Genomic DNA, 288,358 nt, shown 5'->3' with positions numbered 1-288,358 from the left:
GCCTGCATCCTGTGGATGGGGCTTCACTTGATTGCATGGACCAGTTTCTGGAATGCTGCGGACTGGTGCCAGTCCAAAAACTGGGGGTTGGGGACCCCTGTTCTAGTCCAACCCCCTGCTCAGGTAGGAAACCCTATACCATTTCAGACAAGTGGCTGTCCAATCTCTTCTTAAAAACTTCCAGTGTTGGAGCACCCAAAACCTCTGGAGGCAAATCGTTCCACTGATTAATTTTTCTAACTATCAGAAAATTTCTCCTTAGTTCTAGGCTGCTTCTCTCCTTGATTAGTTTCTATCCATTGCTTCTTGTCCTGCCTTCAAGGTGCATTGATCCACATTGATCCACATGGTCAGTCTTTTCAGCATTCTTCCCTGAAGAAGGGGACAAATCTCATGACCAACAGCCATTCAAAGATGATGCCACCAGTTCCTTATGCTTAAATTGAAGTCCTCATTTTTTTTCATGAAGCATCTTTAGAGACAGACCAAATATGTTGACTTTCAACATAATGCTAAGAAAAGGGCTTGAAAAAGAGATAAATGATGGAATAAACAATAGTAGATAGATAATAGAAAGTTCACAGTCTTGGACATCTGGAAGAGAAGAGCAACTATCTGAGAAAAATAGGCAAAGTAATATTTTGTAATAGGATATAGTTGTGACAGCATCAAGACCACTGGATAAGAACATCCTAACTTCTGCTTGTTCTAGTTACTTTGGCAGACAAGATAATGGAATCTTCCACAACAGTTAATTTTTGCAGCGTTTTAGTTATCAAGTCTGGACAGATACCATAAGATGGCTTCACAATATGCAAACATATATAATAAACAAAAATTCAATTTACTTCCCATTTTCACTGTAAATTATGCATGTTGTATTGCAAAAACTACAATAGCAAATTGTAGCATGCATTGTGATGAATAGTGACATTTCAACTTCTTAAATATCAAACTCCATAAATAACCATGTTTTTATCTTTTGTCGTGTTTAAGATAATCTGTATAAAAAGTAGAAAACCTTCTAAATGGCAACGTATTAATCAAAATTAGGGGGAAATAATTTGCCAAGATGAATTAAGGAATTAGAAAAATAATTTCACAAACTATGTTGCAAAAATATAGCACAATACTAAAACCTTTGCAAATTAGTTCTAATAAACCCTAAAGCTCCATAAAATCTCCTAGGAGCTTTTTTTCAACAGGTCAGTAATGATAAATAAGTACCTTGAATTAACTATTGTCCAACACTGCAATTGCTTGCAGTTACAGGAATTGCTTCCAGTTACATTATTCAGTTTATCAGGGGGAGAACCTTAGGCTCAAGGACGCCAAAAGATTAACAAATCTCCAAAATGATGTGACATCCATATGAAATTGTAAGAAATGTGGCCACGGTTTTATAAGATTTCAGCCATTTTTGTTTTACTGCACCCAGTCATCATGTGAGGTTATACAATGAGTCCTTCAACTGGAAAAGATTTTTCACACCTGTCCAAGAAAATTAGACAAATAATATGATTAATTGGCCTTAGTTTCTTTTTGTCAAAAGTCATTAGTTATTGAAACACTTAAATCATGGGCTTTGGGGGATTCCTACAATCAGGAGAGTTGCAGCCCTAGATATTTGGAAACACCAACTTGAAAGGCACTTGTCAGAACAATAACCTTTAACTCTTCACTGTGTTTAATAAATTGGAAATTTGACCTCAGAGTTTGATCGATTTGGTTTTGATAGCATAAAACTATCATTATAGTGCAAGCAAGGAAAACACAATCTGTAATAATTTTCTGTTGCAGTAAAAATAACTTGAGATAAATCAAGGCGAGCTGAAGATAGATTAGCCCAGGGATAGGCAACCTTGGCTCTTTTATGACTCATGGACTTCAACTCCCAGAATTCCTGAGCCAGCCTGGCTCAGGAATTCTGAGAGTTGAAGTCCACGAGTCATAAAAGAGCCAAGGTTGCCTATCCCTGGATTAGCCCAACCATGGACAGATGCATCAAATCTCCCTGATGATGTGCAAATCTCATTTTGCATTAGTCAAATCTATCTTCAGTGTAAGACTCCTTTTCCATCCAACCCTATAAATCATCACTCCCCAACCTTTGTGGCTTGGAGGACTAGCTGGGGGGGGAGAGGAACTGGGCCTCATAAGTAGTGGGCTGGCACAAGTGGCAGACTAGCATGCATGCACGTGATTGCCCATCAGCCTGCCACTCACGCAAGTTGAATTGTGAGCATGCATTCCAGCCAGCCACTCACATGGCTCAATTCTAAATAGGCCACAGCCCAGTAGTGGGCCACAATCCAGAGGTTCCATTGCAGCCTGTCCCAGGACAAATACCTTAATGTTGCAAAATATTCAATTTTTTCACAGCATAATCTTCCCTCTCCACTGAAAGTTGATGCATTAACAAGAAGTTTTGTTTGTAGTGGCTATATGATTCTTTTTCAAGTCACTTTGCATTAGATTACATCTTCCTCAGCTATCAAAATTTAAATACCACTACACTACATTAAGAAGACTGGCAATATAATCCATTGCAGTGGTAACTTTTACAATTCATGCTTTATTTAATATCCACTTTCATGAATCCATACATTCATATTAGTTTCCCTCCACTGCCAGAATCACTATATGACTCTGCTTTATAACAATTTTGCTTTCATTTCCATCATTAACCCAGAATTAATACCTTGACATGAATTCTAAAGGTGTGATTATAGGGGAATAATGAATTCTTCAAACTTGTCATGCTGACTTGGAGAAATACAAGTTTGAAATTATGATACAGACTGTCACAGGACTGACATGATAATGTCATCTCATTGTAATTCTAATTGCCATATGGCTTATAACTAAGTTATAAGTAGTAGCAGTAGCAGTAGCAGTAATATAATCAATGAATTTCATAAATGTCATAATTTGATACATTCAAGAATTGTTGAATATATGTGATTTTCATGTCCTTATTTCTTTCTTATTATTCTATTGTGCAGAAGAATGGGCAGCAATTACCAGTAGTCCTTGCTTAATGACTGATCACCTAACAACTGTTTGAAGTTATGATGGACCCCCAAAAGTTACTTAAGACCCATCCTTGAAGTTATGCCTGTCACATAATCCCCATGGTCATGTCATTTCAGGTGTTGGGCAATTGCTTGCATTTCTATATTCATTGATCCTTCAGCTGAATCTTTTATGTGAAGAAACAAAGTTATCCTGTCCTAAGACATGTCTTCTAGTTGAGACCAAATGGCCAAACGGCACCCTTCCTTCATTAGGGATGTTTTGAAGAAAAGTGGCTCTGATTCCATGCCAATTGAATCTTCTAATGCATGGCAATTGTAGCCCTGTGACAGAGTCTAAAGCAGAGGTTCTCAACCTTGGCAACTTTAAGACTTGTAGACTTCAACTCCCAGAATTCCTCAGCCAGCTTTGCTGGCTGAGAAATTCTGGGAATTGAAGTCCACAAGTCTTAAAGTTGCCAAGGTTGAGAACCCCTGGTCTAAAGGATGACCTAGAGCACAGGTCGGCAACCTACGGCTCCGGAGCCGCATGCGGTTCTTTGAGCCTTCCCCTGCGGCTCCCAGCCTCCTCTGCCTTTGCAGAGAGAGACAGAGAGAGGAATTGTGCTTCCCTGCTTCTCTGTGTGTGTGTGTGTGTGTGTGTGGTTGTGTGTGTGTGTGTGTGTGTGTGTGTGTGTGTGTGTGTGTGTGTAAAAGAGAGTGCACTCACAGTGTTCTCCGAGGAGCTGAAAAGCTTACTGGGCTGAGCTCTTCCCTTTGCTGCATCTCTGCAGGAAGCAGGAAGCAGGAAGGGCAGGAGAGAGCTAGCTAGCCCAGCTAGGCTGACTCAGGACTTCTGGGAGTTGAAGTCCATGAGTCATAAAAGAGACGAGGTTGCTTACCCCTGATCTTGTTGGACAACAGCCTGAAGCTTGTCAGGTGAGCAGCAGATAAGAGAGGGGGGGAGAAAGAGAGAGAGAGAAAGAGGGAGAGAGAGAGAGAGAGAGGAAAGAGAGAGAGAGAAAGAAAGAGAGCGGGGGAAGAGGAGTGGCAGACCAAGGGCAGATAGAGAGGGAGAGAGAGAGAGAGAGAGACCCTTTTGACATCTAAAATGAAGATAACACTGCATATATCCTTTTTTTACCTGTGTGTGTGTGTGTGTGTGTGTGTGTGTGTGTGTGTGTATACACATACATACATACATATACATATATACACACACACACACATACACACACACACAAACACACACACACCTATAATAAAGGTAAAAAATGATATATGCAGTGTTATCTTCATTTTAGATATCAAAAGGGTTTTGCGGCTCCCAGTGTTTTGTTTTTGGTGGGAAACGGGTCCAAGTGGCTCTTTAAGTGTTTTGGGTTGCCTACCCCTGCAATAGGCCATGGACTGGTAACAGTCTGAGGATTGGGGGTTGGGGACCCCTGCCGTACAGCATCCTGCAAGCAGGCATCTCCATTAAGCAAGGTAAATTCACATGCTGCACACAAACATTTTAATCCTCTCTGTTACATGCAAATTCACAAAACCCCTTGTATGATGAGTTAATGGATCTCCCCAGCTTTTTCTGACTATCTAGAACACAAAGGAAAGCCAGACAAATGTGAAGGCAGCAAGATTTCCTGTTCCTGCTTCTAACAGATTCTGTAAGAAATGTTACTCACTGAATCCTGCTATGCAACTCATTTTTTGATTCTTAGCATAATTTAATGAAAGCTATAATTATTGCTTTGCTGTGTTGAGAACTGACAGTTTAGCAGGCTAGATATATTGTATAGATGTACAACGTTAACAATGTTAACAAACCTTATGGTTTATGATCAGCTGAGGCATTTTATGTAACTTACTGAGCTATGTTCCAAGATGAGCTTTTGCCATTTATTTGGGAAGAGTTGCAGAATAAATTACAGGAAACATACACAGGGATTGTGTCAGCAAATAAAACATCTGCAGTAAATTTCAAAAGGAAAACTGGCTAGTTACTCTGCATGCTTTTATATTTCCAATTTTTAAAAAGTTTCAAAAGTTTGGGAGAAGCATAGCAGATTGTAGAATATGGTAAAAATGGGGAAATATGGCTGTTTGATTCAAGGGCATTCCAAGGATTATCTTTGCTTTCTGTTAATTTCTGCTGGCATCATGAAGGAAATTGACATCTATATTGACAATATTTCCATTCTTCCAGAAACGGAGAACCTCTCTTTTCCCCAAATGAAAAATGAATTCTGTAAACTCTCTCCTTCCTTCACACTACCTAGTACAAGGAAATATAAAGTGGACACAAATTGGGGGATTCAGTTTTTTCATCTAAAATAATGCAGGAGATTCTTAAGTAAGTAGCTGGTCTTCATACCAATCTGCTTTGCCTACAACAGTAGGGATATAACAACTAGGAAATCAAACAGTGTTATATTATACAGTTTTTTTTTCTTTTTACTACCTTATATTCCCTTAATTCAGGGTAGAGTTGGGGTGACCAAATGGAGCTGAGCCTTTATTGGCCAGATGCTCTTCCTGACTCCTATGTGGAATTTGCAACAGATATGTTGTCTTTGTTCCCTGAGAGACATCTATAGACATCTTTAGAAACATCTATCACTACCTAGAATTGAACTCTAACCTTCCAAATGGGAGGTGAGCATCTTTGCCACTAGGCCACCATATTGCCCACATAACCCATACAGTATCCAGAAGGAAGACTCTCCTGAATTTTAAATGATCCTATCCCAAGGAAAAAGTGAACAGGAAAAAAAAAAAACTCACAGGCAAAAAACTGGATGAAAAGCCCAGTTTCCCTGCCTTCTCAAGCTAGAATTGTCAACTTCAGCTGAAGTCAATGTGCCAGCTGAGATCAGTGTTATGTGCCTGTGTGTTGACATATTTGACAGAAGCAGCAATGCAAAAAAAATGGCAGGACAAGGACAAACTGTTAATAATTGAATTAATGTATGCATAATACACATATGTATGTATACTGACTAATTTAATAACTATTGATTAAAATAAATTTTAAAAACTTTGGAAAAGGTAAAATAAACAGCATTTCCAAAACAATGGCTGATCTGTGGAGTCCTTGTGCTTTTTGAGATTGGTTGTTTGCTTGTTGACATTTTGTTACCAGACTAGATAACATCTTCAGTGTTAGAAGAGAGTGGGATCAGCTCCCTGTTTATATACAGTAGTTTGCGCTGTCAGCATTGGGGGGGAGTTTCCCTTGGTAGTTCCTTGATTAGGCTGTTATTTACTGCTTGTTTAAATTAGTAGTTCCTTGATTACGGTATTGTTTATTGCTTGATTGTATGGTGTTAATGCCAGTGTTAATCCCTGCTTCAAGGTTATCCATGTTGTTCTCTGCAGCCATTTATCTTTCTTGCTCATTTTTATTTTTCTCCTAAATGTCCCACCAACCCATTACCATAAAGTCAACTGAGGGCACCTCTTCAAGTGCTAGACACTGAGTTAGGGATGAAACATTACCATGACCTTGAGTGAAGAAAATCTAAGCATGTTTAGGAACCTGAATTGGAACACAGTTTCTCAGAGTTTTTTCCTGTTTCCTGCTGCTTGCTAAAGTCTCACTTAGGCCCGCTACCTGCATTCTTAATTATCTTCTTCAAATGAGAGAGAAGACCCATTACACCTAGCATTGAATGGCAGCCAAATATCCATATGGCATTTAGAAAAAGCAAGCAAGCAAAATAAAGCTTTTCAGTCTAAACTAGAAGGAACTCTCCTAAGATAAGATAAAATATGTCGGTAGTGAGGAGATGCTTGATCTTCCAGTCAAACAGAATGTAGATAATTTGGCAGCTACTGTTACCACAGCATCTGTATATCTGCCTCAAATGGATGTAACCATGTGGTAGAAAAAATGGAAATCAAGAAGAGAATGGTGAAAATAAAAGAAACAGCTGCTGCTGAGTTTAATTCTTTATATCTAGGAGATCAAAGATTCCATGCTTACTTGAGCACTAGCCTGAAAAAATTAGCTTTATTGAATGGGCCAAACAGAAAGTGAAAATCTGCATGTTTTCCAAGGACAATGGCAATAGAATTTTCTTCCCAATATGTTATGGTGTGATATTGCCAATGATAATAGTGTAAAGATCACAGCTATGGACTCAAAAATCCAGAATGCAGAACACTGTTTTAGTAGCTGCAGACCTTTTCAGTCCAATGTGATATAGGAAGTAATGAATGAAAAAAACTGGCATGCCATGATAAAGAGCAAATTATTACAGACAATCCACAGAGCTTGAAAGAAACCTACCTATCTAAGATGACCAGTATTGTATCCAGAGAGGTCTGTACCAGTGTCTTTTTATTGGCAAGATAGTCTGAATGGTTCACTGCTATTGAGAGTGGTTGCAACCCAAAACTTCACACTGTGGGGCACATTAGATTACAGGTAGTCCTCAATTTACAGCAATTTGTTTAGTGACCATTTGAAGTTATAACAGCATTGAAAAAAGTGACTTATGACTGTTTGTCACGCTTCCAACCATTGCAGCATCCCCATGGTCATGTAATCAAAATTCAGACACTTGGCAACTGATTCATATTTATGTTGGTTGCAGAGTTCCAAGGTCATGTGATTCCTTTTTGTGACCTTCTGACAATGGGGGAGCCAGATTCATTTAGCAACCTTGTTAGTAACGGAACAACTGCAGTGATTCACTTAACCAATGTGGCAAGAAGGGTCATAAAATGGGGCAAAATTCACTTACCAATGTCTCACTTAGCAACAGAAATTTTGGGCTCAACTGTCATCATAAGTTGAGGACTACCTGTACCTGTTTGTGTCAGGCAGTGGAAATTTCCTTTTTAAATTTAAACTGCTGCCTAAGTTTGATGCTGTTTTCCAGTAACATTTAAGAAAAGTTATCATCCAAGAAATCTCTATATACTTGGAAAAAGAATTCAAAATGAGATCATACAGTTACTGAATACAAAAGTAAAGCAGAGCATTGTGACAGAGTTAATGTCAGCAAGACATTGCTCTGCTACTCTGGTCTGCATACCTGATATCAGTCATATGGGAGAAATTAATTTAATGGAAAATTTTGAAACATAAAACCCAGGGAAAATGTCCCTTTAATTACGACTGTCGAAGAGCATTTTCTAGAATTTATTGACATTGATATTGCAGAGCTGATATAGCAAATGTGTTTCTTACAAAGCTCAAAAGTATGGAAACTATGACAGGTGACATGAGAGGTCAGAACCATGATAATGGTACTACCATAAAAGGTATTCTTTTTTAAAAAAAGAATAGTATAATAAAAATAAAACAGCAAGCAGAAAACAAAGTAAGTTTATTTCAACTGAACTGAACATAGCATTTTAAACTTTCAAGTGTCTTTCGAAATGGTTAAGTAGTTCCTAAGCCAGTAACCTTGTTTTATAGGAAGCTGCAGGAAAGTGATGAAATTGATGTAAGCTATTTTGATGACCTTTGGAAAAAGCTTGAATCTCCAGTTGGGCTAAAACAATGGGGATTTGGATTAGGTAATATAAAATTAGTTACCAATGCTCTTAATACTGTGAGAGTTCATACTACAAGGGAAAAGACATTTGAACAATGTAGATTAATGTAAGTTTTGGAGTTCTGTTTATGATGTAACTTCTGGAGATTTTTCTTTCTTTTTAAAACAGTTCCTATGGTGGGCAATTCTGAGGTTGTGTAAATCCATTAAAGATCTTGTAGGAGTTTTTTGCAGATTAACTCAGCAGAGTAAAATAAATCCTAAATATACAGTAAATATTTAATGTGCAGCAGAAAAAAAAGAGTAGCATCAATGTCAGTTATATAGTATCTTACACAGAGGCTGTCAAGCAGGAACTGGTAAATAAGCAAGATCTTTAAACTGAGGAGTACTTAAAAACTATGCCTCTCAGGGTGAATATGGATCTCTTCCATCCCGTTAGGGTCTGTGTTGTGAGGGAGGACGAATTTGAGGTGGAATGTATTATGGCTCCATGACACAAAAAGATAAAATTGAAATACCTGATTCATTGAAAGAGATGCATACTCAAACCTTGGGGACTAGCAGAAAATGCCAGTGCTTCCTCCTACTTTGCAATTCTATTTGAATATCACATGAACCCAAACTGCCTAACTGGTTTTCCAATTTTCCTAAGTCACACACAGACTCTTAAGTTTCTGAGGGGGAGAGTGCATGTTTTGGACCACAGGGAAGAGGTGTTAATAGACAACATGGGACCCAATCCATTTAAGACTGCTTCCAAAGGGCATGCTTCTGAGCAAAAGGCAACTTGTTTATGAAGTAAACTTTCTTTCTCCATCTTTGGGTGATCTTTAAACTGCAATCGATTCTGTCCCAGTTCTTACCCACACTCCTCTGGACCCTGGGAGGGTAAGGGTGGTGATCAGTTCTCAACTAGAAAGCATGCCTGGCCAAGGTGGTGAATTGTCACACGCACACACATCTCTCTTCTGGAAAAGATGAAGGTTTCCTAATGGGGGTCTCTTTGGAGCAAGAGAATGCAAAGATATTTCTTTTTACTCGAATTCCCCTGGAATGGAGAGAGGGAGAAAGAGAAACAAAGCTTTGCAACCTTGACAGACAGACAGAGAGAATCATTGGAAGAATCAGAGATCTTTTCTAGGCTGGTTATCTGGAAAGAAGAATGGAGGGCAGGCTTCTCTTGATATGAAGGAATTGGAAGGAGAAATCTTGAAGGAGAACAACTCATACTTGAGGAGGATGAGAGCTCAGAACTATAATTCATCTCTACAGTTTCCTTTCAGTGATTTTTGCTACTGATGGGGAGAAGAACTGAAGATGTATGCATCCATTCCTAACCATAATGATGCCAAATTGATGAAAGCTGTTTTATGATATCATTATGCAAGCATTACCCGTTCTTATTTGAATAGCAACATTACATGGGATGCAGTTTGCATCATAACATCACCCTCCCCCAAATAAACACCACCTCTAGCTCAAAATTAATTTTATTCCTTATTTGCTTGCCAAAAGGCAAGAATTTTCTAGTGTGTCTATCAAATGTGGGTTTTCCAGAAGAGGTCCTAATTCTTCTCCTTATTCAGGGACAAGCTCCCAAAAGGCTTCTCCATTCTGATTGTCTTTAGAAACTGCCATAGTGAGTTTTGATGAGAATTGCATAATCCAATCAATCTTTTGACAGGATGTTTAGGTGCTCCTTTTCTTTCTCTCTCTCCACAATAGAGGTTCCTTCACTGTAAGCATAACCAGCATTAAGCTAAATGAGAACAAAAGGTCACATTTGCAAGTGGGGGTGGGGAAGGAGTATTTCTCATAAGAATTACCCTATAACAATCCTGTGTCTCCTCTAATTCCTGTTACATTATGACAGGTTTTCTCCCGCATAAGTTAAAATGATACAATATTCGGATTTTAGAGGTGAGAGTCACTCAAGAGAAGCCGAAAGGAAATTAGGTTCTGATGAAATTGGGAGCTTTATTATCATTCTAGAAAAAAGATTCCAAGATAAAGGTGCACTTGACACAATAAATATATACAATTTTAGGAATTAAATTATTTTCTCTTAAAATAAAAATGATCTCTTCTTCCTATATCTCATCTCTTATCTGTAAACAAAACTTTAAACCTCATCATATAGTCATGGAGAGCGATAATTCTACCAGAGATAGAAAAATATTTTTATGTTGATCAAATAAATTAACTTTACATTTCTTCCCCTTAATTTCTAATCTTGGTCTTTAATACTTTCAAATAAAGTCCTAGAACTTATTTTTTTCCCCTTTTTTATCTTTTATTAGAAATTCCTTCAAAATTTTAATAGGTTTCTTCTGTAAATCCAATATAAGGAAGTAATCCAAATAAATCTTCTGCTTTGTTATTTATATGTCCCTTTTAATTATTAAGACATCAACCATTTGTATATCTGCTATATTATCTTTTTCCAGATTTTTCCTGTAGTTCATCATTTTGAAATCCATGTTCAAATCAATTTCAACCTTGTCTGGCAGAACGTCTTCCTTTTCCATTACATCAAATTAAATCTTTATAACAGTCAACGACCAGTATAATGACAGTGGGGTACATAAATGAATTTAAAGAGAGGTATAGGAGCATTAGATGTGTATAGGGGAGCATATAGGTCTAGTGTGTAGCAAATTAAATTTATTACAGTACAGAGCACTCTAGAATGATGAACTACATGCTCATTAAGACTAGTTTGTGGCACAGATCATCATCTGATGAATTTTAAATACTGCTGCCCAAAACCTGGCAACATTATATCTGGTAGCAGGCTTAGTTTCTGAAAGCAGCAGGGAGATATAGAGTTGTCCTGTGTGCCCTAGTTATTTATGCAATAAGAAGAAGAAGAAGCTAATATGAATGTCTCTGTAATACAGGTACTGGATATCAGGCCCCCTTTTTGGGTACCCTGCCATTCTGGTGGAGGGGGAGGAGAACACTCCGAGGGAGCACTCTTCACATGCTTTCACTTCGCTGTAACCTGTAACTGCATGGGAATTAAGGAGGGAGATCATCTGTGGAGACAGGATGTACTCCTTCCCAGCCAGTTCCAGCCAGCATTCAAGGTCGCTGCACCCTGGGCATGAACGTTATCTATCTCGTACCTCAGTATTCTCAAAACAAACTTGCGGCATTGTATTGGCTACCAGTGGACTTGTGGGGAGGCCTTTGGAGGAGGAAGAATAGTTTGGTGCTTTGGACAGAAATGTTAAATTACGCTTGACTTTACTGCAACTTTTTCTCAGTAAAAGTTCTTTTGATCAACCACATGGCATCAAGAATTGTACTTTCCTGAGAGGACAGCTGGAGCAGGTCCTTACACTGGAGAAGTACATGCTTGGTTATTTCTGTGTCATTGGGGCATTGTCATTGTCTCTCTGGGTAGGGATTCTTCCTTTATGGGCCTTCAAGGACAGCTGAGGGGAGGGCATGACATTATGCCATCAGCCCTCCAGTGTTTAGGTACTTCAAGACTAGTTAGGTATGCCATAGGGGAGTCACTGGTAATAAAAAGTTAGGTACATGCTATTTAATAAGTGTTTTGGCCTGATCATATCCCATGCTAAGTAGAACACTTGGAGAGAATCTCAAGGATCAGATTTTTAGTTGCCACTGCCTTTTTCTATCTGGGCTGAAAATTTTCCCTCATCATTTCAGCAACTGGCCACCAACTGTTTAGACTGTCAATGGAATCCATTGGAATGGCTCAAAGGGCATAAAAGCTATAACATTGTTTTGCTGCAGAAATGGAGTAACATCAAGAACCTTTTGACAAGCTGTTGCCAGGAAAAAAACATAACATTATTTTACATGTCTTCAAACACCCTATATCTACAGTATTTAATTTACTGAGGCATAAAATCCAAAAGTCAAAAAGGAGTACTTTAGGTCACAGAGCCTGACCTTCTGCTCAAAGCACAACGTTCTCATGCAGAATTGATTGTTTAATGGATACATTAAATGTAGTTATGCAGAATACCCATAGCATGAAAAAAAAATTAAATATTCCTAAGAAAAATATACAAACTGATAAAAACATAAACGAACCAGCAATTTCTATTCTATAGAGCAATGACCATTTGCTAAAACCTAGATCCCATGCTCTGACATTAGGAAAACTATTAGTCTAGTAACAACATGCATAATATAAAATAAAAAATAACCTCACTGAACAAGTCCTATTTATAGTAATAAAGTGATGTGCAAGAAAAAGGGACTGACTGAGCATTTCCCTACTGTAGAACATCCTCCCACTAGATGTTATAACTGCACCCTCACTTTTAATATTAAGGAAGCTTTTAAAAACATTATTGTTTTAATGTTCATTTTGGGGACTGAGACAAGATAAGATATACCTGAATTTAGAATGAATCTGGTTACTTTGATGGCACTGTATAATACATCCTAGTTTTTATGACAGTCTTAAGATTTATGTTGAATGCGCTTATTATTTGATATATTTGCTGATTACTCTAATGTCAAGTACCTTAAGTTGTGCTTTAAGAGGATTCAGGTAGGTAAGTGGATAGATGATAGAGATTGATAATAGATAGATAGATAGATAGATAGATAGATAGATAGATAGATAGATAGATAGATAGATAGATAGATAGATTTTCCTAATTTACAGAGTTCAAAACAGAGATTAATTTTGTTGGAGAAGAATTGACATGAGAATAAATTTGCTTTGAATTGATTTCATTTGTTCAATTGATTTTGAATGAGATTTCAAAATCACAGGTTTTTTTTCCCTTTAAACTTTTTCAGATAAAACATTATGGATACTTTATGTGTAAAAAACATTTTTTAAAACCTTCAAAAAACTTTGACTGATGAACTTCTTAGTTTATAATTCAATTTTTGCTAGTCTTAATGAAGATAACAGAACACCTGAGACAGCTGTTCTCCCTGGATGAGGCATGTTTTGCATCAGAAAACAACAAATGGTTCAGAAACGCACAAAACTGCAAAAACAAAGAAATTGTGCATAACGAATAATGGGTAAAATTAGTGGATGAGTGATTTGCAAGTGCTAATCCGAGAGATCTTCCCTTAATTATTCTCTTAGATGTGACATGGAGAACATAATGACACCATGAGGTTTTCTTATGTTTTATGCTTGTACTACAGATAACCATTGCTGACAAGTTAGATCTTTCTAAGTGCCTATTTCCTTCAGACGTAGGTATGGTACGCATATGAAGAACAATGCAGGTAGTCCTCACTTAACAACTGCCCTGTTTTCTGATCAGAATTACAACAGCAGTGAAAAAGTACCTTTACAAATGCTCCGCACATTTCTGATTTTCGCAGTGTGTCCCTACAGTCAGATGATCCAGATTTGGGTACTTCACAACCAAGGGTCATTTATGGCCATCACAGTGTCCTGCAGTTACATGATTACCATCTGACTGCTTCAGGGCCAACTTCCAACTAGCAGAGTCAATGGAGAAGCCAGAAGTACAATTGCAAGCCATGGTCACATGATGTCTCGCTTAACTAGTGTGGATGATATACTTAACAACTGTAGTAAAAATGAGGTTGTAAGTCTGTCATGGTTACATGATGTCTTGCTTAATGACAATCTCATTTAATGACAGGGTTGCCTGTCCCAGTTGTAGTTGGTAAACGAGGATAATCTGTAAGGGGGAAAGAAAGCTAAACAATTGTAAAATAGTAGAATGCATTATAATGTAAGTATTAACAATTATTGTTATGGCCTCCAGTTCCAAATTTAAAAGCTCATCAAACCCATAAAATCTTACACGCAAACATTGATGAAAAATTCTATTTTTTTTTTTTTGTGTGGTTCTTTCCCTTTTTTTATTTGAAAAAAAAATCCATTTGGCTGCTTCTCTTTATGCTTTCCTCAAAAATTCTTGCACATTGTACCGATCATATTGTATTTTTTATAACCTGAAATAAATTAGAAAAGAATGAAAGGCAGTTCCAAACACAGCAATATGAGAAGCTTTCAATATGGTCCTGCCCACACATAGATGCAAGAAAAAAAAGTCTCATTTTAAGATTGATAGCTGTTCTGAAAAGGCATAACTTTATCAAAAGAAGTAGCAAATACTTACATTATCCATTGCACAAATATTAAAACTGGTATTAATATGCTTTGTTTTAAACTATTTATTTTTATGCAGATTTTTTTATGTCTGGCACCACCACCACATGCTTATTGGTAACTGCAGTATGGAGCAAGTGTGAAGAAGACAAACTTGTCTCCATGGCAGCAAACCCTTTCTTTCTCTTTAAGCCTTCCATGGTTTATCTGCCATTTGTTTTTTATATCATCTCCTTTCTCAAAATGATTGTTTCTTATGCCTGCTGGCCATGAGCTTTATAAGAAAAATGAACTTTATATTCATTTTGTTTCCCTTAGTTCTTGCCTTTGCTGTGGACATAAAATTCAACCTTGAGGGCAGGAACAATTTCAAATTTTGTTGATAAGTTATCATCTAACTTAACTCCTGCACAACTTCAGAGAAAAGACTTTCAGAATGCTGAGATCTTGGTGAAAAAGAAACTGCAGAGTTTTGAAGAGGTAGGGTTAAGGTTGACTTTATGAAATATTATTCTTCACCATTCTGCTCTTCTTCAGACAGCTCCTCTAAACTTTCATGCCATTGGTAGTATATGAAAAAAATATAAGCTTCTTTTATGGATTTCCAGAAATCAACACCTGGCATTCTTTGGTATATTAGAAAAAAACAAATACATTTAGACTCTCTCAAATAACTGAGGATTATTTTTCTATGCAACAAAATACAAGATGGCTATTACCAAACAATAATTCTGGCAGATTTTAATACCTGAGAAAGTTATGTCTAATAAAAGCATTTTAAGTTTCAAGAGTTAATGCCAATTAGTACCAAATAACTAGTATAATTTTAGCTATCTAGGTAATGTTTCAAACTTCCATGGTTTGTGTCTTTTGATTTATTCAGACAATAGAAAGATTTCTGAGAACCTGCAGTAAGAATACTGATCTCCCATTGGTGTTTTTGGCATTTACAAAGTTGAAGAATGTAAGGTAAAATGAAAATAGATATTCCTGCTGATATCTTTTACAGAGTTGATCCTGGCTTTCCGCTTCTTGTCAATGTCTGGCTTTCTTCACCGAACATGTCATCCCTATACGAAAACTCTTGAACTGCTACTAGCAGTCTCTGTTGTAATTTACCTCTACCTGTTCCTTCTGATTTTGTAGGAGAAATTTCTCCCAACAGCTATTAAGTATCAGGGTTCAGACACATCTTTCATTGAGATATTAACTATTTGTGGTACCAGACGAGCCAAACCAAAGACTTAAAATGAACAAGGAAGAATTCAGCCTGTAGAGTTTATCCAAATTAAAATACACACGTAATTGGATGAAGCAAAGTAGAGAGGGTGACACTACTGTGAGATAATGATGGCTCTACAGAAAGAATCATTTGTAGAGTTGTTAAGCAGTATTTACTGAACTCCTTGGACGAGTTTCTGCTCATGTTTACTTTGCTAGATGTTTCTCTAAGAGGCTTTGCATTGTTTCCTAGAGTTTTAATCATCATTCTTTATCTCTAAATGTTTCTGTGGTTGGGGAAAAGCATCTGAGCTGCTTGCTTTGTTTAATACCAGTAAGAAGTAACCTTGAGGAACAAGAGGAAGAGCCACCACAAGACCAGTCCAATAAGGAAAATGAGTCTGCTGTAGAGCTGTAATCCAAGCAAGATAGTCCTGATTCTCACAAAGGTAAAGGAAGAGAGGGGAGAAGCACATTCCGACTTGCAAGATTCTGTTACTATAACCTTATAAAAGTTGGCTCTAGCCAACATCATCCTATTTTCTACTAGATTCCCTAGCCTAGCCAATGGTAGGATGGCCAAATAGGAATAGTTTAGCCTGGCTCTCCAACCAACGTCCAACTTGATTTGGTACGGGAGGTACAGAATCCTCCCAATACATAAAAAATAGAAGTACAAATAAATATGTCTACATCTAGTAGAACAATTCTGAAGTTTAGTGAATAGACATATAGTTGAGTCATTGCACAGCACAATGAAACTAGACCCTGCATTTACTGCATTCATTCCAATTAGAAAGAGCCTGGGGGCGATATGGGTATCTGCAATGGGTGAGTGAGGCAAATGATGATGATATACTGTGTTCTAGTCAGGCAAATGCCATGTCACTTCAGCATCATTGTGACTGCTGTGGACACACTGTGTGTAGTAATTCATTTCTACTTTGTTATCTCTTTCTCTCCCCTGCATCTGTATCTTTACAAATGAAAAAACAAAACACCTAAACTTACAGAAAACATGAAACAGCAGTGGATGTGTTACTGTAGCAACAGAAAGTTCTTCAAATATCTCATTCCTTAGGGCAGTAATTGAGTTTATGAGCCTTCACATCTGCTTGTAAAGTGAATGAGACACCTGGGAATACACTGGTAGCCTGAGAAGCAAGAAATTAGAAGAGTGCAGACATTAAACTGTTAATTCTCTGCATCTGTCATGCAATCGAACATTCAGATGTTGGTCGAGATTAGCCACATGCGCAGAAAATGAAGTTGGAATGGGAGACAAAACAGAATTCTAGGTATCTGGGCTGCACTAAAACAGTTGGCCATGTTATTTTGTTGTGTGCCATTACATTACTCACCAAAAAGATAAGTAGGAACAATCAGTGTTGATATTATCAAGAAAAGTCCCTGTTTTCTGGAATATGTATATGTTCTCTAACTAATCGGTATCTTCAGTTTATCTTTGGAAAGATCTGAGATTTTCTGTAAAAGAAACAATGAAGCCTTATCTGCACTATAGTTGTTGTAGTTAAATATTATATCTCTCATCAATTTCCCCAGTAGAAGATACTGCTTTAACAGTGGTTTTAAGAAGTGTGTGTGTGTGTGTGTGTGTGTGTGTGTGTGTGTGTGTGTGTGTCAGTGGTGGGATTCAAATAAGTGAACAACTGGTTGTCTGTGTGCATGCTGCTTCCAGAAGTCCATTCTGGGCCTGGGTAACAAAAAATTAGCTACCAGTTCTGCCGAAGTGGTGCAAACTGGCTGAATCCCACCACTGATGTATGTATGTATATATGTATGTATGTATGTATGTATGTCCCATTCACATATATAGGGATGAAATGAAAATTATCTCTAGGGCTTAATCTCTATCTGATCAAGAAAAAAAGGCAACTTTGGAAAAGGACTGAAGCTAAAATAACCAAGTCAGACAAAATTAACCTCAGACTAGCATAATTAGCCCTTTAAACATTTTGTGTAGTTTAAATCAAATAACTGTTGTTATTTTTTTATTTAGCCAGGCAAGTATTCTCTAGTCTTGTGGTATTTAATAGGAAAATCTGTAGCAAAAATATTTATATTTATGAATGAACAAATATCTCAGTGAAAAACAATAAACTGAACAGCAGATGAGAAGTGTAGGTTAGGGAAACGAAAGGCAATCAAGCAATCATAAAAGAGTACACAAATAATATTTCTATGACTCAATGAAGCAAATCCCACAAAGGCAATATCAAACTCATCATTCCCTCACACACATGATTATTGTAGTAACACAGTAAAAAAATGTGAAAGGAAGGACAATTCAGAGAATATCAGTGGCATAAATTGCAAATGGATGCTTCATGGGGATGATTTTGATCAGGACTTCAGGAACATGAGAAAGTTTAAACTCTCCTTTGTTTCCTGCAATATTTATGTTATTCAAGCCCCTTTATGTATGTATTTTCATTTTTAAAACACCTGTGCAAATTGCATGTATCATATTTAACAAACACTATTGGGCCTTCAGAAGTCAATCTTATTAATAAATATGTGGAAATTAAAGAAGAGTATTCCAATAGAATTGATAATGAGTAATAATGAAGATTGCGACAGTTGAGTTTTACTGTAACTTCTTTATTGGAGATTGCTGCAAAATGTTTGCAGAAGTTGAAATCAAGTAATGACTCCTGCAAGTCCCCTAGATTGCAAGGCGATCAAACCGGTCAGTCCTAGAGGAGATCAACCCTGACTGCTCTTTAGGACAGATCCTGAAGTTGAAACTCAAGTACTTTGGCCACCTAATGAGAAGGAAGGGCTCACTGGAGAAGAGCCTAATGCTGGGAAAGATTGAGGACAATAGAAGAAGGGGACGACAGAGAATGAGGTGGCTGGATGGAGTCACAAAAGCAGTAGGTATGAGCTTAAATGGACTCCAGAAGATGGCAGAGGACAGGAAGACCTAGAGGAATGTTGTCCATGGGGTCACGATGGGTTGGACATGACTTTGCAACTAACAACAACAATGAACATATACGAGGGCAATTCAGAAATAAACCTCAGTTTGTGCAAGAAATAGCTGGGGATAGTGATGCCTGTCCTATGGCACTGTGCGCAGTAGTTCAGTAGGCAGGAAGGAGAAGGTTGTGTTGCAGTTGACCTGTCCGCTAGATCAATTGAAAATGAACAAGTTTTTAAATGAAACAGTGCCTTGCGTCGCACCACTTCAATGATGATAATGTACTTCATGATGCTGTTACAGGGTGGCTTCATTCCAGGCGGGAGATTTTTTTACAGAAGGTATTTCAAACCTTGTAAGACATTTTGACAAGTACCTCAATTTGAATGGTGATTATGTCAAAAAGTAATGTAATGTTGTAGTTTTCTAATGTGTATAATACAAGTTCTGTATCTGTGAGTATCTGTCATTGATAACCAAATGGAGGTTTATTTTCGAATTGCCCTTGTATATAAGAAGCCCCACAAGTTGCTTCCTTTTTATATTAGACTAGCTTTAAAAGAGTAATGTAAATCCATCCGGGGGGGGGGGGGCAAAAAATCAAGATGACAGCAGCAACTGCATTATCAAAGCTCTGTTCTTTTATTTATGTTAGAGGTGGGGCTTCTGTGTTAATTGTGTGTTAATCATTTTAATCACATAGACCACTCTGTTAATCATTTTGACTTTCTTTACCTACCTGCCAATGGTCACCCTTGAGTTAGTGGGTCTTTTTAATACCGAACTAGAAGTGCTTAACAGAAATTGGCCACAAATTTCTAAAAGGACAGACATTGGAGGACTTATCTGTGTTTTAATAGTAAATTAAATATAAACTTTTAAGGAATATTTAAGATCTGTACCTAACAATGAAACCTTACCTGTATGAGGAACTGATCTTGTTCTATCCTTGCTGAACAGATTAATACTATTGCTATTATTAATACTAGCAACAATCTGGCAATCACACCACCAGAAAATTACAAGGAAAAATAACTTTTCAGTGATGAACAAAGCAAGGTCAATATTACAATGTAAAAGCAGATGTTAAGAATATAACATTATTTCTTTTTTAAAAAATGACAATTACATTTTATGTGGATAAATATTCTAGACTGTATCACAATTAATAAAATTAAATTGTTTATGACAATATAGCTACCACCTTTTCAAGAACTCCATGTTTGTAAAATGTGGGGGAAGTGTGCATATCAACCTTTGATCCAAATTCCAAAAGAGGGAAAACATAGATTAATGTTTTGTGTTGCAGCATATAAGAGTTATTTTTTTCTTTTATCCTTTTGTTGCTTCTCGGTATGACCTCCTTAACTACATGAGCCAATTGACTTGAGAGAATCCCATAACTTCTAGCTCGCTATCTATGTGCTCAGAATCCCAGACAGTTTTCCTCTGACAAATGATGGAGGGTTGTATGTGGATGGGAGTTTCTGCATGCAAACTGAGTGCTAAATCAGTGAACTGTGGCCATTCTCACAGTCTTGTTGTGGCTCTTTAAAAACATGTGCACCTTAGTTTACACTGGGAATTGATGGTGATTGATATCACAATCACTGGAATATTTTCCTGGCTTTAAAGACACTGTGATTCTCCAAGAACGTAGGGGAAGTACATTTCTGCCTGAGATAGAAAATATTATTTTATATTACACTCTGCTGTGTTATGCAGTATGCATAATAATATTAAGGCAGGACATCAAATTACAGCTTGCAATATTATTAAATATTTTTTAATATTATTTAACATTACATAGTATCAAAGCTTTTTTTACAACCTCCATTTAGAGAGAGAGAGAGAGAGAGAGAGAGAGAATACTGTAAAGTTCTGAAATCCCTTGAGGAATATATTTAGTTTTTATATAAGCATATAAGATCAAACAGATTCCAGATTCATTTAATTTTATCCAACCTTGACTGAGCTTCCAAAATATGTATTTGAAATTATTACATATATTTGAGATTTGGTTGTTTCCATTTAGTAGCATTCCGGGGCACTGATGTATTTGTACTTTTGTTCCAAGTACATTTGAATGTACACTGCAGAAGTACACTAACTTTATTAGGGAGTTGGCTTTATTTCTATGATAGCAACCATACAACAGGACAGGTTTCTCAAGGTCTAGTTAGGAGGCTACAATGGGCAAGTGAAGTCCTGCCTGTTTTTTATGGATGTTGTAGCCTTTTGACTTTTGAGGCATACTTTGTAGACACCCTGCTTAGCATAATTCTTACACTTAATGTGTCACTCCCAACCTAGTTAAATAGCTTTGGCTTTAGCCATTGGAGTTTTTATGCAGCCTTATGTTTTTTCATAAGCTATTTTCCCTGTCTTTGCACAATACATATTTACTCAAAAACTGCTTTAGAAGACAAAACAGTAGGTACAATGACTTCTATATCTTTATATTTCATCAAAACCCAGAAATGGTTAGCAATTGCAAATTGACTGTGCTGCAAATCTTTTGATTTGATTCTTTTTCCTGAAGAGAGCGAGGGAGCTTTATTTAGCGCATGGTGTGCATTTGACAAAGTATGTGAATACCCAGGGAATTAAAGTGAAAAAGAATGCCCATAATAACATAGTCATATTCTGCCTTGAAATCATATTGAAGGATCTATGGTGCTGTTCTTTTCTTTGCGGCTTCAATTTTTTCCCCCTTAAGATTTGCTGTACTGCCTACACCCACAATTGTCAATTATTACACAAAATCACTAATGATCTTGGGCCAAAGCTGCTTACATGTCCGCTGCTTTTGTTGTTGTAATCGGCACAAAAATGCTCATCTGGAAACCAACAGCGCAGTCTGAAAAGCTATTCAGGTCCTATGTAGTTCCAATGGCTTCTGTAACTTCTCTCTCCATGGAGAAAGCTGAGAACAAAATGCCAGGATGTCAACCCAACCAGAACATTAGTTAGCCATTTGGGTCCAGGCAGAGAGACTGTCACATCAAATGCAAATAGGATCTCTTGGGAAAACACAATTGGTGTGAATCCTAACCCAGAGCCAGGTCATCAGATATTGTTTCAAAGTGACCTAAAGTTCATTGATTAATCTTAGTCAGCAACTTTTTTTTATCATGGGAGCCGTATTTTGAATTGGGCAAGCGCTGAGGCCCCATTAATGTTGATCAATTGGCTGCTCTCTGACACAGAGATCATGGACAAAACATCTTTTGTTGAAACCCTGAAGAAAAAAGTAGTGCCATTCTTTGTATGTGTCCCCTTCTCCTCAGCATAAAAGGAGTTCTCTCAGAGCTGTTATGGAAGGGCAGAAATTAAGAAGTACTTCTCCAAAGGAACATAATAGAGAAAAAAACAGCTATAAGGCAAAGGGGACACCCCTGAGATAGAAAGCTATGTAGTTGCTGAAAACCTATTTCAAAACTTGGCTGCAACATTGTACTTATGTGACTGGGAATCCTCTCTTAGTAAAAGTCTCATCACTTTTAGATTAATACCATGTTTCTCCAAAAATAAGATCTGGTCTTGTTTGTTTGTTTGTTTGTTTGTTTGTTTGGTTAGTTAGTTAGTTAGTTAGTTAGTTAGTTAGTTAGTTGTCTCCAAAAGAGGCAACAGGTCTTATTTTCAGGGGGTGTCTTTTCCACTCACTTCTGCCCAGCCAGCCCACTTCTTCTGTGGCCGAAGTAGCAGCTTCATTCTGCAGCTGAGAATGGAGCTCAGGCCTGCATTTCGCAATCAGAGGCCTTTCCGGAAGGCTTTTACAGCTGAGAACCGAGCTACAGGTTGAATCCATAGCTCAGCTCTCGGCTGCAAAGGCCTTCCAGAAAGGCATCTGAGTGGGAAATGCAGGCCGGAGCTCCATTCTCAGCTGCAGAATGAAGCTGCTACTTCGGCCATAGAAGAAGTGGACTGATGAGGCAAGTGTCAATCCATGGAAGGCCTGGCTGCAATGATAAACTCCAACCCCCCCACCCCCACCCTAACTTGATTTTTAGGCATGCGCCTCACCTCAAAACTAGGGCTTATTTTGCGGTAGGGCTTATATTACGCCCATCCCCCAAAATCAAGCTAGGGCTTATTTTTGGAGTAGGCCTTACTTTTGAGGAAACATGGTATGTGTGAAAACCTGGAACAACCTCAGTCTTCTACTCACATGAAAGATGTCTTCTTGGCTGCTCTGGATATAACTGCATCTTTTGTTCTGAGCCAACAAAGGACATTAGAGGTAGGATTAGTGGGGTGTTTGTTTTTTGGATTTTAATTATTTATCTCCTAGAATTAAAACATACACAGGCAGCCCTAAGTAATCAAGCCTCAAGAGAGGATTACAAACATGCTTAATTATTCAGTTGATTATAACAATCCTGGTACTTAATACTTAATAACAAGCCTATGATAAGTTTTCAGAAGGGGATGGGAATGTCTTGCTAATGTCAAGTGCATCATTCGCAAACCCAGGCTAAAAGAGAGGGGTGCAAAATTAGCCACCCCACCCAGGAAAGAAACTTTACATGAAGAGGCCAAGGAAGATCTCGGCTTCAAGGTAAGAGGCCTCCATCAAATCTCTGCTCTGGTCTCACCTGATATCACTTGATAACACAGGAATCATCCAAAAGTTGTGATATCTCTGGTTGCAATGCATTTGCTGAGGCTAAGCTTAGAGCCCCAATTTCTAGTGCAATTGTTTTTATAAAAACTCACTTTCAATGACCCTGAGCAATGATTAATCATGGTGATCTTAGTTTGCATTTGAAATTGCTTTTTTTTTCTTTTTTGAGAAAAGTGATTTTTTTGTAAATGGCTCCAGTTCTATCACCTGCTGATATAATAGCAAAAATTGACAGTTATAACAATTGTTTGCTTCCTTATTGCCCATATTAGCAATTCAGCCAAATAGCAGTTGTCGCAGCTGTTAATCACAGCAGTAAATGTTGCATGTCACAGTTATTTTAACAATCAGTGAAGGTAAGAGTTTGGCTTTATTTTTTTTTCTCTGCATTCTGTAGGATGTAGAAGTTTGTCATTCATTTAGTGGCAGGAAAGGAAGCCCATGTGAAATCTGGAAAATCTCTTATAAAGGTATAAGCTGCATACGTATGTCCTGCTGCATATGAAAAAAGCCCCTTCTTTTCTTCTTTTTTTATGATCCTGTAATCCCTTTTATCAGGGTGGAGTTAGGGCAACTGAATGGAGCTGAGCAGTTAGCGGCCGAGTGCTCTTCCTGATGCCAAGCAGAAGGGCACATGACATGGATTTTGTAACTTGTTAACTAACATGGTTACTTTGTATTTTAATTTAACTTATTTCTCTCCCTTTTAAAGCAATAAGGCTTTATCAAACCATTACAGACTGGAATGTAAGAAAACTTTTTATCCTATTGCTGTATGGATTGATTAATAGCTTCTAACATTCCTAAACTGAAAAGATAAATTATAGAAGGGATGGCTGGCAAAAATATCCTGATAAGAAAAAGTTTGTTAGTGCTAATTGGCATCTGATTTTGTCTCTTTGTGAACTCCAAACAACCTTTTCCTCATTAACATCTTAAACGTTACACCCCTTCTGACGTCAGACCTCATTTAAAATGGACATGGATGCAACATATTTGACCACATGTAGCTGATTTACTGTGCAAAGGAGATGTTGCTTTTATCCTGTCCAATCAACTTTTCCCTTGCATTTTCATTGATGTTGAGGGAAGTTAGCCCAGAGAAAGAAATATTATAAAGGGCAGAAAAATATATTTTTCCTCAAAAAGACTTTTTAAAACCAAACCTGGCCCCAAATCTATCTCTCTGCCCCAAGCAAGACTTTAGCCCCATACAAATGCAGATGTAAAACCATCAGAAAGTTGGAGCCAGAGCAATCAAGAAGACAAAAGAGAAGATCTGCATACCCCACCCAAACTCTAGGAGTCATTAGCCCCATCACCTGGGAAGCAGGATATGATAATAGAATTAAACCACAGATATCAAGGCCTAGACAAACACTCAGAAACAGCCTGAAGGTTCATGCCACAGGAACAGGAAACTATTCCAAACAAAAGGCTAGAGGGGGTATAAAAGCCTACTACACCATGTGCTCAGCCCTTTCTCCTCTGCACTTTCCTGAAGAACCATCTTTCTGCAATAAACTGTAACCTTCTTCCCAAAGCAGTCGCCATGTTTGCTTATTTATTCCCGGCTTGGAAGAACCAGGATTTCAAAACCCTATTGTGTGGCTCTCTTATCTTCAAATGCCAGCATAGTTTATGCCATTTACAAGTGTTTCATTAGTCAGAACCATGACAGTCACAATGATATTAAAAGCCATAAAAGAACAAAGGAACTTAATGACAATTGTGAGGGCTGCCCCCAGACAATATGGCTTGCCAGAGTTAGCTATTCAGTTTCTCACTTTTTCTGTAGTTGAAAAAGGACATTATTATGTATCAGAGTTACTGAGATTCGACTGTAGATCAAACTTAAAATGCAGGGTGGCTTAAAGGCCCAGATTACATTATTTTAACATATTGAGCAATTCAGTGGTTGCATTTGTCTAAATCAGACATGTCAAACCCGTGACGTCATGTGACATCATGTGATGTATCAGAACTTTTTCCCCATTGCTAGCAATGGGGTAGGTGCACTTTCATCATGACACATCTGGCCCACGGGCCGGCAGTTTGACCCCCCTGATCTAGACTCTTCAGTACATCTCATCATTCTCCTTGAAGAAGAGAGGAGAGTGAGCTTGTTCTCCCACTAAAATGCAGAAGGGAAGCACCACACTTAGCATATGGGCAGGAAACTTTCTGTAATTTCTAGCTGCTCATAGATTTTTTCCACTAAGGAAAGTATGTCATCAAAAGCAAGCAAAGCAAATAAGAACATGTAGAGTTTAGCAAGCAAAACTATTCTGATTAACATTACTGTACAAGCTTATAAGTCTCATAGACCAGAAGTCCCCAACCTTTTGGGCACCAGGGACCGGTGCCATGGAGAAAGGTTTTTCCGCTGACCAGAGGGGGTGTGGTTTTGAATAATGCCTGCTTCCCGTGGATGGAGCTTTGCTTGTTTGTGTGGCCTGCTTGCTGGCATGCTGCAGACTGGTGCCAGTCCACAGACCAGGGGTTGGGGACTCTTGGCAGAGACTATTCATATAGAGTTTCAGACTAATCTTATCTTTTCTTCTCTTGCTATAAACAATAGATGAAAAACAAATCACTACTTAAAATCCCAATCACTACTTAAGTCATGCACTAATTTATCGTTTAAATAAACTACCAGATACATGGACAGTAGTTAAAAAATAACTCACAGCTGAACAAGCATTTCAAGATGTAAATTCCTCATCTATTTTGGCTAGATGATTGGCGATTTTGCCAATCATTTTTAACAATTCATATACCAATATTTCTTTTTAACATGAGCAAAAAGTCAGACTATTAGCACACTCTGGAATCCTTGTTGATCTCTGAGCTTGGTTGTTTGTTTGCAGACATTTTGTTACCTGACAAGGAACATTTTAAGTGCACTAGTCAAGTAATAAAACACCTGCAAACAACCAACCAAGAAAGCATTAAAGATTCCTCAGTTCAATCCTCATCTACATATATTATCTTGCCCCGGTATTAGCACACACCCTCTTGTTATTATCTATCTGCCTGGTAGACACTTTCAGGTTCTCCAGCCTATGCTTTTCCTAACTCACTGTCTAAAGTCCTTCTAAAGTCAGAGATTGATTATCCAGACTTCCCGGATATAGAGAACGTGTTGATACAATCTCAAATTCCAAATCCTCAAAGTGTATGAATGAAAAAGAAATATTAGGTAAATCTTAAGTATTTCTATTTGTCATGTCAATATTTGTTGCTCTATTTGTGTTCCTCAAGGCAACTTGGATTCAAGTACAACACTAACAAAATACATTGGTAAGATATTTATTCCAGAGAAAATCTATTCATCCTGTCTGATCCACCTATGTGGACCTGCTCAGAGCTCTCTTTCTTAACAGTTTAAGGAAGGATCCACCAAAAACAAGGCTTTTCTGTAGTTCCCCCACCCTCTGATATTACCTGCCCCCAAGAAATCCTGAGGACTCAAAAGAGAGTTATCCTTTTGCAGCTTGGCTACAATTTAGTTTGTGAAAGAAAAAAACATTTAGAAATTAAGAACAATGCAAGCAATTGTTTTCTTAATCCATATTAGTGTGATGTGGCTCTTCTAAATATGATGGGAATAGTGTTAATTGTGTTAATACATAATAATTTGCTAAATTTATTTGCTGCCTGACTCCCAGCAACTTTGCATGTTTAAATAAATAGATTCTGTCAATTGTGACTATATTGTCACAATTTTATTTTGCTCAGATGCCTTTTTTCTTAAAAGTAGATGTGTCCCCCAAACATCTTTACTAAAACATATGGTGTTCACTTCACTAAAAATGTATTTCTATGTCATTTTCAGTATGTACCATGTTTTTTTTTTTAAAAAAAAAAGTTTACACCAACTCATGTAAATCCCCAAGGTATTTTGTGGAAGAAATGATTACCATTACTAGAAGAAATTGGCATAATGTAAAATAATATTATTGACAGAGAACATCTGGTTACATAAGCTTATTCTCTGTGGAGACCCCCTGCTGTAAAATTAACATAATTAAAATATATTAAGCTGCAAGCTGTGATCCCCATAACAGCTATATCTGCATTTTGTATATGCCAAAATATGTTGCAAGACCTCCACAAAAGAAACATCAAAACTGAATATAGATATATTTAGTAAATATAGCTACTTGCCAAAGTCCATCCTGAATCCATCTAACCTCATTCAGCTAAAGCTTTAAAAGGCAAAGCTGAAAAACTCTTTGTATACTAAGAAATGTGACATCCGATTCAGATATATTACTAGTATACAAGTGTTTTTAAAGGAATGAGAAAAAATGTTTATTTAAAAATAGCAAGCTCAGGTAGGTGTCAACATGCCAAGTTTGGAAGGAGATAAAGGCCAATGTAATCAAAACTGTATAAAGCCTGCAGCAAGAAATAAAGAATATATCTAGATAGTTTACGGATTTATTGTTCAACTGATGTCACAGTTGAGCCAGAGCAGATTCTTAAGAGCAAATGTACCCAGCCCCCTTGCTTCAGTGAGAATGGGTTTCCATTGATATATTAACACTGGACTTAGAGTTAAAACCTAAACTCTTCTCTTTTTTTTTATTAAAAAGTTTTATAAGTTTTACAAAAAAAAACAAAACAATACAAAAACAAAAAACAACATATACAAAGAAAAAACTAAACATTACACAACAAAAACCCCCCTTCCCCAACCCCCACCCAAACAGCCCCCCCTTCCCCCCCCTGAGCTTCCCAGAGCAGAATATAGGCTTAATTAAAAAACAATTAAGAAATTATGTTTATATATATATAAAAAAAAGAAATATAGCATTAAGATATATATGTATATATATAAAAATAAAGATTATGAAAAGACTAGATAATATTTTTTTATATCCAGTTTAAATTGTATAAATTTTATCCACTTATCCCAAACAGCAAGAAATTTCTCTTGCGTTTGTTCCTTTAAAAAAGCCGAAATCTTTGCCATTTCCGCCAAATAAGACACTTTAAATCTTTGCCATTTCCGCCAAATAAGACACTTCCTGCAATGTAGGCAAAGATTCCTTCTTCCAATATTGTCCTACTAACAGCCTCGCGGCTGTAATCAAATTTAACATCAATATAACCTCCTTTGTATCACAATCAGTAACTATACCCAACAAAAATAATTGCGGAGTAAATTTTACCCTCCTTCTAAAAATTCTCTGGATATTCCACCATATCTTAATCCAAAATGCTTTTATCTCTCTGCACGACCACCAAATATGATAATAAGTAGCGTCCATACAACCACATCTCCACCATTTAGGTTATAAGTCAGGGTACATAAGAGACATTTTTTGTGGATCAAGGTGCCATCTATAAAACATTTTATAAAAATTCTCCCAAGTTCTGTGCTTGTGTAAATTTGACATTTCTCACCCAGATGGTTTCCCAGGTGTCCAATGGAACTGGCTCACCAAAGTTCTGCGCCCATCTAATCATACAATCTTTAATTAGTTCCGAAAACCTAAACTCTTCTTGTTGGGAATAACGACAGAAAAATATGACAAGGGAACAATCTACCTGCTGCTACACATCCTGACTGCAGCTAGGCTTGCTTTAGCGCAAAAATGGAAGAGCAAGGAAATTCCCACAGAGAAAGAGTTAATACATAAAATATTAGCATGTGCGGAAATGGACAGGCTCACAATGATATTAAAAGATAAGTGTGGATCAGTTTATTATGAAACCTGGGATAAATTTTACCGCTGGAGGAATTTGAAGAGGACATTCGGGATTAAAGATGAATGTTAAGATAGAAATATATGCTATTTTAGAACAAGTATTGTATATAAAACTTAGATGTATATGTAGAGATGAAGAATTGATTCTAAAAAGTGGAATAATCTGATAAGAATGTATATACTGGAATGTCACGTCAAATCCAATGTTTGTTTGTTTGTTTTTAATTGTATTATCAATAAAATTTGTAAAAAAAGAGAGAGAGAGAGAGAGAGAGAGAGAGAGAGAGAGAGAGAATGGGTTCCCATTAGCCATTTCTTCAACACATATATTGATCCTTCCAGATCTCACAGCAGTTTTCAAAACCACTAAGTGTAGTATCACACAGCTCCAAGGTTTGGGGGAGGCAGAGTTTTACAGTGGTTCTCCTTCCTCTTGTGGCAGTTTCCAGTCAGTGTTGCTGGAGGGCAAGAAGTCAAACACTAGGCCCCTGCAATATGGGGTTCCTGAGGGCTCAGGCCTTTTGCCCATCGTCTTTAACATCTACATGAGACCGGTGGGAGAGATCATCTGCTGGCCTAGGGTGTGGTATCACTGGTATGCTGGTGTAGCTCTGACTCCTACCCAATCAAGCGACGCTGTCTGGGACTGGCCAGTGAATGGAGGCTATAAGAATTTGGATGGGGAAACTTTAACTTCAATATAGTCCATAGAATGGCTTTGGGGTTTTGATCCCCCTGGTTTCAGTGGAATATTACCTTTACTTTTGCCATGGTTGCACTATCCCAGATGGAGCTGGTAGGCCATTTGGGGATTCTCTTAGACTCATAGCTGCTGCAGATGGCAACCATGACCAGGAGGATGTTTGCATAGATTTCCCTAGTATACTAATTGATCCATGTCTGGATCGGGAAGCCTTGCTCACCATCACTCACATCCTGGCCACTTCACAGTTGGATTACTATAATGCAATCTATATGGGGCTGCCCTTGAAAATCATCCAGGATTATAGCTGATCCAGAAGACAGCTGCATGTGCAGTTTTGGGCTCTTCATTATTCGCCATGCTAGATGACTGTGTGGGAATTGTACTGGCTTCTAGTTTCTTTTTGGATGCAATTTAAGATGCTTTTAAAGACCTGTCATAGGGCCAGGATACTTGTGGGAGTACCTCTCCTAAAGTACAGTATATCCGCCTACTCCACTACCTCTGACAGAGTGATTATGTTCCATATCCCATCCCCCAGATGTTGCCACCTATTGGGATCTAGGCAGTACACTTTCTCAGTAGTGACTCCTGCCTTTGGGACACTGATTCCCAGCTTATCTTTCTTGTATGCAGAGGTCAATATGGCAGTCAATTAACTCCCCCATAGGAAAATAGCTATGGGACTGTACGAAGGGATACTTTTCATCAGAAACAGGACAGGAAATAGGAAGGGATCTGTTTTCTACATCTTTTTCTTCTTAATTTTCCCTCCAGTGTTTCTATTTCAGAACAGTGGAAGAAAATTCTAGCCTACCTCTTCTCTGATGCAAAGCATAATTTCCACAGGAGAAGGAACTCTTTGAACTTTGTTAAATGTATGCCATTGTGCAACATAGCATTTACTCCTAAACTGTTATGCTAGTAGTAATAATGTCACATATTAATTATGGTCTTGAAGACCTACCTAAACTTACAAAATGTCTGTCTATTGAACTGCTTCCTAGTCATTTGCTCTGGCAAACTCTACTAGACTTGCACAAATTTTCATTTACTATTGATATTTGCAGATATATGAAATACAGATTTTATGACTAGGTTTTAGAAAGCTGTGACAGCAATCAAAATATTGGTTTGCCAGCCATCTGGCAGAAGCTCAGCAATTCATATAACCACATGGTTTTTAGAGAAAGGGTTGGAATTATGGAGAGCATTAAAGGAAAGAAGGTTTTTTTTCTCCAACATTTAAACCCTGGCCTTATAAAGCTGTTTCATATTAAGAAAAAGACCATCTCTACTAAAGGAATAGCCTTTGGCAAATGCTCTGCATTTTTAAAGAGTGCAATTTTTAGAAGCAATCTTGACAAGACTTTCAAACTGCTTGTGGGGAGAGGTTAATTTGAAGTACCGTGTTTGCTTTAGATGGAATCTGACTTTCCCTTTTTCAAAATAAAGCGGACACCTGTTCATATTTTTGTATCAAAAATGATGATTACTAGCTTAGGGGGAAATGCTCTGTGTAAAAAATTATTTAACAATTAGAGGCATTGCTTTAATTAAAGCATCCAAACTATAGTTAGAACTGCTCATTTAAGGGTATAAAGAAAATTATTTGCTAGAGGGTGACATGTTACAACATTGCCCCTGATGGATTTCCAGTAGCCTCACCTATAAATGTTAGCTGTTATAAATGAGCTGACAATAAAAGAATTGGGTCTGACAAATGTTTCTCAACCTCAGCATGTTGATATGCAACTTATTCAATGCAGGCCTGGGCCACCGAGGCTTATAACAGACTTCCGGAAGTGGCATCCACATACTTCCGGTGGGCCATTCTAGGCCTGGGAGGCCTCCTCCAGGCCTCCAAGGCCTAGATTGGACTTCTGGAAGCCAGCCAGTTCTCCAAATGCAGCAAAATTTAGCTAACGGTTCTGCCAAACCAGTGTGAACCAGCTGAATCCCACCACTGTTCTAATCCCATTATCCCTAATAACTATGGAGGGCATTGCATTTGTGTAATACTATAGGGCTATTTATGCCTAAACTAATTCCTCCTAGTTACATGTACTGTAACCAATAAGAGGATTGGTAGGTTTTTACTTTTGTACACTGCCCAGAGTCACTTCTGTGAGACAAGTAGACTTGTCTTTATCTCAATAAATAAAATTAAATTTGGACATGACAGCACTGAAGATTCCTTTCCTATGGTTAACAGGGGATGAATAGTTAAGTAAGGGAACAGTTAACTTGTAGGACATGGCCTTAATATTGCCAATTTTAAAGGAACAAAAAATGGAAAATCCAAAAGAAATACATTTTGCCACTACTAGTTTGGGCTGGAAATTCTTTTCCATTGTTTTAGCCAGAAAATCGTAGTACCCTGCTTTATATATATATATATATAAAGCCCTCTCTCTATAATATATTGTTCCCTTTCTCTTAAGTGAACAAGAATGGTATCACTGGATTTATCTTTCTCTTCAGATCTGTTAATAGGTTCCAAGGGTACGAAAGAGAAAAGGCCAAACTAAATGGTGTGCCAGTACTACATTAAGCATTTGTCTGATACAAAAAATCCTTTGGAAAGGACACATTCACTTTACAGAAATAGGTACAGACAGATCTTTTTTTTAAAAAAATAAATTTCACAGCTTTTAGAAACTAAGGAGACAGACATAAAGTATAATTAAAACATAACAAAACAAAAATAACCTATGATAAACAGCAATAAAAATAGCATAAACTGGGGGGAAAATGAACACATACGCATGTGCACGTCACAGCATGCATAAAGATGTAGTTCAGGTTTTAAACAGAAAACTAACATTGACCAAACTGAAAAATAGTAGACAATTTTTCTTTAAGTCTGTGTTAACAAATTTATAGGTTAAAAAAGTTGACATTCTGTCAACTCAAATCTTAAACTAGATGGATATAAACAATGCTGGACCTATTTTCCAACATATTTCTCCTCCTGCTTAGACATGGGGTTGATTCTCTTTCCATGGTCTAAGAATTAAAAATGCCACTTCCAATTTGAGTTAATACTATCAGTGATCTGACCAGCACAAAGCATGTTGGTATGCCATAATCTGTTTTAGAAAATAATATCTAGGCTGCCATGTTTTCATTTTGAATTTCAGAAATGGGTCCTTCTTGATCTGTGGATATTTACAAATCAAGATATTTCTCCTTGTATCATAGATTTTACACTGCAGCAATATCACGCGCAGTAACATTGCTGCAGGTAGATATTATTTTTCACTGCATATTTTTAAACAAGTTTCTCATGTACAGGGAGAATAGGAAATATAAAGAGAAGCAGTTTGTGTCATCTGAAACTCCTGGAAAGTTCAATGTTGCACAGCAGGCCAGCTGTTCTTTTCTAGGATAGCATACAATTTTTCTGGAGCAGGGCTGTCAGACTGTTTGCATTAATCTTGAAGCACTGTATGCTGAGATTTTAAATTTCCAGTATCCCGTTGTGCAAAATTGTTTGGAATAGACACATCAAAGGAATAGAATATGTTTCACATTTTGCTTCCCAGGCAGAATAGGAAATGATGTGGGGAGGGGAAGACCAGAAATGGAAGCCCTTTCAGCTACTCTTGTTGCCCTTTTAAAACCAAGGAATGGAAAATATGCTGGGGAAGTGTCTCATTTCACTACTACTTACAATATATATAGTTTGCTGTTGTCCTCCTAATAAAACACATCCAGCTTTGTAAATTGCAAATTGTATTCTGTTGACATATTATTTGAAGTATTAGTATATTGGTTTTTTAAATGTTGGTGTTCTGTCGAAAATCAACATTTAAAAAATTGTAAGAAATATCTCAAAATTATTAAATTGGGTTTTAAAAAATGATCAACAATACACATTTAAAAAAACCTTATATCCAAAAATGTTTTTTCTAAAAAAAACCTGCATTGAATAAAATGGAAGGAAAAAATAGAAACTTGCCCACAAAAAGGCTTCACAAGATATTAACACTGAGTTGCATATATTAGCAGATATTCCACAGTATATAGTAAGGTAAGGGATGAACAAAAAGAGTTTTAGATATTTTTATGGATGAAACATACAACATATTTTATTTCTTGTTTAAGAAAACCAACAAACTAATCCTGTCCAATTAACACTGAGTATCAATGCGTAGATTTATGCTGCTTTTGCACATGTCTAGCATGCCCTTCCATCTATGAAGGAAGATACCTATAAAGTGATTTTTTTTCATATCTGCTGCCCAGTTTATCACAATTGAAACAGAGATACAAGATTCGGCCGTACTCAGCGAGTGGTCCTCAATGGAACTGCATCTATATGGAGGGAAGTGTGTAGTGGGGTGCCCCAGGGCTCTGTTCTGGGCCCAGTACTCTTCAACATCTTCATCAACGATTTGGATGAAGGGATAGATGGGGAACTCATCAAATTTGCAGACGACACCAAGCTGGCAGGAATAGCCAACACTCCAGAAGACAGGCTTAAGATCCAGAAGGATCTGGACAGACTTGAACACTGGGCACTAACTAACAAAATGAAATTCAATGGTGAAAAAAGCAAGGTTCTACATTTAGGCAAGAAAAACCAAATGCACAAGTACAGCATAGGTGGCACCATGCTCAATAGTAGTAACTGTGAGAGGGACCTCGGAGTCCTAGTAGACAATCACTTAAATATGAGCCAGCAGTGTGCTGCAGCTGCCAAAAAGGCCAACACAGTGCTAGGCTGCATTAACAGAGGGATAGAATCAAGATCACGTGAAGTATTAATACCACTCTTCAATGCCTTGGTAAGGCCACACTTGGAATACTGCATCCAGTTTTGGTCACCACGATGCAAAAAAGATGTTGAGACTCTAGAAAGAGTACAGAGAAGAGCAACAAAGATGATTAGGGGACTGGAGGCTAAAACATATAAGGAACGGTTGCTAGAATTGGGTATGTCTAGTTTAACGAAGAGAAGGACAAGGGGGGACATGATAGCAGTATTCCAATATCTCAGGGGCTGCCATAAAGAAGAGGGAATTAAGCTATTTTCCAAAGCACCTGAAGGCAGGACAAGAAGCAACTGGTGGAAACTAATCAAGGAGAGAAGCAACCTAGAACTAAGGAGAAACTTCCTGACAGTGAGAACAATTAATCAGTGGAACAGCCTGCTTCCAGAAGCAGTAAATGCTCCAACACTGGAAGTTTTTAAGAAGAGACTGGACAGCCACTTGTCCGAAATGGTGTAGGGTTTCCTGCCCGAGCAGGGGGTTGGACTAGATGACCTCCAAGGTCCCTTCCAACTTTACTACTATTACTTCTATTACTATTCCCTTTTTTTCCAATTTGATACACACAAGAATGAAATTGTACACACACACACACATGCACGCACCTATAAATCTTTGTAGAAATTTAATAAAGTTTAATTTTAAATATAAGACTTCAAGATAGTCTTTCTGACAGTGTTCAGTGCAGAAGAGAATGATCACTGCTCACAATGTAAATATATTTTCTTTGATTTCCTTATCATCTCTAAAGGGAGAGACTTTTTCTCTGGTATTCCTTTCATTAGACAGTTATCTTCTATGGCTAGATATTTGCTTCCCTCATTTAATGTGTGGTTTTTCAATGATGAGGCCCATGTTTAGAAAAAATAAATGTTTAAATTGCTGTATTGCAGATACCTGTCCAAATAATGCTGCTTGAACTTCACATTAATTTGTATTATATACTTGTTCTTAATTTGTCAGAGCATGCAGAGTCTTATTGCGCTGAGGTAACCCAGGAGTAAATACAGTAAACAGTGGTTTGTATTAAATGGTGGTTTATATTACACTGTCTACAAATATACACTAGAAATAAAATACAAACTCCAATACACAGTAATTACAGCAGGAAACGGACAAGAGAGAAAAACCCCAGCAAGGCCTTCCCTTTTATACTCAAGCTCTTAAAGGGATACAAAGTCCTGCTGAGTCATTCCTAACATTGCATCATTCATCTCACATTATACAAGCTGGTTAGCTTCTAAATTATTACCTTGACACAATTGGTTTTGCAATTATCTGTTGAACCACTTTGAGAGGGCTGTGTACCTCAAAAGAACAAAACAAAGTTTAAAAAGATTTGAGGGTGGACTGGGAAGTTCAGATTGGAGCCCAGACATGCTCAACATTTTATAACAGACTGGCTTTGTCAATATTTCAATACATATTCTGCAGCCAAAACCCTTATAATGCTGAGCATGCTTTAACATTTTTCAAAAATACATTCCAAATAAACAGAATCCAAACCTTTTGAAATGAAAATGGATTTTTTTTAAAAAAAAAAATCCTTCCTAGTCCCACAACCACTCTAGAGCTGATTACTAATCACAGTTAACAATCGTATCTATATCCTCTTCATTAGGAATCTCATTTCCACTATATAAACACTGTAGTGTGTAATAAGGAAAGCTGATTTTTAATATGGGCTGTGAGGTAGGAAGATGTCAACTCAGATGTTTTCCCATCCATGCATCTGCAACAGAATTTTATGAAAGCCATTATTTTCACGTCAAACATATATTTACAATCTGAGGAAAATACCACAAGCCTTTGGCAAGACTGTTACAAGGAGCACATATAAAATTATATATGTTTGTGTGTGACAGTATCTATACATTCACTCCATACTGAACACTCAAAGTTTGAGCTTCAACTTTATCTAGATGTTAGCAAAGGAGTATTCCTTGATTCTCATCTGTCATTATATTTGCAACTAACTATAATAAGGAGCAGATAAGAACTTTAAGTGGGGCCATTCTTGGCAAAATGCCCAGAATCTCCAAATTGAACAAATTACTATAGATGGGCTGCTATCTGGTGCATAAAAAGAGATAGCAAGATGCCTGTATTGAAAGATATGTACCAGTTATTTCCTAGCCACATTTAAAGCTAACACATTTCAAGCACTAAATGGCTTCAAAATCTCTAAATGGCTTAGGACCAGGCAATCTGAGTGACCAGTTTTCCAGTCACACAGCTTCCAGATTTCAGATCTGCAAAAGAATTGACTTTCAAAAATCCATTTTGGAGGTTCTATGTTTGTTCATTTATTATATTTTTATCCCACCTTTATTACTTTTTAAGTAACTCAGCAAACATACATAATACTCCTCCGCTTTCCTGTTTTTCCCACAACAACTCTGTGAGGTAAATTAGGCTGAGAGAGAGTGACTGGCCCAAAGTCATGGAACTGGTTTTTCACACTTAAAGTGGGACTAGAACTCACAGTCTCCTGCTTTCTAGCTCAAGACCTTAACCACTACATTAAACTGACTCTCTAGAAAAGCAGAATGCAACTGATTTATTTCTCTACAACCATGAATATGAAGAGCACACTGGGAGATTTTAGAAGAATGGTCAATTTGATGGTTTGCAGGAGTAGCCATTTATGAATACAGTTTGTTTGACAAAAACACAGTAGCTTTTCATTGCCTTTGTATGAAAATCTAGCCTATAGCACTGGGATGCTTCCATACAAATATGAACCAAGGTCAGCCATATGTTGTTCATCCTGGAGTCATCTCAATGGAGTGATACCAAGACACTGTGATGTTTTTCAAGTAGCAAACCCCTTGTGGAGGCCTGCTCTGGCAATGTATCTTGGTAGTTTGAAACAGGATAAACCTCCCTTAGTAAGACTCTTCGCTTTGACATCATGGGCTTTTGCACTTAAGCCCCAGTTACTTCACAAAGTGACATGCTGCTTCTGTCTGATGTTTAGAAGCAGGTTCAACTTTGCTTTTATGATTTTACTTCAAAGGGCTCTTTGCTCAAGATTTCAAAAATTAGAAGGAATTTCCTGACAGTGAGAATGATTAATCAATGGAAGACCATGCCTCCCTAAATTGAAAGTGCTCCATCACTGCAGGATTTCAAGAAAACATTGGACAACCATTTGTCTAACATGCTACAAGGAATTCTGGGGTTGAACTAGAAGACCTCTGAAGTGCCTTCCAGCCCTATGATTCTATGAAAGTAGCCCTTCAAATATCTGGCCAATCATATTATGTAAATGTCTGTGAGAAAGACTTTCTTTTGTATCGCTTCCAAGCTATGGAAATTACTTTGATACCAATTTTTCAGTGCCTTTAGTAGATAAATTTAGTTACAATTCTCTCCCCTATGTGTTAAATCTCAATGATTTGCATTTTAATTGTTTTATTTTGTATTTTGATTGTTTTGTTTTTAAGATGCCTAGTTCCTTTTCAGCATTCACTAATTAAGCATTCACAATAAACATGATTAAATTTAAATTTTCAATACATTTGTAACAACCAATTTCCAACGCAGTAATATTATTTTGAGAGCTAGTTTGGTATAGAATTTAAGGCATCATGCTAAAAATTAGGAGACTGGGAGCTAATCCCACCTTGAGCACAAATCAGTCAATGACTTTGGGCCAGTCATTCTCTCACAGCCCTAGGAAGGAGGCAATTGCAAATCACTTCCTCTGAAAAACCTTGCCAAGAAAACAGCAGGCACTTCTCCATGCAGTCTCCAAGAATCAGACCCGATTAAACAGAAAGAAAAAAATATATTTTACTAAGGCTGCTAAAAGAAAAATTTACTCTCAAGAGTCTTCCCCAGATCTTTTTATGTGGCAAGGAACTATGAGGCATCTTGGTGCATCAGATGCCCCAAAACATAATCTAGACCCCATCACACAAATCAGCCAAATTTGCAGGTGATTTCCAGATGCTTAGGAAGCTTGAAGAAAAGTACACAATATCCTTGTGATATAAAGAACAGATTAAGAATTGATTATGTGCCATCAGGAATCATTCTGGACTTATAGTGCCCATGTAAGATCGGTTTTCTCCATGATGATCTATCCCTAATCTGTACTTTTCAATTTCCTAATGGTGCACTCATTACCATATAACTGAGCCCATCTACCTTGCTACTAGTAATCCTCTTCTCTTTCCTTCCACCTTTCCCAGACTTAGAGCCTTTTCCAGATAAGAAACGATATAAATTATTAAAGTTACTCTTTCACACAAAAGAGATTTCCTTCTGTCCTTCCCTTTAGGGATGGATAATACTAGAGAAATTGTATCTTCCTGTAGTTGGATCCCATCAAGAAGATAACCAAACCTTTATATACTGCTGATCATACAAACAAATTCTAAGGTACTGTATAAAAAGTCAGCACTTGCTCTTTTTCAATTGCTCTTTTTCAGCATCAACATTTGTAATTCTTTATATCCAGCAAGCCACATAGCAGAATGTTACACCTGCCTGTTAATGGAACTTTTGCTTCTGCTTGATCATAATGGGTTAGTGCTGATGTGCCAGTTTCCATGGAAACAAAAGAAAACCAAGGATGTTAAGTAGATATTCCAAAGTAATCCCTGTTGGCTGTCCACTAAGAGTGGTCCATGTATGGCTTGCTTAAAACCATAGGGCTTGTGAGTACTAATGTATCTGGGGGTATACAGCGTACAGAGTCTATGTATGAAGGATATGGGCAGTTTCTAAATCTGATAAATAATATATATATTATATAATACATATCTCTTGGCATCTGGCTAGCTTATTTTCCCATTTGATTATATTTTAAAACAATTGCTTTCTTTCAAAAGTGACTGCATTTATTATTCTTAAAATGAATTTAGTTGCAACAATATTTTTTCACATTTTTTGGACAACTTAGATAATGTTTAAAAAAGGCTAATAGTAACTTCATTATTTTGGAAGTATTAAAGGGTGGAAGGTTTAGTCCTGTTTGGGTTTCACACCCTTTAGAATGTCGATCAGATTCTTGGAAAAATATTATGATTAATGTTGTCTTTAAAACAGGGTGGCAAGAAAGAGGGGTTATAATTTTATCCTTTATCCTTTTCCTTTTTTTATCTTCAGTTCTGGGTCTTGGTGTTGTTTTTATCATATTCTCACTTTCTGTATATTAAAGCAATTTTTAAAAAAGAAATTGAGATGTTTGCAGCTTGCCATGAGCACCACCATCAAGCAGCAGCAGCAGCAGTAGCATTTCAAACAAATGTCTCTGGGTCACAGATATGTTATATATTGTTGGGTTCTTGGTCTGCAGAGTTTGGTTCTCGTCCTGCAACTGTTTTGTTATCATGTTAAATAGCATGATCAGCAAACAGAGATTGAAGTTTGCTGTTTATGCAGTGTATAGTAACTTGTTCCTGCCACTCTTGTTTGGAGTATGATTTCTTCCTTAATGGTTCATTGATTAGGGCAGTGGTCCCCACCTTTTTTGGCACCAGGGACCAGTTTCATGAAAGATATTTTTTCCATGGACTGGGGGGGGATGGAGGAGGAGTGCACAACCTAGATCCCACACGTGCTTAGTTTCACTCTCCCACCTCTCACTTCCAGCTATTTGGCTCAGTTCCTAAGAGGCCATAGAGTGGTACTGGTCTGCAACCCAGAGGTTGGGAGCTCCTGGATTAGGATATTGTTTCTCCCATAGTTGTTCATCTGGAGTATTTCCTGCTTACCCGGCTATTAGTTGCTGGAGGGGATGTGTTTGCTTCCTTCCCAGACTTTTGACTGTATCATTCAAAAGGCATGTAAATGAGGTTTATGTCTATGTATTAGTTAATGGCTAGATTTTTTGTTTTTTAAAAGTTTTTCAAACTTGCTTAGAATGTTTGGATTCATCAGAAATGACAATAATTTCCCAACTGAAACTGTGGATAAATCTGGCCAGCCATACTATGTAAACATGGCATTCTGGCACACATCTACAGTATGCATGGATGATGTTACCTAGCTTTGTAACCACATATCTGCAAGAAAACTACACAATTCAGAGAATACCAAGAACCTAACAGTTCAGCCCTGAGCCATTCACTCCATATTTTTCACTATTGAACTGTATAGTATTTAATATGCAAACCTTAGGGGACTGCAACTCCGTAAAAAAATCAGGGGAAAAAAGACAATAAGCAAAACCGTACCATCCTGAGAGGCAAAAAGGTTGAAGAGTTTTGCCATTGGTAAATGGATATTATGTGACAAGCTCTGCCTCTCCTCCTGCCAATCAAATATCGTCATCTTATAGGACTGAAAAAATGTGCCTTCTTTGTTATGCCTCCCACCCTCTGAAACAGCATCCTCTCAGAGATAAGGACAGTGTCTTCTCTTCTGCACTTAGACCTCACTGTGGTCTCAGGCTTGTGTTTATGAGGCCCCCTGTTTGGTTTGGTTTGTTAGTAGCTGATTGTTTTAATCTGGGCTGTCTGTGCAGATTTTAAAAAAAAACTTTTAATATTTTATTGTTTATATTTGTAAGCCACCCAGAGTCTATGGAAGTGAATGGCTATAATAAATTTAAATTCATCATCATCATCAGTCATCCCTGGTTTAAAGGCACTGCAGCCTCCAATATCTGCATAAAACAAGCCTCAAGCTACTGTTAATAGTTTGCAAGAAGAATGCAGAATCTTCTCCTTTCTCTATTTTCTATGAGTTAGCACAAGCGTTGCTTCCTCATGCACATGATATTATTTACAAGTATAATAGGAACTAATTTCGGTGGAGCACCTAACTCACTAAAATTACTATCTGTGTGGAAGGGTACCTATGTGGCTGATTCATTCTAATTATGCTGCTAATCCTGGAGCAAATAAACTGAGCTCTAGTTCCCTTACTATTTGCTTTTTAGGCTGAAGATTGATGTAGCTCAGGGTTGAAATGGGGAGTCCTTGGTGCTCTTTGAGCTTGGTTGTTTTCTTGCAGATGTTTCATTCTATGAAAAGTCTGCAAGAAGACAACCAAGCTCCATGAGAACTGATGCTTTGATGTCTTCCTAAGATTTCATTATTCAAAAATGGTTTAAATAGCTCACATTGTGAAATGCTAACATAAAGGACATTTTGTATATTTTCTTGGCGTTACCATCATTATGCTAAAATCAGACCTTAATGGAAATCTTATTTCTCCAAATGCTAAATATCTGAGATGACAGAATTAACAGAGATGGCAATATTGGTTTGATTAGAGAAAGGACAATAACTACCTTTATTAGTGACTGGAAACTTCTTTTTGCTGAAAAAAAATCCCTTGTGATTTATAAGTTTGATGATTAGAACAGGCTATGGAAAACAAGGAAATTATATTATAACCTTGCAGAGAGAACGTGACATATAAATGTACATGTAACTGCTGTTAAGAAGACCAGAAATTACTTCTTTATAACTTTTTGCTTTTCTCTTTTTCTTCTCTTTCCTGTTTCTTCCTTTGCACTTTTTCCCCCACTTATTACCATTCTTTCCTTATTTTTCTCTTTCAAATTTTGTATTGGTTTATTTAAAGAAAATTATTTAATAAAAATGAGAGAGAGGGAATCATATATGTGCAAGAGATGTCAAGAAAAACTTTCTAAAACAGGCAAGCTGACTGATTCAATGGGCAGAGAATTCCTACTTGATTGCTCTTTAATCTTTTCTGAAAAGATATATTTTGATCACCTCAGCTGTACAACTTCAGATTCTAAATTGTGTTTGCATGGCCAGAAAGGGCATGAGCAAGAGAAGATGTCCTTCTTTTTCTATAAAAAGCTGGTCTTCTCCAAATATTACAACCTTCATTATTGACTTTTACTGTTTAAAATCCCATTAAATGTCCCTTTTATTTTGAAACACGAATAAATCAACTTGAATTATATGAACTGTGGTTATATAAATTAGTCACATAATCCAATAAAGAGTTTTGTGGCACTTTAAAGTCTAATTTATCACAGCAGACATTTATGGAAATAAAGTGAACTGTAGTCCATAAACGCTTGTGCAATAATAAATCTGACTTCAAAATATCAATAAAACTTTTAATTCAGTTATGTGCATTTAACTGGTATATTTTCTACTCTGCTACATGCGTGTTGAACATATCTCTACATACAGGTAGTCCTCAACTTATGAACATCATTGAGCCCAAAATTGATGTTGTTAAGTGAGTTTTGCCCCATTTTATGACTTTTCTTGCCACATTTGTTAAGTGAATCACTGCAGTTGTTAAATTAGTAACATGGTTGTTCAAGTGAATCCAGCTTCCCCATTGACTTTGTTTGTCAGAAGGTTGCAAAAGGTGATCACATGACCGCGGGACACTGCAACTGTCATAAATGTGAGTCAGTTGTCAAACATCCAAATGCAAATCATGTGAACCTGGAGATGCTGCAATGGTCATCAGTGTCAAAAATGGTCATAAGTCACGTTTTCAGTGCCGCTATAACTTTGAATGGTCACTAAACAAACTGTCATAAGTGGAGGGTTACCTGTAGTTTAAATAAAATATTTCAAAAATTGTCCATGGAAGCCATAAACTTAAAGATAACTTAATTAAGGCAAAGATGACTCTAAATCAAGGTTGACATTTGGTGACTAGATAGATATAAACATGCCGTTTCTTCGGCAGCAGTGCATCGTTACCATTTGAGGAGAGGATGATTTTCCAAGTTCCCAGTCTAGCCTGGAAGCCTGGAATTGTCTGGAATATTTTCATCCAAATACTAACTAGGCTTAACCTTATTTCATTTCCAAACTCAGACATGACCAGCCAGAAGCTGTCATATGCTAAGGTGATATTATGTTATATATAGAGAAAGACATTTACACGTATAGGTCATCCCTAATCTACAACCATTGATTTAGAAGTTGTTAGAAGTTACAATGGCACTGAATGAATGCGTGGTGGTTGCAACTAGGCTTCAGAGTCCTCTCATGCACCCTCCCCACCCTCCACCATGCTTCTCATGTACTCTTGTCATCCTACCTAACCCATGCCATGCCTCTTGTGTACTCCCTCACATCCCTCCCTGACCCACACTATGCCTTCCATGCACCCTCACACACCATCTCTGATCTGCACCATGCTGTGCCTCTCAGGCACCAGCTCACACCCTCATACAACCATCATAATCCATGCCATGCCTCTCACATACTCCTGTTCACCTACACACACCCTTCCCAACCCATAACATGCCTCTTATTCACCCCTTTACACTCCCATGCACACTCCCTAGCCCACACTCTCATGTACCCTCTTTGACTTAACTCATTCAGCTCTTCTTGTGTACTCCCTTGCAATTTTGCACACACTCCCAGACTAGCATCATGCCTGTTACACATCCTGGCACACTTGCTCCAACCTACATCTCTCACATACCACTTTGCACGCTCTCTCCTACCAATGCCATACCTCTTACACATCACCGTGCACCCGCATACTTCCTCCCAGACCTGCTCTGTCCCTCTCACACAGTTTTGCATCCTCACCCTCCCTGACATGCGCACACTTCTTTCACACCCTTTTGCATCTTCACTCATCATTTCTGACACTCCCCTACATCCCTACATTCCCCTTTACTTCCTCCCCCACGAGGCAGCAGCCACTTACCTGCCTGCTAGCCTGGGACTTGCAACTTCCTACCAGTTTTAGTTGTGGAAGCCAGCAGGAAATTGCCTTGCCTAATGATTGTGGGAATTGATTAACTTTGGCAACCAGGTCCCAATTCAGTCCCAATCACTGTCAAAAATTATGGACTACCTGTTGACCTTGCTTAGTGACAGCCTTTTTCAGTGACCATTCACAATTATTACGGTGATGAAAAAGTGCCCTTATGGCCAATTCTCATAGTCACCTTCATAGGTCTGTATAGCAAATTATAGTAATAATATTGTAAGCATAGTAATGGTTTCATGTAGTAACTGCTTCGCTTAATGACCAAGTTGCTAGTCCCTACTGTGGTTGCTAAATGACTTCTACTGGATTATTAAATAAAATATGGACTTCTGATCTCTAGGAAAATAAAATACTTCTTGCTTCAACTGCCCTGATCTGATTTTTAAGCTATAGTAGTATTCCATAAAGGTTCAGATTATTTCACTCCATTAAATCTCTACCAAATCTTCCACATAGTTTGGATGAGTGAGGTCAGGTCCTCTTTTGTTTACTAAATTTGGTTATTCTCCTATGTTATTTGAATTGGATACACAAGCAAACAAGATGGTCTTTGTAGATATCTCTCTGGGAAATCTTTGTGCATGAAGATAAAGCATGGCATTCAGGAAAACATGCTCCAACAAAATATTGCTGTAATAATGCCACAGTAGTCAATGTCAGATTTTTCTCTTTTCAAGAAATGACTTTTTGAGGAGACTAATGCAGATGTCTATAAAATTGTTTATGTCTAAAATAAATTAAAAACTAAACTTACCTCTCAGGCGTACAAATAAAAACAGGATAATTGGTAAGATATATAGAAATAATAATAATAAAATAAGCAGTACGCAGATTTGCCCAAGCGTAATATCATTTCATAGATGGGAAGGAGATACTGCTAGAAAGAGTTGCCTCAAATAGCTGCTCTCCAACTCAAAATATCTGAGGAGACTTTTGAGACTTTGAGCCCGTTTTTCCTGCTGTTTTTAGACTTTGGTTACATAGAACAGGGGTGTCAAACTGCCGGCCCATGGGCCGGTTGCCTCATATGGAGGCCACGTCCACCCCAGTTCAGGCAATACAAAAAAAAAATCATGATACGTCGCAACATGTCACGTGACGTGACAAGTTTGACACCCATGACATAGAAAGAGTACACAGACAGTCTTCCTATGGGCTTAGTATTTATGGATGCTAGAGGAAAACACCAGCACTTTGATCTAGTCCAAAGAGAATTGGAGCCAATAAAGATGGTCAGCTACTAGACTAATCTGCCCAGAGCATTCAGATCTACCATATATTATGCTAATTGAAGTTTCTGGATAGTCATCAAAGGTGGTAATGAAGAGAACATGATGGAATAATCTGAGTCTTCTCTACAGTTGCAAGCAGTGAAGCAGTGTGTTTCTTTCCAAAATCAAATTTCATAAGAGCAACAAAAACTAAATTCTTCTCATACTAACCAGCTAAATTTATGTTGGGTTTTGCTGTTAGAATGGAAACAAGATATAAAATAGTCACATTTGATGTAGATGATGATCACCAGGTATACTTAGTCAATCTTGAAGTGGTTCTTTGCAGTTTCCTTATATCAGTCATCCATTGTAATGGTTTTCTTAAGCATCCTTATAGTACTTAATTTATGATCCACTCTTATATATTCCATGGCAACCCTCTGTCAGCTCAGTAAAGTAAGTCTGTTATTATCTCTGAAATTACTGGTGGATGTGTGACCAGCTGAGCTTGAAAAAAATAGTTTGCAAGATATCCCGAAGAACATAGGAAGACATCTTCTTACCTCAAATATCTAGATAGGGATTTTTGTCAGGAAAGAGTCCATAAAAATGATAGCTTAGCAATGAAATTACTAATCAGTAATTTGCTAATTATTTATATTTCTGCAAGCTATGCAGCCTTTGTAACAAAATAACCCAAGATCCAAGCTCAAAAAATTCCAACAACATAAAATGCCCATCTTGAGCTACTCATATTTGCTCTCATAACAAATATATATTTATCTAGCATAAATAAGATCAGAACAATCATACTCCATCTCTCACCATTTTGGGGGAAGTGGTGATGATGGTGATCTGATTGTTATCTAAGCATTCTTAATGGGATTGGACATGAAGCAGAACGTTACATTTTCTCTCATGTGAACCACCATTCTTGCAGTCATAATTTTTAGCAGTGCTATTCACCAGCTGTGAATTATCATATAATTCATTGCCTTATAATTTCAGAAACTGTCATGCTGAGGCTGCTCATATGGATTTTAATTCCATATCAAAGGTTGTGTGTGGGTTATGAAAGTATGTACCTACTATAATTTAGATTTTGCAAGCAGTACAATCAACTCTGACAAAAAGGCAATTCAGCTCATACACAACAAAGAGCAAAGAGATAGTTCTCCTTGGTTCAGAATGCAAATCATTGTTCTAGTTATTGTTATTAGCCATTCTTCACCTGGTACCCTGAAGATGTGTTGGGAATGCAATGACCAGAACTCAAAGGGATCTAGGAGTTGCAATCTGGATGACACCAAATCAGGAGGATTCACAGGGTCATCCCCACAAATGAATCTTCTTTCAGAACAGTATAAATTACTACTAAATTCATAAGGCCAAATTTTTAAACTGCCTGTTTCACTGTATAATTTTATTGTCACTAAAAATAATCCCATATATTTTCCAAGGCAAGATAACTTTATGGCATCTTTCACAATGTTTCTTGATTCCTTCTCTGTATTTCGTTCAGACTTTAGGTGAACTTCATTCTACATTTTAACTGAAACTAAGCAAGTCCGATTTTAGAGTATACAGAATCTTTCCAACTACATCTCCCTCTCCTCCTCCTTTCAGAGAAATCCTCCATTCATTTCATGAGTATCTCACTTATTGTTTCAAATCCCTTTCACTTCATGGCAAAACTACTCATTATATATAGGTGCTTGTAAAATCCCAATACAGTAGCTGCTTTCTCTAGCATAAATCAGTTCTGAAGGTATTGGAATGAATAATTTGGAGCAAGAAAGCAGCAAGAATATGAGTATAAATAATTTTTGCAATATTGATGGTAGGAGTAATAACATCAAGCAATTAAAACTGATTTTTTTCCCGTGAGAATACCCGAAGTTTTTTCATGTTACCTTGCAAGTTAATAAAGCTTTAGTTAATAAAGCTTACCTTGCTCTTTAAATCTGGGTTTCTTGGGTGCATTTACCTCCTCTTGTTAAACCTTCCTTCATCTGTTCTTTGGCTCAGTTATTTTATTCTAAAGGTATAATATCTGATGAATTCTTAATTCAATGCATTCCGTTTACTAGGTCAGAAATACTTCATAACAATGTTCTGCAGCAATTCTCTAGGCTGGATCATGACAGGAAAGCAGATTTTTGCAAGAACAATTTGGTTCTTGGATACTTTCTTCCAATTCTTTCAAGTCATTATTCCTTTTTAGCTAACCATATAGTATCACTTGTCTTTCACAATAGCTTTGTATATGTTGATAAAATGTTACATTTTCATTCATGGGACCTATATGATTGAGATTCCATACATGGAGGGCAATCACTGCCTGTTACATGATATGGGCCCCCTGTTTCCATAACTACATTGATCCTTTCACATCAAAACCAGACATTCTAATTGTGCCACAATAGGGGCAAGGTAAGTGGGGGGGGACCCCTGAAATATGTATATAGTTACTGACCAACTAGATGAAAAGAGCTAGGGACTCTTGATGTTATTTCCATTGGGTATTTTGTTTCATTCAATTTTCACTATTTATCCCCTGTTGATGGTAAAGAAGGTACATTTGTCCAATCTAAACTCCATTGAATAGCTTGGCTATATATACATACAGTGTTGTATATTCTGCTTCAGATTGTGTTTTGCCATACAGCTTCAGATCATTCATGAAAAGGAGATGGCATGGCCTGGCAAATGTTTTTAACATTTGATAGCCATGGCTGACTAGATCAATATTATTGACAAAAGGAACCAATACAATGATAAACAGTAGTGGTGACAATGAGTCTTCTTGAAAATTCCTCTTTTGATATTAACCCCTCCCACTCTATCACCAACAACTGTGTCTTCCATTGTGCCAGAGATCTTTGCACAACATTTCTGATGTTTCTACTGACTCCTGTTATTTCTAGGCACTTGATTATTCAATCATGGCAGGGCCGTCAGGTGCCTTCTTATAATCAATCCACATTCAAGTTGATCTTCCTTCTCTTGATGTTTTCCAAAATCATTTTGTCAATTGGGAGTTGATCTTTTGTTTCTCTGCTGTTGAGCAGTTTCCTTTCTGCTCAGGTGGAAAGAATTTGTTTTCCCTTAGATACTGTTGGACTGCATCAATTACCACCCCAGTGGTAATTTGAAAGTTGTTGGTAAGCAGGTAATTGGCCTGTAGTTACCCCTTTTGCTGGATCTTTGCTGACTTCAATTGCCAGTTTCCCTTGATTTGCCTCTAAAGTCTAAGCTACGTCTGGCAAGACTTTGATTTCTTTATCCTAGACAGAGCTTTGTAGTTCTTCTAATTCTACTTCTGTGAATACTTTATTTCATATAATAAATTGATATTGATCTGCTCTTTTCGGTTCTGTTATTTCTGGATGTTCTTTCCAGAACTGGCTCATTCTCTTCAGATAGCCTCTTCTAGTTGGAGTTGATTTGTAGCAACAGTACAGTCAATTATTTCTTTGTTTTCAATCTTTGTTGTATATTTGTGATGGGTAAACAATATTTCTTCCAGAAGTCTTGCAGTGCTGGCTTTGGTGGCTCAGCCAGCAACCTTAAGTCCTATAACCCATTTTTCACCAGATGTTCAGGAACTCCAACACCAGCATGGTCTTTGTTGACCTAGGCAATGACCAATTTGTAAATAAAGCTGTATTTCTGTAAATTATATTTCACCATATTCTTTACAGGAGAGACACTTTTCAATTGGCTTCTCTGATGAGACTGTATGGTTGAACCCATAGCCTAGCTGTCATCTTCCTCAGAGTATGCTATCCCCACAACCACATCAAGATAGTGCCTCACTGGGCATTTTTATTATTATTTCCTGCCTTATTTTATATAACTCCAGGCAACATCTATAAATGTAATGTGTGCACCTCCATTCTTTTCTGCGGATACAGGCCTGTGAAGTGGATTGGGCTATGAGAGAGTGGCTGGCTCAAAATCACCCAGCTGGCTTTCATACTTAAGAAAAGAAAAACTGATAGTTTCCTGGTTTTAATCTAGTGTTTTAAACACATTTACCACTAGACCAGCCTGGCCTTTCAGAGATGTTTGAATGCAAAAGTGCCTTGCATTCAAGAAATGTTTTCAGAAGAAATTTTGGAAAAGAGGGGGAAAGAGTCAGATCTATATTTCTAGCCAATTGGCAATCTAAAAATCAGGATGTCACAATTAATGAAAGGATGCTCCAAAGATTTCTTTTGTCCTCCATCAAGGACACTTTTAACCCATATTTTAAATTATGAAATGGTTTCTCACTTTGCATGGAGCCAAAATGGTTTGTGAAGCAAACCTACAAAGAAATTAATCAAGAGCTACAAAATTATTCTAGATAAAATATAGGCATTTACCAATTGCATGAAAGTCATGAATATTTATGCCATTAGTAAAAAAAAAAATAAGATTGCACTTGTGTCACAGTGGACCATCAGATGCCAGTTGGTAACCATGGAAACCAATGGGCAACATCAGTTAGTCACCTCTGTTTGAAACCTGAGACATTCTCAGGTGGAATCTAATGTGAAAATCTGTTATCTGCTGTTCCAACAGGCTGTAAGCAAAGACGGTTTCTTAATTAGGATGTATGTTGAAAGCAAAAAAAAAAAAAACCATATCCTACCAGGTTCTATTCCTGGGCATTGGGTCAAAAAAGGCAGATTGCAAGGAAAATGGCCACCATAAAGGTACAAAGCATAGCTTGACATGATTCATCAACAAGTAATATATAAACTAATTAGTTGGGTTCCAATGGCCAGTCTACAAAAGATTTGTATCAGTAATGTATCTTTTATTTCATATATAACTTTATTAAAGAGGTTTTTCCAGAGAGTAAAAACAATTAAAATTAAAGATAAGAGAAATAAAATAATAGGAAAGGTGAAAAAGAAAGAAAGGAAAAGAGATAGAAAGGGGGATAAAGAAAGAATAATAAGAAAAAATAGTAAAAAAATGACTTCCAATCTTAACAGCAGTTTATATTTTATCCTCTTTGTCTAAAGTTACACTGAAGTTTCCTCCTTTGCATATTCTACCCTATCTAATCACCAATGGACAATAAACTATCTTTACACACCATTCAAAAGAAACAATGAAAGGTTAAGAAGGAAACAAACAGCAGAACGCAACCAATACTCTAATCAAGAAACTACCAAGTGGAAAACCACACCCCTACTAATACAGGCTGGGCAAGCTTTATATAATTTGGAATAATATTGATGAAAAAATGCATCTTTAAATAGTCATTATGATGTTTCCATCTTGTATTTCAAATGTTTTTTTTTCTTTCTTTAATTTATATGCCAACCTGGCTTATTTGTAAATTCAAAATTCTTTTGTCTTGCATAATTTGTTTTTAACTTGCATTTCTCATACTGTTGCATGGACAATTGCTACTGTAAGAGTTTTATTTGTGAAATAGTGTTCTTTTCTATGAATGTCTTTAATTATTCTTTCATTCTTATCTCATCTAAAATTGCTTGTGCTTTCTCGTCTTTTTTTTTCAGCCTGTTAGTACGTTGTATAAAATTTCCTCTTACAAAAGCTTGCACCCTAAATGTCTGTACCTTTATTAAATTCGTTGTAAAAAATCATTTTTTTCTTTTTTGTAACCTATTACTGTTTCTTTCTGCAACATTGTTTCATTTAACCTCCATCTGAAAGAACAGATTTTCCTTTGGATGCTAAAATCATTGGTCTGTAATCCAAAAAGGTATTTTTATAGCTCTATTATATTTTTTAAAAAAACCAATAAAATACAAATTAACCTGGAGGGGATAAAATGGAAAAATTAAAAAGTTACCAAAATACATTAAAAAAAATATATACAAAATGTAATCTCTGACTTTTTTCAGAGATGATTATAAAAATACAACAAACTCTTAAATTTAAGTAAATAATATCAATATCTAAAAACCTTTAAAATATTAATAACCAATATTTGAAAACACAATATTTATATATTTTAATTTAACTTTGACATATGCAAATCTGTTAACTATAAATAAATTGTAGCTGTATGTTTGACAACCCACAATATTTCTCAAGTCATATCAAATCTAATCCTCAAAGCCAAAACTACATTTTTCTCCTTACCCTGTAGGAAATCTAATAGTAGTCTCCAAGCCACAATAAATTTAATTAAATTATTGCCTCTAATCAAAGCAGTCAATTTTACCTTCTCAGCTAGCTCCATCAATTTCAAAATCCATCCTTCCATTGTTGGTATATGTGCTTTTTTCCCCTCTTTATACATATAATATCCTTGAATCCCTGTATAAAAACAAAGTCAATAATAATAATAAAGTTGGAAGGGACCTTGGAGGTCATCTAGGCAGGAAACCCTATACCATTTCATATAAATGGCTGTTCAGTCTCTTCTTAAAAACTTTCAGTGTTGGAGCATTCACCACTTCTGGAGGCAGCTTGTTCCACTGGTTAATTGTTCTAACTGTCAGGAAGTTTCTCCTTAGTTCTAAGTTGCTTCTCTCCTTGATCAGTTTCCATCCGTTGCTTCTCGTCCTGCCTTCAGGCGCCTTGGAGAATAGCTTGACTCCCTCTTCTTTGTGGCCCCTGAGATATTTAAATACTGTGATCATGTCCCCCCTCATCCTTCTCTTCATTGTTTATCTGCCATTCCTAAAGACAAGCTTCAGGTTTCAGTTTTGCATCCACTTTCAAAATTTTCTAAATCAAAATACATATCTGGTTCTAAAAATTCTTAGCCCTATTACATTCTACCAAATATGACAAAAAATATATTCAGATTGATTCCATTTCCAACATTTGTTTAAAATTCTCTTGGGCATCTTTGACAATTTATCAGGAGACACATCATTTGTACATCCTTTTATTTAAAAAAAATCTTTCAAATTATAACTAAATGTACAGTAAATCTCAAATCTTTTGTCCACAGTTTCCCATTGATCAAGCACAATATTACGGTATATCCATTTTTTTCACCTATCTAACCATACAGTCTCATATTCAAGTTCATGATTAAATTTCAATAATAGTTTATACATTTTTGCAATAAAGTGATCATCACTGGTGTATAGGTTTTTCTAAGGTCAGTCTGTTGATCTGTAAAATCAAAATTCTTTTTATCTCATTTAAATCTTTCAAACAATTGTACATAAGGAAAACAGTGGCAAATATAACTCTTTTTCCAATTCCTCTCTTGTTTTAAGTCTAAAATCCTGTTTCACCAAAAATCAATATTACAGCATGTCAGCCAAGCTTCTTTGGTTGTCATTTCCCTTCTTTTAAAAAAAAGGCTTCTGGAAATGACATCCACAAAATCAATTTAGGAAATATTCTTGTTTTGTATTTGTTTTATATTTTCAGAATGTCAAACAAAATGATTCTTAAACATTACATTAATTTTCATAGTCTCATACCATAAATAACAATTCCAATAATCTTTTACTTTTTAGAGTGAGAATTCCTTGATGCTCTTTGAGCTTGGCTGTTTTCTTGCAGATGTTTCATTATCTAAACTAGACAGCATCATCATTGCCAGACTAGCTTTAATGATGTTACCTAGCTGAGTAATGAAATGTCTGCAAGAAAACAAACAAGCTCAGAGAGCACCAAGGACCCCTTATTTCAACCGTCAGCTACAAATTGTCTCCTTTATTGTTTAGAGTTATCCTCTCTTTCATTCACACCAAACAACATGATTTAAAGTATAATTTCAAAACAAGTAAGGCTAACTCAATCCTTTCTTTAGTATCCTGAAGCAATTCATATTTCTTAGTTTTTTGCTTTGGCACACAAATTTAGAAATATATTTTTCCATTGTTTAAAAAGTAGGTTAGTTGCCATTATTTGTACTGTTTAAAATAAATACAATATCCTTGATAAAAGTGTCAATTCTATAACTGCAATTCTACTTAATAGGAATATTTTGATTTATTACAACTTGCTAGGTCTTGTTTGATATCATTCCATCTATTTTTTTCTGAAAGAACATATAATTTTGATTGTTCATGCTACTCCTAAATAGTTAACCTTCTTTTCAATTTTGAAATCAGTCTTTGCCATTAATTTCGCTTGGTCTTGTGTATTCATATTTTTAACCAAATTCTTTGGCTTCTACTTATTAATCTGGAAACCAGCTAATTTATCAAAAATATTTAAGTATTCTATATCATTTAGGGATTCTTGCAAAATCATAACTAAGTCATCAGCAAAAGCTGTCAGTTTATAAGTCTCAAGGTGAGTAACCAAATTCTTAGATATCCAAAATATATCAATTCTTGAAAAAAAAATCTATATCTTTTAGAAAACCAAGTATATACTTTTGCAACTCCATTTTTATATCTCCATGCACGTATAGGCACTAAATTGTCTATCATATTAAAATAAGTCTTTTTGTAATTCACCTTGATCATTTTATTGTCTTTCTCAGAAGTTCTATTCTTTTGACAACAAATTATTCCATTCTGGTCTTCTGTTAAACACCAACTTTCATATGCTAAGTTAGTAATATATCTTTCATTTCTGAATAGTGTGTCATGTTAACATTGGATACCAAAGAGAAACCCAATTAAACACAAAATGAAATATTTTGTCTCTCCCACTTTTTTTTATGGTGACACTTTAAATCCCCTTTGTCTAAGATTAGTATCTCTAATGCCTTCTTAAACAACTTATAATGAGCAGATCTGCTGAATGACAACTGGAGCATAAAATGTTTCAAGCTGAAAAAACTTTGCAGCCATTGCTGCAATATAAAAATAGAGATGAAGCTTCAGAGAAAATAAGACTATTAGTGGTGACCAGTCATGAAGATTATCTCTGGGAACTATTATGATCATAACCTGCTGGTGGACATCTCAGAGGTTAAAAAGAGTTGATTGGATAAGATTAGATCTTTTATAAGTACTTAGCTTTTCCTAGAGTATAGCACCTGCATATTTGAAAGCACCTCTATAATGTTGTTACTGCATATCAAAAAGTTGTGTGTCAAAGGACCTTTAGATTATACTTTTTCTGAAATGTTTTCAGAAAATGATGATAATGATGATGATGGTGATGATGATGATGATGACAATACACTTTTGCAGTAGAAATGTGTAGCATATAGGTCAATAATTTTCAGCTTTAAATATCGAGGTTTTTTGTTGTTGTTGAACCCAGAAATGTACCTATTAGGATCCAGGGAGGACACAGTACCTTCGGTTTTTTTAAGGTGCCAGTCATACTCTCAAGAGAACAGATAGTTGGTAGCCTTGTCTATTGTCAATAAAAATGCTGGGTTTTCTCGTCCTTACAAAGTAAGGAATGTGATAATTTGAACATCAATGTAGTTCTATACTGATAAAAAAATTAGCCATAACTAGATCAATTTCAAAATTATGAACTAATATGAGCTGTTGAAGAAGCAATTGTTAGTTTAGTTTTATATCTACCACATTTTTGCCTTTACAATGGCAGACCTAAGAAGCACTAACAAAGCTCTTGTACTGTACCACAAGTAGGAACTCAGTTATGTCATCCCTATGTAACTCCAATGGAGAAACATCTTCATCCTGGCTTTCTGCCTCAGTGTGACACACACACACACACACACACACACACACACACACAAACAAACAACATTGACAGTCAGAGTGGGATATAGTTGTCAATGGTTTTACAGTTACAGTTATCTGAAAAATGTAAAATAGATAAAAAGACTTACAGTATGGAATAAAGACAGAAATTGAAATACAACTGTGTACTGATGATGAACATGTATTTGCTAAAATGTACAAACTTCTGTTGAAATTTGAAACAGAGGAAGTGCAAGTTAAAGAATGTTTGATAAAATGGGCTAAGAATTTTGGTTATAATATACAGATGGATCAAAATGTAGTTAAAAGTGTTGAAGGTTATGTTATTATCTCAACAAGTATTTTTTATTAAATGCGTCTCCATCACTGGAGGTTTTTGGTTAGCCATTTGTCCAGAATGGTATAGAGTCTGCTGCTTAAGAAAGAGAAAAGAAAGAAAGAGAAAGAGAAAACTTTTATCCCAAGATCCTTCTCAGTTGTGGTCCCCTTCTTTAGAACAATATCTGTTCAGTGAAATTTCCTGATAATATTTTGAAAATACATCAACACTGACATTACTTTCCCAAAACACTTGGAGGAAGGGGGAAGAAGGAGCTGTATGATATATGATGTTTAAAAGCCTTTGGGTTTTGGTTTTTGTTTTATTTCATTCATCCAGGACCATAGGAATCAGGTATTTGCATTTTTCCAACTTAATTTTGGGCTATACTGCTAAATAGTTGAAAATTCATAAAAGAGCTTCATTAAATTATTTGGGCAGATGCAACTTCAGCTGTGACTAATGCAGAACTAACTGAACATTACATTGCTACAGTCTTTGCCAAATATAATATCAACATAACTTTTACAGTCTCCAGTATTTAAATTCTGTTATAAGTGGACTTCTGTAAACATTTAATTCTAGATATTTCATTTTGTAAACTTTATATGTAAAATCTATCTCATCTTACTATTTTTGGCTACAAATTGGATTCTTCTTGTGAGTAGTTCATTTATACACAAGATATTCATTTTTCCTTTAAATTCCTTTATATTCAATTCTCTAAGACAGGGGTCTTCAAACTTGGCCCTTTTATGACTTGTGGACTTCAACTCCCAGAAATCCTCAGCCAGCATGCCTGGCTGAGGATTTCTGGGAGTTGAAGTCCATAAATCATAAAAGGGCCAAGTTTGAAAACCCCTGCTCTAAGACATTACCACTCAAAAACACACAAGCAGGATATGGGAAGGGAGAGAAGATATTCCTAACCTAATAAATGCTTGACTTGCTAATTTGCAACCTGAAAATCTTTACAGTAGCTTTAAATTACCCATGTAGTAATAAACAAGAAAGCCCTTTTACCTTCCACATATTATTTGACCAGTCCAGTCAGTAGCTGACATATCTTTGCTTTTGCATTCTGGATACAGTAGCAGAGAAGGATATGAAGACAAAATGAGCAGATGAGCCCCAATTGTCTTGACTTATAGTGTATTTAAAAATGTTGAAGTAGAGAAGAATTCCCAAGTGGCAACCTGGCAACTTGCTAACTTGTTACAGAATTATTCAAAACATAATTGGAACAACATCATCATGACTAATTTGCTTAAAAGCCCTTGCAGTGCCAATATGAGCAGATGGAAGCTGATAAATATAAAGGTAAAACTGTCAAAAAGCCTTAACTGATAATTCCTTATTAATGGGGAATAACTATTTCAGTTCTTTTTTCCCTCCTTATTTAAATGGCTCTACAGGCGTTAAATAACTCAAGGCCTAGAAACGACAGAATTAGATGGTGCTATAAGACTAAAATAATTAACAGACATATACAGTGGAACTGTTCATGCTTTGAAAATGATTCAGAAGTGCTTTGAAATTTGCACAAACATATCACTTCTCTGCTGGTTATTAAAGAATATGATTTTTGCTCATATTTAGCACAAGCCTAAAAAATAAAAAAATGCAGTTCCTTTAAGAGTTGCTTTAATGAGTCAGCATCCATTCTTAATATTTTGAGGAGCTTAGCAGTTCCCTGTATGATGATGGACCTTCTTTCTCTTTTTTTGCCCAGCTTATTAAAATGATAGTTAGGATTCTTTGGAAGTCCGATAGAGTTGGCTACTTAAAAGGTCAGAGAGCTTTCTCTCAATTATGCCAATACATTCTCTGCACATTAATCATGATGACACTATAAACAAATAAAGCCATGAAGCCACCTAGTCATTTGTCTGGATTTCCTGGACCTAAGAACTAAAGAGAAATTTCCTAACAGTGAGAACAATTAATTGGTGAAATGGCTTGCCTTCAGAAGTTGTGGGTGCTCCATCACTGGATACTTTTAAGAAAAGACTGGACAGACACTTGTCTGGAATGGTGTAGGGTCTCCTGCTTGAGCAGGAGGCTGGACTAGAAGACTTCCAAGATCCCTTCCAACTCTGTTGTTGTTATTCTGTAATGAGTTCAAAATTGGATAAATCGAACAAAAAATATTAACCATAATCTGACATAACAATATCTTCATGATGAGAACTTTATAAAATTTAGTAATAAAACTTGGTCTAATACAGGGGTAGACCTTAGCTCTTTTATGACTCTGGACTTCAACTCCCAGAATTCCTGAGCCAGCCATGCTGACTCAGGAATTCTGGGAGTTGAAGTCCACGAGTCATAAAAGAGCCAAGGTTGCCTACCCCTGGTCTAATAAAATGATAGTTATTCGAAGCAGCCCTTACTTCCATTAAGTATTGTTAATGCCCAAATTCATGAAGAGAATAGCAAGAGTGCACATACTGGTCCTTTCTTTAGACATCAATAGTTTCTTAACACAGTTGTAAACCGCTAGAACTATGGATTAAATAAATTCCCTACAGTCCTTTGGGTCAGAAAAAATAATAAAGAAAATATCATGAAAAGGTTATCAGACACTTGTTTAGCTTCCTGGTAGAAAATCAATGCCTCTTGTTCATCCCCTGAATCTGAGACAGAAAAAGTATATGCCATGTAGCTACAAAAAAGCATTTACTAGGTATTGTAAATTTTCATATGTCCTTAACAGTTACCATGTAGCAATTCATATCACTGGAACACAGTGGAGAAATGCCTTGACTAAACTTGGTTTTCATATGCATTATTAATATTTTTGCCAACAAAGCTCATTTGCTTCATAAAATAAAGCAACATCTAGCTTGGTGGTAGATCCTCTTTGTGAAATTAAGCAAATCTGTCTAAAGACTCATTCACATTTTAGTGTTTTGTTTTTCCAAAATGTGTCCTTTCTACTGGAACATATGGTTAGCTTTTCCCTAACTTTAATGGGCTGTTTATTGTGCTCTGTCTGAAAAGCTTCTTTTACTTTCTCTTCAAACAATGCCATGCTCTGAGAGTTTTAGTTTGCTGCATCTGCTTTTTATCCTTCTGCATTAGGACTTTAAAAACAAATGTTATTGGCCAACAAACTATGTTTAAACCATCTTGGTTAATTTTAATGTTTGATACTCTACAAACAAAAGATGCATTGGTACATAATGAGAAACTATTAAAAAGCTAATGCAACACATATGTCAGAATGTTTATTTGGCTGCTAATTGAAATCCATAGTATTTATGTTTTCATTCATTCTTTTTGTTTCAGTCTGAAAAAAAGTACCACTGCTGGTGGGAGGACTATATAACAGTGGTTTCTTTGAACTCATTCCCTGCTTTATTCTGTCTTATGCATGCATAAAATATGTAAGAACTATATTAGAGATTTCATGTTCATAGTTTGTCCATAAGTTTAACTAAGTAGGTATAAAAGAAGAATTTTCAAATAAGTTCAATAAGCCATTTTGATTTTGCATATGTTTTCATCATTTATAAAAAATGAACAAGACTGGATTCTCCTCCTGCTGCCTAAAAACATTAATATTGCTGAGAAAAAAGCTGTGAAAAGCTTATTATTGGGGAATAATAGGTCAAAGCAGGGTTTTTGATAAAGTGGTATAAATTCTGAGTTCAGCTTTGTCCTTGGCCTGAGCAATAAGAGACTCTGAGCCTTCTTAGACCTCTGCCTTATTATGCTTCAGCCTTTTTGCAAACAATCTTGTGATAAAGTAAAATTTAGGAGATGAATGCACATTAAGAAATGGTACATAGCTATATAATACATTATGACTAATTGAATATATCTTTTGGGAAGGGCTTGGAATCTTTTGGGATGTAGCCTCACTCACCATGAAGAAATTCATTTTAGATTATTGAAAAGGAAAACAGGTGCTGACATTTGAAAAATGAAGCTAAAAGGTGTGAGAAAGTGTGTTGAAAGCCAAGGCCTCTTAAAGAGATTTACTTTGAACATAAGGCTATATTTGCTGAAACAGTCATAGTTAATATTATTGTCATAATAACCTGGGTGTCCAGGGACTCTGGTGATTCTACTCAGCAGTGGTGATGCTAACTGAGAATGAGAACTCATATATTTATCTAGAAAAATGTTTAGCTGAAAGTAAAACAAGTCCTACAACAAGCATACAACAACCAATCATCAGTCCCCCTTTCCTGCCTGTGAAGTGATTTACTAAGAGACAGGATTTGTTATTTTCATGTTCCTGATTTTGTTACTATTTCTTAAGAGATTATGAAAAAAATATAAGAATAGTTTCTTGGTTGGAATAACAGTTTTGACCTATAACTAATGAGAAGCGAGTTTTTTTAACTTAGGACTGGAAGAAAATGTGATGAAATTTAGAATCTCTTTAAATATTATTGACCGTGAATACAACTTTAAAAAAACAGTTGAATAATAGCGATAAAACTTTGTTAATGACACAGGAAGGGTGCAAGTAGAAGGCTCTTCTGCTCTACATTGTTGTGACAAATTCATTTAATTAAACAATAGATGAAAGTCTCCTGTCCATTTTGTTTCCTCTACTCAGCATTTTGTATTCCTTGTACTATAAGCACCAGACTTAGATCTTAACTAAAGAGCAGTTGTTCCAATAAAAATGCTGGCAGGCATGTATAGAAATGAATATACAGAGTACAACGTTCCCCCATGCTGCCATAATATTTGAAGAACCCATCAGAAAAGTTCACTGTTACATCTAGGAACCTATTTAGAGGGAATAATTCAGCTATCAGAGATTTGGATTGCCTGGTCTGCTACATTCCTTTTTCATACAGCTAAGCCTACTTATTGTTGTACACTTAACACTGAGAAAGGGGTCCTTGGTGCTCTCCAAGGTTGCTTGTTTTCTTTCAGATGTTTCATTATCCAAACTAGGTAACATCATCAGTGCTAGTAAGGAGTGCGGTTTGCTGTTAGTTTATATTCTAGTGAAGGGGTCTCCAAACTTGGCCGCTTGAAGACTTGTGGACTTCAACTCCTAGAATTCTGGGAACTGAAGTCCACAAGTCTTAAAGCGGCCAAGTTTGAAGACCCCTGTTCTAGTGGCTTGCCTGTCACTATTGTTGGGGGTGGCCTTAGAGATTCTTTGGTTGAGCTACTTACTGTTGGCTTCTTTGGCAGTTTCCAAACAGAGATGACTTAAAAGAATGTTTTTACAACTCACCTAAAAGAGCTTATAAAGTAATTGCTCACATCTTAACAGCTGTTGTAGTTAAGTCTAACACATACAGTATGAAATACAATGCTACTCAATGTTTTCAGATTTTGTCCTAAAATAATAATTACCATGTTCTTCATGTGTAAACGTAAGTATCAATAGTTGCTCATAATGGTGCTAATTTTGTTTGACATAAGGGTCAGAAAGCAAGAGCCTTTGTATAATAGTGTTTCTTTCATCTATCTTTCTGTGTTTCTTCGGTACACAGGCTGAATTCTCACCTAATATTCCCAAGAGCTGTAGTAAGTTTCTTGACCTAAGGTCTCTCCCTCAGAGAAATTGTTAGAGCATAACTTGGTTTCACGTTTTCTTTTTGGAGCTGCGCTTCTCTTAAAATTGCAGATAAGAGGACCACAATGTTACAATGACCCAGTGGCCTTTTCTTTATCTTCATTGACTTGTCAGGGTCAACACTTGCCTTTTCAGCTTAGGGTAATTTACTACCGTTGAAAAACAGCCTGTGCTACTTTCCACATTAAAGGCCAGCAAGTTCACCTCACATGGGAAACACCACGGTTTTTCTCTGTTATTAAAGGCCCATTGAGGTTTGTAACCTTGATCAAGAAATTCTGCTTTATTCTAAGGGTGGAAACATCCGTAATACTAGATTTACATCATTTGCTCATTTCATCTTCTGTTTGCAATTTCTTTCTAAAGTCAACTTGAATAGGCATACTCATTTCTTTTTATTTAAGTCTAGTTTTCTAATCATGCATTTTTGCAGCTGCTTCTAATATGATACATTGGGAGTACTTTTTCATATTTATAAACATGCCCAACAAAAAGTAAGAATTCATGTTTTTGTATATATATTGATTCAGTTCTGCTGTCAGGTATATGACATTCTATCATATAGAAATGAAAACGTCCATATTTTATGTTATACATATGTCTTCTTCCAATCCAGCGCTATCCACAGGTATTACTAAACACTAGACAACCCATGATCCATTGGGGTATTATTTCAGAGATATTTCCTTAGCAGAGAAAAGCAGATGGGCAGAAAAGCAGTTGGAACAGGAGCAACTTGAATTGAGTTTCCTTGTGGGAAACAGGGAACATTAGAAACCTTCCTCCTTCCCTTCCCTCCCATCCATCCATCCCTCCTTCCTTTCTTCCCTCTCTCCCTTTCTTCATTAATTCCTATTTTGCTATTCCCTCCTTTCCTCCCTCATTAGAATTCTCCATTTACTGGCTTCTCCATTTATTTTGCTTGTGAGAAGCTTGTAGGGAGAAAGGTCACTGGGGAAGCCACCAGGAAGTTGCAAGTCCAAAGCCAGCGGGCAGGTCAGTAGCTGCTGCTGGGTCAGGGAGGGAGTGAAGAGGTGTGAAACTTTGTGCAAGGATGTGAACTGAGTGAGGGTGCGTGAGAGGTGCTATAGAGATTGGGGAGAGTGTCTGGGAGTGCAACACAGGTTGGGAAGGGTACATAGGTGTGTGTAGAAGTGCTGCAGGGTTGCAAAGTATGTGCAGGTGGGCTTCACGTTTTGGGAAGGTGCATGGAGGTGTACAAAAGGTTCCTTATGAGTTGAGTAGGACATGCAGGGGTGTGCAAGTCATGCTGCATGGGTCAAGGACAGTGTATGCATGCTGCTTGGGTCACAAAGGATGCATAAGAGGTGCTGCATGGACCTGTGAGGGTCAGGAAGGGTGTACAGGGTGTGCAAAAGCTGCCCTGTGGATCAGGAAATACAATACATAGTCAGGGGAGCTAGCTGGGGTGAGCATGCAGGGGATGGATTGGAAAAGGTGCATGGAGATGTGCAAGAAGTCCTGCAAAGGTCTGAAGGGGCATGCAGGGAGGCACACGGACAGGAAGGGTGCATGGGTGAGATGTGCTGGGCAGTTCAGAGAAATGTGTGGGAGGGCAGTGAGGCCAGGGGACACCAACAGAGGCAGAATGCCGTATCAGTTGGGAGGGGTGCACTGGGGTGTGTGAGAGGTGCCACCTGAATCAGGTAGGGTGAGTTCCATGAGGATGTGTGAGAAGTACTGCATAGATTGGGGAAGGTTTAGGGGAGGCAGTGTGGTCCAGGAAGGGTACGTGGGAGTTTCTTCCTCCCTCCCTCCCTCCCTCCTTCCCTTCCCTTCAATTCCTTTCCCTTCCCAGCAGGTAGGTAAGTGGCTCCTGCTGGGTGGTGGGGGAGAGGAAGGGATTGCATGAGGGCCGAGGAAGCTGTCAGGGAATGTTTAAAATGAAGACCATGTGACCACAGCATCAAAGCAACAGCAACCCAGCAACATTGAAGGAGCCAGAACTTTCCCTAATTTCATTCCCTTGGGAGTAAGTTAGCCCAACTGGGTTATCTTGGTTTAATAATTATTGCCCTATACTTCCAATGTTGCCCAGTTCAAGATTACAAAGTTAATTCTACTGGTATATAGATTTTTCCATAGTGCCCAATGAAGGTTCTTTTATAGCTTACTAAAAAGCTAAAGAAATTATCATATCTATATTGTAAAGTCCAAGCTTGATTTTTAAAGTGATAATGCCTTCTGTTGTGAGTAGAAAATTCAGTTTTGAAAGCAATAAAAAGGAGAAGGTAACTTTTCTATAACAGAATTGTTTCCCCATTGCTGTCTTAGTTAAATTTATGGTCTTTTTACTGCTATTTAAATGTAGAAATTGGAATGAAATACTAAAAGCTTGCAGGTTTTCTTTATATTATAGTATATGATTAAGTTATACTGAAGAAGGCACAAAGCAGGTGCAAGGGCAAAAAGCCCATTAGAAAGCCAAATCTTCCACCTAAGCAGATACTAATAGTGCTGAAAAGTTTCTAGAATGTTTGACATGGACTTTATTCTTAGTCATGCACCAATGGCAGGTTTGATATTGCTGCCACCAAGTGGTGAATCCACAGATTTGTATATATACAATGTGAAATCACAGCTGCCAGTTCTTTAGCTAGTGTTAGCTTTCATACTCATCAAGTTCTTTCCAAGAACCTAGGATATTGTAATGTATTGATGTAGTAAATGTGCAGATCCAAGCAGTCTTGCAATTGTCAGATGGAAACTTTGTTAATGCACAGGTTTTCTAAGTGCTATCCAACATTTTTTGGTATGGCATCCATTGTGCCAATAAGCACTGACTATGGTTTGAGCCATAGTCTTTCAAGTTCAGTTTTCGGATCTTGATACTTTGTGCTATTCTTCTATTCTTTTGTCTTCTATTCTGGTATTCTATTATCCTGGTATTACAATTATCAACATTTTCTTCTTTTCAACTGCTATGTGTTATGAGCCAAGATTTTATCTGTATTCAGAAACCCCACAATACTTTAACCTTTTCTGTTACTTTTTAAATTTTATATCCCACCAATTTTTAAAAACCAGTATATGAAAATATTTAGAAATGTTCCAGTGAATCATTTTGGCAGCTCTGTTATGTCATTTATAATCAGCTTGTACAATGTTCTTGCAGTTTTTTCTGCCTTTTTGCCTAAGCTACATACTGAATCATTTGATGATTTTTCAGTTCTGGCTTTGACTACATTAGTTTGAATAATTCAAATAGCTTGCTCTTGACCAGCCGAAATCAAGCCTTCAGTTTCTTTTTTTAAGGTTCCAGTTGTAATTCATTGTCAGATATTATATTTATCCACTTTCCCCTTGATATTTTAACTTCCTATTTTTAATTTGCATCAATGCTTGTTCTTGGCTGTCTTTTACATATAATCAGCCAATGCACACTTTTCTACTTTGACAGTTCATTTGACCTGGAGTAAACCTCTGCCCTCTTTTCTGAGGGGCAGGTATAATCTATCAATATCACTGCAGGGATGCAATGCACACTGAATAGTCATCAGTTTTCTTGTTTTTCAGTTCATAATGCTAAGTTCAGCTTACATCCAGGTAAATCCAGCAGCATATCAAATAAGGATATGACCCAGTTCAAATGAGCATGTGAAACCACGAGCAAACTATTCCTTTTGTTGAACTTTTTTTTTCTTATCACCATACGCCTCTATTCTGAATTTATACCTTCCCATTAATTTATAGATGCAATTAATGGGAAGATATATTTCCAGGAAAATAGCAAAAGTGATGATGATAGGCAACATACTGGATTTTAAAAGAACAATTTTAAAACCAAGAAGATTTATAAATAGTGGTTGTATAGTATTATATGCATTTGAATCATTTGGTTTCGGTATGGTTAATGGAAATGTAGCTCTAATATGAAGCTGCGGTCTTAGATGTATCATGATTTGGTAAAAATGCTTTGGACTCCAGCAAGTATTTACCCCTCTACTATTGGTGGGTCAAAAGGCTTGGAGATGATGTGGAATGTATAAAAACATACTATAAATGGAGGCTTGCACCCAAACCCTTCAAGTCTGATCAAGCCACCTGATCAAATGAGATTGTTGTTTAAATTATTCTTAAAGGCGAATAAATGTGGGGTTATAATCTGTACACAACATTTCATTTTAATGCATTACAAAACATGGAAGAATTAATGGTAGCCCAAACCATATTTTAAAAACAATTCTCTTGATTTGGAATGTTGTTTTTTTTTTCTGCTAATGCTTATGTTGGCAAAATAGCATCATCTACACGAGGGAGGTGTCAGAAAATTCCATGGACTCTTGAAATTTGCAGAATGCAAATTAAATGGACATCTGTATATCCACAGCGGTCATAGGTGAGAAAGCTAACTTTGGGATGAAGATTGAAAACTGAGTGGATAGGAATGGAGAATTCTAGAGATATCATGATTGTCAGGAGTACTGAACGGAAGAATTCCAATTCTGCAGCATCTTGCTACAGGTCCTGCTTATATAATATGCTATTATTTTAAATCATCATCACCACTATTCTCTGAGTATCTACTGATTGCTGAAGCTTCTTTAATATCGCAGGAAAATATCTTCTTTGTAAACTAAATATCATCTGCTCAGTCTTTGAAAATGTAAGGCAGAGGAAGACACTTTAAAAGAGACCTACAACTAGATCTAAATTTATATTACATCAATTGGCGAAGCACCCAACTAATGATCAGCAGGACATAAAAGTTGTAAGTGAACTTCTCTTTATTTAATCAGGAACAGAACTCAACACAATGTTATTTCCAAATAATACCCATCTTAGTTTGGAGGAAGGGGAAAGGGTGATAGATAGAGATGGCAGGAAAAACTACTCCCCATAGAAACCAGGAAAAATTCTAATTTGGACTTAGCTCATGAAGTGAGGTCTTCCAGTTTATTTAGTTGGTTGGTTGGTTGGTTGGTTGGTTGGTTAGTTAGTTACAAGTAACTCAAGGGGGTGAACATATCTAACACACCTTCCTCCTCCTAATTTCCGCACAACAACAACCCTATGAGGTGGATTGGACTAAAAGAGGGTGACTGGCCCAAAGTCACCGAGCTGGCTTTCGTGGCTATGATGGGACTTGAATTCATGATCTCCTGCTTTCTAGCCTGATATCTTAACCACTAGACCAAACTGAATCAGAATATCCAATGGATATCAGTTCAGTGAAAATAGACTCCAATCTAAATTACCTGAGTCCAAAAGTTTGTGTTTGCTGCTGTGTCTTTATATGGAAATGGAGAGGGTGGAGAAGGAAACTACAGAATGAACAATAATTGCAAATGAAAAGCAATTTGGGGAGCATGGCTACTATGTAGTTTTATTTAGCATGGAAACATGAAATTTACATCATATGGAGCAACACACACACATAAGGAAGAGAAACCTTTATAGGATGTCTCTCTAGGCAAGCAGTTTGCAGCAGACATTACTGACAAAAGCTTTTTCGTTCCAGTTAGACAGAAACAATGGACATTCCCCTAACTTTTTTTAAAAAAGTTGTGAAATAATTGAAAGGAGCAAATAGCTAAATCCCAAAGTTATAAAATACAGTACACTCCTCAACCCAGAGTACACATTTAAATTTCCTCTCTGAAGTGATATTTCCTCTCAGATCCACAGATTGCTCTCAGTGTAGCACAGAAAGTACAGTACATGCACAAATAAAGTTATTCAATGCATTTATTTTAATTATATAAGAAATTCTGTCAATCAAGCTTTAGACTCTTGTCTTTTTTTTTCCTACCCCAAAGAGAACATACTTCATTCTTCTTCACTCTCTTCCCTGAAGTTCTGACATTATATTTTTTCACTTTTTATTGACATTTTTTTGCCAGATGAAGATATGAGAGTTTTCAGCAGAAAGAACACCATGGTTGACAAATCAAGAAATGAGTGTCTCTTTCAGTTACTTCCATTAAATGGACATCAGGTTTATTCAGATGACCATACTGTTTACTACTCAGGACACAAAAAATACTATTGCTTTCATAGTTATCAAGGATATAGCAAGAATAGTATAAAGGTACATTGCAGCCAGTGATTGAATAGATCAATTAAATTTCATAGATACGATGATCCAAGTTTATGATCCAACCACTGCCAGAAGAGCAGGCTGACAAGTTTCATAGTCAATCTGAAACCAACAGAACATTGAAACAAGATATACTCTTTCCAAAGGTAGTCCTCAACTTACAACAATTCGTTTAGTGATCATTTGAAGTTACAATGGCATTGAAAAAAGGGCCTTATGATCGTATTTCACACTTATGACCGTTGCAGAATCCCCATGGTCATGTGATCAAAATTCAGATGCTTGGCAACTGACTCATATTTATGACGGTTGCAGTGTCCCAGGGTCACGTGATCGGCGTTTGCAACCTTCTGACAAGCAAAATCAATGAGGAAACCAGATTCGCTTAACCGTGTTATTAACTTAACAACTGCAGTGATTCATTCAACAACTGTGGCAAGAAAGGTCATAAAATGGGGCAAAACTTACTTAACAAATGTCTCACTTAGCAACAGAAATTTTGGGCTCAATTGTAGTCATAAGTTGAGGACTACCTGTAGTTGGGGATTTGAATGCCAAAGTTGGAAATATTAAGGAGAAAAAAGTTGGAATGTTTGTCCTAGGAAACAGAAATGAAGCAGAATGTTTTACAAGTTTGTGCCAATCCAATGATTTCCTCATTCCTAATAAAGTTTTCAAACAATTGTAAATGGACATAACCAGAGAGACTATGCAGAAAGAAACTGACTATATTGTTGGTACAGGGAAGGGAAAAATTTCAATTATAATAGCGAAGAATTGCCCGGGGCTGACAATAGAACAGACTATGAACTGTTCATATGCAAGTTCCAAGTCAAGCTAAAATGGAAGGACAAAGCTAACCAGTTTCCATGATGTGATCTTGACCATATAGCCTCCATTTTTAAGGAAAACTACAGGAATTGCTTTGAAAACCTGAACTAAGCTCTGGGAGGGAAATCAGAAGATTGAGACAAGGTTTCATAAGCTCTTCTTATTTATTCAGTCTGTATGTTAAATAAATATTGAGGGAGTCTGGTTTATAAAACGAAGAAGAAAATTCAATAGCTTATGCTATATTGACACAATTCTGATGGCTGAAAATGCAAATGATCTACAAGCTGCAGTCATAAAACTCAAAAAGCACAGTGAAAAAAATATGATTAAAGAAGACCAAGCTAATGACAACAAGTGCATCAATCAACCTTAGAACTGACAATCACGATACTGAAATGGTAGATAATTTCTGCCTTTTAGGGTTGACTATGAAGACAAAGGAACCAACAATCAACGCTGCAGACTAGCACTTGGTAGGAGAGCAATGAAGGCTTGGAAAAGACAATCAAATATTGTGATGTGTCTGAATTGTGCAAATAATGATTTTGCCTGTGATATTCTATGGCAATGAAAGTTCAACTTTGAAGAAGTAGGATATTGATGTTTTTGAATGCTGAATTGGAGAGGACGCCTAAAAATACCAAGGTAGCTAAAGAAACAAACAGCACATCAAACAAATCAGTCCACAGTTCTCAACCAAGTTACAAAAGACTAGGCTCAAATTATCACATTTTGTACACCTTACACAAATATAATCTGTAATGCTGTGAAATGTGGAAGGAAGAAGATGACAGAAGCAAGGTGAATGGTTACAGCAGCAAGGGAGGTAGCATTGGAAGACCTGCAAGGGCAGATTGGAGATAACTGTGAGAGGGATCTTGGAGTCCTAGTGGACAATCACTTAAATATGAGCCAGCAGTGTGCTGCAGCTGCCAAAAAAGCAGCTAGGCTGCATTAATAGAGGGATAGAATCAAGATCACGTGAAGTGTTAATACCACTTTACAATGCCTTGGTAAGGCCACACTTGGAATACTGCATTCAGTTTTGGTCACCATGATGTAAAAAAGATGTTGAGACTCTAGAAAGAGCAACAAAGATGATTAGGGGACTGGAGGCTAAAGCATATAAGGAAAGGCTGCTGGAATTGGGTATGTCTAGTTTAATGAAGAGAAGGACGAGGGGAAACATGATAGCAGTGTTCCAATATCTCAGGGGCTGCCACAAAGAAGAGGGAGTCAAACTAACCAAAGAGAGAAGCAACCTAGAACTAAGGAGAAATTTCCTGACAGTTAGAACAATTAATCAGTGGAGCATCCTGCCTCCAGAAGCTCTGAATGCTCCCACACTGGAAGTTTGTAAGAAAAGACTGGCCAGCCACTTGTCTGAAATGGTATAGGGTTTCCTGCCTAAGCAGGGGGTTGGACTAGATGACCTCCAAGGTCCCTTTCATCATCACCACTACTACTACTACTACTACTACTACTACTACTACTACTACTACTATTTATCATCTTGCGAAGGCCTATGTGGTTACTAAGTATCAAAACTGATGTAATGAAATATAATTAATCTTATCTGAAACAAATATAAGTTCATACAATTTTTTTCATATTCTGCAATGCTGTTCCACTTTTAAAATATAGCAAAGCTGTTATTAAAATGCATGTTATACAAATGTGTATTAGATGAATTTTGTTTCTTTTTTTTAAAACAGCACACACTCAGATTACTATAATAATAGGAAGGAAGACATTTGGGAGGAAACAATGCAAAATGTATAAGAATCGGAATTATCTAATAAGGCTACCCTTAAAATGCTCCAATCAAATACATCACTGTTTATGTGATTATGGAATCTATTTCAGAAATTCAAGGCCACAAAACTAGATATAATGCCATTAGAAAAATAGAGTATGTCTCAGGATCAATCTTAAGTCACAACATATTCTTGAATATTAGATGCTGACAAAAGCATGAAAGGAAAGTGGTTATTTTCAAAACTGTATTTGTGAGGTTTCATATATGATGAATACTGTTAGCAATACAATTATATAGATGGAAATAATCTGACACCCCCCCCCCAGCAGATGCTAAAGTCTTAATTTTTTCCTCATTTGCCTCCCGGCAATTCATTATATATATATAGGCACTGTGTAGAATTACTTTTTACCAAAGGTAAACAAAGACCTACATACAAATACCCGCGAAAACCTCAGAAAACACACACACACACACACACACACACACACATATATATATACACACACACACACACACACACACACACACACACACACACACACACACATATATATATATATATATATATATATATATATATACATACACATATATATACATATATATATACATATATATATACTGTATATATTAACAATACACACATTAAATAGAACTCAGAGGAACCCTTCATTTTTACACCAGACAGATTCATGAGTGTTCATGAGTCTTTCAAGAAACGCTAAAGTACAATTCATCCATTAATGATGTTATACGAAGTTTGTTATAAAATTAAAGCTGCCTCTCAGGAGCTATGTTTTCCAGAGGCAAAGAAGGAGAGGCACCATTTTACCTCTCTCCAGACCACTGCAGGGCCCCATTTGAATATTAAGGGAGCAGTTCTTGAGGACTTTCTTGGGTAAGAAGATACAATAGGGTTGGGCCTAGTTAGTACTTGTACTGGAGATGGTTATTATGACTACAGATTAGTCTATGACTTGGAAAACATTGTCTAGAAGGCAGTGACAAATAACTTTCAAGGCTCCTTATCATTCTTGAGATTGACATGCAAACATATCTCTGAAATGGCCTCTTCTCTTCTAGACTTCTGGGTTCCTTAGATACTTCTCCCAACACAGTCTTCATAGACTCAGCTACCTCTGACAGTGGGAAACCTTGTAGATGGAGATTACACAGACACATTTATCTATCTTGGAACTACTCAGTTATTTAAAGGAATCTATATCTTTTCTTTTGCCTTTCCTTTTCTTCTGCAGGATTATCATTAGAAGAAATGAAGGAAAAACAAGAATAAGGAAATCTGCAAAAAATTTACTGATCTGGACCAGGCCTTCTTTACTACGACTGCACGATGAGTGATTAAAACATTTTATTAACTGCCATATATAGCAGAAATACCCATCCCAGTTGGAAGAAGGCAAGGACAGGGCAGCAAGTCATACAGAGTTGTTCAGGTTGCTTTTTTCAAATAACAGGAGCATTTATTTCTTTATTTCTTCTGGCCTTTAGAATCTCCTTTCATGTATATAGTAGAGCACCGCTGTAAAATTACCATGACGAACACAGATATTGTTCATAAAGTGGAAAGGAATTTATAGCCCGTTTCATCAGTTCCTACACATTTAAGTTAACATGTGCAGTTAACATGTGCAGTTAACAGGCCTTGAAACAAGTGATTTACTTTTTCCAGGTATTTACAGTCAAAATTAGCTGGCTATTGTATGTAGTATTTGCAATCATTTGTCTCACAAGACAAATTTATGTAAAAATCATTGAAAAAATTGAACCTGTGCAGGAAAGGGAACCTGAAGTTTATATTTACTACTCAATTAAGTGTTTGATGAAGAGAAAAATTAAGTAGGCAGAAAATTAAGCTTTTCTTAGCCGGTCTGATCTGGATTGGGGGGGGGGATGTTTTATCCTCAAATGGTCGTTCAAGCAGTGATTTCTTCCATTACCATTTCCTGATTGCCTGAGTATTTGCACATTCTTCCCTCTTGAGATGTATTTTCCAGTATTATGCTAACCAGTCAAGATTTGCAGTCTGACCTAAGGAAAAAGAGAACTTTCACTGAATCTATTTAAGATGGGAAATGAAGCCAAACGAAGTAAAAGACAACAGAAAAAAGAGACCCTACCACTGCAATAATTATGTCTGTAGATCTAAGGCTGTACTACTGACCACAAACTGTATCGCTTTCTCATCACTAACTTTATAAATGGTGCTCCAAGGAGATTTATATTAAACTTATTCCTGGGTTCACTAACTCTCTAGAGTTACCCTTACGTATATCCCCGCATCCCCCCTCCCAAAAAAAGCATATAAGGTAGGATTGTGGCATCAGAAAAAGCAATGGAGATATACCCAGCTTTCAACAGATCCCCTTATCTTCAACAAGACAAAATGAAGTCTTAGCATTGTGCCTATCTATATTGGACTGAGATATTACTTATTATTATTTTTTCAACACTGCCAGTTTTTTTTTTTCCAGATCAGATCTGAAAGAAAGAATTCATATTGAAATGCAACAATGTGGTGCTAACATCATCATAAATGTGAGAAAAGCAATTCCAGACAGGAAAGAAAAAGCTGTTGTGGAAGGAATTAGTGACTTCATCCTCAAGAGTTTTGTTTGCAGACAGCATAGGCACACAGATGGATATCAGCATTTTTTTCTTTATCAGCAGAAGAAAAACACCGTCTGGGTTCTGTTTTCTCACATCACTGGCTGCTTACCATGATTCTGTGACTAGTCATGAAACTCATGAATAAAGAGCTAAAAACTGGAAGAAATATCAAGCAGCCTCTCATCCCTTTCCCACCTCTGCCCCTTCTTTGCCGGCTTTGGAAGAAGTGATGGATACTCATTAAACTCATCTCCCTGTTTATGGACATATGAATAAATTATTTGTTAGTGGAAGTGTTACATTATTAACTGGTCTCTTTTACAGACACTTTGCTGATAAAAACATTGTCCTCATTTTTGCATTTTCTGATTTTTGCATAATATTATTTGTTTTAAGGTGACCATTTTGGAGAAACTAGTAAAAAACAAAGAGTTTTTTAAGCTTTTCTGTGGGATTGTTTTGTTTTGTTTTCTTTTGTTTTGTATGGTCAAATAATAACTCAGTGATTAGATTCAGAATATCAGTTTCATTCAATTATTTACAGTAAGTAATCTGATTTACTTTGGATGCCTAAATCAAATTGATGAATCAATTTGAAGGCTTTTCATTTCCAATTGTATTCAGAAAGTCAATCAGACTGTCTGTGAACTGACTGACTGGAACCTTTATACAGATGTAGCTGAAATACACTCTGTAATTACTGTTTTATATGTGAATAACAGCCAACGGTAGTAGTTTCGCAATTTCTACTGTGTAAATGCTGTTTATTTTATTACAAATGTTGAGGTGACGGACAATGTATCTCACAAACATACTTTCAGTATCTTAAGATTCATACATTTTAGGACTATAATTGCCAAAAGGCACTTAAAATATTATTCACTTACCTGATACTTAAACTGAGCCATTTGATAATCCAAATATTCTACTGCAAGAAATGTGTTGATTGTATTGTTACATTTTATCCTGTTTCCCATTGTGTGATGTAAAAGTTCTATTAAAATGACAGAATCTAAACCCCAATAAAAATGAAGGTGAAAAAGTATGGAAGAGCATGCACAAAGAAAAAGAGTTTCTTCTCAAAATGAAACTTATATTTTAACACAAAGGCCATGTTATGTTAATCAGAGTTAAGATAAAGTGGAGATTTTGAGTTGTGGGAAAATGTCTTTTCCAGAAGGAATGAACATTCAACCTCCATAGGAAAGAACTCTTATTTAAACAAACTGAATATTAATGCATTAGACTGCAGTCATTGTCAAATATTTTATGAACATTACTAAATTATTTAGTATCAACTACTGAATTATTACCTAACTGCAAAACATTTGATCCGAATGTCTGATGAAGAAGTACTTTTAATAAATGTGGAAGTTCAAGCTGCTATGGTATATCACTTCATGTGCTTTTTAATGGCTGCTCTTTAACTCACCAAGATTTTACTTATTGAAAGAGATGTAAAAAAAATGTTGAGACTTTAGAAAGAATACAGAGAAGAGCAACAAAGATGATTAGGGGACTGGAGGCTAAAACATATGAGGAACGGTTGCTGGAATTGGGTATGTCTAGTTTAATGAAGAGAAGAACGAGGGGGGACATGATAGCAGTATTCCAGTATCTCAGCAGCTGCCACAAAGAAGAGGGAGTCAAGCTATTTTCTAAAGTGCCTGAAGGCAGGACAATAAGCAATGGATGGAAACTAATCAAGGAGAGAAGCAACCTAGAACTAAGGAGAAACTTCCTGACAGTGAGAACAATTAACCAGTGGAACTACCTGCCTCCAGAAGTGGTGAATGCTCCAACACTGGAATTTTTTAAAAAGAAACTGGACAGCCACTTGTCCAAAATGGTATAGGGTTACCTGCTTGAGCAGGGGGTTGGACTTGATGACCTCCAAGGTCCCTTCCAACTTGATGATGATGATGATGATAATGTGCAAAATATTCCAAGCTTGAAACAGTTCAGGCTAAAACTGGCTGTTTGAGTTTGGAAGTCAGAAACAGAACTTGGTCATTCTGAATGGCATCACTTTGAATGTTCTAACTGGCCCAGATGCTGCAGTTATTAGTTTCATAGCTTGTGACTAGATTGAATAAACTTGGGTGCATTGCTTCATTGGCAATTCTTGTGGAAATGTACTCAAAGCTTTACGAGGCTTTGGAAATAGAACTGTCCCCAGATTCTGAGCACAGGTAAGGAGGCCCATTTTGATATCCATCAAAAAGAATGGAAAATCTCTTATCAGGAAAGTCTCCCTACCTGGATTCTCAAGAGAGAAAAGAAGTTACTTTTCTTTGTCCTGTAATGTGTTGGACAATCTCTTTCAAAATCCTATTAACAAATGAGGAATATATTTGGTTTTGGTTCAGAAGTGAGAAAGAACCCTTCTAATAGATTCTAAACCAGGGGTCCCTAATCTCCGGTCCGTGGACCGGCACCAGTCTGTGGCATGCCAGCAACTGGGCCGCACAAACAAGCGAAGCCCCATCTGTGGGATGCGGGCAATATGTAAAACTGTGCACCCTCTGATCCACAGAAAATCCTTTCTCCACAGCATCAGTCCCTGGTGCCCAAAAGGTTGGGGACCTCTGTTCTCAACTATTGGCTAACTGGTTTCTTTCTTAATACAGATGGTTGGTCAGCAAGGATTGCCTTTCTTGCAATTTGAAATTCCAATATTCTAAGTTTGTTCCAACAGGACATGGAACACTTAAGCCATTTTGAATTTTCTCTCATGAGATCTCAGGCAACATAAAATATTTTGCTAGAATACTTGAAGGAGGACTCTTTGTTCCAGGCTCAAATTAAATACATGTTCCATTTTACCCCCTATGGAATTAAATTACTGTTGATATTATCGGGTCATTCTTAAATTCTTGAAATTTCTTTGGAGGGAGGGATTTCCACGGAATAAAACTAACCACCAATCATGGAAAACATGGAAAACTAAATTAAACAAAAATATGGTTTATTTTACACAAATGAAGAGTCAGGGTGATAAAACTAAGGAGGAAAAGATACAGAAAGAAAAGAAAGACACCAATAAAGCAAATAAAGGAAAAGTAGATTCATTTTCACAATTATAATAGCTCACTGCATTCATAAAACACAAGTTACTCTCCAGTCAAAAATGCATTTTGCAGATTATCTTCCTGTTTGAATGCAAGATTTGTACTTACATAATGCATAAGAAAAAAAATAGTTTATATAAATAGCTTTAAAAGACTATTTTCCTCTTGATGGTTCAAAACTATAAAGGAAGCAAAGTAAAAATATAGAAATTATGAATTCAATCTGTACAGTTCTGTTTTCATTTTTGTATTCTGATCTTTATATTTAAAGCTGGATGATTTTAATAAGGTTACAATTGATACTCAGAGTATTGAAAAAATTGAGGCCAACAAAGGCCTCAATTCATGCACAACATTAGACCTAATACAGAATATCTAGTTTGTCTTGCTGATTGCCAGATAACTGTTCTTGTCTCTTACACAAGAACTTTTATCAAAAACCAAATACTCTAGCATGCATGGCTAACTGGAAATTTAGCTTAATAGATCACCATCTCTTCAAGCCTTATACTGATCAATATATTTTTGCCTGCACTAACATGATACAGTGACTATAAAACAAGAATTCTTTCATGTTTTTCATCCGCAAAATCAGATTTGCCAATACAATCTGCAGCATTACAAATTATTGGAACCATTATTCCATCTATTTTTAAAATTTTAAATGTGCTTTATTTTTAAGCAAAGAAGTTTGCAAGAATGTATTTTTAATGCATCCTACAAATACTTTGTTTATCAAATTATAGTAAGCCCTGGTTTGCATCCTGTGAATTGAAAATGTTCCAGGGAGGCAAGCAAACCCTGTGTTCATTCATGGAATATTCCAAGCAGCCCTGGCAATCCTTTAAATTTCTATATGTAAGAATACACATTTTGTGGAAAGTGCCACTCAATTATTTGGAGGGAAGGGAAACCTTTAGAAATCATTAAATAATTGGTATACTTGGAAGTCATATAGATAAGCTACCAATTATAATTCAATTATATGATTGTTAAAATCATATTAAAGTTGCGTAAAAACCACAATTCAGTGTTTTTTTAAAAAAAGAAAACTATTGATCAAGAATATGCAGTACTTAGTATTTTTTAGTAACTGACCATTCAACTTCTTCATCTCATTTGAAAGAAGGTCAAGGTAGTGCAAAAGAATATTTTACTATATATACTTAAAAACAGACTAACCTGTGACCCAGCTAGGTTCTTATGCCCATGTAAAGGATATAATAAAAGGGCTATTCTAAAAATAAAAAAACTAGTAGGAAATTAGACCAGCATGCAGGTATTCTCTAAGCATTACTTGACATCACATAATAAGGCGACGCCACGTAATATCCAATGTTCAGGTGGCTGGGTGGTCCGTAGGTCCACTGCAGTAATGTAATTCAGATCTGTCCGAAGTGGTTTTTTGTAGATTGGACATGAGTATAGGCGTGGATCTTTTGAGGCTAAGAAAAGACAAACAAGGAAAGTTCATTTTTATAAGGTTGTAAAGAAACTCAAATAAAATTTCAATTAACATAGCTTAAATCAAAATGTTAAACAAGAGTTTAAATATATAAATTATCAGATCTTAGCTTAGCCAAGGATAAATTATGAAAACCACTTATGAAAAGACATTTAGGAAGATAAAAGGAACTAAGGGAAGTTTTTGATAAACTGACACACAGAATAAGAGAAAAAAAGAGCTTCCTGAAACACCTGAAACAGAACATTGTATATTAGGAACTTTAATACAGAGGTCTCCAACCTTGGCAACTTTAAGACTTGTAGACTTCAACTCCCAGAATTCCTCAGCCAGCTTCTGGCTGAGGAATTCTGGGAGTTGAAGTCCACAAGTCTTAAAGTTGCCAAGGTTGGAAACCTCTGCCTTAATATACAACACCAAATTATCCCATACAGCATCTTTGCCTGTTACACGCAAGTGAAAGGGCTTAGCAATGGCAGAAATGCTTTCCTGTGTGTTGATTTCCTTAGCGAATAAGCAATAAAATATGCATAAAAGTGTTTTTAAAAGTATTGCCTAGCTATATTTTAATCGAAAGGTTTGAGTGACTAAAAAGAGTTTAAACCTCCATATCGCTCCCTCCTCCACTTCAACAGTTTCACTTCACAGGGAAGAAAGCATCAGACAATAACCTTAACACTCCGGGGAGACAGACAGAAAAGCAGATGCTCCTCCAGGAAATTATACATCAAAGCAGATGGGAGTTTAAAAATTAAAAGCAGCATGTTGAATTGGGTCCAGCATATAACGCGCAGGCATAATATGTTTTTCAAGTAGCTCAACTCTAGTCAGCCTTTCAAGATAATTAGAATTTCTAGGCCATTTTAAAAAAAGAAACATTTATACAGCAATACAGTAATTCAATTGAGAGAGTACCAGAATGTGGATAATTATTGCCAGGTATCTTTGTCCAGGAAGGTTAATTATCAGTGTATCAGACTAAGGACCCATCCATACTGCAGTGGTAATATCCTTCCAGTGATGGGAGAAAAGGGTTCCAACAGAAAAAGAAAATGCCATTTTCCAACCTATCTTTTATCACACCTCTGAGAGGCCAATAATTTTGCTGCCCTCAAAGAAAGTAATAGGGGTTACTTTCAGGACAGGAATTGGTTTTACTCTTCCAACCCAGATAAATAACTCCAGAGATTCCACCTCGACACACTGGATTGTCAAGGCATGTGGTCTTCTGTCACAATAGCTGGGAAAACACTACTTTCTGCCAGAACTCAATGAACTGACCTAAGAGATAAAAGCCACCTAGTCCATCATTAAGTAATTGACATGTCTATGGAGATTCTCAATCATCCAGGTCATGGTTGTCTATGGAGATTCTCAATCATCCAGGTCATGGTTGTCCCAAAGCTGCTTTTCCAAAAGGCAACTGGACTTTCTTGTTATTTTCCTTGAAAACATTTCATTTCTCATCCAAGAAACATCTTCAGTTCAGAAGCTGCCTTTTGGAAAAGCACCTCTGGGACAATTGACATCCTGTGTCTCTTCAGCTGTGTGAATGAGCTCTAAGTTGATAAAAGATATGGAATCACAAAGCTCACTTGGGCCTGTAGTGACAATGATGGAATACAAACCATCCAACATTATTTGGAACAAACCTGATTCCCTAAAACAGTAATGGACCCCCCACTTCCCCTATCAATGTTGCCAATTATCAAGTCTCATCAGCATAGTCAGACTACCTTACCAAAAATACTCTTTTTATTTTAAACGATTCCTGTAAGTGTGGGAAAAGTCTTTTTTTATGAACTGAATACAACAATATTGAAATTTATCTGGCAAGGAAAAAAAGCTAGAATTAGACTGAAAATGCTACAAGAAGCGAAAGAAAGTGGAGGATTTGAACTGCGGGACTGGATGTTATACTACCAAAAAACTATTTTAACATGGCTTAAAGAATGGATAATGCTTAGAGACAAAAGACTATTGCACCTAGAGGGGCATGACCCACAAATTGGTTGGCATGCCTTTCTGTGGTATGGGAAGAATAAAATACATAGATACTTTCAAAACCATTTTATAAGGAGTGCACTTATTTCAGAATAGGAAAAAAGAAAAGAAAAAAATTATATTAAGATACCTGGAAGCTTTTGCTTATCCAAATTTAATTACCTATGATAAAGTTGTAACTTATAAAGATATTTTGGACAATGAAGGAAAATTGAAAGACAGACAAGATTTACAAGAACAAGGTATTGATCTAGCATGGTGGCCATATCTGCAAATTCAAACAAGATATGAAAAAGAGGTTAAAACAATGGGATTTTATAAAGAACAGACAGAATTTGATCAGATACTATTAAAAACAGATGAAAAGTTGATTAAGAAACTCTATAGCTTTCTGTTAAACTTAAAGATGGAGGAAGAACAAGTAAAAGAAACAATGATAACATGGGCAAAGAACTTTGGATATAATATAGAATTAGAAGACTGGCAAAAGTTATGGGAAAGGAATGTTAAATTAACTAAAGCAGTGGCATATAACGAAAACTTATATAAAATGTTTTACAGATGGCATATGACACCAGTGAGATTAGCAAAAATGTTTAAAAATACTCCAAACAACTGTTGGAAATGCAAACAAAGACCAGGTACTTATTATCATATCTGGTGGGGATGCCCTAAAGCAAAAAGATTTATGATTGGTGAAAATGACTAAAAACCAAATAGACTTTAAACCAGACTTATTTTTGTTAGGAATAATAGGAGCAAATTATGAGAAAGACTGCATATATTTAATACTACACGTACTAACGGCAGCAAGAATTGTATTTGCCCAACATTCGAAAAATGAAAATTTACCAGCCGAAGAAGTACTAATTAAGAAAATTTTAGAGTGTGCAGAAATGGATAGATTGACTTTAAAGATAAAAGAGAAAGAAGACTCAGTGTATTTTAGAACATGGGATAATTTCTACCAATGGCTAGAAAAACGAGTTAGAGAGAAAGGAATGTGATATGTAACTTTGAATATATATTAGCAAGAAGAAGACTATTGAGCGATCAATTAACATATTGTTTATGATAATTAACTATTATCTATTATTGTTTGTTAAACAAATGAACCCAGTCATTATGCTGTTTGCTAAATATTGAGAATGTTATTTGGAAAAACCCCAACCCTAATCCTAACCCTAACCCAAATCCCAACCCCGACCCCATCTTATTCCTAACCCTATAAAAACTAATAAAATCTATACCCCCAAAAAAGAAAGGCTAAGATTACTTTTATTAAGAGTGGCGATAACAGAATTTTACAAGTCTAATTGTGCGGTACCCCCCCTCCCCAAACCCAGATGAATTAGGGAGGCATTTGTTTGGGCCACTTCTGCATACTTTCTGTTTGTTGTGGACTTTTCTCTTTATCACTTTGGTAACAGATCTGGCCTATCTTATAATAGTCATTTTTCTTACTCTCAACATTTACTCTCCAAATGCCAGTCCAATTACCTCATTTCTAGACGAGGTCCTTATTTGGATATTAGTGATACTTCAACCAATATTCTTGGACAACTATTCCTGCAGTTTTATGTAGATTTTACAACAGACCCTATTAGGAGACTGTACATTCATGCCATGGAGATCATCAGTATTACCCCAGAAGCATTTCTCATAATTGTCTAAGTAGGAACAAGACCACTGCAGGTTTTCCTAACTGTCTCTGACATGAAAAGTCTCGTGAGAAGGAACACTTGTACTCATCTCATTTATTTCCTGGAATTAATCATCCATAGGATGGCAATTTAAAATGCTGTTCTTAGAAATCCAAGTAGAATGGGAGCACTTCATATTTTGTGCCATGCATAATATTCTCAAATGAGAAGGCATTTATACAGGGATACAATTTATAAATCCCTTCATATATCTGCAAATCAGCTTGATAGGCACTGTGTAGAGTTACTTTTTACCAAAGGTAAACAAACAGATTTAACCAAATAACGGATTGTGTCAAAAATAACCGAAAGAAGAAGAGAGGACTACAAAGCTTGGAGTTTTATTGTAGTTGCATTTTATTTCTTATGGTATTTTATTTCTTAAAAGAAAAAGCTGTCTATTTTCAGGCCAACATTCTGAACCAAATTTCAGAAAGCAGTGCGACAATCTGTCTCTCCAGCCCACTGTTGATTCTGACAGCTGTTTCCCCCCTTCATGGATCCCAGAGCTTCTTTCCTTCACTTCTGGAGTTGCACTTTCAGTCTTTTGACTTGTTTGCTCAAGCAAATCCAAATTCTATACATTCGGCTGTCAACAAGAGCACCTACATACCAAGTAACAACTTGTTGACTTGTTTTAAGAAATCCTCACAAGTGTAAAAAGCTGGCTTTAAGCTGATTGACATTTTAAAAATCAATAATTTAAGTGGAAGGAAATCCCTTGCCACTGTTTTGATTTTTCCCAGATGAACAAATATGTTTTTTTTTTAATTCTCTCCACCCATCGGTTTCATTAGGTTTTACACAGCAAGTCTGATCTAGCATAAGTTGAAGTAGAAATGTATATTTTATTACAGTCTCCTCTTTATTGGCTAACACACTTTAAGCCACATCTGAGCATATAACAGGCAAACAGCAGCATCCTTCATTTTTACATATTATTTGGCTCTTTCATTCTACCTAGAATGTATATCCATTGCGAAGTCAATCCTAAAGCTGGCAAAAGGAAATAATAAAGTAGTTCTATGGATCTGTTTAAATATAGGCATTGCATAGGTATTATAGAAACTTTCTATATCGGTATTAAAAAAAATTTCTACTGAGAAAGGAAGTTAAAAAAAACTTGTGGAATGTGAGATTCAATAAACTGAGTTCTGGGTCCCTGTACACCTCTTTTTCTCTCTCTCTTTTTCTTTATTGTACAAGTATATTCTAAACCTAATCAATGACAATTCAAGGCTAAAAGGACACATGGATGTAGCAGAACCAGCTTAACTTTGAAGCTGGACCTGTGAAGGTTTTTTTAACATGCTTTTCTTCATAGAATAACTTAGGATCAGTTGCAGAATCCTAGAAATGTGCCAATAATCCTTGTTTCCTCTACTTCCAAATGGTGATCATGGCTTAGTAGAAATTGTTTCAAATCAAACTCACGCCCTCTCTTACACAATTTGCCATTTTCTAACACAACTTTATACTTTCTTAATGCCCATAAAGCACATACTGTAGGTTAGCATTGCTGTTGCTAGGAATACAAACGTGAATACACTTTGCATACTACTGAATAATACATATTCAGTAAGCAGTATTTTAATATCTCTGCTCCCAAAAGAGAACTAGAAATAAAGCTTTTCAGGACCCTATATTTTAAAAAATGGCAGCATTGTTCCTCAGGGACTGAAAAGAGCAAATATTTTCATTTAAAATCAAACATTTTCATTTTTTTCATGCCACAAAATAGGCTATTTTAAACTGTGAAATAATTTCAACTGTATCATCAAAATCACATTGTTTAATACTCACTGTTGTTTTCTGCATATATTCTTATCACAGGCATTGGTTCAAAGAGCACTTTAGGTTTAGATTCAATGAGTTTCATGTTCCTTTTGTCCCATCCAGCTCCTTCTAGGTAGAGGCCATATACATAGACTCCTTCAGAAGGAGGAGTTGATATGTCATCGTTCATCCACTTTGTGACCTCACTGCACAGAACTACACTGTCAAGTGCCCATCCCTTGTTTGCTCTTGTTATTTCCTGTTTCAAAGCAATGGAACAGTTAGAAGTGAGACCAGAATTTCTATTATCAAAGAACCAATGTGGTTTCAGAATAAATAAGCCAAAACTTGGAAAATGCAATGGAGTCACATATTTTCTTTTTTCTCCTGAGATTTTCTAATTATATACCAATTTCTACAGTATGTATACAAGTGAGAACTAAGCAGGGTTTTGTTTTTTGTTTTTGTTTTTTAGTTTTGGTCCTTTCAAGTCAGTGATGACTCCTGGCAGCTGCCGGGTCAAGACCCTGCAGTTTTCTTGGCAAGATTTTGGAAGTCGTTTGTCTTTCTTGCTCCGCTTCTTAGAGCAATTGACTGGTCCGAAGTCAGCTAGGTGGTTTCATGCCCAAAACAGGACTGGAACTCACAGTCTCCCAGTTTCTAGCCTAGTCCCTTAACCACCACACTAAACTGGCTCTCTAACATAACTTCCATAGGTAGGTATATAAGTGAGTACTTACGTCATATTTCTTATTTCTCTTTTTTTATAGGTCCTGACTCAACTCATCGCATTTTGTCACTCAACTCATTACATTTTGTACTTCTTTCATATTTCTTATTTCTTTTTCTATATAGACCCTCACTCCACTCATTACATTTTGTCAAACCATCTAATCAGAGCTTTTATTGCTCAGGAAACCATCTGTAAAGTATATTAAAGCCTAGTTCAGAAAGCCAATATATGCCAGTCATCAAAAGTATCAGAAAGGTGGGGCTAATTTAATTCAAACTCAGAAGTCACAACTTTCTCTGAAAAACTACCAGTTAGAACAGGTTTTAATGTTTCGATTTCTAGAACATTTCCTTGTAATACCTCTAACTTCCACTCTCCTTGTATGAGGAGGCCACCTGTCAGCCAGTTAATGTCTATATCCTCTTTGTCAGCAAATTCCCTTTTCCCTTTCTAGAAATCAAAAAGCAGCAGGTTCTCTGGTTATTATTTTAATCTATCACAGAAGCAGCAAAGATACCATGCAAAGGAGACATAAAAAAGATTTAAAATTTGGACAATATTGTTGTGCCGAACAATTGACTGGCTGCTGGGAAGCACAGAATACCAAATTAGGAAAGCTCTCCTTCCCTAGCATGATAGGAGTCATTGGCAGCTGCCAGGAGTCAGCTGGTTGCTGTGTTCCATTGTGAGCTACAAAGACAACTGGTGACAGCCATGACAGCAGGTTGCTCAAGTACAACAGGCAGTTTTATATATTTCATTTTAAAAAGGTCTACTTGTTGAAATCATGGGTAAGAGTAAAGTTTGAAATTTAAGACTTAGAATATTTGCCTGACAACAGATCTTTGTTCTTGGACCTCCGAAGACTATCTTTTCCTGCCATAATTTACTATTGACTTAAGCTCTTTCAAGCCTAGTACAATATTGCAGGGTAGAAGAAGAAGACTGGAACTCTCTATGCAATGTTACAATCATGAAAATGAAAAAAAAAATAGTTAAAGGAAAGTGAGGTCTCATTATACCAGCCCTAGTTTCTTCAAGAAGGCAAAGACAACTCCATTCGCTTTCCTGAAAACAGATGGTATCTCCACATGTATTCATTTCAGATAAAAATCAAAACAAGTGGATCGAATTGTACAGCAATCAGATATTTAACCTGTCTCATTGCAGTTAAGAAGCCCTGGGGATTGAAGAATCCTGTCATCCAAAAGCAATTTGGTCGTTTCTCAAAAATCCAAGAATGAAATTGCCGGTTTCTTTCAAGAAATTCAGTAAACCAAAAACCAAGGGTACTGGAAGCCCAAGATGCCTAGAAACAGAGATAAATTTGGTATAAGAAACTAGGCTGTACAATGCTTCGACACCTGGGTGTTGGAGAAGTAAAAGTATCTGAGTTGTGTTCTGCATTTTTCAGAAGATTCATATGATAGAATACTCCTCCATGTTAAGGAGAAGATGTCAGAGAAAAGAATAATCAAAATCCTCCTCCTTATATGAGGGAACATTCAGTCATGTTAGCTTTTAGTCCAGGGGTCTTCAAACTTGACCCTTTTATGACTTGTGGACTTCAACTCCCAGAATTCCTCAGCCAAGCACGTTGGCTGAGGAATTCTGGGCATTGAAGTCCACAAGTCATAAAAGGGCCAAGTCTGAAGACCCCTGTTCTAGTCCTTTCTCACCCAAATCTGCAATAGCACACGGCAAATAGAACAAGTGACTCCTATAAAACATTACTGTTGGATGCAGATGATTATGCTGCTCATGAAGTAAATGCATGTTTTTTTTAAAAAAAAAAAAAAAGTCCCAGTATACTCTGCAGGACTAAATTGCTAAGACAGAAATGGCATGGAGAAATTACTACATGAGACATCATTTCTATATGGCCTAGAAACCTACCACTGGAATGGCATGTAATGCAAACAGAACTTTCAAGTAAATGTATGAGAGCAAGCCTTCAATTACAAGGAGTAGATTAATTAGCAGTAACTGTGTAGTTGTGTTTAGGTGCTTTGAACATGACATAATTGGATTAGGGCAGTTAATTCAGAAGAATGATGCTCTAACATTTTCCTTCTAATGAAACAACAATACCAACCTTTCTCCAGCGCTCTGGGATCCGTGCATCATACATACAATCCAGAGCATCCCTGAGATTCTCATTCATGATTATGGTTCCATCAATGGCGAGTTTAAGATCTGTCAAAGTGTTTCGCACCAGAGCAATAATCCTTTGCATTCTGTCAATTTCCTGCCGCAGAAAGATGTTCATTGGCTGAAATGGTCCCATTTGCTGAAGCCTTTCCTTTACCTGAGATAGGAACATTTAAAAATAATGAAATATAGAATATTTAAATACAATGCCAGTTAGCATGCTGACCACCATGTCCACTAGGCATTAGCTGCTGACCTCTATAAAATTCTCTGCGGAGGAAATGAAATGGCAGGAAAGAATTTTTCAAAGAGGCATGGAGCATGAAATCTTTGAACACTAAGATCATGTACAAGAAGGTTGTCAAAAAAAAATTCTCTAAATCATTTATTTCATAGGTGATAAAAGTATTTGAAAATAAATGCAAGTATAAAAATGGTATTACAGTATATTTAGAGGGTTAATGTATCCATAATTCTTCATGGGAAAACTAAAAAATATAGAAAGGTTTGAAGTGTGAAGGTTGCATAAATCTCATTATAAATATAACTATCAAGTCAATCCAAAGAAATGATCATGTCCAGGCAGTCTCCAAGAATTAAACACAACTGAATGGAAAAAAAAATACTGCATATGCAGTAGATCATGTTAATCAGAAAGGCTGACCAAAGTGCTCATTTTGTTATTAATTTGAAACAATTTTTGTTTTATTTTATTTTGTTTGATTCACTGTGTAAAAATGTAGACAAGATCAGTTTAATCTTTGAGCAATACCTACTTTCTTTAAGCAAATATCTTTCAGTTGGCCTTTTTGGGTTGATTTCATTATTTGGATATCAGTGTGTTTTATCATTTATGTCTGCCAATTAAAACAAAGAAATATAATGGGGTGTTTCTCTCCATTTTGAAACTGGGCTGCTTTGCCATAAAGCACCATATGCCTCTTTGTTATTTTGTTTTACCAGTTCATTCCTTAATACCTAGGTTACAAGTATATTGAAAATATTTTTTTAAAGTGGATTAATAAAAAGGTTTTTTCCAGTTAGACAAAATGAAAAACAATTCCAATGCAGCAGATGCTTCCTATCTCAAGATTTTATGAACTTACTTCAAAAGGCACATAATCTGCAGGTAATTTCTCCAGCATATCATCAGCTAGCCTGGCCACCACAGCTTCTCGGGTTTCACCACTTCCACTAGAGCTATCTTTGGGCTGAATGCTGAGGATGGTGTCTAGCACGTCTTTTGCCAGCTTGCTCTGGTAAGTAATATCAGCATTGGGATGCAGCCCAAAGACTTCTGGAGTATCATAAGCAGGCAAGCCCTGTACAAGCCAATGTAAAGCAGAGATGACAAGAGTTACCTTGTGGTAAGCTAGGGGGTCAGTACATTTTATAAATAAATATAGCAGAATAAAATAGAGACTCTTCTAAAGTACTGGTGGAAATGAGTATAAAAAAGGTAGAGTGGCAATAGCAAACATGTTTTTTTAAAAAAAACATATTAGCGTCAGAGAGCACAGCGATCAAACTGATAGGAATAAAAATCCCTATTTTAATGCCTTATTGATTGAATTCAAACACTCTGAAAAGATAACAGCACACTGGAATCTAAAAGAATATTATATATAATATTCTTTCGACGAAGTCCCATTTGTCATGGGAGCTACGATCACACATTGCTCCTAGAAGCACGAAGCCGAAAACACCAGCCTGAAGATGACGAATGAGACTTCGTCGAAACGTCGCCAAGACATTTCCAATTTGACGCGGGAGAAAACCCGAATAACCAAAGACATATGTGTGTGTGTGTGTGTGTGTGTGTGTGTGTTTTCTGAGGTTTTCGCGGGTGTTTGTATGTAGGTCTTTGGTTATTCGGGTTTTCTCCCACGTAAAATTGGAAGTGTCTTGGCAACATTTCGACGAAGTCCCATTCATCATCTTCAGGCTGGTGTTTTCGGCTTCGTGCTTCTAGGAGCAATGTGTGATCATAGCTGTTTCTTCCTTTTAACTGCCAGTGGGGGTATGAACTGATGGGAGCTTGGCTGTGTTCTGATTGGATGGAGGTGTGTTCTGATTGGTAAGGGGCTTGGCTGTGCTCTGATTGGATGGGGGGTTGGCTGTGCTCTGATTGGATGGGGGAGTGTTCTGTTTGGGTGGGGGCTTTGTTGTGCTCGGATTAGTCTGAGTTGCAGGGGGATGTGAGATGGAGAGCTGCATTGCTGTTGTTTGACTTCGCATACATGGTCGTGCCTCATCTTCATGGTGGGTGTCAGTTTGCTTCATGTATGGATTGGAGGAATTTAAAGTGGCTAATGATGCAGCTGTGGTCTGGCTTCTGGTTTGTGGTCGTGCCTCATAATTGGTGTGGGTTTGGGTTTGCTTTTTACGTGAATGTGTGGTGGTGACATCCTGTGTGGTTTTCGTGAGTGTGGGTCTGGTGTCATTCTTTGTGTTAGGGACTCGTTTGTCAATAAAGGCGGGTTTCCAAATGGCTGGTAGGTGGGAGGTATCATCTCATTTATTCATGCTGTGTGGGCATTTTTCTATCTCAATGGCTTCTCTGATTATTCTGTTATTAAAGTGTTCAGTTTTGGCGATAGTTCTGGTCTTTTTAAAGTCAATTTCATGTCCTGTGGCTTTAAGGTGTTGGACCAGGGAAGAAGTTGGTCCCTCTTTTTTGACTGAGTTCTTGTGTTCTTCAATGCGTGCACTTATTCTTCTGTTGGTTTGTCCGATGTATGTGGCGGGGCAAGCGGTGCATGGGATTTTGTATACTCCTTGATTTTCTAACTCAATTTTGTCTTTGGGGTTTCTTAGGATGGTGGATATTTTTCTGTTTGGGCAGAATGCTGTCTTGATGTTGTGTTTGTGGAGGATCTTGCTAATTCTGTCTGTGGTGCCTTTTATGTATGGGAGGAGGGCTTTGCCATTTTCTTTGTCTTGGATTTTAGTGGGGGTTTCTTTTTGGATTAGGTTGGTAATCTTATTTCTTTGGAATCCGTTGGATGTTAGTACATTAGCGAGAGTGTGTAGTTCAGTTTTTAGGTGTTGTTCATCAGCTAAGCATTTTGTTCTGGAGATGAGTGTCTTGGCTACGGAGTTAATCTGGCTGGGTGGTGGTGTGAGAGTGTGTGCAGATAGAGGTTTGTGTGTGTTTTCTTCTGGTAGATGGTGGGTCCTAGGGAGCCATTGGATTTCTTGTAGACTAAGACATCCAGGAAGGGAAGTTGGTTATTAGCTTCTGTTTCCATGGTGAACTGTATTTTGGGGTGTAGGCTGTTGAGGTGTGTGAGGAAGTTGTCCAGTTTTTCTTTCCCATGTGGCCAGATTATGAAGGTGTCATCTACGTATCTGAGCCAGAGTTTGGGTTTGTGATCAGATTTTTCTAGAGCTTGGGTTTCAAAGTGTTCCATGTAGAGGTTTGCAATGACAGGTGAGAGGGGTGATCCCATGTGTGCTCCTTCTATTTGTTTGTATTTTTGTCCATTATAGATGAAGTATGTATTGGATAGGCAGTGGTTGGTCAGATCTAGGATGTGTTTGGGGGGGTTATATTTGTTTTGGATAGCTGTCAAGGCTTCTTTAATTGGCACTTGGGTGAAGAGGGATATGACATCGAAGCTCACAAGTAGGTCGCTGGACTGTAAGTTTTGTTTCTTTATGATCTCTATGAACTGGAATGGTTTTTTACACGTGAGGTGATGGATTCTGCACAGGGCTGCAGTTGTTTGGCGACAAATTTAGCTAGGTTTTGTAGAGGTGAGCTTATGGAGCTGACTATGGGTCTAAGTGGGGTTCCTTCTTTGTGTATCTTGGGGAGACCAGAACTATAACCAAAACTGAACACTTTAATAACAGAATAATCAGAGTAGCCATCAAGATAGAAAAACGCCCACACAGCATGAATAAATGAGATGATACCTCCCGCCTACCAGCCATTTGGAAACCCGCCCTTATTGACAAACGAGTCCCTAACACAAAGAATGACACCAGACCCACACTCACAAAAACCACACAGGATGTCACCACCACACATCCACGCAAAAAGCAAACCCAAACCCACACCGATGATGAGGCATGACCACAAGCCAGAAGCCAGACCACAGCTGCACCATTAGCCACTTTAAACCCCTTTCACCGGTCCTCTGCCAGCATCATCAGAGTAAGCATTGGAAGGTGGAGAGTCTGCCTATAAGCCTAATTGACTCTGCACTCTGCTCATCGAGCGTGTGATGGGCCTATCTGCTCTAGCCAACCGTAATGACACCGGCAGAGGCCAGGCGAAAGCTAAGGCAGTAGATATTTGTTTTTATGAACGGTTGTTGTTTATTGTTTTTTGCCTCTGTTGCTTTTAACAATAAACAGCTGATTTTATCTATCCCAGAGTTCAAGAATTTTCATATCTTTAATGTAAACATGCCTGGAATTCGCATTTTTAAAATTATTATATATATATATATATATATATATATATATATATATATATATACATACATACATACATATATATATATATGCCAGTATATATACATACATACATACATACATATATAGTATGTACACACACAGAGACAGATAGATAGATATATCTATATCTACAGTATATACTGTATAGATATAGTTTATACATATACATATATAATAAATGTTTATAAATGTGCCCATATATATATCTTTCAAAAGATATCAACAAATAGTAAGATTTCAGAGAATTTTTCATTTATACAATATGTTTCAGGAAATTGTTACCTAAGGTGAAAGAATAATTATCTAACTTAACACTCATACAATGCTTTGAAATACAGATAATAGTTCAATTCAACTGCAACCTTGATACTATATCTTTTTTTATTTATATATTATATTTTTAAGTGGCTCATCAGCAATAGTCTTCTTTGTGATCGTAAAGCATTATTCTCCCACCCCATTTATATTGTTATGACTGAAGTATTGAAAGGAAATTCATTGTCACTGACATCAAGACAAAGGCGATTTTTAAATCAAGAATTTCCAGATGTTCACAAATGTCTTAATCACAAGTATCTCAGAGGCTATGAGGTAGCAATTCAATCTACCTTTCTGGAAAATTATTAATTTCTCAGTTCCTTCCATATTTTGGTATTAATTTCTTTACATTAAAGTATCCTTTGTACATATATTCAGAGTTCTTGTCTGCAAATTTTATACAGGGAATCTGATTAAGGAGGAAGTATAGTAGAGCACTGACCTTGTGAATGAAGAAAGCTTTTGATTTATTAACTTCAGCTTAGCCTTAAGTTTTCCTTTTATTTGCTAATGATAACAAACCTTTATGTAATGCAGGTACTGATCCACCGCAGTACACTTGGGTATATTGTATCCTTTGAAAAATGAAAAGTCTTGGCTGAACATGTTTTCACTGAACCACACTTTAGCAAATGTGTTAAGGAGCCTTTTGTCATAGTCATCTGTAACCCTTCCACCATACTGAATTTCCCCAATCATATAACGAACAGTGTTCCAGGACACCCCCTGAAAAAAATATATGGTATGTTCATGCAACTGTATACTAAAATAAGTGTAAATGTATATCAATCAATCAATAATAGAACTGGAAGGGACCTTGGAGGTCTTCTAGTCTTCTAGTCCATACATATGAAAGATCTGAAAATTCCTATGCATATATTATCTTATTCTGAACTAGACTGAGTCAAAAATAGTTCCATTATTAAATTGTAATCCTCCCCTAAGTTACTTTGCTATCTTTCTCTTGTTTTTAGCTATCTTCTTTCTCTTCCAACAGCATATCAGAGCCATCCAATATATATTACATCTGGTATCAGGACAATCCATTCTCACCTCTAAATCTAATTTAGTGAATTTAATGGTTGTTTAACATAAAAGGTTAATTGACTATATTACACTGAGTGAAGATTGGTTGACAACATTGTAAATTATTTCAAGTTTCATATATGCTATTAGAGATTTATTTCTAGCCAATTAGTGCCAATTAACCTTTTTGATGTCCATGTCATCCAAATGGTTCTGAACAAACTGTACTGTGGCATTGAAATCAGCTTGGTTGAATTCATAAGGAATATTCCATCCTAGAGGTCCAAATTTCCTTCTCTCCTGAACAGTGGAATGGAGAAAGGCCACGGCATACAACATTGGCTTCCATTGTACCATGTTGCTGATGTCCAAGAGATCTTGATTCACACCTGTAATAAAGTCATTGACCATTACAAACAAACTTTCATATAAAGCCCTTTATGAAAAACTTTCTTATTTTATTTTGGCTTTTTGGAACTGCATTTTTCCTCTGCAATTCCCATTTAATCATAATTTCTATATGATAGTTGCTTACAGAAAAATAATACTATATTTCCCACATATATGTTGTACTTGAAAAGAATAGTCATACATAAGTATCAAAGCAAATTCTCTAAACCAGGGGTGTCAAACTCGCAACATCATATGATGTATCACGACATATCACAACTTTTTTTCCATTGCCGGCAATGGGTCGGGCGTGGCTTCATCATGATGCATCTGGCCTGCAGGCTGGCAGTTTGACACCCCTGCTCCTAAACCAATCACAAATCTTGAAGTAATGGAGCCGCTGTGGCACAGTGGTTAGAACACAGTATTGCAGGCTAATTCTGCTGCCAGCAATCGATCTTGACTGGCTCCAGGTTGACTCAGCCTTCCATCCTTCCAAGGTTGGTAAAATGAAGACCCAGATTTTTGCGGGCAATATGCTGACTCTGTAAATTGCTTAGAGAGGGCTGTAAAGTACTGGGAAGTGGTATATAAGCCTAAGTGTTATTGCTATTGCTAATATACATGAATGAAAACACTCAGTAAAAATTTTTAATATTCTGCTGGTATTCATTTTCAATAGTTAGTCAGACATGCCCTAATTGATCATTTGCTAACTAGCAAATGATTATAACATCCAGTTATTTATAGGCATGCCTATAGTCATTTATCTTATATTTAATATATGTTTAAAGTAGAAAATCCAGTACAAATTGACTGATCAAAATACTCCAAGCACTCTTAAGATCATTTAAGGTATGTGATTTTTGTCTCACTGAAAACAAAATAAAATATTCAATTCTATGGGGAAAATTTATGAAATATCTGTAAGACAGCTGAGGCTAAGTCGCTCACCTCCATACGTTCTCTTCAGGCCAGCTTTAAGTCCCTGGGGAGGTTCATTGGTGAATTTTATAGACATCTGTAGAAGGGTGATAGGAAAGTGTTTGTGGACCTCTGTAGTCATCCACAAGCGAAAGGCCTCATGAACTATATCTGTTTCCACAACAGTGTCCATCAGCTCATCCATAAAGTCAAGGCCCAAGTGGCAGTTCTGCAAGAGGGCCCATCCACCCTAAGAGAAGAAGATTTTAAGAGACATGCAGCTGGGTTTGTTATTCCCTTTGGAAGTCAACACTATGCATTCAGATTATTGTTGCCTTCCAATGATATTACAGTTCACAATTCCTCAGTGCTGACACAGTATTTTACAAATATATCATAATGAGTTTCTAGCTCCAAAGGTATCTGAAATATAGCCGATAAACTAAGAATATGAAAGAATTCCATGGATCCTACTTAGAACAGATTTGATTTTTAGTGGTAGGATGAATGCTATCTTGTACATATCCAACTAGCATAATCTTTCACTCAACATCTTCAACAATGATCAATTTTATTTTGAAAATGAAATTCAACAAAGTAACAACTTAATTTATCCACAATATAAATGTGTTTCACACAAGCAATATGTATTCCTCAATGCTCCCAAATATAAACATGTATCGGATTGTGCCTAGAATTTAGCAATATTTTTGAATCATGATATATGGAGCAATTGATTTAAAAACATAATATATTTTTATTTTCAGAATGCTACTGGCTAGAAATAATCCTATTTTGCTCTTTAGAAATAAAAAGACAAATTCTATTCCAAAAAACAGCTTTAGGTATGCTATATTCATGTTTAGCTAAACTTCACTAGTAATTTGTAATATTCTATTTTTTTAAAAAAAAAATGCCCTACACCAAATTAGCATGGAAAAGTTGCCTCTTACATGAGCCATAGTTTGCTGCAGGAGTTTACGTGCATGGACTTCTTGTCCCTGACCCATAGAAACGTAGCGTGTCTCAATTTTCAACCTTTTCCCCAAAGCAATGATTGAATCAGTAGGATCAGAGCCCATTGACAGGAAGCAGATGAGAGGTGTGCGTGGATCAGATTCTTCCCAAGTCTTCTCCAAATCTAAAATGACCCCTTCTGCATATTTTTCTCCCATGGTATCCATAATGTACTTCCTAGCCTAATTTTTAAAAAGATATATATTAAGGTTTCACTTGTATGTAATAGGAAAAATGCAGGGACTTTAGAGACAAAGCATTTAGGGAAGAATTTGCAGGATATTTGATCGAACATGAATGTACAATAAACCCATTAGAACATTACAGAAGTATGGTGCAAATCTTATTATACCATGTGAGCAGTAGTATTGTGTATATATAACTACTAAGTGTTCATATTATTTAAAATAATGTCTGCAGGATTCTCACTAAACTTTAATAAGCATAAGGTGCCTACAGCAGTATTTGCATTTCAGCATTCTCATTGAAAACAACAGGACAAATATCCAATTTGTAAAGCTGGGATTGAAGCCAAATGGTATTCATTTGCTGATATAAGAAGAACAATCTCAATCCCTTCCTCACAAATAACACTGAGATTTACTGGAAAGCAGTGTACAATTACTACTTTCCCCAAAGCTAATGTTTTGCAATGTCCCTTTAAGGTTCATTCATTTCTCGGAGATTTTCCACAATACAGTGATATCCCTGGCTATGCAGACACTACTGTAGGTTTAAGGGAAAGCCTAGACCTCAAGAAAAACATTCTTCCCATCCATAAGATCAAGAGCTGGTTTTGGAAATGCAGCCCTTGGGAAATATTATATATCTCACCAGCATTCAATGCCATTGGTTATAGAATCTTTTTGGACTCTTGAATCGGTTGGGAGTTCGAAGAACCATTTTACAGTAATTCAGTTCCCATCAGAATAAAAAGATCTAACTGATATTAATGGATGTTGAGCGACTGAACCCTTGGTCATTCATGTATGGGGTGCCAGAAATCTTGATACTTCCCTTCACATCACTTAATATCTATGTGAAATTGATGGTTGAGATCAGGCATGAGACTGGGTGAGGTATCAACAATACCCTAATGATATCTACTTGCATGTCTCCATCATGGGGCTGGACCAGACTGCACATTCTGACTGAGGCTAAAATTGAATCTTAGGCACATTGAAATTGAATTCTAGGCAAGAGTAACTTATTATTTATTTCAGAAGCTATTAGATTTGGCAGTGACTCCCCTCCCCTCCGTCCCACACACCACACCCTGACTCTGGACAAGTTTACAAGATTCTTACTAAAAGAACAAATCTATTTCTTAAGAATTATCCTGGATTCATGGATTCTACTTGATTAGCAAGTGGAGATTGTAGCCTAGGGAAACTTTGTCTACCTTTGGCTGCTGTGCCGACTCTTTTTTGGAGGTACTGGCAATAATAACCCATGCCTTCATTACCTTGAGACTGAATTACTGCCACATATTTTATTGGAAGCTACCTTTGAACTACGAGGAAAATTTATTTTGTACACATTGCTACAGTCCATATGGTGGTAGGTTAGAACCATTTCAACAATGCAACATCAATACTGTAGATACTGCATTGCTATCAGTGTGCTTCCGAATACAGTCTGAAATGCTGGCTTTGATCTCTAAAGACTTGTATATTTTAGATCCACGTTGCTTTATCTTCTCTGGAATCTGGAGGAACTAAAATGTGCTGCTTCTGTGGCAATAGAAGAAGAATGAAATAAAATGATAGCCTCATGAATATACAAGTTGGAAAGGTGAAGCAGTCCTCCCTTCAAACGACTCGTGGAATTGTGTTTGTGTATGTGTATAACTGTATATGTTATGCATAACAACCATAAAGATGCTCTTCACCATATTCTATTATTAAAACTTTCATACATTCAGGTTTCAAGTTAGAACTGTCTAACCTAAAGCATAAATACCTACCTGAGCAATAGTTCTGTCAGGACACCAAGACCTAGTAAGGAGGAGACGTCTGAAGCAGTCCAGAGCTTGATCATAGCCACTGGGAACAAGTTCTTCTTCTGGTTTTTCCTTATCAAACCAAATTTTCCACTGTTTTTCTGTCCGTGAGATCTAATAATATAATACAATGAGAGTATCATATTCCACAGAAGTCATCAATACAGCCCCCTTTTCCTGATTCGAAGACAGACTGCTTATCATTTGTTAAGGACATCTCTCAAGTTGGAGTGACCATCTTGGGGCCAGTCTGCTATTGAGGTGGATCAAGGTGATCTGGCAGGACAATGTTTTCCATAGGAAAATGGAAGAAAACCCCTACATGAACATTCTGTGCCACACAGAAGTGTCTTTGGATGGACAGTGACCTATTAAGGTTTAACTAGCTATTGAAGGACCACCCATTCCCATCAGTCAGGGAGTTCTGTGCTCCTTGGCTATATTAGCAGTAATTGCAAAACAACCCAAACTTGGCTTGTGTGGCAAGTTTTCCTTTAAGGGGGTGAGGGTGTTGGATTGTCAAATATTAACTTAATGGCAGACCAAAATATATCTTCAAGATTGCTATTCCTATCGGTAAACTCTGTCAGCTTAAAATGCACTATGCAGGCCCCTGTCACAGGGAAGATCCTTCGCCTTTTCAGCCCTTGCTTTAATTCTGTGCTTACTAAACAGCACAATCACCAATACAACAGCAGCAGCAGCTCTCTCCTGTGAGGGCAACAGTTCTCGTGGCCTCCCAAAGCAAAGTAAGAGGAACACTGTGGGGGCAGTGATTTTGAGAATAGATTTTCCTCCCACTTTAAAGATTGGAGAATAGCATATCTTTGAGGCTATAGGGATGAACTTTCAAATAATATGATTTTAATTTCAGATAGCTTAATAAGTGACTCTGTGTTCCTTTCTGAAAGAACCACCGCCTTCCTTAGTTGTACGGGTCCTTATCACTACTTATAGTTCAAGCTGTAATGAACTATAAGCATTAATATCCAGGGCAGCTTTGTTTGCTCCAAAATGTAAAGAAAGGACTTTTATCCTAGATTCAGTTCAACGAGCATTTTACCGGCAAGTTCTTATACTAGATTTAAAGAATTGGTTTAACTTTAAAGTATTAGCTGCATGCAAATAGGATGGATGGATGGATGGATGGATGGATGGATGGATGGACGGATGGACAGACAGATAGATAACCTTTATTGTCATTTTTTTACTGTGGGCACATTGGCACACATTAAAAATTTAGTTCCTTGCTCTCAAAGTGTACATATACATAACACACATTTAAACATACTATATACAACGTATGTATATACCTACACCCTTACATATAAGTAACATATAAACAGTGGTGGGATTCAAATATGTGAACAACCGGTTCTCTGTGTGGATGATACTTCCGGAAGTCCATTCTGGGCCTGGGCAACAAAAAATTAGCTACCGGTTCTGCCTAAGTGGTGCAAATTGGCTGAATCCCACCACTGTATATAAATATTAATCACTGTCCATCTTGAATACATAACGGAAGGAAGAAGCTTTAGAGTTCATAAGGTTAATATTGTATGGAACAAAACTGTAACTGAATCTGGATGTTCTGCTTCAGATACCATGGAGCCTCCTCCCAGAAGGTAACAAGGAAAACAGATCATGAAGAGGATGTGTAGTGTCTCAGATAATCACAGACCCTGTCATGGATGGAAGGGAGGGAACTGCCAATAATCTTTTCAGCCATCCTTACTACTCTGCACCGCCTTCCTGTCTGAAGCAGTGATGCTTCTAAACCAGACTGTTGCTGTATTACAGGATGCTCTTGATCGTCCTTCTGTAGAAAGTGATACGGATAGGGGAAGGAAGATGTGCTTTTCTTATGCGATGCAGAAAATACAGGCACTGTTGTGCCTGCTTCACCAGTGTCTCGCTATTGAGCAGCCAAGTCAGCCTACTTGTTAACTGCACACCCAGGAATTTGATGCTGGTCCCCATCTCCACACGTGAGTCATTAATGCACAGAGAAGTGTGGCTATGCCTTGCTTTTCTGAAATTGACAATGATCTCTTTGGTTTTTCTAGTGTTTAAAACTAGGCTGTTTTCCTTACACCAGTTCACCAAACCATCAACATCCTTACAGTAAGCACCCTCTTTGTCATCATGAATAAGGCCCACTACTGTTGTATCATCTGCGAACTTCACAATATGGTTGTTGGCAAACCTAGCACAACAGTTATGGGTCAACAGGATGAACAGCAGCGGACTTAGGACTCAGCCCTGAGGAAAACCTGTGCTCAAAAAAATGGCGTTAGAAATATTTGTTCCAGCTCACACATATTGGGACCTGTTAGTAAGAAAATCAAGAATCCAGTTGCACAAAGGAGTGCTTAAGCCTAAAAGGCCCAAAGAAATGTTATTTAAAGAAATGTGCTTTATATGTCCTTATGCCTTTGGATCTCAACGAGGCTGGCTGACTGACTGGCTTGTTTATGGGTACCATCACCACTAGAGATGAAACGGAAATTGAATTGGTAGTAAAGTGTGTTCTGTAATCTCAGAACACTTGTTTCTGAAACATCAGTGTTTCAACTTCTACATTTGCCAGATAATGTACATCTGAGGCAGATTAACACATTGAAATTGAAACCCATTAAACTGCCAATTGAAACAAACTGCAAAAACAAAATATACCAACTCCTACTGGTACCTACGTGGTCAAGAACATCTGAAAATTGTCTCAGTTTACTGAGCTCCACCAAATTCAACCAAGTCATATCCAGAATCCATTTAGCTGGTTTAGGAGGACAAGCTTTCAGATCCAAAGAAGCACCACCTAGAAATATATGTTTAAAAGTTTAAAGTTTAAAAAGTAAGATTAAAAAAAATAGAAAGTAGTTACTTATGCCTCCGCCCACACACACAAACATTCTCCCCCTTGTTTAAATACACCTGTGTTGGAATTTAAGAATATGCTGCCTACTCTGCATGAAGTTGAATATCATATGTTAAATTTCATTCAGAAACCTACACCAGAAAGTCACAAAATTTGCAGGTTGCAGTGTACAAGGTTTATCAGATCAACAAATTCAACATTCAATCAAGTAATGGAGCGGCCCACCCTGTGAAGTGTCAGGTTAATATCTCTAATTACTGTTTTGTACAGGCAAGGAGAAAACAGCACAGGACCATACACTGAGCGTGTGATGTACTTGCTATGACCTTTAATCAGAGTTAGGAACTCCTCGTGTTTGACTTTGCCCCGCTGCAAATCAATCTTCAAGGTAAGCAGCAACGTGAACAGAAACTTATGCTCCTCGTAAAGCCCTCGTGCGGCATATTTATACACTTCGTAGGTCATATGCTCAATGATATTTGCTATTCTTTTGCTTGTAATTGGGCTCTTGACAGACCTATTCAAAAGAAAGGGGGAGGATAAAAGAGTAATATAATGCCTTTAGGGCAAAGATTTTAGAAAGGGTAAAAGTATACAAGAATAAAGCATTTTCAAAGCTGTTTAATAATAGTGAGTTACTGCAAAAGCAAACAGAGTTGCTGAGGCAAATTCAACATGACAATAAATACTGTTCGATCAATATGATCCAACTGGCTAGGATTGTTTGGACTGCTGAGAGTTCACTCTTCTTTCGGATAGATTGAAAGGTATTTTAGCTTCATACAATTGATTCCTTTGATCTTTATCCCTACCAGTCCTCCCTCCCTCCCTTCCTTTCTTTCATAATGCAGTGACTACTAAAGGGAGGGCTAGCCTAGACTGCCATCACTTCATATGGGGGTGGGATCTTCAGCAGACGCTTACCAGATAAACAGACAGGATATGCAGAATTGTTATAGATAAGGCATCACCAAGATATTGCTCTAAGCAATTCAAAAAGGCAGTGATCCATAGCCCCTGCTGGGAGAGCAGATGGCAGCTGTGGCTAAGAGGTCTTTGCACAATGTGTTGTGCACCAATTGTACCCCTTCCTTGAGCTGGAGGCTTGACTTTCTGCCATTCACATCTTAAGTCACTTCCCAATTGGATTACTGCAATCTGCTCTATACAGGGCCACCCTGGAAGACCATCCTGAAGCTACAATAGGTCCAGAAGGCAGCAGTATAAGTAGCTGGGGTTATACTTTGCTATGCTCATGAATATCATTAGTTCATGAGCTACTCTGGCTCCAAAAAGTTTCTGAGTGCAGTTCGATGTTGTAGATGACACAAAATTGGGTTCTTTGCAGGATTGCCTGTCTCCAGTGCTATCTGCCATCTCACATGCTGTAGTACAATTGGCACACTTAGGGTCCCTTATCTGAAGCAATGTCATCTGGTGGACTAGAATAACAGAATTGGAAGGGACCTTGAAGGTCCTCTAGTCCAACCCCTGTTCAAGCAGGAAACCCCATACCATTTCAGACAAATGGTTGTCCAATCTCTTCTTAAAAATCTCCAGTGTTGAAGCACCCATAACTTCTGGAGGCAAGTCATTCTACTGATTAATTGTTCTCACTGTCAGGAAATTTGATCTTACTCTTGCAGCCCCAAATGTATCGAGAAAACTCTTAAAGTGAATTGCAAAGAAGTTCTGAACAGCTTTCATGTTTGCAAGCATTAGCACAAATAGGAAGGTTTCACAAAGCATTACATGTTCAGTTTGACACATTATGTAAATTAAATCTCTATCTCCATAGACTAAAGCCTAGGACATGAAGATAATTCATTGGTAATTCAATAATTGAAACTTAGAGTCTCAATTACTTAAGTTGCACAGCCATATAAATTTTCACAAATAATAAAGTCAAGCTAACACTAAAAGAGGTGTTTGCAATCTTGGAGATCAGCTTGTTAGTAATTCTTGCTCTCTCACCCTTTCATTTACTTGCTTGTGAGTTACTGGAAATGCTATGCAAAGCACAGTTTTCTAATATGCCACAGACAGACCCATGTCTTTCTTCCAAGCCCATGCTGGATGGGAATTTATGAGAATTGTAGTCCAAAGTATGGGGCAAAGCTATACATCCAATACATTAGACTGTAAGCTACGCATTAGACTGAGACATCCCCTTCAGCTCTATTGGAGATATACACCTGAACGTGAAGGAAACAATATGCTCAGCATCTAGACATCTCATTGCAAAGGTAAAAGCAGTTACATCTGCCCACTTTTGCATGCAGGAAGAACTTGCTCTTTCTCCTGGGAAATTATTTCTGACTTGATGCTTTCCAAACTCTTTAATGTCCAATCTCTCTAGAGTACTTATTATACATTCTGCTTCCTCTGAATTATTCTCTCTTTCTTGGGCCCTTTTAGAGAATGCAAGTTGAAGTTTTTGAACACAGATCAGTGCTTGCTGCCAGAATCTGAATTCCTCTTGCTGGCATCTAACTTTTCTTGCTAAACCCCTCCCTTATCTTGCAGTCACAAGTCACATCTTCCAATTAGCCCAGAGGGCAGAGATTCACTTCCGTTCCTTTTCTCTGGCTTTTGCTATTTCCCCTCCCTTTTCTCTGTCATCTGAATTAACTCTAAAAATACCAGGCAGTTCTGCATATTTTGTCAAAGCAAGAATATTCAATATTAGCAGCGTTGACACTTGCTATGTCAACACATAACAAAAGAGAATATTTCGATTCTGCTTGGGATTTTTACTGCACTAAGCCTCCTCGTCTCTAAGAATAAAGTCCTTGGAGAGGCTTAAGAATGATAATCAGAAATACACTTAAAATGAGATCTCATTAGAAATCACTAAAGAAAAGACTACACTGTCTGCTACTTTTTTCTTCTCCTATTCCCCAGGTCAGGACATTCTTTCCTCCTCCATCAGCCAGGTGACTTAAGGCTATTGGAAGGCTAAGTTCCTTGGCTCCAAGAAAGAAAGACTGAGATGAGACTATCTGTGACAGAGAAGAAGATACAAAAAGTTAGAACTGAGACATGCAGGGTCCCACCTAATGGGCAGAAAAAGAATTGCTGCTTCAATGTTCACTTTCTTCTCTAATATCCTTCCTTTCAGTTTTATTTGTAGCATGGGAAGCTGCAAGGGACTCTGCAATGCTTAGAAAAATTGTGGCATTTCTGAATATTAAATCGTATTTAGGGAAAGTCACTCCGTCGACCAATTTTGTAGAGCCAAAAAATAAAGTGAGAGATGTTCTGGATCACACTTTGTGCACCTTCTTCCTATCCCACTGTCATTTATAATCAAACATTTTTTACACTTTAAGAACTGCAGAACTTGTTCTCAAACTATGATATTAATGACATGGGTTTGCAGATTCTAAACAAGGATGGCTATATCACATCATTTCAGCTATCCAAAAGCTGTGCCAATTTTTGTTAATCCAGAATGTGAAAAATGTGAGATAATCCAAGTTACCTTGCAAGTGAAAGATCAAACAGGCCCAAAAACTGTCGAAGTGAAGTTTGATACATGACATTTACCATACTCATCTCCGTTATCAGAAAATAGAGAATGCTGCCTCTGGTAGCAACTGAACGAAACAAGATTGGATTTGATCAACAGAGATGTAAAACCACAGCAAGTTATTAAATCTGTAATTATAAAATCTCATAATGACAATTAATGTCTGATAATAAATAGCTACAAAGGTTTTGTGCACTGCAACCATTTTCTATTTAAATAAAAAAACAGATATCCCCCTCCTTGCACTTTTGTTTTTACTATATCACTGTACTATATTCATCTGCATATTCAAAAACTGTAATATCAGTTCTAAACTACATCTTTCATTATTATTATTTACTACTCAATAAGAGCTATTCTTCATTTACAGAAGGACTCTTTTTTTGGCAAAATTTTAGATATTCGAGATTTATTCCCCAGTACAGGTAGTTCTTGACTACAACTGAGTCCAAAATTTCCATTGCTAAGCAAGATAGTTAAGTGAGTTTTGCCTCATTTTACAACCTTTCTTACCACTGTTGTTAAATTAATCACTGCAGTTGTTAAGCGAATCTGGCTTTCATCATTGACTTGGCTTATCAGAAGCCAGCTGAGGCTACAAATGGAAATCACATGACCCTGGGACAGCGAACTGTCATAAATACATGCCAGTTGCCAAGCACCTGAATTTTGATCATGGGGATGCTGCAGTGGTCATAAGTCACTTTTTTCAATGTCTTTGTAGCCTCAGTCACTAAATGAATGATCATAAATCAAGGACTACCTATCTTTAGTCTGCTAGTGACAACAGATGAATATTGCAGTTCTAAGACCCTCAATTCTGCTCCTCACTTAATTCCTGTGGATTAGGAAAGTTGCAGGAAAATTGTCATGAACCATTAAAGCTCTCAAATCTTCCTCAATATAGGCTTGGGGCCTAGCTAATTTTGACCCTTAAAATACTACTGTCATACCCCAGCATATAATTTGTGTATATATTATTGTTGCTCTCTAGCCCCATCTAGTGGCCAGGGGCCAAATACCCATCTGTATTGTTTGGAAGCTGACCCAACCCTTTTACCCAAAAACCCTCACTCCCAAAACAAGTGCATGCTGGGAAGTCAGACTCCATTTCCTTTAAGATTTGGAAGGAAGCAGAAGCACTAGGAAGAATCCAGCCTAATCTGTGGCACATGTTCATCTGAGGACAAAATCCACATCCCATACACATAACATCGCTGGTGAGATTTAGATTTATCTCTTTATTTGTTAATTGTTATATTCATCAGCAACTCAGTACTGCTTATTTTGTATTCCATTTCTTATTGTATGTATTTCTACTTTTCCCAGTTTCACCCATCCTGTTCTTTCAATAAAGCAATTTTTTTTCCTGATCTATGCACATTGTCTGTTTTATTGGAGGACAGGTGGGTTTAGCTGCAGGTCAAGCTGCACACAGAGAAACATGTAATGAGGACAGTAAAACTATAGTCCAAGCAATAACTACAGTTTAGATCTTTAGTTTGGGAGGGGGAGAATCATCTCACCTGGTCTGTATTCCTCCCGAGCTGAGTTAATCTGTACTTCAGTCTCAACGGATGTTTGCAGTTTCTGGGTCACCTCTTCGGCTGTTCTTTTTGTGTTACTAAGTACAGTGATGAGACTCTCATCTTCCACCAGAGAGCCTTGTGTGCTTGTCAGTCGATACAGCAAGTTATCTTCCAGTTCTTTCATCTTCCTTTTGTTAGCTGTCACATCTTCTATAAGATCAGTTCGCTCTTTCTCCAACTCCTGTTAAAGCATGTGATGTATCGTTGAAAGCAGGCCAATTAATGCATGCATCTACAGTATAGTACCAATGCAGTGCCAAATTGGTATCCAAAGTATTATCAAGAGACATTCATTCATTATCATATGTCAATTTCCTGGGATGTTCTCTGCCCTTGATTGCACACTCTGATCCAGAGGACTACTCAAAAGCAGAGGATGAAGGAAATCATGTTCTGAACCACAACCAGCTACATTAAGATTATCTAAGTGAGCACGGTCAGATTCTTCCTATTCAGATTGCAGCTCCCAGGCAGTCATCACCACAACTTTGATGAAAGAGCTAGGAGCCAAAAACAGGGTGGGGGTAGAAAGATGTTTGGAATTATGTGATGAAGTGGATTGGAAGCATTGTAAGTATCCCATGGAACCCACTACCACATGAATTTTTCATTCAGCATATAGATCACAGGATATAACACTGATTACTACATTAAGCAGATTTAAAGATGAATAATTCAACATTATTCACATTTAATGTTTCATACATAGTGTCTCCCCAGATGGCATACACAACACTGGTGCTATCGTTAGGAAGAATGAGGTGAGAGATTCAGACAGAGATTGTGAATGTTCTAAAAAGATAACAAATATTGTCAAGGTTGGGGTTCAACAACTTACACTATGTCGTATTTAGGTGTACAAATTCTGTATGTAGTATAGTCTGGATGAAAATAATTAATTTAACCCGGGTTTTGCTATCAAAAGTAACATTAGTTTGTATCTACTAAAGCTCCTTTATTGTGCAGAATATAATTTGAAGATGAGCTAAAATGCTTTCTCTGTAAAAAGAATGACCTATGGCAGCCTGTAAAAACAAATATAATTGGAGATTATGAACGTAATTTAGGAGAATTATGAGTTTTCTTTGGACAAGCAATCATAGAAAATCTGAGCATTAGCTTTGAAGCAAAAGAATAAAAAAATCCAGAAAGCAATGAGAGAACATTCCATTTGTTTTAATTGGTTTCTATTTCAAACTGGAATAAAAATAGTTGAGAAGAAGACATTTTCCAGATATAAATACATGTAGTTACAAAGTTCCACTATGTCATCTTACGTCTAAAAGTTTTTCCTCTCTGGACAATAGAAGATAATTTCACCTACAGCATGAACAATGATTTTACTATTATATTCTGAATTTCACTGTATACATCTTATTTCACTATGTAAAATACCTTACTAAATGAGATACCTAAAGGAAGAATTAAAACTAGAAAAATGGATTTAGCCTTTTGATGGCAGGAATGACATCCTGATAATTAACTAAACACATTATCACCTAGAATGTATTATCATATGTAGTCATTTTCTTTTAACTCATTGTAAAGTTCTTTCACAATTTGAAGCTATTTAAATTACTGTGAGAAAAGAATCTGTCACCTTTATAGCCAATCTAAGCAAGACAATAAATAGCTGTTATGTTTAACTTGCATATTCTTTTTTCAAATAAAATGTGAAAATGTTGGGAAAATATGATAATGTTGAGCCCTGAGTAGGCACTGAGGGAGAATTTAACTCCATCTTCATTGGCTAATAAAAATCACATTTTAAAGCAAACCTTCAAAGTTGCTGTTTACATTAGGAAGAAATAAGCCACCGGCAGAAACTGTTTTTCACTTTACAAAATAGGAGCTCAAAAGCTTTTTTTAAAAAAAAAAAATTAGGAACATTTCAGAGAAATAAATTATCAAGTTCTCCAGCCAGCTTTCCTCAAATTCTCATGAATTATCCAATTTTTTCCCATGACAAATTTGATCCCTAACAGGTGCAGAAATGTAATTAGGATCAGACATAATAGTCTGACTTGAACTAATAACTAAATATCCAGTTATCTATTAGATTCAAAGCTCAAAGCAACATGCTATCTTCTTTTCTTTGACCTTCTGATTAGTGGAATTCAACACAAATCAATAATACAAATTAGAAAAGTACGATCTGTTTTTGTCCCCCAAACCAGAATGATGAACTTTAATCGTCTTAATTGCTTTTCTTTGCACTTTTTCTAAAGTCTCAACATCTTTTTTGTAATGTGGTGACCAAAACTGGCTGCAGTATTCCAAATGTGGCCTTACTAAGGCTTTATAAAGCTGGACTAATACTTCACGTGATTTTGATTCTATACCTGTTTATACAACCAAGGACTGTATTAGCTGTTTTGGCTGGGCCGCACACTGCTGACTTACATTTTATTAAGATACATGTTGATGGTTATATAGACAAATTTGAGGGGGAAAAGAGCATTTTAATAATGATATCAAACTTGAGTTTTGAGATTGGTCTCAAAATTACTTTTTTCACCACTGTTGTGACTGCAAGAAGTCACTGAATGAGGCAACTGATAAATAAGTAGTGCCTGTTTGTTGAGAATGGAAGTTTAATTGAATTCAAAGAAGAATGGCATCCTTATATTTCATATATCTCACAACAATCTTTACTATTTACAGTATGACATACATTTCCTAATATATTGCTTACAATCAATGGCTGGAATATAATGAGCAGGAAGAACACAGTTTGTAAGCAAATGGTTTTTAATAGCTAAGTGCTTTACAGCACTCCCTGGGTGGTTTACAATGTCAGCATATTGCCCTCAACAATCTGGGTCCTCATTTTACCAACCTTTGAAGGCCGAGTCAACCTTGAGTCCTGTCAGGATTGAACTCCTGCCTATGGGCAGAGTTTGCCTGCAATTCTGCATTCTAACTATTGTACCACCAGGGTTAGAATGTTCAAGTGTGATTGTTTTCTTTATATTTTTCTCTTTTTTTCATTTTCTTCTTTTGTATATTAGTAATAACTTTTTTCCTTTTAAATGTTTTTAAAAATAATTTATTAGAATTTATAATTTCATAATCTTATTGTATATTATTCCTGACATTTGTATTCTGCATAGAAGTTACTAGTTATTGCGGATCAAAGCTATTCCAGTATCTTTAATCAGTTAGGAATATGGAAAAATTTTAACTTCATATTTGTAAATTTCTTTTATTTACCTGATTCTATTTCTATACTAATTTTTCTCATACAATATTTTTTTAAAAAATCTAAATATAAATACCAATCAGGGAAAGAAAAGAAAAGAATTTGAGAGATCTTAGGGAGGAAAGTAGAGAAATTAATTATTCTATGACTACAAAGAGTATAACAAAAAATCTTTCCTCAGGGCTTTCCTATTTGTTTTAAATGAATGGATGATTTCCCCTAAAAGCAAACAGCAGTTCTGAAGGTGTTCTTTTATTAGCATTTTATTAGTTAAAACTCCCCTCAGTGCCCACTATGAACTTATTAGCTGTCATTTCTTCCCAGAATCTCTATTTAAAAGAAATGTGCTAGCTAAACATAAAAATGTTTTTATTATCTAGTACAGCGGTTCTCAACCTGTGGGTCGCGATCCCATTTGGGGTCGAACGACCATTTCATGGGGGTCACCAAACAATGCAGTCCGCCATTTTTTCCCCTTTTCCTTAGCTGTGCTACTCCCTTTTATTCTATTGGCTTTTGAAAGCCAATAGAATAGACTCTCTTGAATAGAGTCTAATTCTATTGGCTTTCAAACGCTAATAGGAATTGTCCAGGCTGTCTCTGCCCTGCTGAGCCCGCCAAAAGGCCCATTCTGCAAATGGTGCTGCAAGTTGTCTGCAGCGAAGGAGAGCTGTCTGAAGTTTCCACCCCTCCCTGATGAGCAACTACTAAAAATGTAAGTAAAAGAGGCCAGGGGTGGGAGGTGGGAGGCCAGCGGGTGCAGGGAGGGTTGCTGGCACGCGTAGGGCCCGGCGGGTGCCTTACCTCCCTTGGGCTGAGTCAGCTGGTGAACCAGCCGGTGGTCGCCCTGCACCGTCGCTGCCCCTTGCCAGCTACGCCTTGGCCGGTGCAGGGGCGGCACCATGCATGCGTGGCGCTCCCGGGCAGGGAAAGTCCTCGACTTATGACCGGTTGGGTAGTCCTTGACTTATGACCGGTTGGGGGTCACGGCATTAAAAAGGTTGAGAACCACTGATCTAGAACCTGTTGGTTAAGTTTTATTTATTCAACAGATTTATATGGCTGCCTATCTTCCAGTGGAACTCTGGCAGAGAAGAGAAAAATAAAAAAGTTGTCCATAGTACTAATTTGTACAAACCACAAAATCAATTAAAAGAAATATTTGGAGGCATTGTAAGAAACACCTTTAAAATATGCTTTTCTTTTTAAAGATGCTTTTCTCACAAAAACCTAAATGGTCTTCATTTGTAAAAAAAAATCTTTAGAGCAAAAAAAAGAGTGAGAGAGAGAGAGAGAAGGGTTTATAAGATAACGTATCCACATAATTGCTTATTTTATCCATCCTTGTAATAAAAATGTACCTCAATAAACAAAAATCTTTCTACATACCTGTTTTTCTGTTAGAATGACTCTCCCTAGAAGCTGATCTTCTAGGCCTTTCATGGTGACAGTAAAATCAATGATTGAGGTACGAGCACTAATCTCAGGGGTATAGGCTGGATTTGGTAACTTGGTGGTGATATAAAGTCTGAAGCCATTCATCACATCCATTTCTTTATCCCCAACTTTTACCTAATTAACATACACAATTCCAAAATGGATGCTTACAACATGAATTGGACTCCTTCAAACAAGAGGTGGACATTTATTAAATATTCTTTTAATTATGTGTAAATAAAACACCCTTAACATAATTATTATGTAAGTAAAGTTGCACATGTTAGCATAAGACACATACATGACATTTCTAAAATTAAACCATTCTATATAATTTTCCATATCTTTATCTGCTTTATAAATTTTGCTGATCTGTTTTTTCCTCTGCTGCTTATAGGTTAATGCTTAGAAAACTCTAAACAATCATACAGAATGAAGCTTAGATCCCACATTTTAAAGTCACATTCTGGAAATTTTTATTTTTAATTGTAAACCTAAAAATTAATTGAAAAGTAAGTTATTGAATTCAACAAGTATGGAAGAATGATAAATAGAAAATATTTGTTTCTAAGTGAAAAGATTGCAGGCAATTAAGAAATTTCTCATATTTTAAATTGGCAAGATAGTTCTTTTAATATCCCACTAAAGAAGAGAAGAGATATAACCCCAGTGGTGGGATTCAATTATGTGAACAACCGGTTCTCTGTGTGAATGACATTCCGGAAGTCCATTCTGGGCCGGGGCAACAAAAAGTTAGCTACTAGTTCTGCCAAAGTGGTGCGAACTGGCTGAATCCCACCACTGTGTAACCCACTAAAGTTCCAGAATAAAAACTCTTTATCAAAGGATTTTTTTCAAGTATTGTACTATGAAATCACCATAAAAAGTATAGTGGACCACACAAAAAATGTAACTGATAATTTATTCTAATAAAGCAAAAATTAAAGACCACTGTAATCTATTCTGTTTAAGGTTTCTTGTTGACACCAAAGTCAAAGACAGAATTGTACATAAAAGTAAAAGAATTATATATGCAACTAAGTTTTTTTTTTTGAAGTTGCAATATGTTATTTTTCTCACTTTGTATGTAGAACCTGTTTTGATGAAGTTTTTTTCCAATATGTGGTCCAAAGCTGGATCCAACTCCTCACCAACATCTTCAATCAACAATGGTCTTCCAAGAGAGAGACTATCTTCCAAATGGTTTCTAAAATACTTATGATTCAGAGAAGTGATCTGAAAAAATAATCATAAAGTTCATAAAACTATGAAAATGGATCACCAGCTTGGGGGAAGGGGAAGGACATCAGACTTCAGTTGAAAAGAAATAGCTGCTAAACTAAAAACTTTATTAACTAACCAGGGTTAAAGATGAATTTTAATCTTCAGGAACAAATCATAGCTATATTATTTGTTTATGATGTGTTTAGGAAATTTATATTCCCCATTTTCACTGTTAACAAATTCAAAGCAGGAATGTAATCCAATTAAGTATTAAGCTATATAGCTTTTCAAAAAGTTAGAAACAACAGTAATTCCTATGCAAAAACCCAGCCTAAAATATCAGTACTGCTGGTTTCCTAATGAACTAAAGTTAATTTTGGCAAGTACAAGTTCTTCGTTACAGTGTATTGCTTTGGAATATTTCCAAGTACTCTCTCCACTTTTTTGCTGCTGTCCTGAATCTGTTTACTTCCAAATATGAGTATAATGCCCCAGAATGTAATTCACCTGTAGCTCATTCCGGGTTTCTTTGTTCTTAATCCAAATCTTGCCCTGAGTTTGTGGATCAATCAGGAGAGGGTAACGAGCTGCCTTTGTGACAATGATGCCATTCTGAATTGACAGATCATCATTTGGCAGCCCTTGAAGGTTCCACTCACTGATGGTTGGTGCATCAATCAGCATCTCTGTGAGATTGAGATTGTTTCCAAATGGGATTTTCCGAGTTTTCATTTCTTTTTCCCAGCTGGTTAACAAAAGATTACGGAACTCTTGATTGAAAGGACCAGAATAGGACAGAAAGGCTGTGGCCAGAAGTACATCCCCTAAATTGATATAGAGGAAAAACACATTAGATGGTGGCTGAATCCATTTGCAGTGCATATGAAAGCAAACATTCGAGCTAAGCTTAAAAAGTCTTGGTCATGTTTCACTACGAAACAGGCTGCTGGGGAACCTCTTGTTCGTTAAATATTTGATGACTATTTATACAGAAGAGAAAGCAGAAAAGAGGCGTCTATGATGTGAATATTCTGACTAGTATTATGCCATGCTTTCTCTCCGTGAGCAACTTTTAGCTTAATGTGCTAAATCACACAGAGATTTCTTGCACCAGGACAAAGTGGAGCTAATTTCTACTGGTTGATTTTGTTATAGCCATATTTAGTGCAAGAAAGAGCACGCTTCTAACCAACAATCCCATTACATGTACACAGTATAAAGGAAAAAAAACTGTGGCATGGGGAAAGGTATTTGTTTTTGTTACCGAAAGAAAGAAAATAGGCAAATTTCTCCTGGATTAATGAACTCAGGATGAAAGAGACGCAAACTAGCCTCTGGCTTAAACACATTTCTCTCTGGAATCTGTGATTTCCTACATCAGTGTTTGTCTATGGAGATTCTCAGTCATCCAGGTCATGATTGTCCCAAAGGTCCTTTTTTCAAAAGGCAACTGAATTTTCTTTGTTTTTCCTTGAAGATGTTTCATTTATCATCCAAGAAGCTTCTTCACTTCTGACAGAAGAAGCTTCTTGGATGAGAAGCGAAACGTCTTCAGGGAAAAACAAGGTCCAATTGTCTTTTGAAAAAGCACCTCTAGTAGATCAGTGATTCTTATCAGTGATCAATGACCCCCTCTCAGTGTTCTGCAAAAATTAATTTCCAGCCTATGTTGAAAAATAATACAATATTAAAATTCTACCAAAACAATTGTGAGAAGCACAATAAAAAAAACAATGGCCGATCTAGATTTAGAAAGCTAACTTTGTTAGTCTATTTCTTGCTTGTATTACCATAATGTTAGCAAATTGATAGTGACATGTTATTTCATGACTTGGAGTAAATCTCACCCTTCAAAACATAATTTTAGCATACAAACATTCTTATCAACACAATGTCATTATTTATCAAAATAACAGAAGATTCCCTGCTGCTTTTAACAGAAAAGACTGAAAATAAACAGGAACACAATTTACATACTTGCAGTTTACACTTGCTAAAAAATACTCAATGCAGCTTATAGCTGCAGCTTATAGCTTTGTAGAGCAGGGGTCCCCAACCTGCAGTCCACGGCCCACGATGAGGCTGTGGCCTACTGGCCACTGGGTGCGAAACAGGCTGGCCAGTGCATGCACATGTGTGTGCACACTCAACCCCACTCGTGCTAGCACCACCGCTGCTATGCAAACGGGGCACTGCATGGCAAAAATAGGGTGCTGCTGCTATGTAAACAGGGTCGCGCATGGCACGAAAACTGGACAGCATGTAGTACAAAAATAGGGGAAAACCTGGTGTCAGATGGTGGAAAAACTGGGGTTACCCAGCATGAAAATGGGGGAAAACTGGGTGGCGCAAAGCGCAAAAATGGGAGTAAACCAGGTGGCGCGTGGTGCAAAAAACAGGCGGTGCGCGATGTGAAAACTGGATGGTGCATAGCATGGAAATGGTGAAACCAGGCAGTGCATGTCGTGAAAACAGGTGGCGCAAAAATGGGGGCAAACTGGGAGGCGCGTGGTACGAAAACCGGGCGGTGCACAGCGTGAAAACCAGGTGCCATATGGCACGAAAATGGGATGATGCTAACATCCACACAGCAAAACTGGTGCAGTGTGAGTGTCAGATGGGCGCTAGCACCACTGTTTGCATCGCACATGCTTGCGGCCCCATTTGTGTGTCTGTGTGTGCACATAAAATGCTTCTCTCTCCCTTTCTCTCTGGTCCGCCAACCAAAAAAGGCTGGAAACCTCTGTTGTAGAGCAGCAAAAGGACAGTCCCTTCAGCTTACCCACAAGCCTTTTTGTCTGGGCTGCAAATTCTTTACTTTGTTCAGTCCATCTCTCTTTTTCATCAGCCAACCCACTAATAAGACTGGAAGCAGTCTGCATTTTATGCCTGCAGCGTTCTGCATCTTCAAGCAATGTCTGTTCAAAACAAAAATTCACATAAACAAATGGCAACTTGAGCCAAAAAGTATTGCTAATAAGGCTTGAAAAGATAAGTACAAATCCTATCTATTGTACTTCCAGCAAATATAAATATCCTGTTGTTTCTATTAACATTGTCAGTGCATCTGGACTTATTTCTTATAAGCAATTGGGACATAGTCTATGGAGATTCTCAGTCATCCAGCTCATGGTTGTCCCAAAGGTGCTTTTTCAGGAGGCAACTGTTGCCTCCTGAAAAAGCACCATTGGGAGAATTGGGACATAGATTTTACACTTATCAGACATCTGACAAAAGACATATAAAAGAGGTGTACCATGAATTCATATGTCACATTAAGACAGATATTTGACCAAGTGCCAAATGTGCCTGCCCTGTAGAACAGCATCCCCAGAGTTCCAGATTAGACTTTTGAGTCTTTTGTGAGGCTCTAAAACCTGACCTTTCTCCAGGCTTTTGGGCAAGTTAGCTGAGCAATCTTGGTTATGTGGCTTTTTGTTCGGGGTGGTAGTGGTGTTGTTTTAACTAGGTAAATGGGAAGAAGGAATAACCTTAAGGAACCAGAAGAAAAGCCACAACTAAGGCAAAAGTCAGATAAAAGAAATCTGATTTCAAGCCAGAATTGCAACCTATCTCAGACAAGACCCTCTCTACTTCTTACAATAAGAGGGAAGGAGAAAGTATACTCAGACTTGCAAAATGTTATTATAACCTGATAATAAAAGCATTAGCATGCCTAATATTTCAGAAGCTAAAAAGCTGAGCTATCTTCCCAAATGACCAGAAAACCATTTTTTTTCTCATATTCTTGAATAACTCAACATGTACTCATTGTGGTAATATTTTCTTTACTGTTTTACAAAGCAGCCAAAGTGAATGGCTGTACAAAAGAATTCCCTGTACCCTACAGGAAGTTACCTGTTTCTCCAATGTGGCCTTTTCATATTGAGCCTGCACAATATCCAGCTCAGCTTGCTTGGCATCCAGTTCAGCTTGGGCTGTCTGAAGATCTAACATGGCAGTGGTCAGACGATTCTCCTGGATGGCCAGATTAGCCTGAAAACATCAGCCCACCAAGTTTAAATAAGGAAACTTTGATACACACTGTGTACCTCTTCAATAACAGCAACCAAAGAAACATGAATAGCTTATGATGAAGTCAATTACTGATACAGAGAGAATTGTTGAATTAATATTGCTACAACGAAATATTTATCATCTTGATATGCCATACTTAATGTGGACAAAGACATTGGCAGCTGGTCTGTTATATGCCCAAAGATGGAAAGAGGAAAATATGCCCACAATGGAAGAATGGATTTTTAAACTAACAGAACTAGCTGAGATGACTAAATTTCTTGGTGACTTGTAGACCACTGATTGATTTTTTAAAACAAAAGGAGAAAAAAGAACTTTTGACTTTGAGATTTGAAGATTAGATTGGATTGGATCAGTGAAATATTGTAGCTTTTTAAATATAAGGTTTTTATATATTTGACAATTTAATATTTGTTAAAGTTAAGAAAAGAAAATTTTATGAATATTGTTATTTTAGAGTGTTGACTAGTAAGAATTTAGGGGATTGGTTTATCTGTTTAAATTTAGAAAAGCATTCTATTTTCTCTGGACTAAAAGAGAGAAGGAGAGGGAGAGAGGGATAATAGATTAACAACATAAACAAGATTGATAAATATAAAATTTCCCTGCAGGCCAAATTTGTAGTCTTTTTTATAATTTTTATAATTTAAATCCTTCTCTACTACACGAACAAAATAATTTCTAATATTATGGCAAGATTGCCATATCAGTGGAAGCTAGGAGAATGTTTTGTCTTGCTCTCCAGGAAGCAGGGAGAGAGAAGGCAGACGTCAAAGAGGAATTATTTGGACATAGGTTTAAAGCATCCCTTTTCACCTTTTAAAATCTTCCAATGTCCCCAAAAGCAGGACCAAACATGCTGATGGACTGCATTTGGACAAAAGAGAAGCCCACTCTTGTGCTAATAAATGTTTTCTTGAAGACACCATTAGGACTGTCTTTGTACATCACACTAAATCAAAACCAAGCAAATCTCATTATAGTTTAGCTAAGGTGACCAACCGTCCTCCTTTTGGGAGGACAGTCCTCCTTTTTTGAGTTCTGTTCTCCCTCAAAAAGTGTCCTCCTAAATGTCCTCCTTTTCCATATACCGTCCTCCTTTTGGGAGGACGGTCCTCCTTTTGTGAGTTCTGTCCTCCCTCGAAAATGTCCTCCTAAATGTCCTCTTTTTCTATATTTGAAGACTTATCTGCAGGGCTTTTTTTCCCTCACAGAATGCTCAGAAGGCGTTCCGGGACCTTTTTTTGATGGTTTTTTTCAACTTTTGCCTGAGCTGTGCTACTCCCCCATTGGCTTTAGAAAACCAAAAGGAATTGCTGCTGAGCGCGCCAAAACACCCGGGCGGCAAACTTTGCACGTGCAAGTTGCAGGAACTTTGCACCCCTCACTGCTACCCAACTACACCATCTCCTACTTAGTTCTGCAGATAGCTGGAGGAGACTGGAGCGGTAAGTTTCTCTTGATCTTCCCTGTTCAGTTCTACACAGAGATGCACAGGGTAGGCGGTGGTGCTGGGGGGCGGCTGGGGGGTGGCTGCAGGGCCGGAGCCAGCGCGGTTGGTGCTTTGCGAGCTGTGGGGCTGGCTCTACGGGGATGCAGGGTGGGCAGTGGTACTGGGGGGTGGCTGGGGGGGGCAGCTGAAGGGCCAGAGCCGAAGCAGCTGGTGTTTTGCCTTTGCAAGCCACGGGGCCGGCTCTACGGGGATGTGCAGGGTGGGCAGTGATGCTAGGGGGCGGCTGCAGGGCCGGAGCCGGCGCAGCTAGTGCTTTGCCTTTGCAAGCCGCGGGGCTGGCTCTACAGGGATGCGCAGGGTGGGCGGTGGTGCTGGGGGGCAGCTGGGAGGGGGCAGCTGCAGGGCCGGAGCCAGCACGGCTGGTGCTTTGCCTTTGCAAGCCGTGGGGCCGGCTCTACAGGGATGCACAGGGTGAGCAGTGGTGCTGGGGGACGGCTTGGGGGGTGGCTGCAGGGCCGGAGCCGGTGTGGCTGGTGCTTTGCCTTTGCAAGATGCATGGCCGGCTCTACGGGGATGTGCAGGGTGGGCGGTGGTGCTGGGGGGCGGCTGGGGGGGTGGCTGCAGGGCTGGAGCCGGCACGGCTAGTGCTTTGCCTTTGCGAGCCGTGGGGCCAGCTCTACAGGGATGCGCAGGGCGGGCGGTGGTACTGGGGGGCAACTGCAGAGCCAGAGCTGGCTCAGCTGGTGCTTTGCGAGCCGCGGGGCCGGCTCTCTGTGGCAGGGCAGCGGTGCTGGCAGGGCGGCTATGGGCGGGGGCGCGGCGGGCAGTTGACCTTCCATGGGCTGCGCCAGCTGGTGGTCTACGCAGTGCTGACCTGCGCTGCCACCACCTCAGCCTGCACACCTACATGGCCGTCCTGGAGCGCCTGGCTCACAACACCTGCCTCCACCGCCCACCCCTGCGCAATCCAGCCGTGTAGATTTTTGGACAAGTGAGAAATCGAGATTGAATGTTGATACTCTAGCTGCAGCACTTGCCGTAAAATTCAAGATGAAGGATATTTCTTGTTCAGATATTTCCAATATATTGTTAGAAGATGATACATTGACAAAAAATATTCATTCAATGGAAAAGTACTCATTTAAATAATTAATAGGCATGTAAGCATAATTACAATATAAAATGTTATTGTTACAAACGGTTTTTATTATGCATTTATCATATTATAGTGTATTCTGTATTATTGTTGCAATAAATACAATGTTTCTTTTATTTACGATATTTTTTCTTCAATTTATTGGTGTCCTCCTTTTTGTTGTAAAAAGTTGGTCACCTTAGTTTAGCCAGCATGTGATCCTAGCTTAAAATTGTAAATTGCTGTAGATATAGTTTTACTCTGCCTTGCCAACTATATTCTACGTACCTTTAAAGGAAGAACTTCCTTATTTATAGCGAAGAAGGCAGCCATTGCTTTGGTCCATGAGCAAAGGCCAGCCACATTTCCACAGACTCTCTTAGCTGTCTCAATATTGTAATCTGCCATTTCAAAATAAGGACTCAAGAGCTCCACTGCTTCTTCATTAATTGTATCTTTTGGGAATTGCTAGAAATATCATGAAAAAGATTTTTTTTCACTTATCCAAAATCAAACAAAATTAAAGAAATCCAATTGTTTAATTTTACCCCATCTTTTCTAAGCCACATCTGCTACAGAAATTGTATTCAAAAAGTTATTAATTTTGTCATGCTATTATTTGTGTTCATGTTTAATTTCTACTTTCCTGATCTTTACTGTGCCTGGATTTTAAACTGGTGCCTGTTTATACTACTGCCATCTACATTAAGTGCTGCATTTTTCTATAAGAATTATTGGGCAGCAAAATCTCTATTAACACTTTACCGAGAAGGACCAAAGACAGAAATAAGAACAGTCTTTGAAATTTCTCTCTGAACTTTTCATATTAGTTGATCATCAGTCCATTCTCTACAATTTCCAACTGGTAATTGTCAAACTGCGGAAAGCAGCAGTGCAGTCCCTCAATACTAAACACACTAAATCCAGACTAAAGCTATATATTACACGTTCATATCTTGTCCGGCCTTATCATCTTTTTTCTTATCAGTGCTTTTTTGGTATACCTGCAAGTTCTGTAAGAAGTTTCCTGCTGTTATCAGTCTCAAGGACTCCTGCCATGATGGCATAATGCAATTTTTCTCCAAGTCTATCTTAGTAGCATTTACTTTCCTCTGGAATAGCAGCAACACACAGTCCATGATACGCATGATAAGATGAGGTGGCCGACCCAGCGTACGGACAGTGGCAATGTCTGCCGGCTTGATTGTCTACATAATTGAAAGGATGGACAGAATTAGGAACTATCACAGTATTTTTAAAGTGCCTGAACAAAATCAGCAGGCTTTTCATTTAAAGGCATTCCACGGTGGGTTCAACATCAGCCAATTACACCAAACTACTGTATATTCAGAAATTAAAATAATTAACAATTCACACTTGTTGTTAAGCCCAGACCAAGACAAACATCAAATCTTGGTATGTATTTATCCATCCTTTGCATAAAATCATTTAAGACAGTGTTTCCCAAACTTGACAATTTTAAGGCATGTGGACTTCAACTCCCAGAATTCCACAGCCAGAGTTGAAGTCCTCATGCCTTAAAATTGTCAAGTTTGGGAAACACTGATTTAAGACATATCCCATTATATCAGGTAATAGCACCTAGCCAATCTTGGTGCATTTCAAGGAATTAAACAGGATCAGATATATTAATATTTGAAAGGGAGCCTAACAGGAAACCACAGGCTTGTAGGCTAAACAGTGGCAAACCATGTTCTATGTTGCTTCCAATAACATTACATCAGCATGTCCATGTAATAAGGGAGTTTTTGACTTATTTAAAATTATTTTACATAGCTAATATATGAACATGGGCATGTGCTTCTGCATAAATGTGCTTCTGCATAAGTGCGTGTACACGCACACACACACGCACAGAAACATTTGTAAGTTTGCTTATAAGATTAACTGATACAGATTAATAAAAGAGAATTACAATTAACTGTTTCAACTTTTGCCTTCAACTACTCTGAAGTGAAGTGATTATTGTAGTTAATGTGGATGCTGGAGAACAAAACATATTTGTTATAGGTAAATGTTAGATGCTATTCCTCAGACTGCGATCATATATATCACATCATTTCTCTGTGTTTCTGCATCAGATGGTAGTTCTGTTTCTGTCAAATTAAACAGGCAGTGGTTATTTGAATTGATGTGGCCTGCAGTTAATTCTTCTAATGCTTTCTGCCAAGTGGCTGATCTCTGGGTTGTAAAATGTGAATGCAAATCAGTCATTTTACCTACATATTGACAGTGATTCCTTGGAAGTTTATATTTAATAACATTAATTACATTGCAGGACCTACAGGGGACTGCCTGATATATGAAAATCCTGATAATTTTTAATATTGGCTGACTTCTTGAAAGAAGCAGATGATGCAACATTTGGGCTCAGAAGAATGTGATTAATTCCTTCCAATAAATGCAGCTCATTGGTACTCTGTGTAGAGTTAGTAACTGTAGAATGCTATGACAGGGTGTGTGTGTGTGTGTGTGTTTTGTTTTTTTTTACTTCTTTGACATGTTTTCACTAATAACAGATATCTTTCCTGTCAAGTTGGAGAGTGCAGGGGCAATCACCAATGCTATGTGTCGTCTTCTTTTTGTAAATTCTTTTCATACTGGGGTTCATTCACTGTATGAAAAATATATTTTACACATAGAGACTAAACCCCAAGTATGAATAAAACCTGAGCAGCTATCATAGAAAGATAGTGAATCAAAGGATGGCTGGGGGGGGGATGACATAATTTCACCCATAATGGAAAAGGAAAGGAGAGAGCCCACAAATTACAGTTTCCAATCTGGGGTATATTTCTGAAAGCACAGCATATCTGTGCGAGGCAGACAGTGGATTTTCCTTTCATTCTTTATTAACCTGTAAAGCAGCTTCGGCCTCTTCTAAAGCAGGTTTAGCAGCCTCTAATTTTTCCTCCGCACTAGCTTTGTCTACTGAAATTCTGTCTACAATAGCCTGGGCCTTGTCCTTCACTTTCTGAACTTCGGCTTTCACCTTTTCAGCAGCCTGAGCTTTCACTGTAACTTCTTTTAACACCTATGGAAGACATAAAAAAAGAATGGAAGAAAATAAATGGAGAAGCAAGTAACTATGGTTGCAGAAAACAATTCTTTGCCAAGACTTTACATACAAATCAGTTAACAAAATTCTTTGGCTTTAGTAAACAAGTAGTGTGAGATCCCATAGGCCCAAAGCAACCTAATGTTTTGTTACACGATATTTACACTTACCATTTTAGGCTGGCTGAGCCCCAAAGTGCATATAGGTAAGGCTAGAATTTTTGTGGGTTCTTAACAGTTTTATCTGTGATATATGCTTATCTTAGGACTTACAATGCGACTTTCTTCTGATTCTCATTTCAAAACAGCCAGGTATTCTAGCATCCAGAAGCAGAAAGACTGCAGATGGAGGAGACCTAAGGGCTGCATATTATATGATGTGGTCTTTTTATGACAAAAAAAAAATACCAAGAATCTTCAGCTAATCATAACTGAAATTCAGAGAGTTAACATTTGTAGAAGGGCACCAATTAGGAGAAGTCCACTAACTAATTTTCTTTCAGGTTTTCCCATTAGTGAAAAAGTTGAAATAAACACTCTGGATTTTACCATATCAGCTTTTTCATTGGCAATCTTAAGTTCTTTCTCTTTGGCTTCCAGCTCTTTACTCAAAGCTGCCACAGATTCAGAAGCCTCTTTCAGTTTCTCCAATCCAGTATTCATTCTGAAATGTATAAAACCATCCTTTATACCGCATTTTAATCACTGCCACCACAGCTCTTCACAAGCCTTTTACAAGCAACCAATTCAGATCTCTTAAACATATATCAGTCCCTTAGCAGTATTGAGACTGGTTATTGAGTTTAGCTATTTAGCAAGACAATAATTGACTATAAGAGTATCAAAATACTTCACCTGTGGGCCAAGGTCTGCACTTCAGCGTGTTTTTCTTTGTATATAGCTTTATAGCCTTGAATAAAGGACAAATAAGATTTGGGAGTCACATGGGTTGATCGACGATATCTTTGAAAGTAGTCAACGCATTTTTCAGCAACTCCATCTTGGAAGGAACCCATACACTGCACCATCTGTTTTTTTATATCTTCAGTGCAATCAATTTCATATGACGACAAGAAATGTTCCGATACTAAAATGAGATTTAACACCTATTAGTATAAACACTATTTCATTCTCTGGCATAAGAAATTTAGGATGATTTCTAACCTATTTCTTGGCTAAAAGCATAAAATTATTGTGAGGGAAAACCAGGCTAAACCTGTAAATTTCTTTTCTTATTCACTCTTATTATTCTTCCCCACCCCCTGCATCTCACTCGTTATCTTGGACTTCTCTCCTTCCTTGAAAGCAGCAAAATCAACTATCTGAGCTCCTCTAACATCCACACTTAACAGATAAGTATGAACTGGGTGATATCCATGGGAATTCCAGTGGGCAGGGAGTCAACGTGGAAGTTATAGCCTCATGATCAAAGTCCACCCATTTTTTACATGTTTTGTGTGTGCACTGCACATCAAAAGAAGCAGATTTCAACTGCATGAGGATCTTGAGTTTTTGACAAGCTTCTTATTTGCAGATGCCCCTGATGATCTCAAAATTAAACCCATGACCTCAAACACTCTAATATATTGAAATATTCAACAACATTAAATCATTGCTAACTATATGACTTTCAAGACATGAAAATTATAAGCAAAGGGAGCTGAATGGTTTTAATTGCCAAAGTAATTCCAGTCTTGGCATATTTTTCTTTCCTTTTTTTGATCCGGGAGGTTAGACATTATTATTTCTGCTCTTTCTTATTTGTACATCACAGGATGTCTGCTTATCATCTCAGGAGTGAAATCAGCTTCTTTCTCTTTATTGATGGGTAATCCTCCTTCTATAATTATTGGGAGCAAAGCTAGTATTCTTGTCTTGATAAAATTAAGAATCCCCTTGCTTTAAGAATAAGTAAATGGGCCTCATTTAATTTTGTCATTTGCATTTCTCACATCAAATTATCTGTTTCAAAGAAAGACATTCAACTGCAGTATGCTTCCTCAATCACTAACACTTCACATGTGGAGACAGAAAAGTCTCTATTATCATCACCACTGAAATGCCACCAACACAGTAATTTCCTTGTATAGGTTACTCTAATTTATTCAAAACTTTTGAGTCTTGCCAGACTATAAAAATAGTACATTTAAATTTTGAAGATAATGTTCTCAATTTATTTTTCTCTGGAATAGGAGAGGAAGATATAATCAACATATATGCATCAAAGCAACTCTCCAAATAGATTCTGAAACAGTTTTGCTTCAACTACTTCTCTGTTATTCTACTCAGAATACAAAACTGATCTCAGAGAAAAGGATGTATTAGAGAAGAGATTTTCACCATGTTAAAACTACTGACAAAGTTATAACCTTTTCCAATAGCCAAACATCTCAAACCTGAGTCCTTTGGGATTGGGCGGCATATAAATATTTGAAAATAAATAAATAAATAAACCTCACCTGCAACCAGGGCATCTTTGGGCCAACGGCTAAACCAGTCTATAGTGCAACCAGAAATGAGTGCAGGAAACTTCAAAGCTCTGTTTCGGAATTTCTCACCCACTGGTGAAAAACAAAGAGCCACATGCAGGTTCTGGCGAACTCTAGACATGAAATAATCATATACATTCTCATTGGTGGGGGGACGTCGTGGATGCTCTCTCTTCATAACTGGAATGAGATCGCCAATGATTTCATCAATTTCATCACGAGCAAACAAGTTGGATACCTAGATGGGAAGAACATTTTTATTTTACCCCACATAGTCAGCTGTCAATTTTTTTTAAAGTTACTTAGCTACCTTTATATGAATAATTCATTCATATATTACCAAAAGATTACTGTATTCATTTGCAATTTTGAAGTTAAAGAGCTCATTGTTAGAGTGTTTCGTGACTTTACAATTGACAATTAAAGCATTTTAATTACAATCCATTTATTGCTATTTTATTAGCTACTTTGAATGCTACTTATGGGAAAAGATAGGATATGCCAATAAATATTCACATTTAATTTTCCTTTCTCTTCCCTTTTATTCTTAAAACCTGTAGCCATCCAAATGTTGCTGAATTACAACTCCTAATCTGCCTTGCTAGATGATTGTCAATAATATTTGGAAAGTGACAACTGGCTATCTGTATTTTTACCCTAGAAATAAAATATTTTTAATCTGTGTGATTCTACTAAAGATTTTCTCCAACTCTGTTTTACTGATTTATTGTACCTCAGTAGTAAATTAACTAAAGACAAAGAGCTTGATCTGCTCTATATTTACTCAAAAATCAGTATTCAGTGGGTATGTTTTTTCATCTGCAGTGAACTCAAGCACAGAACTTTACAGAATCAGTCTGTCACTACAGCTTTATCAGCCAAGCTCTCTGTTTATGAAAACCCAGAGCTCACTCAATGCCTAGAGGAAAAATGAAAATCTTACTTCTCCTGATGATAGAACATTGTTCATATACTCTAGGAAAGCTTCGTCTTTTATTTCATTATCTGTAAAAATGAAAGTGATTCCTTTTCCTTGCTGTCCAGCTGTCTTATACAGATGCTTCAAGTCTTCCATCAAATTAGATGCATTGTAGGATCTAGAAAAAGGAAAAATAAAATACTGTAGTCACAAACATTCCAAGCTTCAAATTGTTTTGACTGAAGCAAGATGCCTTAAAATGAGAACAATTTATTTTGGCCTTTCTGCTCAGTGCCTGTTTAATGGCTGTTGCTTTTAGAAATATGTAGTATATCTACATGGTTACACCTATGTATTTTAATGCTCTCCACTATTTAAATTAATTTCTCAATTTGTATATTGTTTTATCCTTCATTTTTGTTTCATTGGTCTAAGCTGTATAATGTTTTGATAATACAGAATGTAAACATAATTAACAAACCAGGACTTCCGGTCTTGCACAGTAGCACAGCAGCTAAGAGATTTCAGGGCTCTGTGCCCTTCAGCTGATTCTTTTCCTGTTAAGGGACCCTAAATGGGCATGAAGTCACCCTGAAGAGGCAGCAAAGAAGGAAGAAAGTCCTGTGGGCCACGGAGAGACAGCAATCGACCCGATTGGTCCAGGAGAAGCCTTCCAGAAACCAACAGGAGAAAGGCTAGCCTAACTTCAGAGATTAGCCCAAGCTACAAGCAACCAAAGTCAAAACATACTGTTTTAAGCTGATTGTAAATACTGCGTTTGAATCTGGGTAAGAACATCAATTTTTTCTATCCTACTTCTCAACTTTCCTGAAAAACAAAAATACCAAGAAGCAAAAAAACCTCCAAACGTGAAGGAGGGGGATTTTTGCCCCACTCTTTTACTAACAGAATGGCGAATTAAACCTTTTATGGAGGACTAAAACATACAGAAATGAAATGAATATAAAACCTAAATTTTGATAAGTTTGAAATTGCTGAATGGTTAAGATTCTCATTTTAAAGGCAACTGTTTATTTTGAAAATTGAAAAATAAACTGGTGCTGATATCTAGTGGTGGATAAAGACTATGACAATTATGGCTTTCATACAGGATTTGGCAAAATCTGGAAAAAAACTAATCTGTGCTTGTGACCTTCAAAGCTTTAACAACAGAGAACAGCTGTGACAAAAAAGAAAACAATCTGGGCTGCAGACAAAGAGAGAATTATAAACTTCAGGGAAAAAAAACCTTTTTGAACTTTTCTGGATTACAAATATCTATTTAGCTGTGACTCCAAAGCTATTTGCAGAGAAAAGAAAACTTTGATTCTTGGCCATTATGGAAAATCAGAGATTTGCAGAAAGAACTTATCAAGAAAAAATAAATACTTTTCAAGAGGAGACATATGATATGCTGCAACTAATTCAAACAACAATGATTTCAACCCACAAGGAAATCCAAAATAATTTTGAAAATATAAACCAATTCATCTCCAATTTAACTTTACAACAACAAAAATCCCAGAAAACAACAATAGAGAAGGAACAAATAAAATAGATAACTGAACACAAATTCAAGGATAGAGACTTAAAGATGGAACTTAACAAAACAAAGAAGTACGATTTAATCCAAGAGGAAAAAATGTACAAGAAATATTGGATTTGGAAAAGACAACTTATACTTTTAGACCCCAAGACAAATTTGAGGATAAGAAAAAAGACTGGACAAAATGGATTGCAGAGATGTGAGGAACACCACTAGAACTGGAGAGACAAAAAATAAGAGAAACAGAGAGAAAAAGAAAGAAAAAGATTTCAACAAACATGAAAGGGTAAATGCCTCTCACAAAGATATTGTACTTGACTTACCTTTTATATCTACAATAACACTTACAAGAATATGGAAACTCTTTGATTCAACAGAACATATTGATTAAGAAAGATACTGGGCAAAAGAAAAAGGCCAAAGTGAAAATTAAGAAAATAGATGATGGGACCTATCAGAGAGAATATTTAAAAAATAAATACTTGTTTGAATATGGTTAAAGAAATAGAAAGATTTTGGGTATGAATTTTATTTTAAGAGGGAGGAGCCCCTCAAGTAACATAGTGCTCTCTTTTTCTTCTCCCTTCTTATTTTATTTCTTGATATGAGTAATATAAAAGAGTTGGAATGGCTTATATAAAGGAAATGTTTTAGATATTTAAATGTGATTGACTTTAAGAAAATTACAATGGATTAAAAATGTTTTGAATAAGAGTTAAAACATCAGATGACTAGATTTATTAAATGGAATATTTAAAGATTAAACATATTTTTTAATTATGGTAAAAAAGAACAGAAAATTTTAGGAAGTAAATATGTATTAGCTTAGGGGAAACATGGATTTTAAGTAGCATACTATCTTTTTTATTTTTCTCTACTCTTATTCTTCTTTTTTCTTTTTTTAGTCTTATTTATTCCTTAAATAAGGTAAAAGTATTGGGATGGCTTACATGAGAAAAAATAAAGTTAATATTTAAATGTAATTAACTTTGAGAAAATCTTAACCAGTAAGAATGTCTTGAATATTGTGGGAAAAACAAATGTAAACAAGAACTGTAAACAGGATCTATGATGAGTCAACCAGAATGACTAGATAGAAAAGAAATATTATATTGATGTGATTATTATCTGTAGAAATATTAGAAAATTTTTTATACTCAATTGTTATCTATCAAAACAACAAGAACTGTATTAACTTAAGATTGGCAAAAGAGAACATTATGGAAGAAGAGGACATCATAAAGCTATTATGTGGATTATAGATTGTAGAAAGCAACTGTTACTAAATATTTTTTAAATGTAAACCCAGACAACACACTGTTTACCAAATATTAAGGTGACTATGTTAAAAAATCAATAAAATATATTATAAAAAACCCCAAACCAGGCTGTTTTGATAAATACAGAGTTTTTATTATGGAATTTGGGAAAAATTAAAAGTCCTAAATCAGTTACTCAAATGCTAAATTTACTTATTTTAAATGGAATATATTTAAATGGAATATCTAAGAAGTACAACTGAGGACTAATTTACAAGCAGAGCATGGGAAATCTGAATTTGTGGCAGACATTCTCAAATCCATTTCAGATAACAGAGATAGTAACTATTTGTCTGAAAGAAAGACTAGTTTCTTTTCTCCAAATAACTTATTTTTAAAATGAGAGGATTGTAGTAGATTTACTGAGAGATTTCCCCCCCCCTCTCTCTCTCTCTCTCTGTGTGTGTGTGTGTGTGTGTGTGTGTGTGTTCTCTTAAATTCTGAGCTATGTTTTGCATTATTATATTGTTAGATATGTATTCCTATATAAATGTCTATCTATTCTTTCTTTTTCCAGGATTGTGGAGAAAATTAGTTTTTTATGTTGCTTCATTTCTTTTTTTAAAAAACCCACACTGGATGTTATCTTCTGTATTCTAGATAAAAGTGAAAAATTGTCACTGCCTTTTCTTTAGTACAAATGGTTATTATTTTCCTGTAGTACTGAATTTAATATTCAACCTATAACTATTTCTAGAAGTTGAGAGAGTTTGCACTCAGTCAAATCAGGGAGGCAAAATAGTTCATAAAGCAAATGATTATATAAACCTTCTTAAAATTAGAACTAGCACAATAATATGTTTTATATGTTAATTATTTGATTCTTTTTATAAATTAAGCATCCATTCTGATACCGTGTTTTATTCAATATTTACCTTGTTAATGTGATCTGGAACATATTATAGCCTGCAATAAATGATGCCAGTTTTGTTAAGATTTGCTTTCCAGATCCTCCAACACCAACAAGTAGGGCATTTCCTCGGGGAGTACGAATCACACGAGAGATCTACAAAGCACAGCATCATTTTATTGGTTGTAGATTTAGAATGATACAATATTAAGCAGACACTTGATAAGTTCCTGCATTGTACCGCATCTTTAATATTGGTAGCACAGTGGTGATCCCAGTCTTTGCATTGATCATTCCAAAAACTCCTTCCATAAATATGAGCTCCAGGTTTGGCCACAGACAATTTGCTTTCAAGGACAAAATGATGCTTCTCTTATTCATTGTACAGAAGCTTATGAATTAGCATTTGAATCCATACTGTGATGGTCAGCGTCTTCTGTCATATCCAAGTAGAGAGTCTGGCTTAAAATAACATGAGCAAGAACCTGGAACAGTGTATAAGCTGGACTGATTAATCTTTCCCAAAAGCCCACCTGTGATAACAATTCAGGCCACTAACCCAAAAAACTGTCACTACTTATATAATGACTCAGTGCAACGATACAGATACAATTACTGTTTAATACAAACAACTTTTCTGACAAGGAAGATCATTTGGGTTCGGAAGTATATTCTGAATTTTTGTTTGCATAGAATTTTCTTTCTCAAAAAAGTGCATAAGACCAGTGTCTTCTATTCTATGGAGATTGCACTAATATACTCAAAACTCCGAAGACTGGGGCACTGATCTCTTCAAAATGTCACAGTCACCTACATACTGACCATGTTGTACTGTCAACAGAACAAGCCTGAAATATAGTGGTAGAGATAAGCTAAAGCATTACTGAAATACTGAAGTATCACAAGCTAAAGTATCACAATCTATTGGTTGCTGGAACAATGATTTATTTCTGCTTAGCTGAGAAATCTCTCTCCTGACTAACTCAATTTGACTATCCTTAAAAGAAAAATAAAGCTGTGCCTCACAGAGACCAGAGCAAGACCGCTGACTAAAGCAGAACCCTACAGGAATGACAGGTGAATTAGGGACAATCATGACTGGTTTTGCCCCCTATAATCTGCCACCAAGATAGCCATCATATGCTTGATAGTAGGGCTGGTCCTGCTTAACCTTCATCCCCATACTTGGTACAGTTAGTATTTAGTGCATATGAATGAATCTTTTTCTCACTGGTGTCACTTCTATATCCACAATATTGTTATTCTCTAAATCTGCCTTTAAAAAAAAAAGTGGCAATCTCAGGATACCAGCCTTAATAAGAGCAACATATAAGCTCTCATGTTTAGCATTTCTACAAAGTCTAGGACAGTATCCAGCATTGGCCTTGCTTACTCCTGCAGGTGACTGGATGCCTGATGGAGATTTTTTTAATTACAAATTAACATACAATAATTGTGCAAAAGAGATTTTTATTGGAGGAATGGGGAATGCTTTTTGTTTTCTTTTATTGTAAAACAAATGATAGATGTTCATCTTTACCTCAATTCAGTTCCTTATACTTTGAAAGATTTGTCTTTTAGTTCTCTAGTGGCAACACTCTGATCATGAGAACAGCATTTTATGGAAAATTTCAGAGTCCACATGGGTAAGTCTTCATTCAAGAAAGTTTCACTGATTACATTTGAATATTGTTAGAATTTGTGCATATGAAATTGATAGATTAGCAATGGTTCAACTCAGGTATCTGAAATCACCAAAACCTAACTAAAGCAATTGTCATGTCCACCAATACCTTTATTAAGTGAATCATGGCATTGGTAAAAAACACCAAATCCATTCCTGCCCCACGGATACTTTCATTATATATTTGCAAAAACATGTTCAAACGGTCCTTCAGGGCACTAAAAGATTCAATGGGTTCATATATTTTAGGCATGTCAACTTCTGCTTCCTCTGGTTCCTCTCCTATAAGAAAATAACACTTCCAATTAGTATGGATTTGTGTATCATTCCTGTATGTCTTTACAGTCTATTGGCTCCTGAAAAAACGAAGGGCATTAAAATGCATGAATACTGATGACTACAAATGCAAAACTGACAACAATGAGAAGCAGTGCAGAAGAGTAAGATTTAGCAGATGTCCAGCTTAATGACCTACCTAATTAGTGAGAACAAATAGAAATTTTAAAAGCTGTCATTCTGGCGGTTTGTACAGTGATGTGGCTGATGAGCTCCTATGAACTTTGTTGACCAAAATGGATGTGGCAATATTTTTCCTCCTTTTTCAGAGCTTTAAAGTAATAAACTGAAATCTTGTGTTTGTGTGGTTTAACAAGGAAATCTGGCTTTTAATTAATACAGGCATGCCAATTTTTCAAATTTAAAAGATTTCAAGCCCAGAATCTCCTAGTCTGGTCCATTGTTTTTAAAAGTCTGGACTTTTTTTCAGTAATGTTAGAAAGAATGGCTATTTTGAAGTTGGAATGGAACTTCGTTTATTTCAACTTTGAAACATTTTGAATACTTGTATTAATTAGTTATATAACTTTATAATGCTTCCTGAAAAAATTCCCCCACATCCAGTCACTGAAGATATGCACATACTTCTCCCAATCCAATTATACCTGGCAGTGCACAAACAAATTAACCAAACTATTTCTTCCTTGCATTCTCTCCAATTTGTCCCAGTTGGCTGCTTTCTCTAGAAGAAAATATAATTTAATATCATATGCTGAAATCTTAAATGCCAAAATACATGTTCCAGAGTCCCAATTAATCTCAACTCTTTTGTAATACAATTTTTTTTCATGGCACAGTAGTACTTCTCAGCTTAGAGTTTGGAAATTGCTGAGAAGAGATGGCAAGAGAATAAATATAAAGAGAAGAAACAAATTGTAGCTGGATAACACACTGCAGTAGGAAAAGCAAGAAACAGAGACAACAAGATGTGTAGATCAGCGATCCCCAATCTTTCTGGCTTTGTGGACCGACAGGGAGGGGAGGGAGAGGGAATGGTTATGCGCAAGCGGGAGTGAGGCACACTCAGCTTCATTTGCATGAGTGGCAGATACACACACCCGCAATTCGCACAAATGGAGCTGTGTGCACTTGCCAGTTCCGAATGGGCCAAGCTGGGGTAATGGGCTGCGGCCCGTGGGTTGGGGACCTTTGGTGTAGACTTGCTAGGAATGGAGAAATACCTGTAGTACCTTTGGAGAAACTGGAAGCCACACATGCTGAGTTGTATATTGTAACCACTATATCTATAAAAGTGGGCCATTAAAAATAGCAACCATAGAAATCAAGAGTTTACATACAAGAATTGTGTCCATGCATTCAGATCATGTTCTTATAATTCCCTCCTAAAGTGAAGATTTGGCCAATTAATTTCCCTTCTTTATGAGAAAATGTCAATACATTTTGATTTGTGGAAGAAGCTCCTGAAATTGAAGTAATGCTTAGCAATATGAAAACTACAGTAAGAAAAAAAGATTTTGAAGCATATTTGCAAGTTCAGAGAAGGACATCCCCACTCAGCCATTTTTCAAAATGCCATACTTGCATACTATGTTAGCCGAAATTAATTTAAATAAAAGACACTTTGCGCTAAAATAGTTTTTGAACCATGCAAAACAAAATGCTAGTACTACAGTTAATTGCTCAAAGTAAATTCATCTCAAAAGCTGAATCAAGCATTAAAGCAACTTCAATAAAATTATGCAGAAAAGAAAGATTTTTAAAAATGCCAGTTGGGAGGATATCTCAAGTCTTTTAAGATTTTTTTGTGTATTATGACAACTGGCTTTACCAACTATTTTATCCTATGTTGAGAATATCTTTTTCCTATATTGTTTATAAAGCTGGAATAGTTTTATTTGCTGAACAACATCCCAGTGCTTACTTTCAGCTTTATCAAATTGCTGGATCAACTATTAAGAAGCATGCTACATATCTAAGAAATTATTCCCTGTTAGACTATGTTTTAAAGCAGAATAGAAATAAAAATTCAAGGTCATTATCTTATCTACAATTAGCTGTGCTTGGTACATTGACTGTTATGAAATTAAAGATGCACTCCTAAGTGCAGAACTCAAAACTGTTAGAAGAAATGAGGTAAATCTGACAAGATCAGAAGCCTCTGGCTTACCTTTGAGAGACTTTCCCTTCAGACCTAGTATGAAATAAAATGTGTTTCCATTTAAATAAAATATATAACTTATTTCTTACAAAGGATTGTTTATAGCTTTCCTACTTATTTCTTGAAGAGACAGATTTATCAAGTGGTGTGGAAGATACTGCATCATAGATTTTTCTCATGACTCATAACAGTGAGAATCTAGGCATGTTCTCCTAGAAAGTACTTCCTTTATATTTAATGACAGCCATTTTAAAACATCATGTACAGAAATTAAAATTCCAAGCATACTCTGATCACAAGTCTGAGTCCACTGGAACTGTATTCAAAGTTAGCATCCTTAGAAATATACATTCTGGATTAAGTGATGGTGAGACCTTGCCTTCTGCAACTGGAATATAAAATAGTCTGAAGACAGACTTAGTTTGAAGCTCATACTGTCAGCAACTCATGCAAATCAACCTGCTTTTACTTCTTCTGTCCCTTCTAATCATCTCAACTGCCACGCATAACAATCATCCATAATATCTCTGGGCAAATGCTTCTTCTAATATTCACACTTTAAAGCTATTGAGGAAGTGGGTATAATTAAGCAGATCTTTATGGAATGGTGCATACGACATCAGTAAATAACTTTGAAGGGTTTGACAAATTGTATATAATTCCCTTATACTAACTGGGAGCTAACTGAGATCTCCTCTACTGGGAAATTATTGGTTTATCCAGTATTATATGAACCAGGTTTGGATAACTCCTTAGCTTGTCCATTTTGTGGGAACAGCAGTGACCATTTTCATGCCATGCATATTAAAATAGATTCTGTAGACATTAACAAAAGCAGTTTTATTGCCTAGATGCTGGGCAGGAAGATTACATAATATTTGGTTTCCAACATGGAAGAAAGGATAGACTTCTTCCCAAAGCTGAAACATCTGCAAACAATTCCTCCTGCTCCACCACCTCCTTAATTAAACTTTATAATTAGCTTGAAAGCATAATTGTTCTGCATTTCCAAGCCCAAAGCTATTACTTACTTGTATGGTACTAATATCAGGCACATATTTTTTCATTTTAGATTAAGTTTACCTGTTGCTTCAGGTGCGTCTCTTAAGAAATCAACAAAGAAAGCATCCTTGTTGAGTGCCACTAGTGATGCCTTATCGCTACCAAGTTCTCCTTCAATTAGCTTTGCCAGTGCCAGATCAAACCACTCCACGTCCTCGGGAGTTGTGAAACGATCAGCAATAACACGCTTACATTCATGCTTCCATAGCTTAATGAGCACCTGTTCAGAGAGAGAAGAGAAAAACAACTGTATATAGCTTCACTAAGTTGGAATTTACGACATTCAAAATAGATGCTTCTCATACATATTTATTTTTAAAAAGATGTTGCATGTGAAGGGCTTATTTTGTTACTGAAAGAATGCTGCCCATATTATTTATTAAATATGGGAAATAATCTCAGCTACATTATTTAGGACAGTAATTATTTTCCAAATTGGTAAATGTTTTAAAAATATACATGATATAGGCACATATCTTGCATCTAACCATCTGTTTGTATTTGCCTGTGTATGTGTATATTTTTTCAACTAAGAACTAGGGAAGGTAAAGAAGACAAGGGACTCCATAATCTCTTTTTAATTGGTTTCCATTTGTATGTTTATGTGATATATCCTAACTATCTGCTTTGGGATTGAGCAAAGGCAATTCAGAATTAAGTTAGAAATGATATCCATGGGTCACTAATGATCTAGCAAGTGTCTTTGTGCAGCATGTTATGCTTAGTCTTGTTGCTTGGTGAATTGTGCAAACTCTGCTCACTTGGTTAGTTTATAATTCAATGTACTGTGTGAATCCATTAACTGGGATTACTTCCAGAATCAATGTAAACAAATGAGAAGAGGGAACATGATCTTAGTGGTACAAAAATTCAACACCTTTCTTTAGTTTCAAATATCACTTACAGATTGCCTTTTGCAAAAAAAAAAAAAAATGTTGACAGTGTGCTCTCTCACATTTCAATTTAGTTTTGTTGCTCTTTCCTGCTGTGGTTAACTATCACAAACACCTCTGTGGATATCTAAAAGCAGACATTTGCTCAAACCCCTCTCTACCACCAAATACAGAACAATTTCATTTGCTCTGTGCCTCTCTAGTCTGAAATAACTTCCCTAAATAATGCTTGGCATACTTTCTATGGTGTAAAACAAGGATCTTCAAACAAGTCATAAAAGGGCCAAGTTTGAAAACCCCTGGTGTAAAAGCTTTCTACCGGTAATCTTCAGTTAATGACAATTACTACTTGGATGAGGAATTGCTAGAAAAAACCAGATAGGGTAGAAGTCAAATAACAGCAACAATTTTAGAAGCAGGAAACAGCAAATTATTCCCAAATGTTGCCCGTAAATGCTATAAAGTTACCAGAAATAAAGAGATTATGCCTTTTTAAAAATGTCATTTAGTCTGTGAACTAAAAAAAAGCCACACATTAATAAAGGGACTAAGTAAATGTGATATTAAATCAGTCTATGATACTAGCTTGCCCTGTTTCCTTCTTGGAGAATAATATTTAACCTTTCTGTTAACTGCTTTTCCATAACTCATCTCCTCTTCACTTGGTTTCAATTCCAGAAATATCTAGGCTTGGTCCAATAGTGATGGGATTCTAACTGATAGTCTGATTTTCTGGTACCCTGACTTTTCACCAAGAAAGATTGGCATCTTCAGAGGCAAAGTGTACTGCTCACAGGCAACTGATCAGGAACTCAAGTTCTTATATTTGTAAGCAAACTAATCTTTAATTGACCAAGTCACTAGAATTCTAGAAAGCCAATTTCCAATTGGCTCTGTCCAGGTGAATTTTTAATTGGTCTGATTTGAAGAATTTCCAATGAAGCCAATTTTTAATGGTCTGTCTTTGAAACATGCTATAGGCAGTCCTCAAATTATGACAGCAATTGGGCCCAGAATTTCCATTACTGAGTGATGCAGTCCCAATTACCACCATTAACCAAAGCCCATGGTTGTTAGGTAAGTATAGTCAGTGGGGCAGCTAGCAAGTTGCAGGTCTCTGTCCGGAGACAGATAAGTGGCTGCTGCTAGGTGAGGGGCTGTGAGGCGAGTCAGGAAGGTGCCTCAGGGTGCACAAGACACACAATATATGTTGGGGAGGGTGGGTAAAGATGTGTGAGTTGGGAGTGCATGGCAAATGCAGAAGATTAGGGGAGGATGGATAGGTGGGAGAGACTTACCCAATAATTTCCTTGGCAGGCTTCCTGTTTCTGGAGAAGCCAGCACCAAAGGATGCAAATGGTGATCGTGTGACTGTAAGGTGCTACAACTGGTCATAAGTGCAAACTGATTGCCTATCTCCCACATCACAATCACAAGACTGCAGGAGTACTGGAAAGATCAGAACTCGGAGGATCAGTCACAAACTCTATTTGTTCAGCACTGTTGTATCTTTGACTAATTATACTACTTATTCATTCAGGTAAGACTGCTGAAGTTTTTTAATTCTTTATAATGTAGATTAATTAAGGCCTGTTCTATCTTGGTATGTCATAGAACTAATCAGAAGCTGGCTTGTCCTGAATTCTAGTGACGTGTATGTATCTGCACTAATACATTTGGACTTAGTGCTTGCAATTAAAGTATATTATTTACTACTTATGGGGCTGTCTAAAATTCTGGACCTGTAGTTCCTATAGTACAATGTTTAAAATCCGAAATAAAAATGCATCCAATATAAAAAATCTGAATCAAAGACATCATCTAATATATGAAAATGACATATGCATTACTTACATTGGAATCATTGATTACTTCTGAAATAGTATTAAGCATTCCTTGCCAGATCCTGGAAAGGTCCCGGAGATTGAACACATAATGGAATTTGGCCGGAGTTGGTAGCATTTTGATCTTGGTCATTTGCCACAACCGCCGGGTCAATGGGACCAGCTTAGCAACCGTTGCTCTCACTTCTTCCAAAAAGCCTCTTTGGCTACAATAATGCCCTGTGCCAATCACACCTGGAGGATTCAAGTTAGATATCTAAGAAATCAACCCACTTCCATGTCTTACCAATACCACTAAACAACATCATCCAGTCACATTAAGATTTATTAACTGAGAGCAGCATAGAAATAAATTTAATAAATTTAATAAATAAAAAAATTAATTAAAATATCATATTGTGATACCTAGCAAATGAATGCACTTGTTTAAAAATGCCTGAAAAAATCATTTGCCCAAAACACACAAGCCAATAGTAAGGTTAGGCATGGCACAGAGGGATTTAAAAAAAAAAAAAAACCACCCAACCACCGAACTTCCTTTTACAATCTTCAACAATGTACGTTGTTAAAAATAGAATATCTCAGGAAATTGATTTTAATATAAATTCCCCAAATCACTGATCTCCCATATACATTCATTCCTTTAATTTAACAGAGCTAACCTTTTTTGTTCACCCTTTTTACAATTATGTTTCTGGGGTTTTGTTTTTTTTTCCTCCCTCTTTTGTTTTAGCACTCTTTTGAAAATAATGACAGACATTAGCAATGTAATACTAATGCTGCAATTTTAATGCATCTGCTCACACGGTAGAAGATTGTATTTACACCTCCACTCAAATTTTTCACTTCTCTTAGCTTTTCAAAGTAAAGCAAGCACTAAGCGCTACCTAATGAGCAACAAGACTAAATAACCATTGTGTTTTACCAAAAATCTTGTCAATGGATGGGTTAGAAGGCAAGGTGCAATTAAACACAGAAAACTGTCTCTTCAGTCTCTGAGGGATGTCGTTTCGTCCACCACCAGGGTGTATCATGGCAGCCAAAAACTGGATATCCACAATGTTGGTGAACTCTCCAGGCTTCTCCAAATTATAAAACCCATTTTGCTCCATCAGCTGCCTAACAATCTCATTAGTGACCTGCAAGAAAGGTTTTGGGATTAAAAACACCCATTGACTTTGTTTGCAGACATCTATGTTTATACAGCAGATTATATGCATACAACAACAGAATGGGTTTTACTGCCTCTTCTTTCCACCATAACTTTTCTAATTGATAATACTATAATTTTCCCAGTGAGTTTATCTCTATATCTGGGCCCAGCTGGACACATCTTTGTGTCTTCCATTCTTCAGAAGAACAAGCTGGTGTAACTGTACCCCAGTTCCAGCAGAGATATAACAGATGCAGCGCTTACTATTTTTAATCCTAATTCAAAAGGTTCTGACCAGAAACTGGGGGCAAGAACATTGAGTTCTCAAGAATACCAGCAACAGAAGGTAGAAAACCAGAAGGCAGCAATAAAGAGAAGCCTATCCTTACCTGAAGAGGTTCTATGCTCTACTTACTAATTCCTTGGTCTTTGCCACAGTCATCAGCTCTGCTTTCACAAAGCCATTTTCAGTTTCACATAACTCTCCCAGAAGCATCCCCTTTCCACTTCTTAAAAATTATGGAGGACCCCAAAAGAGCATTTGTTTGTATGGATTTATCATTCTTTACCAAATTAAAAATTAAAAATGATCTATTTGCTGCCACTACCACTTCTCGTGATTGGTAGTGATTTTAATATTGCATTGTTTTTCAACATAGGCTGGAAAATAATTTTAATTTTACAGACCCCTGAGAAGTTCTTGGGAGAACCCCAGGGATCCTAGGACCATACTTTAAGAAACACTGCACTAGACAAAGCGTAAAACGTGATATGCAGTATTACATCATTAGCACAATCATAAGTGAATTTCCTGGTTTATGGCCAACTTATCTACTCTGAAACCATTCATTCATTCAATCAATCAGTCAATCAATCAATCAGTCAGTCAGTCACTGGATTTACATGCTGCCTAATCTATTCACACTCACAATGATTTACAACTATACAGTAAATTAAAGCACTCGTGGTGAACTATAGCAAATATAATTGATTAATTAATCCATTAAATCCATAACAAAATCTTATAATTAAATAATAATCCCACTATTCTGTATTTTGCATATACAAAAAGGTCTTCAACCACTAAAGGCCCTGTGGAATAATGTGGTTTAGATTACCATTCTGAATATTATTTTGGGGGTCAATTTGGAACAGTCAAAAACTTTTCCTGAGATGAATATATTAGAGGAATCAAGGAAGTTAGGTTATAAAACACTTTTTTTCTATTTGGTTTTCACTGATTACAAAATACAATCTATTTTGACCATAAACTATATATCCATTTGAGCCATTTGAGTTTAAAAAGGAGTTCGGTTTAATGCAACCCTCACATCACTTGTACCATTCCTGGATCGCTCTACATCTTCATGAATACCTATTATTGCCCCCGTTAGGCAACACAGTCAATGATCCTGCTATAAAACTGAGGATTTGAGGGATGCAATTTCTCATGGGCATGACTTCATCACATATTTTTTTGGCTGTCTCCATCTCTATAGCTGGTAAATTGCTATAGTGCTACAATACTTTCATATTAATCTTCTAAGATTGAGCAGAAAGGCAATTCACATGTTTATTTCATTTCAAATTGCCACATAAAACTTCAAAATGAAGAAAGGATAGGATTAGAGCAGGGCACTGGCTGGGTATCAGTTTTTGCTCTCCATTATTGGTCAGATAGAATCGAGTTCCCAAACCTATAGGCTGCATCCCACTACTGGGCCGAATGAGTGGCTGGCCAGTGTACACGCATGTGCACGCACTCACCCCTTCTCCTTGCGCTGGTGCTAGGACAGTCACGAGCCTCTCGCTAGCGCTAGGAGAGCCGCGAGCCTCTCGCCAGCACTAGGAGAGCCATGAGCCTCTCGCTAGCACTAGGAGAGCCACGAGCCTCTCGCCAGCACTAGGAGAGCCACGAGCCTCTCGCCGGCGCCAGCAGCCACATTTGTGTGTGTGTGCATACACGCATAAAGGTGCTGTCCCTCCCTTTCCCATCGGGCCACCAACCCAGAAAGGTTGGAGACCCTGATATAGAGGCAGTACTGGTTTAGTTATACAAAGTTGCAGACATAAGAAGTTAGGTCAAGCACGAATCTTTCTGAAATTATTCTGAGGATTTGCAAGTGAAGGATAGGTGTAGACCACGGGTGTCAAACTCGCCACGTCACGTGACGTGTCGCGATGTATAGCGACTCTTTTTGTGGGCCGGTAATTTGACACCATTGGTGTAGACGTACTGAATAACTATGCCTATAAAAGCCCAGGAGTAGTATTCTATTAACATAAAGGTAGAAACACAAGTCCCAGTGAGAAACATTGTGATTCCTCTTAAGCCTTAGCAAAGTACCAAAATTAACATGAGAGGTTTCACATTCAGAAAAATTAGAAATTATTCTCTGCTGACATATAAAGAACTCATGCATTGTTGAACTGTTCTCCAATATTAACAAATCCAAGCAAAACAGTAATCTTGATCTTAACTATTTCTCCAAGTCAAAATGTTTCATTGAGCGATGTCAAGAACTGATGATGCAAGTATCTGACCTGATCTCCCCATTCATTAATTACAGGCATATTCACATCATCTATGAAAACCGTCATTTTCTTTCCTGTGGGAGGACCATATGTTGTGCCCATGCGCTTGTCCACATAGCTTTCTATCGTGCGCTGCAAGAGACACATGAATTTATAAAATAACTTAACTGTAAGCATCTTTTTTATAATCACTAAAGGAAAAGTTGTGTGTTCTGCAAACTCTTTGCTTAGAACAAAAGAATTTAAAGCAACTGTAGGAAGAAATGTAATATACAGTTAAAAATCTTTAGTCAGAAAGTCCTCAATACTGAGATTCCAACAAACAATAAAATATTCCTGGCCAATCTGGATATTAAAAGATATCTCCGCTTCAAAGGGTTGAATAGAATAATCCCATATTCCAAAGATGAAAGGAATGAGGAGAAAGAAATTTGCCATTACCTGTTCTAAAAGACTAAAAGAAACCACAACACAAAATCTCTTCCACCAGAAAAGGTTATAGTGCTAAATGATTCTCAGGTGGCACACAAACATCAAGGGATGCTAACTTATACTACATATTGCACTCTTCTGGTGATTTTGGCAAAGTGCTTATTAGTGTCAGGACATTTACTTAAAAAATAAATCATCCCATGTAAGTCAATATGAGAAACATCTATGCTATTTTATTCCAGGCATGATAGTGTTAACATACCTATTCTGTCATTGCCTGAATGTTCAGCCAACATATCTAAGGCAGAATTAGTGGAATTAAAATATAGAGCTGCACTCTAAGGCTGCAATCTCAAAACTATTTGGGGGATATCTATTCCAATTCAACTGAATTCATTTTACAATCAACATACAGGTAGTCCTCAACTTACAACAATTCATTTAGTGACCATTCAAAGTTACAACAGCACTGAAAAAAGTGACTTATAATCATTTTTCATATTTACGACCTTTGTAGCATCCCCATGATCATATGATCAAAATTCAGATGCTTGGCAACTGTTTCATACTTATGATCATTGCTGTGTCCCAAGGTCATGTGATCACTTATTGCGACCTTTTGACAAGCAAAATCAATGGGAAAGTCAGATTCACTTAACAACCGTGTTACTAGCTTATCAACTGCAGTGATTCACTGAGCAGCTGTGGCAAGAGAAGTCATAAAAGGGGGCAAAACTCACTTAACAAATGTCTCAGTTAAAAACAGAAATTTGGGGCTCAATTGTGGTCGTAAGTCGAAGACTACCTGTACGTATAATTGTATTGCATGTGTATTTTTGGAGACAAAAGCATAAATAAAAGTATAATTTTTGGAAATATTGGATGGATTTGGCCAAGGTATGATTTCTGAAAGACTTCTATCTATTTTGAATATATTTTACATAATGTCCTTCCTTATTTATTGCGCATATGATTTAAGGAGAGGGACAAGATTTTATTTTTTTAAATGTGACAAGAAAGCTATAAGTTATCTGAGAGAATGAAAACCCTGTACAAGGTTCAAAATATAGAAATTAGATGAAATTTAATATATGAACAAGAAAGGAACAGTTTCTCCCCAAAATGACTAATTTATTACCAAATCAAAAGAACCACTGCAAATAGCAAACCGTGAACATTTGAATCTTTACCACTTATTCAAATATTTTTGATTAATTTTTATTCTGGTATATTTTCGATGAGTTACAAGTTACCTCTATTTCTGTAGGAAAGGGGGGGAGGAATAAATTCTAAGTTTCACCTGAAACATGAAAGGAGTGGTTGCTGATGAAAAGTTAAGGCTCTTAGCCATGTGATTTTCAGGATTATATTTTGACATGTATCCTTTGATGATGACAGTCTTAGCAGTCCCTTGCTCACCAATTAGCAGAACAGCCTGAAGATGAAAAGAGAATTCAAATGAGTTTAGGGATATGAGAGTCAAAGGTAAGTGATAAAGGCTCAGATCTCAAAACGGATTCAAATAATGAAGAAATAGATCACTCTTTGCAACACAGTTTATCCATAACCAAAATAAAATTAGTTCTACCAACAATATTAATATTGTAACACAAAAATAGGTTTTGTGACTTTAATAAACAAACCATTTGTTACTTTTTTCATGTGGAAAATGAAGGATAGAATAAAACCCTTTCAATCTTGAAGTAAAACAAGACCATCAGGATAATTAAAGACAAAAAATAAATAATGCAGCATCCCGAAAGTTAAAAGATGGATTAGAGTGAGCTTCAAAAAGGGCAAATAGAATAATTCAGAAAAGTTGCATTGAATGGGAACATTCAAATTGCTAGTGAGCGTCAAAGATTTCTTTGTGGCTGTAGACATTTGATCCTTACCCAGTTCATAAGGACAATTAACAGTCTAGTAGCAATTCCAGAAGCATTTTAAAATGAAGTCACTGTCTCACTAAAGCACTGCTAGCATCTCAATAGGAAACAGGAGAGTATTACCTTGCCTTGTTTTGCAATTGTATGAATAAGGAAATCAGTTCTCACGTTGTCAACATTTGGAACCAAAATAGAGCCATATTCTGGAGTACTGTTAGTAGGATACACATATTTTTCAACACATGTATTCCAGTGCATCCAATTACCTAGCCAAAAGAAAAAATAATTCTAGAAATTTGATAGCAATCTATCTGAATTTTAAGTTAAAGTAAGGGTCTTATTGTGATTTTATGTCTATTAGTTGTTCAGAATAAAATGGAAATGCAACCAAGTTAAAGCACCACCTTTGTCCATAATAAACCCTACCAGAATGGTTGAACTCTGTAGCTATGGAAGAAATAACATAACGAAGTATTAATTAAAAAATAAAAGAAAATAATTGTATAAAATATAAATACAATTTTCTCCAACATGTCTGCTATTTAATTAATGTATTGTGCCTATATTTAATTAGCACATAAGAAGACATTCAGGAATTAGCTTGATAGAACTTTTGAACATTTTCCTCATTTAAATCAATACAAGCATAGAAGAAAAACCTAGTGCCAGTTTAGTTAAAAATAGCCAATGTAAAGCCATTCAGAGGCAAAGAAAAGGCATGGCACAGGTTGGCAGAGTTCCCATATTTCAGATTTTTAAAAAGGCACCCTGAATAACTGATTGTTTATATCACATAGGACAAGTTGCACAATGCACTCATTCGCTTCCTCTGCCAAAGTGAAAAATGAAAAAAGCAACATTTAATGAGCATTGCTTATTAAATCTGGTCTTCCCTATCGTAACTGATTGCAGTTGCAGCAGATTTTAAAATTACAAATCTCTGTCATTTAGAAACCAGGTCTTTGCCACTTAAGCTTGTATTTAAAAAAATTCTTTCTTTCTCTCTCATGTAAAACAAATCAAAACAGCAGTCCTTATCATCCAAACCATAGCCTGACCTCTCATGACTCATAGAAAACAGCAACTCTATTTATATGTTGCTGGCCACTCTTCTTTGTCCCAATCAGAAGCAGCAGGACAAAGCATTCTTCCTAGAGACTGGGAAGGCCTGTTCATTCTTTCTGGCTGCTCCCTGAGATGTTATCACTGCCACTACTGTCAGAATCCTGGATTTCTGGATACTTTTTCTTTCCACCGAGCCAGTGAGGTTCAGCTGTAGAAACTTGAGTTTATTAAAAATAAAAGCCCCTAGGAAATATATCCTTGCAATTTACTCAACAGTAGGTCAAAGATGCCTTGTATCTCACCAATTTAGAACTAACTTAGCAAAACACAGGTGAAATAGAACTTAAAGTGATTGACATTGGCTTATGTAGAACGTGTGAGCTCTGCATGTGGAGAGGAAGAGGGAGGCAATCACATTAACTTCCCCTCAATCTCAGTCAACAGTCATCACGTCTCAGCACAGAGGACTATTAACACTGGACAGCTGGAGTGTGTGGATACTTTCTTTGTATCATAGTTTTAGACGTCACATGTGTCTTCTATAAGCAGAAGTTTATGAAGAGGATAGGAACAGCAATTACATAATCTCTACTACTCCTTTCAGAAACTTCTATGTTCGGTGTAACTGAAGGTTATAGAACAGGGGTCTTCAAATGCTGGCTGAGGAATTCTGGGAGTTCAAGTCAACAAGTCATAAAAGGGCCAAGTTTGAGGACCCCTGTTATAGAAGTATACAGTAGATATTTTAAATGCTGAAGCTTCTTCAGTTCAAGAAATAATATCATCACTGAATAAACTACAGTGGAAGATCTCAGATTATGAGATGTGATCTAGCTGCATTATATAATCTAGTCCAGGCATGTCAAACTGCCATCCCACAGGCCGGATGCGTCACACCGAAACCGCGCCCACCCCATTGCCAGCAATGGGGGAAAAGTCGTGATATGTCATGTGACGTCGCAAGTTTGACATGCCTGATCTAGTCCTTTTTGTCAATAAGCAACAGCAACTTTTTGAAAGTTCACAAACCGTCACTGGTAACATAGTAGTCAAACATAGTGTCTTCACTTCCTTCTGGGATATTAGGAAGATCAAGATTTATTTTTTCATGACTACGGAGCCAGTGCTCCAACTTCCAACGGTCTTCCAATTCCAGCAATGCCCCAACACTCCACATTAGGGAAAAGATGTACAATCTTTCCAGATATTCAGCAGTGATTTCCACACCTTGGTCCTAAGTAAAGAAGCACAATGATTTTAATCATTAAATTATTCTGAATTCTGAAACATTTAGAAAACATACTTTTCCAAGGATCTGTAAAAACAATCTTTTGCTCCTGTCTCATAAAACAACTAAGAACTGAAATATTCTTACACGAGATTGTACTAGTAGTAAAAACATTTGAACTTTGGAATGCATCTCAAGCAATATCTGACAAATGTAACAATCTAACATGATTGGACAATTGATATATTTTTCAAGTAGCAGGCAATGTTCAGTGAAGAGAAGACAAGAGTGAGCCACATCATACCCTAATATGAATGCAGCAGTCAGGATTCAACATGTAACATACATTAGATATCAGAAGCTACAAAGAAACATCAATAACATTTGCTTGTATACAAGCAACATGTTATTCAAATTTTACAACTTCATAGTATATCAATTGATTCAGCCAATAAAACATAAGCTAATTTGAAGTTTTATTAGCTTTTTTTTAAAAAAAATACAATTTTATGGGCAAATGTTTAATTGAAAAATAAAAACTTTAAAGTGAAACTTTGATTTAAAACATTAATACAATGCCTTTTTGCCACTATAATCTCAAACATCTTTCTAGAAAAGGTTTATTGCTGGGGGGGAAAGTACACACGAATGGAGCCCTAAAGGTTAATGATTTATAATTTCACATGAGATCAGGCACTAGAAAAGAATGCATAAAATGTAATATTTCTGATGGACGAAACTAAGAAATTATTGCCTGGATGAAGAAGAAATAGGATGAAGTGCACCAGACATGAGAAGCACCACAGTTGTATCTCTTATAATCTAAAGTCACCTTTTCTGAAAGCTCCCAACAGGAATTGCTATATTATGGTCTCCATGCAATGAGGACTACCAGTAATTTTTGTAAATTATAAATGCTATCATATTTCAGAGAGTTTTAACTGCCAACCATGGATAGAAAGGACAAAATGATCCATTAACAGCAAGATCAAAGTTGATCAAATTAAGCATTTAAAAAACTCTTTTATTGGATCTGTGTTTTGCTGAGATTTTAAAAATCAACTTAAATATTTTGTATCTTATGTAATGCAGTATGTCAAAAATATTTTTGTGACATATTTTGATGAATCACACTATCATAATTGATCACAATTTTTTCAGGGGCCTGAAAACAATACAAACTGTCCCAATTTGGGAACTGTTTTTTCTAACACCATCTTAAAACTACAATTAATTCCTTATGTGGTGGTGCAGTGGTTAGAATGCAGTATTGCAGGCTAACTCACTGCTTACTCCAGGACTTTGATTTTGAACAGCTCAAGGTTGACTCAGCCTTCCCTCCTTCTGAGGTTGATAAAATGAGGACCCAGATTGTTGGGGGCAATACGCTGACTTTGTAAACCAAGCACTGTGAAGTTGTATATAAGTCTAAATGCTATTGCTATATAGACAAAAGATTCATTATATGGGACATTTGGCAATGGTGCAGAAGACTGAGTTTGGAACAATAGTAAAAGCAAGCAATTATCTACAATTAGCTCAGCAAATGTTTCTCCTTCTGACTTTCTTCTTAATAAGGAGCTGCCTTCTTTATGGTCTTGAAATAAAAATATCAACTCATAGACATAAATGACTTGACAATTATTTTCAACATCAATGTTCTTGGAAGATATTCCAATAATATAATTATGCATGAAGTAATTCTTAAGCTACTCTTGCAGTCCATGAAACTATTCCACTAGATCATATGTTCATTATTCTGAAGAAAAACATCTATTTCAGACTTTTACATAGAACTATGTGCTAACACAGTGCAGCAATAGATCGTCATAATCATGGGTCCAATGACAGGCTGATAAGAGCAAAGATAACTGATGAATGAAGTGTCATGAATTCCATCAAGCATTAACACTGCATTAGCAAGATAAGGAGATTTCACATGATAACCTAGTATGATTTTGTAGATGCCTGCATTTCTCTTCTTTTAATACCAAATTTGGCCAATGAATATAGCTTTGTTTTGGCATGCATGCAGGCTGAATGTAACGAGTTAACTGATTCAATACCAGCAATGAACTAAATTCAAGCAATAGAGAGAAAGCAGAACTACTTAACTCATATTTTTGCATCCGTCTTTACACAAAGGGGAAAAAACAGCCCAACGTATCAAAAACAGTACTGTAAAAAACAGATTAGAAACACAAGATAGGCAAGAAAATGGGAAGTGAGTACCTGTCCACCCTAGAAAAGTTCCAATCACCAGGACCAGATGGGCTTAAGATACAGAAGACTTGACAGACTTGAACATTGGGTGCTATCTAATAAAATGAAATTCAATGGTGAAAAAAGTAAGGTTTTACATTTAGACAAGAAAAACCAAATGGGTATAGTATAGGTGGTACTTAGCTCAATAGTAGTAACTATGAGAGGGATCTCAGAGTCCTAGTTGACAATCACTTAAATATGAGCCAGCAGTGTGCTGCAGCTGCCAAAAAAGCCAACACAGTGCTAGGCTGCATTAACAGAGGGATAGACTCAAGATCATGTGAAGTATTAATACCACTTTACAATGCCTTGGTAAGGCCACACTTGGAATACTGCATCCAGTTTTGGTCACCACAATGTAAAAAAGATGTTGAGACTCTAGAAAGAGTACAGAGAAGAGCAACAAAGATGATTAGGGGACTGGAGGCTAAAACATATGAGGAACGGTTGCTGGAATTGGGTATGTCTAGTTTAATGAAGAGAAGAACTAGGAGTGACATGATAGCAGTGTTCCAATATCTAAGGGGTTGCCACAAAGAAGAGGGAGTCAAGCTATTCTCCAAAGCACTTAAAGGCAAGACAAGAAGCAACAGATGGAAACTAACCAAAGAGAGAAGCAGCCTAAAACTAAGGAGAAATTTCCTGACAGAACAATTAATCAGTGGAACAACATGCCTCCAAAAGTTGTGAATGCTCCAACACTGGAAGTTTTTAAGAAGAGCCTGGACAGCCATTTGTTTGAAATGGTATAGGGTTTCCTGCCTGACCAGGGGGTTGGACTAGATGACCTCCAAGGTCCCTTTCATCATCTTCGTCATCATCATCATCATCATCATTATTATTATTGTTGTTGTTGTTGTTATTATTATTATTATTATTATGGATCATCGCACAGTCAGCCAGATGTTCAGACTGGATTTGGCAGTTTGTCTACCTATCGAGTCCTTAACCAGGACCTGGGATAGGCAGATGTGGATGTTTGATGGTATTACAGATATCGTCGCAGGATGGAAGCAGTTCCTAATAAGGCCGCCTTTTGCAATTGACTAATAGCGAATTTGTCAATGCCAATTGTGTTCAAGTGGTGCTCCAGTTCTTTTGGGATTGCACCCAAGGAGCCTATGACTATTGGTACTACCCTTGCTTGCTTTTGCCACAGTCTTTCTATTTCTATTTGTAGGTCTTTGTATTTTGTTATCTTCTCCAGTTCTTTCTCTTCTATTATGCTGTCTCCAGGCACTGCCACGTCCACTATCCAGACTTTTTTGTCTTTCTTATCGACAATTGTTAAGTCTGGAGTGTTATGTTGCAAGTGCTTGTCTGTTTGAATTCTGAAATCCCAGAGCAGTTTAATTTTATCATTTTCTATGACTTTCTCTATTTTATGATCCCACCAGTTTTTGCTTACAGGCAAATGATATTTTTTGCAGATCTTCCAATGCACCATTGTTGCTACTTTGTCATGCCACTGCTTGTAGTCAGTCTGTGCAATTTTCTTGCAACAGCTTACCAGGTGGTCCACTGTTTCTTCAGCTTCTTTGCATAGGCAGCACTTACTGTCTGTTGCTGTCTTCTCAATTTTGACTTTATATGCATTTGTCCTTAAGGCTTGGTCTTGTGCAGCCAGAATTAGTCCTCGGTCTCTTTCTTCAATTTTCCTGCTCTTAGCCATTGCCAGGTCTTGTTATTATCTGCTTTTCCAGCTATTTTTTTTAATGTATTGGCCATGTAGTGCTTTGTCTTCCCATGCCTCTATTCTGTCCTTCATTTGGTCTTTCTTGTAGGCCAGTTTGGTCTCTCCAGTAGTCAGTAAGCCTTCCTGATATACTAATTTCAGTGCATCTTCATCATTGTTCTCCAGATATTCTTCCAAAGCCATTTTTTCTTCTTCAACCATCTGATGTACTTGTAGCATTCCACGCCCACCTATATGCCTTGGTAGATAAAGTCTATCAAGGTCACTGCGTGGATGAAGGGCATGATTCATTGTCATTATTTTTCTGGTCTGCCTATCCATTGCTTTTAGTTCTGCTTGAGTCCAGTCCACTCTTCCAGCTGTGTACCTAATGACTGGGATTGCCCAGGTGTTGATTGCCTTTATGGTATTTCCTCCATTGAGTTTGGACTTTAAGATCTTCTTCACTCTCTTGATGTATTCACCTCTAATCTTTTTCTTGACTTCAGTGTGCTTGATGTTGTATCAGGCGATGATGATTGAAAATCCTCAAGTGAAATTAGTGGTGTCTAACCGGCTAAACCCTGCCACCCTATTGCCCACAGAAGTGGATTCAGAACACAACTGCTTGCTGCCCTGAATTGGTATACAGACAGTTCGAGTTACATGAAGGAGGGGAGGAGGGTTTCTGGATATGCGATTGTGAATGATGAGGAAGTGGTGGAAAGTAGTCCGCTAGGAGCAAACTGCAGTGCTCAAGTGGCAGAATTGTGGGCATTAATTAGAGCATTGGAAAGAGCTGAAGGGGAAACTTTAAATGTCTGGACAGATAGTAAATATGCTTTTCTAACTCTGCATGCTCATGGTGCTGTGTATAAGGAGAGGGGATTCAGGGATTCGGCTGGCAAACATGGGTTACATGGACACTTGATAAAGCATCTTCTCGATGCAGTACAAAAGCCAGCAAAGGTTTCAGTTATGCATTGTAAAGGGGCCATCAGGGGGGAGTATGGGGGGAACTGAATAAGCAAGTGGAAAAACTTAGGGACTAGGTTGTTGAACAAACACCTTCTAAACTAATAACAAGATGTCATCCCTTTAAACCAGGGGATAGGGTGTGGGTGAAACATTGGAAACATGAACAACTGGAGGGGAGATGAAAAGGACCTTATGAAGTAATAATGGCCTCTCCTTTAGCAATAAAGATTGCAGAATCTAAATCTTGGATTCACTAGACCAGAGTTAAAGCAGCTGCAGAACCTCTGTGGACAGTGAACAGGGACCCCAAGGTTCCCACCAAACTCACTCTTAAAACGTGTTTAGTATTTTAATGAATATTTTATTGTTTGTAAACCAGATATTGTATTAGCACAAGTGTATCCTGCACATATATCTACGGCTGCCTGGCTGAAATTCAACCCCCTGCTAAGCCACACCCGGAAGCTGGCTTTCTACGCACGGGAGAAGAAAGGATGAAAGGCTTCCTTCTGCTTTTATATAGTACTGTTGTTGCATGTAATAATGTTTGTCTTTCTAATTTAGGCCAATGGAGCAAGCCAGAAGAAGCTCCACGCCTTATCCAATCTTATGCTATAGGCACGGGCACTTGTAAAGGTCAACCCCTATTGGATTTTCCCCAGAATGATGGAATGGTAGCTGGCCTCATCCTTGTCAATTTCCCCAAGCATTTGACAGAATAGTTAAAGAAGCCTGTATTACAAGACCACCTGTCAATCCCGAAGCCTGTCAGTATGTTGGGTATATTCTTAGGAAAGGCATATGTGTAAAGGCCCCATATAAGAAGCCTCCTCCTCCTGTTACTCTGGAGTGTGGGCCTCCCTTATTCTGGGGATGGGAGCGGGTCACCCTAGTCTCGCAGTTGAAGACGGGAAGGAAGGGGACTTGCATCGTACATGTTATCCCGGTGGAATTTGGAGTAACTATCCAAAGACCCCCGAGGAAGTGCCTAGAGAGAAAACAAAGTAGAAGGTCCCATCAGAATAAGGATATGCCCCATCCATTGGAGTCAAGGATGCAATATAATTTGTGGGTCCAATTGGCTAAACTAGCCAACACAACTGATTTTTGCCTTTCTGAAGCATATGACATGGAAAATTTGCTGTCCACATGTTTAATACCAGTGTGTGTTCCAGTCACAGCAGCTAAGGAATTCAGTCACATACTCCTAACGTTGCCATTCCAGAAGACTTACAATGTGCACATGTCACAGGGTGTGAGCAGAATATACCTTCACCTCATTGCCTGAAAGTGAGCCAAGAAAAGCTAAATTGCACATCTTTCCAAACAGTGTCTTTTGGGTATGCAAACATATGGTTACCTAAAGGGTGGTTCTTCACATGTGGGAATTCCAGAGACAAGAGTATAACAACATACATACATCAGACCCAAGTGTTATGGAATGAAACTTATCTGCATGGATGAGATAAGTCTCATCAGGGGGGAATAAAGTGGTACCTGGAAAAATACTGATGGTCCGACAAAGGATGTGTATAAAAAGCAGATGGCCCAACAAAAAGGGTGAGGTTTGTTTTGCTTACAAGACAACTCTTAAATTTAGGATGGCCAGACATCCTGTTCCCAGCTCTGCACATGATATATTACTAACTGCCTGTCACATGGTATATCTAAATTGCTTAACACTTGATATATTGCTGATTGCTAAAAACATTCCAATGTAAACGAGGAGCTATCGATTATAGATCTGTCTAGTAGTTTTTCTATGTTAGAATAAGGACCTATAGAATGTAATGTGACCTGAAAATAACCCCCGCCAGAAAGGGTTATAAAAGTGGTCATCAAAGTACAATCTGGGTTCAGACTGTTTAAGCCAGGATGGCTCTCTGAACCTGCATGCAATAAACTTCCCTTTCCTCAAAAAAAAAAAAAAAAAAGAATACCCAAGTATTTGTAGTACTCTTCCTCATCCAGACTCTTAATGTTATTTTCGTGGAGCATCTTGATTCCTTCAGTTTTCACTATTTTTCCTTGTTTGATAGTAAGTGTGGCACATTTGTCCAAGCCAAACTCCATTACAATATCTTGGCTATATATACGGACAGTGTTGAGCAGCGATTCTATTTCAGATGATGTTTTTCCATACAGCTTCAGATCATCCATATAAAGGAGGTGGGATAGTCTGGCAGATGTTTTTGATGTTTGATAGCCATGTCCTGAGTTATTCAGTATTGTTGACAGAGGAAACAGTGCAATAACAAATAGTAATGGTGATAATGAATCTCCTTGAAATATTCCTCTCTTGATATTAACCTCTCCCAGCTTCTCACCATTGATCTGCAACTGTGTCTTCCATTGTGCCATCGATCTTTGCACAAATGTTCTGATGTTTCTACTGACTCCTGTTATTTCTAGGCACTTTATTATCCAATCATGTGGCAGAGAGTCAAATGCCTTTTTGTAGTCAATCCATGCCACATTCAGGTTGGTCTTCCTTCTCTTGCAGTTTTCCAAGATCATTTTGTCTATTAGGAGTTGATCTTTTGTTCCTCTGCTATTGGGGCGGTTTCCTTTCTGCTCAGGTGGAAAGAGATTGTTTTCAACTAGATGCTGTTGTACTGCATCAGCTACCACACCAGTTAGTAATTTGAAAGTTGTTGGTAAGCAGGTAATTGGCCTGTAGTTGCCTGGTGTTGCCCCTTTTGCTGGATTTTTCATTATTAGGTAGGTTTTCCCAGTTGTTAGCCACTTTTCAATTTCTCCTCCTTGTAGTATATTGTTGAACTGCTTGGCAATGAGTGGGTGTATAACAGTTAGATGTTTCAACCAAAACCCATGCAGTTCATCTTCACCTGGTGCTGACCAATTTTTGATTTTCTTTGCTCTTTTTTCTACCATTTTTGTTGTTATTACTAGTTCTTTCATTTCAACTTCTGTTTTATTTGCATCCACCTCTTTTAACCAAGCCGCATCCTTGTTGTATTTCTTTGGGTTATCCCATATCTGCTTCCAGAACTGCACTGTTTCTTTCTTGTCAGGTACTGACTGATTCCTTGCAGTTTCTCCATTGATGGATTGGTAGAAACGTTTCTGATTGGATTGAAATTGGAGGTTCTGCCTATAGTTTGCAATTCGAGCTTCATATCTACTGATTTTCCTGGCTATAGCTGTTATTTGTTGCTTTATTATTTCCAGTGCTTCCTTGATCTTCCTTGTTTCTAAGTGGTATTTCTTGATTAGGTATTCTTTGGTCTTCTTGTTCTTCAGCTTCTTTTCTTTCATCTGTTCTAGCTTGCTTGCATGTGATCTTAACTTGCTGATCTTATTTTCTAGTCTAACCTTCCATTTTTGTGGTGCACTGTTTGTTTGTTTTTCTTTTTGTTGATTTTGCATCCCAGGTATTCTGTTATAACTGCAGCTGTGCTGTACATTAGTTGGTTTGTTTCTTGCAGTGAATTGGTGCTTATACTTGCTATTGCAGTATTTGCATCTTTTAATGCTTGTGCTAGCTGTTTCTTTGAAACAAGTTTCAATGCAGGCAGCCTTATTCTGTTGTTTTTGTGCTGTTCTAGATGCTCAGTTATTCTTTGTTTCAATTCTTTTATTTCTTTAGTTAGAGGGTTTTGTTCTTCCTGAGGTAGAGGTGCCTGGTTTCCAAATGAGAACAGTTGTATATTTCTGCTAGATTCCTTCACTGCCAACTCCCCCTGGTTAGCCTCTACATTCTGAATTACTTCTGGTAAGGCTTTGATTTCTTTGCCCTGGGTAAACCTTTGCAGTTCGTCCAATTCTGTTTCTGTGAATATTTTGTTTCGTGTTATAAATCGGCGTTGATCTGCTAGTCTCTGTTCTGTTATTTCTGATTCTGGATGTTGTTCTTTCCAGAACTGGTGCATTCGTTTTAGATATCCTCTTCTTGTTGGACTTGATCTGTAGTAACAGATCATTATTTCTTTGTTTTCCATCACTGTGTATCTGCGACGGGTAAACACCTTTTCTTCCAGTAGTTCTGCAGCTGCTGGCCCTGGTTGCTCAGCCAACAGTCCTGAGTCCTGTAACCCATTTTTCACCAGATATCCAGGAACTCCAATATCTAGTGCGGACCTTGTTAACCCGGGCGACGTCCGAGCCGGTATGGCATTCTGAAATTTACGTCTCACCATATTTTTTATGGGAGAGACACTCTTTGTCTGACTCCTCTGATGAGACCTGTCCAGTATGGTTGAACCTCTGGCATAGCTCTCATCTTCCTCAGAGTACACAAGCCCCACAACCACGTCAAGGTAGTGCCTCACTGGGGGATTATTATTATTATTATTATTATTATTATTATTATTATTATTATTATTATTATTATTCATGTAATCCATCATTAATATACATTGCCATGGTACATTCCAGATATTGCTTAGAATATGATGTTGGTTAAAACATATTAAGTTAGCTATCTATCTAAAAGCCAGTATGATGCATTGGTCCTTCCTAAGTTATGGAATTCTGGATGGGTCACTTTTGGCCAGTCACTTACTCTCAGCCCTAGACTGGAAAATCAAAAATCATCCATCTACAAATCCACAGCAGAAAAAATCTGTTACAGTCTATAGCCATCAATGAACACACTTTCATCCTGTAGTTGATGAATTTCAAATAATAATAATACAAAAATTGGTGCCACAAGGATACGAATATGAAGTATTAAAAGAAACACTTGGCATATTACATGAGCCACTTTAAGAAAAATACTAACTCTAATTATAGAAAATTAATCAAAGAACTTTTGAGAAGAAAATTAAATGTGGGAATATAATTAAAGCCATAAACACTTGGACTGTTCCAATTATTCAATATATTACAGGTATAATTGATTAGACACAAGCTGAATTATACATACTTCATAGAGAAACAAGAAAATTAATGACCATGAATTATGCTTTTCACCTAAGAAGCAGTGTTGACAAACTCTATTATGCCACTGGGATTGATCTGTTCCAAGTAAAATAAACACTGAAAGAAGAAAAACACTTCTTGAATGATTTTAAGATGCACAGTAAGTAATATCTATTGGTAGAAATTTGTAAAGAAAAACTACCGAAGACTGCAAAATAAAAACAACACTATAAAAAGGAAGCAATTGGAAATATAAATATCTTAATTGTGTGTGTGTTTGTGTGTTTGTAGAGAGAGATTGTTAAAAGAAAATCAGATACAAAATGTCTTGGCTATTGGTTGAAAAGCAAAACTTGGTAGAAAAGTAAAAAAAAGAGACTGAAGAAACAATCATTGAAGCATAAGAACAAGCCACAAAAACAAACATGATACAGAATATCAATTACAGTTACAATTACAATTACAAACATGATACAGAATATCTAATTTAGCTACCCCACTGGATAGCAACTGCAAATGCAACAGAAATAAATTCATTTTCCTACCAATGAGCGCATTTATCACAATAAAAGCCTTCAGAGTGAAACTGATTAACTTCTGGTCAGTTTCAGGCTGCAGCTGGGAGATGGCTGGAAGTTTCTAGTGGACCACGAGCTGTTTGCAACTTGGCTACAGAAACAGCAAGTGAGCGCACGTGCGTGCATGCACATCGTCACACCGCTCTCGCAAATGGAGCCAGTGCGCATGAGTGCTTGCCGCCTGCTCATGCAGAACTATCCCCTTCCCCCCCCCTTTCCGGTTCACAAAGTTGGAAAGGTTAGCAAGCTCTGCACTGCAGAGAAAAGCAGCTCAGGAAGAGACTGCATATAAGCAATCCATCTGGCTTGTCCGAGAGCAACCTCCCTGTCTGGGCAAAATAAACAGGCTCTTTATTAAACAATTATAAATGAAAAGAATAAAAATATTTTTTAAAAAAACCTTACCTTGCTCTGACTTGATTACTTACTGATACTTATTTATTTATTTATGAGACTTATATACCGCTTTAAGTGCAAGCACTCTCTAAGCGGTGTACACCAGTAAGCAATGTATATATATATATATTTACATCGCCCCCAACAATCTGGGTCCTCATTTTACCTACCCCGGAAGGATGGAAGGCTGAGTCAACCTTGAGCCGGTGAGATTTGAACCGCTGACCTGCTGAACACAGTCAACTAAAGTGGCCTGCAGTACTGCACTCTAACTGCTGCGCCACCTCGGCTCATACTTCCATGATTCCCATGTTATTGATTAGAACTTAAGTCACTGGAAAATACCTGTGACAATCATTAGATGAATCATGACCATCATCATCCATCTGTCTGAACAATATACGGTAAATGATTACCTTGCAAGGTATAAGGCCCTGAAGCATATTAATGCTCTGCATTATCACAAAGGCTTCTAACATGTCAATCTTGTATTCCAAGGACTGAATACTAAACCGGTAAAGGTCTGGAAAAGATGTTGTGTACAACTGACGCAAAATCTCTGCTTCCTGTGGAGCACGCCTCTTCAGAAAACCCTGTTATAATTGAAAACAAATCACCATGAGACTTTTGAAATTATTATCCAAATTTACCAGATCAAGCAACTAGAGTTAGTTTCAATCCTCTAATTTTTATTTTCTGGAAGAAATTAGATTTTTTTCACCAAAACATTTTGTTTGGGCAAGAGAATAATTGTCTCTACTTGAGGCAAGGGTTTCATCTTATCTGCTTCTCAGATAGGTGATAGTATGATGATGAAGGATAGCATATTAGATGCAAATTTTAATATTGGAAAACATTGAATAAAAACATCAAATACTAAAAAATGTCAAGGGCGACAAGTGAATCTAAGTGGGAACACAGTAAATGAATCAATTGAACAAAAGTTTGAGAAATAGCAAAAAGTTGTCTAGAAGCCACAAAGTCAATATAAAATATGACAAGAGATATTTCTCTCATTCTTGCTCCATTAAAGTACTAATTGAATTTCTGAATTGTTATTCTTGAGTTCACTTATAATGATTTTGTATCCTATTTTTCTGGTCAAAGAAGTCCTAGAGGCAGTTGAAAACTTAAAAATTTCTGGTGATTTCAATCATCTAGTCATAATGCAGCCAACATATGGACAACTGTTGTCCTAGCTGGTTAACTAATTCCAACATAAGTTTAAACTTTCACTGGAGTCTTCATTTTTGTCACAGACTACTGTGGATACAGGCAAATTTATCTTTAATTTCTCTCTCATTTGTGGGGGGGGGGGTAGAAACCAATTCCTATGGAGTTGTCAGAGACTCAATCCCTTGGCTGGCTAAGATTGATGAAGCATAATTCTAGATGTCTGTCAATGCCTTACAAAAATTTACTGCTTGTCAGCCTGATCTTTACACTCATTTAGCTGTCTCATTTCCTCATATTTGCCATGAGAGTCATCTCTCCTCTTTTCTCTTTTCTTAATGTCTTGACCTTCCAAACTGATTTGCAGTTGTCCCTATCAGGTTCTTTTCCTACCTTCCCATGTCCTTCTGCTCAGTCATTTATCATATTACTCATCCCAATAATTCAATACTCTACTTTGCCACCCAGAACTATTTCTTTTCCCAACAGCCAGATCTGCTGGTGAAAAAAGTGTATTAAGATCTTTCTCCACATATTAGCTCATTGGATTGCCATGTATTGCAGCCTCATCTCCCGTTGGAGGGGCATAGTGTGCACTAATGACAATTCCTACAATTTTGGCACTGATTAAAATCCTTTAGTGGTAAACACTAACTTAGGCACATATCTCCTTAAATCATGGGGTAACATTCATAAAGCCTACATTCATTTCCTTTTCAACTATGAAAATCAGGTTTGTTGAGCATTCCTGTCTCTCATCTTATAACCTTTCCCAGACTAATTTGGCAAAGGCGGAGATGAGACTACATATTAGCCACATGCAGGAATACAGTGGAAAATGAAGCAAGGTAGTATTAGAGACACACTGAAGTTGTGAATATTATTCATTTTCAGAAGGCCCTTCAATTACATGATGATGTCTACATAGAATCACATCAGAAATATGTGTAAAATATAGGAAATGGAGTTATGTGTTTGTGTCATAAGGGAACAGAAAGATGTCCCTTCCCATACGGAGCTGATGTGGGGAGGAAGTCAACATGAGATAATATTTTACATGCCCCCTAGATTCTTTAGTAGACTTCAAGAATAGTATCATAGTGTCAACATCCCTGGCACATAGCTTCATCTGAAGACAGCAACTCAGAAGAAGTCAGTTAGATGATCCTGTCAAGCTTTTCAACAACAATTAAACCAGACTGAATGTCAGACCACAGATAAAATGAGTTCCCAGTAGCTCAAGAACCTAATCTAACCTCATTAGTACAGTCTCCTTCTAGGAAGACACAATGGCATCAGATTAAAAATCTGAAGATGTGAAACACAAACCTTTTAAGACTTCAAAATTGACCATCAGTTCTTTGAATTGAGAGATACAACAAACACTAGACTTCTTAAGAATAGTCAGTTGTGTAACATGACCATGGAGGTCCCCAAAGTGGTAATCATATTCCTATAGAAGAATCTTGTACCAGAGTCGATAATGATTTTACTTAGAACAGTATGGCTATACAATGTTAAATGTTAAGATGGTTATTAGTTGACATTATTGGTACTTAGTAGCTAAACCATTGAAAATAATGGCTGTGGAAGTAAATACACAGCTTTATTAGACAGCTAAATGTATATTCAGAGCATATTGCAGACTATTCTATAATTGCATTCATAAAGTAATTTTTAACAATCCAAAAGTGATTCATGATACAAAGAGTTTGAACTCATGAAAGCAAATATACCTCCAGAACAGGGCTCCAGTTGAGGACAGATGAGCTCATAAATACCATGCCATTCCTTGACACTGTTGCAGGAGAAGCATTGTCAATATTATGAGGCTCAAAAACAATTTTACAATTGGGTGCCATAGGGATCCGATCTCCATTAGCTAGGGTCAATGTTTTGTTATCATCAAGCACCGAATTCAGATTTTCAATCCAAATGGCATCAACAGGACCATCGAGTACTATCCAGATGTGTTCCCCTATATCCAAAAGGGGGGGAAAACATTTCTTGTAAAGAGAGTATTTTGTGATACAATCATTTTCCTGCCTCATGGAATACATATGAATATGATTAAAAAGTAGAAACAACACAGACTAATTTGCTGTGTGATATTTATAGTCAACTTCTCAAGTGACTCTGAAGATCAGTGGATGATCTTAGACAAGTTCCTACTTAACCTTGCAGAAGTGAAATGCAGAAAAGCTTCATTTAAATCATTTCTTTCTTTGGCTCTCTCCAGCAATTCTGAAAAGCACAAAATGTGTATTCTGTTTAACAGTAATAGATTTTATTTAATAGTAACAGATTTCTCAAAGCAAGTAATATGCTGGGGAAACATTACTTACAAGATACTTGACATTTTTATTTTACATGTAAAGCCCTTGACAGGTGACACCTAAGCAATAAAAAGTCACCCTCCTATTCTCTTTCCCCATCTGTCAAAGCTGCCATTCAGCAATTTTGATAAGAACTACTTCTCTTGCACTCTTTTTCCTAGACTGAGAGGAAAAAACGTATCCACACATAGTGAGCAGGCCAAGGATGCTAGTCGAAAAAATAAAGGTGTTGAAACTTTGGGGAAAATGCAGAGAAGAGCAACTAAGATGATTAAAGGCCTGGAGACTAAAACATACGAAAAACAGTTGCGGGATTTGAGTTTGGCTAGTCTACAGAAAAGAAGAACTAGGGGTAACATGATAGCAGTGTTCCAGTATTTGAGGGCTGCCACAAGAGGGGGGTCAACTTATTTTCCAAAGCACCAGAGGGCAACACAAAAAACAATGGAATTAAGGAGAAACTGCTTAATAGTGAGAATGATTAACCAGTGGAATAATTTGCCTTCAGAAGTTGTAGGTGCTTCATCACTGGAGGTTTTAAAGAAGAGACTGGGCAGCCACTTATCTGAAATGCTATAGAGTCTCCTGCTTGAGCAGGGGGTTGCACTAGAAGACCTCCAAGGTCCATTCCAGCTCTATTGTTATTCTATTCCATTCCATTCCATATTGCTTGTGACCTATGGGGCTGAAAATGTTTCCCAGCCTTGCTACAAAAACCTGAGGCTTATCTATGAATTTAAGAATTCTATTTTTCATCTGCACATTCTATTCAGGAATCTAAAATATTGTAATAATCTGATAAATACAGCAACCAACTGGAATAGAGTGTACTTTCCAGCAGGTCATTCTCACAATAACCCAACTATATGATCTGCTGATAGCTTTTAAGTACGATTTTCAGTATTCTCAGCCATTACCAATTATATGACTATATTTATAGTAACATCGGGACAGCCAAAGCTCCAAACTCAACCCTGTCTGCTATTGCAATTTCTCCATTTTATCCATAATATGCTCCCAAGAGCCTCCTTAGTTTCAGACGAGGATGGCTCAATTAATATTATAACAAATGAGAGGAATGAAGGGAATAACTGGATCTTTGGATGTTTTTTTCCAATGAAATATAACTCTAGCAATTATAATATAGTACCCTTCTTGGCTCTCAAGGTTTTTCTCCAAAGAGTGGAGAATATCCCATCTGTCCAGTCATTGGTTGCAACATCAAGGCGTCCAAACATCTGAGGTGCAGTGATGGCCTTTGGATTCATTCTCATTTCACGATGGGGTTGGCCACAATCTGTACATGCCAAAGGGAAAATCCATTTGAAATCATTGCTACAGTAGTACAGCATTCTATCAAGAGGTGGATTTTAGTCTTTGAATCTGATAGTGTAAAAACATTCTGTGGGTTGCAATGTTAAAATTATCCATGGTATATTGCAGCCTTCCCTTAACTATTCATTTATTTTCAGCCATGTTAAAAAGGGGGAAACACAAACAGAAATAAAGGCATACTCAAACGTTTTAAGCTGCTACTTGTTGATTTTTTTCCTTCAATTTTAGATTTCCAAGTGATATTAGATTACAATTTATATTTTCTTTCATCAACATAAATGTCATGCATTATGGGAACTTTAATCCAATAATATTTAGGATGAAATTGTTTTAGCTTTGTTCTTTAAGTACAAGAATTGTATTGGGTGATCAACATAAGGAATGATTTGTGCTTCGCAGCTTGTTTTATATGTAGAGATTCTTGACATTAACAAAGCATGTTAAATAAGCATATACAATTTACACACATTTGCATGACTTTTATTAACATATACATTTTCATGTTGAACATTATTAAAGGAAGCATGAAACAGCTTTAGGCACTGTGCACATGTAGGCATCCATCACAGTTAATCTCCTTTGTTCATATTAAGCAGGGATACTTGCCTTCCCCTGCTCACCATAATATTACTTCTAGCAGATTTCACTGCAATTAAATTGGTTTTTTAAAAATATCTTTGATCTACATTTATAGATTTTGTGCAGCAAAGACCCAGGTGGTAACTATTACCAATTAAGACTGGCTAGCTCTTTGGATTTGAAGGAAATAATATATTTGAAGCATGTGAACCATTCTTGTTGCATCTGTTGGCAACTGATTAAAGCAATTTTGCCATTTCCTGGGACTGAATGGTTGTTTCCTGCAGCCACAATGCAGTTTCAGGAAAAGACACATTTGGCTTAAGAAACTAGCAAAAGGTGCTACACATGCTCTGAAGTATCCTCATCCCTTTTAATCTGAAACACTGCATCACCCTTCTACAAATAAATGCCTTGAAATGTATTATCTCACTTAGGTAGCACAGGATTGGAGGCTTTGAAGTAGGATACTCAGCTAACACAGAAAACTGTTAGCTGAACCCTTGGCATTGTGAAGTCAGCAATGAGGTCACTACAATCTAAAGGAGATACAAAGCTTTCTGACACCAGTGGGCTATTTTTCTCCGTGGCTGATATGTTTTAAGAGAGGAAGAAAATGGTTAGAAGCTAGTGGGAAAACTATTTCAATAAATAACTGAAGAGGGAAGGATTTAAATTGTTGCTAAAATAATATTAAATAAAAAACCTACCTATTTTGATACATTCGAGTTCAGGGGACAGAAAAAAGGAAACTTCCTTTACTTTAGCAGCCATTTCCTAAACGGCCAAATGGCCTTTCTTTTTACCATCAAACTTTCATTAAGTGTTTCTCACTTTGAAATCTCACCTGACTGCTGAACACTTTGTGCAAAACCCACTATTATTCATAATATTCCTCTTTCAGCATCAGAACTCCAGTGCACCATGAACTGCTTACTGTTCCAGGTTTACTTCCAGAAAATTATGAATCATTCTCAGGATGGTTGGATAAAAGCATTTTGGGAGAAAATGGCCCTACCTTTGAACGTTGCATTCTGAGTATTCCTATGCCTTGATCATACTTTTACATTTAAAAAAAATAATTTTCTTTAATGCCCTACCCCCTCACAGACCGAATGACTGCTCCATCGAACTGGTGCCCGGAGCCAAACTCCCATGTCCGAGAATGTATGCTATGTCCCCCCTTGAAATGGAAGAGATGCAGCGATACATGAACAAAAACCTAGCGAGGGGGTTTATTGAACAGGCCAAATCTTCTGTGGGAGCCCCTGTGTTGTTCAAAGAGAAAAAAGATGGGTCTCTTCATCTCTGCATAGACCACAAGGGACTCAGCGCTGTAAGTGTGGAAAATAAATACCCCCTCCATTGTGCCTGTGCCGACATTTTGTAACAATAAAAGACTTTTAGGAAAATAAATGCCTGGAAGTTCTTTGGAATGTTTCATTAGCCGGAACCACAACACTATCTTTATAACTGCCAATTAACAATTCAATGCATGTAAAATAAGTGCAAATGATTTCAGAAATTACCTCTAGATAACCAAGACATATGGACCCGGTTTAAATGCAACTAACTCGATTAGACCAAGGATACAGATAGCAAAGCCACTCCTGGAAGAGAGCCATTTTTGCTAATTTTGCATTCTCCGTGGCATCATGCTAATGAAACAGCTTTGCAATAAAACTAACTTCTAGTTAGGCTTACCCCATACCACCTCTCAGCAGTAATTCATATAGCTTTTCCTCTGCAGACTTTTAAAAAATATTTTCATTAGAACATTGGCAGAGATCACACAAAGAATTTTGTGACCATAACTATGCTCACTGTCTGTGGCCCATAACAATAATTTAGACAATTTAGTGTTGTGGCAATATTCTAGCATCCTTGGAGACAAAAGTCATTGAAAAAAAGTGGTGTAGCTAGAATAAACTGTAGAGTAGAAAAATGTCTATCGACAGGTTTTTGTAAGGCACATTTTATTGTGATATGTGAACAACCAGCACATATATTCTCTGTTTATAATTCTTAGGAATACAGACTTCTTTAAATTCTGCTGTTGTCAGTGTAACTAGATTCTTAATCAATTTCAAGAACATCATGATGGCTAACAACAAAAAATGCTAATATCTTCAGAAATAATCACATAACCATTTGGGTAAAACTATATATATATTTTTACTATTTAGTCCTTAAAAAGCTTCCTCTGAGTACTAATTTATTTTACCAAAATGCAAAAAAATATTTTTTTTACTTATCCCAGGGTCAGTTTTCCAGACCTGTCATGGATTTCATCAGTGTGTGGATGCATGTTGTTTTTCCTGCTCCACTCGGACCCAGAGCCATCATGCCATGTCTTACTCGTTGTGTTTCAAAAAGCTGGATAATTTTCAGTCTCCAGGGTGGGTGATTAATTAAGCCAGCCTCTTCAACCTGTCAAACATTACAGCACTAATTACTTTATCTATATAGAATCCCTGCCTAGACTTTACCCTTGCTTCATTACAGGATTTCTCAACTTGGCAGTTTCCAGGCATTGTGACTTAAACTCCCAGAATTCTACAGCCAGCGCAGCCATTACTGAGAATCTTGGGAGTTGAAGTCCACTCATCGTCAATTTGCTAAGGTTGGAATATACTGCTTTATTAGAACATGAAGAAGCTTCTGCTCACATGAATAGAAAGTTCTTCCAGATCTTCCCTTTGAACATGTCTGCATTAGGAGGTATGAAGAGAGCACAGGTATAGGTGCCTATTTTGGCAGTGGTGCTAAAGTGATGTAATTCGTTCAATATAGGACTAATACATCGACCAGTTAAAAATAAAACATTTTCTCCATTTTATGTCAGTAGAGGGTATAAAAGGTGTTTACAGTGGGTGTAAAGTAGCATCTTTCACTATTACTTGGACTAATTTTAACATATGGTAAAGGAAGGTTCCTTTCTTGTGCTGTCTACAGCCAATCCATTTTAGATATTCTAAATATTTTGCATCTAGACAGTTCTACTAGGACATATCAGCTATTCTATGAATTTCTGCCAAACTAAATTGTCTTTTTGCTCATTAAATTCAAGGTAGGCCTGTGCCCTTAATTACAAATCATCTCTTCATCACAAAACAAGACAGATAGCTAAGAATATGTTATGCTAAGGAAAACAAAAAAAAAATTACCAATATGAGATGTTCTTAGAAAAAAGCATACAAATGTTTATAAACGGTACCTGTTTGATGATGGCAGCTTCTAGTTCTGGATAACCTGCCTTGTCAAGCTGTATACTTGGGAAAAGATCTTCTATCAAACTCAAAAATAAGGGTTCATCTTCATCTATCTAGCAATAAAAAGTAAAAGGAAAAGTGTTTTCTATCATGTAATACTTAATTGCAAGTACCTAGTACCAAGTTCACAATTTTATACTATACAGAAAAACCACAGTTCACTAATCTAAATATATTTCTACTGCATTGCTGGTAAGAATAATGCACATTTTACACATCTGGGTCAGAGAAAGGACAGAGCAAATAAAACTGAAACATTATCAAGGTAGGAATAGTTAAAAAGAACAAACTGAAAATGTTAGGATTTAGAAGGATCCAGAAGTTTGTGAAAAAATTATAACATCTGAAAAAATGTTTTAAGAAAGAGCTCAAAGTGAAAGGTAATTAATTCAGACCCATCATCTTTCAGTGAAGGCAGGTATGCTGGGTGTGAAAAATTATGTTTCAGAAACTATTTGGAAGGAAAGGAAGGAAAAATAACACCCTGACGAAGAAGGTGGTTTATAGAAAGTTAGGGTAAGAAAACACTAAATAATGCCAAAAGAAGAACTTTTAACAAAACCGGGGAGCAAGAGAAAATGCTAGCTCTCCATCAAAACAAGGATTTAAATCACAGCGTTTGGCGCAACAGAAGATGGGCAGTAATCTGTTGCATGTTACATTCCCAGCACAATGACAAAGGAATTGTCTTGAAAAGAAAATTTGTAGCCTATAATATTCTAACTGATTTCTCCACTCAACCCTCAACATATGAAAAATTGTTCATTCGTTTAGTCACCCATTTGGAAGTTCAGTACACAGTATTGTTCTGCACAAAAAAAAAGCACAAACCCGGTATATTTGGCAGGTTATTAAAACAATGGTGAAATACAGCGGCAAAATAAATTCGCAAACTAGAAATATCTTGGCTGAACATACATGACTGTCAGCCCTCCCAGGCAAACAAGAGAAGATGAAGTAATTCTATTTTCTTGTCAGAACACATTAACAGAATCTTGCAAGTCTGAAGGCAAAAAGCCTCCACTTTTAACTATTTGATCCATTAGGATACATCTTTCCTAAGTTTCTTCCTCTGACCATTAAGCCACTGGGGGTTCCTGCCTCTCTCATCTGATTGTTTCCTAGACAGCATCTCCTTCCCCAAGGTCATTCATACATTCCATTCCATAGACAGAGACAGAGCATGTAGGAATGAATCTTAATGAACCCAACTACAAAGTATTCCATAGTAGGGTTATTTAATAACAAAAGCCTTTTCTTTGGTGTCAAGGGTTCTGGGTGTGGACTCCTCAAATCCTATGTGCTCTGTCCCTTTTGAAAAACGCAGCTTTTTCAAACCAGTATGAACCTTATTTCCTTGTACCAATTTTCTTTCCTCTCCCACACGCTCAGATAGGCTTTGTTGGTTATGCCTATCACTTTGGAGTTTGGTAAAAAGAGAAGACCCCTTCTGCACTCTCGTAAGTTACCTGGACCTCACAAGTTACATTTATTCATCATTATCAAAATTAGAGTTTAATGCTCCATATTACAGATTTTGTACTGTTTATCCAAAATGGAAGTATCAAGAGCCATCCAGCTCACCATCACTGCTCCAACTCAGGAGTTGGCAACGTATAAGCTCATGGCCAGAAGCAAGTTACCACCTGAAATTGTCTGGCCTGTAATTTCAAAAACAAGTATCCTATTCACCTGGGCCATGATGATCCCAAAAAAGAATTCAGGTTTGTAATTCTGTCTCAAGTCTGATGTCTGAATTCATGCTTACCAATTTAGAAAGATTCATGTCTCTCAAGACACGCATTACAATAGTGGATTCAGTGTCACTGGGGTTTGATCTTTTGGCTGCACCCAAGGTCCGTAGTACTGACAATATATTTCTCAGACCAAAGTCATAATGTACCTACAAATAAGACAAAAGGTTCTAGACAGAGGAACAAAATTAAAGCAAGGAGGCAAATAGACATTCTGGGTTCCAGCACTGGTTGGCTTAGAAATAAGGACATTACTCAATTGAAGGCCTGCTGCTGAAAATGGTAGAATGAATTGTAATCAGCTCAAAGTTCCCAATAATAACAGTAAATCCTCTTGCCCATAATGTGACATAATGTAAATGTGTGGTAGAACAAAATATATTTTCCACAACTAGCAACAGTAATACGTAGAACGAATGTGAAGAAATATAGTATGCATTTGTAACACTGTTAAGCTAAAGATTGTTGATTGAAATAGAAATGTTGAATAAATAGGATACTGGTATTACTCTTCGTGACTATGACTACCCTCCCTTAGTTACTTGTAAATAGTGATTTAAAAAGTATACACACCAGCCTATCTTAATGCTGAAATAGTCGGAACCTCTGGAGACTTTGATTCAAGATAATACACTGAGAGAAAGACATAAAACTCATCCCATGTGGGAAACTGGTCTTATCACACTAGTTTCAAATATCTGGGAAAGCAAATTATCTGTTCTATCTTTCTGATGAAAATTTTGTAAAAAAAACAAATAAACAAAGGAAAATGAAAACATGTCTCTCATTCTTTTTTAAAAAGTCTGATAAAATGTATCAATGCTTCAATAAAAATAGAAAATAGAAATAAAGCATTCCTTTTTTTAAAAAGGAATTATTTCTCCAGAGAAAAATAATTATTTTGTGTTTATTTTGCCATGTTTGTTCAAAGGCATAGTCCAATACTAGAAGGAAAGAGGACAACCAGTACTAAGGTCGCTGGACTTCATTACAGCAATGATGGATGCAATGTTGGACAACTTGAAGAGACCAGATTGGGGAGAGATCTTTCCGGAGAAAACCAATGTGGTCACTAAGAGTCAACACTAATCTGATGATACATAATCAATCATAGGCCAGGACAACTCTTACCCTTTCTCAATTAACAAAACATTCATTAAATATTGCTTGCATTATATTAAAATAAATGCATTTCTTTGAAAAAAATATTTTCCAAGGGAACAATGTCTTTTCCCCATTTCCCCCCCCCCTTTGGCTTTGATGCACCTTTCAAAGAAGTCATATTTAAACTTAAATCTCAAAGGAATACTTTGAGGAATTACTACCTAGTTTTTTGTTAATTTAGATCTTTAAAATTCCTATGCATCATGTTCCATTTAAAAAGAAAAAGAAATATACTATTGATGAGCTACTCCTTACCCTCCAAAACGAGAGTGAGTCTTAAGATTATTCTGTAACATTACCATTGCTAAGAACTTCATCACTAGAGCTGCTGTCATCTAGAGCATTTAAATTCTACTTCATGCTTGCTCTTTGGGATATTTGCAGAACAGAATTGTTCATAAAAGATCATTTCTCCTACCTGCTTAGACAATTGTTCTTCACAGAGTTTATACAGAGTAAAGAACTTCCTTGCAAGCACAACGTTATCAATGAAGCCACAGCTAGCCAATTTGACACGGATGATGATCTGGCGATCAGGAACCATCATTGCCACTGAGCGGAAGTTGATTTTCAGGTTTTCAGGTAACTCTTGACGACCAGCATATCCAGGGTTCTGATTTAACATAGCATTATCAACTGAATTAGACTTCAGACATAATTTTCAGAATTTCTTTTACAGTTTTTATTTCGCATACAAAGCTATCAAATATATCTGCATCTATATGGACAGAAGTGTGTATTGAGGTGCCCCAGGGCTCTGTTCTGGGTGCAGTGTTCTTCAACATCTTCACCAATGATTTAGATGAGGGGATAGATGGGGAACTCATCAAATTTGCAGACGCCACCAAGCTGGCAGGAATAGCCAACACTCCAGAAGACAGGCTTAAGACACAGAAGGATCTTGACAGACTTGAACACTGGGCACTATCTAACAAAATGAAATTCAATGGTCAAAAAATTAAGGTTCTACATTTAGGCAAGAAAAACCAAATGCACAAGTATAGTATAGGTGGTACTTTGTTCAATAGTAATAATTGTGAGAGGGATCTCAGATTCCTAGTGGACAATCACTTAAATATGAGCCAGTAGTGTGCTGCAGCTGGCAAAAAAGCCAACACAATGCTAGGCTGCATTAACAGAGGGATGGAATCAAGATCATGTGAAGTGTTACTACCACTTTACAATGCCTTGGTAACGCCACACTTGGAATACTGCATCCAGTTTTGGTCACCATGATGTATAAAAGATGTTGAGACTCTAGAAAGAGTACACAGAAGAGCAAAGCAGAGAAAAGCAACAAAGATGATTAGGGAACTGGAGACTAAAACATACAAGGAACGGTTGCTGGAATTGGGTATGTCTAGTTTAATGAAGAAAAGGACCAGGGGTGACATGATAGCAGTGTTCCAATATCTCAGGGCTTGCCACAAAGAAGAGGGAGTCAAGCTATTCTCCAAAGCACCTGAAGGCAAGACAAGAAGCAACAGATGGAAACTTAACCAAAGAGAGAGATGCAATCTAGAACTAAGGAGAAATTTCCTGACAGTTAAAACAATTAATCAGTGGAGAATCCTGTCTCCAGAAGCTCTGAATGCTCCAACACTGGAAGTTTTTAAGAAGAGACTGGCCAGCCATTTGTCTGAAATGGTATAGGGTTTCCTGCCTGACCATGGGGTTGGACTTGATGACCTCCAGGTCCCTTCTGTCTAACCCATATTTTTCTATCTTATCAAGTAGTAGGTTGTGGTCTACTTTATCAAATGCCTTACTGAAGTCCAAATAAGTTATATCCACAGCATATCTCTCGTCCACTAATTTTGTCACCTGGTCAAAAAATGCAATAAGATTTGTCTGGCATGATCTGTTTTTGACAAACCCATGTTGGCTTATGGTTATGACTTTGTTTGCCTCTAGGTATTCGCTGATTCGTTGCTTATCTTTTCCAGAATCTTCTCAGGTATTGAGGTAAGGCTGAAACGTCTGTAGTTTCCTGGATCCATTTTTTTCTTTTTTGAAGATGGGAACTACATCAGCTCTTTTCCAGTCATCTGATAGTTCCGCAGTGCTCCAAGATCATGGAAAGATATAGGTCGGTGGTTCTGAGATTACATCTGCCAGTTCCTTCAGAACCCTGGGGTGTAATCCATCACATCTGCCAGTTCCTTCAGAACCCTGGGGTGTAATCTAGTCCCGTGATTTGACTTTGTCTAGAGTAGACAGGTGCTCACTTACTATTTTCTTGCCTATTTTAACTTATGTTTCTAATCTGTTTTTTATGGTACTGTTTTTGATAGGTTGGACTGCTTTCTCCCTGTTGCTTGTCACCTTCTTGTCACTTTTTCCCATTAGTGGATCAATCATTTCCTTAACTATTTTCCTTGTTTTTTACATGTTGAAAGAAGCTTTTTTATTTTTGACTTTTGGCGCAAGCCTTAGTTCATTCTGAGCCTTAGATTGCCTCACTTCACATTTGCAAGCTCGGGCTACTTGCTGATATTCTGCCTTAGTGTAGGAACACAAGATCTAATGAAAACAGCTTCACCACCATCTGAGAAGATGGCCCCTTCTCTGCCATGTGGCCCTGAGCTCTGCAGATCTTCAAAAGGTACGTGAGTGATCAGTGATCAGGGTGGGAAGGAGCATAGCATAGCAGGCCCAGTGCTTGTTAGGAACCTGGGGGGGGGAGTAGGCAGAAGGCATGTTGTGGCATCTCTGCAGTTGGTCATAAGGGTGAACTACTGCTGTGATGCTGCAACATTCATAACTTTGAGACTGGGTCATAAGTACTTTTGGGGATGGTGTAGTAACTTTGAACTATTGCTAAGTTAACTGTCATAACTTAAGGACTACCTGTATTTTCCTCTTGACTGGAATCAGAATGTTTGTGTTACTGAGTTCAAAGTAGATCAGAGCTGGAAGTTCTAAAATGGTTTTTAACTCTGTCCCATATTTCATATGTGATATTGTTAAACTATTTATTTGGAATACTCACCATTGTCAAAAAAAGGCCAAATTCAGGATTCATTTCTACATTATCACCATCAGTGAAAATGAAGTTCTTCTTGCGCTCTTTCTTACAGGTCAAAACAATTGCAATTTGCTGAGCAGCAACAGACAGCACTGGTAAATCAATGCGGTTAAATTCATCAAAGCAGCCCCAGGATCCAGACAGAGCAAGACCTTAAAACAGAGGAAAGGCTGATATTAAAAGGAGTCAGCCCTGCACTCATTTTGCATAATTAGATATCAAATCACAGTGTTTTGTAAAATTAAAAAAGTTAAAACAAGTTTAGAGAAGGTTAGAGTTGGATTTATGATATTTAAAATGTGCTTGAAATGTTGGTACTTCTATCAGATAAAAGGATTAAAATCAAGGTGCCTGAAAGAAGCAAATGACTTGTCATTCTGGGCAAGCTGCTGAACTAGATAACATTTGTTTCCTTTTCCTTGCATTTTTAACTTTGCTTTTACTCATTCCTGTGCCTTATTACTTAACACAAACCATGTCCCTGCATGAACCTCTTATATACGGTGATTAGCTATGATTAGTCTGAAATGGATGCAATTAAGTACAATAGACACATTTGATAATAAGCATATCCTAGTTGTCATATCTTGGAGCATTAGTTTTGAATACAGACATTTTGGAAAGAAAATATTTTGAGACATTTCATTCCTTCCCTCCCCAGCATTTCCAGGCCAATCTAGAATCAACATACTCTCATTTTCATATCCAAAAGTTGACATATGCTGTTCATCCGCTATTGCAACAATACTGATTCTTACAAAAGGTCACTTTCCATAATAAATAATATCCTGACCTTTGAAGATTCTTCCCAGACCTCGAAAATCCATCTGGTCAGAACAATTGAAGACCACAACATATTTTCCAAGGCACCTTCCCATATCTTTTGTTGTTTCTGTTTTGCCAGTCCCTGCAGGTCCTGCCGGTGCTCCTCCCATGCTCATCCCTAATGCTTGAGCCAAAGTAATGTAACACCTACAAGGAAATAAGGAACAGGATTAAGTTCTTCTTGTGGACATTTGGAAGACTTAAAGGTACTAAAATGCCAGGATAAGATATGGAGATTTAGTGCAAAAGAAAAAGCTATTTCAAGGTATCCTCTCTTAATAGATGTTTGAATGCCATTAGGGAGTTACAGGCTATATTCTGTTGCCTAGTGTGTTCATATGGCCTGGTGGGCCTCTTTTAGCATTGTTTTTTTTTTTTTTTTTTTTTGAGAATCAGTTGTGATAGAGCCTTTTTTATGCTGTATTCTGTAAAGCCATCTATATTTTCCAGCATTTGACTGGGGAGGTACATTACATCAGAGGTCCCCAACCCCCAGGCCATGGACTGGTACCAGGCTGTGGCATGCCAGCAACCGATCCGCACAAAGAAGCAAAGCCCCATCTGTGGAATGCAGGCAGCACACAAAACCACACCCCTTCTGGTCTGCAGAAAAACTTTTCTCCACAGAACCGGTCCCGGGTGCCCAAAAGGTTGGGGACCTCTGCCATAGAGAGAGGTTTTTCCATGGACCGGAGGGGGCGTGGTTTCACATGCTGCCTACAGCCTGCAGATGGGGCTTCTCTTGTTTGTGTGGCCCGGTTTCTGTCATGCTACGGACCAATGCCGGTCCATAGGCCAGGGGTTGGGGACCTCTGCATTACATAATGAGATTTAGATGTTGTATGTTGCTTCAGGGACAAAAAAAATATTCCCCCCCCCCATGTAAAATTTAATATGATGCATAATCTAATTGTATTCCTGTAGAGAACAACGGAGATAGAGGATTCTTTGAGCCCTGGGAAAGAAGTCAGAATTAGGAAGAGATTCAAGCTGGCTCTTTCTTGATTTACTGAGTATAAAAAGGATGAAAGGAAAAAAGCAAACAAACTTAAAAGATTCTGTTAACATAGCATATCTCAATAAATTTTAATTTTAGATTTCTTATAGAGTCTATTTCCTGATCCTGAGAAGTCCAGAGTCAATTGAGGCTCCCTTATCTCCCACTGAATCTTCACTAAAAATTCATGAGACATTCTCCATAACCAATACTGGAAAATAACACTGCATAGTGTCAGCATATCTTTTTTCAACCTGTAAATATTCATGCATTCCTCACCTGTCTGTGAGAGGTGTGATGACAAGTCGGTCTGTACAGCCCAGAAATTCATTTTGATATATGAAGGCCACATCTGTGATATTCACCATCATTTTATCTGCATCATCTTTGAAATAAAATCTGCATTGTTTCAGCCACTCAAAATCTGTAGGGCTCTTGATATGCATGCGGCACTAGAAACAAAGGATTGCGCTATCATAGTTCAATATTAAGGTAAGGACTAACCGTACAGACCTGCCTTCTATTTATTACTTGGAAACAACTATTTTCAAATGCAAAGTTAGGTCATCCTTGTGGTAACCACAGAATGCAATGGGAGTACAAAGCTGATAAAACAATCTCAGCACATACAGTAAATACATGATATAAGCTCTATAACTGATCCCATCCTCAAATGGGATTTGACCATTGTTGCTCTTTTTCTTCTGCCTTGAAAAAAAACGGAATAATCAAGTGATTAACTTGATTTGTAATGAATTAAATTTGAGTAATGCATATTACTTTATGACTAAGAGCAAATACAACATGACTAGATTTCGAAAAGTAACGGTGAATTAACTTTAAAAAATAGACATGAAACAGTATCTTCCTCTAATCCTAGTCACTTTCCATTAGAGGTCCATCTATAAGACTGAAGTAACCCTCAGCCACAAAATTGTGTCTCCTTTTCTACGGGCTCTGAGTAGGTCAAAAGAAGAGTAATCTGGACTCAGTGCATAGGGAAATCCCCAAAACTATTATTTACAATGGAAAATGGGATTGTATTAGTAGCTGTTGTCCAGCTTATCAAGAAGGCTATTAGATTACAATGTCAAAGAAGCTTTGTAACATTAATAAACCCAGTAACATTTGGTCCAAAATGACTGACCGTATTGATTACATTTATATATCACAGACACATCTTATTCAGAAGAATTCAGCCTTTCACTAGCAGTTATTTAAATGAGATTTCTTTTTACCAGATCATCAAATATGTCTCTTTGGTGCACATGAATCGTGATCAGTGTCTCGTATTTAACGCGTTCCATAGAACTCAGATCTTTGGTAGTCATGTCTATCAAGGTATTCAAGAGTTCTAAGAAAAACTGATTGGTTTTCTGCATCACTTTTTTGTCATATTTTGCATTGGTCAAAGCTTCCTCGGCTTCTCGTGTCCAGATCATTTGAATACCCAGCAAGCCAACCTTAAAAAATAATTTACATTAATGTTTACAGTGTTAATTGTTAAGTTTCCCAAAGCCTTTTTTTTATTCAGCCAACCAATAGATGAGTCATTACACTTTAAAAATTTAATTTTATCTGTGGGGTTTTATATACTCGTGAAAACTGAAACGAGGTTGAATAATCTTCTCCCATCTCAAACCCCTAATCTGCCAAGTCACACATCATAAGAGACAAGAGATGTGACTGCATTTCCAATATTTACACAAGCCTTAATTGAGGTAGTCAAAGGAATTGTAGAATATAAAATAATGCAGGGTTTTGCAGCAATGCTTCATTATGAGAACAGCTCATGAGCCATTTTAGGCTACCCTGGGAATCAAATAGTACTTCCTCAAAAGAAGCACAGGAAGGCAACAAAGAGCAAAGCAAATGAACTATTTCAGGGAGAATACCGGTACCCACTATCAAGTGATAATAAGAATCTATAAGCAGGGTTCTCCCATTTCTGCCTCCAGAATTAGTAGTACCCAAAAAGCAAATCTGAAACGATGAGAGTAATTGCTACAAGTGATGTTTCGGGGAACAGATGCAAGGTGCAGAAGACCCTCAATACCAAATACTCTGCTCCCTAAGTTGACCTACACCCGAAGGATTGCCTTTCTTTTCTGCTGTGCTTATGGTCTCATTCTTCAACAATAAAAGACATTCTTTTCCTGACAGTTAGAACCATTTCCTGGTAGTTAGAACAATTAATCAGTGGAACAACTTGCCTCCAGAAGTTGTGAATGCTCCAACACTGGAAGTTTTTAAGAAGACAACCATTTACCTGAAATAGGATAGGGTTTCCTGCCTGAGCAGAGGGTTGGACTAGAAGACCTCCAAGGTCCCTTCCAACTCTGTTATTCTGTTATTCTTTTATCATCTGGAAGGAATGGAATTATCTCTGCTCTTGATTAGTTTCCCCAGGTCTTAATTTCAGTTTTTATTTATTTCGGATTGTTTTGGTTTTTTTTTTGAAAGCTGGCATTATTGCAAACAAGCTATTAGTATCATGTACTGGAAGGCTTATAAATTATTTAACCTAAGCATTTTTAGACATGTTGGAAATCCCCAAAAGCGTACGCTATATTTTTTTCAAGACAGGGAACTAAGACTATTTCATAAGAATTCCAAACCCAAGATAAGAGCTAAAGATGAATCACATTAGCAAATTATATACCTACTCATTCTGAAGCTCTACCAAATTTAATAAGACCTCCTAAATGCCAACTGGAGTATTTATTAGAAATAATTCATAGTAAAGATATTTCTGTCTGTATTAACATTTGTAGCAATCACAATCCTGGAAACATGGATCACACCCTCCCCTACTGAGAAGAAGGAAAGGGATAATTCACCTGAGCAGGGAAGGTATTAAGAAATTCAATTAATTGGAAATCTGCTTCCTGAATATTTGCAGCTGCTTGTCGAATCACAAGGTGCAAGGAGGATTGGGACTCCTTTAAAAGTAAATTGAGCCAAACTTCTACATTGCCTTCCGCCGTAACGGGCTTTTCCAATTCAATTGTCTCACCTTCCCGGGAGGAAATGGAAAGGATCCGGTCATATACCTGTGAATCATACATACTGCATGAACATTTCATAGTAACAGTTTGTTTTTCATGTTTTTTTTTTAACTTAGATTGTGAATCTGATATGAGGACTACCAATGTTTTATATGTGCTCTTTGTTGGAACTAATAGCAACTTTGGGGAAAGGAGATTTAAATTAGGGATACAAAATAAAAGGAAAAGATTTATTTTCCCTTCCCCATTCCCTGTCTTTTATTTAATACTTAAAACAACTACAGTAATTCTATATAATATACATATTACATACAATTCTATCACAGATCTCCACTGGCTCCTACAACAAATCCTATACCAAGTCAGCCATTTTATATCTCACATCATGTATTAATATTTATAGTCTCTAATACAGCGGCTCCCAACCTTTTCTATACCCCACGCCCCTAGAATGCTTCTGATATATTCTTGCACCCTTTACAAAAGTTCAAAATAATGGCAACAAATTATGCATATACACTATAATTTTTAAAACCCAAGTTTTCGCACCCCCTGGAATATCGTTTTGCACCGCCAGGGGGTGCAAGCACCCCCAGTTGGGAACCCCCTGCTCTAATATGATTGACATTCACTCATCAAAGAGGCAGATAAATATCTTTTCAGAACCTGATAACTTTTTAGCTGGCAATACTACAAATTAATTGGACGATTTCATGCACTACTAGACAATGGCTCCTCTGCAGATAGGATAATACTGCTGTGTTTTTACATTGCATGAATGTAGTCAACAAAAATAGCTAACAGATAGCAAAAACAAAAAACAAAAAAAACAGGGAATGGATGAAGCCAAACAGATCAGGATGTAATTCTCACCAGTCCCAATCAGCTTAATATTCTGCAATTTGGGTTAATTTAGCCGAGCATATGGAGTGATCAGATTGCCTCCCTCCAGGTAAGACTCTAAACTCAACCATGAGGTGAAAAATAGAGAGGTGATGGATAGATTATCAACTATGAATAATTTCACAGGTCACTGAGGTGCCTTTGTATTCTTGGAGGTAACACCAGGGTTCAAGAGAGCTTGGCAGATCTGCAGCAATGATCATGCCCTTAGTAGATAATCAAAACAATAAAATACTACAATCACACAAACCTTATCATGGAATTTTACAGTTTTGATGTTGTCAAAAACATTTAGCAAGTGAGCCTGTATAGTGTGAGAGTCTGAAGCTTGGCCTAGGATCTCCAGAAGAGCAGGGTCTGACACAAAGAAGAAGCGAGGAAATGAGAGCCTCTTTTTCTCCAGGTAACTGAAACAGAACAAAACCAAGAGGAATAGGGTTACCGGTGTAAACTTTAAACTAAGTTTGTCATAATTTTCCAATGGTCAGATTTCCTCAGCTCTTCTCTACAGAAAACGTCATTAATGATATAATCAGAGTCTCGTCTTGCAGCTGACATTTTAAATGTTTTGATCATGTCACTGCCATCCATTAATTCATATATTGTTTGAACTAATGAACCTCACTTCACTCAGACATATTTAAATTAAAATGTTAAGCAATACAAAAATATGCAGAACAATGGCTTGAATAAGTACTAAATATGATGAAAATAGTGATTAATTGCCTTGTCTCAACTGTATCCATTCCAGCAACCATATGAGTGTATCCAGTCCAGCAAGGAAAACACAGACTTTTTTGGATCACAGATTAACATTACGTGCAGAAATTGAAAAACTCTCTTATCCTTTCCCATTCCCACATTAGCACAGAAACAAGTAGATCATGTGCTTCCCAATATTTATAAATTTTGGAAGCTCTGATAAATTTAAGCTAAAGTAATCGTAAGTAAATTCACATTGGTCAGTGTTATTCCTATCTTTCATGCTAAATTAAAAACTTAACACAGCAATAAAGCATTTCCTTTATGTCTTCTATCTGAATCAATTAAAACAGAGCTGGGAGCAGTGAAGACAAGGTAGCATGAGTCAACTATCTTGAACTCTCTTTTCTAACCATAAATCACATACAGATTAAATCTTAAATCAAGCCTAACTATGCTGTGACTTAGTAACGCCATGCAAAGCAGGATTATGACTAGCCCAGGGTAGGCAACCTTGGCTCTTTTATGACTTGTGGACTTCAACGCCCAGAATTCCTGAGCCAACATGGCTGGCTCAGGAATTCTGGGAGTTGAAGTCCACAAGTCATAAAAGAACCAAGGTTGCCTACCCCTGGACTAGCCCAAAAGACTTATACACACCATGTTGTATTAATCTGAGACATAGCTATCAAACACAGCAACAGTTTTTTATTCCTTTTGCCCCCTCACCTGAAAAAGACAATTTATTAGCCAATTACACACTTATTCAAATACGTTTTCAAATTATGAATTAACACAATATTCACGAAGATGCTTATATACTCTATGTTAAGATAGCCATATATTGTAGGCTCTGTCATGAATATTGTAAGGACCACTTAACTCCTTTGTAATTTAGTTTTTAATTTCAAAATAATATCAACAGGTTCACGACTGCTCTTGCCCACAAAAAGGATTTTTAACCTAGATGCATACTAGAACAAAAAGCAATAAATATATCATTTCCCCTATTAATTAATACAATTGATTGTATGTTAGTGAAGAGCTTTTAAATAAGCAGAACTTACCCTGTTAGAGACTTTTGACACATTTCCAGCTGCTCCAATAAATGAGGCAGTAATTGTCCCATGGTTTCATCTCCAACACAGCACTGGACAACATTTGGTATTTCATGGGCTCGAGTCATTATCTTCACCCATGATTTGTCAATATTAGAGAAACGCTTGGCTTCCTGTTTAAAGTACAAACATGAGTGGCACTTCAGTCACTATACTTGTTCTATAGATGTAAAGATTTGATAGGTTTCTGTCAGCAATATTTATTTTCTCGTTGTCTTCTGCCTATACTAAGCTAATGTTTTGATGTCTGTTGAGTTATTAATGTAATGGCCTTATCACAAGATAAGCTCCAACACTGGAAGTTTTTACGAAGAGACTGGACAGCCATTGGTACGAAATGGTGTAAGGTTTCCTGCCTGAGCAGGAGGTTAGACAAGGTGACCTCCAAGGTCCCTTCCAACTTTAAATAATAATAATAATAATAATAATAATAATAATAATAATAATAATAATAATAATAATAATATAGATGGGACTCCTCTAACCAGCGGTCCCCAACCTTTCTGGTTCTGTGGACCAGGAGCTGTGTCAACAGAGGGGAGGGGATGGTTTCACACATACGCACATGCCAGCTTGCACAAATGGAGCTTCCTGCACTCACCCACTGCTTGTGCAGCCTAGTTGCCAATAGGCCACAAACTGGTAGTGGTCTGCAGACCGGGATTGGGGACCCCTGCTCTAAACTATAGCTTCGAACAGTTTCAGTATCAGTCATCCCAGTTTGGGCTACTGACAGATGTAGTGCAACAGCATCCAGATGTCGCAGCTGCACAGGTTATCTTTAATAGATTTGCAGATTTATCTACAGAACAAGGATTCTTACCTTAGGAAGCTGTTTGGCAATATCTCCACCAACAAACACAGCTTCTAAATATATCCACAAATTCTGCACCATCATCCAGTTCTCAATAATATCAGTTGTATTAGAAAGATATTGTACCCATTTTTGTATCTGAGCCTTGAATGGTGTGTTATATCTGCAATAATTGCATATATTCAAAAATGAGCAAATGAATCTCTACATTTGAAGAAAAAAAAAGAGAGGTCTACATATTACATATTACCTATTGCTCATTAGGGAGCCCAGAATCATCAAGCTGTCCTCCATACTTGCAATAATTTCTGAAGTGCTGTCTCCCCTCAAGAGAAGTTCCCCGCGGGTTTTGAAGTTAGCAAAAGTAAATGTTTTATTGTCCCATTCAGCAATCACTTGTTTGAGCTTCTGTTCAATGTCCCTCTCCTTCATTGCACTGATGCAGATGTCCTACCAAAATCAATCAGGGTTAATGTGAAAAACTAAATCCAGTTTATTAAAATATTTTCCAGTCAATAGCCTCTAGCAAATACATGGAAATTCCCAAGCTAAAGTTAAAGGAATTGCTTCAGTACATACTGTGGGTACAAAAAAGTTGAATAAAATGTGAATGATTATTCAGGCAGATAAACCCACTTGCTATAATCCAAAACAAAGTATTTTACTACCCATGAACATAATATATAGCTTCCTAAGGATGACCATCAGCCAATCATCTATCTCTTTCAGCAATAGTCAAATCACAATCTAAATTTATGACATCTACAAACTGGTCCCAAAAAATAGTCTAAGATTTCCTGATGAGTCATAATGCTGAAATTTATTTGGGTTGCAAATTTGATTCAAATTCTCATAGATTGCATGGAAATCCCATATGCATTCCTGGAGTAAAAGCAGCACAAAGGCAGCAACTGTTCAATAATTAGAGTTCTCCAAACATAAAAGATATCATTGACCAATTGAACTTGTTTTGCAGCTGGAGGCCTGGGAAGTCCCTCTCAATTAAATGCACTAGTATATACTGCAGCTGTCAGTCCCAAGTCCTCCACTGTGCCACAGCAGTAGGTTACTATAGCAAAATTGGATTCTTATCCTGAGCCAAGGCAGTGATGTTCATTTTTCAGACTTGTAATGATCAAGATAAATTTGGCTGTTTCTTAGAGCAGGAAGGAACACCTGATCAAACCCTTTAAAACTTAAATAGAGCTGACCTGGATTAGTTTTACGATGAAAGATCACTAGGGCTATCAGAAAGACTGAGAAGTTTAAAAATATCCCAAGAGATGGCAATGGCAAACAACATCCACACTGCTGGGATAGCTACGAAGTCACCAGAGTTGAGCTTGATCTGGAGATTTTACTCAAATAAAAAAGTAATGTCTCAAGTGTAGCAATAACAGATTTGCTATCTTCAGAGGGGGTTTTGTACAGAGTATGTTGAGTGAGAAACCTTGTGTGCTTTGGGAATAGAATTGACTAAATATTCATTGCAATATCAAAGATGCAAGCACATCATTTTCTACTACCTCTATCTCTTCTTTGTATTTCAGCAAGGGTGCTTCCATAATATTTCTGAGTTTGAAAGTTTCATTTTCAACATCAAAATTATGGGCAGTGAGATCAGTGATACGTTTCCAGTGACGTGCCATCATGGCTTTATTGGACATCAACTCAAGCAAAGGACAACATTCATTGAAGTCATCAATTGTTTTCTTAAGATCCAGAAATGCCTGCCATTCCTTCAATGCTCGAGGTAGCTTACGACACCTACAAGGTACACATACAGTGGACATGCTCAAAATAATTGTAACATTCCACTAGAGAGAAATATTTGAAAACAACTACGATCTTAAGAATCTATACACTACTAAAACTCTCCTGTTTATCTGTGTGTAAACTTTAAGTGGGTAAAATGGTGCATTGTAGGACAATCATTTTTGAATCTCAAATGGGCTAACTTGCAGAATGTGTCCAAAGTCCAGAACCCGTGACTTCTGTGGAACTGAAATTTGGCATATTTTATAAAACATTTTATGACAAAATGTAAAATGTCACAAAACTTTTCCTGATATATGACTGTACTGTACTGTTTAACATGGACTATTTTCAAGGCAGATGCATCTCTGAATATCCATCTGAATTTTTAAGAACTTTTCCAGTGAAGAACGTACTTTAGAAGCTCTGTCACTGAGAAATTCGGTAAGGAAATGTCTCTGATACAATGACTCAGCTGGTCACAGGTTGTCTAGTATTTATTACTAGTCTCACACAATTCAAAGCAATTTTCTTTCCAGATAAGCATATACAGAATTCTAATACTAAACACTTCCATCAACACTCTAGTATTTGCAGGACAATATATAATTTATTTTTAAACTTTTAAAATCTATTAATATAGATTAGCAGTGGAATGGCAGTGTCTGGCCCTGCAGAGATATTTCATTAATTTTCTGCCAAAGGCAAATTATGCAAGTTGCAATCCTGTGTCCACAGATTTCCACCCCATCCTGGAAAAATACATGAGAGCACAGCCTTATTTCTTTGGATTTGAAAGGAATTGTCTAAAGATATCCCAAGTTCACATCTTACACTAAGAAGTGCTTTTTAAACCACAAACGGTCCTGTATACACATAACTTGTTTAAAAAGCCACAGTAGTCGAATCTATGCCCCACATTAAACGATATCAAAATGGAAGGGATCAAAATCGACACGCAAGCAGCCACAAGGCAGGCAACATGCAAATGCACATGCAAAACAGGCAGGTCTTGCGTTGTTATATTCTGTCCATCATCCTTGACAATTTTGATATTTATCCCTCAAATTGCACTACATACAAACCACATTATGATTTAGCTGAACCTGCAAAACCATAAAACAGGCATCTATTAAAATCAATTAACACCCCACCCTACCCTGGAAAGCTTAAAGCACCATTTCTACTATAGTGACTATACCTACAATTATTGCAAAGTTTTAAAATAAACCCAAAGGATATATTAGAAAAGCTCCCATAAAGTAGCCAAGGAATACTAATATTAATCATCCATTACTCCTCCATCTTCATTATTCAGTTTTTACTTCTATGACATAACACTGCGCATTAAATATTAAAGAATATTCAGTAACAAAGACAATCAAGCTTATTTCCATATTATTGTTCTGTTAAAAAAAATGCTGCATTATTGGTGCATTTATTTCCATGGTATATGCACTTCCCAATAGAAGAAGAGTCATAATATAGTGGCATTTATTAGAGATGCAGACAAATTAATCAGAAGAAATAAAATCAATTAACATTTCATCAAGTACCAACAAGTAAATGAATTTCAATTTTCTTTCTGCTGGTTTTTCAGAGGTCTGCTTTAAGCAGTGTATTGTTAGCATCAGCCTGAAAGAAACCAATTGTTCCCTCCACCTACTCTCAGTAACAGAGCACAGTAAGTAGCTCAGTTGAATAGAGACATACAGTTCCTATGATCTCCTCACCTGTTCTGAAACTCAAGAAGTTCATTATTAATCTTCTCAATGTTTACATCTGACCAGAGGATATCATGGTAGCCATTCACGGTATCAATGACATTGTTGTACAGGCTGTAAAGCTTTTGCAACAAGTTCAGCTGCTTCTTTATCTCAAGGAGTTGAGGGTACTGAGTGACAGGCAAACCAAAAAGATCTTCACCTCCCGTGTAGGTGATATATTTCCGGAAAAGGTTGTCAAATCGGTTCTAGAGAGTAGAATAAAAGTTTGAGTATACTTACCAATATTCAAAACCATAAGCAATACATAAATAACTACCTTGAGTAGGTTTAATTTTTTTCTAAAGCAGAAAAGTCAGTAACGAAAGAAAATTAAGAACTCAAGAGATAACAGCCAAATATAGAGTTCATGGTGGGTTGGGTTTTCCATTCTCTATTGTACAGCCTCTGAATTCCCATTTGTAGGTGAAAATTGTTAAGAAACAAAAGAACCAATACAGCTACCAAGAATCTTGACATCCCCTATGTTAAAAACTGGCACTCATAAACACATACAATGATGATATACTAAACTAGATTATTGCTGCCTGCAAAGGATGGTTGCTGAAAACTGTCTCTGCAAATTCCATTTTTGAATATTATCATGATTCTCATTACCACTTTGGGAGACATGCAGCACAATGCAATACAGGTTCAAAATATAGCTCCGTGCATTAAAAAGGCACCTGCATGTGCATACAATTTAGTCTCCTTGAAAAAGGTGTTCCCTTGAAAATCTCCCTGGGTATAGATTTAAGGTTTCTATTCCCAGGACATCCATGGAAGGAGAATACTAACATCAGTTTGTCAGTGATTTGTTTTCAACTCAAAAATAAAAAAATCCAACATATATTTGAAAACATACCAACAGACTAATGATCTTGTCCCAAACACTTGGGACAAAGCAGGCACTACTTTGTTCTTACAAATTTCTCTGGAGTAACTACTTGAAGGTCAGTCTGGAAAATACTGTTAAAAGGAAGCAACCTCTGGGAAATTGCACTCCCCCACTCCCAGGTTTTAGGAGTGAGCAGAGCATTTTTACTTTTCTAGCACCAAGCTAGAAATCAGGAGATTGTGAATTCTAGTCCCACCTTAGACATGAAAGCTGGCTTAATGACTTGGGCCAGTCACTCCTTCTCACCTCAGAGTTGTTGTGGGGAAAACAGGAAGAGGAAGGATTATTAGGTATGTTTGACACCTTGAATTATTTATAAAGTATGAGAGAGAGAGAAAGAGAAGGAGAAAGAGAGAGGGAGGGAGGAAGGTTGAGAGAGAGAGAGAGAGAGAGAGAGAGAGAGAGAGAGAGAGAGAAGAGAGAGGGTCACAAAGACATAATTCATTTTCTAAACTTCAATTACCCTCTGTTCCTAACACAGTGGAGGAGGGGCACCAATATAGATGTCAGCACTGAAATCTGCCCTGTAAATTGAGCATTAAAAAGGGATGAAATTTACAATAAGCTAGCAATTTCTTGTATTTATATTAGTGATGCAGACACCATTTAATTCAATTATTTCTAGAAATCAGGAGCAGGAGCAACTGTAAAAAATCAAGGCCTTTTGTTCCTGGTTGTTCCTCCAGCCTTGGTCCCAGCTGGGTCACTTCTACCAAGAACAAAAGAAAAAGAAATTGGTCTCGGGTAAGGTGAACCAAATTACAAAATGCCAATGCCAATATAGACATCTACAGAGAACAAGCACTTGTAGCATCTGCACGTATCTTCAGCACAAACACTTTGGTCACTATAGAAACAGAGAATTGCTATGGTCTAACAGGGCTCCTTGACTATTGCAGAATTCACTTTTACGATATAATTTTTTTCTTGCTGGGTCAGATACAAATTTAGTGACATATCAGGGTGATACTATCTTGCAGCTTTTCATTAAGCATTAACTATTTATATTAGCCATTTTGCAATCTGATATAACCTAAGGTATCCTAGCTGGGAGGAAGGTGAAGTCCAGTGCAAGATTATAAGTTTGGGAAGAGAATTTACTTTAATAAGCAAAATGGTAGAGGAAATACCTGGAAAATTATAAGCCTGTCACTAGCTTCTTGAGGTTCAAGTCCATCTACCATGGGACCATTCTGGAAGAGGAACAGATTGCAATATTAATAAAAATCCACTTAAAAGTCTTTCAAGAGTATATCTTTTATTCTCATCTCCAAAATGGTTACATCATTAAGGTTATGGTAATTAAAGCGATAGTTCCTTTTCCACATGCAATCACCAACTTCAAAGTTGCCAACAGAACAAGCAATCAAGTCATATTTTTCTCCAGGATACTCACATCACATGCAAAGAACATATAAATCTAAGCAGAAAGATAACATAGTTTATGATCTGTGGATCAACTACGACTTTGGCATAGAATGAAATATTCAATGTTTATGCAACCTCAAATCAAACTTTTCATACTGGGAAATCTCCTCATACATTTAAAATGAAGTGTGACTTTATTCCATATCACACGGTGATACAAATGCAGACTTTTCAGTTGAATTAGTTCACATCATCCAAATGTAGAATGCTTATGTGAAGCTAGTTGTACTCTAAATTAAACCTTTTAAAAATTTTAAGGTTTCTTCGAAATTTCAGATATCGGAGAAATTTACTACATATAACACTCTAACTCTGGAACTCCTTCTCAATAGGGAAATTTCCAGAGCCTGACTTGGGGATAAAATACAATATATAAATATATATTTCTCTGCAAATATTTGCTAGACTTGTCAGATGATTGATTCTATTACTAAGATATACTCTTCCATCTTGAATAATGTGTTTAGAGTTAGCTGCTTTCTATATTTGACCAACTAAGGAAAAGCACCTATAGACCAGATAGGGATGGCTTTAAAAAAAAATAAACTACTACCCTGCATTTAAAAAAACTACAATGAAATGTAAGCTAATTTTACCTTATTTCTGCTGGGGTTTTTTAATGTTATCCTGAGCTAACCATGAATAGACTTTACTTTAAATGTCTAACTTTCAACTTATTTTCAGATAAAAGAAACAAGTTCGAAAATTATGTTTTCCCAATGTACTGCAGTATTGTACCTTGTCATAATCCGAGTAATATTGATCACAGTCTTCAACAAACACTTCCACTGTGCTGATTAGTTCCCCTCTGAATTTGGGCTGCAAAGCCACTAATTCATTTTGCACTTCATTTCCTCGGACCAACAATTTTTCCCATGCATACCGCAAAGTGTCCACCTTCTCCATCTGCTCCTTTGCCACCAGTAACTCATACTTGTTTAACATTGCATAAGATTCCTGCCAAGGCAACAGTTGTTATCTTTCATTATTAAAGTTTACACATGGCATACTAACCAAACATAGATTTGGGGATTCAAAATAAAAAATATCCGTAGAGATCCTGATAAAGATAAAAGAGAGTTGAGCTTATGCAAAACCCACCTTAAAAATCAGCAACATGGAACTTTAAATAACATTTAAACCAGAGGATAGGCAACATTTACATACTACTATCTAGTTTTTTGTTTTTGAAAGTAAATATATTTACAGCTACAGTAATTCACAACCAAATGCAGATTAATTAATGCAATTTTTTTTTCCAATTGCTACTTATGGCTGCAAAAAAGGAGTGGCTCTGAGAAAGGCAGATAGGAGAAGGGTGGATGCCTTTGAACTGTGGTGCTGGAGGCGACTATTACACATCCCATGGACTGCAAAAATAACAAACAAAGAAGTCCTAGACTGAACCTCACCAAAAATATCACTTGGAGACATGATCGCCAAACAGAAGTTGCCATACTTTGGTCATGTCATGAGAGCTGATTCACTCTTAAAATCAATCAATGCTGTGAGTGATCAGCAGAAAAAAGGAGAAAGGGCCACCCTAGCACCCTCTGGCTGGACACTATAAAAGATGACACTGACATGACCATGGCACATCTGAGGGGGGCAGTGCAAAACAGAGGGGCATGGAGAGTGATGATCCATAGTATGGCCAAGGATCGGACATGACTAAATGGCTGATGATGACGACAATATCCCAAACAGATTTCCTAATAATGATCTTTTAGTGCATAAATTATGATACAATTAAAGCTAGATTATTGAGTAATACCTAATGAGTCATACAATAGCAAACTTTTATTTTGGTTTTGAATTATAATAGAAAGTAGAAAAAATGAAGCTATTTCTCTGTGAATCAGGTACGTTAATTTAAAGAGAGGCACACACATGCTTCTATTGTATATAAGATTGCTGTGTCTTTAAATGAAAAGCAGAGAAGCTTTGCTGTTCATGGAAATTAAATTAAGATAGAAATCAAAGTATTGTGATTAGGAAAATTGCTGCTTTTTAGAAACAAATTTGATATTATTTTTCAACAAAGCAGCATCACTCGCAGAAACACAGAAATCTTTAACATGTCTTTACATATTTCCGAGGGTTAAGTTAATATCTTAACCCTCAGTTAATATATATTGGGCCAGATTTGAGTAACTCAAATAATTTCAACATATCCTGTAGTATTAGTTGAAGCAACAATAGATTTAAAAGAAATGTATAATAGGGGATAGGATCTTGGGGAATTACATATATATTTTTAAAAATGAAAAAAATTGTTTATTCTTTAGAACAGCGGTTCTCAACCTATGGGTCGCGACCCCATTTGTGGTCGAACGACCATTTTACGGGGGTCGCCAAACAACGCAATCCGCCATTTTTCCCCCTCAGGGGGCGGCGCCCGCATGCGCGTCGCACATGGGGGGCTGCCGTGCATGCGCATCGCACATGGGGGCGCCGCCACGCATGCGCGGCGCGTCCGTGTGACGGGGGTCGCCGTCACACAAAGGTTGAGAACTGCTGCTTTAGAAAATGAAAAGTGGCATGGCCTCTTTAGTTTATATCACTAGTATGATTAAAGCTGGTTATCTTCTTACATTTTCCTGCATCTCTGGCCTGCAAAAGATGTGGCCCACCAAACAGCCTTGTGGAGCCCCTCAGCATTTTTTGAAAAATAACCAATCCACTGCCACCAAAAATGATGAAAGCCAGGAAGGATCCACTGCCACACTGCCACTTTTACCCAGAAAGAAATGTTTTTGAACCACTGAACCAGCCATTTATTGAATCAGTGCACCAGCTATTCCTTTGGGACCCACAATTATTTTTAAGGTATAGGGTCCTTTCCTCTTCAGGAGTTGTGAAGTCCTGCTCTATCTCATGAAAAAGTGTTACATGATTGACAAAAGGCTTGATGGGCAGGGGAAACCAATACTTATGGGGCATTTGTCCCTCAATTTTGAGGAACTGATCTCTTCTGCGCTCTCTTTATCCTGTAAAAACAAAGTTTGCAGATTTTTCATACTTTATCTTTGGAAGCCACTGGGCAGAAAGTCAGTCAGAGACAAGCAAAGTAAGTTCCATTCCTCCTTGAATGACACCATTAAGAAGCTAAATCTGTAAAGCGAGGTATTACACCATCAAGGAAGAAGCAGAAAGGAAAAGATACTAAAGCTGCTGAAAGCAAAAAAAAGGTTTTGGTGTGAAAACAAAGATGCAGTTGATAGGACAACTTTGAAAACATGAGCCTCTGAGTAGACTTCTCCATCATCTTGCCTTGCCTTCCTATCTAAGAAATGAATTTGCCATCTTTCATTAATCTAACACAAGGCAGAGTTCAGTGCCAGATGTCAGAAGCAATGGGCCCGAGTTCCCTTCCCAGTTACCTCAATTGGTCCCACTTGGAAGTCTATGGGGATTTGTTGTTCTCGAATCTCTTTCAGAGCAGCCATGGCTATTCTTATGTCATCCAGGTCTTTAATCTGACGGTTCAGTTTCTTGCTGATTTCCTCTACAAAGGTGAAGATGTTTTCCATCTCTGTCCTGTATTTCTTATTACAGTGGCGTCCAAATGCAGTCATCCAAGCTTTGGTTTCAGTTGTAAGGGCCGACTTTAAATCCGCTACAGAACGTGGAGAAGCTTCAGTTAGGACCAGATTGTTTTATAAGTACTGATACAACACATATTAAATCTGCTATCCCCTCTTCCACATATTTGGTGACAAGAGACAAAATAGTAACACCTTTTTAGTATACCTCAGGGGAAGCAGCAAAAGCAGAAAGGTTTATAGCTTTATTTTATGAATGCGATGAATGCTATGTAGAAATACATTCCACTGAGTCCAAAGGGATTTCTAGATAAACCTTTTGGTGCAGGTAAGAGCACTTAATGATTTGGGAAAAGATGAGAATTCCCGTCTGGAGAATGATGTAAAGTAGAATTGTCCACACTGTATACTCCAAAGGGGCTAGCATACTCTTTTTCTTTAAAATGTTGGTGCAAGAGTTTGGAAATTTCTCTTTTCTTGCTAATTAGCTCAGGCCTTTAATCTAGATTTTTTTTAATGCTTTTTTGCCTTATAATGGCAAAACAAAGGAAAGGTTTAGGCACTGATATTTCAGATTATCCAACCTTATTTTAGGACTACAGTCTTAATGTTGCTTTGAAAAGCATTCTGAATGAAATTGAATAAAATTTACTACTAGATGAACATGAAATCGCCATACCAGTATATAGTGCAACAGTTCCCATACGTATGTATTCAGGTTCTGAATTAATTTTTAATTCTAAGTCTTGGTAATAAATGATTTGGGATTCAAAATCAGACAGCAAAGGGCTTCCTTTGATGAAATTTTCAATGGTTTCTTCCTTCTCTCTCTGCCAGATGTGATGATAACATTTGAAACGCTCCAAAGCTGAAACAACTTCCTGAAACATTGATAAAAACCAACACAAGGCAATTGTATACAAACAGTTCCACTGCTAAATTTTGATATATATTTCTTCATGCAGTAATGCCCCATGAACTTTGGCATTAAAGGTTTTCATTCATATCTGGAAAATCATGGGGTATCATTTATTCATTCATTCATTCATTCATTCATTTATATATTTATTAAATGTACAATATATGCCACTCATCTCACCTAGAGCAGGCTTACAGCCAAGTAAAAGCAGTAAGATAAAACATTTAAAAATATTAACAATAAAATTAACTTAAGATTAACAAAGATGGCAAAGAAGGGAGCAAGATACACACGAGGTGGAGGTGGACCCTTATCTCAGTACATTAAACACCTCTAATATGACATGCTCCCATTAGGCCCTTGTTGCCACCAAAAGCAGACTTGGTCTTTGTATAGCTTGTAAAACAAAACCATTTTGTTTTGCTTTGGTAGCCTTCCTGGACTAATCCATTTTGTACTGCTGAAATATTTTGCTTTTTCTCACTCTCAGTTTCTGCTGCCACTCTGTACACCCATCACCCCTTCACCACCACTTTGTTCTCTTCCATTGTTTCCTGCTTCATGATCCTTTCTCACTTTCTGGACAACTCCAACTTTCACTCCTATGCTTTTGCTCACCCTTTTGGTAGAACTGATTGTTGTACTAAGCACGGACACCAATTTAATTATTTCCTTGTTCTCTGAGATGGCTTTGTAGTAGTTCTTTTTCTGGATAGGAGAAGGCAAGATCACAGAGGCTGTATCGGAAGCTGCATCTAGACAAAAAACAAAACAAAACAAGGAACTCTACATCAGAAGGCCAAAACTGCATATATGTGATCAAAGCATATATGTGATCAATCAGGAATATGTAGCTTCTTTGGGGCTGAGATGATATTTTGCCTTTTGGCAGCAAAAAAAGAGTGATACTCCAAAAGATATACTGGACCTCAATAAAAACTGGATTGGCTTCATAATTGTTTCAATTCAAGGTGAAATCTCTAGGTCAAGCTTTAGATGGCTTCCAGGGCAGTAGCAAGCATCCATCTGATGGTTGCTTGGATCTGCTCCAAAGTGGACTCTGGCCTTGAGATAGGTCCCATGTAGGTATCTGAAGCTGGGGAAAGTCTGATCCTGATGATGAAGTTAACAGGGTTGTTGGAATTGCTTACTTGGCCACTTGCATATTAGACTACATATTAGTCTCTCTCTCTCTCTCTCTCTCTCTCTCTCTCTCTCTCTCTCTCTCTCTCTCTCTCTCTCTCTCTCTCTCTCTCCCTTCTCTCTCTCTCCCCTCTCTCTCTCTCTTTTCCTGGAGCTTCTACAGGGCCTACATCCAAGATTACTGTGGGTCACATAAAATCTTGCAGCCTCGGGTTGTACACCTTAGCTATAATTGTGCTTCGATATGTCCTTTCGAAAACGTGTACAGTGAAAATGTCATTTGGTACAGTGGATTGGCAAGGAGTGAAATAAAGGCTCTAGATTGCTTTTGTGAGAATGAATTGAGTTTCTGCAAGCGATTGGCATGTTGCAACCCTAATAGGCTTCAAAGAGCTTCATGGAGTAAGTAGCAAAAAGAAAAAAAAAACCAAAATGGCACGTGTCTAGAGTTTACAGGAAGAATTATGGAAGATTGGTCTATCTCTTTGGAATTCCAACAGGCAAAGGTAGACATTCCCTCTTGACTAGTAAATTACTTGTTTAGAAGTTAGTGTATCTACTGCTTTAAGTTAATCCTTTTATGCATGAAAATAAGGTTTTGTGTTGCCAGCTCTCTTGTCTTACCTTTTACTTTGACAACCTTTTTCCTCTTCTTTTTATTCTGAGGCTAACTCAATCTATTAATCTAGACTGCTCTGACTTTGACATTCACACAGACACTATTAATGGGACGAGAGTATCTTTCCCACATTCTAAAGATATGTGCTTAAAGTATGTTATTACTATCACATCGTTTCATGATTAATTGTTGAATCAATGCAATTATACATAACACTTAAAAGACTTTGCATTTAAATCTTAGGAAAGTCAAGAAACATAAATAATTACTAATATATTACCCTGGTTTCCAACTTCAGTGTCTTTCATTTCAGTTTCAGAATCACTGCCTCCTTCATTTCGTAAAGCAAGCATTTTGCGCTGTAACAACTTTTTCTGGGCAGAATGAAAAAAAAAAACCCACCTTAGACTTCAATAGCTAAAACTGCATACTGTTTATCACTAGACCTCCTTGAAGTACATAAACCCATACCTTTGATAGTCTCTCCTTACTCCACTGACCAACTCCTTTCATGGTGCTTACAATACAATCGACAGCTTTGTTGAGTGTTTGCTGAATTTCTTCAAGGGTTGGCATTATAGCAAAATTTGGAATAGAAAGGATAACACTAGCTTTAAAGATGGTCGCAGCATTTTGTTTCTGCTTTGAGATATTCTCACTATCTATATGGAAATGAGAAACACAATCCTTATTAATCCACTAAGATACAGACTAAAATCCACATCTTCCAAACAGCCAACGGTTAGATAATTCATCAAAGCTTGTGGTTAAGATACACTGAAAAAACAATACCAGACCAACTGATTTTGTCTGAATAAAAAAAAAACAAGGAAGCTTGGTTCATTGTGTTCAATTTAAAAGATAACTTCCTTGAAAACTTTGACACAATGAAGCACAAGGTACTTGGGCCACAAGTAATATACATCATGTGAACCATGCTGGTCATACAGTCATGAAAAGACCACCAATTTATTGATGAAACATGTATTCTTTGGAGATTGCATATATCTGCACTGCTCACAGATTCCCTTCTACTATAAATACTTTAAGATGTGTTTTCATTAGAACAAACAAAAAGCTATCTTGCTTTGAACTTTCAGCATTTTGTCCCATATAGTGGGCTGGATTCAGATCAATAATAGTATTCGCATTGGGACATCTTCCATCGCATGAACATTGGAACTGAAGCCAAGAGAGATAAAAATAAGAAGGCAAACAGTAGTGTTAAGCTACATTTTTTATCCCTCCTAGGTTTATTTCATGCTGCTCTGCAGAATCAACCAACTTCTCTTCAGAAAGAAAGAGGAATCGCAAACTTGGTTTCTCCATTTCCTTTTACCAGTTTAAGTCTGTTGTAATAATTATTTTGTTGTTATTTGGCCCTCAGACTTCCTTGGTTATAAATCTGAACAACCAAATCTACAACTTGGGAACTTTCCTGGAGTTGAAGCTCCTGCTGGATTACCAAGTGGAGGCTAGGGCCCAGGAGGCCTCTGCCCAGCTGCAACCCTATCTAGAATATGACCCCTGGTAATGGTGAATCATGTCCTAGTCACCATTAGGCTAGGTCAGGGATAGGCAACCTTGGCTCTTTTATGACTCGTGGACTTTAACTCCCAGAATTCCTGAGCCAGCATGGCTGGCTCAGGAATTCTGGGAGTTGAAGTCCACGAGTCATAAAAGAGCCAAGGTTGCCTACCCCCGGGCTAGATTATTGCAAGATACTTCACATGGGATTATCTTTGAAAAGAGGTGTAAAATGGAACAGCCTAAATGCTAGCGTACAAGAGCCACTGTAGCTATAAAACTCTATGGGCTCCACATGGCTAAAATTCATGTGAGTAAAATTCAAGGTATTGTTTTTCATTTATATTTCCTTACATGGCTTGGCTCCCAGGTGTCCTTCAAGATTGTTGTTTCATGTGAAAGTGGCCTAACACAGACACTCACCCTGAATAGGCAGGTGAGCATATGGCAACAAAAACTTTCCTATGACATCATTTAGATGCTGTCCTGGATATTTTGACATTACAAAAGTGTCTAGGCTGCAATAGGACATTAAGCAATGAGCTCAAATACAATTTTGTCTATAATATGTCATTTCTGCTTAAACAGTAACATTATGTTCAATGGAGTTATACCTTGAGTATACTATTTAGGAGTAAATCTCGCTGCATTTCATCAACAAGCTATTTTTAGAATGTTCTTCTATTTTTTTAAACTGACTGTCAACAAAGATACATTCACATTATTGATAGACCAATGTTCAGGAAGCACAAAACCAGAGTTGTAATGTACTCCCATTTTCATCACAGCAAATTATTACAATGGTGGCACAGAGCTGTGACATGGGCATTTCAGAACTTGAGTTGTTCTTCTGATTTCTTAATTGTACTTTGTGGATAAGACTCCATGTAATCTATATGGAGAAACAGACTAATTAGGAGGAGTGCTATAGAGATGTGCTTTTTTCATACTACCCTCCTTCCTTGACACCACCTTACTCCTTCACACCACACTCACAATGTAATTGTGTTCTCCATGCTATATATATGGTTTCTTCATAACAATCAACCTCTTTTTTGCTGAAAAAAAGTTAAGAAAAGAAAGCAATTACCTAAAAAACTGATCACAGAAGAGGCGTGGATTTGCTTGCGTATGGCCTCCAGAGTATTGCGAATAACTTTCAGAAGGGCATCAACATTGCGATGACTGAAATGGGAAAGCAGTTCCTGAGCTTCTTCTTCAATCACCTCCATTTCTTTCTTTTTTTTCTTGGTTAAAGGAGAAGACAATCCTACTGAAATCTGACTAGCAGTCTGTGAGGATGCTAAGACATCCAGTGGACCTTCTTCTTCTATAGATGGGAATAACGACTGAATTAAATCAGCAAAATTCTAATCAACCAATAAATGAATCATCAGTACTATCAATAGATATATGCAACCTTATGCAATTCCATAATTCAATTCCATATAACAATCAGCATTGAGTTTTAAATGGTCAAAGGAAAATATATGAATAAGAATTGGTTGGATCTATTATTGTCATCATCTCTATCATTTTACAATAACAAAGTCAGCAATAATGTGAGGATCTAACATCCCTCTCCTTTTTCTACATAACAGAAGCATTTCAGTATTAGCATGTGTTTTCTAACAATACTTTATTTTAAACTGTCCTGTTTAGATTATTGCTTCAGCAGCTTGCCGAATGAGTTAATGACCAAAGCCTGCATATTGTTAATCTTTCAAGGTAGGCCTGACAAGAACAAACTCAGAGAACTAACAATATCTTTATCGTAAGGCTAGAGTAACTGAATTTTGCAAGTTTGAAAGCTTTCTCCTCTCCTTTACTTTTACTCCCAGAAAACCGGGGAGGGTCCCTTCTAAAACACTTCCCATACCGCTTTTCTTTGTGTGGACTGAGATACCTCTTGCATGAGTTTTTTAGGCTGCAGCTCTTCCTCCTCTTTCCCAAGGTCATTTCCACATGCCGTTACACAAAAATCCAGGATTCCTGTGCTATGTATTGGCCTGACTCACATTTACTTAATTAAAATAGAAAAGTTGTAAAAGCTTATTACATCAGTTGCCCTTTCTTACAAATTACTCTTCGAAAGGTTTTGCTCTTACTATTCAGATGTTTATCACATTACCGAAATATTCCACATCCCAAAGGTTTCTAGCAGTGCCAGTGTAAATATATGTTTGTATGAGCATGGAAAATGTCTTAGCTGCAGTGTTCTATCTAGAATTTTGATCTTCTTATTCTTTAAATAACTTACAAAAATGCGAAAAGTGTTCCCACTGGCTCAATTTCCATTAGTTATGTAGGTGGCAGAACTCATTATGTTGTTAAAATATACTATTCCAGGGGTCCCCAACCCCCAGTCCGTGGACTGGTACTGGTCCGTGGCATGCCAAAAACCGGTCCGCGCAAACCATCTGCAGGATGCATGCAGCATGCAAATCTACCATCCCCCCCAGTCTGTGGAAAAAACCTCTCTCCATGGAACCAGTCCCTGGTGCCCAAAAGGTTGGGGACCTCTGTACTATTCCATACATTTGTTTTATTTCATTTACTTGTAATCTTACAAGCCATGAGGAGCATAAACAAGTAATATAGTGCTAATTTACATATGGTATGTTTGCTGTTACCTTCATTAATTCCTTCAGTTCTGCTTCCACTCAGAAAACTCTCATCAGTGTCCCCCTTATGCTGAGCATCCAGATCTAGCAACATGTTGATAAGCTCATTTGTTGCTTCTTCTGCTAATGAACTTTTGAGATGCAGTGTGTATACTCCTTTGGTACAGAGCTCCTGGAAACAAAATATGGAGCATTCAGTTAAATTTCATTCTACTTTAGCAATGCTGGCAATAGGATATACTTAAAAACTCAGACGATCTCAACATATCCACAAAAGAAGAGAAAAGTTCCATAGCCGTGAGAAACATGAATTAAAGACAGTGGAGAACTCCTAACCAAATATTAAACATGTCTGATTCTAATGAGTTTTCAAGACCAGGCAAGGTAAGCTAGCTACTCCCATCAGCTGGGGCTGTCAGAAATATAGTTGTTCTTGATTCAAGAGCAGTTTCCTCCATTTGTATTATGAATATGAAGCGGGTAGCCACTGAGAGAAAAGAAAATCTGCTGTCAACTGACATTTCCGTATTTAAAAACAAAAACAAATGGAGACCCAATTCCAAAGAAAAGAGAATAAAACCTTTCCCAAATCTGAATGTTTTAAAGACACACAGAAGTATTACTACGACAAAATTAATGGATCCAAGCATATCCTCAGAAGTACATTCTACTACCTACATAATATTAATGGCATCCAATATTATAAGTTAAAGCAAGTGGGGATAAATCTTTTATTGTTTCTTCATTAGGAAATCTCATCATAATTACAAACGGTAAACTCATATGCATCAGGTAGCTCGCAGAGGCCTTGCCTGCAGCCCTCTGCTATTATTAATTTAATCACCACAATCTCTCCCAGGTGTCTACAGTTCTGCAAAAGACTACTAATGTGATTTGTTTTTAGCTTTAGCTCCATGTACTGTGTGAATCCTGAATTGTGGTTTGCAAAGTAAGATTTATTTATATTGCATGATTCGTATGAAGGAAGTCACTTTGGCTTATTCAGTCAAAACATAGTTAAAACAAGTCAGCCCTAAAATGCTAGTACTTCATTTTTCACATCTTTTGACTGCTATTAAGTATGTCAATGCAAGAGATGGACTTTCCCATAGCCGGAAAGTTTGCCATTTGTTTACCAGGCCTCGTTTGACCGTCTTTGAAGCAAAGTGTAAATATATATAAATCTACCCAAGCATTTCCTTGAATGTTTGTTTTGCCTAGTGGTCCTATAGGATTAGATTCTGTAGGTTTTGAATAGATTAGTGTGATATTTGCAACCTCCTTGTTTTGGTGTCCACTCAATTCTTGTTTCACTCATTTTCCAGAAGTAAGGTATCTTCAAAGGTTTGAGGTCCCTCAAAGTTTCTTGTATATCAAGAGAGAGGCAGTGCAAGCACTTATCTTGACGTATACTGAGAAATGTTTTTCAAAAGATTTGAATCATTTTTGTTACAACCATGTGGTGGTATCTACTGAACAGAAAGAGCAAATGGGCAGTCACTTCCACAAAGGGCCATTGCTGATTCTACATGCAGAATAACTACTAGCAGATGCTTCTCAGCAGGCTTTACATTCTAAATCATGCCCATGGTCCACACCCACAACTTCTGATATATGAATTTCTATGCTTCATTCTTTTCTTTCAGAGTTATTTGAATTTTTATTCTCTTTCTTTCATTGTAATTTCCTTCCCATTTTAGTCAGCTGGTATACACCTGGGTTCACACATCACACTAATCCAGGCATGTCAAACTGCTGACCTGGGGGCCGGATGCATCACGCTGAAACCGCACCCACCCCATTGCCGGCAATGGGGGAAAAGTCGCAATATATCACGCAATGTCACGAGTTTGACATGCCTGCACTAATCCATACTAATCTGAGAACCCACCCACAGTGTCTTATTTCACAAAAAAAAGTTAAAAAAAAACAAAGAATGACTTGGAACAATATAGCAATCTAACCTATTTTCCCAGCCTCCATTCTTCCTAGCAGTTTCTTAGCAGCCAGTATTCCTAAGGATTAACCTTTATTTCTAGGAACTCTTTAAGCATCCTTATATCTTGGAGGGAGGGAGGTCAAGAACAACATTTTGATTCTTGCCCCTTCTCTTATTTGTGCCTGATGTTTTCTGGTAACATACTGTTACTGATGCAATAGTATACACTCTTCTGGTTTATATTTCAACAGGGCCTGAATGTATAAACTCAATGAAACAGATCGTGGCCACATATTACTCTTTTTTTTTTAAACTTTCTCCATAAAAAAAATATTGTGATGCATGATGCCTATGCTGCCTACTTCAAACAAAGACTGGCTATTGTACTGTCATGCCAACACTCCCTCCCTGAGCTGACTACTGTGATTCATAGCAATGCCTCATATCTGCCTTCTTTAGTGACTGGGCATTGTGGCTTCATGTTAATTGTATCTGCCGGAAGAAAAGAGACACACTGACCCCTGAAGCTACCTTTGCCAATCATTTCAACAACAACAACAAATATGTCTTCCATTTGCTAAGTCAGATAGCAGTTTCTTATTTTCTTTTTCTTCTATCTCTCAAATGCATAATTCAGCTCTATGCATACACATAGGCACTACCGTCCATAAATGATTCAAAAGCTACTGATTTCATTTCTCCGTGCTATGCCTGTCTGATGTCTGTCAGACCTATTGTATAGCAGGAAATAAGAGTTAGTGATTGGGAAGAATGAGGATTGTGGGAGAAAAAATCAAAAAGACTAACTTTGAGAATGATCACCATTATTCTTGCGGAGCAAAAGAAAACCATTTTTAATCCTGCAAAAATTAAACCAAAAACTCTACTCAGAATGTCAGGTGACAGAGAGAAGAATCCTAATCTGACCTCTTTCTTTGTAACATACTAATTTTTTTACAATATATCCTATTTTACTATACTGAGAATTAATGCCACAATGTGTAATAGAGGGTTTAGGGGTTTGTTTGAGGTTTTTGTTTTGTTTTGGTTTGGTTTTGGTGCCTTAAAGACAGAGTGGACTCCTTGATTTTTCTTGGCAAGATTTCTGAAATGATTTGCCATAATCTTCTTTCTAAGGCTAAGAAAGAATGACTGACTCATGGTCACAAAGCTGGCTTTGTGCCTAAGATGGGCCTAGAACTTTTATGATCACCTGTTTCTAGGCTGGTACCTGAATCACTACACCAAGCAAGCTCCCATCCAAAAGAGATTATATTTTTTTGCAAAGAAGTGTGTGTGTACATGTAAGAACATGCAGTTGTGAGCTACTACTTTCACTCTGAAAATAAAGCTATAGGATTATACCTTTGTCATGTGAAGGAACTGCTCACAGGTCAATGGGTCATCTTCAGGAAGAGTGCAGAGTGGAACGGTACTAATTTCTTGAAGAATAGCATTAATGCGAAATTCTATTAAGTCATTTACTCGATCAAGTAGCAGCTCAAGGTTATCTTGAAAAGCAAAGAAGATACATTTCATTACCATCTGTTTAAGAGCCAAGCCTCTCTCTGAAAACATGTAAGAAGAATATGATAGCATCTCACACCAACGTTAAGCGTCATCTTTCTCAGATAGCAGAATTCATCCTCAAAATTGTCAAGGGAGCAAAAGAAAACATTCCAATGGGATCAGTCTCTAAGATGTTCAAAACTGAGTGCAGCTTTTATCGTAATGTACTCTTAAAGGAACGAGAAAGTGCCGGCACTGACACAGAGTCTTATTAGTTTGAACACTGACCAACAATCTATAGACTAATAGAGGAAAGCAGCAGATGAAGACTTCATATTTATTGATTTATTGGGTCAATTTTTTCAGCTTTTCCTCCATGAGCTCAAGGCCGATCACATAGGGAATTTTCTTTCAGTTTATCTCTTTCTGCCTTTCCAATAAAAGCAGACTGCAAAAGCAAGTTTGCTACCTTAAGCAAAGCCTTTTTTTTTTTTACAAACCACAATGACTGTGTTCTCACTACAGGCTAAGCCAAATTCAAAGAAACGTAATCACAGATGTCTTTTCCTGCAGTAGAAAGATAAAAAGGGCCCAAGGGGCAAGGACCGGCATCTGTAAAGATACAGTACTTCTTCACCCATGTAAATCAAAGCCTTTATATTTCTCTTGCTACGGCCTCAACAGCAATCCCATACTACATGAATTCTCTAGCAAAAAATATCAATGAATGTCAGAATAACAGAGTAACAGAGTTGGAAGGGAACTTGGAGTTCTTCTAGTCCACGGATCAGCAACCCGCAGCTCCGGAGCCGCATGTGGCTCTTTGAGCCTTCTCCTGTGGTTCCCAGCCTCCTCTGCCATTTGCAGTGTGTGTGTGTGTGTGTGTGTGTGTGTGTGTGTGTGTGTGTGTGTGTAAAAGAGAGAGTAGCCTCACGCTGTTCCGACGAGCTGACAAGCTTATTAGTTGGGGCTCCTCCCTTTGCTGCTTCTCTGCAGGAAGCAGGAAGCAGAAAGGGCAGGAGAGAGCCAGCCCAATAATGTGTGTCAGCTTGTTGGAGAAGAGCCTGAAGCCAGCTTGCCAGGTGAGCAGAAGATCAGAGAGAGAGGGTGGGGGAAAGAGAGAGAGAGAAAGAGAGGGAGAGGGAGAGAAAGAGAGGGAAAGAGAGAAAAAAAGAGAGAGGGGGAGAGAGGGAGAGAAAGAGGAAAGAGAGAGGGGGAGAGAGGAAAGAGAGAGAGGAAAGAAAGTGAAAGAGAGAGAGAGGAGAGAGAGAGAATTCATGCACAGCAGCCTCTATTTCTTTTTAATTAAACTCTTCAATCAAGGTCCCCACCCCTTGTGTGTGCACGCATGCACGCACAGGTTTTGCAGCTCCCAGTGTTTTCTTTTCTATGGGAAACGGGTCCAAGTGGCTCTTTGAGTGTTTAAGGTTGCAGACCCTTGTTCTGGTCCAACCGCCTACTCAAGCAGGAAACCCTGAACATTTCAGACAAATAATTTTTTCTTAAAAACCTCCAGTGTTAGAGCACCCACAGCTTCTGGAGGCAAGTCGTTCCACTGATTAATTGTTCTGTCAGGAAATTTCTCCTTAGTTCTCTCCTTGATTAGTTTCTATCCATAGCTTCTTGTCCTGCCTTCAGGTGCTTTGAAGAATAGGTTGGCCCTGTCTTCTTTGTGGCAACCCCTTAGGTATTGGAACACTGCTGTCATATCATCTCTAATCCTTCTTTTCATTAAACCAGACAATTTCTCTATTTTGGAAAATAATTAATCATAAATGATAAATTGTCTACCAGCATGCCTACTTCTTGTCTATCCTAAAGGTGTTTTTTCAAGGGGCACAACTGGACTTGTTTTTCTTTGAAGACAATTCGCTTCTCATCCAAGCTTCTTCACATCTGACTGGATGGTGGGGAATGGAAGGATTTATATTCCTTGCAAACAGCTGGTCATTTGCATTCTTTTAGAGCAGGGGTGTCATGCCAAAACCACGCTCATCCCATTGCTGGCAATGGAAAAAAAGTTGTGATATGTCACAACACGTCACGTGACATTGCGAGTTTGACACCCCTTGTTTTAGAGAGTCATTGAGGCCACTCGGAGGTTTATCTATGTCCTCAAGATCACCTGAGTGATGCAAATGGGTGTGGAGCCTTCTTGGAACTGCTGAAAGGATTGTGTTGTAGATTGGAGATAGATGATGTTGTATTCCTTCCTGTCTATTGAAAGAGGGCTCTTTGAAATTGAACACAGTCCTTTCAGCAGAGGAATTCTGGGAGTTGAAGTCCAGACTTTTTAAACTTGCCAAGGTTGAGAAACACTGAGATAGACCATATACAAAGACTTACCAAGTTTACTGAAAATATTCTCTAAATAAGTTTCAATATTAAGGGATGTCCAGGTCAGTGTGGTTATTCCTGGTTGGATCGACTCATCCACTTTAGCCACATGAGGAGCCATTAGAGCATGAAGTGGGACTTGGATTATTGATTTTATTCTCTTATATTCTGCCAGCATCACCTGAAAAAGAACCAACTTAAATTGTAACTAAAAGTATAATTGCAAATTCACTTAACTGGTCATGATCTGTTACATACATTTCAAAGTTTATTTGCATAGCCTGTGACTGAAAATAAAAATACTAAAAGGACAATAATCAAGTACTGAAATTGGAAATTAAGAGGAAGTAAAACAGGGTTATCGAGTTTGTTTTTCAGCATACTGAAGTATAAAGTTCCAATTAGACTGGAACCTGAAAACTTCCTTTTTTGCCATAATTTATTCATCTTTACATCTGAATCACATCCGTTTCAGTGATTAGAGAACCTGAATTAAATCAGCTGTTTATGTATATGTTTAGCAGCAAATGTTATACAGCTATTTAATGAAGTCAGGGGAAAAAAGCTTTTTTTAAAAAAATAAAGCATTTAAAAATTTATTTCAAGGCATTTATCTGTAGCAGAACAAGAATACCTGTAGTTTGTTGAAATTTTGTTTGTAGGCATCCTGTTTGTCTTGAACAACAATGGCCAGTGGTGGGATTTCTAGCCCCATGCGTGCCATGCACTTAGTTTCCCTGATTAAGGTGAGAATCTCAGGATCAAAATTCACAAATATTTCTCCAGTCTCTGGAGCTTTCACCAATAATGATGCTTGAAGTCCGGCTTTAATTAGCTGAACCTAGAAGTAACAAGTGTTCCACATATTAACCTCATCAAATAGATTATCAGAGACAGATATCAAGAGTTTCAGAGAAGAACTAGTAAACAGGTTCAGCCACATATAAGCATTTGACTTTTTCTGACCTAAACAGTGATAGATCCCAGCTCTGCTAGCTACAGTATGTAGAACTTTCCTTGATGCTCTAACCAAGCTTATACCAATAAAACTGAGGGACATTAATTCAATATCCTGGTAGTTACAACAGCAGGACAAACTGATCATATTGGTTTATTATGTCACACATGAACTGTTGCTGTGATAATTCCAAGTGTGATTCTAATGTATATTAACATCTAAGTATAATAACAGCAAGACGTTCCACAATATTCATTATAAATATATGCAGCCCGTTGTAGTACCTGTTGAAGCCATCCTCTGTGGTAGACTATTTCAAACTCAAGAAGGACTTTAGCCACTCTGTTGTAGTTGCGGATTATAAGCTTTGCTTCTTCTGTCTGCAGAACTGTGGAATGTTTTTGGAATAGATTCATAGGTTCCTGGATTCGGTGAAACAGCTGTCGTGCCCACAAGATCTTACCAGCCATGGGAGGAAGATTACGTGCTAGAGGAGGGTCATTCTTGTGTTTTGAGTACAGCTTAGAGACCATCTCAATGTCATGATCATAATTTTGTAAGATGATCTGATATTTATCAGCAATGCCAAGATTAGGAATTCCAAGCCTATGAAAAATCATCATCATCATCATCATCTTCAGCATCATCAAGAAGGACAAACTTCCTGACAGTTAGAACAATTAACCAGTGGAACAACCTGCCTCCAGAAGTGGTGAATGCTCCAAAACTGGACAGCCATTTGTCCGAAATGGTATAGGGTTTCCTGCCTGAGCAGGGGGTTGGGCTAGATGACCTCCAAGATCCCTTCCAACTTTATTGTTATTATTATTATAAGAAGATTCAGTACATTATTTATTTTTCAATTATTTATTCAGAAGAAGACACCAAAGATTAGTTTAACTTTCTGAAGCAATGTATTTACAGGATCATCAAACCATAGCACACTGAGATGTCAAACAGGAATGGACAAGTCTACACCACTGTATAACTAAGAAAAAAGTAGATTTATTTATTTGCATGATAAAATGTGATATGTATCATTTTGTCCCATACATTTTAAGTAGAAGTATGCAAAAGATTTCAAACTCAAAATACTTTCAATCTCTAACGGTCATTTGAGAACAAAATGGTTCTGAATTTTTCAGGATTCTCTAACCATTTCAAAATATTGTATGTATTGCATTGCATTGCCCTGTATTGAATTTTAATTTCTGTAATGTATATTGCTCTGAGTTCCAAAATGGCTTTGAGCAGCTTGTAAAACAAAAAGAACTTAAAAAATAACCAAACTCCAAAACTCAACAAAAATCCATATCCTAGCCATTTATATCACAAGAAAAATGGTCCTAACAGCAGTAATTGCCTATTTTATGCTTGGAAGAGTGCTTCTTGGTTCAAATACTATCAGTAATATTAGAACATCTCTTTCAAACTGTAAAATATAAGTTTTAGATGCCAAATGTTTTGAATTCTAACTATTTTTCTTAACAGTAATTTTACATGTCAAACCACATTTTGTTTGTGGAAGTGTTCAGATAACTTTTTTAAGGAAAGGTGATGTTATTCTTGTCTGCTGTTATCTGTTAAATAAGCCATATATTTTATTTCAAAGAAAATATGGGAAGCATGGCAGCTAGCTAAATTTACCAAGATTGGCAAGGTAAAAGATTTTTTAACACACATGAGTCACAACTAGCTATTTTATGCTGGGTATATATGAAAGTTGAAAGTTCTTTAGATCATATGATTTGGTCCTGTTATCACTTTGTTTTGGTTTGATTAATTTCCCAAATTATATTAACATATACATGATACTGAATTTCTAAACTATGAAAATTTTCCTCTTACAGACAGTTTTGGCATTATTGAGCCTGGTGTATAGCAGACGATAATCCTATGAAACTAGAAAATAAGTTATTCTGCTGATTTTAAGGAACAGATCCAAGACATGATTTTGTTATCTACTTTTAAAGTCTTTTAAGGAACAGATCCAAGACATGATTTTGTTATCTACTTTTTAAAGCCTTTGTACTCTAAAAAAGTGTTGATTATTATGTTGTTATATGGTCCAGATTTAATGATTAGGTCAACAAATGGTTAATTCCATATAAGTATTTATTATTATCATTTGGATTTTTTTCTTAATTCTTCTTTGTTCTCATTATTATGTGGAGATTTAATCACCATGGTATGATTAATTTTTCCACTGTACCATTACTATTCAACATAGTCTTTTTCCTTTATATGCTATTAATTTGACTTTAAAAAAAAAATTGACAGAACCTCTAGATTCACAGATGCTTCTGCTTCTAGTCATATGTCTAGAACAGTAAAGGTCAACATTGCGTAAATAAGTAATATTTTTTTAAAAAGTATTTAAACTGGAAAGGGAAAATAAAGCAGTTTCAAGCATTAGTGAAAACTAAGATATTTGACTTGCGCATATTCCCTCAGTCAATTATATGCATGGATTCAACTAAAATAATAAAATGACTAGAAATAAATTAGCCACTGATACTATATAATGCTATATACTATATAATATAACAGGAGGACCTGGACAGACTTGAACACTGGGCACTATCTAACAAAATGAAATTCAGTGGTGAAAAAAGTAAGATTCTGCATTTGGGCAAGGGGAACCAAATGTACAGGTATAGTATAGGGGGTGCCTTGCTCAATAGTAGTAATTGTGAGAGGGATCTCAGAATCCTAGTGGACAATCACTTAAATATGAGCCAGCAGTGTGCTGCAGCTGTCAAAAAAACCAACTCAGTGCCGGGCTGCATTAACAGAGGGATAGAATCAAGATCACATGAAGTATTAATACCACTTTACAATGCCTTGGTAAGGCCACACTTGGAATACTGCATCCAGTTTTGGTCACTACGATGTAAAAAAAATGCTGAGACTCTAGAAAGAGTACAGAGAAGAGCAACAAAGATGATTAGGGGACTGGAGGCTAAAACATATGAGGAACGATTGCCGGAATTGGGAATGTCTAGTTTAATGAAGAGAAGGACGAGGGGGGACATGATAGCAGTGTTCCAATATCTCAGGGGCTGCCACAAAGAAGAGGGAGTCAAGCTATTCTCCAAAGCGCATGAGGGCAGGACAAGAAGCAATGGATGGAAACTAATCAAGGAGAGAAGCAACCTAGAACTAAGGAGAAATTTCCTGACAATTAGAACAATTAACCAGTGGAGCAACTTGCCTCCAGAAGCGGTGAATGCTCCAACACTGGAAGTTTTTAAGAAAAGACTGGACAGCCATTTGTCCGAGATGGTGTAGGGTTTCCTGCCTGAGCAGGGGGTTGGACTCGATGACCTCCAAGGTCCCTTCCAACTTTATTATTATTATTATAACTAGTACCAGACAAGATCAATGGTATTTTGTTTGTGAACAGATAAATTATATCATTTTTTACTGCAGCTCATACATTGAATGCGCCTATTTAAGAAATTGAGATAATTGGACCTTACTCATCCTGCTGTTAGGGTTTTTTTCAATAATTAAAAAAAATCCTTTCTATATGTTATAGAGATATGTGCTTTATAGACTACAAGCAAAATTTTCAAAATGTGATTCAAAAACAAAAGAGACTGGCAAAGTATATTGGTATTATTGGCACTATTTTTTTCAGACAATTTCAAGTAAAAAGTCATCATTTTTATACCTTTCAAATTTCTTCAGCATATCAAGGGCTCTTTCAGTGTTCAAAATCTTTTCAAAGGTAGTGTCCATAAACATCTGTAATTGGTGCTGTAGAAAGAAGCAAAGGGATAGAGAATGTTCATAAGCACAATCACTAAATTTATAAATCACATTAGCAATTTTTTACACAGAATTTACTGAATAAATTGGCAAGATTCACACAAACTACGAAGTCCTAAATTATGGTGCAGAGCACAACAAACTTGGTATAAGCTAAACCGAAACAATTATTATTGTTAAATTTACTTTCCATCTCCAGGAATTCAGTTACTTATACCAAGTTTGTTGTTTGAATACAGTCCCCAAGATTCCACTACATTTGTGTACAACTGTAACCAAGAAAGAGACCAATCAAACTGGAGAACCCTTATGACATAGGCAAAGAGAGAATCTAGAGACCACTAAACTATTGTAATTACTGTTCTGAAGGCTACACACAGAAGTGGGTGAAGACAGTTCAAAATTGATAGGATTACTTATATACCGCATAGCAACCAAGGTGAGCATTTTTTTTCTAAGCCATATGAAACATATGGCATCATTAAGAATGAGATTCTCTCATCATGTTCTGTCTCCAACTCTCTTCTCCCCATTTCTTCCATGTAAAATGTCATTAAATTCTAGGGAAGAATGAAATGCTACTTTTGTGGACCGAGCAGAGAAAGATGATGAAAAGACACATATTAGCTCCATGTGAAATTTCATCTAGGAATTATATAGGCTTATACCTATATAATTATACCTTCCTCTACTACTTGAAATTATGCAAGATGCAATGTTCATGCTAAGATTAGCAGTCCTGATCTGAGAGCTCAAACTAACTTTCAGTCTAAACCCACAACATATATGATGTACGAAATGCAACAAAACTTTCATTTAAGAGACTTTCATTGAGTGGACTTCATATGTAAATTACTAGATTTCTATCTGAACAGTCCTCTGAAATAAAGAGTGAGTCCCAAGTTATTTGAAGGTCAGTTAAATGTAGGTTAATTTTACCTTAATTGTATGACATCTGTGGTGATTTGTATCATCTGCATAAAGTCATTATGCAAATGATGAAAATCACTGCAATATTACACTTTTGTACTTAATAGACATTTGGGAGATCATTTCCTACCCACCCCCCAATATGGTCCATTAATATGAGGTTTGCTGTAAAAGTTTTAATGACTTAGCCAACCCAAATAGAATATTTATTAACAATTTTGAAAATTATGAAATTGGGAAGAACCAAACTTACATGTAGTTCATTTGTTTGCTTGCAAAACTCTTCATAGTCCTGATCAAAATCAGTTTTCCTCTGATCTATGAAATTGTACTGTTTTTTCTTTATAGTGGCAACAATACTCTAAATGCAATTGGAAATATGAATATTTGAAAGGTTATATTATTCTCATCATTTCTTATGCTTAGAAGAAAAATGTATAATGCAAAGAATATGGTTGCATCATTCCAAGGTAACATTTTGCAACCCAATGAATTTTCCTTTCTGAAACACAATTCATTTTTCTAAGTAAAATAAGTATTGAAACATGCAAGTTTGTATAATATATGTTAGGTCATCTCCTACATAATATCCATGTTACACACTCTGGGACAATGAAAATGCTTTTTACAGAAAACATGCAGAAAAAGCAGAAATCATTGTCATCACCACAAATCATAACATTAACAGCCCTGTCATGAATTACCTCCCATTGCTCCTTCATTGCTGCAGTCTGTACAGGTAAAAGTACAATAAGATATTTCACTACATTAACATTCAGCAAGTGTATGAAAACTCAAAATCCCTTATAACATCAAAAAATTAATTTCCACAATTCTTTGGAGAAAGTTACAAAAACTGAATTGACAAAATGCCAATACTCTGCCTACGCACCCTTTGGAAACGACTTGGAATAAAGTGTTTTGGAACTTGTATCAACAGCAGCTCTTCTATGCCACAAATTCAAGCAAAAGTATATATTTTTTTAGGTTTCTGCATGAATGTGAAAACAATATAGCTACTTTAAAAATCGTATTAGATGACTTCTTAAAGCAGCCACATCTTTTTTTCTAGGATGTGATCAAGATTGAAAAAAATGGCAGGTTTTTTTCAATGAATAGCAAAGGCTATGTTTATACAAGTCCAAAGCAATTCTTGAGCCTTATTTTTGAGTAGGCATAGTCTTAGTTAATGTAGATTCATAATGAACAGACCGAGTTCTTGAAGTTTCAGCCTCATTACAGATCTTATTTTTACTGGGACACTAAATTGTGATGTCTTTTCTTTAATTATCCTTATTACTGCTCTTTCTTTTTAGCATTAATTTTATTGAAGAATTTTTTTACAGAGTAAAAACAGCAAAAGTTTAAAGAGAAAGAGAAATAAAGAAAAGTGGTAAGTAAATAAATAAGAAAAAAAGAAAAATAAATAGAAGTGGCTTTCAATCTTCTTTACAGCAGTTATAAATTCAGTTATATTTTGTCCTTTCTCTCTACAGTTATATGGTAGCTCCCTTCTTTCCACATTCTACTTTAATTGCCAAACCTATAAATCACTAGTTCATTTTTCCCATTTTCAACAAAAAATCCTTAAAGGGTTTCCAGTCACTGACAAATGCAGTTATTCTTTTTCCCTAATCAAACGTCAACTTTGTCATCTCTGCAAATTCTGTGGGGTTTTTTTGTGTTTTTGTTTTTTGGTATTACTTCTAATCCCTGAGACAGAATTCTTTCCCCTACAAAGCAAGACACTGTCTCATACAAAGCTAGAAGGAGTTTTAGGACCCACTTGCCATTGCCAGTTTTGCAGTCAGCAATACTATGGGATATGGCCTGAGAGCACTGCTACCCAGAATGCTATCTCAATATGCTCAAATTTGCCAGCCAGGAAAATAAACTTAGGTTTTGTCACCAGAAAGGCATGAGGAAGAAATTAGATGGCTTGCCTACTGGGGAAACTAAATTGTACAGGTATCACCATCACAGTTATTAATCATGTTTATGCATTTCCTATAGAAAACATAGGAATGTTTTTATCAAAGGTTTTCCAAAAAGTTGAATTGAAGAAGCTTCCTGGAGGAAAAGAGACACATTTTCAAAGGAAAAAAAAAAACAAGGAAGTCCAGTTGCCTTTTGGAAAAAATACTCTTGGGACATCAGCGTGCCTGGCTGAGAAATTCTGGGAGTTGAAGTCCACAAGTTATAAAAAGTCATAAAAAGTTTGAAGACCCATGACCTAGATCAGGGGTGTCAAACTGCCAGCCCATGGGCTGGATGCGTCACAAGGAAACTGCACCCACTCCGTTGCCGGCAATGGGGAAAAAGCTCCATGACATTGCAAGTTTGACATGTCTGACCTAGATGATTGAGAATTTCCATAGACATAGTAATATTTTCTATGATGTAGTCATTAAAGCATCAGGCTACAAATCTGAGACTATAAGTTCTACATCTACCTTAGATACTGTATGAAGCTACCTGGATGACCTTGGGCCAATTACTCTCTCTCAGCCCTAGGAAGGAAGCAATGGCAAACCACTTCTGAAATCTTGCCAAGGAAACTTCAGGGATTTGTCCAGCCAATCATCAGAAGTCAACACTTGAAGGCATGTATGTACACACATACTGGAACTTAACACAAGAACTTATATTGCAGGAAGTCATTAAGAGCTGCTTATGTAGGGCTACTACAATTTGAAACCAGTAGGCAATCTGTTTTACTTACTAACTCAATATACTCAGTTTGGACAAGTTGCTAGTTTTAGACATTCGACACAAACTGCCAGCTCAAGTGGTGATTTTAAAGCAGAGACTAATGAGCAGGCTAACTCTACAAATAGCTGTCACAGTGGCCGGGTTCATACCTCACATTAAATCACAGTTTGTTTTAATACAGCTTGCTGAAAAGGTCAAAGTGGCTTGTTTCACAGGTGTTAAACATTCATCATGCTTTACAAAGACTCGCTGACTTCACATCATGCTAAATGAGAAACAAAATATCATGGCTTAGTGGGATGTGCAAGCTCTGAAGCAGTTCAGTTTAGGCAGTCTGTAGAATTCAGAGAATTTCTAATCCAGCATAAAGAAAGAATATTTTTTTTATCTCCAATACTCTCTCTAGGCAATCATTCAAATACTTTGCCCTTGAAATGTTGTAGACTCCGTTCCCACCATTATTATGGCCAGTGGTTCCAAATGCTGTGACTTACAGTGCAAAATATATGGAGGCCAAAGAAATTGTGGTTTTCTAGACCCAAGTAATATTGGTAAAAAAAAAAAAAAAAAACAGCACTGCATACCTGATACTTAGTTGCCATTACTTCTAATCCTTCCATCTTCGAATCTTGTAAGACTGAGTAAGTTGTGATAGTATCAAAGATGTGCATAATTTTAAGTAGGCGGCGATGAAAAGTTTCAAATTTTCCAAATATATACATTTCACTAAAATCAAATTGCCGTTCAGCTGGATTTTCTTCCAATTTCTGTTTGGTCTTGTGAAAACAGTTTTGGTATTCCTTAGCAACATAAACCAAGATATAAATATATGAAAGTCAGTGTTAACTGCAACATTGTTCATAATACTCATAAAGGCTCTTAAGTTATTTTGCTAGTGAAATTAAAATCCAATTTTGCCCTTTTTGGAAATTAAATCCTCCCCAACTGACTCAAGCAGGAAGGTTGTATTTACTGGTTCTGGCTTCTACCAACTATTTACCTGCTTAAGTCTTATAGCAGCTTGTATTTTTTCCAAAACTACATCTTGCGGTTGATCCCAGATGGTGGCAGTGTTGTTATTAGTAATATATGCTTTGCAGGCTGTTATCATTTGATTTGTAACCTGTAAGTAAAATGATAGGCTTTGTCTCAAAAATTTGTGTGGAACAAAGAAGTTTGAGGTCCATTTTCTGTCACAGCCAGCAACTAAATCAGTGATAGGTAACTTGCAATCGTTCAGATGTTACTAAACTACAATCCCTCATAACTCACTACTAGTTATAATGGATCAACTGCTGAGTTCCATTATTTACTTTTCATTGTAGACTTTTCTTTAGTTTCCAGTTTTGCAATTAACATAACCTGTTATTCTTCCCCACCCAGCTGTTAAATGTGTGTAACTAAGTTTTTGTAAAGAACAATATGGATGACCTTGGGTCAATATGTCTAGCTATGATGTAATGATAAACCCAATTCATCTATCCTAATAATCAGTCCAAACAATTTATCAATGATCTCCATTTCAGGATTCAATAGGTCCTATTTTTTAATTATTTTTTTAAATCTTCTCTAGATTTCAAAAATTGTATTTCATTACTTAAGGTAAGTCTGTATTTCCTAAGATGGATCAGAGTTGTTGGGAACAGGGCAGCAAACAAGTTTAATAAATTATTAATGAGTTGGGTGGTGTATAAATGTGATGAGTAAATAAACAAATAGACACGTTATTATTCTCTACAGAACAGTTTTTGATGGCCTAAAGTGGCTTAATTCCAGTTCTGAAGAAGAGCCATTACAACTTGCCTTTACAAAGAGGGAAGTTATCTTCTCTGAAGTGTTATAATAGCGTGAGATGCTGTGGATCATTTTGATAGCATGAATGAGTCCTGGAATAGCATCTACCATGATCACCTGAAATGCCAACAAGATGAATTGTGATGTGAAACATCGTATAACTAACACCATTTATATCAGTTAGCCTGAGGGCACAAGGGCTTCTGCCATCATCCCAAATAATAGTTGCAGTCCTTGACCAGATAAAGTAATTTTTAAAGTTGCCAAGATTTTCTGCATTTATGAGACTGTTGAAATCTATATAACCCATAACCATACATTACAGGAGATATTATTAAGTTATAACTCACTCAATTGAGTCACAGTTGCATGCACAACCGTTAACTTATGAACTGGGCATTCTGTGCAGTCCAATGACCAGACATTTTAAACTTACAGGATCACAGTTATACAGAGGGTCACAGCATTTTTCAAGGGTATACAGATATTTCACATTGTCTTTGGCTTCATTTGTCGCGTCAGTGATCTGGGTATCCAGTTCTCGCCAACTCTTGGAAAATGAAAATGAAACAAATGCTATTTAAAAGAACATCTGGTATTTTAGAAAGGAAATTTGCCCGGCAAACATGCTAAGCCTAGTTAGCATGTTTCTTAAATCACACAAAAATCAGAATACTAATTCAGTGACAGCAATAAAATATTATCGCAGACAAGACTTGGCAGCTTCTAGAAGATGTGGACTGAAACCTGAAGCGCTGAAATCATAAATCATGCTGGTTAAAATTCACAGGCATTCTGTGAATTTTAACCATCATGATTTATTATTTCAGCACTTAAAGTTGAGGTAGGAATTCTACCAGGAGATTGTTTTCCCAAGCTAAAGTATCTGGCAAACTCATTTGTATTTTAGGATTTTTTTTTAGTAAGTTCAAAACAATAACAGTACTGCAGGCCACTTTAGCTGACTGTGTTCAGCAGGTCAGCGGTTCAAATCTCACCAGCTCAAGGTTGACTCAGCCTTCCATCCTTCCGAGGTAGGTAAAATGAGGACCCAGATTGTTGGGGGCAATGTAAATATATATACATTGCTTACTGGTGTACACCGCTTAGAGAGTGCTTGCACTTAAAGCGGTATATAAGTCTCATAAATAAATAAATAAATAAATAAACAAACAAACAATGTTATGTTTTACTATATCAAGCTGCAGCTTTCCCCTTTGTCTTTTGGAAGACAAAAAGAAAAGTCTTTTTACAAGCATGATTTTGGATATCCACTTTTTAAAATATACATTTTGTATTTTAATTCTGAAATGTGATAGATTTCAGAGCAAATTGCCTTTCAACTCATTGGGCTGAAAGATTTTAAATGTAAATGCACTGCTATAAAAATATTATTTTTAGGTAGAATATAAATTGTTCTTCAATAATCTAACTGACAAACCTTCAAAAGTTTTGATTTAGCAACTGTAAGTACACCAAGAACAGCCTTTACATCTGAAGTCTTGAGCTGGTCCAATAAATAGTTAAATTTGGATAGCCTCTTCTTCCAGTGATCCAGCTCAGCTCGTGGACCAAGGTCATCTGCCTCTTTCCGTAGCTGGTTATTTTCAGCAATGACCTAAAATTTAAATCAAAAATGGTAATTTGTCTAAAATAGAAGCTTTTTGCAATATTCTTTTTTTTTATTGAAAGTTTTTTAAATTTTACAAAACAAATCCCCTCCCCAAACCCCCCCACCTTCCCATACCCTCCCCCACCTCCCCAAACCTCCCAAAGCCTCCCCCAACCTTCCCAGAGCTGAGTACAGGCTTAATTAAAATTTTTCAGAAAAAGAAAAGAAAAACTTAAAACACATATAAATCCTAAACAAATCTAAATACATTAAATTAAATAGGTTATCTTCTCTAAAAAATAATAATTGCAATCATTAAACACATTATAACATACTCTAAACATTTTCTAGTATCATACTTATATTATTATCCATCATTCTGTATAAACTCCCTCCAAAACACAAATTTAAACATTACTTTCTTTGAATATCTATACCTACAATATAAAATCTAATCTCTCCCTCTTTCTTTATCCTAGAACACAAAAATAAACATATAAACCTTCATTATACCATTAAAACTAAATACTCTTTGAATACTTAAACTAAATACTTAAACTTAAACTTCTTATCTAAGATTTTCATTCAATCTCCATAATCTTCTCTCCTATCAAAAAAAAATTTAAAAGACATATAAATCCTAAACAAATCTAGGTACATTTAATTAAACAAGTTATCTTCTCTTAAAAATAATAATAATAATAATAATTTTAAAAAACCCAATCATTAAGCACATTATAATATACTCTGAACCTTTTCATATCATACTTATGTTATTATCCATCATTCTTTATAAACTCCCTCCAAAACACAAATTTGAACATTACTTAAAACATTAGAATTCCCTTATACACATTTAAATCTTTACCAATAACAAATTCCATCCACAATAAACACATTCCTTATCAGTCTCTCTTGTCCATAAACCATTAAAATTCCCTTATACACATTTAAATCTTTACCAATAACAAATTCCATCCACAATAAACACATTCCTTATCAGTCTCTCTTGTCCATAAACCTCAAAAGAAGTGCTTTGAAAACTGCCCTTAAAGCTAACTCCCAAAAGTTTGTAAATCTTGCTTCTCCCACAGACTCAGTACTCTTTTGAATACTTAAACTAAGTACTTAAACTTAAACATCTTATCTAGAATTTTCATTCGATCTCCATCCTTGTCAGTCTCTCTTATCCATAAATCTCGAAAGAAGTGCTTTGAAATCTGCCCTTAAAGGTAGCTCCAAAAAGTTTATAAATCCTGCTTCTCCCACAGACTCAGGAGCCAATACTTGTGAGGCTTCCTTAAACTCCTTCTTCTGTTGCTCTTTTTCTTTACGATTATATGTTGCACGAGTTGTCCTCTGCTCCTTCATCTCGACTTGTTGAGGCCCCTCAAACTGAGATTTCCCATTTTTCATTAATATAGGCTCTTCAGACTGCAATTCTACCCTTAAAGGTTGCTCCAAAAAATTTATAAATCCTACTTCTCCCACAGATTCAGAAACCAATAGTTGTGAGGCTTCCTTAACCTTCTTCTGTTGCTCCTTTTCTTTACAGTTATATGTTGCACAGGTTATCCTCTGCTCCTCCATCTCAACTTGTTGAGGCCCCTCAAACTGAGGTTTCCCAATTTTCATAAGTATAGGCTCTTCAGACTGCAATTCTACCTTCTTTTCTTCCAAAGCTTTAAACTTAATAGATGGCGATGAACATACCCCCAGGACCGAAGTATAAAAGTCTTTTGCTTGAGAAACAGTATTAAGTCTATAACATATCCCCAGGTAATTCACCACCATTCCAATCGGAACATCCCATCTGAACAAGATTCGTCTCTTTTTAAGTTCATCTGCTAAAAAAGCAAACTCCTTTCTTCTTCTTAAAATTTTAGATGGGATCTCCTTTAGAATTATAACATCTTGTGAAGCAATTTGAAATCTCTTCTTATAAAAAGCTTGTATAATTTCGTTGCGCAGGGATCTTTTCCCAAAGTAAATTACCACATCTCTTGGCAAATTCTTTTGCACTGCCACCACAGAGTTAACTCTAAATAATTTTTCAATTTCACTAAGTATTTCCTCTTTTTCTTTATTCAAAATCACAGCAAAGTCCTTTGCAACCATCTCTCTCAGATCTCCTTGCACAGACTCTCCCAAACCTCTGATTCTTAAGGCATATTCCATTTGTCTATATTGAAGCATAAGAATCTCATTTTCCATTTCTTTTTCCATGCTTTCAAATTTTCCCTCCATCAATTCCACTTTTTCTTCTACCTCTTCTACACGAGAGTTCAGCTTTTCAAGAACAGAGGCAACTCCTTTTAGAGCCAAAACTATCTCTTGCCTCAAAATCTTATTATTTTCCTCTAAAATCTCTTTCATTTCTGCCCTAATTTGAGATATAACATTTCCCATCATATCTTGCAAATCCTTCACAATTATTGGCTGTACCAAGGAAGAGGGTGAAGCTATTGATTTAGGTTGTTGCGCTGATGATAACACCGAAGAAGAAACACCTTAGGAGCTGTAGGAATTACTGGAGGCTTTGGAGCCATCTTAAAAAAAATCTTTACTCCTTCTTAAAAATTACAAAAATTAAGCAAAAGAAAAAGAGAGATTAAGTCCAAAAAAATTCAAAAAATCCTTCAAAAGGAGATCATTATAACAAAAAAATACTGAACGCTTTGGAGCCATCTTAGAAAAATCTTTACTCCTTCTTAAAAGTTACAAAAATTAAACAAAAGAAAAAGAGAGATTAACTCCAAAAAATCAAAAAATCCTTCAAAAGGAGATCATTATAATAAAAAGAAAGGAGTTAAAAAAAGAAAAGGGAAGAAGAAAAAAATAATTAAATAGAAAAAATCCATTCCATTTTTTTAAAAGTACAAAAAGCAAAACAAAGAAGTTAAACAAAAATAATAATGCTTCTAAAATCCAAACCCAACATCAAAATCAAATCCATATTCCGTTCCAATCATTAAAAAAAAAGGATAAAAAAAAAACACCAAAAAGCCTGCCGATCGCCATTCTACCTTCCCAAAAAAAAAAAAAAAAAACCGAAAGGCTTGCCGATCGCCATTTTACTTTCCCTTTCAACAAAAAGAAAAAAATAAAAAGAAGGAATATAAAAGTAAAAGTAAATCTTTAAACTTAAAATCCAAATAAAATCAAAGAAAGCAAAAGCTAAATCCTCTACTCAGCTCTGTCTGCCTCTAAAAAAAACTCACCAGATCACTTTAATTGCGGAGGTGGTTGCAGCAGCTTGTTTTGTCCCTAGGGACAAAAGCAGCTGGGAAGCGGAGACAGTCTGAACTCTGTGGGAGCGCTCCTCTCACCCCCCCAAAAAAGCCTTGGGGGTGCATGAGAGTGGCTCTACCACTATTCAGACAACCCTCTGCCCCCCCCTTTGCCCTGGAGGGGGATTTTGAACCGCTGAACAGCTGATGGCCGCTGTTCATAGCGATTCAAACACTTACCCAGGAGGACGGCTACAAAGTAGCCGCCATCGCACGCGCAGATCCACCGGAAGTCGCTTTTTGCAATATTCTAAGAACATGATACCATGTGAGTTGAGCTTTTCTTTCTTTATTTCTCTTTCTTTCTTTCCTTTTTTTTCTTCTCTCTCTCTCTCTCTCTCTCTCTCTCTCTCTCTCTCTCTCTTTCTCTTTCTCTTCCTCCATCCTTCTTTCCTCCATTTTGGTTGTAAATCAAGAACTACCTGTACATTGTAATTGGAAAAGATGTCCTAACAGGCAGTGGCATTAAGCAACCTTGCTTAAATAATTCAAAGTATGGCAGGGAATTATCAGCAATCTGTTTGCAATTTGCTCCAGTTTTGGCAATACGCTAAAAACTCTCATAGTCTAATTCACCTATATTTACAAAGGACGATTGGAGCAACAAAGAATTAGCATAATTAATAAAGCAACAAGCAGAAATCACAAGATTTTTCACCAACCCCTGAAACAGAAACTGGATTGAATACAATGGGATATGGAGTTTCCACATTCTTAAGGTCTACCTAATGTGGCTGCAAAATTCTGGGCCACCTCTATAAGATAGCAAAGAAATAGAAAACAATGATTTTTTTTCTATTTAGATTTTTGCAGCCTAAATCTGATAGGCTTTCTACATTGTTTAAAAAGTGGTTTTAGATGGATAGTGATTGTGGTTGCTAGTTTTCCTGCTACCGTGAAACTGGTTTAGAAATAGGAGAGTACGGTAATTGATTCATCCTAATCTGTTTTACAATGGTTATTCCCTGTTGCAAATCAGCATCATGAGTATCTTTCAATTACAGAGGGGAAAAAAGGGATTATCATAGTTAACAACAGCTCCAGAGACACTATTGAATAAGAATCATGCATGTGAAAATAATGCATTTGGCAATTCCTCCCCCCCTTTCTCTATGAGAAAGATAAGTAGTTGCATATTGTATATACAGGACTCCATGTGCAATAGAATAGTCATCCAAACGGTACCTGTTCAATTTGCTTAATCCACACTTTCATGCAAGCTTCTATTCGTTCCACAGTCTCCATGCTATTTGCTACCGCCAGAAAATCAGCTGGTCCTTTTAGCATTTTCAGATCATAGGTTTCACACTTCTTCAGGACCACCTAAATTGTGTATTAGGCAATTATTCTATACATTTCAATACCTCTGCCCAAGAAATTGTAACTATGGGTGTTGCCCAAGGTGTTGGTATGTGAGACCAATGGTTATTTACATATTATTCCATGCTAGTTTGTTGTGCACAGCACCTGAACAACTGCAAATTAGTTACAGTTGAAAACCCTAGAATAATATTATTGCCCTTGTGACTTCTAAGTGGTCTGTCTGCTAGACTTTGAGTTTCTTCCAACAGAAGTTCAAAGAGTCTCCTCGTCCATATTCTATTTATATTAAAAACTGATCTGCCACAAACAAAACAGACATTTGTTATAATTCTTTCTATTTGGTCTCTAGCCTAAATAACTTCTGCCTGCAGATAGGGCTTACACAATTGAATCTTTCATTATGAAAGTTCTTCCGCGTAACAACAAAAAAGAGGCTTTAGGAAGAAAGGTTTAATCTTTTTTCCATATCTTGTCACACAGGGTTTTTTTGTTTTGTTTTGTTTATTTTTTGGTAGAATTATGTTTGCTTTGCATGGAAAGACATTATATCATGCAATCCCTATTGCCATCTAAAATGGTTCAACTCTGCTGCCAGGAATACAGTTTTGAGGTAGTACTTCTTGCACATATTTAGCACCTCTAGTACATCCCTGTTGCCATAATTCATACAAAACAATTATTTTGAACATCAGGTAGCAATAATGATTTATGATACTTGTCTGCTGCCTAACTCACAGCAACTCTGGATTATATTGTATAGTGCCTAGAACCTCTTTCTGACAGACCTGGGTGGTTAAGAAATACTAAATATAAATAAATATATATATATATATATATAATAACAAGAACGGTTTTTGAAATATAGTCTTGATCCTTCCCTACTACCCAAATAAATTCATCAAATTATCCTTAAATTAACTTTAAAATGGACAGAGGATAGTGTTGTAGAACACACATGAACAGAAACTTTGTATCTCGTTGATATATTAGTTCTGGTCCCAAATATACATAATGGCATCTTTAAAATATGATATGTAAGTGAATATTCTTATTGATGTAATCAGCTTTACTCTTTCTCCACTTCTCCACTCTTGTGACTGGAAATTGCAAGTTCCTGTTGGCTTCCCCATTGAATTTGCTTGTTGGAAGTCAGCAAGAAATCACAAGTCTCAGTCACCTAAGATCCTCACTTAATGACTCACTATCCTCACTTAACAACAGCAACTAGGACTTGTTGGGATTGCAGCTGCCAAGTGATGCGGTCATGTGTGACATCCCACTTTACAGCCATATTGCTCCCAGGTTTCTATTTATACAACTGCTTCTTTAATCCATTTTATGTTACAGTTCAGCTGGATATACATATACATAGATAAGATTTAGATATATAGAAGCCCTTATATGATCATCCCTTTTGCAGTTGCCATACCTTCCTTTTTTCACCAAGTAAGAAAAAGACCAATACAGAATTCCCGCACTTAAAAGATGTGTAGAGAAGAAAACATCAACAGAAATATTTGCAAAATTGCTAAAATGCTCTTCTAAATTAGTTTTTTCTACATTTTTAGTATTTTATCGATGGTAGATTTAGCACTGACATGTATGTATTTTTTTTTCATTGTTCTTTAACTCCTCTTCTTTCTGGCAGAAACAGCTAAAAGATAAATGCAAGCTCACCTTCTCCATCAGGCTCTGTTGAGCTCCTGAGAGGACACTAACAAATCCCTCCAGGGATGCAATGAAGTCCTGCTTGATGTTACCCCCTTTCTGGGAACTACTCATCTCTCCCCAACCATAGTTCATAGTATTCAAAGCTGGGATGAAGATATCGGATAGCAAATGCTGAACACTGTTTAGCAAACCACCATTTGTTGCATCCATCATATTGAAAACTACTTCCTGATGATGAAAAAGAAAAAAAGCATTAATAGTTGTTAGCTCAGCTTTCTCCATCTTGGTGTGCTTTCCAAATCTTTTGATATTGCAGGTCTTATTTCAAATCTTTTGATATTGCAGGTCTTATTTCAAGCCAGTACGATCAATGTTGAGTGGTCCAATATTTATATATATCTAAGCTGACTTAGATATAAATTCTTTGCTAAATCCCATGTATATGATTGACAAGAAAATGGATGACCTCAGGCAATGCTACAATTTCTTATAATCAAGTGACCAAAGATACATATAGAAAATACTTACACGATGTATATTCTCTGCATTAATTACTTTAGAAGGATTAGTTCTAATGAAGAATACACATATACCAGTTAAAGCTACATCATCTCCCTCTGTCACGAATAATTTAGTCTTTTTGCCTTTAGCAGAAGCAGGATTGGTTCCTGTTGAACTTTCATGTCCTGTAAAGGGGAGAAAATTTTATGTAGTTTATATAGACACAAGCAAAACATGTATTCAGGAATTTGTACCAGGTTTCATCTCTATATCCTATTGTATGTACTGTACTGTTACTATCACCTCATCTAATTATCTCTATTTATTGTACAAATTGGGAAATGGTGCTTATTTTGCATTGGTTTGGGCTTCAAAATAGCACCTATTTCTCTGCAGAATCTTCTTGAAATCTGAATATTAATTTGGAATTATCTTGTTATGGAAATGTTGAGACAGTGAGTATTTCACATGGCAGGCAAGTGTGTTTTCTGATCTGTTCAAAATATTGGATTTTCTTTTGTTTCCCTTTAAATTGCTAGTTAAATCATCATGAGTAGGTCAAATCTGTATGCATTGCCTTCAACAATTTTTTAAAATAAAATTTGATTGTTTATATCCATGATAATAGTTTACATCTTCCAAACTGATGAAGAAAAGGATGAATTATCAAGGCATAAAACTGAGAGCTTCTGGAAGAGGAGGTTTGAGGTCTCCAGCTTTCCATGCTAAAGATTCAGTCATTTGAGGTAGTCAAGTCAGGAAAAAGGCTCCACAAGGAATTCTGAAATTCTATTTTATTATTGCAAGGTACAATAATAGAACCTTGAAAGCCTGGCAAAGAGTTTCTCTCTCCACCTCTCTCCTTTTTATATCAAAGAAATCAAGGCAGAGTGATCTTCTTCACTTCTTCTTTCCTTTCACGGTTAAACTGGTGCCTGCCTGATGTTTTAACGATTTTGGTGATTCATTTTATTGTATGATTTTGTCATTCAGTTTTATCATATTTTTTACTTTTTCTAAATTGCTGCCTTGCAGGATCTAGCAGTCTATAAATACAATGTCATCATCTTTACCATCTGAGAAAATAGTACCACAGGCATCTGTTTGGATACCTATTTCTGGTGCCTCCATGTCTTGATAATAAAACATGACATGACGAAAACCTCCAGCAGTGAAGAATTGATCAATACGCTCAATCTGTTAAACATTAAACAATGGAAAGTTAAAGGTTTATACATAGAATTTTAAAAGGAATGCATACAACAGAGTACTCAGTAAGACCATTTACCTATAATTTTATATAATTTATAATATATATATATTTATATATTCACATTCAGCATATATTCTCAGCAGATACTTAACTGGGTCAATTGCTGTTTCATATGATCAACAATATGCATCTAAAATGTGAATCAAGGCTCCAATCTTGGATATGGAAATCAAGCTACTATTGTTCAATAAATGCAAGCGTGTGGAGAAATTCAAAATATCAGCTTTTAATATTATATTTTAACTGGTTAGCTTTATTTTTTAAAAAAATATGATTAGTTCAAATTTTAAGCCATACTCAGGAGGTGGTTCAAAGGGAATTGGCCCCATTCTATGACCATTCTGATTTTAAGCACACTACAAACATTATAATAATCTCATTTATTGATTACTGATGAGCCCTGGTGGTGCAGTGATTAGAATGCAGCATCGCAGGCTGCACACAGTTTGGAGTTCGATCCTGATCAGCTTAAGGCTGACTCAACCTTCCACCTTTCTGAAGTTGGTAACACAAGGACCCAGATTGTTGGGGGCAATATGCTGACATTGTAAATCGCCCAGAAAGTGTTGTAAAGCACTTTGGGCAGTATATAAGTCTAAGTGCTATTGTTATTTATCTGTAATCTAGGTTCTAGCATTCTAGATTTGTTTCAATTTCCCTGGAGAATAGACTAATTATCACTTTTTAGAAATGTTGCAGAGGTTGATCTAGAAAAGCTGTAATAGCCTCCATCACACATTCTCCATGAAGAGAATGCTGTTTTCCTTCTCAGATAAGGCCAGTTGCCTTCTGTGATGTGATCCAAATATTTGATTGGAACTGTAGCCCACTCAGAAACAAGGCACTATTCAGAACCATCCACAACTATATTGTGTGCCATAGAGCTACAGTTTTCTAAATAATGATAACTGTCAAAATGGCAATGCCAGATTAAGGCCAATAGATGCCTTAAATAACAGCCTAACAAAAGTGCTCTTCAGCCCTTCCATTCTTTAACAGGTAAGACATTAAAACTCAAGAAATGCTGCTAATTAGTTCAGTATGGCAGTGAAAGGGTTAAGGGCATGATAGGAGGGGGAAAAAACCTTTTGTGGTGTTCCCCATTGCTTGGTGCCCTAAACACACTTATCTTCCTTGATGATTAATTCAGGGCTGCAAAACAGCTATACAGAAAACAAACTATACCAGGGAAGTGCTGTGAAAAAAATGAGCATTTATATGTATTTGCTTTCAAAAATTGACTTAATTTAATTAAAATTAAAAATATTACAAAATACTGCTTTCACTTTCTAATCACAGCAGCAGTCTACGAGGCACAGAATTATTTTTTGTACTCAATTCGAGTCTGACAACTGAATCTACCTCCATCTTACCTGATTTCCTTCAAGGACAGCATCTTCCACTTCATTTTTCTCTAGGTTCACACAAGCAGAAACAATTGACAGTATGTAGTCATGTCTTCCATCCAGATGAGCCCGCTTAGCTTCTTTCTCCTCTTTCAGTTTTTGCTGTAGAAATAAAGTTTCTATTATAGCTGCATAGGAAACTGAACTTGCTTCTTCTGTATGTTCTAAGTTGAAATACTTATTGTCATATATAAATCCACTGTTAAATATCTCAATGTATCATCATTCTAAGATAAAAACATATGCTGATCCCTTTTTGTGGGATAAAGAAGATGAGACCACATAGGGAAAATATGACTGTTCACGAGGTGTAGTTGCAATTTTATGTATCGTACTACAGGGGAAAATCTCTTTGAATTAAGTGATTGCTTAATATGGGATTTTAATATGCAAGTCACTACTTTGACTGAATCTTAAATTGAAGTAGACTGCTTTGGATCAAATCTTCGGTTGAACAAACCGAAGCAAGGTGACCCTTCACTCAAAATCAATCAAGTCAGATTTGTGTGATGTATTAAACCACATCTAAACATTTGATAACCATAGTATTGTATTCACCCAGCCCTATTTTGTCCAGTATATCATGTGGGTTGAGTAAATAATGATTAAATTAACCAAGGATAAATTTGTTGTGTGAAGATTAGCCTCTTAGTATCTGACAGAGTTCAATAATTTATAGTTAGTGACATGTATACTAGTGATTGTTTTAAGCGCAGAGTTATAGCAAACATCATTTTCAAAAATACTTTACAGAGTTGACGATAATTCATATGTGCATATGATATCCTTTAGCTGATGAAGGACAATTCAAGCCTCCAATACAGAATAAGGAGCCTCCAGCATTAAAAAGAAGGGTGACCTCATATGTGTAGCTATTCTACAATCCAACCTTATCAAAATAACTTCATTTCAAAAAGATGTCACACCATGGGGTTGAAAACAAAGCCAATCATTTGATAAAGCTGCCTGAAAGATGGAAAGATCTCATTTCACTCTGGCAGCAAATTGCCTGCAACAGTTCAACAAAAGCAGCAGTCAAAGCTGCTAAGCAACCAGTTTCCAAAGCTGCTGCAAACAAACATTACTGAAGGGGTGTGCCAGTTCCTGATTTCAAGCTATTCTTTCAGTTGTGGCCAAAAATTAACTCTGTTCACACATTCAAAAAAAGCATGGTGTTTTTAAAAATACATCTATCTTAAAAAAATAAGAAATATTGAATATTATAATATACTGAAATATTATAAGGGGCTATCAAGGAAAAGAATGTAAACAATTGTCCCTTATTCTCCAAAGGAAGGGTTACATCTAATTAGCTTAGATTTCAAGAGGATATCAATTCCAGTTACACATTAGAAGCTTCTGTATATAAGTAGACTAGCAGGAGAATGAACATAGTCTCTCTCCCTTATCATTTGCCCCAGTAATTTGATGCAGAAGCACACTAACTTTATATCTAAGTATCTTAGCTAACAGAAGTTCAAACACCAGTTCCAATTTATTTATCTAATTTTTAACCATATAAAGGTGAGAATCAACAAAGGGATGCAATCCACCCCTGAAGTTCACTGAAACTAAAACATAGTACACCCTCCATAAAATCCTGAGTCCAAACATAATAGTATACTCAAGATTTCCAATATCCACAAATTGGCTCATTGTCCATATTAGCAATCTGGACATGACTTCATATCAAAATATCCCATCAAGAAGTAATTATACATGCTGTACAAAGGTCAGGTTTATCATTAAAATGCATATATTATTAGTCTTAAATGGATGACTAATTCATATAATAGTAACTCTCATTGTGCAATCATAATATCTGCTGTTTTATCAAATAGAAACATGGCAATTAAAAGAAATAATAAAAATGACCTTTTATATTATTATATCCCTGTGGAGGAACTTCAAAATCACCCTTTCCTCTAGGTTTTACAAACCAATTTGGTTATGTGATAAAAATATACCACATTTAGATAGATAGATAGATAGATAGATAGATAGATAGATAGATAGATAGATAGATAGATAGATAGATAGATAGATAGACAGACAGACAGACAGACAGACAGACAGACAGACATAGATTTCTAAGCAAAACTACTCTTTGCCCATTTATTTGTAATATAGCCACATATGTGCTGTGAATTAGGTTGTGTAGATTTCATTTCCATTCTTGCTACTTCCCACATCTCTATATCTCTTACCTTTAAAACTCTTGCAATGCTTTGTTTCCAAAGTTGTCGCCTTCCAGTTCTGAACATTTTATTAGCTGAAATTTGCTATTAGAGTTGTTAATGTTAAGCCAATAGGACCAGCATGTACTTTGCTATACTGAATACAAATTTTCCAATGTAAGGATTATTTCAAAGTTCTTACATTTTTATCTCACAAAATTCTTAACAGTACTCTAATTAGGATCAATCTGAACAGAGTCAGACCTGCCCCAAAGCTCACCCAACCTTTCCAAGCCTCAGAAATATGAGCAATGTTGACAAACCTACATAGCTTGGATGTTGTTATGGTAGGTATTGACTTATAGAGCTATTGTATTAAATTTGCCTATCAATCTTGGCAGAAGTCAGTACTCCAGTATCTTTTAGAAGCAAGTTTTGGTTGATTGCAGATGAAGTTGCAGATGAATAAATAATTAGATACAGTGTATGGAAATAAAGTTATTTGAGAATAATAATGATTGGGAAAGGAAATTATTATGCATGTTATTAGAAGGTGCAGTTTGGCAATATAAAGCTCAATTTTGTGCGAATGGAATAAATTTACAGTTTAGGTGGGTATGAATGTTTTAACAGCTAGGTGAAGTCTCCATGTTGAAATAATGTATTACTCTGAACACCAGTTGCTGTGTCCAAAAATAGAAAACTACTGCTTTCATATCCTCCCATTTCTGAACTTTTAAAGAACTATCTTATGCTATTGTTACACAGTCTTTGTTATTAATGCTGTGCTGAAAGTATTTGCAACTTTAGAATAGCTTTCCTCCATGTGGTGGTTTCTAGGTATGTTAGATCGTCTTCCATTTCCTAAACAGCAAGATTTTTTGTGAGGTATTTCATTAACAAACAATAACTACCCCAACAATTATGTAGTTCTTCTGTCACACTTATCCCTGTCTTGTTTTGTCACTATATTGTCTCTATTTCTTACTATCCTCTCAACTTCTCAAACTGTCCTTTGTTCAATTTCCAGGTCAACCTCTTTTAAGGTTGCCATAAAACACAGGCCCTCTTCATTTTAACAACTATTGTTTGTTCTGAATCTGTTTTCCATGTTCAGTTTTTTTGATTGATTCTTTCTTTGGGGCTAACATTTTTCAGCAATTGTTTACCATCCACTTTCATCTCTTTGGTGAACCTCCTCACTTTTTTTTAACTTTTCCTACTTTCTGGGATAAATTTCAAGTCCTCAAGCTACTTAATAAAAGGATCCTTATATTTCTAGGGCACAAAATATTCAATTTTAGTGAAACTATTTTGTTCACCACAGAACACAACTGCAAATATTAATGACTTCATTTCCAAGCAGTGGAAATGCTCATATATCTCATGCCATCCTACTACTCAATGCCAACTGCTATGCTTGTTCCTATAGCTGTATAAGAACACTTCTAGAGGCAAGACAGTAGTTCTGCAAACATAGAAAGTGAAAGTTATTGTGTTTGGGTGTAAAATTAAACTGGCTCATGCCATGCAGTGCTAATATTGCAGCAGAGTGAATAGTTCAGAGCAGTTAAAACCAGCTACTGTTTTAAAAACGCACAGCCAGGAGGACAACACCTCCAAGGCTCAGAATAACTTTCTTGAAAAGGAACCTGTTTCTTTTGCAATGCAGTTCCTTTTTTAAAACTTGATGTTGGGCTGCCCTCAAGTGGAAAATATAAAATATACTGTACTAAATTTCATTTTTAAGAACATTGTTTTTCAAGTGAGATTGCAAATACATTAAAGTGTTGAATATTTAAAACTAGTAGTTCACTTCCTCCAATAAAAGATCAAGATATTTGTACTGGCATTAATTTTAAAAGCTACTTGCTCTTTGAACCAAAAGCTCACTAATGTAACACATATGACCTATAACTACTAACGCTGCAGATGTCTTTGGAGTTGTTTGCAGGGTCCCTTTCTTAGAGTGACGATGTTCGAAGCTCCATTTGCAACCATTATATGTGGTGACTGCCACTGAGCATATATGGGGTTTGTTAGCATTTGGTAATATTCTAAGCCAGGAGTGTCAAACGGTTGCATCATACTGAGGCCGCGCCCGCCCCAGCCCCTGCAATGCAAAAAAAGCTGCAATACGTCGTGACACGTCACATGACTCAACGAGTTTGACACCCATGTTCTAAGTATTTGGTAATGTTCCTTGCTCCCAGAGTCAACTGAACTGACTTCAATAGCCAAGATCATCCTATTGAGGTTTGGCTGCTGCTTCTAATTAGCTGGGTTGCTGCTGAGAGTTGTGTTCCACTGCTGATCAGTTCCATCCTCTCAACAATAGATCTGACACTAGTAAGGGACTGCAGCTACTGGCCATTAATGAATCATTTTTTTCTGACGAGTAACAATGATTGGAAGTGACATTTGTTTGGCAGCAGAAGCCTGCCATTTGTGCCAGAATGTTTGCTGTTGGAATGCAATCCTGCAGCCAGCTATGCAACTGGAATAACATCTCTTCATTCCATAGGACGGTAGCTAGACAATTGTAGGATGGCACATTCTTTGGTGAGACTCTGCTTATATGGAAGAGGGAGGCAATGATCTCTTTGAACTGCTTCAAGTTCTCATCTTGTCCACACACTACTGATGGCTATAATTAACGCCACTTTTTGATTTTTTCTGATTCAGGACACATTAACATGTATTTTTGTGAATTTTTGATTGTCTTCCAGCACCTCTCCACTGATGGGGAGTTTGATAAGGTAGATAATCTTATCTTTTGTGTATCATAGTTGGGAGGTAGTTCTTTATAGGCCCCAGCTGAGAAAAAATGAACAACCCTAATTGACACGAAAGTTTCAGGGAACTGCAACCTTAATCTGGACAGAGTAAAGCCCTTTTATATCCCAACATACTGTGGCAATAAATAACAGAAATGCGAATTGCCCACCTTTGTGGGCAGTTATCCCATGTTAAGTGAGCAATTCATCCCATGTTCATTGATACAACAGTGGACAATAACAATCAATGGAGCAATCTTCCTGATAATAGCAGATTGGTGCACCTGGAGGGGAAGAGTACTCATGTGCGAATGGTGTTTGTGGATTTTAGTTCAGCATTCAACACAATCATCCCTCAGCATCTGGTGAACAAACTGGGCTTATTAGGTTTTAATACTTCTTTATGCAATTGGATACTTGATTTCCTTATTGATAGGTTGTGTGAGTTGGAAAGAAAGTTTCCAATTCCATCTCCTTGAGTACAGGTTCTCCATAGGGCTGTGTCCTACTGTTCACCTTGATGACCCACGACTGCTATGCAAAATCTGCTATGAATCATATTGTGAAGTATGCAGACGACACAGCAGTGGTGGGTCTTATCCAGGATGACAATGAAGATGCTTATAGGGAAAAGGTGAAGGCAATAAAAGTAACCTGGTTCTAAACGTTGATAAAATAAAGGAGATGATTGTAGATTTTAGAAAGAGCCAGCAGAGTCATACTCCACTCAGTATCTAAGATGCAGCTTTAGAGGTGGTCAACAATATTAAGTATCTGGGGATGCAAATAACTAACAATCTGAATTGGTCTCTCCACATATCATCCTTAGTGAAGCATGCAAACCAGCATCTGCATTTCCTGCATCGTATGAGGAGAGTACATCTTTCTCCTCATGTCCTGGCCACTTTTTACAGAGGCACGATTGAAAGCATTTTAACAAACAACATCACTCTCTGGTTTGGTGGCAGCAGTGACTCAGATAGTAAATCCATACAGAGAATGGTAAGGACAGTTGAGAAGATCATAGGAAGCTCGCTCCCTGGTATTCAGTGTGCTGCTTATAAACACTATGTGCTTAAAGCTCCAAGCATTGTTAGAGACCCCACACATCCACTTTACAGTCTGTTTCTGTTGCTCCCTTCTGGGAGGAGGTTTCGAAGTATTTCTAGTAGGACTACCCAATTCTGTAATAGCTTTGTTCCCTATGCCATCCATCTGGTAAACTCAAGATTCATTTTTCTTGCCATGCACTTGTATACATAACCCAAACTAGACTGTTATTTCTCTGTGTCATATAATATATATGGGTATATGCATAATTCTGTATTTATTTGTTTTTGTCATATTTATGTAGTATATATTGGAGGTGGTGACACTTTGAGAGCTGAATGCAACAAAATTTCATTTTAATATATGCTGATCAGTGTACATTCAAAGTGACAATAAAGTTATTATTCTATTCTAAATAAACATGGAGATGATTTGGTTGTCATTGAACCTCTTTTTGGAAATAAATAAACAAACGTGCATATCTTTGTGAATGATGTGGGATCGTTTCAATAATTTAAGTCTCTGCCTAGGCATGTTCTTCTCATCTGCATTCATTGCCAGTTGTAGATGCTTTCAGGAAATGAGTTTGCAAGAATCCTGACAGGGATGAGTGGCTTGGTTCTCATGCAGCCAAATCACGTTAACTAGTGTAAGGATGCCACCACATTTCTAAATGCTGACAGGGTGGTTTCAGCTGTTTTGTCTCTCCAGTTCATTTTCTTGAAGGGTCTAAGCAGCAAATCAGTTGATGAGAGTGAGATGTTGTACAACATGATTAAGTGGAATTAATTTAATCCTGTCAGGCTTAGCTGAGTCCTTTAACATTTTCTTGTTGATACCGATAGGTAGGTTATGGGAATGGTATCAGATTTACTACAAGGGCTGTTCTATCTAATCTGAAAACTGAGACTATACATATTTGGATAGTAGCAGTGCTTTTTTTGTAAAAAAAAAAAAAAAAAAAAGGTGCTGGAACTCACACACCTCATACAACCTGCCTTGCCTACCCTACAAGGTTCCATCCAAAAAAGGTGCCAGAACTCCATTCTGAGCGTTCTATGACAAAAAAAGCCCTGGATAGGGCTTTTTTTTCCAGGGCTTTTTTTGTCATAGAACGCCCAGAATGGAGTTCTGGCACCTTTTTTGGATAACTACTTAGATGGGATGGTTAAAATTGGCAGTTAAAATCTTTGGAAGATTTAGTACATGAAAACATTACTTACTCATGGTTTCAATATAGACAAATAGTGGATAGATGGAAGACGGATCGTAATATGGGTTGGCTTAGAGAAGATGAAAATCTTTTTAAACAAGTAAGGGATTAAAGACCAACTCATATTAAGAGGGTTTATGGGGTTTTAGTTGAAATGGATTCAGAATCTGAATTAATCAAAGATTGTATGATTAAATGGGCACAAAATATTGGTGAACCAATCCCATTGGATACTTGGGAACTTATCTGGGTGAGGAATGTTAAATTTACACAGGCGCAGAATTTAAGAGAGAATTTTTACAAAATGTTTTATAGATGGCACCTTGATCCACAAAAAATGTCTATTATGTACCCTGATCTACAGCCTAAGTGTTGGAGATGTGGTTGTTTGGATGCTACTTATTATCATATTTGGTGGTCGTGTAAAAATATAAAAGCTTTTTGGATTAAGATATGGTGGAATATTCAAAGAATCTTTAGAAGGAGGGTTAAATTTACCCCGCAATTATTTTTATTAGGTATTGTTATTGATTGTGATGCTAAGGAAGTTATATTGATGTTAAATTTGATTACAGCCGCAAGGCTGTTAGTAGGGCAATATTGGAAGAAGGAATCTTTGCCTACTTTACAAGAGTGGTTTTATAAAGTTTCTTACTTGGCGGAAATGGCAAAGATTTCGGCTTTCTTAAAGGAGCAATCTCAAGAGAAATTTTTTGTTGTATGGGAAAAATGGATAAATTTTATACAATATAATTTGGATATGGAAAAATATTATTTAGCTTTTTCATAGTTTGTATAGATTGTTTTCTCTTTTTTTCCGTCTTTTGTTTTCTTTCTTTCTTTTTTCTTTTATTTTTTTTATTTTTCTTTCTTTTTCTTTCTCTCTTTCCTCTTTTTTTAAGTACTTTTTTTTAAATGCTTATGTTATCTATATTTTATTATTAACTATTTTATAAGTTGTAAAAATTTGTTTAGGTTTTTTAAAATTTTAAATAAGCCTATATTCAGTTCTGGGAAGTTTGGGGAGGGGGAAGGGAGGGGTGGGTTTGGGAGGGATTGGGTGAGGGTTGTTGGTTGTTTATTTGTAAAACTTTTAAAAAAATTTCAATAAAAAAAAAAAAGCCCTGGATAGTAGTATTTTCAGTCTAGATAGGTATGAATATTTGTGCAGCTGCAGTAAACGACAATAGCCTTTTTTTTTGTCTTAAGGGTAAAGGAAGATACCACAAAAATTGTGATGCAGTGGTGGTGTAAAATACATATTTTTTTAATAGAACGAAGTGATTTGAATAACCATTTAAACTGTTCTTGTCTCCCTTGCTTTTACCAACGTATGTTTTCATGAATGTAATAACACTATATAAATAGGTTATTACTGAAGTTACAAGAATGTTCCCTGTACATTTTTCTATTAATGTACATAACGATCCATTGCTGTACCACACAGATTATGTTTTCCGATAAATATAAGGTTAGGAATATAAGTGAGCATCAGAATTACTAGTACTACTCTTACGTAGTATAAAAATATACAACAACAAATATAATCAATTAAAAAGAAAAGATTTTCAGAGCATTAGCAGCAATAAATCTTTCTAGATATTCAACTGGTATACAGAGCTAAACAAGAATAGTCAATAACTAGGCTCATGTGATGTGCTATAATATTCATGAAGTTCTAATAATGATCAGTTACTGCAGAATCTAGCAATCCACTCATTACATATACAGTATACAACACAGTTAACTTTTTATATCTCTTTTTCCTGTTTTTACGCGGTAATGAATTTCTTGCTGCTTGTTTCTTGGTGTTGCACTGCATTTTATTATCAGTCCTGTCTAGTCTCAGATTCTTTCTCCTAGTTTTGACAGCTTCAGCACTTACAACTACTTTTCTATTTTCTCCTTTTTCTTCTCCGTGGAGCTGTAAGTACCAGGCAAATTTTTTCCTCCTTCCAGAAATGCTTGCATCCCTCCCTCCATTATCATCTTTTCATCAGATGAACTTTCCACAAGGAGGTATTGCCATTTCTCTGGGAGAAGTCAGAAAAAATTCTTCTCTTCCAGAGTTTCTATCCTTTCTCCTTATAACAGGTCAAAAAAGTGAGATGACTACTATCTTCAGTAACAGCTCATTTTTGTCTAGAACCCACATGATTGCCTCCCCTCCCCAAAACTGTCTACCCATCCCTGAGTTAGAATTGTTGACCAGTGCCAAAGCTGAAGCATCAGAACTATCAGGAAGATTGGGTATAAAGGTATTGGAAAGGAAATGCTGAAGAACACAGGTATCACAACAACTGCTGCTTCTTGTGGTCCTTCTGTATGTGTCTGGGCAGCCCTCCTAAACAATCAAACGTTCCAGTCTGCTCATCCTGCATTAGGAATCCTAACTGGCTAGGGGCATTTGCACTGATTCATCTCATGCACCAACTGTGTCCTTCCTGGACTTGGAGATCTTGCTCATAATCACTCATTCCTTAGTCACCTCCTGGCTGGGCTACAGCAATGCAATTTGAAGACCACTCAGAAGTTTCAATTGATCCAGTACCCAATGGTGCTCATGGTTTTGGGTGCCCATACATTTGCCCATATCACAGTTTTATAGTGTGACCTATACTGACTCTCATGGTGGCTGGAGAATTCTGGAAGTTGAAGTCCACACATCTTAAATTTGCCAAGTTTGGAAAACACTGGACTAGATGCTCCTTGTGATCCACCCTCTCAGTTCTGTTTCTAGGATTCTAGAAGTCAAATTCAGATTCTCCTCTAACTGTTCCAGTGGCCTCTGTGATATCATTCTATTATTATTCATGTAATTAAGGACAAAGGAAGTGCTCCATGTAACATGCAACAGGAAACCTACAGGCTGCTCCAATGAGCTCCTCCCGTCATCATGGAAATGGTAGGCGTCACCCTGACTGCCACTGATCATGGAACAGGTAATGCAGTTTTCCCTCATACCTACCTTTCTCTAACCAGGAAGGAATAAAAAAGGCTAAGATAAATTGGATCTAATCCTGGAGATGTTCCTATGAAATCTGACTTAGCAGCATCTTTCCTTTCATGGGGAATTGGAATAAAGTGCACACAGACGAACTGGCAATGATAGGACTATCTTTGAGAGAGGGAGTCTCTCAAAACCAGATAGACTGGTTTAGTAAATAAGATTAGCCCTCAGGCCAGCAATTCTTGATACCTAAGCCATTCTCTAGTGCAGGTGTCTTCAAACTTGGCCCTTTTATGACTTGTGGAGTTCAACTCCCAGAATTCCTCAGTCAGGTACATGGCTGAGGAATTCTGGGAGTTGAAGCCCACAAGTCATAAAAGGCCAAGTTTGAAGACACCTGCTCTAGTTCTTCATGTTGCTATGACAGCCGATGTCAGGATCTACTATTTTAGGCAATTCTGGAGAAACTATTGCCTCTCCTTAAAGTGACATCACTTTAAGAAAAATCTTAATCTGATATACCTCCAATGTAGCCTCCTTCTGAGGTTTTGTGAGAAATTAAAGTGGACAGTATTTAATCATCAACTGCTGCCAAGAAAACTCATTAAAGGGGACCATCATTTTACTCATGAGTCCTCAATCTAATCCTATTCTTCCATAATCAAAAACATGGAAAATATAAAAAATATATATTTGTTATAGGATATATTTGTTATAGGAAACATTAAAAAAGCAATGACTAAGGGTAGCTAATCAACTGTCCATACAAACAAATACTCAATACCACAAGAGATAATTTATTTCATAATTGACCATTAGTAACTAAGCAAAAAAAAGATCCTCTAAATTTTATTCATGAATAAAAAAGATCTGTTTTTTATTCCCTAAGCAAATATTTTCAAATCCAGATTTAACTAGAATGTATGAAGATTTTTTTTATCTTATTGTTGATTTTATGTTATTTCATTGAGCTAATCTGTATTAATTTTTCACTTATTCAAAGCATTTCTATAGCCATCCATCTAGGCAGCTTTACAACCTATTAAACAACATAAAACCAACAGGTCTTGAGTGCTCTCTGAAAGAAGGGGGGTCTATCAGTTCTTAGGGGGGGGGATGTTCTATAGGGCAAGTGCTGAAACAGAAAAGGCTTGCTTCAGAGTATCTACAAGATGATAATATTTAACAAAAGGGACCTGGAGTGTGCCTATTCTATCTGCTGAATTGGGAGAGTCAGATGTCCTTGGGAGGGACATAACCTTATTCTGTGATATGGAGGACTTTAAAGGTGTTAGCCAGCATCTTGAATTGCACCAGAAGAATATTAGGAGCCAGTGCAGCAAGCACAACAGATGTGTAACACAGTATGTGCAAATCTAAGAATACCCAACACTGTGCACACTGCAGCCTTCTGGACCAGTTGTAACTTTCAGGTGTTCTTCAAGGTCAGCACAATGTACAGTGCATTGTAGTAATCCAAGGGGGATATGACAAAGGCATGAGTAATCATGAACAATATCTCCTATCTAGCTAGGAACAATTGGTGTACAAGAGAAATGTCAGCAAATATATATACACACACATAGCCTCACTTGCCACCTGTTCCTTGAGCAGGAGCCATGAGTCCAGGAGAACTCACTGAGTATAGGAGAAATCACTGGAGGCATTTAAGAAGAGATTGGACAACCACTTGTCTGCAATGCTAACCAAACCAACCATATTTTTGCAATATGCAAAGCAAGACAATATTTGTTTGCATTTTTTAATATTTTTTAAAATGTATACCCAAGTATTCAATTTATATTCTGCAAGGCAGATAGCTATAGCACATTTAATAACCATAAACAAGTAATATGTTAATAGCTTAGCAATAGCCACATTTCTTATATCTTTAATAATTGTGAACCAACTAATACAGAGGCTCCCAATCTTTTCTATACCCCGCACTCCTAAAATGCTTTTGATATATTCTCGTACCCCTTACAAAAGTTCAAAATAATGGCAATGAATTATACATATACAATATAATTTTGAAAACCCAAGTTTTCGCACCCTCTGGAATATCATTCACATCCTCACGGGGTCTGAGCATCCCCATTTGGGAACCCCTGAACTAACAGATACTAAAAAAAAAAAAGAATTCAAATATCCAGCAAAATCACACTTTTACTAGCATTGGAATCTAGCAGATTTAGCACTGAATAGAAAATAGGGACAGTTTTATATCTGAGATGCCATTACAAAGAAAAATATATCGCTGGTACTCTTTTTGATGGAAAGAGAAGCAGGTCTTCCAGTGAAGAGTTTAACAATTAAGTGTGTATTCTTTTATGTATTATGAATCCAAGTGTAAGGCTTTAAAAGCTGGACTAGAAGAAACAGGAACTAAAATATCTGGAAGAAAAATTAATAATCTCAAATACACCCACGATAAAAAAATTTGTGGCTGTAACTGATACAACAACAACAATAATAACAATAATATTCCTGAAGATTATTAAACAATAACTCTGCCTATTCTGGGTCCTTGAACTAGACAAGGTATGACAAAAATGTCAAATCCACTCTAAACATCTGGCTGGCAACCAACAATAGTATTAATTTATCAAACTAATATGCTGCCCAATTCCCAGAAAGTTAAGGAATCTCGGATTGAAGGAGGATGATGAAAATGTAAAAGCTGATTTTGTGCTCAGTTAAAAAAAAACTAAGATTATATCAACTGATAGTGCTGGCCCAAAGCCAATAGATCAATGGTTCTCAACCTTTTTAATGTCGCGACCCCCAACCGGTCGTAAGTCGAGGACTACTCAACTGGTGCAGCACCATTTGCAGAATGGGACTTTTGGCGGGCTCAGCAGGGCAGAGACAGCCTGGACAATTCCTATTGGCTTTTGAAAGCCAATAGAATTAGACTCTATTCAAGAGAGTCTATTCTATTGGCTTTCAAAAGCCAATAGAATAAAAGGGAGTAGCACAACTAAGGAAAAGGGGAAAAAAATAGCGGACTGCGTTGTTTGGCGACCCCTGTGAAATGGTCGTTCGACCCCAAATGGGGTCCCAACCCACAGGTTGAGAACCACTGCAATAGATGAAGGGGTTGCAGTAGCAAAAGACTTTCTCTTCCTGCCTCAAAATTCCACAGGATAGTAACCATGAGATAAAGAGATGTCTGTTTCTTTGGTAGAAAGACAAAATATTAAGATATTGTATTGCCAACAAAGATGACTATTGCCAAAATAGCTCAGACTATGAGAATGGCTGAAAACCTAAAAATCAATGTCTTTGAACTCTAGCGCTACAGAAAATAATAATAATAATAATAATAATAATAATAATAGTAATAATAATAGTAATAATAATTAACAATTGTCGATAAGAAAGACAAAAAAGTCTGGATAGTGGATGTGGCAGTGCCTGGAGATAGCAGAATAGAAGAGAAAGAACTGGAGAAGATAACAAAATACAAAGACCTACAAATAGAAATAGAAAGACTGTGGCAAAAGCAAGCAAGGGTAGTACCAATAGTCATAGGCTCCTTGGGTGCAATCCCAAAACAACTGGAGCACCACTTGAACACCATTGGCATTGACAAATTCGCTATTAGTCAATTGCAAAAGGCGGCCTTATTAGGAACTGCTTCCATCCTGCGACGATATCTGTAATACCATCAAACATCCACATCTGCCTATCCCAGGTCCTGGGTAAGGACTCGATAGGTAGACAAAATGCCAAATCCAGTCTGAACATCTGGCTGACTGTGCGATGATCGATAATAATAATAATAATTGGCCTGTAGTCAAAAGGGGCAACACCAGGTAACTACAGGCCAATTACCTGCTTACCAACAACTTTCAAATTACTAACTGGTGTGGTAGCTGATGCAGTACAACAGCATCTAGTTGAAAACAATCTCTTTCCACCTGAGCAGAAAGGAAACCGCCCCAATAGCAGAGGAACAAAAGATCAACTCCTAATAGACAAAATGATCTTGGAAAACTGCAAGAGAAGGAAGACCAACCTGAATGTGGCATGGATTGACTACAAAAAGGCATTTGACTCTCTGCCACATGATTGGATAATCAAGTGCCTAGAAATAACAGGAGTCAGTAGAAACATCAGAAAATTTGTGCAAAGATCGATGGCACAATGGAAGACACAGTTGCAGATCAATGGTGAGAGGCTGGGAGAGGTTAATATCAAGAGAGGAATATTTCAAGGAGATTCATTATCACCATTACTATTTGTTATTGCACTGTTTCCTCTGTCAACAATACTGAATAACTCAGGACATGGCTATCAAACATCAAAAACATCTGCCAGACTATCCCACCTCCTTTATATGGATGATCTGAAGCTGTATGGAAAAACATCATCTGAAATAGAATCGCTGCTCAACACTGTCCGTATATATAGCCAAGATATTGTAATGGAGTTTGGCTTGGACAAATGTGCCACACTTACTATCAAACAAGGAAAAATAAGTGAAAACTGAAGGAATCAAGATGCCCCACGAAAATAACATTAAGAGTCTGGATGAGGAAGAGTACTACAAATACTTGGGTATCCTTCAAGCTGACAACATCAAGCACACTGAAGTCAAGAAAAAGATTAGAGGTGAATACATCAAGAGAGTGAAGAAGATCTTAAATCCAAACTCAATGGAGGAAATACCATAAAGGCAATCAACACCTGGGCAATCCCAGTCATTAGGTACACAGCTGGAATAGTGGACTGGACTCAAGCAGAACTAAAAGCAATGGATAGGCAGACCAGAAAAATAATGACAATGAATCATGCCCTTCATCCACGCAGTGACATTGATAGACTTTATCTACCAAGGCAAATAGGTGGGCGTGGAATGCTACAAGTACATCAGATGGTTGAAGAAGAAAAAATGGCTTTGGAAGAATATCTGAAGAACAATGATGAAGATGCACTGAAATTAGTATATCAGGAAGGCTTACTAACTACTGGAGAGACCAAACTGGCCTACAAGAAAGACCAAATGAAGAACAGAATAGAGGCATGGGAAGACAAAGCACTACATGGCCAATACATGAAAAAAATAGCTGGGAAAGCAGATAATAATAAAACCTGGCAATGGCTAAGAGCAGGAAAATTGAAGAAAGAGACCGAGGGACTAATTCTGGCTGCACAAGACCAAGCCTTAAGGACAAATGCATACAAAGTCAAAATTGAGAAGACAGCAACAGACAGTAAGTGCCGCCTATGCAAAGAAGCTGAAGAAACAGTGGACCACTTGGTAAGCTGTTGCAAGAAGATCGCACAAACTGATTACAAGCAGCGGCATGACAAAGTAGCAACAATGGTGCATTGGAAGATCTGCAAAAAATATCATTTGCCTGTAAGCAAAAACTGGTGGGATCATAAAATAGAGAAAGTCATAGAAAATGATAAAATTAAACTGCTCTGGGACTTCAGAATTCAAACAGACAAGCACCTGCAACATAACACCCCAGACTTAACAATTGTCGATAAGAAAGACAAAAAAGTCTGGATAGTGGACGTGGCAGTGCCTGGAGATAGCAGAATAGAAGAGAAAGAACTGGAGAAGATAACAAAATACAAAGACCTACAAATAGAAATAGAAAGACTGTGGCAAAAGCAAGCAAGGGTAGTACCAATAGTAATAGGCTCCTTGGGTGCAATCCCAAAACAACTGGAGCACCACTTGAACACCATTGGCATTGACAAATTCGCTATTAGTCAATTGCAAAAGGCAGCCTTATTAGGAACTGCTTCCATCCTGCGACGATATCTGTAATACCATCAAACATCCACATCTGCCTATCCCAGGTCCTGGGTAAGGACTCGATAGGTAGACAAAATGCCAAATCCAGTCTGAACATCTGGCTGACTGTGCGATGATTAATAATAATAATAATAATAATAATAGTTGTTATTATTATTATTATTATTATTACTACTACTACTACCTTGGATGGCAAAAAGAACATACCATTCAAGTCTAGATAGGTATAAACTAATCAGCTGCACTGCACTGTTTGGGATACACTTCAATTATTAGCAAGCTAGGTTTCTATGGCATTCATTGCTGCAAGTTAAAATAAAAGGCTTGAGAAAAGTTAAATGATCCAATCAAACACTAAGATAAAGCAGTAAGAAAAGCAGGCTCATACAGAATTCAGCCTAGAATCTCTAGCTTCCTTTGTTTGTTTAAAATATTTCTATGCATGTGTACACTGCACCCTCTTTCCCTGGCTTCCTGGAGCTCAGACTACATTGTGGCATCTCCCCAAGTTACCAGCAGCCTGCACTGGCATCCCAGCGGTTCCACCACATCTCAAAGCACCTCTGTGCTCCTTACCTGGGATTCCCATCACTTCTCACTTAACAACCCATGTGTCATGCTGTTACAACAACCAGGACCGACTGAATTGCTCTTGCTAAGCGATGTAATCATGGGATGTCACCATTTTACAATTCTATTACTTAGTGATGGCAATTCCAGCCCCAACTGCCATCTTAATTTGAGGAATAGCTGTAAGCACCTGTTCACCTTCCACAAATCTTTCACTGGTGGGATACATTATTGTGATGGTATTGCTTCATGCTTTGATTAGTTCATTTTGCTAGACTTTCTAGTCTAAATTCATAATAGCTTAGGGGATCACATTTTAGGATGGAATAGTTTATCATCCTTTGAAAATGCTCCAAATGAAATCTTGCTATTACACTATTTCTATTTCAAAAGTCTATACAGTGAAGCCTGTACTGGTCTAGCTCATTCTGCTTTCTCCTCATATATGATAAATGGCATTTTAAACTTATGATTAAATACTGTACTATGGCTACTTAAGGAAGAATGTTGGTGTTTTGCAGTCTTGTTATTATGAAAAAAGGCATTATTAATTCACCTGGGGTTAAAAATCCCAAACGTTGGAGAGTTTAAAATTCATTTTAATTTGAAAACAAGTATTTAATTTCCACTCTTTATTACTGGTAGCAAGATCTATTCTCATCCCAGACATTCATGTTTCAAGCAAGCCTAAAATTAATCTGTCATTAGAAAGCTCCGTACAATAGCAAGGCTTTATCATCATTTATATAGCCATATTTTTCTTAGAGGATAACTAAGCAGATATAAATCTCTTATTTCTGACTTCCTTGCCTGTTTAAAAAAAAAACTCAAAATCTATGTATACCAAATACCCATCATCATCAAATAATTCCAGCAGTAATTAAACTTTAGCCTCTAAAATGACAAGAAACACCAGCACACAAATAATTATTAATTTATTAATTAACTAAATGGAAAGCAGATCAGAATTCGAGTGCCTTTGCAACTTTTCCTGAAATGGAATTCTTTCAACCATTCTCCTCAAACTGATCTACTGTATTTCACTTGCTTCTACAACTATATCCCACACTGCGTTTTATTAAAGTTTTTAAAGACTGAAATTGTTCAGACTTGGACACCGGTCGGTATAGTAAGCAACCGCCGGTAAAACGAAAGTAAACTAAATACTCATCCTCCTCGCACTACTTAGAAGGGAGAACTTTGTAAAGCAATTATCGATCCTAATTTCCTCAAAGAGTGACAAGCTGCACCCGTTTGCATTACTGCTCTTCCTAGGCAATCCGGCGCAGAGTAGATCAGATCTCCCCCAAGTTTCTACCCCCCCCCCAAAAGAACTGGACAAAAGAATAGCAGAGAACTCTCTTGCCCGCCAAGGAGAGAAAGCGAAGGACCAAAGTAAACATTCTCTGCCTCTTTACCTGCATTTCCTTGATGTTCTCCATCGGGGCGATGGGCTGGGCCGGTCTGGGATGGGATGGATAGGAAGTGGATTTGCTCAGGCGAGTAATCAACGCCTGCGAGGGCCTCTCTTTTTGCTCCATGTCCCGCAACGGCCGGGTAGGGAAAGCAAAGCGGCTGCTCCTGCCGCCCACTGCTCTTCGGTGCAAGGCACCCTGCACGCTCCGGCGAGCCTGTTGGCTGCTGTTGCTGCTGCTGCGGCTCTCGCCGTTGCCATGGTGAGCCTAAATCCTTAGACGCTTCACTAAGGTTGCTGCTGCTGCTGCTGCTCCTGCTGCTCACCCCGCTTGGCCTCGCTCCTCTCCCCTTGCTTTTCTTCGGATAGGGGCAAAAGAGGCCATAGAAAGTCAAAAAGAATCTAGTATCTTCTTTGCAGAGACTTCAAGATCGCAGAATCTGCCCTTCTGGTACCACCAACAATGCTGAAGTGGACTATTTCTACCCAATTCCATAGTGTAGAAAAATTAAGAAAAACAGCTTATAAAATAATACAAGGCCATTAGCAAAGTTATGGGCCAAACAGCCTCATTCACATAATCTCCACAAATTGGAAGTTTCCACCTTTCAAGATTTCCTGTAATAAAAATAATTTTTTTTCTGCAATGTATCCCCAGCCCATTTAATCATGAAAAATTAAAGAGAAGTGTTGCATCCCAAAATTAGTCTTGACTCATCCATAATTGTATGCCTATTTGGCTAGAATGAGAATTCTTTATAGGCCAAGTGTGATCAAACAGACAAGGAATTAGTATACCTGAATGAGAAATTGGGCCGCTGCTTCCCAAAATACCTTTTTGCTAATTATTAAATCTTGACTTTGAAGAAGCAGAATAAAAAGAGGAGTAACTGAGTAGCTTTGAGCCTTGAGCCCCTGTATGAAAAGTGGAATATAAATCTAACAAATAAAAGCTTATTGGTTTGATGAACGTAGTTCAGTTTGAACCAGTGCTTATGGGTAGAAATATATGTCTAGCCACCGACTGAAATTAAGAATATTTTTGTATTATTTTAGACAGATTTTAGATATGAGACTTAAGTTTAAATCACTATTAAATCATAAATCTTACTGACTTTAGGTGAAGCTACTACCTTTCACTATTACTCTGGGTCTTAACAAGGAATTTTGGTTAATCAGATTTGGGTCTAGATATAAAGCCCTTCATTCTGGTGGTGAATCAACATTTATCACTTGGAGTGAAAGTTCCACAGAGAATATTGATGGAGTTTTATTTTCATCTTCAAAGGGCAAATAGTGCCTACACCTTGACTGAGTGTGAGAAAGAGAAATAATGCTGCCAATTGCTTCCCCATTCTCAAATAAGAGTATTTTCTGTCTTTACAGTTTACCCTTGGTCTGCTAGAGCATGAGCACTTTTCCTTTAGATTTAAAAATACTATAAAAATGTTCTTCACAGACAAGCCACTAGAGGGGGTGAGAACTCTCATTAGGAACAATCTCAGTCTGATCTCTGTCTATAGTTCCAGACTATAGACAGAAAATAGAAAATAGCTTACCAGTTTTGTTATATATTATACTAAAATGCAATGTTTTTCAGATCTTTTTTCTAAGGGTGGAAAGAATAGAAGAATCATGCATGCTGTTCCTACTGTCAATCATATCTAGAGCTTATTCTCTGCAGATTACAAGTGAGACATATTATAAGTACTTTGTCAATTAACGATTGTAACATGTTGGAAACTAGTTATGTTTCTTGAGTCATTTTGATATACCCACTGTTGTGTATTGACCAAATTTATAATGGCAGTTATAAACAGTTAAATGATTATATTTAAAACAAGTCTCTAACCGTTTGTGTATTGTTACAAACCTGTACTTTAGGCGACAAATAGTGCTTTAAATTCATTGGATCGCCTAGTGGCAGTCCGGTATAAATAGAAGCCAAGCGGCTGTTAGAGTCACTTCTGTGTTGATTCAAATAAAGAATTGTTACTTAACCTTCAGTCTGCTCAATGCCTCACCGATCCCAGTATACAACACCCACATTTAGCAATCTCTCGCGTGCTCATGCTGTTAAAGTTACATATGCTCAAAATGAACTTTGAGATCCAAAAAAGGTACACAGTAATGTCTTAGGCGTGTCCTTTGAAATCTACAACAGAGTTTTCTAGAAGAATGAAATACTCTGATATTACTTTGTCTTTCATTTCAGTGCTAATATCAAACTAGGGTTTAATATTTTTGTTCTATGTAGAATCCAGAGGGTATTACTGACAAATTAATGTCACCTATTATCTTAAATGAAAAGCTTACAGCAATACTTCTATTCTAATCTTTTAACAGCCTTTGATACCATTGTTCATGGATTATTCTGGATTACCTCAGGGAATAGGACTGCAAGACAAAATGTTGTAGTAGTAGTTTGTTTCCTTCTTTCAGGGCCAGTTCCATTTATGTCGATGGGTGGGGTAAACAGGAAAACAGTCCAGCCCTCAACCTCTAGAGGCACTCTGAATTTGTGTGGATATTTGTTGGGGTCTGTGATAATGCTGTTAGGGCAGATCCAATAAGATCAATAGATAAATCTAAATAAGCCAGATTGTTTCCAGGGAGAATCTTTTAAAAGATAGACTACCAAAACAGAACAACAGTTGTCACCTATACCTCGCAATTCTGACAGTGGTGGGATTCAAATATGTGAACAATCGGTTCTCTGTGTGGATGCCACTTCCGGAAGTCCATTCTGGGCCTGGGCAACAAAAAATTAGCTACAGGTTCTGCCGAACTGGTGCGAAGTGGCTGAATTCCACCACTGAATTCTGACCACTGAAACATAATTCATAAACTACAGGTCATACTGGACAATGACACTGCACTTTCCAGGAACTGGGTGGCAGCTCCATATTTGCATATAGAGAGCCAACCAGACAACTGAAGTAGATTCTCACAAGCAACAAGAGACAACAGAACAATGTTGAGAACCAGACTCTGCAATAATACCAGATGTCTACTTTGGTCCATGATATACAAACTATATCATCATAGGAGGAAGTGAACTATTATAATTGTACTCCCATCCTCCTGAGCTAATCTAGAATGAAGCAAGATCAGTGGTATCAAAAGTTGCTAAAACATCAAGGGGAGGCAGAATGGATGCACCAGCTCCATCCTGGTCCTGCCATAAATCAGTCACACCATGATGAGTTTTATCTAGATACTGTGCCTAGGCCTAAATCCGGACAGAAAATAGTTCACATAATCCATTTCCTCCAGGGCCCTCTGAAGCTGCTGGCTGGCCTCTTTCTCTACATCTTTCTCCAAAACTGAAAAGTTGGAGCTGGGTCAGAAATTATCCAACACCCTCAGATCCAGAAGTTGCTTCTTTTAAATATAAATATGTCTCCTCTTTGGTGAGCTCCTAGGATTTAACAAAAATTTAAGACTACAATGCAGAAGAGTAAGGTTCACTAAATCATTTTCCATTTGGAGTTTTCCAGAGTTTCTGAGCACAACAATGAAATGTTTCTTTTTTAAAAAAAAAAATGTTTTCTGCTGTCTTCCTAGGCACTAGCCTTCCTGTATTTGACCAATCACCAATTTTTATTACTTATAACATAGTATTCTTGACATCATTTCAGGATTTAGGAAGAAAAATTATAGATGCTCTCTGACCCTAGTGGTCATAAACATTTAGCTGAGCTAAATTGCCAACTGGCTAAACTTTTCTAACAGTCCTTGTGGCGGCCATCTGCATGATATACTGCAAAATTCTTTAATGGCTGACAGCCAAAATATTATATTATATGCAGCTATCTGTCACAAATTAATGCACATCATTAACAATAAAAAGGAATACCCTAAGAGTTGCAATGGACAAATAGTGGATGTTTTACACATTGTCACAGTGGAACATAATGAGCTCCTATACATCATCAATGAATCATGACTAACACTTCCATTGATGTTTTCCTGATGTCTTTTGATAAGGCATTTTGTTAAACGCAATCCCATTAAGCAGGAATTGGCTTGAAGATGATGGAGCTAAGGATACTTATCTGAAACAGAGCTCATAAACTGATGCTGTTAATGTGCTTTATAGCATTTCCTCATTTTGCATGACATTAATGCTGGGAGTGGCTGCCAAGAGGAAACACCATTCTGAAGATGTTTTTGAATTATAAATACATCCATTCAATTTTCAAGGTAGGCTAAGCTCATCCAATAGGAATTTGACTTTTTTTCTTATATAGGATGGCCTTGAACTGGTATTTTGGTTTTTTTTACTCCTAGACCATTGGAAGTTAAAACAGTTCCATCCAGGGACAGTTTTCTGAGAATGTTTGTTGATTTTGAGCTTAGTTAGTTTGATGCAGGTAACAGGGTGAGGAGACAATAACATTTTTAATAACGAAAAAGTTTTTTTGTGATTCAGCCTAATAAAGAATATAGTTTGGCCCTATTCGCTCAACTACTAAATTAATGGAGCTTTCTGGGTTCCCACCACTTGCTGAAATATAAACTAATCACTATATAATGGTTACAATAGAATAATTATTATAGAATATGATAGGCTAAAATAATGCTTGACTACTTTGTGCTTCACTGTGTATCACAAATCCATTATAAGTCACAAATTAGATAACCCACATTTTAGCCTAGCATGTTGTGCAAAGTTAGTTGCTATATAGTGCCCCTTATATCCTTTCAATAGAGCCAAAAACTGAAAGCATTGCCATGCACAATACTCCTGTACTGTTTATTTAATATGTATCCCACCTTTCTATCCAGGAGGGCTCTGAAGGTATGTATGTATGTATGTATGTATGTATGTATGTATGTATGCATGCATGTACATACATACGTATGGATGGACGGACGGACAGATGGATGGATGGACAAACTGTTAAAATCGGGGGGGGGGGAGTTAACAACTGCGGCTGAGAATTGCTTTGGATTCAGCATCAACCACTTGATTCTGAGAAAAATATGTTTGGTTTGAAGAGCTGATATTGCACAGATAGACACACATATGCAGTGTGATTTGACTCCCCTTTTGCCTTTAAACTCAATGGACTGCCCAGCCTTATTTCAACTTTAAAGGTCTGTCTAAAGAGGAAGGTCTTAATAATTTCCTAATTCAACCCATGGGGAGCATATTCCATTTTGCTCACTTTTCAAACCTAGCATAAGACTTTGTCTTTAATTAATGAGAAAGGTGACTGGTAAATATTAATGTAGAACAAGATCTGTTTGTGTCAAATATGCAGTTTAAATCTATTCATTTGTACACATGACAAAAGAATATAAGTGCATAATTGATTTGATTGTTTATTATGAAAGAATGAGAATTACTGAAGGAAATCAGAATAAGAGGTATTGAATGTGAAAAACATTATCTTTTGTTAACATCAAGAGTATGAATAAATGAATATTTTTATTACAATTATTGACCAGGATTAAAAACCCAAATATCTTAAAAATAAAATAAAATAAAACAGAACAAGATCAAATATTACCATTTTTGCTGGGTTTGTCAGTGAATAATCAAAGACTGCTTAATTTTACAGGCAGCATAACAAAATTTAACTTTGTTCAAGAAGACTGAATCATACTAATCTGATAAGAACTACTTTACATAAAAAACATCAACATTTCCCAGGTGTGTTGCCAAGTAAGAGTTGTAAGGGGGAATCCTTGAATCTTTATGGATGGTACGGTAGGCCACAGGGTCAGAGCCCCTTGCTCATAGAAGCATAGTCTCAACTCATAGGGCAGATTTTTGAGAAAAACTGGACATGAAGGAAAAGAAAGGAAAAGAAATTGGAACTGCTATAAGAAAAGTTAATAAATAAGGATGTGAGAGAGATACCGTATAATTTATATAGAGAGAAGAAGAGAGTTGCAGAGAATATAGTCAAAGAAAGCATGGAATATTTTAAAGACAAAGTCCAGGAAATTTTGATGAAAATTAAAAAAAAAATCTGGAAGTGGGTAAACAGCCTTCAGTGAAATGAATGGAATTAAAATTAAAAATGATTAATGTTTCAGTATGAAATGAGAAAATGCTGGAAAGAATGTTTTAGAGATATGTACAGGAATAATAATTACATCCTCTATGATGGAATTGGAAAAAATGGAAAGGAAGTCATAAATGCTGTGACCATATAAAGATGATAAAATGAAGTGTAGAAATTTGGATATGCCTTCTTCTGGAGTAACTGCAGCTTGTATAAAAATGATTGCATCTTCATGTGTCTGCATCTATGCCTGGTGATTGAAAGAAAGCTGTTATTGTTCCTCTATCCAAAAGGGAAAGTAGGAAGACTGAACGCAAAAGTTTTAGAGGGGTTTGTCTGTTATGTCAAGGAACGGTTTCACAGATTTCGATCAGAAGAGTACAAGAGGTAACAGTGGGCAAAATCTGGTAAATATAGTGCGGTTTGATGTTTGTCGGGATGTAGTGTGGTTTGATGTTTGTCAGGATTTAAGAAGGTCAGATTTTCTTCTTCAGCAAAGCATTGAGAAGTGTATGAATATAAGAAAAAAGTAGTGTAGGTTGGTTGAACCCGAGAAAGCATATGATATGGAACGTTTTACACAAATATGTTGAAGGTGGATTCCTGGACATGGAAGGGTAATAGTTGATGGAAATGCTACCTACATTACAATAAAGAGAATCCTTAACAAATATTTCAACAGTGAATAGGGAGAAGGACAAGGAATTCAGTGATTCTCAATGTTCCAAATGCCTGCCCAAGGGACCACATTTCCTTTTTTTTTTCAATGTGATTATGAGCAGGGTAGGATCAGAGAGATAAATGAGGCTTAGGAGACCATGAACAAAACCCCCTGGTTTATTGTATTGATGGATAAAGCAAAAGGAATGCTTGTGAGGAGATATGCTGGAAAGAAACATGAATGCACATGTATTGTTGTAATGAGTTAATGTTGAATGTTTTGTTGCAAATATTGGATAAATTGTATGAAACAATGAGAAGTCTGGATGTGAACATTAATTTATCAAAGACAGTCATTCACATTTGACATAGAAATAGATGGAACAATGGCAGGTTATATATAATGATGAAAAACTAGAGCCAATGGATGAATCTGTGTATTTTGATAGAATGTTTGCTAAAGATAGGAAAACAGATGAAGAAATTTTAATTCATGCACGTATTGAAAAAAAAATCAGTAGATGATATATAAGAGTATTGGCAGGAATGAATATTTGTCAAAAGAAACTGAAATGGCTACATATAAGGAGTTATTTGTACCTGCTTTGAGATACGGAACTCAAGAGAAACAAAAAAAAATGATATTCAGTGGTAATGAAGTACTGAAGAAATATTTGTGGTAAAACGAGAAGAGATAAGCTTATCCATAATGAGTACCAAATGAATATGGACTGAATACCTAAGTGACCAATATAAAAGAAGTACATTGAGGTAGTTTAGTCATTTAAAGAGAATAAATGAGGATCATATTGCAAAATTAACATATGATGGAAAAATGAGTGGACTGAAAGGAAGGACCCAGAATAATGTAATTAGATGGAATTAATGAGACGTTCAGAACCAGGGAAGTGAAAAGTTTAAAAAGCAAGAGGCAATTAATAAATCACTGTATGGATATAGTTGAAACAAGGATGTTTTTTAAGAATAATAAATGATTGTGCTGTAGTGTCAGCTACATTTCCTTTTTTTATTGCCTATATATGCCTTTTAATTCCTTAGCTTACTATTTTTTGCTCCTTTCTGAACACTGCATAATATTGCTTATGCTGAAAGGAAACAGCATAATGTATTGGAAATCCATAAGCAACCAGTGAATTAGATTTTAAAAATGGGTGACAATCCCATTTCTTTCTCTTATTCTTTTTGTTTTATATGACTGCCATTATGGGATCAAATAGCTTGTAGAAAATGTTAGAAGTTAGGTTGATGGTTACCAATTGCTCATTCTGGACTTACATATAATATAGAGTCAGAACGATGTTGCAAATATTAAATACAATAGTCTGATTTCTAAATATCAGGAAAAAGGCTGTATCTTGGATATAACATTCAAAAAGACGGAAGTAGCATAAGAACAAGAATCTAATTCTAAGGGGTTTCTTAAAGGTGAAGGGCTGACTGCTGTTACAATGCAATCCTCAAATGCAGTAATGGATTTGTATACTAAGTATGTGGATTCTTTATCTGTTAAAATTGCATGAAAATGAAGTAAAGCAGCATAGATTGCCCTGTATTGGTAGGAGACATATTAATATGTTATCAGTAATTTCTTTTTTATGCAATATTTTTTGTTTCTGTGTGGAATTATTTAACTCATGAGCCCCCAAAACTTGGACATGTTATAACAAATGTAATTGTGGATGTAGCTCACTAATTATGAACAATCCATATATTATAAACTTGCACAGTTAGCAACCCTAACTTCTATGTCTTTTCTCTTCTCCCACAAAATTTACATTTAGTGATTGGTTTGAACTGGCTCATATTAATTGCGTACTGGTGGTTTTATGTGTCATTTGTAATAGCCTTTGTTGACTATATCAATGCAGTTTTGTTTTAGCATATATTTGCTATAATAACAGTTGGATTCTTTGCTTGCTTGCTCTTGCTTTTACCCAACCCATATTTAACATCAAATCAATGACAGCTAGTTACATTTTAATCTAGTAGCCTATGCTAGACACAAGGATGCACATTCACCCTGTATTGTGCTTTTATGATTTCCCTTATTAATTAACAGCAGCTCAAGCTGGAGGGTATAAGTAAGATTTACATGAAGCAGAGAGATTGCAAGGAAGCAAAGCATAAATGTTGTTTTAACCTTGATCCAGGTTTTCCATGATAGCTTTTAGCAAAACCAAACATTAGGATATGCATTCATGCATCTCCAACTTAATGGCTCAATTCACTCTAAAAAAGTGAGGGATTACTGATCTTTTTAGTAATGTTGCTTGTTTGAATTAGGAAAGCAGAGAATAGTTTTAATTTAAGAATTATATAGCTTGATAACTGAATCATGGTATTCTCATGAATTTTCCAACAAAATTTTACCTTCCCTCCATAAATCGTTTTGTGCCATGTTGTTAAATTATAAGGACTTGCAAAAAGATATATTTTTCTTTCTTTGTATGTAAGCTCTTCTAAGCACTTTTTTCACTGTGGAAGAAGGCTATCACAGCTAAAAAATAAATCCCATACAACAGACTGACTGGGGATTATAAGACATTGTTGGAGACCATTAAGTTAGGGTAAAGCTACCTTAAAGTGCTCATGACAACTTGTTTCCCTTTCTGCTCTAGTCATTCTGAATAGAAAGTAGCCACTTTCTTATCATAGCACTTTGTGCATGTTCTGTTAGCATGGTGAATTCAGTAGCATGGATTAAGTAGGCTAGAATTTAAAAGTCTTCTGATAAGTATCTCTTATGCAAAGCTACAGACCAAGTTGATAGTTGGATAACTGAGCTTCCCTAAGCTCCATATTACTTCAGTGACAGCGTTCAGTGGCAAACCCCTTGGGAAGGATTTTTCTGTGGCCTTGAACCTTTGAAAAAGTGACTCATATTCATTATAAAAGTGTAGGTAGCAAAAGCAAAATCTGAGTGCTCCAATTTTCCTTAATCAAAGATTATATTCATGAACCCTAACTTTCTGACTGATTTGCTGTTGCATTCCAGTGTAAGAATATCTAACTAAACAGGCAAATTTAAAAAAATGAATTGGAGCTTTCAGTTCCCCTCCTCTGTGGCTGCCCCAGGTGAATTCAAGTGGAAAAATGAATAAACCTCTATGTAATGAGTGGTGATCTGGTGAGGAATACTTTTAACAGTCTGGTGCCAGTGGTTGTTCAGACTTGTTTTCTATTTCTTGTTAGCCCATAGCTTAAAGTGGAATCACATTGCTAAGGTTCTTAAAACATGCTTTGGAAAGAATGTTCACTGTGTTTCATGTCCAGTTTTACAGTCAAATCAGAGATGCTCATGGCTCCTTTGAGAGTACTCAGTGCTAAAGGCAATGACGGGCTCTACAAGATGAAATAAATGGCACACGTGCAGCATACAAAAGTGAAAATGAAGGAATAATGATCAGAGGTGGCGGAACTGATTGTATGATTTCTAATTTCATGCAAGATGTGCTCCTCTCTCTTAATGATTCCTTGCAAGTAGAAAAAGCAGAGAGATGGCTAGACAAGATTCTTTCCCTAAGCAATATATTGTGAATATATTAAACTGTATAATAATCACCTCCTGTATTGGGGTTCCTAATATTCTGCCATGGGCATCTATCATACTCCTAGATATGTATATTTTAATTTTTTAAAAAATACCATCAGTACCTGGCAATTGTAAAGCAAAAAGCAAGACAATGGAACATATCTTCATTTCCAAAATTGCTCCTGAACCCCAAAATGTGTGTATTAGTGTTAGTCTGTGTCTAAGCATGTAATACAAATATATTTGGCATGTGTAGAAGCATCACCAAGCTGTTCCCAAATACCATAAAATTCACTTGATATTAAATTCAGTATATAGCCAATGCAGGACTGGACAGGCAGTTGAGACTAATATCCGGCAAGCCACACATATCAGAAATTGACTTTAGTCGATATTTCAGATTGTTCTAGGAGGCCCTTTCCTAGTCCTACCAACATACAGATTTTGCACGTATATTGGGCTGTTTTTCTTTGTAGAAAATGATATGTTCTGTTCTTTAATGAGTGTATCTTCCTATGCATAGAAAGACAATCTTAATGAATAGGACACCATTAGGTCAAGATACTGTAGAAGCAAATCAGGTGAAAGGCAAAGATGTAATTTACTTGAAATTGGATATTTTTTTATTAATTATTGGCAAGATAACACCAATGGATTTGATTTAGTATAGCAACATGATTGCTTATCCAAAACAATTTAGTATAGCAACATGATTGCTTATCCAAAACAAGAGTATATGTACTTGGATGTATATGTGTTTATATATATTTGATCAACTAGTAAACAAACAAGATACTATACTAAATATTACACAGTTCTTTTACATCATGTATATCCAAGTCCATGTTTCATTTAAACCAGGCATCCACATGGGCAGCTGTTTGGGCTAATCTGGCCGAAATCCTGCATTTATCATCCATATTTGATGCGCATACAAGCTCAAGAATATCGCTGGATCAGTCCATCTGTGAGAAAGGCAGGATTTCTAGATATAAATTGATCAGCTCAATTCTCTGGGGGAAAACTGGCATTTTCTGCCTTGAAGAAACTTGTACTATACATGTTGGCTGTGAAATGCTTTTTCATATGGTATTTACACAGTCACCATTGCCTATTGTCTGTCTCACAGAATGATAGTACCTTGTGCCTCAAAATGAAAATTCCACTTCTATATATAAAAAAAGAAAGATGAAAAGTCAAACGTGGCTCTGTAAATCTATTTCTTTGGAATGAACTCTGATATTAACTCAAGAGGAGTGTGACTTATCCATTTTTGAAATAGCAATTTTATCTGCCAGTCAAAATATCACCTAATTTTTTCTGTGGCATAGAGTTTAGAATATTTGGTGATGTTAGAGTTAGACAATCAATACTTTCCCCCAAGGTCATTTTAGAAATCTGTTTGACATTTGATTAATATGTGACATATATTGATAGTTTCTCCCATTTTGGTTTTTCCTTGTTTGTGCAGTTTTTCATCTATTTCCTTTTTTGTATTTGTAATTTTTTATTCCTTTCTGCAAAAGTGGTTAAGAAATGAATAATAAAAATAGATAAAGAGAACGTTGACGTTCTAATCATTCAAAATCACTTACTCAGGTTGATCATGTTATTTTGAATGAATCAAATGAAGCCAAATCAAAATCACAGTAGTATTTCTTTAGTTTGACTGGGAAGTATTTTTGCAATACTCCATAGTATTTCCCTAAATCACTGTTGAAATGGAGAATAGATTTTATAACTACCCTCAATTTCAACTCAATAGCAAGTATTTCCATTGGTATTACAGAACAATACATTTCTGTAAACTATCTGTAAGTCCTTCTTAACAGATAAGGTAGTGTCTAAGAATCTGATGAGGCAGGTCTGTTAAAATAGAGATGATAGGCATAGACTACGTTTCCCTGAAGGGAAAAATTCTTCCGGAGACACAAGTCTACCGGGAAGGAAGGCATTGCCTGGGAACAGAGATTTCTTGCAACTCAGTCGCTAATATCTCAAAGCTACAGCTAGATGGGGCTCCAAATGCAGACATATAACAATCTTCAGTTTACAAGAGAAAAAGTTATTTTTGTTTTGCTCCCTTTCATAGCTAATTATGAAAAAGGAGAGAGCAATCTTAATACAGGTTGTCCTCAACTTACAACAGTTCATTTAGTGACCATTCATTACAACAGCACTGAGAGAAGTGACTTACAACCGTTTTTTCACACAAATGTTGTAGCATCTCCGTGGTCACGTGATCAAAATTCAGCTGCCTGGCAAGTGACTCACGTTTATGATGGCTGCAAGGTCCTGGGATCATGTGATCAGCTTTTGTGATCTTCTGACAAGCAAAGTCAATATGGAAGCCAGATTCATTTAACAACTGTGTTACTAATTTAACAACTGCAGTGATTCACTTAACAGTTGTGGCAAAATTCATAGTACCATGGTACCTTTTTGAACTGATTCAGGTTTGCAAGCCTGTGAAATCCATGTTTCACAGTAACTTAATCTCAGTTTCACATATAATGCTCAGCCATGTTTAATAATGATTAATTGGGTTGTGTTGAACCATAATGTAATGGAACAATATGCAGGTGATTTTGTAAGAGTGTGAAGTTGTGTCATTTGTGAGCTGGTGGGGATTTAAACTTTTTTAGTCTGCTAAGGAACTTGGGTATTTTATGAGTACTTTTTCTTTCTAGTATTTTTCTTTCTAGTATTCTAAGATATATGATCTTAGAATGCATGCTATTCTATTGCAAAGAATTGGTTACAGAACAGCAGGATATCCAGATTACCCCCATACATCTGCACAAAACATTAGGAAATTTTACAGCTGCCCAATTAAAAACAGCATCTGCTAATTAAAACAGCTGATTCTTGTTATAAAATTTCTTAGGAAAATTAAACTGAATAAACAATTGCAAAAATCCTTGATATCACAATTTGATGATTTTTATGACTTAAGTTTCATAGTCAAAGTTCTTGCAATAACATGATGTTTGCTTAGATGTGGTATTGTCATGCATCATTCTTGCTCAGCAAGACCGAAGGTAATATAACTTCTTGTTATTTCTTTCAAAAAACAAATAGTTCACATAAGCTACATTTTCTATTCAGAATGGTAATGGTGGTGGTTGGGTCCTCCTCCAACTACAGGGAAGGAATGATCAGGCATCCCGTTTGGCATCATGAAACTGTAGTGTTGTGTTATGAAACTATAGTAATGATAATAATGGAATAAGAGAATTGGAAGGGACCTTGGAGCTCTTTGAAGACCACAAGGCTGAGAATAACTATTGCCACAGAAGAAGTCCTTGTGGTTCTGATACAGCCACTTAGAACTCTTGGGATAGAGATACAATATTTGTTTGATCTCTCAATTTTTTTGCTATGGCAATGTAATTTTTTTCCTTCATTGATTTTGTCTGTTGAAATCAACAACCTAATAATAAGAAGGGGATGGGGGGGGGGAACATTTGAAATAACTGGAATAAACCCTGATACTCTGATTGATTAGTTTGTAGACTTGAATGAAAAACATTGACTAAACTGATCATTGGTTATTTATATTTCAGAGACAGGCTTCTCCGTGTGTGGGATCTGGAAAAGTTGCCTCACCCCTTTTAAAAAGGAATTGAATTTATTTATAATATTTTAATTTGGAGTTCTACTACTTTTTGACTTGGAATAAGAAACCGAGTGACTTCATCAGAATCAAGCTGAACTCCTTATGATTACATGGACACAATCTGGTAGAGGGTTTTTGTTTTGGGAAAACAAAGCAAAATAAAATGATGTCGTTGTTAGTCTACCATTATCTTCTTCTAAAAAAGTATTCACTACAGAGTAAGGGGTCCCACTCTTCAATTTCTACATTAATGACATGGCAAAATGGTTAAATAAACCAAAGCATCACAAACACACCCAAAATAGGAGATCGAAGCATCACTCCTGCTGCTCTACACAGACGATGCAGTAATCCTCTCCAGGACATCTGTAGATCTTAAAACAGCCTTGCAAGCCCTTGCCCAGTATTGTAATAATGACAAACTGCACATACACTACCAGAAAACTAAAGTTATGGCCTTTGCTAAAAACCCAAAACTCTGCTCATAGTATCTCAATGGACATAATATAGAGCAAGTGGCTAATATAGGTTACCAGCTCAAGAAAAGCACATTGGGACTATGCAGCTGCCTTTGGCCAAAGATCAGCTGTGGGTTTTCTATCTCAGGTAATTACTCTTCTTGAGCCAGCCTACTAAGTTAGGAAGGCAGTTTATTAAGGCACAGCATTTAAGGAGGGATAGTAAGTCACCAATCTACAACTGAAATTGTTTGTCAGACTCCATTGTGAATTTTGTGCGTGAGAACATTGGAGCAGAATATAACAAAAGCCCAAGGAACTTCTGAAACGTATAATGCTAGGAGCCATAATGGTACTCTGCATTATTGAATTGCAAGGAAATCACTTGAATCTCTGTGTCTGTGAAGTTGCCAGATAAATATCTGGAATATGGAAGATCCGTGTATTTAATTGTGAGCCACTGTTCTCTGTCAAACAGAGAGATTCTTCTGTCCAAAGAAGAATCTTTTCCCCAAAAAAATTTTTTAGAGTGAAAAGCAATCTAAACAAACAAACAAACAAAAAAAAAAACCCCAGCTCATTTGTCCAACCTAGTAAAGTTCTTCACTGTCATTCCAAAATATGAAGCAATGGCCAAGGGCCCTTTTGTGTTGAAGGCTTCTTGAATCTCCTCCAGAGTAAGCAAGCCATAATCTGATATATTGAATGAAACTTCCAAATCTCTTTCATCCATCTGCTGAAAATTCATTTAATTGGATGTAATTGGAATTGTTTATATTGCTTGTTCTGTTTTGCACCTTTTCCATCTATGGTACCTTAATTTTGAAACAGGTGGTTAAACAATAACAGCTAAAATGGAGCAGATGCACCTTATGGTGGAATTAATATAAGTCCATCTTTTGTGAAAATTGTCTTAACAACTCAACCATACAGAATTATATTTACTTAAATGTTTTATGTATATGTATTCCATCTTGTAAGACAAGTAATATTTTTTCTTGTTAAGAATTACTATTTGTTATTTGTGTAATATTCTATGGTTCTCACACTGGTTCAGAAGAGTTATTCTATTTATTTGATATGATTTCCAATGTATAGGGCTATCAGTATATGATAGTTCTTCACAGTCTATCATATGTGTGACATTTCTCAGTATTTCTTCCTGGGAACATCAGATGAGGGGTCCATAAATTTGTCTCTTGGACATTCTGTCTGCAAATACATCTTCTGACATCCTTAAGTCTACTTAAGCAAGTAAAAACACATTTCCTCAGAATCTGTTTATTCAGACTAGCTATGAGTCTTTTAGTGTAATCTGTTAATTACTTTCCCTTTTTATCCTATCCATTATCCCAAAGGATGTTCTCCTGTCTGGATAGATAGTTTAAATGTTTTTAAAAGAAATTTTCTCATTAAAACTTTCTGAATGTGATACATTGCACAGTTCCTAAGTTCCCTTTGATATTCTTAGGCTTTTACATGAGCTTTGGGTAACTGTAATGTTTGGTATTGTTGAACCTTGCTTATCATTCTTTGCCTTTGTTCTTATGTAGAACTAGTGAGAGGGGTCCTTAAGTAGAAATAAATTATTTGATCAGATGGATAGATTAGGGTGTGCCCAAGCATTTACCCTGGATGATAGCAGCCTGTGAAAACTGTATTGTTGTTTTAACAGGAGGGGAATGTTGATAAAGAACAGAATTTTTCAAGCAATGCAGTTCTTTCCCTTACTCTTTAGCAATTCTAGACATATGTTTCCATTAATTCTAACGCATCTAACAAATCTTAAAATTTTGAATTCCCAACTCAGCCTTTTGCACTATATATTTATTCTGCCATCCATTGTAAGCTATTCATCATGGAGGGCAAATTAGTATTTGGTATTTCAAAACCTTCATTTTTATTACTTGATGATGTAGCATTTCTAACATTTTCCAACTGTAGAGAAGGCCAAAAAAATCTGCCTATGAAATTTTTTGGCAGGTTTCTTTCCTTCATACTGAAAGCAGTGCTATAATATATTAAAAGAAGCTAAATTAAACTGGTCATCATTTGTGTAGAATTATATTTTTAAAGGTCAGTAAGTAGCATATTGTTACAGTGTCATTAAAAATAAAATCATTACAAGATTGTCTTCTGTGATTTAATGAACCCATCTGGAAGGTAAGTATATATGAAGGGATATTTTATTATGCTTGATAGGCATGTAAAAAGGTCAAAAAAATAAGACAAATACATACATTAATTTATAAGATTTTAAATGTAAAGTTCAATTAAAACCAGATTTTTTTCTTTTAGGAGTAATGGGCAAGCAATTAGAAAAAACCATGGAATTTATGATTTGTGGTTTTAGTGATTAGACAGAAACTTGATAATAGAGAAAAGTAAGCTTTTCCGGAAATATAGTTTCAAAATTTGTTTAGTTGTACTGATAGTCCTCGATTTACAACAGTTCGTTTAATGATCGTTCAAAGTCACAACGGCACTGAAAAAAGGGACTAAATGACCGTTTTCAACACGTACAACTGTTGCAGCATCCCCATGGTCACATGATCAAAATTCAGATGCTTGGCAACTGACTTGTACTTATGATGGTTGTAGTGTCGGGGGGTGTCAGGTGATCATCTTTTGTGACCTTCTGATAAGCAGAGTCAAGGGGGAAGCCAGATTCACTTAACAACTGTGTTACTAACTTAAGAATTGCGGTGATTCATTTAACAACTGTGGTAAGAAAGGTCATAAAATGGGGCAAAACTCCCTTAATAAATGTCTTGCTTAGCAACAGAAATTTTGGGCTCAATTGTGATTGCAGGTCTAAGATTGCCTTTATTTATATTTGCTACAAGGAAAATCAGAAGCTTCAATTTCTTTTTATTCTTTCTACACTTTTGCTTTTACCTCTTTATTTTCTTTATTGCCTTTAATCTTTATTAGTTTGTTAGTTTTTATGTTCTTTGTAAAACTTTCAATAAAAATCATTTTTAAAAATCAGCTTCACATGCCACTCATAATCCCAAATGTAGTTTGTGATTTAGCATATTGTGTGAACACAGATATCATGTTTACGGCTTACAATGGAATGTGAGCTCAGCTAAATCACAGAGTCAGTTGTGAACCCATCCTGTGTAGTTAAATGCTTTGACTATATTTGTGACTTAGGTCATTCAAGAACTACTAAAACATCAAAAGATCTGCTATCAAAGGAGACAAATAAGAAATAATGATTCCCATAAAAGAAATTTGTGTCTGGTTGCTAAAGGAGACTCATCAATATAACTGAAGTATTGAATGTCATCTTAAATCTGAATTCTTATTTATACTGAGACTAGCTATATTGAAATTATTTTTTAAAAAATTAAGTTTTTGTAGGGCTATGTAGCATTCTGAATTTTGTTCTGAAGAGATGCTTCAAAGAATATGGGAGCCCTATTGCAATTCTTTAAAGCATCCATGTTGTTTGAACAGGTGTTATCCTTGTACCCAACCACATTCCTAAGCATCGTTGTTAGAAGCAAATCTGGAAAATTGCAAAAATCTTGCTATATTTATACAAATATTGTCCTTGCAAGATGCAGCAGTGTTTTTTAACAAGAGTGAAAAATGGATTCATAAGGACTAGATTTATCATGTATTAAGCATACAACTAAATGAGAAGCCAAATACAAAGAAATTATGCCTCTGAATATCTGCTATGTTTGGAGAAAATGGAAACAGTTGTCCAGGTGCCAGTTCTGTAATACAGTTCATAAATTATATTAAGCCATTATGTGATTTGTCTATTTGGTTTCTAGACTGGCCTAGGATAAAATTCCCCAGAGTCCTATTAAATATTAGTGGCTTGAGTGTTCTTGTCCCTCCTCTATGACAATGTCCTTCAAATGATGCCAGCATTCTGCAAACATTCTTACATTCATTCCAGTTATTCTCAGGATAAGCATTTATGTACATGTCATTAAATTCCCTGGTTTCCATACAAGCTATAATATTATTGTATGATACCTAAACATTCTTATAATGTTGAGGAGGCCTTATAATTATTCTCTTTAAATGACACCTAATTAAAAGATGTGCTTCTTTATATATTTTTTAAACAGTGTGCCTACATGTTGAGCTGTACAACTGAAAAACCACAATTGTTCAAATAAGCGCTTTTATTCTCTTATTGAATTTTCTTGTTTTCCCAATACCTTAATTTTGAAAAAAAAATGACAATTTACACATCAGTCTACTACTGCTAATTTACTTTAGATAGCCATCTCATTTATTTTTATGCTCACATCTAATAGATAAATCAAGGGTACAAAAAATGAGGCATAAAGGGTTAGGGTTAATTTTGGGATCTTCTTCCTTTTTTGCCCATCACTGGTGATAAAATCATAATCCAAATGTTTTTTGCAACTGCAGATAAATTTGCACAGGCTTGTTTTACTAACTTTATTAATAACTCAGTTTTACATAAATATTGAAGATACAACATGGAGAATGCATTCAAAGATATCGTCGTCATTATGGAACTCACAAAAATTGCTTTTTGCAGCCCCTAAGTCAAAATATTTCTTTTTTTAATGGACATGTTTTAAAGGACAAAATATACGAGTAAGCTTTAGAGAAGTTCAAGGGTCCAATTTCATCCCCTAAGTACTTCTCCCATATTAGGATCCTGATCCTATCCATATTTGGAATGTATGCATGCTACATAAACCCCAATATGTGCATACATAATCAGTTATAGCTGCTTAAAATATGAATAGGCATTTTCTGCTTGGGCATGTTGGCATCATCCATAGGCAAATATGGTACCAAATCTTTTTTTTTTTAAAGCACCTAGAGCTCTCTTTGTCAGTATTTGCCAAAAAATAGTGACTGTTTTCTCCTATTTGAGGCAGGAAACCAACAGAATTACAATTTATTGTCTATGCTAAGACAAACCTGATACTTTAAGAAAAACCCGTATCTTCCCCATTCCAAATTCCAAAACAAAATCGAAATTCTTGAATCTGAAATTATTCCACAAACTGTTTTTAGTTGGATTAATTTAGTTTCACTAGCAAAATAAGCACTCTCCATGAAAGAAGAAATGTTGGCAGACATCTTCTCAGATATCACACTGAAACAACTGTTTAAAAATCACCAAAGGATATTTGTTGATGAAGAATTTTAGGAGAAATTTCTGAGTACTATGGGGTTAGAAGTTGAGTGTGTTGTGTCCTGAGCCTGCAAAGGCAGGCTCGGGACGTTGCAATGACCCCGGGCAGTTGCAAGCTGCCCGGGACCAGACTGGCTGGCACCGGCGTTCACGCGTATGCGCGAGGCGCGCAGCGCGCCTAAATGTTGCCTTTTGGCCCGGGGATTGTCTTTAAGAGAGGCTGAGAGGTTTGTACTCCTCAGTGTTGTAACAGGGGCTACTGAAGACTAATAAAGAGTTCCTGAAACTACAGAATGCTTCGTGAAGTCATTGCCATTAACCGAGGACTCAACAGAGTGGATCTCCAGTCCAATGAAACCCACTTTGAGATATTGTCACATTCCCTTCCTTTTGGAGTTGCTTGTCTGAGATTAGTTTCACTTAGCATAGCAAGTGTGGATTCCAGTTGGTAACCTACAGCCTGTTCATTATTGCCTCTCTCCTGAATATTAGTACTTGAATTGATACTTAACATTATTGTATGTACATTTCAGTCTAGCATGGAACAGCATCATAGAACAGTTAACTGGGGATCAGATTTTCTGTATCACTGCAATAAAGAGTGCGACGTCCAGCATATCACAATATCAGCGGGTAAGCCTTATTTTAAATAATTACCGTTCTTTATAGCCTAAAGAAAAATAGCCTTTCAAAAAATTGAGCCCATAGATCAAAGACTGGAGAATACAACATGCAGAAGAGATCAAAAGATGAGAAAATATAATTATAATGTTTGCACAGTTGAACAAACTATTGAGAGATTGCAGGAAGGATCCGAAAAGACAAGATGAAATCCCTGAAGTTCTATAGCTGAGTTATCACACTAATATCAGGAAAAAGACTAGAATACAGAATGCTGGTGAGCAATTCTGTTCTTATTTAAAGACTTAGCATGGAGCCACTGAAAGTCTGTTCTCACTCCCCCTTCCCTTATAGTTACACCCGGATTTTAATGTTGCATGAGATCATCTTCAAACAAAAATGTAAAAATGCTGCCATATGGACTGTCTCTAGACATACAACGTAATGAATTAGCAGAAGGAAGCAGAATACATATTTTATAGCTGAAAGAAAGGAAGAGGAGAGAAAGCTTAATAAAGAAAATTGAAATCGAACTGTAAAAAAAAAATAGAGTGAAAAAAGATGTGTCTTTCTGACAAATAAAGACAGCAATCTTGAAAGGGCTAAATTTAGGAGCAAATCTCTTCAAACTCAATTGAACTTGCTGGTTATAACATTGTCGCGTAAAACGCCCAGTCTTTGACAGGGACAGATTATAAAAAGTACCGTAGCCCCAATTACAAGCTTGCTTGGATGGGTCTCTTCCAAAATCTTGTTCGTGAAGGCTGAGTTGGGACCGGAAAACGCTTTCTGATTAAAGACTCGGGCGCCTATCTCCACCCATATAAACTTCACCGGGTAGATATTGATCATTGTTGCCTCGTGAAGCCTTCCCCATTGTCAGAATAAAGATGGCTCATGCCAACTAGTTCGCGTGAGAGATTAGAGATCCCTTTCACATACATTCCCACCTTTCTTTCCTGATGCAAAAAACTGAACGCAGCTTTTTGGACTATTGTATTGATTGGTCGGGTAAGGGAGACCAAAATCAGGGCATTTCTTGAAGAAGAGAGCAGAGAAAGTACTTTACAAATCTCAGTCGCAGACACCACGCCTTATGATGGCCTCCCCCAGAAAGAGGGCGCTCTTTCATCCTCACGCCTTAACAAGGCGCAGAAAACTTACTAAGGCATCTATGTATTAAAGGGGATTCCCAGCTTGGACTTCGGCGGCCGCTTATAATGAGCTCGCAGCCAATAGAACACAGTTCCTTTCTTTAGCGGCGCTCTCCAATCACCGCTCTCGATTGCTTCTTCCTGTGCAACCTGCCGAACGCTGACGGAGTCGTCCGGACTTTTCCGACTGGCTGCCCTCCCTTCATCCCGATGTTGCTCGCTCTCCCCTTTTTTTTTTTCCCTTGTCCCTTGACTTCCCTGGGCGGGGATAGGATTCTCTTCCTTCCTTCTCTGTTCCCACCCACCTTTGCAATTGCAATCAAGATGGAGGAGCGGGGCGGCTTCAGTTCTCGTCCAGAGCACTGTTGCTAACGCAGCTGCTCCTGCCTGGCTCCCTAAAGACTGCAATAGCTTTCCACCAACTTGCACGCCCGCCGCCGCCACCTGCCACCTCTTTCCCTCCCACCGGCTTTCTGCTGCTGCATTGATTGCAGCCCCTTCCTCCCATCAACATCCATGCGCCCTCCCTTCCCCCTCCTGCGATTGTCTCTCTCTCTCTTTTTTCTTTTGCTCCCGCATGCATCTATTGCTTATGCATGCGTCGCACACCCTGCCTCTCTGGAGGGGCTGCCGGGGGCTCTCCTAGAACGGTAATCGCTGAGCGCACACCTTCCGTCGGGTCCTCTTCCTATTATTGTAATCATTTGCTCTGCTGCCTGTGCAGTCGAGCCAGCCATCCATTCAGCCACCTCTTTTTCCTCCACCCCCGCCACCTTTGCACCATCACCACCACCGCCGTCTCTCTGGATGGATTTCTTCCTCGTTTTTTGCTAGAAGGTGAAAGCCGGGGATCCGGTGGGGGAAAAAAATAAGATTTCGTTTTTCCCATCATCCTGCTGTCAGGATCTTGGAAGGAGGCTGATCATCGTGGCGGTAGTAGAGGGATCAGATCCGGAGGAGCCACCGACCTCAGTCAGTAGCCATGAGCGGTTCCACGACCGCCTCCTCCAACAGCGGCAACGCGGCTGGGGAAGGGGCGGAAGACGCTGCCAAGGATTCCGCGGACATCGCGGCTTTCTTCCGTTCGGGTAAGTTTGCAAACCCAAAGCAAAATATGCTCTTCCAGGGTGTGGTAGGGTGGGAGTGATGATGATGATGATGACGTTCAAAAGAGTGCGGAAAAGGAAGGGGAGATTCTCTTAATATTTTCTTCCCGTCCCTTCTCCCAACGGGTCCGAAATTGATGCTGTCTACATCCATGTTCATTGCAAAGGGAGTGATTCATGTCTGGTAGTTAAAATCGTGCCTAAGGAGGTGCTTCCCTTTCTAATATTTATGGAAACGAAGAGATGCTGTCTTGGCCCTCAGTAAAGATCATCTTTAGTGCTGGTGTCTTGTTGCAAAACAAATCCTCCCTTTTTATAAAGTCGTCTTATTAAAGAAGCTGTGAAAGTGAAGATAATTTTTTAAAAAAGCTTGGTCTGTAGGTTATACAGATAGAAGGCTTACTTGTATATCTTTAAGGATGATCTACAGTTGATTGCCAAGTGTTCCTTCCTCTCACTGTTTAAACAATGTGATTAAAAACAAAAACAAAAAAAACCCCAGAAATGTATATTTGAAAAAGCTGTGGGGAATCAGGAGTGGCTGTGTTTGAACTGATAGTGGGTTCAGTCCTATTGAATGCAAATTCATAATATCAAGGTGGACTTAGAGGAATACTTTTCAAACATTAAAAACCCCCTCTGACACTTGACTTCGATGGATGAATCTTGAAGATCTAATAAACACAGTGGAATCTGATAAGCCAGAAGTCTCTTTATCCATGCTGTGCTCTTAATGTCATGACCATGGCCTTGTTCAGAAGCCACAGTTCCTGATCATTGTAGTTGGTGGGAATGATAACAAATACAACTCTTTTTGTTTTATTTTCCAGAAAAAGAAAGCATTATTTTGTTTTGCAGGGTCTTTGGTAGTTATTTTTTTATTAAAATGGTAATATAGTACAGATATTCTTTCCAGCCAGTTTAGTTGCATTTTGCTGTCAATTCTCATACTATTGAGTGCCATATTGATTACATGAAATGAGAAGCTCTGATTGGTTTCACTTTTGGAGAGTACTTATTAGGAATCTGGTAGAATGTGGATATCAAAACACTTCCTATTTATTGTAAGGTAGGATTTTTAGGGGGCCTGATAGCAAAGCAATGAATGTATTTTTGAGACTTAAGCTGTAAGAAAAATACTTCCACAGGAGGCAAATGCTAGAAGCCTTTCCTTACATGGTCACTCCAGCTGTTGTGGTAACCTTCCTGTATCCAGTTACAGTGGTGGTAAACTTTTTTTCTTTTTCTAAAGCTTGTTAATGGCCTACTAGCTGGAAATGGAAACAAAACTAATACAAGCAAACAATAATTTCCTCAGACTTTACCCAGGAAGGGTACAAGCAAAAAAGGAATCTGTATTGTTAAAACTGAGATTCCACTTTTTTTATGGTACCTTGGTGTTTGGAGCATAAGGGAAATAGTCTAAAAGTTGTGGAGAGGGAGAAAGCAGGCATTCATAGAGATTGCCTTGGGGTATGTGCTTTGCATGATTGACATAGAAATGCTGTGTTATTTTTGAAAGTATGTATGTGTGTGCTGTTCCTGGGATACAAGTAGGAAGTTGCAGATTTCTCTTTTGTTGCCTTGAGTGAAACTGACAGTATTTGGAACCAAAGAAGGGATCACTGGTGTTAGAGAAATTCAGGCAAAGCAGTGGGTCTGGCTTTATAGTGTGGCGGTAAGGCCTCTCTATAACGGGGTGAGAGATGTAGCTCTCATCATTATAATCTGCGTTGCTAAAGTATGCCTGTCAGAAAAGTATTTCCTTCCCAACTCTGGCTGGAAGAGCTTTCTGCTAATTTTTTTTTATTAACCTGTAATAGAGAAAAGGTGCATTTTCCCCTTTTTGTGGTGTCTTTGTCTTCTTGATTAACACTACCTATATGTTGCTTATTATTTTTTTAATGGAAAGGGGGACGGAGCAGCAAGCTTGCAAATATATTAATTGGAATGCCATTTAAAAGACTAAGCCTGCTGAGACCTAGAGAGAGTCATTTCTTGAAAAATGAAGTGCAGGAAGGTTGAGTGAAGGTTGCATGTTAGCCTCTCTTTGTGATAGGCATGTAGGAGGAACATCAGATATAATTTGTTTACCCATCATTGTATTGGCTTGCTTGTCTTGGACAAAAAAACCCATGGTGTCCATGGGCAAAGAAAACTATCAAGATATTACCGGTATGGTAGAGGTTTGTATTCACACCTGATCAAAAATGGCTGAGCTCAGGCTACTTTATTGTATGTATATACTTTATTGCATGAATAATGTAGATTATGTAGATTATTTTAATGTAGATACATTAATGAATAATGTAGATTAATGAATAATGTGGATTCCCAAGAATCCTGTTCTTCAGAAAGCCTCAGTCCTGTTTATTATTACTGTCACTGGGCAGTGCTCAGGCCAGAGGCTTCTTACTCTTTCCAGCTTTGCGTAATCACTCTTCAAAACAGCACGGTTTACAATATAATTTGTATTCTGGGTCATTTGAATATCACACAGCTTCATATTCTCACAAGGTCACATTTCAAATGGAATTGTCTAATTTGCTCTCTCTTGCATTTCAAAGATGTTTTGAGGTTATATGTGAATAGTAAAATATTATCTTATTCTTGTATTTGGGCTACCTTTTGTCACTGGGGTAGCTTTGGTATCGAGTGGATTTATTTAAAAAGTCTAAATTGTAACTCCAGTTTTAATCATCGGAAGTTTAGGAAATGGGTGGCTTCTTTTCCTGGTCAAAATAAAGATGTCTTCCTCTTTGAATTCCATTGTAAAACGTATTCCCTCTGGATTGTTCTGTTTCAGAAATTATTTGATTCAATATATTGCTACCCATTGGACTACTGGGAATCTTTCAATAAAAGCATAAACATTTGTGTTAGCACTGATGGAAAATATGAAAACTATAAAAATCATAGTGATGGGCAAATATGTCCTTCCTGTAAGAAGTGATTTAAAGCGAGCTGTAGAGTGAGTCATGATATGGCATATTCTAGGAGGCAATCGGATTTTTTTTTACTTGTCATAGCTATCTAATTAATATTTTTAATATGTTGTATCCAGAGGCTTGAAAGTAGCTTTTTGTATTAGTTGATCACTGGTTTCCTAAAAGGAATGCTTTTGAAAAGAGAAAACCTGGAATAAGGAGGGTAGGCAGTTGATATTCATATGAATATACAATAGGGGAGAGAGAAGAAATACAATAACTGGAAACTGGCAGAAAGGGGAGATTTAGAAAAGATCCGAGGGGGAGGGGGGAGTTTAAGCCAAAGAGCAGCGTTCCAGGCATATAAGTAGGAGTATATAGTTAGGGAGCAACAGTGACTGGTCTTTTAGGATTGCAAAGGAGGGAGTGGGCTTTGAATTTAAATTGATGCTGCAGCTGTTAAAAGAGTGTTATTAGTCATTGGGAAGGATGGACTTTTTATGGCATGGAATGTATTAACTGGGCTGCCAGTTGCTTCCACTGGGCTAGTTAGTCTAAATCAGTCTCAAATTCTTCCTGTTAGAGTTTGAGGTGTTGAGTAGCTTGATCACCTATTATAAGGAAAAAAAGAAAATATTTAGGGAGACCAGTAGGTGATGTTTTGTAATGACAATTGTGTTGCACCATTCTGAAAAGATCTAAGAAACAAAGTGGGATTATGCTGACAGATGGATAGGTCCAGCCAAACTGAACATAAGTCTGGGCTGACAAAGTAGTGTAGTATAGAAATAGCACTTCTTTCTGTTTGTAAAATGCTGGCCTTCATCCCCATATACTCTGAAGATTGTGCTGTGAGCAAGTACAAGTAGAAACTTCAGTACTAAACTAAACAATAATCATTGGTTAGATTTCTTGATCTTTTCTTAAGAAAAAAAGATGCAACTCTGGAACCTTCTAACTGAATTCTGGTGTAGCAGCTTTAGCTGAATAGAAGAAAAAAATGCAAGCCACTTCCACCTTTTTTCATAAAGCTTTTCTTTCTGTATAAGGTTGATGAGAATTCACTTCCCTCTGCCACCCTAGATAACTGTGTATTTTTTTGTCTGAGTCCTGGGCTACTCAGAATTATTTTATATTGTTTGGACACATGATTTCATCCCATCTCATTTAGCTTGGATAGCAAACCATAGTGCTTTTAAGGACATTTCTTTTAAAAACAAACAAACCTTCAGCACATTTTATTTCCTAAGAAACAGTAGATAGATATCTCAGCATGCTGTGAACTGGTGGGAATGACCCTATATATTTAAGGTAACAGATAAAATAACATTTGTCACCAGATCCAATATGCACCTTTTGAAAGAATAGCGTATCAAGCCTGTGGCCATAATACTTTAGTAGATATAGAATTCCTGCCAATATTGTTTTAATCGGCAAAATTAATATTGATGGCACTATAGAGCTTCCATATTAAAAAGCACCACAAAGGCATTATTCATTGTGTTAAAACATTTCTGGTTATACTTTGTACAAGGTCTGACAAAGAATTCTTGCCATGTTCTTCACCCCTCATTCTTTCCTGTTCCTGGCAGTTATATAATTTGACCCACTAGATCTGATGTGCTGCTTAGCACTTTGTGGTCTACATTTTTAAAATATCTTCTAAAAATAGATGAAGGAGTGACTTTGAACAAACTAGATCAAGAAAACTTTCAGAAGTTGTGTAATGTTCAAAGATATTTTTGTCTATCTTTTGAACCACTTTAAATGGAATTAGTTTCTTTTTGTTCAGTATTTTTACAAATCCCATAAGAGCCAATTTGGTTTGGTGGTTAAGGCCCCAAACTAAAAATTAGAATGCTATTAGTTCTGGGCCTGCCTTAGGCATGAAAGATGGCTGGATAACTTTGGACCATTCACTCTTAGTCTACAATATCAGGCTTAGACAACAAGCCAGTCGATTAATTCCTGGCACAACCAATGGGTGAGTACTTGTTTGATCCCAAAAAAGTGGACCTTGCACTTGCAGGAAATCACTAGGTTAATATATATATTACAGTATCCCAAATAATGAAATCCAAATTTTTAATTTTAACTACTTTCTGGTAATAAAATGCAGTACATACATATTTAAACCATGCCAATTGCTGCTAAAGAACATCTTTCATTGCTGAGATTTGTATTCTTGAGTTTACCCCTTTATTAGTGCTGTCATTGTTTCCTGTTTCCTTTATATGGAGAGGGAGAAAGGGAAAAATAATAAGAAAGTTTTTACAATAAATTTAATAAATAATGCTACATATAAGTCAATATAAATATGTTGTGTATGTCTCGGAAGAATCATGAGCTTCCATAGATTATAATTTAAAAATAATTTCTCTAAACGGAACCAATATTTTAAAATTATCCTAACGAAAGATAATTTTTCATTATATATATCATAACCTATTTTTCCTCCATGAGATCAAGTTGCTTGACATCTTACCATTTTTCAAAAATGTATCTGTATACTATTAAAACTCTGGTGCCTGTAACTTTTAATTGGGCAAAATGGTGCCTCGTAAAACAAAATGTATTGCACCAAGTTATCTCAGGTGGGCTAACTTATAGAATACATCCACAATCCAAGACCCATGACTCTCATAAAATTGAAATTTGGTAAATTTTATAAAACATTTTAAGATATATGACAACGTGTCATAAAACATTTCTGTGGTCAACTCCTGATGTTTGATTGTGCTATACAGTTCAACATGGGCTAATTTCAAGACAGATACATTTCTGAATATCTTTCTGAATTTTTAACAACTTTTCAAGTACATTAGAAACTCTGCCATTGTTGAAGGGATTGAGAAATCTAGTAGGGAAATATCACTGAAATGATGATCCAAGGTGTCATGGGTTATCTAGTTATTGCTAAAACTCATGTTTAGTTTAATATCTTTCTCCTCATCCTTTTTAATGCAAAATGATGCTTTTGTGATGATTTTCCTTTTGCAATATTCTCCAGAACCTTTTGGTTACTAATGTTTATTTTGTTTATCACTGGAAATGTGGCAGAGGTGTTTTCTTATTTGGGTTGGACAGGGTTGTTGTGGGGAAAATAGGAGGAGGAAGGTGTGTTGAATATATTCACCATCTTGAGTTATTTATAAAAATGTGGGATAATACATACATGCATACATACATACATACATACATACATACATACATACATAATCAATCTAGTGGGAATCAGACATGTGCTTTTCTTCAGTGGCTCCATCATTATGGAACTCCATTCCTCTAAAGCTCTGGCAGGCTCCTACACTCTTAATCTTCCAGAAAGGCATTAGAAGCTAGCTTTTCCTGCAGGTGCTTGGATAGTAAGGTTAGAGCTAAGGGGATTGTGTAGCTCAGGGGTCTTCAAACTTGTCCCTTTCATGACTTGTGGACTTCAACTCCCAAAATTCCGCAGCCAGCATGCCTGGCTGAGGAATTCTGAGAGTTGAAGTCCACAAGTCATAAAAGGGACAAGTTTGAAGACCCCCGGTAAAGCTGGTTGGATGTAATGCAGTTGTTGGATTGGGTGCCTGCATTTTGTTGTTCTACAGGTAGTCCTTCACTTACGACTACCATTGAGCCCAAAATTTATGTTCCTAAGTGAGACAGTTGTTAAGTGAATTTTGCCCTATTTTGACCTTTCTTGTCCACACATGCAGAGAGAAATAACTGTTGCCCATATGGTTAATGCTTCTGAAACTGAGCTGTGCGTCCTTAAAACCTACATTAGGGAATTATTAGCACTTTGCTTTATGTTTCTGGGAAGCATATCTATATGGATCTTTTCCAATAACATTAACATTAAAAGAGTTTCCAGTAGCAGTGTCTTATACTAATATTGCAATATATATTGAGTCTGAGGTATAACTTAGTTTTCTTATTCTGAAATTAATCCTTGCTTGAACAAGCTTACTCAGCCAGTCCAAACAAAACAAAAATGCACCCATGTTTTTTTTTTAAAAATGTGCAAAGCTAATATAGCCCATGGAACAGCTTATCACTCATCGTGAATTTTCAGTTTTTCCATTCTAGTGCCAATAAGGTTTTAAAAGTTGGAAACATAGCTACTTTGGCAACACATGACAAGATTAGCATAACATCTCCTTCAGTGCAGTTGGACAGATAGTCCTGTAGTTACCTAGTTAACATCCCAGTGTTTAAGGTCTCACAGATACATTCTGACCAACTCTAATGCTTGATTTGTCTAATCCATATAGGTAGTCCTTGGATAATGACAGTAATTGGGACCTTAATTTCCATTGCTAAGCAGCACAGTTGCAAAGTGCAATGTCATGTGGCCATACTGCTTAGCAATGGGATTTCCAGCAGTTCTAATTGCCATTGTTAAGAGAATCATGTGCCGTTGTTAAATACAATATCACATGGTCACCGTTTGTAACTTTTTGCTGGCTTCCCCATTGACTTTGCTTGTTGGAAGCCAACAGTGAAGGTTGCATATGGCGATCACATGACTGAAGGATGTGGTGACAATATAATCATGAACTGGTAGCTGAGCATCTGGGTCACAATAACATAACCATGGGGACACTGCGATGAACAGAACTTTGAGGACTAATCAAAAGTACCATTTGTTCAGTGCCATTGTAATGGTCACTGAATGAGTGATTGGTAAGCAGGGACCCTCTGAAGTTTAGAACGTAGCATGGTAGTTGAAGTTCCAAACCTATATTTCAGAACCACCCATTAGGGTGGTTATTAGAGAGAAAGCAAAAGCGGTAATGAACAAACAGTTCAAACACAATACTAATTCTTCCTATGTCCAAATCCTGGTTTGGTAATAAACTTCTGACCATAGTTTTGAATCCTGGCTTGATCATGATTTATCAATATTGCAGCCCCAAAGCAGTATAAAATCATTCTGCTAAAATGCAGCAGTAATATTTCTGATTTGGAAAAAAAAGGGTAAAAGAAAAGTGTATCCTGCCTATTCCATGATATCATTACATTCCTACAAATTTCCTCCCTGTGGCTACGAGAGACAAAAATGTGTTGTAAAAGCGTGTTTCCCCATACCAAGCCAAAAACATTGTCTGCCTCTGCCCTAAACTATAGTTAAGCTTCTTCAATGTTGCATTGGTACATTGGCTAGACTGAGTTATAATCTCTGTGTTGACATTTGTGGGTCATCTGATATATGTCTAGCTATACTGCCAATTATGCTTTGAGGAAGTATTTCAAGGAAGTGCCTGAGAAAAATTACCATAATATAATTATGAAGTATACAGTGCAGTTCTTAATAAGTAAAAGCAATTTCCACTTACTATTATTTACCCCAGCGTTCTGTCCAACCCTCTCCCTGTGCCTTACACACGTCAAATAAAATTCTGATTTTCTTTAAATTTCAGTTAAGAAAGAAGTGTGGCCTGTATGATCACAAATCATCTCCTTGGAGTCCCATCTAGCTATGTAATATTGTCTCCTTTTCTTATGAAGCTATGGCTTTCCATGACACTGTTATCACCAATTTGCCTGTCTGCTTGAGATTCCAAGTGAACTAAGAATAGAAAATAATATTTCAGCCACAGTTTATTTATTTATATATAAGTTTTTTAGACAGACCGGTCTGATTGATTGCACCTTGGCATTTTGACTGCTATACTGCAGTTCTACTTTTTTTTATAATCTCTTTTGCCTTGCAGCCCCCCAACTAGAGGCGTTAAGCAGGCTCAAGTCGCAACTGCGATACATTAAAAATTCAGATCTCTCTCTCTCTCTCTCTCTCTGTGTGTATGTGTGTATGTATGTATGTGTGTGTGTATATATATGTATATATATGTGTATATATATATGTGTATATATATATGTGTATGTATGTATGTATGTGTGTGTGTGTGTGTGTGTGTGTATATATATATATATATATATATATATATATATATATATATATATATATATATATATATTCATTCCTGCTTAATAGTACCAAAATAACTGTTAACCATAGTTATGAAGACAAGAAGAAGAATTTGGCCTAATGCTGGAAGTATACAATCCATTCTTGGCTTCCAATTTTTAAATTGAAAGAGCATTTGAAAAGAACAAAGAAGATTGTTACAGCAAACAATAATATGTAACAAAAATGAAAGTAGAATGAAGTGTGTTCTTATGTTTGTTTATATGAAATATTAAAAATAACAGAGTTGGAAGTGATCTTGGAGGTCTTCTAGTCTGACCCTCTGCTCAAGCAGGAGAACCTGTCCTATACCATGTCAGATAAATGGCTGTCCAATCTCTTCATAAAAGCTATTCCACTGATTAATTGTTCTAACTGTCAGGAAATTTCTCCTTAATTCTAGATTGCTTCTCTCCTTGATAAGTTTCCATCTGTTGTTTCTTGTCCTGCCTTCAGCTGCTTTAGAAAATAGGTTGACTCCCCCCCTCTTCTTTGTAGCAGCCCCTTAGATATTGGAACACTGCTATCATGTCACCCCTAGTCCTTCTTTTCATTTAGACTAGACTCAGTTTCTTCAACCGTTCTTCGTATGTTTTAGCCTTCACTCCCCTAAACATCTTTATTGCTCTTCTCTTACTAGATTCTTCTTTGTTGTAGCCAAACTTAAAGTTTTAGTGAGCTTTATAAAATAGGACACTGATTCAGTTTGGTACTAAATTCTGAAAAGCTGAATCATTTTGTTCAGGAAAAATATGCGTGACTAGGGAGTGATTCATACGCTGATGATTTCTGCACTACTTTTATTATGTTACTGACTGGGACTGGGGGAATAAAACAGGAGAAAACTGCTAGAAAATAAACTTTTTGCTGCTTGAACTAATTTTCCAGTGACTTTGATGAAGGTAAATAAGTGTCCCCAATCCTCACAACAGAATTGTAGTGGTATACAGTAAAGAGGCTTCCTAGGTCATATTTCAGTTCTAGTAAATGCAGTGATTCAAACCTAAAAGCAACAATTGTGTTCTGTGGAAATGAGGGAGGAGTATTTTCATTCTAAGGAATAGTTTTCTTTTAAAATATAAAGAGAGGCATTATGACTGTTGCTTATTTAGGCTCCATTTTATATGGATTTGGAATGTAATGTGTGTAAAAATTTTCACAAACAAGTTGATGAGGGGAGTTTTTCCTGACTGATTCTAAATCAAACTATTCTTGTCACCTTTTTCTCCGCAGAGTAATTTTTTGTGTGAGTAGGAAATGGAGTCAGGAAGCATTGTGGAGGAAAAGGAACTGAGCCTTCATAGCAGAACACATGTTTAGGAGTCTCAGACAAAAGAGTGAAACTGCATCTGTTTATGTAAATACACAAGTGGAGCTTAGTGAATAGAAAGAAGAGTCATTCCTATCTCTGCTTGCTGGACAATCTTTACTAAACAACTTCTCCTTGTCAGTTCCTCATCTTACTTTCTGGAGGAAACGGGCCTTCCCTTATACAGGACAAGAAATTAATTCAGTGCATCCAGCTCAAGAATATGCTATTATTGACAAGCTATTATTTTTCCATAAAAGTACAAAAATCACTGGCTTATTCATGATTTTTTTTTAAAAAAAATTGGGGTGGCTCTATGAATTGATATGTTATGGCAGGGATGAGGAACTGTGAATTGCATGAAAAACAGTACAAAACCATAACTATGGTCACAAGAAATTTGCCTCACCCAGTTTTGTAGTAAACTACAGTCCATTCCCTTATTTAAAAACTTATTAAGCTGAACTCATCTTACTTTATTTATATTTATTTTATTCAGTTTAGAGGATGTCTGACTCCAAGCAACTCTGATCGGCTCACATTTAAAAAAAAAAAAACCATGAAATAGAAGGGTGTGTGTGTGTGTGTGTGTGTAGAAAGACAACATCTAACACACTAAAGAAAAAGCAATAGAGTTTCAACAAGCCCTTATCCCAAGGCCAGGTATAAAGAACTGGAAAGTTTCAAGTACTTTCAGAATATCACCAGGGTGGGACCCTTACAGAAGTCTGGACGGATTTTGTTCCAGAGGGTAGGCACCGCAGTAGGGAAGTGCTTGCTAGGTAGGTCCCAATAGATATTTAATTAACTCCCCAGTGTAGCATATTGTATGGTTCACATACCATATTAAAAAAAAGCAAACCACATTATGGCTTGATGTGATAGGTGAACTAGGGCATGATGTCCTGTACAGCTGCTCTCTTTTGCAGTGACGCAGGGTCTGCAGTAGAAGCCCAGAGCATGCCGCAGTGTCAAGCAGATGCCACCCCCTCTGGTCCACTACTTCATTCCCAACACCAATACCACCAAGGAGTGCCTTCTCAAGCCTTGTGCCATGGCTAGCCACCCCAGTTCCACATCCCAAAGCTCCAGTCATTGCTGCCACCATGCACTTTGCTGGCCCAGCACTCCACTTGCCTTTCTGACATGCTTTCCACTCCACAGCCCCCTGGCCTTGCTGCTCTGCTTTTCTGAATTTGCTGGCCCTGTCAGCCTTGCTGCCCTGTCATCTCCAACTGACTTTCACCATGTTTCTCCTACTGCTGACAAAGTGCTCCCAGCCTGGCCTGATGCAAGGCAACTGCTGGCCATCTTTCTGAGGCTTCCTGAAGTGTCCGGAGACTGGTCCATGCTATTTGGAGAATAGTTTTGGGAAGAAGGCCTGGTCTGGCCAGTAGCTGCCTCACATTGGGTCAGGCTGGATGAGATGAAGAAGGCAAAGGTCACCAGGGGTGACAGGGCCAAAGAGTGCCAGGGCCAGAGACCATGGAGCAGCAAGGCCATCTAAGGCAGCAGAGTACAAGGCAGCCAAAAAGGCAAAGATGAGTGGGAAGATAGGCAGGTGAGGAAGTTGAAGAGGAGGCAGTCCTTGCCTAATGATTAGTGGTGTTCAATTAATAATGGCAATGGGGACTGTTAGGATTGCTGTTGCTAAGCAATGTGCTGTTACTAAGCACCATGTAACATAGTGCTTTATGACCACATCACTTAGCGACAGAAATTTTGATGAGAATTACCATCACAACTCAAAGGCTACCTGTATCTGAACTTGAGGTCTGGTACTGTTTCCAATTTAGGAAGGAGGAGGAGGCGGAGAGGGAATAATGTTGGTGGTGAACATAAATGTTAGCATTCACTGACGCCCAGCAAACTTCAGTATAAATATAATTAAGTTAAATTGAAGTTGACGTGACCAGGAGGGTTTTATACCTAAGAGACAGTAAGTCCCTGGAAGTTTTTTGGCTCTTCGGCAGTTGATTGAACTTCATGAATGACAAATTTTGTTGTCATGCTAGCTCATTCAGACCTTGAGTTAATAAAACATACCACTCACCCTTGCTGAATGAAAACTGTTACTAGATTTAAAAAAGAGGTGGGTTTCTTTGACTTCAGCTTTTAATTCTTCTTTTCTTGTGATGTGCTTCAGTACCGCAAAATAAAGCAGGGGTGTGAACCATTTAATCATTGAAAACCAGACTGTAATGGAGAAAGACTTGTAAAATTAACCTTTCTTATCCCCTCTCTTTTCAAACATGCCTGCATCAAGTGAACAGATTATGAGAGATGGATAGTGGCTTGATTTACAAAAAAAGGAAAAAAAGCTTTAAAGAGATAACATTCTAAAGCTACCAGTCTGTTTATCCAAGCTAATCCTTATTAAAGTCACATCCATTAGTGAGTTATGTCCAGTAAAGACAACTGTATGAGAAAAATAACTCAGATGCTTACAGTGCAGTTTGGTAGACAATATAGCTTTTGTGTGTTAATGGCTTTTGGAAATTGCCTGCCAAATTATTGCATGGCTGGAGATGGGGAAATTGGGAGACTAAAACGGGAAGAATCTAAGGACTTACATGCACACCTAATCTGTTTTTCCCAATTACTTTTCTCCTATGAACCATGTTGGTACTTATTTCAGATTATTTATTTCTTCACTTGCAATATTTTTCAAAAAAAAAATCTTCCCTCTTACTAGTATAGCTAGTATAACAGATTTTATAACTAATTTTGCTTTTTGTACCTTTTCTTCCCACTTCAGTTCCTCACTGTTGAAATTTTGAAACCATACCCCTTTCAATCTGCAAGTTATTTGTTTTATTTTGCTTTTAAGGGCCATTTCAGGTCCAAAACTTAGATTTGTCTAAAAAGGGGATGACCATGTAGGTTGTGTAAATTTATTTATTATTAGATTTTTTTTATTCAACCTTTATCATTTTTATAAATGATTCAAGGTGGGGAACATACATTCCTCCTCTTATTTTCCCCGCATCAACTCTGTGAAATGGACCATCGCCTCTCCTGATATGCCCACTATTTGCTTCTTTTTTTCTAGAACTTAAGTAAATTTTAATGATAGTTTACTCTATAACAAGCCAATTTCAGATTGGTTAATAAAGCACGTTTGTTTGAACAAACTGTAGTTAAGATTGACTGCAGTCAAAATTACACCAATATGCAGTTAACTGAAAAAAGATAAATCATATTCCTCCCACTCATCAAAATATGGAGAGTCTCTAAGACTTCATTCTTTCATACAAGAAAGAAAATGTCTGATTATACTAGCTGTGATGCACTATCCATGCATCACAGGATAGTTTAAAGCTGATTAAATCATTGGCTCATAATCACTGGCTTGTTTCATGTTTAATATGCTGTCTGGTTGCCACTTCTGTTTATTGTGTTTATTTTAGATTTGCTTTTCTGATTAATAAGAATGGAACTGTGACTGTGCTTATCATTTTACTTCAGGTTTCCTTTGCTTCAGAGACCTGTAGAAATGCGACGATTGGTTGCAGATATATTTTTTCATCACAATATAAACAGTTGCTAAATGAGGCAGTAAGTAAATGAGGACTACATGTATTATTTGAAGCGGTATATAAGTCTAAGTGCTATTGCTATTGCTATTATTTGGTGAGGCTCAATAGCTCAGGGGTGAAAGATGCTAAGATTGTCAGCTGTAAAGCTGACAGCCCAGTTCAATGCCTGAGTGCCATGCAATAGAGTAAGCTCCCATTACATGCCCCAACTCCTGCCAATCTAGCGCTGTGAAAACATGCAAATGCGAGTAGATAAATAGGTACCGCTTCTGGGGGAAGGTAGCAGCATTCTATGCACCTTGGCATATAGTCATGCTGGCCATATGACCATGGAAGTGTCTTTGGATAATGCTGATTTCCTTGGCTAAGAAACAAAGATGAGCACCACCTCCTAAAGTCAGACATGACTGGATTAGGGAAATCTTTGCCTTTACCTTTTGTATTATTTACATTATGGAATATGTGAATGGGGTGCTGTAGAACAATGTGAAACAAAAGGGCCCCTGCCACAATATATTTTTAATCTACATGGGGAGAGGGTGCATAAAAGTGAAAAAAAGAGACACGACCAATGTGAACAAAGAACTGTGATTATTCTTTCTGAGGCTTTTCTTGTGAGAAAATGTTTAAGAACAAAGCCATAGGCCTCATATTGGGGGAGGGGGGATTTTGAGTTGGAATTTCACCTAGAATGGGACTTCCATAAATAAGGAACAGACAAATTATTTCCTTATTCAGTCCCAGATAATTGTTCTGTGGTATCTGTTCAAAGATGGTTTTATCTGGTGAAGGTTTCTTAACTAAATGTGTCCTTACCCACCAAAAATAAGTTTGGAAAGGATGCAGATTTCAAGCTGTTAAACATTTTGACTTAAAACAAGCGTATCACAAATGGTTGTATCATGGGTTTTTAAACAGCATTTGAAGAAGTCCACAATTCTGTGCACGAAAACATGGCTGCACCCTCTTAGCTAAACTTGTAATCAAACAGTTTCTTACTATGTGGCAAGGGCAAGGCGTTTTGATCCCCATCCATTTGGGTGTATTTCATCTTGGCTATAGAAGAAGAAAGACTTTGCAGTGACGCTGTCTCTCGTCTTCATGGAATTTCTGGACATTTCTGGTTACTCTTTAATACATATTTAAGAGTAGTCAGAATTCAGTTCACTGACTCTTACAATAATAGTTGAACCAAACTGAGCAGCCTGATTTTTAGCCTGAGCCTTAGACGGTGATGTTTCCTAAACATTAATGTGAATGGTTGCTTGCCTTAGATTACACTTAAAAATCCAACTGTTCTACTTTATTTGATGATACTAAGTTGTTTCATCATAGTTGCCAACTGTGCTATAATCTTTCAATTACCTTCGGGCATTAGAAGCATTAGATATCCAGAGCTGCCCAAACAAACCTGAGTTGCTAAAAATAGAACTAACCTAGTGCCAACTTTCACTTTGGACCCTAGGCTGTTCATAAGAGGGGTAAGGTATGTGTATGATGTGGAAAGAGAGAAGCTTTAACTACAGATTAACAACCCTTAACATCATTCTTGCTACAATCCTCTTATTTATTAGAAATATGTTTGATATATTTAGACATGGCAATCCCTTTGGGAATTTGAGGAGAGTTTGAGATTTTGCAACAGTTAGTAGGAAATAATGACAACAAAGAAACAGAACAAAGAGAACAGATAGATAGCATTTTAACAAATTGGTATCTTCTTTCGATATCCCTTTCTTTACTATTTGGGCTTCTCTAGAAATATTTGCAAAAGAATATTTTGTAGAGATGTGCAATGTGATTTGTCAGTTGTTTCTATTTACTCATCCATTTTCGTATGAACAGATTCAATGAAATCCATTGGGAATTATTTCTGAGGAAATACACTGCTGTAGGAGTAAATACGATACTGTAAGACTACTTCATAATGTGATATTTGACCAGCGATTGTATGTTGCCATAGCTTTGGCAAAGCTGTATACCTAGAAATCAGTTAATAATCTATGTTCACTGCTTTAGAGAGTTTTAAGTTGAATCTACACTATTGTTTTCATGCTAATAGTTCTTTTTTTTTTAGTTGATGGTTATACTGGTTTAGGTACAATAGATATGTTTATTAGATAATCATATGCTGCCATGGTAGCATGGATAAGATAACACACAAAGATATCTGACTTATAGTAACCACAGTGATTGTTATATATGCTGTTAATGAGCAATCCATTTTGTAAAAGAAATATCTTGTTTCACAATTAATTTTAATTAATGAATTAATTGATTCAATTGAAATTGTTTTGCCCTAGCATTGCCTTTTTATTGTTTGGTTTATATGTACAAATATCAAATAGGCAAATACAAATTAAAGTTTATTGGGTGGCTGAACAGGTATGTCCACAATTAGTTTCAACTGGAACTGGCAGTTTTTTATTGACAAGATAAGGGAGCTAGGAATTGTCCAGAATTTTTGTCATAGTTTTTTTTTTCTGTGTACTGTTCTTTTTTAGAGGAAATCACACACTTCCCAATCATAGTGTATTTTGGAACATCTTACATGTTGTTTTGCCCTTCAGCTAATTAAAATGAGGTCATGTAAACTTTGTAAAATAAAAAGTTCTGTGAGCAGGTTTTGATGTGAGGGGTCTGTACTATAAAACCATTGCTGTTTAATTAGATTAAGAAGCCTTGAGTATTCAACTGATGAATTTTAATTACTTTTCATTTTTCCGTGTGTAAAGTTGCTTAGTTATTCCCTTATCATGAATTGGATGTTCTAAGAGAATGTGTCTCTTTTGACCTGTTTATCAACTTAAGTCTAGGTTCAATTTATTAGTATTTCTCTCTGCTGTATATTTATTATCATGTCATAAGCATTTTCTGTATTGTGTATAAATGCAATCATCTTATACCGGTAACATGAGTACAGGACCTCTATACTAAGCTTTTTTTCTTAGGTTGTTCAGTGAGTAACTTTGAAGGATACATTCTTATATTTAACTGAACACAGCTTACTTAAGAATTTGGAGTTATTGATTGAAACTGCCCTTCGTCTTTATTAATATTGGTAGAATGATAAACTATTGTGATGAACAGGTGTTCAAAGCCATGATACAATAGCCACCCAGCATAAAATTAACAATCGTGATCAGTGTAATCCCATTTTTTTTAAAAAAAACAATCATAATTAAAATAGCAAAAGTAAAATAAAACATGAACAAAAATATACCACAATATACAGTAAATACTTGGACATTTTTTTAATCTGATACAAAGAGGACTTTATTGTTAATACCAGATGAGCTAGATTTTTGCCCTAAGACAATTATCAAAATGTTGAACAGTTGTATATTGGAAAACCACCTTGCCAAGTATAATTCTGCATGTCTGATTTGAATTTCTGGAGAAGGCCTGTTGAGCATTTCACTCCTGAACACAGGAACTGTCTGCTAGGCATCAACCATTTTCTGTAAAAGACCCCATATTTTACAGTAGAATATCGGTTGTCAAACAATTTGATCTGAGGACCCCTTTGCGTTCTTAAAAACAACTGAGGATCCCAGCAAGATTGATTAATGTGTTTAGGGAAGGGCAGCACCTCTGGTAGAGAGTTCTGCCATGCCCTTTTTAGGGCTGATTGTTCTCCTTTGATTTCTACCTGATGCTCAGCTTTCACCTGTGGCTCCAAGTAGTTGTAACATATGCAGCAGCCACACTCTGGAAAACTGTTCCAGCAGATGGACCAAATCAGGTGAGGGTAGCCAATGGGTCTTTGGCTCTCGGTGAGATAGGGTATTTGTCTCTCCCAGCATGTGAAGACCAGCCCTGGCAGATTGAATGGAGATCAAGTCCAATAGTCAAGAAGGCAGACCCAGCAGGCTTTGTGGAGCACTAACTGCACAACAAGACTCTTAACTGTCCTGGTCATCCACTGCAGCAAGAGAGGTCTCTAACTGTAATGGTTCACTGTGCCATTGGATTAATATCTGCTGAGAGAGTGAGACTGCCCCTTTGCAATGCTGTTCTATTTCATACTCCATTATACACAGTTTTATGTTGTGCAATTCATCTTTATCCACAACTCCTCAGCAAATCCTTTCAGTCCAAATCTAATTCATTGAATCCTGCTGCAATGGGGGCAGTGGGGAAACAACAAGATAGACATGACCACTGGCAATGGTCACAAATCTGCAATGGGCCATCCCTGGATTAGTGATCAATCATCTGGGACAGCAGAGATGTCCATCATAATCTAGGGTGACTGAGCAGTCCTTCTAGGAGCAATACCCAGCCTCAAATGAGGGAGGGTGTTAGAAAAGGTACCCTAAATATTGCCTGCTCTACAACATTTGGCTAGTTAACTGCAGCTAGCAGATCATCTTCTTGGTAGTCAAGAATCAAGAAAAAAGAATCAAAACTCATTTTTTGAGTCTGGAACGTTTGTTTCTTGCTGGATAGAGAGATGGTGTTAAGGCCTCAAAGATGAATTGCATTCATAGCAAGCAAATTTCACCATTGTAGCAATGACACTGAGATCAAGCTGGTAGATGAGCGTTCTTTACAGAAAATAGCAAGTAGATATACATTTTTTGGGAGAGAGAAACTATAGACTGACAACAGGAATCACAGAGTGGGTTTTGTAATTGAAAAGTGCTCTGCTGAAGAGCATCTCTATTCTACCAAATGAATACATCATCTCTATTCTACCAAATGAATACATCATGAAGTTCAGCTTTTCTTCAAGCAAGTATATCACCATTGTCAGTATCTACACATCAACTCTCACAAGTCCAGATGAAGACAAAGAAGCTTTCTATGAGGACTTGACCAGATTATTCAAACAACTGCTGCCAATGATAAACATGTCATTCTGAGTGACTTCCATACAGCAATGAAAGGTGGTAAAATAAGTTTTACTGCACAGGATTTAGTTAAATACAGTTTATTTTAAAATCAGACTATTCTAACATGGAAAGCTTACTATTACTCTGTTACATCAGCAGCATTAAAATAAGTCCCTGATGAAAATAATCTTCCTGCCATGGCCTTTCATTTGGGTACCACATACCTATAACAGGTTCATTCTAGACTATAACATGACCATTGTCAGGTCGTCCTGGATTGGTGCTTCACAAACCAGCCGGCAAACAGGTACGATCAACAACGGTAGTTTTTATTCACTCCGTCTGGAACAAAGTCAACACTGGGAGTGGTTTGCTCCCAGTGCTGTATATAGGCCACGACCGCACCCTACACCCTCAATTCCTACCCCACCCACCAAACCAGCATCCGGTCCATTAATTGCCTGCACCCGGTGGCGTGGAAACATCCCATACGGCCAGCGAGCTGCCCACCGCAATCATCCAGCTCCTTCACGCCTGTTTAGTGTCGGCCTGGCGAGGTGCATGAGGATGACGTCATTGGGAGGTGAGGCGCACGTTTACGACATCATATGGTGGCCTGTAGCATAGCCATCACAGCCCAGCCTCTGAGGCTGCTCCCAGATGCCGAAGGGACATACGGTTGAGTCAGGAAGTGTCGTGGAGTCAGGAAGCGGCGCAGAGACTGGGTGAGCCTGTTCCCTGAGTCCCTGTACGGTTCGGCCTTGCCGGGCACGACAACCATGATTTCTAGCTTGCTGCAATATGTGAACCAACAATATGTACTTCATTTTATAATTTTCTGGGTTTTATATGCACTGAGAGGGTGTACCATCTTTAGAACTCAAGCCATCTTGAATGTGAAATGCCCTGTTTAAATTCGAAAAAGAGTTGTTTCAAATCGGACTGTTTTAATAACTTTGAAATTTTTGATCCTAAAACAGTGATAGCGAACCTTTTAGAGACTGAGTGCCCAAAAACTGGTCCCACCCCCGCTCCACCCCTGCCTGCCCCTGCTCCGCCCCCACCCCACCTGCCCGCAGGGCCACTCACCGCCTCCAGGGCCCGCCACAGATCGCCCAGGCAGCCCAGCAGCGCTATGGCGGTCACGCCCTCTGCCCGCGCCCTGCAGCTTCAACTGTGCATGGGGTGTGAGGGCAGAGTCTTGTCTACGCTGCCTGGCTGCCATGTCTTTGGCTGCGCTGCTCTGCGTGGGCCATGCTCAGGGGCGACTCTCCTTCAGGGGGGCTGCTGGAGAGGAGGGGGTCGCGGGGGGAGGTGAGGCTGGGGCAACAGCACCTGTGCCCACAGAGAGGGCTCCGAGTGCCGCCTCTGGCACCCGTGCCGTAGGTTCGCCACCACTGTACTAAAACATTCAAGATGATTGAAACAGCCCATTTTGCATTCAATAGTACATTTTCAAAAATGTTTGGCACACTGCTATATAATACTTTCTATCAGTATCTCTGCTTGGTACCAAATATCTATATTTCTGATATCTATTTAAATTTTAAAATAATGAACCGCTTTCAATTTCAACTGGTACTTGCCATTTATATCATGTTTTATTAGTGCAACGATAAATTCAAAAGCAAGAGGAGTCCTTCCTAAAATTTTGCTTTTTATTTAAAAGAGATTTTAAACAAAAATCTTTATTTTTATGGTTCTAGCTCATTATCTACTTCTCAGCCAATTGCATTGGTTCTTGGTTCAAATCCCTATCTTTCTGATAATTGGCTTAAAACTGTAAACTATTATTATTTTTTCTCATGGTTATTGCAGGGCTCTAGATCCTGATTGGTGTTCATAGGCACTATTGTTTTTGTTTAAATCATAGCAAAAAGAAACAAATTGTTGGCTACTAACTGAAATCAGTTTGTTAAGCCAGGTTGTCAGTTAGTTTCCAAAGAGAAATCCAAGACCCTTTGCCAAAAGATTGTTCTTTGTTTTGTTTTTGAATATTGCAATTTACTTTATGTGAAGTAAAACTATTGTGGTAGAGCACATGGGCCTTCTAAAGCAACAGAAAAGCGTAAGAAATTGGATGCTATGGCAACCAACCCTATTTGTGATCTTTGGTTTGTTTCGCTTCTAAGCCTGTGTAGGTTGTGGGGTGGTGACAGATGATGACGTTGCTTTTTGATAAAGAGAGTATTGAGAAATGGTCAAAACTGTGGGTCATAAAGGAAGTGCTGAATCAGGAAATCCCTCCAAAATAGAAGCCTGTTTTTAAAAACACAAATCCTTTCCCTCCCCATGTTTTGCTGTCTTGATGCCTGAATAGTTCATTTTTGTTTTATGAATTAAGTGTGACTAGTACAGTGAATCATGTTAATTCTTTGTATCTGCTAGTGTTGAAATATTAATTGTAAAGAGCTAGCAAAAGCCTTTTGTGTCTCAGAGGGAAAAATAACCTCCCATGCTCAAAAGTCCCCTATTTATTGCCTGAATGAAAGATCCCCCCCCCACTTTTTTTTTTTGCAAAATCCCCGGAATCAATAATTGCTTAGCTGCCATGCGGCTGCTCGGCCTCATAAAGAGACTTTGTCTGCTTGGTATTCAGTAAAATAATCAAGGCAAGGCATGTTTGCTATTTTCAACAGGAAGGAGGCCCACAACTTGATAAATAAGGAAAGCTTAAAATATTAAAATTCCAATGAAGCATCATTTTTTAGACACGATCTGGCATTATAACCATTGCCACGACTCACTAGTTCTGCACTTTAACAATAGTAGCTAGTTCCAATTAGAACACTATTCTTGAAACGTTATGAAAGATTACAGAGCATATTCAACTGTAAATGTTTTATGTTTTTGAGTCAGAAAACACTAAATTATCCAGTGAGGAACCTGTGAGTGAAGTTCATACACATGTGCACACCTAAAACCTAAAAAAGAAAACAAAATGGTGAAATTGTCTGAAATCAGCAGATCTTGCCAAGAGGCCAGCACATTGAACTCATCACCCAAGAAATATAACACCCCATAACATCTGATAATATGGTTAGCTTTTGATCTTTTTGAAAGGTTTTAATTCCAAATTGAATTATATCACTTGTTTAGGTACCATTTGAAGGAGTTGCAGGTCCTTTTATGCCTGCAAACACTGTATTGCCAACTCTGGATTTACAGAGTGGTGATTAGCATAACATGAATAGGAAAGTCTGCACATGCCATTTTGATTGGTATATGTGTTGGAAACCTGCCCTAGGTTCAGAATTTAGTTTTCAGTTGTCCATTTCTTGTTTATTAAAATTATATGTTCCAGGTAAATATTTGATTTTTTTTTAAATACTGAAGTATGTGGACCAAAGGACTGAAAACTTGTAGAGTGAGTTGAGTACTCATGTAGATCCTTAGAACCAAGATTTATCCAGTATCTATTATCAATGTTTCACAGTAACCGATGTTGCATTTTTCTCCAATTCTGAAATGTCTGAGCAATTATACAGGGAAACACTTACACTAATCTTTGCCCAAATGGCAGGATATTGTAGAAGATAATATCCATTGTTTTGACCAACACTGTTACGTTTCTGAAGAGATATAGTCTCCAGCAGGCTGAAACTGTTCAATCCTACTACTAAAAGTTGAAGGAAGGATTCAAACTCTTCTAAATTATCACCTTATTATAGTGATCAAAGTGACTGATAATGAAAAGGTAGTAATTTGCTCTCCAGTTGAAAGGGTTACACTTTCACTTATCACAGCTGTGTTGATGGTAGAGAAGTGACTGCTAGTAGTAAGAAAGTAGCCATTTTCTATTGCTTAGTATTTGTAATTGTTTTTTCTCCAGCAGGATGGCTGTAGAGTCCAAATGGATGGGTTCTATGACGGCCTTCCTGCCTGGCAGACTGGGTAAAAACTTCGGCCACACCCCTTCCTTTGGGCGTGACCCCAGTTTTAACTCAGTCTCGAAGCCTGGTAGACGTGCGAGAAGCAGCTCTCAGAACAATAGGAATTTATCCCAAAAGAAAAGGGAAAGAAGCCTCTTCCTTCCATTTGAATGAAAAGCTCTCTGGCAGCTGATAGAACTTAAAAGGCACAGCCAGGATCGGCGGAGTTGTGAGTGGGGCGTCAGGGCGGCTAGCAGGGGAGGCTTGGAACGGGGCCGGATCGCTCGTCGATATCCGGCCCGCCGAGCAGCTGTTTGGCGCGGGGATCCCACCGGGTTGTTCGTCGCCCTCCGATCCGACAAACAGCTGAGTGGCCGGCTCGGCTCGGCCGACAGAACTGAGGCGCCGCTCAGCGCGAAACAGCTGAGCCGCGCGGGAAGCGGCAAACTGCGGCGCTGCTCGGCATCGATCAGCTGAGCGGCGCGAAAAGCAGCCCTGACTAGGACAGAGCCTTAACGCTATTTTCCTTCCCTCAGAGGAGAGGCGCAGCCCCTTAAAACCAAAGGAGTCTCCCTTACTACTGAATTCAAAGATCCGCCATTGTTTAAACCGCGTGGCTTCCCGGGCTATCTTTGGGAGGCGTGGCTTCCTCCCATTCGCCATTTTGAACAAGCGGATTCCCGCTGCATTTTCCCTTGGGGGTGGGGCTACCACCCGGACTCCTTTTCCCTGCAAGCAAAGAAGGGATCCCTTTAGGTAAGGATCTGAGGTTCCTCAAGAAAATAAGGCAAGAGGAAGGAAGAGGGAAAAGGAAGAGATCCGTTTTGATCGTGGTCTGCTGCTACAGCCACAGACTGGGGGAGAGAGAGATATAAACTGCTCTTGTCTGGACTAGGTGAGGAGGTGAGGAGGAATTTTTTTCCCTGACTGTTCCTATAGTGACCTTTAGTCACTGCCTTGCAGGATCTTCTGTCCAAAGACTCCTGTCTGTCCGGCCATTGTCTGTATAGGCAGAAGAGGGCACAGCCCCAAGCATCTGCATCTGATCTGCGTACCTCATTCCCCCACTCCAGGCATTACCTACTCGGGGTGTCTGGCACAATGGCAGACAATGTCTCGTATTCAGTCACACAGGTCCCTCAATTGTCCCCCCCACAGCAACAACAAAAACGCAGATCTTCTGAGTCAGAGGTGGGGGGGAAGAAGAAAGCTAAAACAAAGCACCTTTCTCAGAAGGGACAGTCTAAAACGGCTGAGCGAGAGGCTTTGAGGAGACATTTGGCTTTAGAAAGACAAATTAGCAGGGCACAGAGAACCAATGCCAATGGGACAGATTTGGTTTCCCCTGTCCCAGCGGTGGCGCCCAGCACAGAGCCTACTGCCGAGGAAGTGCTCAAGACTTGGTCTCCTCCTGGGGAAACTGAGCAGTTAGATTCCTCCAATCCCTCCTCACCAGCTTCTTCACCCGACCACACTCCAGCGCCTCACTCCAGCGACAAGGCGCAGGAGAACATATGGTCGGCACAATTTCATGCATTCATGCAGGATGCATTCTCCCAGTTCATGGCTTCTAAGGGGCAAGTGGCCTTTCACACACCCCGTAAGGGTCGGGCTAGGCCACCCCCTACCAGCACCTCTGAAACTTCCTCTCAACTGGGAGAGGGTGACTCAGTGGACCTTGACATGTCAGACATGCCCCTCTCGGAGGACGAGGAGACTGCACCTGAGCAGGCGACGAGCTCTGGCCTCTTTAACCCAGCGCTCCTAAAATCACTCCTGATAAAGGCAGTTTCCACAGTCAACCTAACATCAGTACAGGATGAGAAGCCCTCAACAAGCAAGGAGGCCAATCCTCTGTTTGCCAAAAAGGTTCCACAAGATAAGTACATTCCATGTGCGGAGGTCTTTATGACCACGCTGGAGGAACAATGGTCCCACCGGCACCTAACAGCGCGGAAAGGAAGCTTTTCAACCTATCTCCCTCCTTCTCTAACATGTTAGAGGTTCCTGCTGTAGATAACCCCTTAATCTCATTATTTTCTACCTCCGCGATTCCAGGAGACATGGCGGAGGTCTTGAGACCTGAGGAGAAGAAATTTGAACACTCCCTCCGGCGTTCCCATATGGCTGCAGCCTGGGCGGCCAGAGCAGCCACCTCATCATCATTCTTCGCGAGGGCCAGTATCATGTGGCTGAGGGAACTGCAAGGCACGGTGCCTCCAGACCAAGTCAGAGTACACCAAACATTGGCCAAGCTCCTCGCGGCCTCGCAATTTGTCTCTGACGCTTCACTGTACGCAACAAAGTATGCGGCTAGATCCATTGCGGCCACAGTGGCCTCACGTAGGCTACTATGGCTCAAAACCTGGAAGACAGACCTGAGGTCCAAATGGCGTCTTTCGACGTCCAAATACAGTGGAGTAGCCCTATTTGGCTCCATTCTGGACCCACATGTCAGCGAAGGCAGAGACAAGAAAAAAGTCCTGGTACATCCATCAAAGAAGTTAGACAGGAGAGGCAGTCAGAGGCTCCCAGAGGCTCACGATCCTTCTACCCCAGACAGGATCGAACCCAGGATCGCCAAAGCCCGGGAGCCAGGGGCCAGTTCCAGTCCAGACGCCCATACAGGGGAGCGGGAGGCAGATCCTTTAAGCGTACCAAGTGACGCCAAACAGGATACTCCCATTGGGGGTCGGTTAGGAAATTTCATCGAGGTCTGGGAGCAGACCACGACCGACGCCTGGGTCCTGGAAACGATCAGGCATGGCCTGACCTTAGACTTCTGTTCTCCCCCACCAAACCGGTTCATCAGATGTCCCATCTCCAGAAGAGCACACAAGACGAGGCTGATAACTTCGGCCATAGCCCACCTCCTGTCAATCCAGGCCATAGAGAGGGTACCAAAGGAGGAGGAGGGAAGAGGATTTTATTCTATCCTCTTCGTCATCCCAAAGACATCAGGAGGGTGGAGAGCAATCTTGGACCTGAAGGGCCTGAACTATTTCATAAAGTACAGGAGGTTCAAGATGCACTCCTTGAAATCCATCCTAGCCAGCGTCAGGGAAGACGATCTATTATCCTCAATAGATCTCACAGAGGCGTACCTACACATCCCCATTCATCCCAGTTACCGGAAATTCCTCAGATTTACCTACGCGGGTCGACATTACCAATACAGGGCATTACCCTTCGGACTATCATCAGCACCAAGGGTATTCACCAAGATCCTAGCTGTAATAGCGGCCCATCTCAGGTTGATCCCGGTTCGCGTTCAGTTTTATCTGGACGACATCTTGATTCAATCCAGATCTCGGGAGCAAGCAAGGGCAGACCTCGAGACCACGATCCGAACCCTACAGGGGCACGGATTCTCGGTCAATCTAAACAAGAGCCACCTCACTCCCTCAAGGAGACTGCAACACCTGGGCGCGGTGATAGACACGTCACAGTGCAGGGTATACCTTTCCCAGGAGCGACTGATCAGCATATCCAAGCTAATTCACCAAATTCAAAGATCAGGAGAGTGCCCTTGCTACAACTCTCGAAGCTCCTGGGGAAGATGATATCTTGCATGGGCATCATCCCATGGGCAAGGCTCCACTCGAGGGAGTTGCAGTGGTTCCTCCTACCCTACCAGAGGAGGAACCTCAGCACATCCAGCAAGAGGGTGCTGGTACCAGCACAGGTGATGAAATCACTAAAATGGTGGCTATCCCCCACGACACTCAAGGGGAGCATATTCAGGGAACCAAACAGGGTCACACTCACGACAGATGCGAGCCTGTTCGGATGGGGGGCCCACCTGGGAACCCAGATAGCACAGGGCCAGTGGGGACAGAAGGACCTGTCACACAGCATCAACTGGCTAGAGCTCCGGGCCATACACCTGGCCCTCCGTCATTTCTCTCACCTAGTAACGAGGAGGCACGTCCTCGTGCTTACAGACAATGTAGCAGCCAAGGCACATGTAAACAAGGAGGGAGGAACGAGATCAGTGGAACTAATGAAGGAAGCATTGGCGCTGGCCCGATGGGCAGAAACCAATGTGAGTTCCATCAGAGCGGAACACATCTCAGGGGAGACAAACACCCAGGCAGACTCCCTGAGCAGAGCCAAGGTGGACCAGTCGGAATGGCGTCTGGACCCGGTTCTCTTCGAGGAGATCTCCTGGAGGTTCGGACAACCGCACCTAGATCTATTTGCCAACCACAAGAACACACAACTCCCCAGGTTCTTCTCCAGATTCCCGTCCCCGGGATCGGAGGGAACGGATGCTCTCAGGTGCCGGTGGCCGGCGCAACTCCTGTACGCCTTCCCACCGCTGCCATTAATACCGGCAACCATACGCAAGATGATCCTGGAGGGCGCAGAGATGGTCTGCATTGCCCCTCACTGGCCACGGCGCCCGTGGTTTGCCGACCTCGTGGACCTTTCGATATCACCTCCGTGGAGGATTCCCCCGGACAGGGTAAAGCTCAGGCAGGGCAAGCTTGTACACCCAGATCCCCAGTGGCTACATCTAGCCGCTTGGCATTTGAGCGGCAAAGCTTAACTAAACAATCTTATTCGGCAGGGGTGATATCGATCATACAGGCATCACGAAGAGCGTCCACTAATAGGATTTACGACGCTACATGGAAGGGATTTTGTAGGTGGTGCGCTTCGCTTCACCTAGACCCGACCACAGTATCTATCCCTAATATCCTAGATTACCTATTGGAGGGTCTTAATAAGGGCCTGTCAGTCAATACCATCCGCAGACAGATATCGGCCCTCTCAACTGTACTCTCCTGCGACAACTTAACTTCTCTAGCACAACATCCAGCGATTAGTGCTTTCTTAAAAGGGGCATCTAACACAAAGCCCCCAGTCATACACAGGTACCCGTCCTGGAACCTGCCTAAGGTCCTTCTAGCCTTGACATCAGCACCCTTCGAGCCTCTTGAAACATGCTCACTCCATCACCTATCACTGAAGGTATCTTTCCTTGTGGCAATCACTTCAGCAAGGAGAATCTCAGAACTTGCAGCACTGTCAGTAAGGAAGGATCTGTGTACCTTCTTCAAAGACAGGGTTGTTCTTAGACCAGACCCGACCTTCATTCCAAAGGTAAATAGCATCTTTCACAGATCTCAGGAACTTACGCTTCCTGATTTCTGTCCAAGACCCAAACATAGGCTAGAACACAGATGGCACAAGCTAGACGTGCGGAGAGCGCTGTGTTTCTACGTGAAACGCACCTCGGCTTTCCGAAAGACTGAAGCATTATTTGTGTCCTTTCAACCAGCAACTATGGGAAAGAAGGTATCTCCTTCCACCATAGGCAGGTGGATCAGAGCCTGCATAGCACAGGCATACGTCTCACAGGATTTGCCAGCACCCACTCAGGTGACTGCCCACTCAACTCGGAGCGCAGCCACATCTGCGGCGTGGCTAACACAAGCTCCGGTGGAAGAGATTTGCAGGGCCGCAACCTGGTCCTCACCTTCGGTTTTCATTCGACATTACCGTTTAGATTCCCTAGCAGCAGCAGACGCGGCTTTTGGCAGAAGAGTTCTTCAACAAGTCGTATCTGCTCAGAGTTCGGTAGCCTAGACATTCCCTCCCAGGGGGACATGAGGGCTTTGGTATGTCCCATCCATTTGGACTCTACAGCCATCCTGCTGGAGAAGGGGCGTTGTCTTACCTGAACGCCTTTTCTCAGCAGGATGATGTAGAGTCCAAGCCCACCCAGAGGATAGGTCTAGGCAGGGAGAGAATAACGATATAATAAAGAGCTGCAATGTTAATTCCAACAAAGTTTCTCGCCTAAGTTAAAACTGGGGTCACGCCCAAAGGAAGGGGTGTGGCCGAAGTTTTTACCCAGTCTGCCAGGCAGGAAGGCCGTCATAGAACCCATCCATTTGGACTCTACATCATCCTGCTGAGAAAAGGCGTTCAGGTAAGACAACGCCCCTTTTATTTCTTATAGAATCTGTGATTCAGTTGCTCAACTGATTGTAAATGAAATAAGAATAATTATTTCCTATTTCTCAATTGCCAGCATGGCATCTTGCTATAGAAATAGCTGTTTGGGCAGACATGAGATATTCCTTTTTTTTTTTTTTCCTAATTAAGCTCTTAAAAATTTGAAGAGACAAATGTAACGGCAGATTAATTCTATAGCTGATTGCTCTTTCCAGCACCTTAGTGCTTAGAAACGAAATTTCCTTTTTCAATTAAAATTTTACATTGGCATTGACATTAACTCTGAAATCATCTAACTAGGAAAATATTGAGTCAGAATTTGGAATCAGTATTTGAAAATGGAAGTAGAATCTTGATTTATTCACATCAAGGATAGAAATCTTCTCTCTTATGAAAAACTGTATAATGGGGCATGCTGTCTTTTG

At 37.3% G+C, this 288,358-nt stretch overlaps 1 protein-coding gene across 5 annotated transcripts; it reads right to left on the bottom strand.

Annotated features, from left to right (window-relative positions):
* Window positions 1–75,205: 75,205 nt before the first annotated feature.
* DNAH5 (dynein axonemal heavy chain 5) lies at window positions 75,206–237,514 on the bottom strand. 5 transcript variants are annotated; one of them, XM_039343852.1, is made up of 80 exons: window positions 237,193–237,511; window positions 219,229–219,363; window positions 217,695–217,779; window positions 216,610–216,767; window positions 216,088–216,309; window positions 214,273–214,410; window positions 209,627–209,803; window positions 208,622–208,735; window positions 208,195–208,302; window positions 207,392–207,514; window positions 206,976–207,191; window positions 203,933–204,040; window positions 202,652–202,737; window positions 199,260–199,581; window positions 198,652–198,858; window positions 198,027–198,198; window positions 195,537–195,682; window positions 192,242–192,404; window positions 190,699–190,938; window positions 188,553–188,743; window positions 188,362–188,455; window positions 186,938–187,074; window positions 186,080–186,281; window positions 185,239–185,474; window positions 182,594–182,812; window positions 181,558–181,620; window positions 179,500–179,738; window positions 177,538–177,778; window positions 176,262–176,461; window positions 176,021–176,174; window positions 175,147–175,310; window positions 173,628–173,784; window positions 172,307–172,519; window positions 170,705–170,929; window positions 169,746–169,918; window positions 168,438–168,616; window positions 167,609–167,796; window positions 165,035–165,229; window positions 163,467–163,601; window positions 161,644–161,751; window positions 160,703–160,856; window positions 157,663–157,809; window positions 155,913–156,154; window positions 153,420–153,596; window positions 142,029–142,233; window positions 140,058–140,200; window positions 139,349–139,483; window positions 137,626–137,748; window positions 134,854–135,067; window positions 133,939–134,162; window positions 131,213–131,411; window positions 130,139–130,162; window positions 127,784–127,956; window positions 126,016–126,146; window positions 122,300–122,453; window positions 121,327–121,594; window positions 119,723–119,954; window positions 119,417–119,531; window positions 118,668–118,844; window positions 116,794–116,997; window positions 116,078–116,257; window positions 113,022–113,159; window positions 111,946–112,081; window positions 109,671–109,987; window positions 109,020–109,175; window positions 107,892–108,074; window positions 103,238–103,481; window positions 101,664–101,778; window positions 98,506–98,696; window positions 97,998–98,119; window positions 95,266–95,415; window positions 93,236–93,481; window positions 92,313–92,532; window positions 91,152–91,357; window positions 90,465–90,668; window positions 86,264–86,479; window positions 85,102–85,314; window positions 84,163–84,315; window positions 82,301–82,532; window positions 75,206–76,770 (listed from the first exon to the last, which is right to left on the bottom strand). In XM_039343852.1, the coding sequence occupies exons 1-80, from the start codon at window positions 237,313–237,315 to the stop codon at window positions 76,619–76,621; spliced, it is 13,971 nt and encodes a 4,656-aa protein (XP_039199786.1). In that variant the 5' UTR covers window positions 237,316–237,511; the 3' UTR covers window positions 75,206–76,618. The 5 variants fall into 5 exon arrangements, with proteins under 5 accessions (XP_039199786.1, XP_039199790.1, XP_039199788.1 ...); XM_039343854.1 differs by lacking the exon at window positions 237,193–237,511 and adding an exon at window positions 221,469–221,719 and having other exon boundaries at window positions 76,619–76,770; XM_039343856.1 differs by lacking the exons at window positions 130,139–130,162; window positions 237,193–237,511 and adding an exon at window positions 221,469–221,719.
* Window positions 237,515–288,358: the final 50,844 nt, after the last annotated feature.

Source organism: Crotalus tigris, unplaced genomic scaffold (assembly GCF_016545835.1).
Source record: "Crotalus tigris isolate CLP2741 ecotype Arizona unplaced genomic scaffold, ASM1654583v1 scf7180000017878.447376, whole genome shotgun sequence".
Lineage (NCBI taxonomy): Eukaryota > Metazoa > Chordata > Lepidosauria > Squamata > Viperidae > Crotalus > Crotalus tigris.
The sequence above is the reverse complement of the archived record's forward strand: the minus strand, read 5'-3'. Positions and strand labels throughout refer to the sequence as shown.

Excerpts from the sequence above, each read along its gene's own strand:
- DNAH5 (XM_039343852.1), bottom strand. The coding sequence starts at position 237,315 with ATGGAGCAAAAAGAGAGGCCCTCGCAGGCGTTGATTACTCGCCTGAGC. Across the intron at positions 168,617-169,745 it reads ATCACACCTCTCACAGACAG|GTGTTACATTACTTTGGCTC; the intron begins GTGAGGAATGCA and ends ATTTCCTTGTAG. Across the intron at positions 160,857-161,643 it reads AAGCTGCCATCATCAAACAG|GTTGAAGAGGCTGGCTTAAT; the intron begins GTACCGTTTATA and ends AATGTTTGACAG.